Genomic DNA, 288,358 nt, shown 5'->3' with positions numbered 1-288,358 from the left:
GTAAAATCTAATTTCTTGTGCCAAATTTTCAGAGCAAAATTGTGGTGCTCTAATCACCCTTTTTGAGAACAATATTTGTTTGTTTGTTTGTTTGCTTTTTAGAGAAATTATAACTAAACAGCTGATTCTAGATTGATGTGTAAATGCTACTCCTTGATTTTCAGGAACAGAGCAAGTTAGAACGAAAATCTTGAATGATGACAGCATGTAAATGTTTCACAGAGACACAGAAGCACATTCCTTTTGGAAGGTAGATATTATAAGCCGGGTAATGTCAATGGGCAAAGAGAAATGCTAGAGCTTGTTCTAGAAGAAACAAGGGCTTTCGGTACAGGCTGCCCCATCCCTCAGGTGTTCTATAGACCTGCAGAAGCAGAAGTTGTCCCTTTTTACCCCTAATCTGGACCCTTACACCTTTCTTCTCCAATATAGTTTCAATGCCACCACTAAGGGCTGCCTTCCCCATTGTTTTTCAACTATCCATACTTTTCTGAGGACCCTACATTCATTTCACATTGCCCTGGGCACCAAGACTTAGTTTCTCCTTCAAGAAATTGGGCCCCGTCCGCCGGTGTGGCTCAGTGGTTGAGCGCTGACCCACGCACCAAGAGGTTGCTGATTTGATTCCCAGTCAGGGCACATGCCCAGGTTGTGGGCCCAATCCCCAGTGGGGTGCATGCAGGAGGTGGCCAATCGATGTTCTCTCTCATTGATGTTTCTATCTCTCTTTCCCTTTCACTTTCTCTCTCTAAAATCAACAAAAGGGGAAAAAATTTAAAAAAATTTGAGCCCTCACATTCTACAAAGATTCAGCAACAATACCCTGCACTTCAGAGCTCTCAGGCTCCCCCAGTGGGCTTCCTTCCCTCGGTTCTTCCCTTTCTTTGCTTGTTTTCTCTACCCCTCCCACCCACTGTCCCAAAAACAGGAGAAAAAGAAAGGTATGCAGCACTACACCAGTCCTGTTGAAGCCACACTAAACTCACGCCACTAACTTTTAGGCTAGCCTTGTCCTCTCCAGGTGAATAGATCTTGAATTCTTTCCAATCTCCTCGCCTCCTCCATCAACTCCATAAGAGCTTCTGCAGCCCTGCCCCAAACTTGCTTGTCCCCTGCTGTACTCCCACCTCAACTCACCCCCTGGGTCTCCCCGTTCACTGGCGTTTCAGTGGGTCTAACAGAGTGCCACGTGGTATACACATTCATAAGATAAACATGGCATATCTCCCAGGGCTGACCATTTTTCTCACATTGAGGACGGCTGGCATGAGTGAAGAGGGATTAAGTAATTTATCTAAATAATTTGAAATGTTAGTTTTGTTTGAATATGTTGAACCCATTAAAACATTGTTTCAATACAAACAAACATAAATGTGTTGAGGAGTAGAATGCAAAAGCCACATTTACTTTTTAAATGAAAGTGAGACTTCAAAGGAGTTTGGCCTCTGTGGAGGGTGGTTCTGATGGCACCATACCTCCCTCTACTTACACATTCCCACTTTCCTCTGCCTGAGTAGTGAGCAGAGACACCGGGAAACACCTGCTGAAACCCCAGGCTGCTCGTAACTTATTATCAATTTCTTCATTCACAGAATTGAGCACCTACTGCGTGCCAGGCCCTGTGAATATAAAGATGATTTTAACATAGTCCCCCACCTTCAAACAGCTCACAATTTGCAGAGACTAACATAAATAACTATCTATAATATAGTTTAATAACTTTTACCATAAAAATAAAGGTATGTACAAATGTTATGGTATCACATATAAAGAAAGCAACAACCATTTCAGACAGAACCAAAGAAGAGTACAAAATTTAAGAACCTGACTATGTTCCTTAAATTGTGTATACTTTTTGCCCTGGCCGGTTTGGCTCAGCGGTTAGAGCATTGGCCTGCGGTCCGGAGAGACCCGGGTTCAGTTCCCACTAAGGGCATGTACCTCGGTTGCAGTTTGTCCCCGGCCCTGGTTGGTCGTGCGGGTGGCAGCCACTCGATGTGTCCCTTCACATTGATGTTTCTCTCTCTCTCTCTTCCTCTCTCTCCCTCCCGCTCTATCTGAACAAAAAATGGAAAAATGTCCTCGGGTGAGGATAAAAAAAAAAAAAAAAAATTGTGTATACTTTTCTACCATACCGTCTACTATCAACAAAGTCTGCCTTCCGCACTATCATTTTGTGTCTAATTAATTTATTTTGCATAGTTCCAAATGCATATAGAATCAATATTCTTTTGATGTTGGGAAATGGTAACGGTTAGAGTCATTGTTATGGTTGAATTGTGTTCCGAAAAAAAGGTATGTTGAAGTCCTAACCCCAAAACTTCAGAATGTTACCTTATTTGGAAATAAGATCTTTTCAGAGGTAATAAAGTTAAAATGAAGCCAATAAAGTGGCCCAAACACAATATTACTGGTGTTCCTACAAGAAGGGGAAGTTTGAACAGAGACACACACTGAGAGAAGATGATGTGAAGAAATACAGGCAGCCCTGGCCGGTTTGGCTCAGCGGTTAGAGCGTCGGCCTGCGGTCCCGAGAGACCCGGGTTCGGTTCCCGCTAAGGGCACGTACCTCGGTTGCAGTTTGTCCCCGGCCCTGGTTGGTCGTGCGGGTGGCAGCCACTCGATGTGTCCCTTTCACATCGATGTTTCTCTCTCTCTTCCTCTCTCCCCCTCCCACTCTACCTGAACAAAAAATGGAAGAATGTCCTCAGGTGAGGATAAAAAAAAAAAAAAAAAGAAAAGAAATACAGGCAGAAAATGGTCATGTGACTAGAGTGATGTGTCTACAAGCCAAGGAATGTCAAGGATAGCTGGGAAACACCAGAAGCTGCAAGAGGCAGGGAGGGATTCTCCCCTACAGCTGTCAGAGAGCACGGCCCTGCTGACACCTTGATCTCAGACTTCCAGGCTCCAGAACTGTGAGACAATACATTTTTCTTGTTTTGCGCCACTCATTTTTTGGTACCTGTGACAGCAGCCCTAGGAAACCAATACATACATGTTCTCCATTTCCATGTAAGTTTAGAACCTTTTTTCTCAAAGTAACCCTCAGCTTAGTCTCCATCAGCAATATTCACTGCTTGAAGCTAACCTGCAGTGGTTCTCCAAGTGTGGTTGCTGGACCAGGAGCAGGAGCATCAGCAGGGAGCTGGATAGAAATGCGAATACTCTCGTCCCACCCCAGATCTAAAATCAGAAACTGTCTGAGCAAGTCTTCCCGGGGATTCCAGTTTGACAGCCACTGTTCTACTGCAAATGTCAGCCAAGCTCCCTTTGCCCCTGAATCCTATTCTATTCCAACTATTAAGAATCACAAGATATTAGTTCTCATCTCCTCAAATACCATAACAATAAAAGTAAGCTATCTTTTTTATATTGTTGTCTCCCAACTAGATCTTCAAAAATCCAAGAGAGTTTCTTGGATTAATTGTGCAATCGTCAAAATGGGAAAATAAAAGAAGTGTAGAGATTTTTTAAAATTTTCTCCTACACTTGGTACTGGCCTCCTGCCTCTCAAGTGTCCGGTGTCCAGCATCTTCATGGATAGCAGGTCTACCCAAATTCACCAGACCACCTCCTGGAGGCCTAATAGCTCTTCCCGTGACACTCCATAATCCAAAATCCCCTCCTTCTCTCCCAACAATAAAATATCCATTCACTCAGAAGATTGATCTCAACTAAGTAGTTGGAGGAAACTATTGATGAATTTATATTAAAATATTAATGACTAATAACCTTTCCTCTTTCATTAGTCCAGGTTATTTTTCACCCAAAAGTACTCTATTTGGGCAGGTTTCAAGAACAGTGTGGAAACAGAATAAAGATCTGTTTGTTTTTATATTTTGACGGTGGGTTTGAGGAATGGATGGCCAGTGCCCTTTAAATGACAAGTTCGCGGAACAAATACTCAGCTCACGAGGCCAGTTCTGTTTGGCAACTCCCTCCCATTCCTGGTCACCAGCCTGCCAGCTCATTGACCTTGAAGAAATGGCAGCAGGCCTATCCTTCTGCGTTTGCTGCATTCCATATTGGGTGGTTTGGGGGGTATTTCATTATCTTAACAGGAAATTTTAGCTGCTGGTTTGAATCTAATTGAAGTATTTTGTATGCACACCCTAAGACCCTCAGGCTAGGGTGTATTTTTAATAAATCAAACAAATAACCCCCAAGCTTTGTACTAACCAAAATGCCTTTAATGGTGGCCCTCTAAATGAATATACTAAAAAATGCAGAAATAAGGCCTCCTTAGTGGCCAACAAACCTAATGAAGGAGGGGCCAGGGAGCCCAAGTTTAAAAAGAGAATGAAATTCATGACATAAATTGTCTTGGAAATTGGTCCCCACTTCTCAACTTACAGAGATTACTCTGAACCTAAGGCTACGGATTGGGGGGAAAGGAAATTAATGTTTAATGAATATTGTGCCAGGTGTTTTATTTCTATTATGGAACAATTGGGTGAAGAGACTTCAACTAATCAGATATAACCCCGTGAAGAACAACCCCAGTTCTTGGTCAAGCTTTAGGACTGATTTACATTTGCCTATATAAGAGATTAGCCAAGGTTACATCATGATTAGATTCTTTCCTAAACTAACTCCTTACTCTCGGTCTGAAAGGAAACCAAACCAGCCATCAGAGAAATGAAATCTGAGTCATTCTATGAGCTAGGCTACTGTTTTATTTATTTATTTATTTATAAAATATTTCTATTAATTTATTTTTTGTTACAGATGTTTCTCCTTTCTCCCCCATTGACACCCTCCTCCTGACCCCACCCCAACCCCCACCCCCACCGCCCTGTCCCCAGCATTGTTGTCTATGTCCATGGTTATGCACACATGCATGTAAGTTCTGTGGTTTATTTCTTCCCTCCCCGCTGACCTGCTCTTCTGTTCCCTACTTCTATTTCTCTGGATCTATTTGTTCATCAGCTTGTTTTGTTCATTATACTCCACAAATACGTGAGATCATGTGATATTTGTCTTTCTCTAATTGGCTTATTTCACGTAGCATAATGCTCTCCAGATCCCTCCATGCCTTCTCAAAGGATAAGAGATCTTTCTTTCTTACAGCTGCATAGTATTCCATTGTGTACACGTACCACTACTCATCTATTGATGAACACTTGGGCTGTTTCCAGATCTTAGCAATTGTAAATAGTGCTGCTATGAACATAGGGGTACATATATTCTTTCTGATTGGTGTTTCAGGCTTCTTAGGGTATATTCCTAGAAATGGGATCACTGGGTCAAATGGCAATTCAATTGTTAATTTTTTGAGGGGACAATATATTGTTTTCCATAGTGGCTGCACCAGGTCTGCATTCCCACCAGCAGTGTACTAGAGTCCCCTTTCTCCACACCCTCACCAACACTGGTTGTTTGATGATTTGTTGATGGCAGCCATTCTAGGCTATTGTTTTAAACAATCAAGAATATTTGTTGGCTGTTATCATGGGAATGCCAGTGGAAACATAGGTTTTCAGGGTCTGTTTGACTGAGCAACTAAAACATGCCATTAAGCAAGAATTCAAGTTCTTTCCATCCCCCACACTGCCTTCTACATAACAGGAAACTTCAACCCACATCTTCTTCATGGTGGCAAAATGGCACCAGCCTTTCCAGGCTTCACACTGTCTTGCCACACTAGCCACAAAAAAAAAAACAAGGTCTTTTCTGATACCTCTCTCAGAGGAGTGAGAAGACTTTTTTACCCAAAATTCCCTAACAAAACTATTTTATTTCATTTATTCATTCATTTAATATTTATGGAGAACCTTGCATGTGGCAGGCAGCTGGGATTCATCAGGAAACAATACTTCTGCATCATGGAACTTAGGTCCTAGCAGAAACTTACTTTTTAGTGTCTCTTGGGTCTTTAACTGCCCTATGAGCTCTTAGGTCCTGGTAACCTCACTGCTTTCTCTTTGTCCTCCAGCCGTAGGCATGGTAGCTGCTTTCAGCAGCTCCTGATTTCTGGTTAGCTGAGTGTCCCTTTTTGGCTCTGTCAAGCTTTGAACATCTATGCAACCAATCTCCCAAAATACACTCCCCTCTCTTTGATATTCAGCATGTATCGCCTTTTTTGACAGGACCCCTAACTGATACAGGACAAAAACCTAAACAAAGATCCTGCTGCTATTAGGAAAAGTTGTGAAGGTGGGAGTGAATCCTACACAGGCACTCAAACATTGTCTATAATCACTGATTATTTTTCACCAACCGAGAAATTTCTGAGCAAAAACCATGAGTTAACAATACTAATAGGAATTTTTATTTCAGTAAGGAGGCACATGTCTGGACATAACTGGCGAATTGATCTCCACAGATCTATGTGCATAAATTGATTTCTGTTGAATGGAAGGAAAGCTTCTAGAAGATATTTTTTAAATAGGCATCTAGAAGTAGAAAAGGTACCAAAAGAGGGAAAAAAAGAAAGAAATTATAGGAAGATAGCATGGTCTAGTTTTGTGCTCCATGGAGAGACAGAGGACAAGCCACCACAGATGATACTCAGTGCTACTTAGAACCCTGTAACAACTGGCTGGAAAATTCTCTGACTCTGTATAGTACTCAGAAAGCTCTGGCTCATTCTTTTTTGGATCTTGCTTTAATTGGACTTGCATTCCATCATTCCACCAAAACTGCTCTTACAAAAGTCACAAATGACTTCTATGTTGCTAAATCTGTTGCTCAAATGTCAGTTCTCATCTTACGTCAATATCAACATTGCTAATCTTGTGTGCTCTTTTCCAAAAGCTTGTTTTAGAGACATTCAGCTGCTCTCTGAATGAATGCCAAATCGCTAAAGGAACACTAATTCATCTAATAATTTGACTGATAATAATAGTGACAACAATAATTACTAACATTGTTGAGCATTAACAATGTGCCAGACACTATTCTAAGCACCTTATGTGGATTTAATCCTCACTACAGTCCTATGAGATTAATACTATTATCTTTATTTCACAGATGAGGTCTCTCAGGTATAGAAGGGTTGAGGAATTTCTTGAGGTCACATTCCCAGTGTGCAGAGCCAGGCAGTCTCCATATTTCTATTATTTGACCTCAAGCACATCAAATTCCCAATCAGAATAATTAAATTATCATCCAGATATATTTCGGTAATATCTATATCAGAGGCTAGAGAACTGAGCTCAAGGAAGGCAGGTTTTGGAAAGATCTTCACACTGTTTATTCTTCTCCATATTACTGGCATAGCTCAGGCCATGACTGGCCATAATGTGGCTACCTGCAGCAGGGGTGATTACAGCACCAGTCACAGGAGCCAGAAAGGGCATGTGGTCCAGCAAGCAGGAAGTCTATGCATGTCCATCAATGTTCAAGATGCCCAGAGTTCCCAGAGCAGGACAGAGGGACACCTTAGGAGAAGATGATGCTCTGATCAGAGGCCAGTGGAGAAATCTTTGGAGGGTCCTAGAGACTCAAATACTTGTTGGAGTTTAGGGGTAGAACTCTTACACCTGAAAAAAAAACTGGGGGAACAAAGAAGACAGGGGCACTGAAGAAATAGATTTTTCAGTAGATTATAAATACTGAGAAACAGGAACAGTAGACAAAACACAAAACCATAGATTCCAGAAGGGCAGAAAACTATACTTTGTGCTGTGCCATCATATCCCTATACAACGTTGCACACAATCCAAACTGGTCAATGGGTTACAGTTATCCAACAAAATTTCACACATCATATGCAGCAGAATTTTCACTGATACATCACCTAAGGCAACAGAAACAAAGGAAAAAATGAACACATGGGACTACATCAAACTAAAAAGCTTCTGCATGGCAAAAGAAACAACCATCAAAATGATAAGGCAACCCACTCTATGGGAGAACATAATTGCCAGTGATACATCAGATAAGGGGTTAATTTCCAAAATATATAGAGTACTCATACAACTCAACAAAAAGAAGACAAAGAACCCAATTAAAAATGGGCAGAGCAGCTGAACAGAAATTTCTCCAAACAGGACATACAAATAGCCAAGAGACATATGAAGAAATACTCCACATCACTAATCATCAGGGAGATGCAAATTAAAACAACAATGAGGCATCACCTCACACCTGTCAGAATGGCCGCCATCAACAAATCATCAAACAACAAGTGTTGGTGAGGGTGTGGAGAAAAGGGGACTCTAGTACACTGCTGGTGGGAATGCAGACTGGTGCAGCCACTATGGAAAACAATATGTTATCTCAAAAAATTAAAAATTGAATTGTCATTTGACCCAGTGATCCCACTTCTAGGAATATACCCCAAGAAGCCTGAAACACCAATCAGAAAGAATATATGTACCCCCATGTTTATAGCAGCACTATTTACAATAGCTAAGATCTGGAAACAGCCCAAGTGTCCATCAGTAGATGAATGAATAAAAAGCGGTGGTATATATACACAATGGAGTACTATGCAGCTGTAGGAAAGAAAGATCTCTTATCCTTTGAGACAACATGGAGGGACCTGGAAAGTATTATCCTAAGTGAAACAAGCCAAGCAGAAAAAGACAAATACCACATGATCTCACTTATTTATGAAATATAATGAACATAACAGCCTAAGGAATAGGGTAGACCCAGAAACATGAAGTAAGATACAGACTGACAACCCTCAGAAGAGGGGGTGGTGGAGGGAGGGAAGAGATAAACCACAGAACTTATATGCGTGTATACATAACCGATGGACATGGACAACAAAGCCGAGGACGGGGCGGGGGCGATGGGGAGGAGGGTGTCAATGGGGTAAAAAATGAGAAACAAATGGATGGGCTCGGAGAGGCTAGCGGGAAGGGCGTCAGTGCTCTGGGCTGTTTGGGGCGGCTAGGCGGGATTGGCTGGAGCTGCAGCGCTCCGCTCGCCTCCCCGACCGCCACTTCCCGTTCCGCAGAGCAGGCGGGGCAGCTGCGGCTTTTCGCAAGGCACACATCCTACAACCTGAGCAAGCAAGGACTGAAAGAAGGAACTATGGATTGTCCTACCATTCCCCTTCCTTCTATGTCATCATTTTCAGTGTAAAAGATGGGAGAAAAAATGGCAGCAGAGTGAACGGAAGCTATACAGACCATCTCCCAGGATCAAACTGGAATTACAACAAAAATAAAGACAAATCGTCAGGAAGAGGCAACTGACAGGCAGCTTGGAGGGCCACATAACCCGGGACACTGACTCAATCCTGGTAGGCTTGCGAGGACGCGAGAGGGGGCTGGAAGCCCATGGTCCTCATCGGCCTGGGCTGAAACCAGCGGCCTCGGCTGGAAGCTGCGCCCTTGGCTGGGTCCTGTGACCCCCAGCTGGGACCAGCAGGTGCCTCAGCTGCGACTTGCGGCCGCCTCGGCTGGGTCCTGCGACCTCGGCTGGGTGCTACGCCCTCGGCTGGGAGCTGCCTCAGCCTCTGCTGTCCCTAGCTGGGAGCAGCGCCCTCGGGTTAAATTCCCAAGCGGCTCCACAGCCCAGAGCGTGGACAGAGGCTAAATTGGCAGCAGCCACTCACCTTGGGCTCTGGCAGAGGGAGGGCAGACTGGAACTGTGTGGGGACAGTTGGGATTTGGAGGGTGCTCAGAGCTTTTGCTGACTGCAGCCACTCAGGACTGTGGTCATCTTGCTCTTTCCCAGGGCCCTGGGGAGAGTCGGTGGCCCCTCCCTCCGAGATTCAACCCCACCCAGTGGTCATTGAAATGCTAATTGAGGCCCATTAACAACCAGCATCTACCCCACCCTCTGGAAATCCTCTTACACTGAGCACCTGAGGGAGTTTTTCTGTCAACTCAGAAAAAAAAGGTGCTTCAGGTGACCTCTACTAATAGCCTCCAGGCAAAAAAAGCTAGAGGATAACTACCATTCCCAGGGCTAGCAACACTAACCAGGAAAGTTAAGACTTGACAGTGGTGTTTAAAGGGGGTCCTCCCTGCCTCATCCAAACCCAGGAGAGGGAGCCACTGTGATAGTCAAAATGGTGAAACACAGAAACAAAACCCAAATGAAAGAACAAGAGACCTCTACTGAAGATGAGATAAATGAGGTGCAGTTAAGCAAGTTAACAGAACTAGAATTCAGAGCTATGATCTTGAGAAAGCTCAACAGCATGTGTAAGGACATGAGCACCATGAGTAAAGACATAGAAATGTTGAAAATCAACCAGTTGGAAATTAAAAACCACCAAGAAGAAATGAAGAATGACATATAAGAAATAAAAAACACACTGGAAAGTCTAAATAGCAGAACAGAGGAAGCTGAGGACCAGATCAGTGAATTAGGAGATAAGGTAGAAAAAATCAACCAATCAGAAAACCAAAAGGAAAAAATAATTAAAAAACAAGAAAACAGCTTAAGAGAACTATGGGACAACTGGAAACGTAATAACATTCGCATCATAGGAATCCCCGAAGAAGAACAAAATGAACAAGGGTTAGAGAATATATTTGAAGAAATCGTGACAGAAAACTTTCCTAATTTGGTGAAGGAAGAAGGTATTCAAGTTCAAGAAGCACAGAGAGCCCCAAATAAGAAGAACCCAAACAGGCCCACACCAAGACACATAGTAATCAAAGTGCCAAAAATTCAAGACAAAGAGAGAATCCTAAAAGCAGCAACAGAGAAGCAACATGTTACCTACAAAGGAAACCGCATAAGGCTCTCACCTGACTTCTCAACAGAAACACTACAAGCCAAAAGGGAATGACATGAGGTAATCAAGGTCATGAAAAACAAGAATCTGAATCCAAGACTCCTCTACCCAGCAAGGCTATCATTCAAAATAGAAAGTCAAATAAAGAGCTTCTCAGGAAAAAAAAAAAAAAAGGGTAAGGGAATACATTAGCACCAAACCAGCACTGCAAGAAATGTTAAAAGGACTGCTGTAATTGGCAAGAGAAATAGGACGAAAAATAGAACCACACTAAACAAAATGGGGAATAAATAAGTACATATCAATAATCACCTTAAATGTAAATGGATTGAATGCCCCCATAAAAAGACACAGAGTAGCTGTTTGGATAAGAAAGCATGGTTCATCTATATGTTGTTTACAAGAGACCCACCTCACAACAAAAGACTGGCATAGGTTGAAAGTCAAGGGATGGAAAAAAATCTCCAAGCAAACGAAAAGGAAAAATAAACTGGGGTAGCAATACTCATATCTGATAAAATAGATTTCAAAATGAAGGCCATAACTATAGACAAAGAAGGCCACTACATAATATTGAAAGGATCTATCCAACAGGAAGATATAACCTTGATAAACACATATGCACCCAATGTAGGAGCACCAAAATATATTAAAAATCTTCGGGAGGACTTCAAAGGAGAAATCGATAGCAATACAATCATAGCAGGGGACTTCAACACCCTGCTGACATCACTGGATAGATCCTCTAGACAAAAAATTAGCAAGGAAACAGAGACTCTAAATGAAGCACTAGACCAAATGGATTTAATGGATATCTACACCCCAAAACTACAGAATTCACATTCTTCTAAAGTGCACATGGGACATTCTCAAAGATAGACCACATGTAAGGGCACAAACTAAGTCTCTACAAGTTCAAGAAGACTGAAATCATATCAAGCATCTTCTCAGATCACAATGGCATGAAACTAGAAATCAATTGCAACCAGAACATACAAAGACATTTGAACACATGGAAGCTAAATAGCATGTTATTAAACAATGAATGGGTTACCAAGGAGATCAAGGAAGAAATTAAAAACTTCCTGGAAACCAATGAAAATGAACACACAGCAACACAAAATCTATGGGATGCAGCAAAAGCAGTTCGGAGAGGGAAGGTCATAGCACTACAGGCCTACCTCAAAAAAAAAAAAAAAGAAAAGAAAAATCTCTAATAGACTATCTAACCTCTCACCTTAAAGAACTAGAGACCAAACAAAAAGGAAACCCCAGAGCAAGTAGAAGGAAGGAAATAGTAAAAATCAGAGCAGAAATAAATGGCATAGAGTCCAAAAAAACAATTCAAAGGATCAATGACACAAAGAGCTGGTTTTTCGAAAAGATAAACAAGATTGATGGACCCTTAGCTAGACTCACCAAGAAACGGAGAGGGAACCCAAATACACAAAATCAGAAATGAAAGAGAAGAAGTAACAACTGACACCACAGAAATAAAAAAGATTGTTAACAACTACTATGAACAATTATATGGCAACAAATTTTACAATCTATGAGAAATGGACAAATTTCTAGCAACACATAGTCTCCCAAATCTGGACCAGGAAGACATAGAAAACTTGAACAGACCAATAACAACAGAAAAAATTGAAGATGTAATCAAGACTCTCCCAGCAAACAAAAGCCCAGGCCCAGATGGCTTCAGGGGGAGTTTTACCGAACATTCAAAGAAGAACTAACACCCATGCTCCTCAAACTATTTCAAAAAATTCAAGGAAGGAAGACATCCAAACTCATTTTATGAAGCCAGCATAATTCTAATTCCAAAACCAGAAAAAGACACTACAAAGAAAGAAAACTATAGGCCAATATCCCTGATGAACATAGACGCCAAAATCCTGAACAAAATACTAGCAAATCGGATCCAGAAATACACCAAAAAAATTATTCACCATGACCAAGTGGGGTTCATCCCAGGGATGCAGGGCTGGTACAATATTCGCAAATCAATAAACGTGATACACCGCATAAATAAAATGATGAATAAAAACCACATGATCATATCAATAGATGCCGAAAAAGCATTTGACAAAATGCAGCATACATTTCTGATAAAATGCTCAGCAATGTGAGAATAGAGGGATCATATCAAGACATAATAAAGGCCATATATGAAAGACCTACAGCCAACATCATACTCAATGGGCAAAAACTAAAAGCATTTTTCTTAAAAACAGAAACAAGGCAAGGATGCCCACTTTTGCCACTCTTATTTAACATAGTACTGGAAGTCTTAGCCACAGCAAACAGACAGGAAGAATAAATAAAAGGGATCCAAATTGGAAAGGAGGAAGTGAAACTGTCATTATTTGCAAATGACATGATACTATACGTAGAAAACCCCAAAGACTCCATCAAAAATTTACTAGACTTAATAAATGAATTTGGAAAAGTAGCAGGATACAAAATTAATGTCAAGAAATCGAAGGCATTTTTATACACCAATGATGAACTCACAGAAAGGGAAACTAAGAAAACAATCCCATTTACCATTGCGGCAAAAAAAAAATTAAATACCTAGGAATAAACGTAACCAACGAAATAAAAGACCTATTGAACCACAGAACTTATACGCATGTATGCATGAACAGTGGACATGGACAACAATCTGGGGAAGGGGCAGGAAGGGAGGGGAAGGGGGGATCAGTGGGGGAAAAAAGGAGAAACATCTGTAACAAAAATTAAACAATAAAAAAATAAAATAAAATAAAGAAATAAAGGACCTATTCACAGAAAACTACAGGTCATTGAAAAAAGAAATAGAGGAAGATATAAAAAAGTGGCAGCACATACCCTGTTCATGGATTGGAAGAATTCATATCATTGAAATGTCCATACTACCCAAAGCAATCTATAGATTCAATGCAATTCCCATCAAAATACCAACGGCATTCTTCACAGAATTAGAACAAGTACTTCAAAAGTTCTTATGGAACCAAAAAAGACCTCGAATAGCCACAGCAATCTTGAAAAAGAAGAACAAAGTTGAAGGGATCACATTATCAGATTTCAGGTTATACTACAAATCCACTGTAATCAAAACAGCCTGCTACTGGCACAAGAACAGGCATATAGACCAGTGGAACAGAACAGAGAACCCAGAAATGGACCCAAGACAATATGCTCAATTAATATTTGACAAAGGTGGCAAGAGCATACAGTGGAGTAAGGACAGCTTCTTTAATAAATGGTGTTGGGAAAATTGGACAGCTACATGCACAAAAATGAAACTAGACCATCAACTTACACATTACACAAGAATAAACTCAAAATGGATAAAAGACTTAAATGTGACTCATGAATCCATAAAAATCCTAGAAGAAACTGTAGGCAACAAAATTTCAGACATCATACGCAGCAGAATTTTCACTGGTACATCACCTAAGACAATAGAAACAAAGGAGAAAATGAACACATGGGACTACATCAAACTCAAAAGCTTCTGCACAGCGAAAGATACAATCATCAAAACGGAAAGGCTACCCACTGTATGGGAGAGCATAATTGCCAATGATGTATCAGATAAGGGGTTAATTTCCAAAATATATAGAGTGCTCATACAACTCAACAAAAAGAAGACAAAGAACCCAATTAGCCCTGGCCGGTTTGGCTCAGCGGTTAGAGCGTCGGCCTGCGGTCCAGAGAGACCTGGGTTCGGTTCCCGCTAAGGGCACGTACTTCAGTTACAGTTTGTCCCCGGCCCTGGTTGGTCGTGCGGGTGGCAGCCACTCGATGTGTCCCTTTCACGTCGATGTTTCTTCCTCTCTCTCCCTCCCTCTCTATCTGTACAAAAAATGGAAAAATATCCTCGGCTGAGGATAAAAAAATTAAATAAATAAAGAACCCAATTAAAAAAATGGGCAGAGGACCTAAATAGACACCTCTCCTAACAGGACATACAAATAGCCAAGAGACATATGAAGAAATGCTCCACATCACTAATCATCAGAGAGATGCAAATTAAAACAACAATGAGGTATCACCTCGCACCTGTCAGAATGGCCACCATCAACAAATCATCAAACAACAAGTGGTGGCGAGGGTGTGGAGAAAAGGGAACTCTAGTACACTGCTGGTGGGAATGCAGACTGGTGCAGCCACTATGGAAAACACTATGGTGTTACCTCAAAAAATTAAAAATTGGACTTCCATTTGACCCAGTGATCCCACTTCTAGGAATATACCCTAAGAAGCCTGAAACACCAATCAGAAAGAATATATGTACCCCCATGTTTGTAGCAGCACTATTTACAACAGCTAAGATCTGGAAACAGCCCAAGTGTCCATCAGTAGACAAATGGATAAAAATGCAATGGTACATATATACACAATGGAGTACTATGCAGCTGTAAGAAAGAAAGATCTCTTATCCTTTGAGACTACATTGAGGGACCTGGAAAGTATCTTCCTAAGTGAAACAAGCCAAACAGAGAAAGACAAGTATCACATGATCTCACTTATTTGTGGAATATAATGAACATAATAGTCTGAGGAATGGGGTAGTCCCAGAGACGTGGAAGTTGGGTACAGACTGACAATCCCCAGAAGAGGGGTGGCGTGGGGGAGAGATAAACCACAGAACTTATATGCATGTATGCATGAACAATGGACATGGACAACAAAGCTGGGGACAGGGCAGAGAGGGTGGAGGAGGGGGGAAACAGTGGAGGGAAAAGGAGAAACATCTGTAACAAAAATTAATTAATAAAAAAAAAGGAGAAACATCTGTAACAAAAATAAAATTAAAAAGAAAAAGAAAAGAAAGGAAGGGAGAGGGAAAGGGAGAGAGAGAAATATTGATGTGAGAGAGAAACATCAGTCAGCTGCCTCCTCTATGCCCCCTACTGGGGATAGAGCCTGCAACCTGGGCATGTGCCCTGACCAGGAATCAAACCCGTGACCTTTTGGTAAATGGGATGATGCTCAACCAACAGCCACACTGGCCAGGGCTGGGCTACAATTTCTTGACCTTCTCTAACCTAAACATATGAGTAATAATGAGTACTAACTCACAGAGTACTAATATGAGTACTAAAGACTAAGTTGAGTTTTGGTCTGCAGTTTGGGGTCTTAGTGGCCAAGAGTGAAGGAATATGAAGGATAGATACCAGATAGATTAAACAATTTTCTTTTATCTTTCTTACCATGAGTACTGCCAATTTTTCTAAATTTTTGTGTCATTGTTCATTCAAGTCATACCGCTATTAGAAGGCTAAATGTATCACCATGCACTCTTAAAGTCTGATAAACACTAATGGGATAGTCTGATATTTTTGGAATAACCTTAGTAATAGAATCAATTAAGATCAGAAGCAGATGATTTCCAAAATCCATTTTTGCCTTTGTAAGTATCTTTTATTTATTGATTTCAACCTGACTAAAATGTTACTTGGACATTTTTTTTACCCTTATTGGAATTCTTCATGAGAATTCCATGAATTCTTTTAGAAAACCATACAAAATATTTTCAAATAGAATAATATGATGTCTGAAATTTTCTTAAAAATACTGCACAAATAAAGGAAATGGTGGTTGAATTTAGGTGATGAGTATATAGGATGGGAATGGTACCAACTGGTCTAGCTTTGTATGTTTGAAGTAGTGCAGGATAAATTACTGGATAGTCATGGCCATCTTGCCTTGTAGCTTAACATTGTTTTTCTTAAGAAAACTCTCTTCCCTCTTCCCCTCTTGTTTTTTTGTTTTTTGGATTTTTTAATTCTCTTGCTTTTAAGTGAACTATCATAGGGTTTTCTTTCCACAGATTTATATCCTCCTATTCATGGGAAGAAGAATCAAACTGAATATTAATAAAGAAGGTCAAATTAGATATCAGTTCTAAAGGAAGTCACTTAAATATGTTATTTCAGGAGTGGAACTAGTAGTAAAACACTGGATTACTTTTTATTTTCTAAGAAACATACTTTTATTACTGGTCTTCAATACTGGATGAAGCCCTTGACAATCATATCACCTAAGACAGTCCTAAGTGTTCTGTGCCTTTGGGGAAATATTAGTTCTGCCATCTCTAGAAGGCAAAAGGCTGGAAACATCACTGTGTCTCTCAATACCCTTCCAGAACTACCCCCACCCCCCACCCCCAGTGCCTTCAAGGTACCAACCATTAGCATTCATTTAGAACCAACTAACATGCAAAACAAACACATAGATAGAGAACTGACAACTTTGGGTGGGGCAAGGAAGCTGGGGAGGGAAAGAGGTGGGGTGGAGGGATTGAGCAAAAAGGAAAAATAAGAGAAAGAACTCATGGACAAGGACAGCAGTGTGGTTATTGCAGAGGAGGGGGGATGTGGGTAGAATTGGAGAAGGGTATAGAGGGAATAAATGGTGATCAAAAAAATAAAATAATAAATCCTTGGACTATTTCTACTAATACATTTCTATCATTTTTTTTGAAAAATAAAATAAATATATATTAAAGTAAAAAAAAATGGAGTAAATATAAGAGTCAAGTTTCTGAGGACTAATTCTAGATGGAAATAATAGTAATCATTATTATTATTATTACTATTAATTTTCAGTTTATATATATATATAAGGAAAATAATGTCAAAAAGGTGAAGTAATTTTTTCCCCAAAATCCACTTGTGAGAAACAGAGTCAGAATTCAAACCCAGGTCTCACTCAGACTATTCCAGGCCTGCTTCCAACAGTTAGATTTCACCAGGAAGAACACACTTTCCTGTTTCCTCTTTAAATTCATGACCACAAATGCTCCGTGGGTACTCAACTCTTCTAGGAAACCCTGCTACACTCCATTATTTAGTTCACTTTCCAAAAAGACGATTTCACTGTTCTTTCAGCTCAGATGTACAGCAACTCCTTCCCATCTCCTCTCTCATAATTGTTGACTTTGTCTCATGCTTCTTTAAGAAAATAAAAGCCAGCAGAGAGGAATTCCATTGTTTTCCCTCAAACAATTCTGACAGCCTGCCCACATCTCTGTCCATGCTCCCTGCCTCTACCCTGTTACTGAAGGAGACTCCTATTACATGGTATATTGGTATATTGTGCACAAACTCTTCTTTGTCCTTCTCTCCTTCTGGAGGAGTTTGTGATAATAACCACTTCTCCCCTACATCTCAGAGGCCCTCCTCCAAAGCAGCCCACCACACAGAAATATGCTCCGTTAGCTACCTTCTATAATAAATAAAATAACAACACTGTCCCTTATCACGCATTCTCCTCCAGCTACTGCTTCATTTCTCTGCTCTCCTTCATAGCAAATCCTTCAGAGAGCTGACTCCAGTGACATCTTCCTCTTCTTCCCATGGCATCCTCCTGTTCCTCACCTCCTTTTTTCTCCTCCACCCACTACAATGAAGCTTCCACTCCCACCAGAGAAATGGCTATTGTCAGAGTCTCTACTGATCTCCATCTTCCCAAAGCTAGGGCATGATTCTCAACCAATGTATTCAAACTCTCAATAATTCTCAACACACTAGGCCATGCCCTCTCGAAACATGCTTCTCTTAACCTCCTTGATTCCCAACCCTCCTGTATCAAGGCAGGATGAGATGGGTGTATTCAAAGAACAGCGAGAAAAGCAATGGGGCTGGAGTGTCCTGGGTGACAGGAGAGTAAGATAACACAAGGTTGGACTGTGTTGGGGACTCAGTATCATGTAGGACCTTTAGATGAGACAAAGAAGTTTGGGGCATTTTTAGGGAATTTTAAGTAGGTGACCCACGTACTCTTCACTTACATTTTTACTGGTCACTCTGGTTGTTTGTGGAAAGTGAACTGCACAGGCATGAGAGTAGGATCATGGGCAACAATTAGGACCCTCTTAATAATTTCTAAATAAGTGTTTGTTGGTTTAAATTAAATTAGGAAGAAGAAAGAAAGGCGCCAGTAAGCAGAAATGTCTGGAGAACAGAAATAGAACCATGGAGTAAAACTCCAGGGGCCAGATAGAGAGCTTGTGGAATTAGTGAGAGGGCAATTTCACCCATGAGATTTGGCCCAGTTCCCAGAAACCCCAAGAAGTTGTCAGATACAGCCCCCTGTGCAGATGTGCCCATGGAGCACATTTGCTCTCACAAATGGTGAAGACACAGTCTTCTTCAGCACCTGCCCTTTCTATCCGGCAATTGGCAATGTTCGGCAGGAGGGAGAATCTGACTCATCTTCCACAGTGTCTGACCGGTCACGTTGCTCTTCAGGTCCTGACAGAACAACTCTGGAGACATTGTACTTGACACCAGGCACCCAGTGCTGTGCCTCATTAGAGGGAGCAGGACAGGCACAAGCGAGGGGTAACCCACTCTATACTATCCCAACCCTCTCTCGACGTCATCAGTCTCTTGATCCCTTTGTGGTTGTCATTAGGGGCTTGGATTTTATGTCCTGGTCAAGTTCCAAATGGCAGCTTTTAGTGTCAGAGTGATCAAAGAGAGCTGCTTTCCCCTCCCTGCAGTGACAGCAGCAGACAATCACAGGAAATTGATCATGTTGGATAAACTCACCTGATCCTAAAAATGATATTGCCTTCATGCTCCAGGGCAGGGAAAAAACAACTGAAAAATAATTGCCAGTACACCCCACAGGGAAATTCTTTCCCTTCCCCAAATTTGACAATCAATCTAACCCAGTGCACGTGACTAAAAAGCACTGCTGTAAAGAACTGTTAATTCCATTTACACACCAAAACACCATGGCAATTTGGTTTGAATTGGGGGTCATTCCATCTGGGTATTTATTTTTCCTTGTGAAAGATTATATTCACAAGAGCAGCAAGGACTTAACAATACAAGAACAATGACCACATCTAGAACATGTCCTGCTACCTGTTTTTTATCAATCCTGGTTAGATTAATCTTTAATCATGTTTTGATTATTCCTTCTCAAGTCCTAAACATTAAATATATATATAGATATATAGATATATCTATATATATCACATTGTAAGGTTCTTTTCCACTGTCTCAGAGCTCTGTGTGCTAGCTATCTTCAGAAAACATACCACACTTTGTATTTTGTAGTCTTTCACATATAGACAGTCTCTAGAAAGGGTTCATTCATCTCTCTAGATGTAAGGAGTCCAACCTGACCAGTACGATTCAGAGAGAGGCTTTCTGTAACCAGGAAAAAAAAGTTTGCATGTCTTTACATTTAATTTCTAAATGCAACCAGGGTTTCTAATCTTTACATCCTTTGAATTTTTAGGGAAGCCACTTTGGGTAAAGTTGCTCTCTGAATTAGTGAAACAGCCCCCAGGGTTAGGTTGTGGCTTTATAACGTGTGCTGTCCTTTGAAGATCCTGAACTAATTAGGGCATGTCTGCTCATCACTTACAGTACTGAACTTCCATAGCAAAACGACGTGGTGCTCATTTGTATGTTATATTGAATATGTCGATTTGCCGTTTTCTCTCTAAAGGCTCTGCTCTCTCCCCAAGCCCTTCGAAGACCAGAAGTCCTCAGTCACCATGCTTCCTCCTACAGAGCTACCTCCATGCCAGGCTGCCTTTACACATCCTACCTGGATCTTTCCAACCAGCAAAATGGCCCTGACTATGGTGCAAGTAACCAGGCCCTTTGGAAAAGAGAGTCAGATTCAGACTCCTAGCAAACGAACCAAAACTGTGTTTATGGTGTTTCAATAGTTGGAAGGAAATTCAGCAGCCAATAAACATACAAGAAACTCTTAAAGTATTCAATGAGAAGATTAATTGATAAAGGACAAGGGAGACATTGAAAGACAAATGACAAGCTTACCCAATGTCATCCAAGAACAGCATTCGACTGTAAGTAGCTGTGTCAACAGTATTTCTCACCCACAAAATATACTCTATTTATGTGTTATTTATATCTATCTGTCTATTATTTTAAAGGTGGGTATCTGCCCTGGCCAGTTTGGCTCAGCAGTAGAACACCAACCTGCAGACAAGAGAGTACTGGGTTTGGTTCCTGCTAAGAGCACGTACCTCAGTTGCAGTTTGTCCTTGGCCCCCGCTGGGGTTGTGTGAGTGGCGACTAGTTGATGTGTCTCTCTCACATTGATGTTTCTCTCTCTCTCTCTCTCTCTCTCTCTTCCTCCCTTTCTCCCTCCTGCTCTATCTTAAGATAAATGCATAAAAAGAAAAGAAAAGAAAAAAAAAAGTGGGTATCTGTTTTTCTTCACATCCTTTTCTCGATGTATAACAAGGGACATAAAACTTAGAAAATAAAAACTACAACTGGAAATTGTGTAGTGTGCATGGATTCTTGACCTGTATTAGAAACTTCATGGTCAAGTCTTTTTGACAAAACTAAGGTTAAATCTACTTGTGACAGGATGATCAAAGCTCTCGGGGTGAATGAAGCTGTGTCAATTAGTAAGACAAGGTGGGCTCAGGTAGAATCCCAGCTCAGCTATTGATTCATCACTGTATTTCTTTTGGCAGACTTCCTAATCCTCCAGTGTCTCCATTACACTAACTTTCAGTGGGCCAATAATAATACTCACAGGGTTATTGTGAGCATTTAATGAAATATATGGAAATCAACTAGCACAATTCCCAGTGCTACATTTTCAGTGACCAATGACACTAGTTCTTTTCCCTTTTACCTCCAGTTAGGTTTCTAGAGATACGCATCAATCCAGGTTTATCAAGTTCTTAGAAGTCCTATTTATATTTCAATATGATCTGTAATAAACTTGAACATAACTATGAAATTTGTTACCTTTATGACAAATCCCAGTTTGGATCATCCCCTTGCCTATTTGAGGACTAAGGTCAAAATCTCCATTCCCACCTGGACAGCAGCCGCATGTGCCTACTGAGTACTTGAAACGTGGCTGGCACGATTTGAGGTGTGCTGGAAGAGAAAACATATGCCAGGTGTCAGTCACTTGGTACTGTAAAAAAGGTAAAATATCCCGTGGATAATGTTTGTATTGATTACATTTTAAAGGATGTTTTTATATGTTGAGTTAAATAAAATTCATCATTAAAATTTACTTGACCTGTTTCTTTTTTCCTTTTTAACGTGGCCATAGGACCATTTTACATTATACCTGTGTTTCACATTATATTTCTATTGGACAGTGTTCATCTAGAGGGTAAAGGACCAGAGATAACCCAAAGTATCACAAAAGGTGAGGCGTTTGCCAAGTTCATCAACACCCTGAAGGCCAAACTCAAAGAACTCAGGGTCCATATACTTACTTAACTCAGTCCCCTGCTACAAAAAACACGTCGCAAAAAGTGCTCTGCGTCTGGTACAGCTGACCTCTCCCCTCCACTCCTGCTTTTTCTGAGGATGACAAGTAAATCACCACTAGAGAAAAGGATCTAAAGCAGTGTTGTGTTATAATCTGGACAAGCCACGTTGCAAGTACCAATAGCCACAGATGATTAATGACTATTGTATTTAGCTGCAAATATATAAATGCTCTGTATTTTCTTGAGTATAATAATTGGGGAGAATTGTCAAAATAACAGAAATATAGCCTCCAAGGGGGGGAAAAAACATCTCACACACTTCCCCTAATGCTAATCAAATTCTATATTTTTATCAGTTGCAATAATAACCTTTATTTAAATAATTGACCTCTATTTAAAAGTTTTGGATTGGCCTGGCAATCAGAAGTATTTGTCCTGCCCTGGGCCAGTTTGGATCAGCAGTTAGATCGTTGGCCCTTAGACAGAAGGGTCATGGGTTTGATTCTGGTCAAGGGCATGTACCTAGGTTGCAGGTTCGATCCCCCACCCTGGTCAGGGTGGTGCAGGAGGCAACCAATCGATGTGTCTTTCTCACATCAATGTTTCTCTCTCTCTCTCTCCCTCCCTCCCTTCCACTCTATCTTAAAAAATCAATGGAAAAATATCCTCCAATGAAGATTAACAAATAAAAAAGAAGTGTTTGTCCCACAGTAGGCTTACAAAATAGCAAAGATACACAGTCGAAGTAGAAGCAACCTAGTCTCCCATTTGTTACCGTACTATTGCCAGATATTGCATTTCAATCCTGAAAAATTCGGAAGCACACACCTTGACTAATTGCAAAGTGGGTATGGTACCTAGTAACATGGAAAAGATTACCCATGTACAGAGTTCTGAATCAAAGGGCCTTTTTTAGGATGTAGCTGCTATTCCTGCCTTTCACTAAATGACAAAAGATTTTTTAAAATCATAAAACACCGTGCAATGTGCTTCTCAGGTTTCTAAGGCTTCATTGGTGGAGTAGTTCTGTACAATCACAACAGTTTACTTTGCACTGAAGATTGTGTATGTAATTTTCAGTGACACCTTCAAAATGCTGGGGAAATAACAATTAACTCTTTCCATGCAGAATTCTGATAACAAATGCTTACAAAGGCATTAATTATTTATTACTCTTGGATTAATGTGCTTTGAGATTTTTTCCCAAAGAGAGAAAGTTCAAGTAGAAATGGTGACCACAAAGAACAAGAAAGCTTTTGTGAACTGATGTTGTGTTTTGAGGAATAACTTTATTGCTCCCCATTCTTTGATTTGACCAAATATCTTAAACTGATTTATCACTGCATGAAATGTATTCACTTTCGAAAGAAAAATACGTATTTTTTTTTAAGAGCAGATGTTACTTAGCTGAGCCGCTGGACCACACAGGATGCACAATGGTAAGAACAGTGGGATTAGAGGAACTGTCCTCCTCTCCTTGTCTCAACTCTGCTTCAATAAACATAAACTAATCACTTAACCCCTCTGGGTCTCTGTTTCCCATTAGCAAATTGAAAGCAATAATTCCAGCTCTTCTCTACCACACAGAGACATTTGGATGGCTAACAGAAGGAAGAGTTTGACTAATTCTTCTGTCTGAGCCACGCGGGGAACATAGACATTATTAACTACTCACCCCGTCTCCTCATCCCCCTCCTCCTCTTAGCACCCCATCCAAACCAAGGAAGGAAGCAGAGGTAGAAGAGAGATCTATACAGCAAGAAAGTAATGAACTGAAACCAATGAATACTTCATGGTTCCAGGAAATCTCAAAACTCCCAGCTAACTTGATCTAACTTCATAAGTCAGTAACTGCTCTGAGCTTTTTTTGTCTCCAGTACCACACCAGCCTCTGGAGACGATGCAAAGAACCCTCCAGATGTGATCTCCACACATTGTTTATTCTCTTACCATGGAGAAGATATTCATTCATGAAGCCAGCAGAGCAGGTATGGACAACTTCTGAAAAATGAGGTAACGCGTTGTCTGCTCCTATTCCTCTGTGATGCTAAGAATGGGCAGAGAAGGAGAAGAACAACTATGCCTGATCTCGCATGTGGCTAGCAGACTTGGAGAAAGGGTAGGGGGTTCTGCATTTCATGAAACCCATTGTGTGGCAGTAGACAAGCAGTATATTGAGTATATCCAGACACTGAATACAAAGAATATACTACTTTAAAATATGAAACATACACAATTAAATTTATGGATTTTTAATATAAATATCAGACTCGAACAAAATGTTGGTAGCTTGCTGCTTTAATTTATCCTGCTCAAGGGGCCATGTTCACTTCCTTTTGCCCTTAAGCGTTCTTTGCTATACATTTTTCAGAACTTAATTTCCTAAATTTTTCTAATACCACTGGTAGTACTTATCACTCCAGTGTTTCAATAGACAGATCTTCAGAGGATCCTCGTGGAGATACGGAGAAAACATGCTAACTTCATTCTTCTAAGAAACAAATGCAAACAAGTCAAACCAAAGAGCACGACCAACCTCTGGAGGGGCCTCAACAGCATCAGGCTGTGCTGTGGGATGTGTAAGCAGACAAATACACGTGTCCATGAAGAACTCAATGTGCAGTAAACATACCCAACCCATCGTTTATACTTTCAATCACTTGTCAATAGAACTGAAGCCCAAAAGTCCTGGAGTTCTGGCAGGCAAATGGGTTATACTGGAGATTCTTTTGGGAAGCAAAGAGATGAAAGGTAAAGGATTTGCCTTTAAGTTTCTTCTGAACTTGGTATTTTCCAACTTTAAAATGCCTTTGATAAGACGAAATAACACAGAAGACAGGACTTGGTGTGTAGATGGAATAATAGAAAGCAAATGTATGCTCCCGCTTTAAACAACAACAACAAAGGACTACCCCATGACTGGTTTTCAGACATTAAATGATAGGTAGTTCAGAAATGGGATCCCTGAGCGAATGGTGACTGTCGACAATTGATGAGGGAAATTTTCAGGCTGCAATGTGGAAATAAGAACCTGAACAGAGACCAGTAGGCCTCCTACGTTGAGGAAATGGAGATCAGAGTTCAGAGAAGCCAAGGCAGCTGAAACATGAGGGATAGAGAACCAGGGGTACGAGAACTGCACAGTGAGAGAGCTGCGGTTCCTGTAGAAGGGTCCCCTTCAGTCTCTGGCTGAGTACTGATCTTACATGAAAAAGAAAGAAAGAAAGAAAGAAAGAAAGAAAGAAAGAAAGAAAGAAAGAAAGAAAGAAAGGAAGGAAGGAAGGAAGGAAGGAAGGAAGGAAGGAAGGAAGGAAGGAAGGAAGGAAGGAAGGAAGGATCAGAGTTGAGAAAAAGAATACTGGAAATGAATACACAGAACCATTTTCAAACTTCACATAGGTCTGTACCCACCACCACAGACCAAGTAGAAATACATTTTAGTATGGGCATCAGGCAGAAGCCACAAAAGAGTACTAGCTTAGTAAGGGATTAAATTAGACATAATATCTGCTCTGGACCTGCCCAAACAAATCTTATAAACAAATCAAAAGGCAAATTGATTCTAAGTCACTGAACTGTGCACCAGAGGAAAAAATACAACAAAATTCAACAAGCAACAATGTAAAATTCACTATATATATAATATCTAATAAAAGATTACAATGCATGAAAAGAAGCAAGAAAAAATAATAAATAACAAGCCAAGAAATAACAGAGATTATAGAACTAGCAGATAAAGATATGTTTTAAAACCAATAAAAATAATAATAAAATGACAAAGTATATCTAATACATAAAAAGTAAAGATAAAATAGAAACGTATAAATTAATCTAAAAGTAGGCAGGGAGAGACAATAAAAGGAATAAAGAATCGAGACAAAGAGAAAAAAATAACAAGATAGAAGTTTTAAACTCAAACAAACAGATAATTATATTAAACCTATATGGTCCAAACGCTTAAACTAAAATATAGACATTCTTACCCTGACCGGTTTGGCTCAGTGGTTGGAGCATTGCCCATGGACCAATGAATCACAAGTTCAATTCCGGTTAAGGGCTCCTACCTCGGTTGCGGTTCATCCCTGGCCCTGATAGGGTCATGTGGAAGGCAACCAGTCTATGTGTTTCTCTCACATCGATGTTTCTCTCTCTCTCTCTCCCTTCCCCCCCCTCCAATTCTATCTAATGATAATTAGAAAAAATATCCTTGGGTGAGGATTAAAAAAATAAAATTAAAATATAAAGATTCTCAGATGGGATTAAAAAGAAAGCAACATTCAACTATATTCTGTCTACAAAAAGCCTATTTTAAACATATAATATGGATAAGTTAAAAATTAAAGGGTGAAGACACTGAGTAGCTGATTGGATAAGAAAGCATGACTCATCTATATGTTGTTTACAAGAGACCCACCTCACAACAAAAGACTCACATAGGTTGAAAGTGAAGGGATGGAAAAAAATTTTCCAAGCAAATGGAAAGCAAAAAAAAGCTGGGGTAGCAATTCTCATATCTGATAAAATAGATTTCAAAATGAAGACCATAACTAGAGACAAAGAAGGCCACTACATAATATTGAAAGGATCTATCCAACAGGAAGATATAACCTTGATAAACATATATGCACCCAATATAGGAGCACCAAAATATATTAAAAATCTTCTGGAGGACTTCCAAGGAGAAATCGGCAACAATATAATCATAGCAGGAGACTTCAACACCCCGTTGACAGCACTGGATAGATCCTCTAGACAAAAAATTAGCAAGGAAACAGAGACTCTAAATGAAACACTAAACCAAATGGATTTAATAGATATCTACAGAGAATTACACCCCAAAACTACAGAATACACATTCTTCTCAAGTGCCCATGGGACATTCTCAAAGACAGACCACATGATAGGACACAAACTAAATCTCTACAAGTTCCAGAAGATTGAAATCATATCAAGCATCTTCTCAGATCACAATGGCATGAAACTAGAAATCAATTGCAACAAGAACATGCAAAGACATTTCAACACTTGGAGGCTAAATAGCATGTTATTGAACAATGAATGGGTCACTGAGGAGATCAAGGAAGAAATTAAAAACTTCCTGGAAACCAATGAAAATGAACACACAACAACACAAAATCTATGGGATGCAGCGAAAGCAGTTCTGAGAGGGAAGTTCATAGCACTACAGGCCTATCTCAAAAAACAAGAAAAATTTCTAATTGACTGTCTAACCTCACAACTTAAAGAACTAGAAAGCAAACAAAAAGAAAACCCCAGAGCAAGTAGAAGGAAGGAAATAGTAAAGATCAGAGCAGAAATAAATGACATAGAGACCAAAAAAACAATTCAAAGGATCAATGAAACAAAGGGCTGGTTTTTCGAAAAGATAAACAAGATTGATGGACCCTTAGCTGGACTCACCAAGAAACAAAGAGAGAGAACCCAAATACACAAAATCAGAAATGAAAGAGGAGAAGCAACAACCAACACCACGGAAATACAAAAGATCGTTAACAACTACTATAAACAACTATATGGCAACAAATTCAACAATCTAAGCGAAATGGACAAATTTCTAGAAACACACAGTCTCCCAAAACTATTCCCAGAAGAGATAGAAAATTTGAACAGACCAATAACAACTAAGGAAATTGAAGAGGTAATCAAGACTCTCCCAGCAAACAAAAGCCCAGGCCCAGATGGCTTCATAGGGGAGTTTTGCCGAACATTCAAAAAAGAACTAACACCCATTCTCCTCAAACTATTTCAGAAAATTCAAGAAGAAGGAAGACTTCCAAACACGTTCTATGAGGCCAGCATAATTCTAATTCCAAAACCATAAAAAAACACTACGAAGAAAGAAAACTATAGGCCAATATCCCTGATAAACATAGATGCCAAAATCCTGAACAAAATATTAGCAAATCAGATCCAGAAATACATCAAAAAAATTATTCACCATGACCAAGTGGGATTCATTCCAGGGATGCAAGGCTGGTACAATATTCGCAAATCAATAAACGTGATACACCACATAAACAAAATGAAGAATAAAAACCACATGATGATATCAATAGATGCTGAAAAAGCATTCGACAAAATCCAGCATCCATTTCTGATAAAAACGCTCAGCAATGTAGGAATAGAGGGATCATATTTAGACATAATAAAGGCCATATATGAAAGGCCTACAGCCAACATAATACTCAATGGACAGAAACTAAAAACATTTCCATTAAGAACAGGAACAAGACAGGGATGTCCACTTTCACCACTCTTATTTAACATTGTACTGGAAGTCTTAGCAACAGCAATTAGACATGAAGAAAAAATAAAAGGGATCCAAATTGGAAAGGAGGAAGTGAAACTGTCATTATTTGCAGATGACATGATACTATACATAGAGAACCCTAAAGACTCCATCAAAAACCTACTAGACTTAATAAATGAATTTGGCAAAGTAGCAGGATACAAAATTAATGTCAAGAAATCGACGGCATTCTTGTATACCAATGATGAACTCACACAGAGAGAAACTGAAAAAACAATCCCATTTACCATTGCACCAAAAAAATTAAGATACCTAGGAATAAACTTAACCAAAGAAGTAAAGGACCTATTTGCAGAAAACTACAGAACATTGAAAAAAGAAATAGAGGAAGATATAAAAAAGTGGAAGCACATACCGTGTTCATGGATTGGAAGAATTAACATAATTAAAATGTCCATACTACCCAAAGCAATCTATAGATTCAATGCAATCCCCATCAAAATACCAATGACATATTTCATAGAACTAGAACAAATACTTCAAAAGTTCATATGGAACCAAAAAAGACCCCAAATAGCCACAGCAATCTTGAAAAAAAAGAACAAAGTAGGTGGGATCACAATACCAGATATCAGGTTATACTACAAAGCATCTGTAACCAAAACAGCCTGGTACTGGCACAAGAAGAGGCATATAGACCAGTGGAACAGAACTGAAAACCCAGAAATGGACCCAAGGCAATATGCTCAATTAATATTTGACAAAGGTGGCAAGAGCATACAGTGGAGTAAGGACAGCCTCTTTAATAAATGGTGTTGGGAAAATTGGACAGCTACATGCAAAAAAAATGAAACTAGACCATCAACTTACACCATACACAAAAATAAACTCAAAATGGATAAAAGACTTAAATGTGACCCGTGAATCCATAAAAATTCTAGAAGAAAATGTAAGCAACAAAATTTCGGACATCATACGCAGCAGAATTTTCACTGATACATCACCTAAGGCAACGGAAACAAAGGAAAAAATGAACACATGGGACTACATCAAACTAAAAAGCTTCTGCACAGCAAAAGAAACAATCATCAAAATGGAAAGGCAACCCACTGTATGGGAGAACGTCATTGCCAATGATGTATCAGATAAGGAGTTAATTTCCAATATATATAGAGTGCTCATACAACTCAACAAAAAGAAGACAAAGAACCCAATTAAAAAATGGGCAGAGGAGCTGAATAGACACCTCTCCAAACAGGACATACAAATGGCCAAAAGACATATGAAGAAATGCTCAACATCACTAATCATCAGAGAGATGCAAATTAAAACAACAATGAGGTATCACCTCACACCTGTCAGAATGGCCGCCATCAACAAATCATCAAACAACAAGTGTTGGCGAGGGTATGGAGAAAAGGGGACTCTAATACACTGCTGGTGGGAATGCAGACTGGTGCAGCCGCTGTGAAAAACAATATGGTGTTACCTCAAAAAATTAAAAACTGAACTTCCATTTGACCCAGTGATCCCACTTCTAGGAATATACCCTAAGAAGCCTGAAACACCAATCAGGAAGAATATATGTACCCCCATGTTCATAGCAGCACTATTTACAATAGCTAAGATCTGGAAACAGCCCAAGTGTCCATAAGTAGACGAATGGATAAAAAAGCAGTGGTACATATACACAATGGAGTACTATGCAGCGGTAAGAAAGAAAGATCTCTTATCCTTTGAGACGACATGGAGGGACCTGGAAAGTATTATCCTAAGTGAAAGAAGCCAAGCAAAAAAAGACAAATACCACATGATCTCACTTATATACGGAATATAATGAACATAACAGTCTGAGGAATACAGTAGACCCAGAAACATGGAAGTAGGGCACAGACTGACATCCCTCAGAAGAGGGGGTGGAGGGTTGGGGGGGTGGGAAGAGATAAACCACAGAACTTATATGCATGTATGCATGACCAATGGACATGGACAACCAAGCCGGGGACCGGGCGGGGGTGGGGTGGGGTGGGGGGTGCCAATGGGGTGAAAAAGGTAAAATATCTGTAACAAGAAGATAAATAAAAAATTTATTAAAAAAAAAAAATTAAAGGGTGAAAATTACATACATTATAAAATACTAATAAAAAAAATGTTGGAGTGGCTATATTAGATAAAGCAGATTTTAAAACACAGAATATTACCTGGAACAGAGAGAGAGAGAGAGAGAGAGAGAGAGAATGATTGATTTTACAATAAAGGGGTCAACTCATCAAGAAAGCCCTGGCCAGTTTGGCTCAGGGCCTGTGAACCAAAGGGTCTCTGGTTCGATTCCTGATCAAAGGCAGGTACCTGGGTTGCAAGTACGTTCCCTGGCCCCTGCCGGGGTCCTGTGGGAGGCACCAATTAATGTGTCTCTCTCACATCGATGTTTTTCTTTCTCTTTCTTCCTCCCATTCTATCTAAAAATCAATGGAAAAATAACCTCAGGTGAGGATTAACAAAAAAGAAAGAAAGCATAACAATCCTAAATATATGTACCTAATAACAGTTTCAAAATATATGAAGCGAAATTGATAAAATTCAAAAGAAAAATAGACAAATCCACAATTATAGTTGGAGAATTCAGAACTCTCTTCTCAGTGATTGATAGACTAAGTAGACAGAAAATCAGTTCACATACAGGAGACTGAAACAACTTTATCAATGAACTTGACCTAAATTTATAGAATACTCCACTCAACAGTGCCTAGCAGTCACCAAGATAGACTATTTTGTGGACTATAAAAATAGCCTGTAGATAGATAGATAGATAGATAGATAGATAGATAGATGATAGATATAGATATTGATAGATATATACACACACATACATATACATACACACACATATATAAAATATTTACATATATAAATCAATAAAATTAAAAACAAAAAAAAACTATTAAAACAAAAGTTGGTTTTTGAAAAGATAAACAAAACTGATCCTCTAGCCTGACATCGGAAGTGATCCAACATCAGAAATGAAAGACAGGATTTCATTACAGATCCTATAGCTGTTAGAAAAGATAATAAAGAAATGCTTTGAATTTGATGAGAATAAATTTGACAACTTGGATAATATGAAAAATTATTTGAAAGACAATCAAAACTTATTCAAGAAGAAATAGATAACCTAAATAACCTTAGTTACAAAAAAGATATTGAATCCATAGCTTTAAAACTTCACATAGAAGAAACAAAAAATGGAAATTCTATGTAAATTTTTTATAAAAATAAAAGAGTGAATAATTCCTTATTGTGTGAGCCTAATGGTATTATGATACCAAAGCCATACAAGATATTACAAAGAAAAATAATTACAGACCAATTTTCCTCATAAACATAAACATTAATATCTTTAACAAAGTTTTAGAAAACCAAATCCAGCCATATATAAAAAAATTCATTAAAATTTCACCTTATACAAGTAGAATTCATGCCAGGAAGGCAACATTGGTTTAATATTCAAGGCCAATCAATGTAATTCACCATCTTAACAAATTCAAAAGGAGAAACCACAAGCTCATCTTGATAGATTCAGTAAGAGCACATGATATAATTCAGCATCCATTCATGACCAAAGCTCTCAGCAAACTAGGAATAGACAGAAACTTCCTCTACCAGATAAAGAGAAGCTACAAAAACCCTAAAGCAAATATTACATTTAATGGCAAAAGACTAAATACTTGCACCCTAAAATCAGGAACAAAGTAGATTTCTTTCTCTCAGAGACTAGGAGAAAATATTTGCAAAATGTATACCAAATAAAGGACTTGGATCTTTACTCAAAGAAAAACAAACCAATTTAAAAACAGGACCAAATGAAAGTTCAATTTTTAACTTTTTGAGATAACACCATAGCATTTTCCACAGTGGCTGCACCAGTCTGCATTCCCACCAGCAGTGTACAGGAGTCCCCTTTTCTCTACTCCCTCATCAGCACTTGTTGTTTGATGATTTGTTGATGGCGGCCATTCTGACAGGTGTGAGGTGATAACTCATTGTTGTTTTAATTTGCATCTCTCTGATGACTAGTGATGTTGAGCATTTCTTCATATGCCTCTTGGCCATTTGTATGTCCTTTTTTGAAGAGGTGTCTATTTAGGTCCTCTGCCCATTTTTTAATTGGATTCTTTGTCTTCCTTTATTTTGGAAATTAACCCCTTATCTGATGCATCATTGGTGATTATGGTCTCCCATGCAGTGGGATCCCTTTCTGTTTTGATGGTTGTTTCCAGTGATCCCACTTCTAGGAATATACCCTAAGAAACCTGAAACACCAATCAGAAAGAATGTATGTATCCCTATGTTCATAGCAGCACTATTTACAATAGCTAAGATCTGGAAACAACCCACGTGTCCATCAGTAGACGAGTGGATTAAAAAGCTGTGGTACATGTACACAATGGAATACTATGCTGTTGTAAGAAAGAAAGATCTCTTATCCTTTGAGATAGCAAGGAAGGACCTGGAGAGTATTATGCTAAGCGAAATAAGCCAAGCAAAGAAAGACAAATATCACATGATCTCACTTATTTGTGGAATATAATGAACTAAACAAACTGCTGAACAATATTAACCCAGAGACATAGAGGTGGGGTACAGACTGACAAGCCTCAGAGGAGGGGGGGTGGTTGTGGGGGAAGACATAAACCACATAACTTACATGCATGTATGTATGACCAATGAACATAGACAACAAAGCTGGGGACAGGGTGGCGGGGGGAGGGGAGAAGGGTATCAGTGGGGGAAAAAGAGAAACATCTGTTACAAAAACAAATTAATAAATAAAAAATTAAAAATAAATAAATAAATAAAAATAATAAAAACAGGACCAAAAAAATTAGGTTAGAAACTTCACTGAAAGATTTACAAATGGTAAAAAAAAATTACAAAAAAAGATGCTTAGCACCATTGGTCTTAAAGGGAACGCACAGTAAAACCACAATGAGATACCATCACATGCCCATAGAATGGCTAAAATGTTTTAAACTATACTGACTAGGACGCTGACAAGGATGTGGAGGAACTAGAACCCTCATTCATTGCTGGTGGGAATGCAAAATGAAGAGAGACACTGGAAGACAGTTTAGCAGTTTTTTATAAAATTTAAAATACACATACCACATTGCCACATTGCCCTAGTGGCTCATGGACTGAGAGGTCCCTGTTCGATTCCCAGTCAAGGCACATGCCTGGGTTGTGGGCTCAATCCCCAGTACCGGGCATGCAGGAGGCAGCTGATCAATGTTTTTCTTTCACATAGATATTTATTTCTACCTCTCTCTCTAAAAAATAAATAAAAACAAATTTTAAAAAATAATAAAATAAAATATCACATGACTCACTAATCCCCCCCCCCAGGTATTTATTGAAGAGAAATAAAAGTATACATTTGCACAAAGTCTTGTATTCAAATGTTTATAGTAATTTTATTTATAATAACCATAAACTAGAAACAATACAAATGTCCAACTGTTGAATAGACAAAGAAATCAGTTTATTCATTTACTGAAATACTACTCAGCATAAATAGGAACTAATTAATGATACATGAGATAATGTGATGAAGCTCAAAATTTTATAATAAATAAGAGAAGTTGATCATAAAAGGCTGCATACTGTGTGATTTTGATTATATGAAACTCTAGAAAGAAAAAAACTGTAGCGACAAAAAGCAAATCAGTGATTGTCCTGTATAAGAGGTAAGAGAAGCTCCACAAAGAGACACAAAGGAACTTCTGGGGGTGATCAAATATGCTGCTATAGACATGTGCATCCGAGTTTTTTAGTACGTTTTTATTTCTCTTGGGTATGTGTGTAGGAATGGAATTTCTGGGTTGTATAATTCTATATTTAACTTTTTAAGGAACTACTTTATACCGTGATTTCATTGGTGGTTGGTTATACACTGTACACATTTGTCAGAACTTATTGACTTGTACATTTAAAATTAGTCCATTTTATTGCATGTAAATTATAATACAAAATAGTTAATTTTTAAAACAAAAAAAGAGATCAAACGGGAAAAATTATTAATTCTGAATTATACACTTTACTGATGCACAGTACTTTGATTAACAAGATGCTGATAAATCTCGACTCGCTTTGTGCTGTGTAGACCCAACCAAGCCCAAAGTCTCCTGTGCCTATTCAAGAAGCTGTGACAGGAACACAGGCATTAGAAAGAAAGGGTCTGGGTTTCACTCCTGAAGCTATCCCCTACCACCAGAAGGGTGAGTGGTCTGCTAGTTTAAGTGTCTTTGCCTCCCCTTGCTCGGAGTATTCCACCCCCACTTGTGATCTCTCCAACCCTGTGCAAAGCACCCTCTGTGAGCATTTCAGTCGGATTCCTTCTTTACTACAAATTTGTCTGCTTTTCATCTTTCCAGGACTCCTTGTAGTTTAGGGTCCACTGGAAAGACTCCTACGCTTTAAAAGAATTTTTTTTTCTTTATTGATTTGAGAGAGAGAGAAAAAGAGAGTGAGAAACATCAATGAGAGAGAACATTGATTGGCCACCTCCTGTATGTCTGCCACTGGGGATCAGGCCCACAACCTGGACATGTGCCCTGGCCAGGAATTGAACTAGCTGGGAATTAAACTGGCAACCCCTTGGTGCATGGGTCGATGCTCAACAACTGAGCCACATCGGCCAGGTCCTACTCTTGTCTTTGAGTGTGTGTGTGTGTGTGTGTGTGTGTGTGTGTTTTCTGTCATTTCTAAGGGCTTGGAACAGAACACCATGCGTGCTTAGTCAGACTGCTTCTTGTATCTCTCAGAGCTCAGTTTGCTGATCTAAAAATTGTAATAGTCTCCTAATAGAGTTTTTGGAAGAACCAAATAACATAATGATGTAAAAAAAAAAAAAAAAAAAAAACTGTTTAAATGGAAAGAAAATAAAATGCTTCTAATTAAAGCCAATGTTCTCTCTAGAGTGAGTTAAAAGCCAAAATGAGATTTCTCATTAAGAATTTGACTCTTTTCACTAATAAATTTTTTTTGTCACACATGTCCCACTGGAGGCCTCCCGCTGTTCCAGGAAAAATCCTAAAGTGTATTTATCCAGAAAGACAAATTAACTTAGTGCTGGATTTTTAGAATGAGATAGATGATAGATAGATGATAGATAGATAGATAGATAGATAGATAGATAGATAGATAATAAACAGAGAGAGAGAGAGATGGATAGATATAGATAGATAGGTATAGATGATGGATAGGTAGGTAAATAGATGCTGTTTTTTGTTTTCTAATGTTGTTAAAGGAATATTAAATAGACTTGCATATGTCTTTATTTAAAAGTGATAAAACTGAAGTCTAGTACATATAAAAAACCTTCCCCTCGAGTGACCTTCTAGGAGTCTGCCTTAAAACACAAAATAGAAATACATTTGTCATTTTTTCCTCCATCATATAACACATATTCAGAATTCTCAGAAGCTTTTGTAGCTTCCCCCAGAAAACAGGTGGGTTCTCTGCTCCTAGTTATACAGAATTGCACCACAGACGCTCATCTGACGGTGTCTGCTCAGTGGGGCCTGAAGGTGTCCGGCCAGGGGTTTTCTCAGGACGAGAGAAAGTGCTGGAGGAGAAGGAACTGGCAGGAAGTTGGTGTCAACACCTGAGACAAGAACAGGAGGTGTGGGCAGACCCAAGGTGCACTGCACCGTGCTAACGTGCGGGCTCCAAGGTGACGCCAACCGCTTACAACATCAAGTGAAACCTGTCATGCACAGAAGTGTACAAATAGCAGGGCTAAATGTCAGCTATATTTATTTAGTTAACAAAGGGAAGGTTGAACTTGACTAGAATGATCAAACACAAAATAGAAATAGACTCATAGATACAGAGAACAGACTGACAGAGGCACAGGGGAGGGGCTTGGGGGCTGGATGACAAAGATGAAGGGATTAAGTGAAAACAAACAAACTCATAGATACAGACCACAATGTGGGATTACCAGAGGGAAAAGGGGTGGGAGGAGGTAGAAGAGGGTAAAGGGGGAATAAATGGTGATGGACGGAGACTTGACTTGGGGTGGTGAATACATAATACAATATACAGATGATGTATTATAGAATTGCACACCTGAAACCTATATAATTTTATCATCCAATGTCACCCCAATAAATTCAATTATATATATCAATTATATATATATATATATATATATATATATATATATATATATATATATATCTTATCCTCACCCGAGGACATTTTTCCATTTTTTGTTCAGATAGAGTGGGAGGGAGAGAGAGAAAGAAACATCGACGTGAAAGGGACACATGGAGTGGCTGCCACCCGCACGACCAACCAGGGCCGGGGACAAACTGCAACCGAGGTACGTGCCCTTAACAGGAACCAAACCCAGGTCTCTCTGGACCGCAGGTCGAAGCTCTAATCGCTGAGCCAAACCAGCCAGGGCAATAAAAATATTTTTAATGAACTTAAAAGAAAAAAACAGTCCTCAATCATTTCAACATTTCGGTGGGTGATGGATAGCACCCACAACCAGGCGACACAACAGGGTCCCTAACTCCCACCGCTGTCCCAGTGCAGTGATTTCAGCCCATCAAGCCGAAGTGAGAGGGCCGTTGTGACCGAGATATTTGCTCCCAGGGCTTCCAGTGCGACAGAGATGCATGTGAAAATCGATTAATAGAGAGTGACATTCCTTATGTTGTGTCAGTTTTAAAATCCAGTGAGACAGAGATATAGATGTCAGCTCCTCGGACAGGCCGGCTTCATTGCCCATGGACATCGCATTGCAGCACCTGTCCGCTCAGCAGGTTGTGTGCCTTCAAGTGGAGGAACACGCCTGATTCCTCCCCAGCCTGTCCTCCCTGGGTTGCAGTGGCCTAAAGGGGGCGCCTCCCCTCAGTCTGTGCCAGCACATGGAGAGCAGTCAGGGGGGACCACTTATAATTATTTGATGCAGATGGCCACTCCATCAGCAGATACACCGAGCAGCCCGTTTCAGGGTGTGGAGTTTGCCTACCAACCCCTCCTGTGCAAGCCTTCCGACTGTCAGGCAATATAGTTTAAGCAAAGAAGAGCCTTTTCCCGCCACTCTGGAGGCCCATTTTGTGAGACAGGCAGGGGTGTTTTAGGAAACCTTAAAAGAATTACACCTTTCTGGGTTTCTGCCTCTTAAGTGCCAGATGCTGATGCAGAAGCTCATCTGTTTCTAAGTGAGGTCACCAGAGTGTGCAGAACCTGTCCTTAGACCTGGCAGGTTGCTCAGCCCTGTTTCATGGGTTTAAACCATGTGAGTCCGTGGCAGGCTCCGAATTGTAGGAATGGGCCCTCAACATAGCACTGAGCTAACATTCATCATGACAACTCACCTCTCCCAGCACAAAGAAAGGACACCAGCTGGCCAGGAACGGCTGGAGACTCAAGTCTCCAGATTTTAGAATGAGACTAGAACTAAAAGACATACAAGTCCAGTGGTTTTTTCAAACACATTTGAGAAGCAAATCTCATCTGCAAATAATATCTTTGAGTGAGTGCTAATGTATAGACCAACAAAAGTAAAATGGTTTTAAAGGAGGGTTTGGGCCCAGAGCCCCCTCCATGCCCCCTCCCCCACCACTTTGCTCAGAATGCCACAGGGATCTCTTAGAGGAAAGTACAGAAAACACTAATTAGAGATACTCCGATTGTGAAGAAGGAATAGGCCCCGGGGAGAAACCTCATGGCCTATAATCTAGTCTCCCTTTCCTCTAGCCAGGCAGGCTCCACACTGACCCCACGGACTCAGAAGTTCTGCTACCAAAAGTGCAGGGACCTTCTTGGACAAAGAATAATCCACATAGACAGTGGGATCCACTGAAGGATTCAACATGTAGACCATCCAGCACAGCCTGCAAAGCCCCCGAGAAAGATAATTTAACTTCACCATCTACCCTGCCTTCCAGACCAGGTCAGCACAATACATACACTCGGGCTATGTATTTTGTGGTGAACGTATACATAGGCTTCAGTGAGCACCAATGTATAGGATAGAACAAAGAAATGGGAAGGCAGGCATTTAAACCTGATTAATAAAAACAGACCATCTGTAAGAATTTACCACCCTCCACTCCTTCCCACCCTCCCTTCCACAGATTTTTGCTGTCTGGGTTATCTAAATAGTTGCATTTTGCCTGACCTTCGGTAGAAAAATTCTACAATAGAAAATTGTTCATGAACAGAAATTTCTTCGGCTTCTTCTCCATCTATCTTCTGTGCATTTTTAAGTTTAACAAAAACTTGCACCATTGCTAAAAAGTGCCAGCTCTCTGGAAAGAATATCTTAATCTCAGAGCACAGGGCTGATTTATACTCCTAGGCAATCATGACTAAGACACTGTAGCCACGTTTATTTTGTGGTTCACATAAGGCTCCTCACTCAGTGCAGGCTCCATGCATCTTCTCACTAGTCAAGTCAACATCAGTGTCTTTTTAAAAACACAGTAAATCTCTTTGATTGGGACTTGAGGCTGCAATCATTCAATTTGTGTTCAGCTAAATTGTCTTATCTCCTTGTGTGCCAGGCTGTCCCTGGCATGTCCAGGACCGCATCCCTGGATGCCAGCGCATGAAAACAACTAACAGGACCATTTGAGCTGGACAGACAGGCTCTCGCTGGCTCGCCCACTACTGGGATCCCAGTGATAACAGACAGGAGACTGTCACATGATCATTACTCAGAAAATAAGAAGGCTGTTTCTGTTTCTTCCATATAGAGACAGACAGTAGCCTGAGCACAGACCTATTAATTTCAAACGAGAAGAGACAGCTGCACATGTTGCTTGTGACTGATCTTAGGCAGAGTCTCCCAAATGTCAAGAAAAATATTTATCAGGAATGGTGTTGTTTATTTGTTTGTTTGTGGTGTTGTTGTTGTTGTTGTTAATCCTCACCTGAGGATATTTTTCTATTGATTTTTTTTTTTTTTTAGACAGTGGAAGGAAGGGAGAGAGAGAGAAAAAAAAACATCAATGTGAGAGAGACACATCAATTGTTTGCCTCCAGCACCACCCTGACCAGGGCCAGGGTTCAAACTTGCAACCTAGGCGTGTGCCCTTGACCAGAATCGAACACACAATCCTTTGGTCTGAGAGCTGACGCTCTAACTGCTGAGCCAAACCAGCCAGGACAAAAACCTTTGTTTGTTTTTGTCTTAATCCTCACCTGAGCATTTCTTTTTTCTCCCTATTTATGCTCAGACAGAGTGGGAGGGAGGAAGAGAGAGTGAGAGAGAGAGACACATCAACTGTTTGCCTCCCACACAACCCCAACCAGGGCCAAAGACAAACCAGAACCAAGGTACGTGCCCTTGACCAGAATCAAACCCACGACTCTTTGCCCCATGAGTCAACACTCCAACAGTTGAGCCAAATCAGCCAGGTCTAGGAACTTTTTTAAGAATAGTATTTCTCCTGCAGTTTTAATACTCTTTTTTTTTTAATTCATTCCATCATCTGACATTGATTGAACAATTACTACATGCAGGCATTATTCTGCACATGGATGTGTTCACTCGTGCCCTCATCATGTACTCATTCATTTAACAACTAAGCACTGAACAACCACTCAGCATCAGAAAACTTGCCAGGTGCTGGGCATACACAGCAAAGACACTATCCGTCTCTTGGAGAAGGTCAAGAAACATTAGTGCTGAGTCAATGGATGCTTAGTGCCAGACCCCTGCCAAGGACTCTATGGCCATGGTCTCATTCAAGACTCACAGCAATCCTTGACCCATTTTACAGATGAGAAAACTAAGGACCCCAAAAATTGAAAGCACTATCCCAGTCCTTTCTAATTCCAGGGTTGAAATTCATTCCAGCTTACTAATGGCTATAACATAGAAGAAAAAATAGAAGGTGAAATGAAAAGCTTCCCAGACCAAAAAAAAAAAAAAAGGCTAAGAGAATATATTAGCACCAAACCAGCCCTGCAAGAAATGTTAAAAGAACTGCTGTAATTAGTAGAAGAAATAGGAAGAAAAATATAACCATGCTAAACAAAAATGGTAATAAATAAGTACATATCAATAATAACCTTAAATGTAAACAGATTGAATTCTCCAATAAAAAGACACAGAGTAGCTGATTGGATAAGAAAGCATGACTCATATATATATTGTTTACAAGAGACCCACCTCACAACCAAAGACTCACATAGGTTAAAAGTGAAGGGATGGAAAAAATCTTCCAAGCAAACAGAAAGGAAAAAAAAGCTGGGATAGCAACACTCATATATGATAAAATAGATTTCAAAATAAAGGCCTTAACTATAGACAAAGAAGGCCACTACATAATATTGAAAGGATCTATCCAACAGGAAGATATAACCTTGGTAAACATATATGCACCCAATACAGGAGTACCAAAATATGTTTTAAAACCTCTGGAGGACTTCAAAGGAGAAATCATAGCAGGGGACTTCAACACCCCACTGACATCACTGGATAGATCCTCTAGACAAAAAATTAACAAGAAAACAGAGATTCTAAATGGATTTAATGGATATTCTCAGAAAATTACACCCCAAAAACACAGAATTCACATTCTTCTCAAGTACACAAAGGACATTCTCAAAGATAGACCACATGTTAGGACACAAACTAAGTCTCTACAAGTTCAAGAAGATTGAAATCATATCAAGCATCTTCTCAGATCACAATCGCATGAAACTAGAAATCAATTGCAACAAGAACATGCAAAGACATTTGAACACATGGAGGCTAAATAGCATGTTATTAAACAATGAATGGGTTAGCAAGGAGATCAAGGAAGAAATTAGAAACTTCCTGGAAACCAATGAAAATGAGCACACAACAAGACAAAATCTATGGGATGCAGTAAAAGCAGTTCTGAGAGGGAAGTTCATAGCACTACAGGCCTACCTCAAGAAACAAGAAAAAAATTTTTTGGGTGGGGGCGGTAAAAGTCTTCTCACTCCTCTGAGAGGGGTATCAGAAAAGACCTTGTTTTTTTTTGTTTTTGTTTTTTGTTTTTTGTGTGGCTACTGTGGTATAACAGTGTGAAGCCTGAAAAGGCTGGTGCCATTTTGCCACCATGAAGAAGATGTGGATTGAAGTTGCCTGTTATGTAGAAGGCAGTGTGGGGGATGGAAAGAACTTGAATTCTTGCTTAATGGCATGTTTTAGTTGCTCAGTCAAACAGACCCCGAAAACCTATATTTCCACTGGCATTCCCATGATAACAGCCAACAAATTTCCTTGATTATTTAAAACAATAGCCTAGAATGGCTGCCATCAACAAATCATCAAACAACAAGTGCTAGCAAGGGTGTGGAGAAAAGGGGATTGTAGTACACTGCTGGTGGGAATGCAGACTGGTGCAGCCACTATGAAAAACAATATGTTGTTTCCTCAAAAAATTAAGAATTGAACTGCCATTTGACCCAGTGATCCCACTTCTAGGAATATATCCTAAGAAGCCTGAAACACCAATCAGAAAGAATATATATACCCCTATGTTCATAGCAGCACTATTTACAATTGCTAAGATCTGGAAACAGCCCAAGTGTCTATCAATAGATGAGTGGATAAAAAAGCAGTGGTACATATACACAATGGAGTACTATGCAACTGTAAGAAAGAAAGATCTCTTATCCTTTGAGAAGGCATGGAGGGACCTGGAGAGCATTATGCTAAGTGAAATAAGCCAATTAGAGAAAGACAAATACCTCATAAGCTCACTTATTTGTGGAATATAAGGAACAAAATAGACCCAGAGACATAGAAAGGAGTACGGTTCAGAATGACAAACCTCAGAGGAGGTGGGTGGAGGGAAGGGATGAGATAAACCAAAGAACTTACATGCATGTATGGGTAGCCAGTGGACACAGACAATAAGGTTGGGGGTGGGTATGGGCAGAAGGGTGTCTAGGGGGAAAAAGGAGAAACATCTGTAACAAAAGTAAATTAATAAAAATTGAGAAAAAAATGAATAAATTTTTTAAAATTTTAAAAAAGAAAGATACATAAAGGATAACAGCACCATCCTTTCCATGCAAAGGTCACGGCAATTTCTATTTTTCTTTGTGTACCTGTGATTAAAAAGAGACATATGATGTGGGAAAGGGTTTGGCAGTTTCTCAAAAAGTTAAATGTAATTATCATATGACTCAGCATTTCCACTCCTAGGGATATACCCAGAGAACTGAAAACATTTCTTTGTATAAAACTGTGCACAAGCCCTGGCCGGTTTGGCTCAGCGGTTAGAGTGTCGGCCTGCGGTCTGGAGAGACCCGGGTTCGGTTCCCGCTAAGGGCACATACTTCGGTTGCAGTTTGTCCCCGGCCCTGGTTGGTCGTGCGGGTGGCAGCCACTCGATGTGTCCCTTCACGTCGATGTTTCTCACTCTCTCTCCCTTCCTCTCTCTCCCTCCCACTCTATATGTACAAAAAAATAAAAATAAAAAAAACTGTGCACAAGAATGTCCATAGCAGCATTATTCATAATAGTCCAAAAGTAGGAACAATCCAAATGCCCATCGATGAATGAATAAACAAAATGTGATCCATCCATTTTATTCATCTATAAAAAGAATGAAGTAGTGATGTATGGAGTACAAGGTGGATAAACCTTGAATATACTATGTTAAGTGAAGAAAGCCAGATACAAAAGGCCACATATTATATGATTCCATTTATATAAAATGGAAGAGGCGAGTCATCCACAGAGCCAGAAAACAGTTGAGTGGCTGACAGGGCTGGGAGAAGTGGAGTTACTGTGAATGAGTCCAGGGTTTGTTTTGGGGTGATGAAAATGTTCTCGAATTAGATAGTGGGGATGACTGCCCAACCTTATGAATATACTAAAAACCACAGAACTGCACACTTTAATATAGAGTCTTCTTTGGTATCTAAATAATAGCTTGATTTAAAGAGCGAGAAAGGGAGATGAGTGGGCTTCAACAAGTCAAGATGCTGGTGAGGATTTGGCTTCCTCCTCCCTCTAAATCACTGCCAGAGGAGCTTCACCAAAGGGCCTTTGCTGGCTCTTGCTGCTCACAGCAGGGAACAGAAGTCATCTGGGGGAACCCCCATCCTAGTGCAGAGATGCTAGGAGGGCAGCCTTCACAGTTTTCAAAGGCAGATGAAGTTGATCTCTCCAGCTCTCAGCTGTCCTTTCCCTGAGCCAACCCAAGGTCAAGTATCGGGAGACCTAGGCTCCAGGTTCAGCCCATCCACTGACTTGCTTTTTGACTTAGACAAGTTTTAGTGCTCTTTCAAAAAGACCAAATTCTTCAGATGTTTTTGCCATAAACAAATGAATGGGGAGAAGATGGATCACCTTTATTCATTTGCTTTTTCTCATAGACTGACATCTGCCTACTTAACCTCAGGTAATACTAAAAATCAAGCAAACAGCCGCTGGAGGGGAATGGACAGCCTGCCAGTTCTAAGGTGGATAGCTGCAGACCTGAAATCTTCTACAAGGGAGTGCCCCTCCACCAGGGCACTCAGGAAACTGAGCAACTCACTGTCTGGAAAGGCCTGCTAGGTGATCTTCTAGATCATTTTGTTTAGGCCCCTTGTCTTATAAATGAGAAAGCTGAGCCCTGGGCACTTAGATTCCTTGTAACCAAGTCACAAGCTAATGGAGACACAACCCCATTCTCTCCTACCTCCTGCCCAGAGCTCTTTTTAACCCAGCACACTGCTTCTCCAAAGTTTTTTCTTATTTGTAGAAATCCTATGCTTGAGATGGCCGAAATACATTTATCCTAACACCTGCGACCAGCCTGACCCTCTCTGAAGCCGCTGTAGCCCAAGCACGAAATTTCAGCTCTGTTTGCAGATTCAAACAGAGCTAGACCTTAATTATGTAAAAGTCAAGAAAAAGCTAGGAGTATCAAAAGCTAGGAGCACAACCCCATCATAGCATCTGTTTTGTGGGCTAAGGTGATGTTTTATTTTTTCTTAGTATTGTGACTATTAGAACTCTTGCTTAAAAGTGAGAGAAAACTCAACACAAACTAGCTTATAAAAAAAAAGGGAGATTTATTAGTGCACAGAAGTAGACTTTAGAGAAGGCTTGATCATGGCTTCAAAATGTCACCAAAGTTTTGGTATTGTTCTGCTTTTTGACTGTTCTCTCCTCCATGGAGGCTCCGTGCTCACGGAGAACTGCCCCATTCCAAAACTCACACAGTCTTAGCCTCCAGCTGGTGGAGAAGAGTAAGCATCTTCTTCCCTGAGAGATCCAACAAGAGTCTGAGGATTGAGCCTCACTGCCTCAGGTTGGCCTAACAGAGGTTTATTTTCTCCTTCCATAGAAATAGTGTTGTGTTTTCATTCTCTCTGTGACTGCAGACTAATTACCAAAGGGTCATTAAACATGGAAGAGAATTCGGCTACCATTTGGCTTATATTTATTAATAAAGATCACTCAACATCAGACTCCACCTTCTGAAGAGTGGCTGCCTCACTTATCTTGGACACCAAAACCCATTAAAGAAAGACAAAAGATTGCAAGAATCCTCTACCAGGTCCATTCAATATTTTCTTTAGACTAGGAGATTATTCTCTGGAGGTTTGCATTGCTAATTATAATACACAGTGTGAGACCTTGAAATTGATCTAGCATGAAAGCAGACTAAAGCCTCCTGCTATCTGGAATGATTCATCAAAGCCACAAAGTGTGGTTGGTCCTGCACTCCCACCCCACGCCCAGAAGAAGAAATTGCTGGAAACGTTCTTTTTTGCAGTCCATTGGCTGTGCCAATACATACGTGCTAGCCAGGGTCTGCCCCAGGCAAAATGTAAAATAGGAAATGTTGGGTCTTCACTATTAGCAACACTCACCACCCCAATTTCCTTTTTGAGCAAAACTTTTCTCACCTTTCAGTAGCCTTGACCATTCCCACAGCCTCACTAGTGTCCTCATGCTGCCCCCAGGATGCCTGGAATCCCCCTCTTTGGAGCCTGGGTCTCCCCTCTCCTGGAAACACTTCATCATCAAACAAACATTAGTAGAACAGCTGCAATGTGAAAGCATTTATGGGGTGAGTTGGACATCTGTTACTGTTTTTGGCTACCTTATATCACTTTGCTTGGGAACCTGCCTCTTCCATATTCTGTGCAATTCTTGTGGGACTGTCAATCAAGGGGAAACTCTTTCACACTGATTATGTGGCATCCCCCACCACTTGCCTGCTGCTCCATTAGCTTCACTCGTTGGTCTCCTCTAAAAACTTTGTCCCAGAACATCTTGAAATGTTCCTGGCTTTCCCCAGCAGACAGTAGATTTTCAGTTTTCACTCTTCCTCTTCTGGATATTAATACAGGCTTCCTCCAACCAGGTCCCTGATACCCTGAAACCCCAATCACTTTGAGATTATTACCCACTCTGCATCACCACCAACTCCATCCCCATCCTATTTATCTCCAAGGATCTCTGGTCCCAGCTTTTGCAACACAACTCCCTGAGGTATTTTTTTAAAAGCTCATGTATAAGACTTCTCTAAATAACCATTGTCATCAAAATCACCAATATCATCACACCTACCATTTATTCTTGAGCATTTATTATTTACCACTGTGCTAAACAATTCACATGTATTGTCCCAACTTGCTCCAAATAACATAGCTATAGTCTTTCCAACTAACTGAAAAGAATGCCAAGCTGAAGGCCCATATCTACTGATACAAAACTAATTCCTAAAGCTATGACCCAGCTGTATTCCTCACTCCCCAATCTCTGTCTGCCCTTATTCCATCCCTCTGTTGTATATTTCATTGACATTACAGGCTAAATTTCAAGGAACCAAGGAGAAGTTATCTAGACTTTTGGTCTGAATTCATTATATAGTCTCTCAACTATGGATTTTCCCACATATCTTACTGTTAATGAGAATAGGGTTAGTAGCACATTGGGCCAGTATAAAGACCTCAAGCATAAACTTAAACTGTGACAAAGGACCAACAAAGGAAAGTCAGACAAGAATTTCTGATAACCTTTTATAAATAACAATAGGTAATATTTACTGAATGCTTACTATGTACGGGCACTCACTCCTCCTTATTCTGTACATGTATTATGTCATTTAATCTTCACATTTCCAGTGAATTGGGTGTTATTAATTTTCCAACTTTTTACTGAGGAACCCAAGGCACAGAGAAGTTAGGTAAACTGCCCAAAGTCACATAGCTATTCTGCTTTCAGAGTATTTGTTATTAACAATGATGCAGTTCCACTCAATGGTGGAAACTTCTTAATGTGTTCAACCTCATAAATACCAGTGGAAGTTGGCCTAAAAGTGGAGCAACTGTCAGTAGTCTCCAATTGCATTATTTTTCTGTATAATACATTACAAAAAAAGATAGAGCTTAAAGCAGCAAACATTCATTATCTCAGTTTCCACAAGTAAGGAGTTTGGGCACATCATAGCTGGATCCTTTGCTGTAGTCAAGGTGTAGTCCAGGACTTAGGTCTCTTCGGACGTTCAAGGTCCTTTTCCAAGCTCAGGTAGTTGTTGAAAGAGTTCATTCCTTACATCTATAGCTTCATTATGGATTACTTCTCTTTCAAGACCAGTAGGAGAATCTCTTGGACCTCAGGGAGAGCTCCAGTCTTCTTTCTAAAGGGCTCACCAAGGTCAAGCTCACCCAAGATAATCTGCCTTTTGACTAACTCAAAGTCAACTAAGTAGGGACCTTCTCCTTTGCCATGTAGTGTAACATAATCACAGGAGTGATACCCCATCATCCTTGCCATTGTCTATTGATCAGAAATATGTTACAGGCCCTCCCTAACCCCTACTTAAGGGGAGGAAATTATACAAATGCACAGATCATTAAAGATCATCTTAGAATTCTGCTTAGCATACCATCCACACCAGTATTGTGTTGGTTGAGTAGCAAGATTTGTTGCCCACAAATTGGACTATTTTCCAATGACCTGATCCTGTCAAGGCCTCAATCTAGAGGCCAGAACCCGATACCTAGTGTTCTTCCAGAGAAAGGTATGTCTTTTTATGACCAAGGAACCAGAGCCACAGTGACTTCCAGAGTAGCCCTGATACCATTATCCATTGCTCCAGAAGAGAAGCGCAACTATTCTACCTACCAGAGTGGCCTGCAATGATTCAGTGCTCAATGAGTAGCACCTTGGGTGGCCTTTGGATCAAGAGATGAAAGATTATCTGGACAATAAAGCCAAAACCAAAGCCAGGAAGACATCAATTCGAAGGAAAGTGGCAGAGGTCATAATCCAGGTAAAAATGTCGTGATAAAACCCAGGACCCTGCAAGGACAGGCAATAGTCACTGCTTCTCACTTCCACCCAAGTTATCCTCTCTTCCTCACCAACCTAGTTCCTGAGCACCCCAGGGGCTGACACCAAAGTTGGCAAATACTATGTGTACTAATAAAAAGATAACTACAACAAAGACAACATTTGGTAAATGAATGATAGAAGTAATAAATGTTAAGAATTCAGATGTGGGGAGAGCTCGTGTCTTCCCAGATAGCTCAGAAAATACTACAGGGAAAAGACAAGAATGTGATGGACAGTTAAGATAGAGTTGAATAGCAATAGCAGCAAAGGTACTTTTAAAACATATAATGTACACTCACAAACGCACAACTCAAGACAGCAGAGGGCCTATTGAAAACATTTTCCCAGCCCCTTTTCCAATCAAACTAGACCTCATATCTCCCATTCCTTGGGGCTCTAATCCCTTTTCTCCTCCAATCTGATACACTAATCTTTGCTAAAGTGCAAATGAATTGATGAGTAGCATATTTGCATTTTAATAGGGACCTTCTGGCCATAGAGCCTTAAACCAAAGTCCTGGCTACAAATACTGGTCATTTCCGGTACTGTGATAAATTGGTAGGGGGGAAATTATAGGACAGGTAAGTTTTCATTTCCCATCAAGTTTCTTTTTTGTAGGTAGAGCTGCTGCACACAAATCAAGGCTTAGAGTTTAATACAACTCAGTTTGTCTGGTAAGACACATTTCTCATGGGGATACTAATATTCACGTACCATACACTCAGAGTATAACTAGGTAAGATAAGTTTACTCACAAACCTCTGGCATTTTTCTAAATTTTCCACAGGCTAAATGATAATTTTATACCAGCCAGCACTGTCCTCTGTGCCTTGACTTTGTCATCCTTGATGGACAGATTAGGAAAGTTGCTTAAATACTTTTAAAACAGTTGAATGTTAGCTTTTAAAAGTATTTAAAAATACTTTAAAACACTACAAATATAATATGTTGCTTTGAGATTTCTTGATTCTAAATGCTCTCAAGATTGGGAAATCCTATGGAGCAATGATTAGGTATTAAACATAAATCCACAAAGGAAATCTCAATTACAAAAAAAAAAAAATTATAAAGAGCAACAAGTGCGTTTACTTTATGGCTTTCTTTTTCTTTTCAAGTAGTAGTAGTAGCAGCATTGCTCTGGCAAAGGTGCTCTATCCAGAAGCATAAAATGGGGAGTAACTACGACTGTATCTACCACTATCTTACTCCACCACACATTCATTTCCTTTCAACGCAGGTGCTCGTCATCCCACTGGAGGTAAATATTGGGATGTCACTGACACTGAACGAAATACATCAACGATCTAAAAACACACAGGACTATCAGAGTCCATGGAAGAAGAATCCATGAATTAACTTTTGACACAAGAGGAAAAAGTTGATTTGGAGATGACCTCAACTTCTTCTATGACATAAATAAGTGATTTAACATTTATGGACTCAACTATTCCCCTTAGCAAATTGTAGGCGATGCTTGGTCAACCACAAAGGAGTGTCATAAGAGCTTGCCAAGTGGTCTTTTTTGAAGACCCAACTAAATACAAAGTTTAAAGTATTAATTATTCTGCATTATTTCACTCATTACAATTCAGCTTGAAAATATAAGGGAATATACACAAGGTTACTTTTGTAGGCATTCTATAAAGACTTCAAAATCAAAGGATATAATTAAGTATATAATTAACTTTTACCACATCCATATGATAGAAAAATTGGCCTCCTCCAGTTGCCTTTATTGGAACACTGATTAAAGGCAAGCCCAAAACGGCTGTCGTCGGCTACAGAGGAAGGAGTACCTGATGTTATATGAAGGGTCCCTGGTTCTCAGTGGAGCCATACCTTTAAAGAATTTTTGTTTTATTTCCCAGAAGAGCTGTCGTAGGCTTCTTACTTTCTCCAGAGTTTAACATATGTACAATTTCAGACCAAACACATTTCTTTTTAAAACTCACATATCAAAATTGTGCACTGCATCTTAATGCCGTCTGTGCCCCAGTATGTAATTTGTTTGGGGTTTTTCTGTTGCTTTTTTGTTGTTGTTGCCTTACTTTGAATAAGTAAATTAACCAATGAATGCCTGAGGACACGCAGCACATGTTCAGGGTTTGTGACACAGGAGGGCATAAAAGCAAGGATGGTAATATCTGCTAATAGAACTTCCCATCCCACGAGGGGGTTTTCATTTCTTTTGTTTGCACAATTTAAATAGGCAAAGCTACCCCTTTAAATGACACGAACCTTTTGTCCCTATGAGATTTCGGTTATCAGGCCACAGTCTGTCAGTTTGAAACCATTTCCTTCCCAATTAGCTTGCAGTTGGGTGGTGCGCCGTGCTGTTTTGCGGTTTCTCTACCTTCATTTGACCTTCAGCATCATCTGCAGTCTCTCTGTTTAGCACCAAAAATCACATTCAATGCAGAGAGGCACTTGGTGTGTTTGCTCAAGAATTTTGTGCTTGAAACCCTATAGCCTGAGAGAATTCGAGGACTGTGGTTTGTCTGTAGTTGCAGATTTCCTCTGTGACCAGGATACTTTCTCTTCCTGGGGCTGCAAGGAATAAAAACCTAGAAAAGGCTCCCATACTTTTAGGGCATTAGCAGCAGTGCAGAGGGAAACACCCTTATCAGCAGATTCCGTCTCTCCAACCCTTATCTGGTTTTAACTGAGTTTTGGGCTGTCTACTTCCCCTGAAGCCAATCCTCTCTAGTTATTCCTATCTCCCTTCCTTCCGGCTCCAAAATGATAGCCTGCAGACATTCCTTCTCACACTCTGCTCTCTCTTTACCACCACCTCCCAATTACAAACTACAACTGGACAGCACAGAATAACAATATAAATGGGGGGGGGGGGAACGAGTCCAGTACAGACACCCGGTCTGTCCGAAAAGACCCCAGAGCAAATGGAAAATAAATACCAGTTCACCCACCAGTTTGAGGTAGAATTCTTCCTGTGAGTGAACAGTAGCATCTGATAACAGTCAAGGGCATAATTAGGAAAACCTTTAAATTAAAATATAAAAGAGACACCTGTTCCCATGAATATATCAGAGTATCATTAAAATGCTGGAGGGGATGTGGGAAATATTATAGGATCACTTTTTAAAATCTTTTAAATTCGAATCTTTATCTTAAAGCTCTAAAATTCTTCTAAACAAAACAAAAATTTCTTTAGAAGAATTTTTTCTAGTTTAAAAAAAAAAACAGCATAATACCTTACACAGCATTTGATTCAGCCTTGTTCTACAAGTGAAGAAACCGAGGCCCCCAAAAGTCAAGGCACTCAGTCCAGATAAATTAAATGACTGGGCAGCATAGCCACACACTAAGGCGGAAGTCTAGCTCTCTTAACTCCCAGCTCATTTTTTTTTCCATACTGTTCTGTGGGAATCAGAAGAGGCTTGAGAAGTAACAATGTCAGAAAAGAAAGGTTAAGTCTTCGAACATTGTTTTTTCTGCATTTTATTTGGAGTCTGCTTCTTTTGACATTTAAATCATCAACCCTTTGCTGGGTGGAAACTCTGAAAAGGAAGAGAAATTGCAATCTGGACTAAGAAGTGTGTCTGACAAAGAAGTAAAGCCAAGAAGTGTCACAAGGGTTAAAGCTAAACATCCAGGCTACACAAAGGAACTCTAAGTGAGCTTATTGTACTGGGAGCATGAGCCTGAAAATCTGTACTGCCCAAGCACTTCCATCTGTCAATCAGAAAACATTAGGGCGGGTACTTAGGAAGCTCAAGTCATGAATCTCCATGGAAAATTTAAAGCATATCAGCTGTAATTTGTGCTAGAGGGATATTATTCACTTCATTATAACTATCATCATTGCTATCAAAATCAATTTTTTTACCTGGACACCCACCGGAATGGCTAAGTTTTAAAAGGCAGGCAATACCAAACACTAGCAAGGATTTGGAGCTACCAGAATGAGCATACATTATTGGTGAGACTATAAAATGGGGTGACCACTTTGAAAAGTGGTGTGAAAGTTTTTTTAAAACTAAAGATACATCTCCCCTAGGACCAAGCAACAAAAACATATACTGTACTCATAGAAAGCCTTGTACAAGAATAGTCATAACAGATTTATTCATGGAATCCAAAAATTGGGAAAAGTCCCTCAGTGGGAAAACAAATAAACAAGCCACGGCATATTTATACAAGGAAATACCACCCAGCAATGAAAAGGAACAAACTACTGATACACACAACATGGACTCTCAAAAATATTATACTGAGTAGAAGAAGCCTTGAATAAGATTACATTGGTGGAGAAATCGAACAATGGCCATCTCTGTCAGTGGGGGAGGGGAGGCAGGAATGACTAGGAAGAGGGAACTTTCTGAGGTGATGGTAATATTTTATATCTTGAGAGGTGTTTGGGTTACACAAATATATAATTTTTTACTGACTCAGCAGATGTACACTTAAACATCAAAAGATAAGGGGGCAGAGGACTGATATCTGTGATTTACTTTGAAATGCATCAGTAAAAGACAGACTCACAGAGGGACAGATAGAAAGATAGATGATAGATAGATAATAGATGATAAAATGATAAAATGTTAATGGAAGACTCTAGGTGGTACACAAATAAAATTATTTCAACTTTGCACTATGGATGAAAAGTTTTATAATAAAATGTAGGGGACATTCTTTGAGATTTAAGACTGTGTTCAATCTGTGTTAGCAAATCTTTCTCGGAGTCTCTCTCTCTCTCTCTCTCTCTTTCACACACACACACACACACACACACACACACGCACCCTGTTCTCTAGGAGTTTCCCATCTCAGATGTAAATCTCATGAGTTTGAATGTGAACATTATCAGTAAGAATTTTCTCGGAGGGTCCTTTCAGCATGCACAGGAAGATACAGGGTGGGCTCATGGCAAGTTGTTACAATCTGGCCAACTTGAACCCGTATCCTGGGTCTACTATTTAGAATAAATTGTGTACAGTCTCTGAGCCTTACTCTTCCCATCTGTCATATGGCTCATCATCATTTGCTTCTGTAAATTGGTATGCGGATTAGAGATGTCTGTGGTAACTTTAGTCACCAGCCAACCCCTGACCCCTACAAAGTTCTCATCAGGTTGGGCGTTCAGCAAGCAGTGTTCAGTGTAGTTGGATAACAGGTTAACTTCAACATGCTAGATAATTCATTTAGGGAAAACAATACATGAGAAATGCCTTATTTAGAAATATTGTTTACACATCCTAACTTCCTTCAGAGTTTTTCAATTATAACAATCTGGAGGCGGGACCCAATGAGAAGGAATGTCCATGTGCACTGTCAGTAGCACAACACCAGATAGATCAAAGCAGACAAAACATTGAGCTGGGGGAGGTCAGGGCACTAGACCTCCTTATTGGTTGTTGTCATTTTTCTTGTTGAATGCACATGCACACCATTGCCTGGGCACTAGTGGAAGGGTGTTCTTGAAGGGCATCCATCTGCTCTCATATTTTCTCATAATGACCTCCCACCCTTCACCCCTCCGCAGAGTGTAACTACTTCATCAGCATTTCCGTGGCCTGCTCAGGGCCTGACTTGCTAAACAATAAGCACTCTGTTTCTCACAACCATGCTCTTTGCCAAAAAAAAAAAAAAAGCTCTTTATGCCACACCAAGAGTAAAACCTTCCCCTTGTTTAATGCAAATGCTTATGTTTCAACATTATGAATTCTTAGAGGAAACAATAAACAAGATAGTCCCAAATTGTATATAGTCATCATATATATCATACTTTTGGGGAAAATATATTGGAAAAAATGTCCTTGGAGACTCTGCTCTATCTTCTTTCCTGCAAAGCCAGAACACTCCCAAACGAGAAGTCATGGGATACTGGCAATTGCGGATAAAGCCTCCCAGCATGCTCTGATTAACCTTCCTTGCCTGTTAAGAACATTCCCTTGGCAGCTTCATAAATAGTGCACACTTCTTTAGGACCCCTGCCTCAGATTGAGGGATTTTGATTATGGGTTCAAAGGACAGCCCATAATAAGGAAGCCTAAGAATTGAAAACCAAGGTAGCTTGGTGGTAGCTTGGTGGTAGGTCTCCAAGTAAGATAACTTGCAACCTGAATATTAAACTGCATGCTAGGTGTGGCCCTCTCTGCCAGAGACCTTATGCATTCTTTTTTCTCTACAAGGGTGGGCCTGATTGATCCACTCCACTGGGGATTGAACAATAAGCAGGCATCATGTCCACTCACTTTGACATCACTATACCCAGAACACTTCCAGACACATAGAAAGCACCCAATAAATGTGGGTTAGGACTAAACTTCCGAGCCCTGGTGTCTCCTAGGTTCAAATGCTGGCTCTGCTACTTACTAGTTATGCAAACTAGAACAATCTAATTAACCTCTGTGTTCCTGTTGTTGTTTCTTTGTTTCATTAGTAGGTGGGACTAAAAATAGAAGAGCAGTCTCAAGGGGATATGAAGATTGAGCAAGTTTGCATATGTAAAAACACATACAAGAGTACTTAACTTATGGTTAAGTACTATATAGATGTTGTCTACTATTTTCATTTTATCCGAACAAGTCAACAGGAGTGCAATTTGCATGAGAACTCCCTTCTTACATAAAATAAGGAGGAAACTGTCAGACTAATAGTTGGGTACCTGACCACTATCCCTAAAAAATCAGGCACCTTGGAGGATGGACCAGAAAGACAATACTTATATACCCTTATTGTTCTAGTATACTGAATTGTAGCAGGTCCATTTACTCTCAGAATTGTCTCAGTGTAGATCACAGAGTATGTAATCACCTTACACATGATTCGCCCTAGACCCTGGTCCAGAGTGAGTGAAGAATGAAGCTGATGTCACCATATGTGCCCTTTAAGGACCTGCCCACTCTGATTCAGCAGGACCCATTCCAAATGCTTCTGTGGAGGCCACAATAAAATGCAGAGAGCAAGATCCTTTGATCACCAAAGAGTTGCAATTAGTTGGGCTGAGGAGGAATACCCTCTAACACTGAAAACCCTGGAGCTAGGATAGTGGTGCTTAGAAGAGGACAAGCCAAGAGGAGGGGCAACCTCATGAGAAATGGAAATGCAGGGAGGCAGAGCCCAGCACTCACTCTGGCAGCCTCACTGGAGGAAACTTAGGGTGGGCCACAGCTGTGATGACAGACAATGGCAGTATCCAAGCTACCGTGGGTGTTGAGAAAGACTAAGTGCCCCAAAATCTATCCTCCAGAAAGGGAGAGGCCTTGGGAATTTGGAGACTTGGAGACATGAGAACCATACCCGGGACGAGTGCCTACATCTAGCATGTAGTAGGTAGGTGACAAATTCTTTCTGAAATCCAACCCTGATCACTCTATCCTTGGCCCTTTAATCAAAGCTTACTCATCTGCCAATAAAACACCTGCCAGTTCCTAGAAGTAAGCTGCAAGTTTGTAGCCCGGAGCAAGACAACTGTCCAAATCACTCCCCCTTGCTTGTTCCTCACATATTTGAGGTGCTGACCTATTGCCCCAGTTCTGAGCTATTGGATCTATAAGCTACACCTTGATGCCCATCTCTGACCCCTCCCAACTGGCGCTTATTATGTAATCCTAGATATCAAGCCTTGGATTTCTCTATACTACAAACAGGCTGGCCCTGTGCCTCCCAGCTCCTCGACAGCCCAGTACAGACTTCCTGCTCAAGGCTGGTTATCTGAGAAGCAGCAACTAGCACAGTGGCTGCCACAGAGCAAGCACTCAGTACCCCTTGAATGAACGAAGTAATGTGTCTGGGTTAATGTTTGTACCTATTCTCATGAAGAGGGAACTGCCCCAGCATTAACATACTTTGCCTCTCTGCATCCACGCCAGAAAAAAAAAAACTAAAACATCTCATTGGGAAATCATCTGGGGATGTTGACTCAACTCTTCACTCTTTGCCATCTGCTGAAAGGGTCTATCTGAGAGGAGAGGCCAGCTTTCTCCAGAGACACCTGTTTGGGGTGGGTAAATCCGCCAAAACCTGAGTTTCAGGATATCCAGCCCACTTTCCCACAGAATAAGGCCATGCACTCCAGAATCAGTAATATCTGTGTCACAATGCCTCTTCCTCAGCAGTCGAGCTGAAATCCTCCAGCTCCACTCTGAAAAGCACTGTGGTCAGGAATGTGTATAACTATAAATAGTTACTTTTGTTTATAATTTCATGTCAAAATCACCTACAATCATTCATTTTTAAGGTATGAAGTTCATCTATTTATTATGTTCATTCTATGCTCATCTGAAGCCAATAGGAAGACCAAGACCAAAACTTGAGTGTCTTCACCTTCATTTCTTGATTAAACCTCTGCACTAAGCACATGCCCTCCCTGTTTACACTGCACGAGCAGTACAGAGCACTTCGTGTGAACACCCACGTGAGGTAGGTGATGCCACCGTGTTCTAGTCAATGAGGAAGCAATCGTACAGTGATCAAACAGGGCTGCAAAATACGGAAACTAAACTACCTGGAACACATGCACCTCACCTGAGACACTTGGCTGGAGAGTAAAATCAAGCTATTGATTTCGAGAGGAAAGGCTGATCTTTGCAGAGTTAACATATCCCTGAAACTCACTTGCCTTCTCTAATAATCACTACTCCTGCAGTGGTTCTAGAACACAGAGCTCTTCCTGAAAGAAACAATTCTCAACTCTTTGGCCTTGAGACCCCTTTACGTTCTTAATAGTCATTGAGAAACCCAAAGATATTTTGTTCATGTGATTTACATCTACCTATATTGACCATATTAAAAATTAAAACAGAAAAAATTTAAATATTCATGTAGTTGGTTATTTTAAAAGAACAATAAAGCCATTCCATGTTAACATAAAGAACACTTAGATAACATAGATAGAATTTTTATTTGATAAAAAGCTGTATTTTCCAAAACAAAAAAAAATAGAACTCTTATGTTGTTATATATTTCTAAAATTGCTTTAATTTCTCTATTAGTAAAAGATACTAGTCTCCTATCTGCCTCTGCATTCCATTTTTTTTTTTTTTTTTGCAGTATGTTGTCTTAATTGATGCATTTTAAGAAACCTAGCTTCATACACATAGATAGTTGGAAAAGGGAGAGTCTCAGAGTCCTGAGAGGCTCTTGGGTACTTTCAAACTGTACTTGGGAACCACAATACTAGCAGACTTTTGTTTTATTTAATATTTCAATTACAGTTTACATTCAACATTATTTTGTATTCATCTCAGATGTACAGTATAGTGGTTAAACAATCAGATACTTAACAAAGTGTTCCCCCCAATATTTGCAGAACCCACCTGGCACCATACATAGTTATTACAATATTATTGACTACATTCCCCGGGCTGTATTTGACACTAGCAGGTTCATAAAGGAGAGTGACTGAGGCAGGGTTCTCTCTCTCACCTTCTCCCCTCTTTGCTGTACTCTTTTATTTCCATCAATTTCTTCTTTGTCCTCTTCCTTCTCAACTTGGTAATGAGGAAAACCACCTCTGAGAGTGCTTTCCCCTTGGGAGACCTCCCCCACTCACCCACTGCCAGACTGCCAAGCAGAGCTTTGGTTAAATCAAACTAGCAATTTGCCTGGAATGTCCCCTGCTGTGAACATCCCTGGGAACCCATGACAACAGCAGGCAGCTCAGTAGTCCAAACACTAGCTATGCCTTTTTCCATCAAACATGTCATTTCTCCTCTTCACCTGCTTTTCCTATATTTCTATCCTTTGTAGCTTCTCCACGTACACCTAGATATGGATGGTTTACTACATTTAGAACTCATGAGTGAGCGGCATCTGTAGAGATAAAGAAAATTCCCCAGAAAGAGATGCAGAAACTGCCCTGGCTGATTTGGCTCAGTGGTTGAAGTGAACAAACAGTCACGGGTTCGATTCCGGTCAAGGGCACATACCTCGGTTGCAATTCAGTCCCCAACCCTGATCCAGGTCATGTGGAAGGCAGCCATTCGATGTCTTTCTCACATCAATGTTTCTCTCTCTCTCCTTCCCTCTCCTTCCCATGCTATCTGAAGATCAATGGAAAAATATCCTCAGGTGAGGATTAAAAAAATAAATAAATAATAAAAGAGATACAGAAACCATCCTGAGATGTTCAGCAGAAGCAAAAGTTAAGGATTCAAGAGGAGAAATAAAGGGAAAAGGGCGTGTGTGTGTGTGTGTGTCCATTTCCCATGTACTCCATTATAATTTCAAAGGAATTGCTTTGGAAATAATAATTTTATAGAAGAAAATATTTTAAGCTCAGAGTGGGAATAAAAAATTCACTTAAGATTATCTATGTAAGGGACCATTCCACCTCATAAATAAACAATCTGTATTGACTTCCCAGGTCAAAAGTGAGCCAGCCAAGTCATGTGAATTTTCACCAGCATATCCTAATACTATGGTTGGTGTCGATGTCTGTTGGATGTCATCTCTGATTTTCATAGACCTAAAAATCCTTGGTTTTCCCTCCTTATTGAAAATGACTAAATGATAATTGCTCAAATATCTCAAACAAGACAAGTATCCCCTGCCTCAAATTCTCAAATTCTTTGGTGTGGCTGCATAGCTATCAGAAGTAGAGCAAGTCATAGCAGTAGTTTTAATGTTTGCATTCTCCTCAGCCACTCACCATTATCCAGCTTCAAGGTGTATGTGCTCCCATAGACCTCCATCCACAAGTCCTTCCTCTCTCCGGAGAAGAGGAAGAAGCAACTTTCCTCCTGCTGCACCCATTTATCTCAACCCTGCTAGTACACTTCTCATTTGTTTCCCTTGGTTTAGAGCCCTGAAGCTTGAATCTTGAGAAAGAACTGCGTAGGGACACCTCCTACTGTCTCCACTCTGGAAAGAAGCTGTTAAACCCTCAGTAAATTGTAAAAGGCTAAGCATAGGGAGTTGCACCTAATTCTCAGTCACCTGTCACCTTCCACCACGGCCAAACTCAGACAAGCACTTTTTATCAGCTCTCCCCACTCCAACTTAAGAAAACATTATCAACCCCAGAGAGAGACTTGGGTGCCAGCAGAGATGTACAAGCATTACAATTTCATTTGCTATTTACATCCTACTCACATGCTGGGTGCCCCAGTGTCCCTGTGCCCCTGGGAAGTCTTTGGTGGCCTGTCCAGGCCACCCTGGAGAGAAGAGCCACTCTGCGTCTGCATCACCCTCACAGGATAGCTCACTAAAAGGGCACTCAAAGAAGAACATTAGCTGACAGAGCTCTTTGAAGAATTTTTTCCATTCCGGTAAGAGTGTCTTCCCAAAGGGAGATCCAGATCACTGCCTTGGTTTGCTTAGTGCTTTAACTTTGGTTTGCAGCTACCCCTTTGCAGCAAATCAATCAACAAATATTTAATCAGCACCTACTCTGTATCTATCACTTGGAGAGGCTCAGAGTGAGAAACAAGAGAAACGAAAGCATAATCTTTGCCCTCAAGGAGAACATGACCTATTTAGGAAGAAAAAGCTAACACAAAACAATTAAATGCTACACTGTGTGGATCTAAATAAGGAAGAGAGTAGTAGGAAACTATATCCTAGAAGAGATAGAATTTGTCTTAGGACTGGAAAGATGTATAGGATTTAAACAAGGAGAGGGAGAGAGGTCACTAAAAGCAAGAAGAGGTTGTATAATTAGGGATACTAAGAAAACTGCACTAATTAGAAAGAAGATAACACCCCAGGGGGTCTTGGGAAATAGGGTGATTAGAGACCAGAGTGCAGAAAGTCAGAGACGTCAGTACTTTTGAACACAATCTTGATGTTTTCTGTACTTCATACTTTTCACATTTTCCCTTTGATTCTTTCTGTGAAAACCAGGGCATCTTATCACCAGGTCCTGGTCGCTGATATGTCTGGAATTATGTAATGTATACTTTGCCTGAAATTCAGTTTGTTAGCTATGAACATTGCCCTTTAAAAACAATTTTTAAGCATTATTGAAACAGTCAAACAGCACACAGTAAAGGCGTTCATCCTTATGATCTTTTAGGGCAATTGTTTTCACCCTGGCTCCTCTGAGCCCTAGAATTCCACAGGGAGGCCTTTGGGGCAACCTTAGGTGATGAGATAGAGATCAGCCAATGAGGGCCTGGATGCCTGAGAGAGACTGCTCTTATCTCTTACTGAGTTTCCATTTAGAATTTCCAAACACACACATAAATAAATCCCTGATGCAAATAAATCCTCAGTGACCAGTCATTAGTGTCATCAAAAGCACTTACCAACTTATGGGGGCTGAAGCCTTTCAGGGAGACACATAAACACACACCACCACGACCACTATAAGTGTAATATTACTGAAGGATTCATTCTCTTATTCCTCAAGAACTCATTGAGGGCCTACCGTGCACCTAGCACCTACTAGTCAACATCTTATAAGGGATGAAGCCAGACTGGTGGACCTTGGCCTTGGATGCCAGGAAAATGAAATGGATGTGAAGAGTCCAGTTAATGGCAATGACGAGGATGGTGGCACCAACACTGAACGCTCACGTGTGGCAAGTGCTGTGCACCAAATGCATGATCGAGTTTTATTTTTGCCATGAGCTTATGAGATATTATTAAGTTTGAGACTGACTGAGGTTTTAGGTACTCTGCCACAGTCGTGCAGCTAGAAAGAGGTAGAAACGAACTTCAAAGGTCATGCACTTAGCCGCCAGGATTAATTGACATGATTTCATAGCAAAGACACACTACCAGAAACATTCATTTGTTCTTTAAGTACTGGCTGACACATGTGGGCATTTTCTGAATATTTCCCCTACTAACTCTCAGACTTATAACGTTAAATAACCATTCTCTGGCCCCTAAGCAGGGAAGGACTCTCCTACGTACCCTCCTGCCTTGCCAACCAATCTCACCCTCCTATTCAGAGTCCATACACAGCCAAGCCAGAAACAACACATGGAAACAAAAAATGGAGACAACCTTGAAGACCACATGGAGAGAAAATAGGAACTGCCATGCCCCACTCGAATGCTGTGTTTGTTAAAACATGCCCTTATTAACTTCATCTCGTGGCTAGCAACAGTGACACACACCCTGTAACATTGTTAGTCCAGAACCCCAGCTTGGAAATCATATTATTTGCTAACAGGATTTGGGTCCTCGCTGTTGTTACACTGCAATAAAGAAGGGGAAGAAGTAGAGGAAGAAGAGGGGGAGGAATGTTGGAGAAGAAGCACTGCTCAGCTGCTCCTGGAAAAAAGGGGGTTTCTCACAAAAATTGCCTGGTTGCACCATAAGTAACCATTACTCTTACCATCACCAGGAACAAAAGCAGGCATACTTTGCAGAAGTCGGCCAAATAACCCAGGCCTAAGCAATTTGTATTTGCTGGAGGAGGAAAGTAAGACAATTAGGATGCCACAAAGATGTCCCCTTCCTGGAGTTATTTCAGCACACTATCAATTCCACCTGAGAGCTTTTAAAACATTTGCCTTTCCAGCGAGAACTAAATTGTATATCACGACATAATACACGCTTTCTATGTACATAAAAATATAATACATTTCATGAAACTAAAAAAATCAATTGAATTAAACATTCACCTTTCTCCTGTGGATCAGGTTGTATTGCATGGAAACAAAACAGAACGAAAGTACATTGTTAGCATAAAACAATAGTAGCATTAATAGAAAGGGAATGGAGATGTTTGGGGGAGGAGAGAGAAAATAGCTCACGTCAGTGGCCTCCTCATTTCAGTCGACTTCACTGTAGCTGATAAACTGTGAAATTTCCATAATAATATAGAATACAGAAAACAAACAGCAATTTTATTTGATAGGGAAATTGCATCCCGTTACTGGATCTAAAGCTCTACAGCATGTTCAATGGTATTTTCCAAGCACTGACTATGTAGACATATGTTTTCATTTTTAAATGCAGTTGTAATGTAAATAATAAATCCACCACAATTCGGCTGGTCCAGAGACTGCGGGCATTCACTCGGAAACCCAGAGATACTAATGCTCTCCTTATCTTGCTAGCCCTCAGCCAGAAGTCCCCTTTAACTCTGTGGATGTTAACACATGCCCTCCAAGTCATCTACCTTTCCATCTTGCTTAAGGGGCTTTGGGGGTCCCTATTGTTACTTGTACCACATTTTAACCACTCAGTGCTCTTTGATGCCCTTATTTCTCCCTTGACTGGATCCTTTTTTACTTCTTCCTACTTCTCACTCGTTCAATAACAATCAAGCCTACCTTTCCTCAGCTTCCCAATACTGTCTGTTCCATATCCACGCCCTTTGAAACGTGCCTCTGCAACCCCCCTCGCCAAGAGCATGGCTTGGACCAACAGCATGCAGTGAAAGGGACAGGAAACTGGACCATGACTAACCCTGAGGAGTCTTCATGGGTTTCCGCTTTCTCTTCAGACTCTGCGCTGCTCTGGAAATAAGCTCATGATAGCCTTCCAGAGGATGAGAGACAACCGACAGCAGCCAAAACCCAGAAGACCCAACCAGTCAACCCAGAGGCTGCAACAGACACGAGGAAGATCAGGCCAAGACAGAGCCCAGCCAGAATTGCCCACCCCTAGAATCACATGCTGAATAGATGGTTGTTTTAAGCCACTAAACTTCAAAGTGATTTGTTGCACAACAAAAATGTTGTCTTGCTTTTCTCTTATTTCTCTGCAATCTTCATGCTGAAGAGAACACTTCTTCCAGGAATTCCAGCACACCTTAGGAAATGACACTCACCAGCCAAACAAATCACATTTACGACTAACTCCCTTATAGGAATGTATGGGTAGATGGACATCTCTAACTTAAAGGGATATAATGCTAGTCCCAATTTCTACCACCACCAACTCCCATTGTCTTTCTTAGTTTTCCTTTTCTGCCGCAAAGTACTTAAACATGGGAATGAACATTTTATTCACCTACTATGGAGAAATTACTAAAAAAAAACAAATAGACAAATAAACTATTTTAAAAATCTTTATAGATTACATAATATTCATTAAGCTTCCCAATTTTAACACTGAAAAATTCTTGCTCTTTCAAATTCACCCAGCAACGCAGAGTACCTCTGTGAGGCAAATAAAATTGATTCCATTGATTCCCGTGTAATTTATTAATTTCAGCCCTGACAAATACCTGCAGAAGCTGAATGATGGCTATTGTGAGACAGGGTCTTTCAGGCAGTGTTCGTACCATTAAACAACATTCATCCAGACTGGAATGTACATAGCAACTTGCTTTTCCTCTCTCCCCTAAAATATCCAGAAATTTCATCTTCAAACATGATTTAATTGCTTTGTGACTCTAAATTAAATGTGTGTATTGCATTCACATCCTTATCATTGACAAAGCCCATTGACCCAGCCCAACACTGGCCATATAGAAAGAACTGAATCATTTTGTCTTGCATCAGCTTAACTTGAACGTTGCTATAATTATTTTTATAATATACACTAAAAGAATATATCAGAATTTTACTGCTTTGCATATATTATCTGTACCCATTTTAGTTTCGGGACTGTCAAAGAGAGACTGAGAAAATAATTTAACTTCTTGTAAAACATATTCTTAGAACTGCCTTTAGGAACAAATAATTAGGATTAGGCTTGATACTAACAACAACTCAAAAATAAGGATTTAACAACACAAAAATTTATTTCTTTTTCAAGGAAAAATTCAGGTATGGGCAAGCCAGGACTGTAACATGGCTTGCTCTCCAAAGTGCTTAGGGATCCAGGCTTCTCCCAGCTCACAGCTCTGCCATTTCTGAGAGAGTCCTGGTTATTGATGGTACACGAGGTGGTTAGATTTCCACCTATCACATCCACATTTCAGGTAGCAGGATGAGGGAAAGGATAAAGAAAAAAGGCAAGGAGTACATGCCAGAAAGTTACCTGGAAGAGCTGTTTAAATCCCACTGTTCAGAGTTTAGTCACATGACCACACTGAGTTCCAAAAGCATCTTTTTATTTATTTTCTTTTTTATAATTTTTTCCTTTATTAATTTTAGAGGGAGAGGGAGGGAGAGAGAGAGAGAGACATGGATTGGCTGCCTCCTGCACGCCCCCTACTGAGGATTTAGTCCACAACCTCGGCATGTGTCCTGACCAGGAATCCAACCGGTGACCTCTTGGTGCATGGGTTGACGCTCAAACACTGAGCCACACTGATCAGACTGACAAAGTCTTTTTAAAAAATTGGTCAAGGGCCCAATATAGCGAGGAGTTTGAGAGAGAAGAACAAATATCGGGGTAGGAAACTAGCAGCCTCTGTAGAACGCACTCTATGTTGGGGGCATTGTCTTTACATTTTCTCATAGTACAGAATTACCTGTTATTTGCCAGTTTTCTATTTTGTCCTTGTTTTGCATAATAGCTTCCTGATAGACCAGCTCCATCTCTAACACCCCATGGCATAGAACAGTAGCAAGAGATCCTTCTCCAAGTAGGACTCTCTTCTGTTGAAAATAAAAACACACTCCACCAAAATGGGCTTAAGCCATAAGGGAGTTTATGGGATTGCTTAAGTGAAAAGTCCAGCATGGGACTCTTCCGTAAGGGTTTGACTGGAGCTCCGTTGATGCCACCTCTCAACTGGGCTCTGCAGTCCTCCACTCATTGGCCTCTTTCTTGGTTTACATGTGGTAGCAAGGTAACAACAAGTTTCCAGGTTCAAGGCTCTGAGAAATAACAAGAGTCTCATGGTGCATGGCTTTGATTACGTCTCATGGCCAATGAGTGAACCATTTGCTGTAACCAAGGATAAAGTAGCATACTGATGAACTTCGGACCAATCAGCACTCACCCCTGGTAGGGATGGATTCAATGCCTTTTATATCATGTGACTCAAGAGTGGGTGGTTTCTCAAAGGGGATTTGGGATATCATTTTATCTCAAAACTATAGTAAATGGATACTGAGAAGACAACAAATGTTTGCTATAGAGACATATTTCACACACAATGTGGGATTCATTTGCTATTTTCCATGACTCAGGATATAACTACTTCCCAAGATATTCCCAGGACCCTGAGGTTAAGAATAAAACCAACATCACAGACTTGATATGGTAATTAAATGATACAACATACTTAAAAATATATAGTATGACAGGAATAAAACTTTTTTTTCGGTACCTAGCCCTAGCGGGAACCAAACCCAGGACTCTGGTTCACAGGCCGACGCTGCAACTGCTGAGCCAAGCTGGCCAGGGCAGGAATAAAACTTTTTAAGATACCATTCTGTGAGGGTTACTATGACCTGCTCTGCCAGATTAGACCTCTAGAAAATTGTTGCTGTCATCTTTACTGTTCCTGGCAGTCAGTGATGCCCCACAAGGGAACTGGCGAGACCCCAAGCCAGGTGTTCACACGGTTCCCTATATTCTGTTCTCATTTGGTCATCTGAAGTCTCTTTGACCTGACGAGCCTTTTCTGTATCCTACTCGATTACATCTCTTCCATGAAAACTTTTATACTAATTCTAGAAAGTTAGCTCCTCTGTCTTCGGTAGCCCAAAGTTCCCATGTCATGCACAAAGGTTTCATCTCATGAATCTTGAGGTGAATTTGCTATCTTCCAACTCAGAGTTTCTGCAAAAATACCAGCTGCAGCAGTTATCTGGAATGGTTTCCCTCTGTACTTCCTATGCATACTTTCTCTCTGTCTTCTCCTACAAGGAACTCTGGGAGAGGTTTTCAGGCCCCAAGGTTGGGCAGGAAGTAAGCAATTTTCAGGTTCCAGCCAACCTAACTGTTCCCACCAGGAACTTCCCACAATTTCCTTAGCAGCAGTAGCCTAGCGCTTTAAGGTTTAACCTTTTATATAATAATTGTGGATTCAAAAGCTATTTGTAAATAGTGAATAATAACTATTATCATCTATTAAGTATCTACCACAACCCAAACACTCCTTGCATATTATGTATCTTTCTCTCAAACCCACTTTGTTTACGACTGATTGTTCCGATATCACAGAAAAGGAAACAGGACTTTCAAGGGTTTGTCAATCATCTCATGAGGGTGAACAATAAAACTGATTCGAAACCAGTGCCATCTGATTTCAAAGTCTTTGCTTTTTCCACTGATATGTTTTGATTGAAAAGCTAGTCCTTAAAAATACCAACTGAGTAAAAAACAATTTACTTTTACACTTGATAAATTATTTCAGTTAGACTTGTTGGTACAGGTGACAGTGTTACAGCAGTGCGGTGGTGTCTCACTACAAATCAGGCTTCACCACGAAGTCACTGAAAATGCTCCAAAGATACTGACCTTTGGTCAAAAGGGGAAGGGGCTGGCGGCCTCTGTGGTGGGGAGTCGCTGGGCTCCAGGACACTGAATGGAAGATGATATTATGGAAGGAAAGAGAGTAGATAGAGCTATCTAGCTTGCTTCTATGTTAGACCCTGCAAAACTCCTTCTCTAGTATTAGTTCCTGTGCGTCCAGGCACGTGGACACTGGCTACAGTGCAGGTTCCCAGGCTCCACTCTTGTTGATTCTGTTAGTTTTGTATTAAATTGCCCCATTTGGTTGGCTGCCTTAATCAACTTAAAGGATTATTTACCAGCTCACCATTTCGCTTTGTGCAGATAGCATATATCAGCGCTCACGTGAACAATTTCTTGGGTCCTAGTTTCTTTCTTCTTTTACGACGCTAGGACTGACTCCAATCTCACCCTAGCAGTGCCCTGGCCCAACACCTCAGGTTCCTGATGCTTTGTGCCTTTGTTATTTGGTTTATCTAAAAAAAAAATCAGGAATTTCTGATTTTTATTGCTTATTTGGGGGAGAGATGATTTGGGGGAGAGTTGGTGAGGTGACCGAACAAAACCAGTTGAACAGTTAATGCTTTAACCTTGCGTATAATTTATACAATAAACAAAGTCACATGCTCCTCTAATAATTTAGATGTAAGCAAATGTTGATTTATTCAGGAAGGCTACCGCCAGAAGCACAGCCTGCAGCACTAAAATTTGAATTAAACTAGGACAGAAGCAAGCTAGTCTATAATAACATTTGTATAATTTTATTTTTGCCCTTGGCTCAGTTCATTTCCTCGTACAGTAGATGCATGAAATTGGCTCTTCAGCCACCTTTAGCTGATGTTCATTGATATCCGGGCAGGCAGGCAGGCAGGCACGAGAACGCACCTTTCTAAGCTTTGTGTTTTCAATCATAAGGCCTGGAATTCCTAGGTCATTTCTGACAACGATCATCTTTCTCCGAATAGTGTTTTTGACAAATATCTCAGAATGGCTTCATTTAACCTCGAGATCCGGTTTTCCCCTCTGACTGTGAGGGGCTCTTGGAACTGAGACTGCTAAATAGATGCAAATGTTGTGCTGTTTTTATTCCTCCATTCGAGCCCCGGGGCATGAAATTTGAGTTCTCTTACTCTGCTTTCAGCAGTGAAATAAGGGCCGGAGGAAATTCTTTAAATGATGGTGAAAATAAACATTAACTTGAAACAGTGAGGGACCAAATCCCCTTTTACTATTAACCTTTTACTTAAATAAAAAATTAGAAACTACATCTTACAACTGACCCCTTTGGTGAGGGACTGAGGCTCCTTTGGAGGGATCCGATTGAAGCCAGTAAATAATTTGCAAAAGCTTCTGAAAAGTCAGCGAAGTTTTCCATCCAAACAGAGCAAAATTTGGATTTTCACCGTATTTCCCTGCAATCCGACACCCACCAACATGCACAGTGCACAAAAAGAAAACGTTCTCAAAACCCACAATCACTTGAAATGTTGTAATTTTTATTCAATCTCCTTCATACTTTCATTTCAGGCAAAGTAACAGCTCTTAGGGGGTCAAGAGGTTTGAAATAAAGAATTTCTTGCCTTAGGTCAGGAAATCAAATATGCTAAAAATTCTCCCTCACCTTTTGTTTAGAGGGAATTAAGAAGAAGAAAGAAATCCTGAAAATAAGAAAGAATTGGTAGTTGCACTTTATGTGAAATATGCATTTATCACTCACTTCTTCCAGCTGAGAAGGTAGCTAGCAGCCCTTGTGTTTTGGAGGCAAATATTGTTGTCCTATTCTTGGTAACAAAATCTGCTCTCAGGCCTTCTCCATCCCTGTCTGATTGTGCCCTGGGGCTGTTGCAGGCAGCCAAAGGGAGCCTTTCAGAAAATCCAGGCCATGTTTTGACTTCATTACAAATTCCAAATAGAGCAAGTTTTCGCCTGGCTTAGGCTTGGTTATGAAAGTTTCCCACAGCTCTCGAAAATATACAGAATAATAAATGGCTGGGCAGAGAAATAGAAGGCAGTAGTAATTCCATCAAAGGTTTCTAGTCACATCAGAAACCACAACTGCAGAGCCTGAGGAGCTGATGTCACTAGGACCCAGAGATAAAATGGTTTGCCTTGGGCCCCGAGGTCACGCGCTGGGGCAGGAGCTTTGAGGTTCTGTCCTTTGTTCACAGGCTGGCAGGGAGAAGGGCACTTGATCCCGAAGAGGAGAGAAAGGATGCCTCTCTCCGCTACCCTGCGGCCCCCCTGGCCTTCCCTGGGGACACACCGCCCTGAGGCTCACTGGGCGTTGTGAAACCTTCTCACCCCAAGGGGTGGCTGTGAAGCTTCAAATGTTTGCGGGCATTTCCAGCATAAAAGCAAAAATTGATGAGTTTCAGTGGGATAAGCTATGAGGCGCAAAGGAAAAAACCCTAAGGCAGTGGGTGTGAGGAGGAAACTTTTTATTGTCTTGCTGTGGATTTCTTCTTTCATTTTTCTTTTCTTTTCCTTTTGCGAGTCTCTTTATTAAGTCAAGCTGTTGTATGAATGCACCAGTTAAACACTGCATGCCACTTCTTAAGGGAAACTTTCCTCTCCAGTTTATAGATGAAATTCCAGTTTGGCCATATTTCTGCTCCCCATCCTTCTTTTCTCTCTGGTCTCCCTCCTTCTGGGTTCTCCATTCATTCACCCTTTTGGGGGATAGGCGCATACTGCAAAGCTTTAATCACGTATTCTAGAAGGCCATATCTTATGAGAACTCTAGCTATTGATCCAACTAGCTTCCACAGTCTGCCCTTCTTTTCCCACACATTTTTACTTTAGAGAACTTGCATAAAATACTTGAAATATCTCTAACAATAGAGGATTTACATTAACTTTTCCCCCCTAAAAGTCTATTAAGATATATGTCTCTCCCCAGAGGCAGATTTCATTGACTTCTTATTTTTTAAAAGCCAATAACTTTTAGCTTGACAATTCCTAATCCATCACACTGACATCAGATTGGTGGTGGACCATGGCTTATGTTATCAAAGCCATTGATTATGGCTTTTTCATATGTGGTTTCCAAAAACAGCGGTTCCCATTATCCATACATTATACTCTAGCCTCTTAGAAGCACTGAAGTGATGAGAGAGACATGCAATGACTAGTGATTAAATACTGGAAAACAAACAAGCAAACAAACAATAAATAAAGGGACAGAAAAAGATAAAGCAAAATAAAGACTAGCCACAACATTCCAAAACCCAGTTCTGAAAATGTTTTGGATGTGACCAAAATTTTATTATGAGCTTTGTCCTGGAAGAACACCATTGTATCTCTATCTCTGTTTCCCACACTTAGTTTAACTCGTAAAACTCATCTTCTAGGTGGCTTCCATTGGTACCACCCATAGTACCACACCCACAGTCAACAGAAGCAATAGACAGAGTCTATAAGAAAGTGTTCATTTCTTTTCTATTTATACGCCACCTGGTAAAAAATATACCCCCTCAATGTAAATAAGGGTTAGCACGTATTTCTAATTTGACTCAATGGGAATATGAAGAGAAGCTGTTTTTCTGGACAATCTGTTTGCAGGGAGCCTGTGTGCCCCAGTGCACGAGTCTATATCAATGGAGGAGAAGCAGCCAGGAACGAGGTGAAAAGAAGCTGATTTACTGTTTCAAGGAAATAAAGACTTCAGTCTTTTAAAATAAAAATATACCATTGGCATCAGATACTAATCACAGGTAATTATTTTTAAAGAGTTTCCTGAGTGAGACACCCACTTCTGACACCCTGAGGCTAACATATGCACCTAGAGACTAATTTTTCCCTTGGCTGTACGTGAGTTACTTGTCCTTGGAGTGAATAAAAGCTGCTTTCCATGTTACTCTACTCTCCTGTTTAAAAAAAAAAAAAAAAATGCCACTTCAGAAGATATGGATAAAAATGCATCAGATTAAAAAACACGCCTCAAGGGCAATTTGAATGAAAACTTAAGCTGGGCAACATCAAACTAGGCCCTTTCCTGTAAAATACACCAAATTCAAAGAACTACTTTTTTTAAGTTTCTAATCTTTCTAATGAATCTCAGACTCCATCAGCCAAACTACTTTTTTGGCAAGAACAGATTTTATCGAGGTAAAGGACGACGAGGACTGGTTTAACAGAAAGCACCCAAAATATTAATCACGTGGTAAAATATTTTTCTATTCTTTGTCCAAAGAAAAAGTCTTTGTTCAAGGAATTTTGAGCTAATACAACTCCCACAATGGAGGGGACGGTCCCTGTCCACCCAGATAACTTGTTACTGTAGGTCTCACCCCTGGGAGGCCCAGGCAGTGGGCACTCTGAGAGGTCCTGCCCTCAGCACATTCCCTATATCTTCAATGGAATGAACTGCAATACCAGGTAGTCTCCCCAAGACCTCTTTGTGACTAAACCTTCAGCTGTGTAAAGTAGCAGATGTGGTGCCAGATGTCGTGGGGATTGTTTTCAAACATAAAGATAATTCCTGACCTCATTAGGCTACATTTTAGACTCCATATACATCCATATCTTATACCAAGCCTATGAGTTATGTTCTATAACTCTCTTTAGAGCTATAGTGTCATCAGCATTCTATGTTCATTCATTCACGCACTCATTCATGCAACCACTACTTACTGAAGACCTACAATGTGCCAGGCACTGGTTCTAGGAGCTGGGGAATCAGTGGTGAGAGAGACAGATAACATCTCGCTCTCAAAGAGTTTATTTTCAAATAAGCAAAAGCATCAACAAACAGCAAACTAATGAAGGCAATAGTTTCAGACAATGATCAGTGACATAGCAATAAAAAAAAAAAACGTGGTGATATTGTGTGAGCTAATGTGGATGGGAAGGCCCCATTAGGGAGGTCAAGGTGTTGAGCCGAAACCCAAATGCCAAGAATGAGCCCGTTGTTGAGAATCTAGGAAAATTCGGCCTGTTTTGTTGGTCATGACATTTACTCATATTAATGTATAGAGTGTATACCCTCATGACGGTGTCTCAGAAAACTCACGTGATTCCAAGCAGAAAGCTTAAATCTCAGGCACAGCAAGAACACTTACCTTTCACTTTTCAGCAGGACAACCCTGGGCATTATTTCTCAGCTGAGGTCATGTTTAATGACCAAATGTTCTGCAAATGCCTTCCAAATTGTATACGTAAAGCCATCTAAATCGATGACTTTCATGAGCATATTCTTCTTCCTTTATCACAGAAATGCCCATACTCCCTGATGAATGTGCATCTTCAATGTGTTGTCATTTCCCATTATTTTCTTCAGTTCTTCTAAGCAACCAGGTACCCACAAAGTAGGCTCGCTGCATGTCATCAGATAACTAACTTCATTGCTACATGAGCAATTTTATGCTTGAGCAAAAGCATGCAGCAGCACTGCCATTTCACAGGTCCGGCAGTGTCCTCGCCACACTGGCCAGACTGAGGAAGGATGACTTTAGCTTGTGGCTTACAAAGAAAGACTTCATATCACGTATTAATTTTTTAAATGTTTTCCTAAGCCCCGTTTAGCCTTTAAGGCTAATCCGAAAGCCGGGTCAAAATTAATTATGATAATATGGTTTTGTTTAAAGGCAGGAGAGTTGACCATTCCTTTTTCCCCATGTCACATCTGGACACCTCCATTATGGTTCCTTAGGTGTCTGATGGTTTGTCAGAAAGCTAGCCATAACTTAGACGAAAAACTGGACTCCATTAAAAAAACATTAAAAGCTGAGAGGGAGGCAAGTCGATGGGGCATGGCTCCCAGCAATAAGGAAGCAAGAGGGCATGCTGCAGCTTAGAAATAGAAAGTGATGTCCTCATAAAAACATGGCTCGAGGCTGGTGTGCCACTAGAAATTCTTCTGTCAGTTTAGAATATTTAGCTCTAAGGGATTTCGACTTTCAAATGTATCTTTGGATGCAAAATAGGCTGCACAGGAGGAGATAGCATTGAAGAAGGGAAAGAAGCATTTGCTCCCAATTATGATCGGTTTACATTAAACTGCAGAGTTTTGTTTTTTTTTCTCCCAGATAGAATATTTGATCAGAAAGTGTGCAGGTGGGTTCAATGAACTACCTCTCTGATATCAAGTGATCTACTGGCCTTTGGAACTGGAAAACGTTGCTGATAACCGATAGAGCTGAGCAATATTAAAAGCTTCAGCACTACTGGTTATCAAGGGAAACTTTCAGCCTAATTGGAAAGCTCAAAGCTTCGGGCATCTAAAATGTTTGGTTTGGGGCTCTTCTAGGGCATTCCAATGCAGTTTTCCCAATCAATACCATGATGCTATGCACAATACCATTGTGAGGCTTATTAGGTCCCCTGAGTTTTGTATTTGACTTGTTAAACTGTAAAAAGAGTTAGAGAAACAAACAGAAAAGAAATAGCTTGGTCCCTAGTTGCCAAAATATAAAACAATCAAATAAACAAACTCCAGTGCTCAAAGAAAACTGAAAAGGGGAAAATGGAAACTATGTACAGATGTATTTTCACATACAAAATATGAGCATTTTGGGGCGACTTTCCTTAGTAGGATCTGTCTTTCTGGGTCATCTTTCCAGGCAGATTGAATTATGTGTTAAGACTGAGTTATGACGATGTAGATTCCCCCTAAAACCTATAGACGTGAGGCTTTTTTCCACAACAGACTGTGGTGTTTTTCAGCCCAACCCGGCTACAAGTGGTGGGGTTCTGGGTGCCATAGTCACAGCGTCACGGGAGGTCAGCACAGTCCGTTCCTCAGAGCAACTATCCTGTGCACCTGGAATACTTCACAATTTTCTTCACCAATCGCCTTGCTCAAAATCAAACGGCGGGATCTTCCTATTCTGGCAATTCTGATATTTATGGAATTGTGTGTTCAGAGAACTTCCACTGAAACCATCGGGGACCGTTCACACCGAAACAAACCAGAACATGGCCTTCACCGGGTTGTACATTTTCCTTTCCCTGCAACGGTTCACCAAGCTGCCTTCATCAGAAGTTTGAAAAGGAACATAAGAGATGCTGGCAGTTGAGTGAGAAATAAGGAGCGGAAGAAGGCAAAGTACTGATCAAATCCAGCACCAGCTCGGCCCCTTGGTGAGAACATCGACTTCTGGAACCGGAGGACAGAAGCCTCTTCTGTAGACACTGAGGAGGTAGGAGAGGTAAGAGAGAGAGAGACCTCGATTTGAACCTAAAGACACATATCTACTCACATTTTAATATTTTTGAAATTAGAATAAATCTTATAACCGCTGTCGGCTAGCAATAGTTGGCCATAGTTGCCATTGCCCATACACAGCGTAGAACTTGTGGGATGGCTCAGAAGGGAGCCCTGAGGAGCATCTTTTAGCAAATGCTGGATCACCAATGCTCTTGCTGGCACAGAGGAGGGACCTTGGCAGCAAAACGTAAACTTCGTTGGCTCTGAGTTAAAAAGTAGGTCCTAAAAGTCACACGCTCTCAGAATGTTTAGTTCTATAGATACCTTTACCAATTTATTTCATTTATATTTTTCTTTTCCTTTTCATTTTTTTAAATCCTCACGCAAGGATATGGCGTTTTTTAAAATTGATTTTTAGAGAGAGAAAGAATTATCGATTGGTTGCCTCCTGTAGGCGCCTCGACCAGGGATCGAATCTGAAACCTAGGTATGCGCCCTGACCTGCAATCAAACCCACAACATTTTGGTGTACAGGGCGATGCTCCAACCAACTAAGCCACCCATCCAGGGATATATTTTTCTTTTTACATATGCACAGGAGACATATAAGAGAGAAATCCATGTCAAAATCAGTTCAAGAATTGTCTGGCTGGTGTGGCTGAGTTGTTGAGCATCGACCCATCTCCAAGAGATCGCCTGTCATTCCTGGTCAGGACACAGGCCCAGGTTGTGGGTCAGATCCCCAGTGGGGGCGTGCAGGAGGCAGCCAGTCGATGTTCTCTCTTATTGATCTCTCTCTCTCTCCCTCTTCCCCCCTCTCACTTCCTCTCACTCTAAAATGAATAAAGGAAAAAAAATTATTTTAAAAAAATCATTTCAAGTACCTAGAGTAATAAAAATTCTACGACATAAGAAATCACTATGTTACAGTTGTGGGAAACCCTCTTGCTTTCTTAGTGGCATGTAAAATAATAGTGGGTGTGACTATGAATGAATCTAAAATGTAATGAAATAAGAAATGTGTATGACCTAGCCCAGTCTGCTTCGTAGCTCTGAACTTCGAACTTGGCCTGTGAAAACGGAGCACCATACACTCACGTTCTAGAGAGACGGGACAGACAGAGCTACTTTATGTGGTTCGCTGTCTGTCCCAGGTCAGTGGCAATAAATATCACTCCCTAGTTATTTACCTGCTTCAACCAGGCCACAGCACAAATGCCACGAACAAACATTCACTCGTCCCGTGGGCTTTCCTTTTGTTCGTTTAACTTGCCAACTCCACACCAGTGGACTAAAAAACAAACAGTAACAAGGCCTTGATGACAAGTGTATTTTTTGGGTGATCTTTTGTGAAGCAGATGAAATGAAGTAATTATTTAGATCCAGTGTTATAATGATAGAATGATTTTGGCATCAAGTCAGATTTTTTAAAACGCCACTCTAGGGGAATAGAAAAGAATACATCAATCTCACAATGGATAGAGGGAATTGTGCTTTTATTTTATTTATTTATTTATTTTACTCTCACCCGAGGATATGTTTTTTTATTGATTAAGAGAGGAAGGGAGAGAGAGAGAGAAACATGGATGTGAGAGAGAAACATCAATCAGCTGCCTCCTGTACACGCCATGCACCAGGGATCAAACCTGCAACAAAGGTATGTGCCCTCACCAGGAACTGGTGTACAGGACGCTGCTCCAACTAGCTGAGCCACTCGGCAAGAGCTATCGTATTTATTTTTAATTAAATATATTGGTGTAACATTGGTTAAAACATTATATAAATTTTAGGTGTAAAACTTCAAAATATGACATCTGTGGACTCCATTGTGCACTCATCACCCGAAGTCTAGTTTCCTTCCATCCCTTTCCCTTGTGGCAACCACAATTCAGTTGTCTGTATCTATGAGTTTATCTGTTTGTTTGTTGACCATCAGAGAATGAGCCAACTAAAAAGCTGAAATGTTTTTAAGTTTAAAGACTGAGCCATAGCAATCTTCAACCTAAACTAAACATTTTAAACTTTTGTTTTCACTAGATTTTTTCTCTGTGAAAATCCATTTTTAAATGGCTGTTTCCTTGTCAGTGGATAAACAGAGAACCTATGAGTTTCTGGTGCTATTTTCCTTCTTTGCTTATTAGTATTTTCCTGCATGAATCCTTACCAAGATACTGTGGATATCTTATTTCTGCTTGGTGGAGGTCATCGTCTGGAGTCATAATACAGAAGAGAACAAGTTAGCCAATTTACACCTTAGCAAATGAGCAACACTACTCTTTTAAAGGGATAGGTTACTTTTCAAGGAGATAGAAAGAAACCAAAATTGAGAATATCTAAACAAGTCAGCAATAGTCAACGCATTCTTAGATCTATGGAATTCACTACCAAATTATAATCTCATAATTTTAGGTTAATGTACATCTCAAACAAAGAAAGCAATTTATTTCTAACACTCAGGGAGAAAAAATATAATGTAAAATGTAACACCAAGAGAAAATAATTACATGTGATAGAGACCCACCCACGGGAGAGTAAAGTGAATCAGAAAGAAGTTGGCCATCAGTATATTCAGCCTCAATTCATGATCTTTCCTTTTCCGAGGGTCCTGAGGCCCCTATTCTGAGAGTAAGATTTGGAACATGCAACATCCTAAGACTGTAATTTAGGTCTTATCTTATACACCTCACAGCCTCTCACAGTATTTCTCCAGGTATCTGTGGACTGACTGAGAATGAAACAGTGGAAGAATGAATGAATGAGATGCGATGGAAGCAACATTCTCAGAGCTCCAGAAGTCCAGAACAGGAGCTGGTTTAGAGAAGGCTGCTCGGGATCAGGTGTTCTGAGATCATTGCTGGTCCCTGGAGCCGGTACAGTTGGCTGACTTTAGGGTATAAGAGCAGGGTCATTTTCACAACAATAGATTACATACTGGACAGGCATGATTCAGATCTGCAGAATGTTCTCAGGCCCTAAGAACTGCAGGGAAGTCTTGAGTGTTTTTGTATATATTTGAAATAGACAAAAAGATAAGGAGAAAGAAATCCTAAGAGTGATTAAAACTCTTTCACTCCCAGTTGAAAGAAAATTAGGAGCAATTGTCATACTTCTAAGAAAAGAAATGAAAGGAGGGAGGGAGAGGGGGAAGGGAGATGGGAGGGAGAGTCTCCCAGAATGAAGCCTTTTCAAGGAGCAACATGATAACTTTTGTTACCCAAAAATCAGCACCTGAAGCCCCTTTACCCCCTCCACAAACCTCAAAAACCAAAGCTGTATATGTCTCATAGGAGGAAGTAACTTACAAAAAGAAAAAAAAAATTTTTAACCAAAATAATAGTTTTCAAAACACAATCATTCAAAAGACTTTTATTTTAAACCTTATGGAAATACACATATACCTAGTCACTGAGCAGTAACTGGAGCTGTTAAAACAACAATAGTAATTAGAACAACAGAGATTCTCTGGGGTTTTTCCTATGAAGCATTCTAGGTGTTATCAGGGGAGGCGATAAACCGATGCCTTATAAACGAGTCATTCTTAATCCGATTCATGTGGGTGTCAGCTTGTGCGGGAGCTGCATTTGGCAGCCAGATCACCAGAAGAACGAGGTTTGATATTTTAATTGAGGGTGACTCCCAAGAAAAAAAGTCTGTAACAGTAAACTTGAGGGAAAAGGGCAAAATCCAGGAATGAGAAGAAAATGGTTAATAGCAAGCTGAAGGGCAGAGAGAAGCTCAACCCTCCGAATCAGCTGCAGGCTAGTTAAGACACCACATAGAGGTGTTCAAGGTCTCCGTGCCTCTGAGCACAAAACTACAGTCTGAAAGAGGGAGGTAAATTGGAGACTGTTGAACAGAAAAGTGTGTAGATTTACGAAAGCAGCCTTTAAAAACTGCAGTTTATCAGAAACTAATGAAACAGAAGCATCCTCCCCCTCCTCCCCTCTGTTCCTTTACCAGCGCTAATCAAAAGAACTGACAAATAAAATAAAAGATCTTGAAAATTGGAAGGGGGAGAGAAAAAGACAGAGAGGGCTTGGGGTGGAGTAGAAGAGAATTCTGCATTTGAAGACGGAATCCTACAGGTGAGACTGGGGGCAAGAGTTTCCAATTACAGGGAAGGGTGAAAGTGGCAGAGAAGATATGAAATATCATATTTGTGTTTGTTCTGTACTGAAAATGAGGATCTTCCTACCTCAAGGACAATTTTCACAGAAAGCAAAATGAATTGTGATGGGGGATGGGAGCTGTCTACCGTTCGCCCAGCAGCCCAAACGGGGCCGTCCCGCCCACGGTCAGTGCTGCTCAGGTGTCCCACCCCCACGCTGCAGGCCTGAAGAGGCCCAGCCATGACCCTCTTGGGCTCTTCACTCCAGTCTAAGGCCTTCACCGCTGGGACGAAAGACCCAAAGCATGAACACAGACACCCACAAAGGTTCTCCTTTTTTGTCAGAAGCTACTACAATTCTCCTTCTGATTTTTCTTCCCTGCTCACTCCAGTCCATGACATTATAACAAATCTGAAAAAAATGGATCTCCTCTGCACTTCCTACCACCCAGGGAGGCCTCAAACTGCCTCTAAGGTGAACTCTGAACCACCACACTTGAGTTAAGTGACCCACCTTAGCGCTCCACCCCCTCCCACGGTTCTCCAGTGGAATATTCTCCCAAACACTTGTTCCCGTGCCTGGATCACATGGTCCATTTCTCACCTCCTCTGCCCTCCAGCTCCTCTGGACCAACTCAAATACCACATGTCTTTTAAAATTCACCTTTCTCTCTCTCTCTCTCTCTTTTTTTTATAGCTTAATTGAAATATATTTCACGTACTATATAGTTCACTCATTTAAAGTATATAGTTCAGTGGCAATTAGTACATTCACATTGCTGCGTAACCATCACCACCATTTAATTCCAGAATATTTTCATGACTCCTAGAAGAAATCTCAAATTCGCAAATCTCAAAATCTCAAATCCCCACCACCCATGCCCATCCTCCAACAACCATGAATCTACTCTCAGTCTCTATGGATGATTTGCCCATTCTAGACATTTCACATAAATAAATCATATAATACATGATCTTTTGTGACTGGCTTCTTTCACTTAGTTTTCAAGGTTCACCATGTGTTAGTACATGTCAGTACTTCCTTCTCTTCACTGCCATATAATATTCCACCATGCAATTACACCACTTTGTGTTTATCCGTACATCAGCTGATGGACATTTGAGTAATGCTGCTATAAATATCTGTGTACAAATTTTGTGTATATATTTTCATTTCTCTTGGAGTAGACTAACTGGGTTGTATGGTAACTCCATGTTTAATATTTACAGGAACCACCAAATTATTTTCCAAAGTGGCTGCACCATTTTACATGCCCACAAGCAATGTATGAGGCTCCCAATTTCTGCAACACTTGTTATTGTCTAAGAGACACTTTTTTTTTTTTTATCCTCACCCGAGGACATTTTTTTTCCGTTTTTTGCACAGATAGGGTGGGAGGGAGAGAGAGAGAGAGAGAAACATCGACGTGAAAGGGACACATCGAGTGGCTGCCACCCGCACGACCAACCAGGGCCGGGGACAAACTGCAACTGAGGTACATGCCCTTAGCGGGAACCAAACCCGGGTCTCTCCGGACCGCAGGCCGATGCTCTAACCGCTGAGCCAAACCGGCCAGGGCTAAGAGACACTTTTGATAAGAAACACACAGCCCAGTTGGTGTGGCTCAGTGGTTGAGCATTGACCCATGCACCAAGAGGTTGCCAGTTTGATTCCCAGTCAGGGCACATGCCCAGGTTGTGGGCCTGATTCCCAGCGGGGGACATGCAGGAGGTGGCCAATTGATGTTCTTGCTCATCGATGTTTCTGTCTCTCTCCTTCTCCCTTCCTCTCTCTCTAAAATCAATAAAGAAAAATTATTTTTAAAAAAACCCACATAACATATAGCCAATTTGTTGACCTCTTACTATATGCCAGCATCTGTGCTTAGTGCTCTGTATATGGTATCTTGTTTACTCTTTTTTTTTTTTTTTTTTTTGGTACATGCCCCTAGCGGTAACTGAACCTGGAACTCTCTGGTCCACAGGCCAACACTCCAACCTCTGAGCCAAACCAGCCAGGGCTTATCTTGTTTAATCTTTACAACACCCTAAGAAGTAAATGTCATTTTCTTCTCTTCACAAACAAAGTAATCAAAGATTAGAATTTAATGACTGAACAAAAATGCCAGTGGTAGAGTGGGGACACATCCCCATCTCTCTGCTTCCAAAACCCACTTTCAAATCCTACCCTGGGTAACCTCCTAAGATGCCTTTCCAGGCCAACCCCAATCCCTAGGGTCATTTCTTCTTCTGAAATGAGGATTAGTTGGTAATGGTTTGTGTACCACTTGGTATTGTTCTCTGTTTTTTTCCTGTATAAAATGTTATTTTCCCAACTAGACAGTGAACACTGTTGGCTGGAATTTCTCTTCCTCCATTTTGTAGGGAAGAAATAAAATGCTTAATGAACACTTAATGAGTTGACAACATTTTTTGTGACTTTGACATGTTTGTTTTCTTTTTTCTGGGATGTGAGGGGTAAGCTGAAGACATAATTTCCCTTTCAACTTGTTTCCATGATGCTTGAGTGAAGCAAGAAGGACTAGACCATGACAACACTTACACTCAAACTCACATAACCCCTACAAAACTCCAGAAATGTGTTTCAGAGAGTGTTACTTGGGATTTTTTTAAAAGCAAGACTTTATAATAGAAAGCCTTGGCTTTTCCTATGGAACCCTAGATACACACACACATATATATATATATGTGCATGGACGTGAGCATTTTTTACCTATGTACTATATAGCAGGCACTTTTTATGTTATTATTCACCTAACACAGCTACAAAGTAGGTATTAATTACCAGATTTTATACATCAACAAATTCATTGTGTTCACAAGTTCATTTGACCGAGATTACTCAGCTAGTAAATGACAACTAACATTGGCCCTTCAGCCAATGTTCTTTCCACTACACCACACAAGCTCTCTCAGATGTCCAAGAAGAAGCCATGTAGCTTGGCCATGGGGCTCCATCAGTTTGTCTTCTTATCCTCTTCCAGCACCTACCCTGTGGCCACCACAACCTGCCCCACACAGTGCAGCTCAATGTGATCTAGTGCCCCACTCCTATCACCACACACTCTATACCCCAAACATCCTAATCAAACCCTGAAAATTTACATCAGACAATTCTGGAAGAAGCAGCAGGTGCAGTTTGGATTCATGGGCTTGGGCCTTCAGGTTTTGAAGTGATGTGCTAGGATGGGATGGTTTTCAAATAAACTCTTAAAAACATGCTCGGCCTCAATGGATTCCAAAGTGTTACCCAATAAACCCTGCATGTAGGGAGTGGGGATGGGGAATAATAGGTTCCACAAGTTAAAATGAGGTCAGCTTGATCATGTTCTCATTAGTTACATCTCCTAGACAAATGTGAATGAGCATAATCAAAAGAACATTCTGTTAAATCCAGATAGCTTGGTTTTAATCCAGTGTGACATTAGTCACTTAATTTTTGGGGGCCTCTGTTTCTTCTACTATTTAAGAAAATAACTATTTGATCAAGTTACATAATCCCTAAATCTCCTTTAAATGTGAAATTATATGATTCCTTTAATGAGGAAGGGGCCTCTCTGGGAGGAAGGGGACTGAAAATAGGGTAATGTATCTGGACTCTACAGATGTGCTTCAAAGGGACAAGAACTTCCTGGGTGGGGCGCGTGGAAAATTTTGCAAGTTTATGTAGGAAGAGAGAGGATTCATGGTTACCTTGGATTCTCAATAAAGGAAATAACCTCTCAAATTTGCCAACTACTAGCTCTAGATTAGAACTGAAGAGTGGGTGTGAAGAATCGTTTCCCACAGAGGACTGACTGAATTCACATTGAGGGCAATCTCAAGGTCTTCTCCTTACCGCCTACAAATAGTACAATACAAAATACTTAGACAAACATTATGGACTTAGTTGAGTTCTCTAAAGGTTCCTCCTCTGAGGTAGTGAGTGGGGTGGGCCAGTGTTTTGCAATGTGTGATGAGGCTCACCCGCATCAAGAGGGCCGTAAGTGACAGGCGAAGATTTAGAGTTTCACTATCACATGCCAAACTTGCTGGGAGAGGTTTTCCAGGGTTGGGGTCCTGGAAACCTACTGGAATTTTTACCCACATTTGAGATGGTCATTCTTCATCGAAGAACCAATGTTAGAGATTCATATACCACCTTACTCTTTTGTGCATAATCCTAAAGAAAGTCTGGATTTTGCTTTAAATGCTATAATTGTCTCTTGGATTTGTTGATCTCTATAGATAAATGATAGGTTGAATCTAAATGCCAATTAAACAGGCAAATTCAGAGGATGTGTAAAAACAAGAGGATTGATTTCTCCTAGAGACACTTCTAATTTACAAACAGCTTAACTATGGAAGTTCAAATGGGATCAAACTTCAGGAATGATGTTTAGTTGCAGAGACACAATATTCTATATTTTATCTCATTATCATAGGAGAAGGTACCTCTGCATAGAAAGCCACTGATGCACACACTACATGTGTGCTGATCCTTACATGACCAGTCAACATGAGGCCAAAGAGGAAGAGCTGGATATTTTAAAAACAGAAAATGCAAAGAACAGGTAATAAACACATCTGCTTTAAACAGAATTATACAGTTACAAATAGGCTTTCATTTTAAGCAAACAAACTCTGAATTTTAGGGAATCTTATGTATGTGTGTGTGTTAAGCATCTCTTGTTTCTTGTTTTAATTGCAGTAAAATATACATACATACCACAAAATGTATTATTTTAATCATTTCTAAGTGTACAATTAATGGCATTAGGTACATTCATATCAATATGCAACCATCCCCATCATCCATCCATCTCTGAAACTTTTTCATCTTCCCAAACTGAAATTTCACGCCCTTTGAACACTAACTTCCCATTCCGTCGTCTTCTCAGGCCCCTATAACACCATGTGACTTTCTGTCTCTGTGAATTTGAGAACTCTAGGTACTTCATATAAGTGGAATCATACAATGTATATCCTCTTGTTTCTGGTCTTTCTCCCTTAGCATAATGTCTTCAAGATTCATCCATGTTTAGCATGTATCAGAATTTCATTCCTTTCTTAGGCTGAATAATATTCCACTGTATATATACACTACATTTTGTGTATCTGTTCATCTGTCAATGGACATCTGGGTGTTTCCAACTTTTGGCTGTTGTGAATACTGCTGCTATGAACTTTGGTATTCTGATTTCAGATTGAGTCTCTGTTCTCAGTTCTTCTGGGTAGGAATCTTAGATGTTAGGATAAGTTCTTCAAGACCTTGGAAACCCATGACAAGAAAACACTAGTGCCAAATTCATAAAAATCACCAAATCCCAAGGGCACTTATTCCGCTCCTTACCTACCTGTTAACAACCTCCATCTTTTTTTCTCTTTCAATTATTTTCCTAGTGTGTTCTTTCCCTTATATTCATTCACTCACATTCATTTTTCCTTTCATTAATGAATACTTATTGGTCAACAACTGTGTGCCAAGCATTATGATAGGCCCCAAAAAACACATGTAAGGGAAAGCAGATCTAGTTCCTACTTTATGGAAAAGATGGTAATCAAATAATAAACAAATGCATAATTGCAAACTGATAAGTACTCTAAAGGAAAAGTCCAGAGAACTATGAGTTCTTATAAACAGAGCACTGAGCTGGCTTATCTTGAGGGGAAGAAAAGCTTCCTCGAGGAAGTGATATTTGAACTGAAGGATGAGCAGGAGTTACCAGTGTAGAAGAGGGCAGGAGCACTCTATGTACAAAAGTTTCCTCCTGTGCAAAGGCCCTGGGGCAGTGAGCTGAGTGGGAGGAGCTAAAGGAGGTCCAGAGTATTAGAAACAACCCGGAGTGGGGAGAGAGAAGCCTCATGTGGGTGTAGAGGGAGATGGACCACAGAATTTTGGTCTTTACTTCACGAGCAGGGATAAAATATTGAAGAGATTTGTGTATTGATTGAGAGCCAGGCCCTTTCTAGCAACAAGAGAATACTATATCCTCAGAAAGGAGGGCCTCTGTCTCTCTGTACTGTGGCATGCATCTTTCCTGAGTGTGAAGAGGAGAATTGACCCCTCTACGTAATACCAACGCTGCAGGCGTAGTAGTTGACTGGCTTATTTTCAACATTAGGAGCTGGTGGCTTGGAGTCATACGCTTTTGAAACTACTCTTGTTATTGTCCAGACAACTAACTATTATAGCTGTGAACGTGGAGTTTAGAATTCCACATCAGCCAGACCTTTTGTTGACTACCAAGGACATGTGGAATTAAGCAAGCCAAGGGTAATCAATTCTGATGCTTTAGGCTATTAGACCACCCATGGGGTTTGGGAGAGATATTTCCTCTTTATATAAAATGGTACAACCGGCTTTGTGTGTGAGGCGCTCTCCTGTCCCTCACCCTGACGTATTTTATTACACTGTGGCCTCTGCCAGAGGCAAAGTACCTGACTACCCAGATCAGGGTCCAGTTCAGTTTGGGAAATCTTAGATTCATTAAAAAATAATGGAATTTGTTTTCATTTGCAGGAACCATTTCCTTTTCCTTCTTCAAAAGGAAAGGTGCATATCTTTACCTGTAATTTTTATGAACTTGCACATACAGACACAGTACAGGCAGAGAAAAGAAAATTGGGAGAGTCTGACAACTTTCAAGTTAAACTTACACCTCTGCAGGATTTTTCTGTGATTTGATGCATGATGTGTAACTGGGCAGAGGGTGCAAAGCTGTCTCTTGTAAAAAGTTCCATTTTCACTGACGCTGGCGTTGTGTATAGTAATTACAAAGAGAAAGAGCCATGGTTTCCTTTGGATGGTAGCTGTTCTGTGCATACAGCTTGCATTGGGAAGGCAGTGTCAGTGCTCACATTAGGTTTTCCTCCTCTAATTAGGAAACATACACAGTCAAGTTTCTCTGAAATGAAGGGCCAGCTAATTAGGCTGTGAGGATGTTCCTCTAGAATTCACTTTGGTTGGGAAAGACCTTTCTTTTTATTCGTCACGAGCAGAGGATGAGGGAGGCACTGAGAAGAAAGATGTGATGCAAGTTAAAAATAAATGGGATGGAGTATGAATGTGGTACCCAAAGAATGGAGACCTTGTGTTCTGCCTTCTCAAGTCCTATCTGTATCCACTCAGCCTCCGGGAATCCCCACACTGGACCCTGGGAGCTAAGCAAGGTGCAGGGATTATGCCCCAACACAGTGTTGCAGGGCTGTTTGTCAGCACAGCAACATGGGGAAGATATTTTCTGCTACTTGCCTACCTGCTTGTCTCCTTTATTGTTTAAAACAATGAGGGTGGACATGAGCTAAAGAAAGGCTCTACCACACCATTAATAGTGTCTCTTCCTTCAGAGCAAAGTCACCTCTTTTCTGTTCATCCACAGCATAGAAAGGTCTTACTGAGGATTCTAAAGACAGCTGTACCTTGTTTGATGGTCTGAGATGTGGGTTTGACTAACTCACCAACACATCAGAACACAGAAACTCCTCCCAGGAACCAGGGTAGAGAGATCATCATGGTATTTCTAGGAGACGACATCAGAAAAACTCCAAGAGTCAAAGTCTTCATAGAAAGAGAAAGAGTAATAAGGAGTCTAAGGAGGGAAAGGAGGAATAAGTTACTTTCCTGTTTCCTCATTCAAACTAAGAGCTTGATAACCTATGAATAAAGAAATGGGTTAACTTGATCCCTCTTGTTTGACTTACTGAATATGGTGGCATAGAATGAATTATTTGAAAAGTTCATTCACTATGTCGTTTTACATATGCTTCCTACAAGACTCTGTTTCTGTCCAAGAAGCCAAAGATGAGTCCAGAATAAACACAACTGAGAGCAAACGACTGATGATGACCAACATGAATGCAGCGGGAAGAGCAGTGGACAGAGCGCTCACTGTCTTGGAGTCAGAAGAAGGCTCGTCCTCTTGCTTCACCACTTTGGTGGATCACTCTCTCTCTTTCCTGGTCTTCAATTAGGATAACAATCCTGGTTTCGAAGTTCCAAATGAAATAATGCAGGTGACAGTGTTTGATAAACTGTACAAAAATAATTCTCATTGTTTCAGTCTGAATAAGAAAAGTTAGAAAAGAAGAAAATCATAAGAGGACTAGGTGGAGTTGTGGCAAGCTAGTTAAGGCTAAACTTACCATAGATAAAAATACAGACTCAAGTATGTGTTAAGATGCTTTGAAATGAAACATGTTGCCTAAAAATGGAGATTGGCATTATCATCTTAATTGACTCTTTCTAGTTCTTCAGGGAATGAAGAAGAAAAGGGAGAAGTAGGTTTATTTGTTCTCTACAATCCAACCCCAGTCCCACTCCCCATACACCTACAGAGAAGTGGGTGGCTTGAGCTGGGTCTGTCCCTTAATTTATTCATTATCCATTAAAAAATTTTTTCTTAAGTCTATCATAGGCTTAATTTTTCCAGATCAAACATAAGAAAGAACTTCATTCTGTTCCAGATTCTCCTTTTGCTTAGATGAGCTTCTAGGAGACCCAAGACACAACTCTGGGAGGACCACTGGAATAATAACCAATGTCTAGAAAAGGCACGTCTCTCCTGTGATCATGACAGGCTGCTCTGCCATCAGCAACGTTCCTTACAGAGAAACCTCAAGAAATGATAAAAGATAAACCATGGGTGAAGGCCAGTTTTCAGGTTAAGCAGATTCAAAAACCAAAGAGTGACAGTGCTATAAGAAATTAAGGAAAGGGGGGAGGGGTGTTCTTATTCTTTAAAATCCAAAGATTTTTCTTGCCATTGTTTCCAGAATTTAAAAAAAATATATCAATCTCTGGGAAATAAAAGGACACCAATAAATCTGTAACAAGTTAGTATGAGGCCAAAGGAAGGGGGTATTTAGGCTGAATGGACAGATCTAAAGCAGCTCTAGATGGCCATAAGAAGTTAAGCAAGAAAATTAAAGCTATGGTTATAGGTAGTTGATCCAATTCAACCCAAACTCCAGGAGAACTAAAAAGTAAAAACATAACCCTGGCTAGTGGTTAGAGTGTTGGCCTGCAGACCAAAGAGTTGTGGGTTCGATCCCTGGTCAAGGGCACATACCTCGGTTGCCAGTTCGAATCCTGGCCTACCAATTCATGTGTCTCTCTCACGCTGATGTTTCTCTCTCTCCCTCCCACCCTCCCTCCCACCTAGATGAAATTTTTAAAAAGTAAAAACATAGATTTCTAGTTTCATGAATTCTAAAAGGAAAACCAAACAAGGCATCCAGTTCTATAATTCCCTTCTTAATGAGGCAAATGATTCAGATTAGTCATTTATATTACTACTCTACAAGCTGTTTTAGATTTTGCATTTTTCAGGTACAAGTCCATGTCTACACAATGACAAACATATAGGGCACATCTAAAATACTGTGAAATGACCGGCTGTTTTGCCTACATAATTCCAAGTATTCAGGCACAGATGCTTTCTCTTTGCTTTACTACAGAAAAATTAGTTTTAAATTATGTATTTGTTGCAGACCAAATGTTTAGCCCTTTCTACACCACCCCTAAAATTTTCTTTTTTGTGGGCTTTACCATAGGAGGAAAAGCTAGAAAATTTCAACAATTTCCAGGGATTTGACCTGACTCAGAATATTCTAGTTTTTATAATACAATGAAGAAATGTTCAATGAATGGGGCATTTTAGTCTATCTGGATACAGAATGGTGAAATGGTCAGTCTGAGCTCACCTTCAAGTTGGGTCTTCAATGCAGGGCCGTGGCCAACACAGAGAGCTGGACTTTCTGCCCCACTTCTCGATAACTAGCTGCAATCCAGCGTAACTCACTTACTATGTGTTATGGATGTAACATTAGTTAAGAAAAAGATCAGAGAATCAAATGCCTTGTTTTGGTTTGGTTTTTACCATGTTGTACCTATTTACCATACTTTTTTAGAGATGTCTGTATAGTTCGTTTTTCCTTTTTGTTGCGGGGATGGCAGTAAAATATAGATAAGATAAAACCATTTTAATCATTTTTAAGTATACAGTTCAGTGGTATTAACTATATTCAGGTTGTTGTGTAACTACCACCACTATTTATCTTCAGATCATTTTCATCTTCCCAGATTAAGAGTCTGCACCCATTAAACAATAACCCCCTTTGCTTCCTCACGCCAGCCCCAGTAACGCCAGATCTACTTTCTATTTCTATAAATTTGATTACTCTAGGTACCTCATATAAGTGGCACCAGACAATTTTTGTCCTTTTGCCCCCACTATATTTTGACAAGGCCAGAGAATCTAAAAATTAGAAATAGCTAACTCCTGGGCATAATAAACTATTAATTTATTTTTGTTACAAATAAATTAATAATAAAACTAAAACAACATATCTACTAATACTGTCCATTTTCCAGGTTCTGAATGAGATGCTTTCTCTTTGATATTTGTCATAAAGGTAAGTTTTAAATCATATATTTGTTGCAGACCAAAGGTTTAGGCCCTCAACCCCCCTCTGCCCCCCCCCCCATTTCTTTCAGTAGGCTTTATTGTAAGGAGAAAATCTGGTGAAATTCTTGCCCCCACTTGGGTAAATGAGGAGTAATAGTATTATAATTATGTTTTACCTATCAAAAATCTTCAGAAGCAAAAAAATAAAAATAAAAGGCTGATGAGTTACTATCATTAACTTGTAAGCTCTTTCACAGAGCCGTTGTTTTATTTCAGGATGGCAACAATTAGGAAAGAATAGACACACAGGCTCTGTTTTCTCAGCAGGAGCTGCTGTACGTTTGGTACAATGGATATGGTTGTTGTTGTTGTTTTCTCTTTTTAAACATTAAGACATCCATTATCTACAAAGCAACCTTACAGGGACAGATTGAGGATTTAATTTTGGAATTTCATGTCTGACTCTCCAAGCCAGATGGTCTTTACACAGTGGAAGTTCCCTGCCATCATTCATAATTGATCCTTATCACTACTATCATTAATGCTATTATTAAGAGCAATGTGGAAATCATTTAAATGTCCATGTTTAATAGTCTTGACGATTTGCTCCCCTCCTTCCGTTTGAACTGATCGGGCTTATGCTCACTAAGACTCTAAAGACTGCTTTCTCTCTCGATAACTTTAAGGAAAGCACACAGATCCTTGCATCCTGTAGCAGTTTGTTTATAGTGGCTCTTAACATAGTTGGAAGAGTAATATGTTTGTTCCTTGTTTAATTATTCTTTTTTTGACCAGATATTTTTTTCCTTCTTGGGTTGGTTTCTTTTTAACTAGAGTGTGTTCATGATTCTTTTCCTGGAAAGAAACCTGATGTTTTTAACCCCAGGATGATTCCACTGGATAAGTTATATAGGGTTTTCTTCTGGGGTGGAGCAGGGAAAGGTTTTTAAAAAATTGAAATATGACATCCATATCATTAGAGTTTTAAAGTTAGTAATATGCTTAAGGCAGATATTTTATGGTTAGCAAAGCTGAGAGGTTCTGACACCCAAAGGATGCACGAAGAGATAACTACATAAATGTCTATGGTGCCCCTGAGGGGCCTCGATTGTATTACGGGGTTTCTCATGAACGGCCTTGGTGCAGACAGAACACTGGAGCACAGCGAAGTGGTTCTTTCCCGGATGGGCTGGGCCTGAGATGTGTTACGCTGCACACAGAAGCACCTTTCACCGCCGGCTGGTCACTGCGAAGCACTGAAATGTGAAATAGAACAAAATATTTAATGAAATGTTTATCTTATCACATGGTTTCCTTAAAGTAACCATTGCGTGGCTTTAAAATGGATAGCCTACCAGATGACAAGGAACGATCTGAAAATGATAAGGTCTAAAGCTTGGGAAAGAAGAAGTTACATAAAGGGCAGAAGGTAGAAAACTGCGTAGTACAATGATTGATTATTTGTTTGGGTTATTCCTTCGAGATTTGAATCGGCCATAAAGTTCATTTCTTCTGATTTTCAAAATTATATATATAAAATGATTATTTGTTTTTTAGAAGCACTTGCTTGTACTGATTCTGTAATTCCTGACAGGCAAAAAGCAAATAATTATGAAGAAAAAGGTTCATGGCAGAATTCTACTTGAGTCCCATTTCTTGTACAAGCAATTCATATAAAATGCTTACTTGATTATTTTATGTGTGAGGCAGTCTTGTCAAAATCAAAAATTCTCAAAGGAAAAAAAAGAGGGTCCCCTAGTATATAACATCATAGATATATGATTTGTCATAGCTATAATTTACCTTGGAGAAAATCTCATTTCCCCTCATTATTTTACAGGAAAAAAGTGAGATGCTCTTGTAATTTCTAGATAAAAGAATAAAATGAGATTTAGTTATTATCCTTAAAAATGACCAGCGACAAAAATTTCAATAAATTAGGTATCTCCCATTGCATAAATATCTTTCTTCTGTGCTATGAACCTAGACAGTAACACTTTGCTAGGGACATTGTTATTTATTCAACAACTATTATAAAACCATCATGATAATAATTGCTATCATTTATTGAGAACTCACTGTATGCTAGTCACAATTCTAAAGATTTCCTATATAGCCCAATTAACCTCAAAACAAGGCTTCATGGGAATTTCCATTCATATTTTATGCCTAAAGAAACCAAGGATCAGGTCACTCTGAAAGATGCAGAGTTACAACTGTAATTCAGAGTCATAATTCTACTTGCAATTACTTATTCTAAATATAGAATGTGAAGGTCGACCAAAAGTATTAAATGCCAGAAAGGAACATGGGTGCTTCACAACTCTTTTCTTCACACATTGACTTTCTTGCCCGTGAGTGTATTTCTTTGGCAAAGAGACCATCTAAAATGGGGGTCAGGCATCTGACCACACTTAAGTTTTATTTCTGGATTCACCTTCTATGTTGCTTTATAATGTGAGTGTGTAACCAGTATTCACATTGCACAGCTAGGGGAGAAACTTCAATAAAAGACCAAACTCATGTAAGGGCCTCCGTATAAGGACTTGGCGTCTGTTTTTATTCAGATTATGGGTAAACTAGAAGGGATCCCCATCAGCAGAACTGCCACTATTAGAAGATCTACCTTTTTCAGAAAGTGAGATATTACAGACTCAACATTGACAGTGATATAAAAAACTAATGTATTTTCCAGACGCTGATTATAAAAAGGTGGTGGTTGGGGCAACCTCCAGGAATCACAAACCATTCTGTTTGAGCTCGATGATGCTTCTATGCTCCAGAAAAAAAAAAAAGTGCATATTCCACGGTATTATAGCGAGTCTCAGGTTGGCTGATATAAAACAGGTGATTGCCCCCCAAAAACTAACTAAAAGATAAAATAAAACAACAGAATTTGCCTTCCTGTGTTGCAGGGCCTCTCACGGTAATTATAGGTGGATCCTACTGAGGCAATGATGGAAATACTGTCATTTAGTGATGTGCAGGGAGAAAAGTGTGGCAGCCTTGTGACATCCACATACATCCAGGAACACAAGCACTAAGGCTTCTTGCTTCTTCCTGATGGAAAATGTGGTAGAATTTTTAACTTTGATCTGGGTGTCTGGCTTCTTCAGTGAAGGGCTCCTCAATTTCACATTTCATCTCAGCAGCTAATGTCCACATCTTGTCAAATTGCCACGAAGAATGTACCACAGGGCTGCCCCTGAACAAAGCCGTGATGTTCCGTGAGAACTTGTGATTTGAGGATTCAGTGACTGTAATGCTACCAAATGAGCTGTCCCCACGTTAACATTAGAACAGGCTGCCGTTGCCCTTAAAGTGCATTCCATTTTCTCTTCTTGACCAGTCATAGTGCTAAACTTTTTTCCCACCAAGCTCCTGGTTTCCATTGAAAATGTCTTATCATTGTTTTCATGCCTTTAAAAACTGGTGGAACTCATTTTGTTAGTGGGACCCTGGAAGATGGCAACAGAGGTCTGTGTTTTCTTTCTGATTGTTTTCTTGCTGACAGTTTTATTGCCATTGTCTTCTGTGTTGCTGATGGTGTTTAGGCTGCTGATCTCACTTCAACTATTTAATGAAAAAGGGGGTCAGAAGGATTTTTAATATACTCTTTTCCCCAACTGCTTCATGATTGGCAAACACACACACACACAACTGTAGAAATCATAAAATGCAGAAGTTCACTTGCATAGGTATTAATTAGATAAGAAGTACTTTGGGGTAATTTATGATTGCAGGGGCTGACTGAAGTCAAGTTGATAAGTTTGTACCTTGTACTTGGCAAGATACAGATCCTGCTTTTCACATACATTTTATTAAAAACCTGTTTTAAATTTTCAATAGTTGTCATCATCCTTGATCTGAAGATCATGAAGTTTAGTCATCTCTTTGTATTGCACAGCCAAAATAAGTTTTCACTCCGAATCTCCATTGTCTCCACTTTGAGTCCCCTTCAAACTATAAGAAAATTAAGATCCTCACCACCATAAAATGAGACCTTACTGTGCAGTCTGTTTTCCAGTGGGACTACCACAGATTTACTGATCAACCAAATAGATTGGGTTGCTTTAGAATGTCAATGACCTAAAGCCTAAAGAGCATTATTTTGTAAGTGATGTCATTCTAAAGTATTAAAACATCTAAAAAATTGAACATTTCAGAACTTAATCTGTTCAAATGAATATTATTCCCTTCAGAGCAGTTATCTTCGAAAGCACAGTCCCAGTAATTCCAATACTTACAATAGTGAATTGTCTTTAGTCCATTTAGGAACTAATAGGAAAACTGGCCTTTTTTTTTCTTTTTAAACTCTAAATAGCATAATCCATGTATTCCCAGACCTGGTATTAATATGGGGGGAGGAGGTTCCAAAAGTTAAACATCAAAGGACAAAGATTTGTTGCCATCAGAGATATTTAAAAGAATGTCCTAATAGGTTTTTAGGACAATTCCAGAAAAGGATGCTAAAAGTATGGTTTTTAAGCCATGTCAGCACTAAACTGACCTGTGCACAGTTCCCCAAGGTCAGTGACTTCAGGGGGACACCTCTCACTTTTTTTCTAGTCCTGCCTCTTTGTGGCCTAGTCTTGGCTCTGTCAATGGCTGGCTTGTGACCTTGGGTAAGATGCTTTAGTTTCCTCATCTGAAAAATGATGGGAAGGACTAGATGTCCGCGAAGAATCACACCAGGACAACATTCCTTAAACTTTGATTAAAAGTCACTTTAGGTCACCATACCTTCTGTGTATCAAGTCATATCAATAACTGAGGATGTTTCTTCCACTGTCTCTTTTCTTCTCACACTAATATGTTAACATTTAGTGTCATTTGAGGGCAAGAACAAAGTTTTGTTCATTTGAATTTGGGGTATTGTGGACATTAAAAATTGTTTTATTGTAGATCTGAGGATGTATCTATTTTGTGTGGAGGTGAAAATGTGCAAAGAATAACATGATTTTGTTTTGTGTTGTTTTGTAAGCCATTCTTCTTCCTACAGAAGACTGATATTTTCAAACCAGATATTCTTGTCACATAAACTTATGTTTTTTAAAAAGTCTACAAACACACCTGATTCTTATTATGACATTAGTCGTTCATGTAATTTTAGAACTGATGTGATTGACTATATTTTTTAAAAGCTTGGCCCTTCCCTTTTCTGCTGGTATTGCAGAAGTTGCTTACCTTAAAGGTAAAATGATGGTTAAAATGCACTTCCTGTGAAATGCTGCCAATTGCAGGTATTCGCAGGACATGTCTGGTTCTATTTAGTGTTTTCTTTCTTTCTTTTTTTAGTATCTTGGCCTTACAGGCTGGTCTTTTTCATAAGAAATGTCAGCAAAGTCTTTGAATTAATGAACTGTGAAGTGCTCAAAAAACATACCATTTCAGAAAGTATCCTGCAAGGATATAACACTAATGGGAGGTGACCCTTGAGTTACAACCAAACATCCTACTCTAACTAAAAAGAATTAAGATAACAACTGGCTCAGGCACAATCTCTTTGAACAAAGACCTAGACAGAAAGCAGAAGTGATGAGGAGTGGGGGAGGTCAGAACTGGAGTAGCAATCTGGGGAAATGTGTTTATGTTAGAGTCTCTTTAGCTCTGTTGAGCACTTCCGTCAAATAATGGAATTATACAAACCCCCCCTATAAAAGATACCAGGTGGAGAGAAGCAAAGAGAATGGAGCAGGGGAGTTACGTTCAGAATGTTGATTAAATAAACCTAAATTGTAGGTCCTTGGTTACACCTAATGTAGGTGTTTTTTTTTAATTTAGCTATTAAAAAAAAAAAAGGCAGTGTAACTCCTTCAATCTTTTTGCAATTCTGCATGGTTGAACATTTGAAATGAGTTTGTGTATCACCCCCAGGCGCTGATTCAGACTTGATTGGGGCAAAGCAGATTGCATGTGCTTATTTTTATCCACGTCATTTGGGACGTTATGTCGCCAAAGGAACCAAAATTGTGCTGCTCTATTGCCAAATTATTGCCTATTCTTTGACCAGACAGGGCGGCGATGCTCCTCAACAAGTTGCGCGACCTTAGTGTAACAGCAATATCAGGTCAACTTGAGAAAGTGAAGAGAGAGCCCTAAACACAAATAAAAAGAAACAACCAACAATCCTTATAATTATCATCATCTGCTGCTTTTCCCTCTTTTGGCAAAGAAACACTCCATCCATTTGCAGAAATCGCCCGCGGAAACGTTACATCAAAACTAATCACAACGATTAAAATCAGCTTTCTGTGCTAGAGGAGGGTAAAACGCAAGTTGGAGGCTGGAATAAGACTGTTTTTCCACCAAAAAAAAATCTGGAAAAAAATTTTCTATATGTATATTTATCTATATGTATGTGTAGACCTTTATTTTTGAAGGAGATCAATTGTCTGCCCTGTGATCAGTTAATTTGATTTAAGTTTTATTTTGGAGATTGATTTAGACTGGAGGTAGAGGCATGAGCTAATTGTATCCTGATCCTTGCCTTGAGGGGTTTCAAAGCCCTGGAGCAACTCTTCTCTGTATTTTGTTCTGTCTACCTTAGCCAAGCTATTGCATTTCTCTCTGGTGTGGCGAGCCGAGCAGATCGCTGGGAGAGAAATCGGAAAGGGGGGGAGAGGAAAAGGAAAAGGGGACTTGGAGAGAGACTTTGTGCTTCAATGTTTCAGGTAAGATCTGACGGTTTGGGTTTGTTATTATTTGCTAAGGAGGGTATGGCTGGGACTTTGGGCGCAACTCGCTTTTACGCATGTGCCAGGCATGGGGTGAGAGCGCGGCACACTCGCACACACGCAGCCCGCCGCGGCGGCTGGGGATCCGCTCCGACCGGCGGCCGGTTCCTCCCGGGTTGCTCCTGCCGGTGCTCGGCTTTCTTCCTCGAGTGGGAGCGGGTGCGAGCGAGGCGCAGCGGGCAGAAGGAGCGGGCGCGGCCGGCGGGGACTGGAGCCGGGGACCCGGAGCCGGCGCGCCGGGGCCGGGCTTCCGGATCTCGGGGCCCGGTTCGGGAACTCGGAGCGGAGCAGTCGCGGCTTTCGGAGCCTGTGCCAGCGCCGCCCGCCCGCTGCTCGCGCGCCAGCCTCCCGGACCGCCGCTTTGCAGCGTCTCTCCCCCGCCCTCCTCTCCCCCCTCCCTTCTCGCCCGAACCGCGCGCGTCCCTTTCTTCCCCCGCGAGGAGCTGGGCGTCTGAAAACCAGCCCCGCCGGGAGCCTCCCAGCGCCGCGGTCCCGACCCTCCGCCGCCGCCGCCCCTGGCCGGAGCGCCCCCGGCCAAGCGCACCGCCCTGCGGCCCCCGGGGCTCCGCTCCCACCCGGGGAGGAGGGGACCGCCGCCCCCTCCTCGCAGGCAGCCTCGGCGGCGCCCCCGGACACCCCGTGAAAGACGCCATTGTTGCTGCCGAGCGGATTCGGCCCCGAGGCGGTTTTCTCTTCCCCTTTTGCTCGGGCCGGCCGGACCGCGCCGCTCCCCTTTGTGAGCGGCGGCGGGTGCCCAGCACTGTCCGCCGTCTGTCTCCGGCCGGGCTGATCCGGATTTACCGCCTCCGCCCACTGGGGCGCCTTTAAAGCCCCCACCCACCACCCCTCCTTTTTCCAGCCGCCCCCCCCTTCCCTTCGATGCAAACGTTCCATTTATTTTTAAAAAGCTCTCATTCCTTTTCCTCCCCACCTCCTTCCCATATAAAGGGCATGGCACATGCTCCGAATTAGAAGTCTCCTTGGGAGGCGGGGACGGGGGAGGGGGCCCTGGGGTGGGGGAATATGGGAGCGCTGCAGGTAATGGCTGTGGCTTTGCTGCGCTCGCCTCCACTCCGGGATGCCTGCAGCGCCGAGGCCAGAGCTCGCATCCTTCCCTCCCCTTCTAGCGGCCAAGGTTCCCTTAAAGGGACAGTTTCCTGGCCGCCACTTGTCTCCGCCGTCTGAACCAGCGCTTGGGGCACAGAGGTGGGCGGGAGGGATGCAGTTTGGCTTCCTTCTGACCTCTTTCCTACCCCACCTCCACCCCCGCCGCCCCTCTTTATTGAAATGTGAAGTGTGCTTCCTCTCCCGTCCCCAAGAGGGACCTGGCTGGAAAATAAAGAGTCCGCGCCTCCTGGAAACAGAATGAGGGCGGGGGTGGGGGGGTGAGGGGCGGGGGGGCATTTGGTAATTCGTCTTAAAAGTGCGGCAGATCCCTCAAAACATCCGGGAAGAGGAGACCAGACCAGTGGTGCAGGACTCCCTCACCTGGATCGGTGCTCCCCACAGCCGCCGGAGCACCTCAACTTCCTAGCTAGCGCGAGTCGACATTGTCTGCCTTTGTGCTTTCGAGCACTTGCACTGTCTTGGAAATGGTTTTCTGGTAGCACAACGTTTTCACCGTGACTGTGCTTCGGGGGCCGGCTGGGCGCGAGCCAACTAAGTTAGCGAAGTTGGAATGGGGCTGTCGGCTTTGTGCGTGGAGAGCAGCACGCAGGAACTGTCCAGTATGCCCCAGCCCTGGCTAAGAGGTGCACCGCAGTAGGCAGAAGTGATTTGGTACAAATGCTACATTATCTTTTAGATCAGAGAACTGACTGCTTCCAAGCAAATCTTTGACTCGTGAGTGTGCGTGCGTGTCTGTGTGTGTGTATCCTTGGTGGAACTGGGAGAGACATAACAGTTTAACATACTCATTCTTTAAGAAACGTTTGCCTTCTGTTTTCAATCAACTAAGCTGGCAGCTAGAGATACAAGTTTATTTGAGAATACCCTCTGGGTACCAAGCATGCTTGGATTGTTTTAGCAAATTAAAAATGAGCAAAATGCTTTTACCTTCTCAGCAGTAGACTCCTTAAGAGACCTCCTGTTTTGTGGGTATGTGTGTGTTTTTTAGAGAAACATTTTCTGTGTGTATCTCAAATGTGTTTTTAATGTGGAAAAAGAGAAAATAAAGGATTTTTAAAGGCTGAGGCTGATGCCATAGAATGATTCATTAAATCTGATTTTACATCAAGGAATTCACCTGCATATTTGGGAATCTGTGGAAACTAACAGCTAACCTACTTGATGAATTTGAAATAGTAGTGAATTTCTTTGTCTCTTGGATACTGGGCACTGTGCTGATTTATTCCTCGTGTTTATGTTTGTGTGGCATTTGGCTTACCATGAGGGGCTGGTGTTCAGGAGACTGCCTACCGACTGCACCAGTTTGGCTCAGGCATCCTGCTGCTGCTTGAATGGAAAGAAGTGTTAGCAGTTGTTACGATGACAGTAGGTTTAAGGTTTACCAATTAGGTTGCAAAGGTGACCACTGAATTGTAAAACTTTGCACCACAGAGAAAACTTCTTTGGTTTAGGCCATATGTTTATAAAAAGAAAGTAAATAATTAAGCAAAAATATTACACATTTACTGAGAAGAAATTTGAAGTGAATTGAGCATGAATGATAGTTGGCAAAAAATAAGTCTCTCATCACAGTATACAAAATGACTGCAGTGATTTTGCTGTATTAATTATGCCTGAAGCACAATATGAAGTTCCCTAACACACACTAGAGGTCTCTCTTCCAGCTCTAAGATTTTCGTGTTTGTAATTCTTTGCCAGGGCTTACATAGTAGGGTGCGCAATGATAACTTGGTTCATACTTATTGAAGTAATCATGACTAACTGACCATTCATATTACTCTGATGTGAGGTACTTTGGAGACTAGTCAATAATTACAGCACAAATTATACTAAGTACTAGTAAAGTAACTGCAATAAGACTAAATGATGATGGAAATATATTATTCATTTTGTTAAGTAGCATTATGGACCTTTTGGCATACAATTATTTATCCAAAGCAATCTGTTTTTAAATGTAAAAGTAATTAGTGAAGATGTATTGTCAGAGAACTTTCTGAAAATTAAACTTCTGTTTAGCTCTAGGTTTTGCAGTAAGTTGCTCGCACAAATACTTTCTTGTCTTGATGTTTCTAAAATCAAAATGATTGTTCTAGTTCTGGAATGTGATGTTTTCTGCTAAGATTTTTTTTTACTTTACATTGCCTTTGAGTCATTCAAAGAATGTTTGTGAGCCATCAGTTCAACAAAGCTTTTATTTAGTTGGATCTTAAACTGCATTTCTGAACCTTCTGGGGGACTCACATTTATAATTTCCCAAACAAATGGTGCTTTTATTTTTTCTATCTTTAGAATGAACCATCTTGGGGATAAAAATGAAATTTTCAGATGCAAGTATGTATGTTTATTTTAATAGCTTAATCATGCAAAAGTGAGAAACAATTCAGTTTTCCTAGGCAATGTAATAGTGCTCTGGCTTTTCATTCATAAAAACGTACTGGATGTAAATCACATGTTTGTTGATGAGTTTGGTTTGAGAAAATTGTGCAGGAAACAAAACAGAGAGATTATCCTCTAAGAGTAACAACCCAATATTCATTAAGTTCTATCATTCAGTCAGCAAACATTTATTTGTGCCTGCTGTATGCAAGACAGTGCCAGATGCCAGAAACACAGCGGCGAGAAAAAGGGTTCTGAGTCCCCATCTCTCGGAGTTTATGATTCAGGTAGGGAGACAGACATTAATAACACCAGTTGAACAATACACAAAAATTAGTACTTTGAAGGAAAAGGAATATGGGACTTTGTTAACAACCAAAAAGGGACACATGGCCAAGACTGAGGTCAGGGTTCCAGAGGAAGTGTTACAAAATGAGATTTAAGGTGATAGGCAGGAGAAGAAGAGAGAAGACAAGGAGTAAGTTCCAGGCAGAGGGAAGAGGAAACAGCATTTGCCAAGCTGGGAGAGGCACGGCCAAGGGAGAGGAAGTCAGCGATTATCTACCTGGGGTTGAGAGAAGGAGACAGGGATGAGTGAGCGGCCTTCAGGGACTGGCCCCTGGTCTTACCCCAAGAGCAGTGTGAAGAGGTGGGCAAGGAGGGTGCAGAGGGGACAACAGTGACATAATCAGATCTGTGTTATGAAAAGATCATTCTGCTGTCACTGTGGGCAATGAATGGAGGGACCAAGACTGAATGGAAGCCGGGCCCGGCCGTGTGGCTCAGTGGATTCAGCATGGTCCCATGGACTGAGAGGTCCTGGTTCCAGTCCGGGTCCAGGCACATGCCTGGGGTTTTGGGCTCGATCCCCAGTCTCATATCAATGTTTCTATCTCTTGCCCTTTCTCTTTCTCTCTAAAAGATCAATGAAAACATTTTTTTTTTTTTTAAATGAGCCCGGCCGGCGTGGTTCAGTGGTTGAGTATTGACCCATGCACCAAGAGGTTGCTGGTTTGATTCCCAGTCAGGGCACATGCCCAAGTTGTGGGTCAAACCCCCAGTGGGGGGCATGCAGGAGGCAGCCAATCGATGTTGTCTCTCATCGATGTTTCTCTCTCCTCCTTTCCTCTCTAAAATCAATAAAGAAGAAAAAAATTTTTTTAAAAAAGGAGTGAATGGAAGTAGAGCCCTTGGAAGGCTATTATGTTCTCCAGGCAAGAGAAGATACAGCTGGGGTTAGGATAGTGGAAGGGGAAACAATGGAAGAATTAGAGATCAATTTAGAACATAGTAAAGAATTGGTTATTATGGGCAAACAGGACAGAGAGATGTTAAATAGATGCCAACCTAGATTTCTGACACATTAGCCAAATGGACTCTAGGATTCTGAAGACTGGATCGAATATGTACCTTTCACTTCATTTCTAGTAGCCAGAGTGAGTACCATTGATGAGCCATATTCACATCCTGTGTAACTGAATTAACAAGGGAAACCATGCTTATTCTTCCATCCCCCTGGTGTCCCCCAGTTGTGGATGGAGCACCTGCAGTTCTCTATGAGCTGCACGTGATGTCTCACTTACCCAGCTCCAACTCAGCTGGAATTCATCATTGATAGGCCTGTGTTTAACCTCCTGAAACAAAATCAAGTCTGTGCCTTATAGTGCAAATTAATTGTGCTGAAAAATATTATCGATGTGTAGTCAATAATTATGAAAATTAACTGTTCAACCATGCTTTTAAAATGGCCATTTACATACAAATAACTGGCCCAATGATTGCAAATCACTCGTTGAAAACTTTTAAGGACCTGAACACTGGTCCGGTTGTTTGGTCTGATTTGAGTTGACTCAGCTCTGCCTCCCCCAGTCTGATTTTAATGCATGTGTCCCTCAAGTGTCTCTAACTTTTTGTACTGGTCCTTGCCTCGTGTTGTCGTAATGCAGCATTTTCATACTTCTCTTAAGTGGACATTGTGTTTGGTATTTCTAATATCTTGTCTATTCTTTCCATTTGCCGTTATTTCTCTAAAACCTCATATCTTGTTTCACAGACATGTGAAACTACCAGGAAATAGTGTTCTTCCCAATAAATGTGTTATTCATCAGCCAACAACATTGGCTGATGAACTGTTGATTGATTTTTTAAAATAACCTAAAATTAGGCATTCAGTTTTGCTCTCAACATCAAAACTTCTTGGGAAGAGCTGAGCTGGTGTGGCTCAGTAGTTAAGCAACGACCCATGGACCAAGAGGTTGCTGCTTTGATTCTTGGTCAGGGCACGTGCCCAGGTTTCAGGCTCAATCTCCAGTGGGGGGCATGCAGGGGGCAGCCAATCAATGTGTCTCTCTCATTAGTGTTTCTATCTCTCTCTCCCTTCTCTCCCTTCTTCTCTCTCTAAAAATCAATTAAAAAAAAAAAAGTTTTTTTAATTAAAAAAAACACAACTTCTTGTGAAGAGAATTTCAGTGAAAGAAATCTGCCACAAACGTTTTGTGATAGCTGTTCCCTTCTTAGGTTGCTCTCCTTTCAGGAAACTCCAGGTTGGCGCTCCTTCCAAGAAATTCGGTTTCAGTTATTTCTAGGAAACAATGACTATCACTCAGCGTAGGGTGATATATTCAGTTCTATGGGATAGTTTCCTTGGTGGTTCCTCACGTGGGTGGCCCTGAGTGCAGGCTCTGCTTGGAAAAACCAATTCATTTTAGCCAAGTCATCTGGGGATCCATTTCTCCTGTAAACATGGGAACGATGCTCTCTCTCCAACCTGCCTTATAAGGTTGTTGAGAGGAAAAACAAGTATATACTGCAAACTGGTGTGCAAATAAGAAGCATCAAACAAGCCTGAAGGGCATTTTTTCTGAAGGACTCATGTGAATTTCTGGCTTCGGCTGCAAGTAGCAGAGGCCAGTCTGGATTACCTCACCGAACCCCAAACAGCACTGTGGCAACCCCATTTTCTGGATGAAAGAACGAAGGATTGGGAAGGTTATGTGACTTGCCTGAAATCAAAGACTAGGCTAGTGGCAGAACAGAGGTCTAACAAGCAGACTGACTACCAGTCCCTACACACTCTACTGCCCGCTGCATGCCAAATCCCCAATGTCCAGTACATTCTATTTGAGCACTTTTCATAGGAACACAGTGCTTTTCTTCTCTGCCACCAGCTTCCATTCGTCCTCTCCTCTCTTCTTCTCCTTCCATTCACCCCTGGTACCTCCATCAGCACCAGCATCCCTCCCTTATATCAAGAGAGAAAGAAACAAATAAAAAGTGGTTTGAGATGGTTGCAATCAGACAGCTGAATTGTTCTCAAGCTCTTGTTGAGCACATCATTCACTCACACGTATTCTGTCATGCTGACTGAAATACGGGTTTGTTTCCCATCCAATGAGAACTGACAACAATTCAGGTCCTGCTGCCAACACTAAGGCTGCTGTTAAGAAGAGTTATGAACTGAAGAGAATGTTAACTAGATAGATTTCAAATGCTTGCTAGAGGAAGGGATATTCTTCCCGATAAATCTTTCCAAAGCATCTACTGCTATCATCCCTTACTGTATTGAAGCACTTTCTCTTTGCTGGAAACTTGTAGCTAATGTGTACATACAGATAATGCGTGTAAAACAGAAGACCAGACTCTATATGGGGGGAAATAAAGTACTTCGGCCTGTGCTGTCAACACCTCTCCTCCACCTACCCCACCCCACATACCTACCCCATATTCAGATCCCACTCCAGCCCTGGCCAGTTTGGCTCAGCGGTTGGAGCGTCAGCCTGCGGTACAGAGACAGATCCCACTCCAGCTCTTTCTAACTGGATTATTTTAGGTGAATTTTTCCATCTCTCTAAGCTTCAGCTTTCTGAACCGTAAATGAGATAGTCACCATAAATGAGGTGATATGAGATCATTATAAATGAGATAATAACAGGTCTGAGTGAGAGTTGTTCTGAGGATTCAATGAGGTATAATGGGATGTAGATGCCTGGCACATTGTAAGCACTCGGAAAATATTCATATAACATTATTAAGAGCAGGGACTATGTTTATTCATCTTTGCTTCCTCGGTTCCCAATGCAGTGCCTGGCTCATAGGATAAGTGCTCACTCAGCGAATAATTACTAGATTCATGAACAGAGAATATCAGAGAACACAAGAATAACGCCAGATGGTGATTCCACTTCACTGTAAGTACTTTGTGCCATTGACAGGAGGGTCCAGGTTCTTCCAGACGCCCTTGCCTGATGGTCATGGGCTTTTTCTAACCAATTAGATCAAACATTTGGGGACAGACCACATTTAATCTAGGGAACAACTATTGATGCTAAGTGGACGTTGCTTCAGAGAGGTCATCAGTTTACTCACATGAAGGTCCTCCTGTGCACAGTTGTCATGAGATTTTCAAAATATGCAGACATTTAGAACTGATGCTGTGGAATGATGAAACCCCTGGGTTCTGAACCCACAGTGGGGAATCGGTGAATTTGGTTATTACACAGCAAAGAAACGTTGGAACAGGACTGATACCCATTCCATCCAGCAGATGGCAGCGGTATACATTCACTTAACAATTCTTGCAATAGCCTCTGGTCTTTTTCTTGAGTTTCTCACCAATGTCCCACCCTCAGTGGAAACGGAAGTCTGATCCAACTTTAAACCCACCTCACCATCTCTGGCTGCTTTGCAGGAACAACGGAGGTTCAACAGTGGCAGCGGGAAGAATCCACACCTGGGAGTTACCCTTTTCCCCTGTGTTGTGGGGCAGGGCCGGAAGAGAAAGCTGTCACTATGGTCTGTTAGAATCCACTTCCTGTCAGTTTCCAGAGACACAAACAATAAGCGAGAGGTCTGTTTTCTTGTGTGCTTAAGCAGATCAACAGAAGAAAGCGCTGGCAACCTCCAGGATGCTACCCCATGCTCTGGGTTGAGAGAACTTGATGTCAAGTAGAAATCAGGAGTACTGATACAGATGATAACCAGGGGACGAGACAGTGCCATATGCAACTAAAGACCCATCTGTAGCCCTCTCAGATGGGGTAGTGAAATGAGCTTGGCCTTCCAGTTGCTTGGAACTGTGGACCCACTATTAGCTGTGTGACCCTAAACGTTGGCTTCATTGCTGTAGAGGTAATGACAACTGCCTTAGAGGGTTGTTGTGAGCATTGAAACTATAACACAGAACAATGCTTCAGTACAGTGCAAGGCTGTTTTTTAAAGAACTTTACAATATAGTATCTTGTTTTGGTATGCCCATTTTTGAGATGAAGAAATTGAGGCACAGAGAGATTAACTAACTTGCCCAGGGTCATATGTTGATGAGTGACAGAGCCAGGATTTGGACGATGTAGTTGTGCTTCAGAGTCTGTGCGCTTAACCCCCAGGCACTACCAGTAATTGTAAGGCACTTTCCTTGTGCTAGGAACTTCACCTGTGTTAACTCCTTTATACTCTCAGCCACACTATAAGGTGGGAGCTGTTACTTTCCCCATCTTATCAAACAAAGAAAAATTATTTACTCAAAGTGCTAAATGGTGAGTCTCTCTGTAACTGCCACAGTGATTTAGAGATAAATCACCAGTGAGAATACAGTATATGGGAATTATGTTCCAATTGTATAAGATAAGGTATGTGAAAAATGTTGAATGTCTTACCCTTTAAATTTTACATCAGGGCCCTTAGATACAGGGTGGGACAAGAATAGGTTTACAGTTGTGAGTACGCAAAACAGAGTTTATTCTTGTGTTATTACTTGTTATTGTATTATTTTCCATACAAACAACTGTAAACCTATTCTTGTCCCTCCTTGTATTTATAGCCTCAGAACTGTCTTTCGAAATGGTAAATGGCCCACAAAAATGGGGCTTGGTCCCACTCCTGTTTAACATTGCTTTCCTCCTCTGAGAGTCATCACTCATCATTTAATGAGGTAGGAAGACCCAGGTGCTTTGCTAACTGCCTTTCTCCTGTTCATTCGGGCCAGCTCTTAGCACAGCCAGGAACTTGAGATGGTGAGAGAAACTCACCTGCATTGTGAACCAATTCAGCCTCTCTCTGATCAAAACTGCCATTCCAAGTCTGGGATGGAAGGCAGATCCTAGAATCTGGCTGGACTCTAACAACTTTGGAGCCTACTTTCTACATTTTGTCCAAGTGAGGTTTGGGAGGACAGACAACTCTAAATGAGGGACAGATTTTCAGAATGAAGCCTTGTTCGGTGGCTGACAGTCATTGCAAAAAGATCCAGATTTCCAAGATCCAGAATCTCTGAGAAGTGGACCATTCTAAGTTTGCCCAAGTCAAACTAGCTGTATAAGAACTGCAGGTGGTTTTCTATAGCAAAAACAGATCCTAGTCTAAACCTACTTCCAGTGTTACTTGTCCCCATTTAGTAGACATAGTCACAGGAGTTCATGACCAGTGGAGTCACAGGGACTCTGCCAGTCATGTATGTTGCTGGGCAATGGACTGGGGCTAAGAATGGGAGTTCTGTAGACTTCCACCTTAAATCAGGGACATTGCTTTTTTCTTCCAGTTAAGCTTTTGTGCTCATGAAAACCTTGGCACAATATTATTCCTTTACTTCTGATACGTCTTTATGTCTAAATGCATGAAACACTAAGAATATTTCTAGCTAAAGCACTTTAAGAAGCCAATCAGTTAGCTATACATAATTGTTTAAAGGGTCTTCTTTATTTCTTTTTCTCTGTTAAAGAAAATCTGAGTCAAAATGCACTTTAAGATCTAGACTTACATTCAGATTTTACTTTTGAAAGTGTGCCCCCAGATTCCTTTTAGAGTCACACTATTTTTTTTATTGTACAGTTGAAGCATTTATAGATCTGATATCTTTTTGCAAACTGTGTATGATAAACACGTTCCCAAATTACTCTGCTGAGGAGTAGGACAGATACATTTTTTAGCACTTGAAAATTATGCCTTTTGATAAATGTGTGTTAATGCAATAACCATTTATTATGGAAGTGGGTAAATGCTTCTGAGCTGACCGATTTATAAAGTGCTTAGCAAATAACTGCTTTTAAAGTCAGTTTCTAAATATGAGTCTATATAGCTACACATACAATACAGATACTTCCCATCAGTTTTTGGTTATTTAACAGCCGATGATATAGTTTCCATATGATCTAGTGTCTCTTCTTTCCACTGCTACCTTTTGGTGTCATAGTTACTTTTTATGACTCTGCCAAAGGATGGAAAAGGAAAAAGAAAGGAAATAGATTTCAAATCTATTTCTCTCTCCCTCTCCCCCGCAGCAACTTGACAAAGTATGTTTGTTGGAAAAGCATCCGCTCTTGGTTCATGCTAACAGAGGGACCTAAGAGTATGAATAATCCAAAGGAATAGGCAATCCAAAGTCACTTTTATTAATATTTTTATGTGATTTATTAATTAAGCTAGTATTAAATTTTGCAGTCTTCATTTCCACATTACTATTGGACACGTTTTTCTTCTCCATTTCACCTCCTACAGCCATACTCTCTGACTTCAGCATTAACATGAATGACTTATCCCACTTCTTAACAAATTGTCTTTCCTAAATACGAACATGAATCAGTGTTCGCCAAAGTATTTTCTAGCTCAGTGGTTATGAACTTCAGTGTGTATGAGAATCGCCTGGAGGGCTCATTACAACAGAGTCCTGGCTCCACCCTGAGTTTCTGATTAGTCTGGTCTGGGATGGGGCCTGAGAATCTGCATGTCAGACAGGTTCCCAATGGCTGCTGATGCTGTTGGCCCAGGGACCCCATTTTGAGAACCTCTGCTCACAGGAACAGTAGAGCTTAGAGATGTTCCTGGAAGGAGCATAGGAAGAATTCATCAAATATTTGTTTCCGTCAAATAAACTTAGGAAACACTGTGCCCTCTTTTGAAGCCTTTTTAAGTATTTTAAAGATCTGTGGAAGCCTTATAATTAATGAATCAATGTCTAACTCGTGTTTTCTAAACATATTTGACCACAGAGCCCTTTATTCTGTTAGTACCAATCCACTCTCAGAACTACTATTCCTGGGACACGTTAGGAAAGGCTCCCCTACCTCCCAGTGCCTTGATGGGGCGAAACTTCAGTACCTCTCATCTTCCACCTCCTGTGGGCAACCACCTGTCAGGGATGCACTTGGACGTTTTCATCACGGAGTACCTCTCCAACTCAGCAGTCTCCCACTCCAGCACTCTCCTTTCGACCAGAGTATCTTATTCCCAAACTCATTCCCACTAAACCTGCCTTTTGACCTTTCCCTGCTTCCTCTTTCCCAGCTCTCTGGTCCTCCCTCCTTCCCTTCCTCTCTCCCTCCACCGTCATCATCTCTTCTTCCTCATTCAGCTGGGCTCAGTGGCCCGCCACGCCCACAGCGTGCTCACTGACACCTGTTCCTCCATCGTGTGGCCCTCTCTGTCATTCCCACCTTGCCAACGCTTAGTCCCGAAGAACCTCTTTTCTTTACTTTTGATCCTGGTAGCCTGAGTGATGCTAGTCGAATGTCACATAATTCTTCTCATTGGGCTCATTGCAGCCATTCATCCATTTACCCAGTGGAGACTTCTTTTGTTTTTACTGGGCCCTAGAAATACTGCAGCGAATAAGGCAAAAAGGGTCGCATGGAAGAATAAATTTAATCCAGACACGGTTAAGTGCTGTGCAGAAAGTTAAACGGGGAGCTCAGGTGAGACCTCCCTAAAAAGCTGACCTTAAAGCCAGTCTGGATGGCACTCGTGTTAGCTTTTCTTGGCCGGTCCCTTGATATCGCAGGGCAGTCCCCAGTTAATTTCTCATCTCATCCCCCATGGAGGCTGTTCTGGATTCTTCCACTCTTTATAATTGTCGAGCCCTTTCCCACTTGTCAGATAAACTGGCCTCATGATTTACTGAGAAGTTGTCCACTCCCTGACACCAAAATCTCACCCAGGGCTCCACTAGTCCTCCGGCTTTCCTGTCCCTCCTCAGTGTCTCTGCTTTCCTCCCTCCACGGGCCCCTTCCCTTTAGCCATTTGCAAAACAGCCCGTCTGTCTGTGTCCCCCCAGATGCATATGTTTAAGCCCTAATCCCCAGTGTGACTGTATTTGGAGATAGGGCCTTTGTGAATATGAGTAAGGGTACATGGGGTGATAAGGGTAGGGCCCTGATCCGATAAGATTACTTCCCTTATAAGAAAAGGCACCAGAGCCCTGGCCAGTTTGGCTCTGCGGTTAGAGCATCAGCCTGTGAACTGGAGAGTCCCAGGTTCGGTTCCGGCTAAGAGCATGTACCTCGGTTGCAGTTTGCCCCCGGCCCTGGTTGGAGTCATGTGGGAAGCAACCAGTCGATGTGTCCCTCCCACATCAATGTTTCTCTCTCTCTTTCTCCCTCTCTCCCTCCTGCTCTATCTGAAGATAAATTAAAAAATGTCCTCGGGTGAGGATCAAAAAAAGGAAAAGGCACCAGATACACAAGGATAAACTTAAAATGGATAAAAGACTTAAATGTAACTCATGAAACCATAAAATTTCTAGAAGAAAATGTAGGCAGCGAAATCTCAGACATCACGCATAGCAGAATTTTCACTGATGCATTGTCTAGCTCAAGAGAAACACAGGAAAAAAGTAATAAATGAGACTGCATCAAACTAAAAAGCTTCTGCACAACAAAAGAAACCAGAATCAAAATGAAAAGGGAACCCACTCTTTGGGAGAACATATTTGCCGATGATACAAATATATTTATAGACAAAATGCCACATCTACAAAGCACTTTGCATAGTGCCTGGTATTGGAACCTCTGCAGTTGGATAAGGGGTTAATTTAAAAATGACATAAAGTACTCATACAACTCAACAAAAAGAAGACAACCCAATTTAAAATGGGCAGAGGACGTGAATAGACACTTCTCCAAGGAGATCATACAAATGGCCAAGAGACATATGAAAAAATGCTCAACAGTCACTAACAATCAGAGATGCATGTTAAAACATCTGTGAGGTATCACCTCACACCTGCCAGAATGGCTGCCATCAACAAATCATCAAACAAGTGCTGGCAAGGGTGTGGAGAAAAGGGAGCTCTAGTACACTGCTGGTGGGAATGCAGACTGGTGCAGCCACTGTGGAAAACAATATGGTGTTTCCTCAAAAAATTAAAAATGGAACTGCCATTTGATCCAATGATCACACTTCTAGCAATATATCCTAAGAAGCCTGAAATACCAATCAGTAAGAATATATGCACCCCTATGTTCATAGCAGCACTATTTACAATGGCTAAGATCTAGAGACAGCCCAAGTGTCTGTCAGTAGATAAACGGATAAAAAAGCTGTAGTACATATACACAATGGGATACTATGCACCTGTAAGAAAAAAAGATCTCTTACTTTTTGAGATGTATTATGCTAAGCAAAACAAGCCAGTCAGAGAAAGACAAATACCATATTATCTCATTTATATGTGAAATCTAATGGACAAATTGAACTGATGAACAAAATAGATCCAGAGACATGGAAGTAGGGAACAGACGGACAAACCTCAGAGGGACAGGTGATAGGGATGGGAAGAGATGAACCAAAGAACTTATATGCATATATGCATAATCAATGGACACAGACAACAGTGCAGTGAAGGTAGGGAGGGGTGGGGTAGAGCAGGAGTGGAGAGGGGGGTGCCAATAAGGGGGGAAAGGAGGAGCATTTGTAATTCTTTCAACAATGAAGATAATTAAAAATATTTTTTTTCTATTGATGTTAGAGAGGAAGGGAGAGGGAGAGAGATAGAAACATCGATGAGAGAGAACATCAATTGGCTGCCTCCTGCAGACCCCCTATTGGGGATCAGGCCCACAATCTGGGCATGTGCCCTGACCAGGGAATCGAACTGGTGACCTCTTGGTGCATGGGTCAACACTCAACCATTGAGCCACACCACCTGGACTAAAGATAAATTTTTTAAAGTAAATAAAATAAATATAGTACATACAGTAAAAAAGAAAGAAAAGGCACCAGAGAGCTTGCTCTTTCCTCTTAAAAGAAGTGATGTGAGCCCACTGTTAGAAGGCAGCCATCTATAAGTAGGAAGAGAGCCCTCACCAGCAGTCAAATCACCAGCCAGGCGGGGGTGGCTCAGTGGTTGACTATTGACCCATGCACCAGGAGGTCACCAGTTCAATTCCTGGTCAGGGCACATGCCCAGGTTGTGGGCCAAATCTCCAGTGGGGGGCATGCAGGAGGTGGTCAGTCGATGTTCTCTCTCATCGATGTTTCTATCTCCCTCTCCCTCTCTCTTCCTCTTTATCTAAAATCAATAAGAGAAAAGAAAATCAAATCACTAAAACCTTGATCTTGGACTTCCCAGCCTCCAGAACAGTAAGAAATAAATTTCTGCTGTTAAAGTCACCCTGTCTATGGTATTTTGTTATGACAGCCTGAGCTGGCAAAGATGCTATCCTTCAACACAAAGCAGAAAACCTCTCTACCTCCTGCTTCTGCTTCCCTCGCCCCCTCACCGCCAGCACATTGCCAGTATCACATGCCTCCTGCCCACCACAATCTGGCTTCTCATACCCTGCTCTTTCCGCCCCTCCCTTGCAGGTTGTACTTTTCAGATCACCTTTTCCTTCAGTGTGTGTTCTTATGCCTTTTCAGAATGCACTAGCACTGCAAAACCTAGGGTGTTCTAAAAGGCTTTATTTTTAACTTCTCTTGGGATTGGAACCTCTGCAGTCTCCTAATGTTTCATGTCATTTAACTGACCTCAAACACCAAATTTAATGTGTACTTGTCCATGAATTCAATCATATGTCTCAGTGAAGTTTCCTTGTTTATTTCCTCACCCAAATGTTTTTCCAAACAATTTAGAATAATAGGAAGTAGTTATTACTCTGGGTTTTTTGTTTTTGTTTTTGTTGTGTTTTTTTTTTTGCTTCTACATCAACACTGTTGGTTTCCTACCACTTTGCACCTGAAGTGGTAATAGCCCTAAGCAGGAGTGGAATTGTAAAAATCAAGATTAGGAAGATGGTTTATTCCTTTTACGGCAACTTTTCCTCCTGAACTGTCTTCTCTTTTTAATCTAACTAGAGTGCCATGAAGCTCTGCTCATTATTCTCGATGCCGTTGTCATCATAATGATTCCTGTCACTATCACATACACATATACACAGGTATAGGAGTGAGGATATCTTTCTGGCTGTAAACTAAGGGTTGAAGGAACTCAGATGAAGCCAAGAAGCTCTAGGTGGAGATCTGCCATGTGCTGTTATAGTTGCGTCAGGGCTGGTAACACACTGCTGAGTTCTGTGCTGAAAGAAGGGTCCTGGCACAGACTGTACCCTTCTTGATCCCATCAGGTTAGCGAATCTCTACAAAGAGTTCAATGGATAGGCAATGTGGCACACGAGAAGGACTGCACGTGGGCTCTAGGACGAGGAGCTGGTCATCAATGGGAGTGAGAGAGACTGAGGGACAACCAATAGGACCGGTGGGGAGCGTGAAGCATTGAAGTACCAAATGCCAAGCCAACAGGAAAGACTATGCCATGGGAAGAAATCTCAAAGCTGAGACTGAGGAGCTTCTGGTATACAGCTAGTATATTTTTAAAAATCCAAACTAAGTAAAATAATACACTCTACGCTGAGAGTTTAAGCAACATATTAATCAGCACCTTGTTATCAGGCACTGTGGGGCTCCAGGGAAGCCAGTGCCCCTGCCCTGATGCTTGGAATGCTGGGAGTAAACCAGATGGATGCCAGTGAGCGGGTAAACGGAGAGCTGGAGCCCAGTGCCCAGCAGGCTGGGAAGGCTTGCTGGAGGAGGGGAGAGCAGCCAGGCTGGAGCGTTGAAGCAAACCAGAGGTGAACATGTGACGATGAGCCCAAAAACGGGGATCGGAAGGACAGCAGTGAATCCCACAGCCTCTTCTTGTTCCCATCTCATGCTCTCTGCATCCCTAAGCTTCCTCAGTAGATGTCTCCTCTTGTTCTTCTGTCTGTTCTTCCCAGGGAACCTCCAGTCCCTAGACTCTGGGGATGAATGAATGCTGCCAACCCCACTCTGTTTTTTCGCCTGTGTGTCTCTAATCGCCCAGGGATCCCGTCCACCTGCAGACAGCACCCTCTCAGGAGGTCTCAGGAGAACTCATCACCCTCTTGGTCCCCCAGACTCTTCTCTCCCCTCTGATGGCTTTAGCGTACAGCCAGGTGCTCAAGAAAGAATCCTCAGAAGTCTCTACCTCCTGATGGTCTCCGAATGTCTCATCTCTTCCCACCCTCGCTGTCATAGCTTCGCCCGCCTTCTCACGCACGGCTGTAGCAGCAACCATCTAGCTGGTCTCCCTCCCACCACACTTTCTCAGCTACTACCCACCTACACAGTGCCTTCATGAGTTCACCAAAATTCTTTTCAAAACCCCAATTTGGAAAATGAGGACGCCAACCTCTATTTCAAAGGAAATTTTACCTCTTTTCCTTTGTGTTGTGTTGATTGTGTAAGTGCCCAGCGGCAGCGTGGCCGGGGGCTCAGGACATGGGGGCTGGTTCCCAGTCATCTGTTTCGAAGTCCAGCTGTGCCCCTTACTGACCGTGCAAAGCTTCTTAACGCTTCCTCGGCTGTCAAAGCGCAGAATGATTTTGTCTACAGCAGAGTTGTGAGGAGGACATGAGAAGAGCTCTTGTGACCATGCCTGCGCATAGTAAACAGACATGGCACAGAGGTCACAGGGAGGACAGGGAGCAGGAACAAGAAGTAAACACATGAATGCCATCCATGTTTATCTCTGGGCCGTAGGATTTTTATTTTCTAATTTTTATTTCCTATCTTTTCCCAATTCTCTGTCCTTTTATGACCATTAAACTGATCTTTTCTTTGGAAGTTCCAAGATGTAGCATCCTTGCTTAAGGTGTCCAGTGACCTCCCACTGTCCCCGGGCTCGACGCAAGCGCTGGGCAGCACCACCCGCCGGGCTCCAGGTACTGTCACCTCTTGCTGCCCCGCCCGCACCCCTGGCTTCAGCCTCTCCAGACTTCTCTGCCCCCAGATGCTGTGTCCTGCCATCATCTTCTCTTTACTGTGTCCTTTCTACCCAGGGACTCTCACGTCCTCTCTATCTTGAACAGCCCGCAACTAGATCCTGTTCCCAGGGCAGATCTCAGCTTCCTGGGGGTGTTGTGTTTCCCCCTCTGGGTTCCCCTTGTCCTCTGGCTGTGGTCACATCTCCGGCCCACTGGACAGAGAGCTTCCCAAGCCTGCAGGCAGGGTCGCAGCCCTGTTGACATCTGCAGATACTCACAGGACCCGCTAATGTGTGAAGCAGGTGCAAGGGCGTGGAGATAAAGGAGGGTGGAAGAGGAAGGGAAGAAAGTGGGAAGCTATTCCCTGTCGGGCTCTAAAGGAAAGACAAATCAAGAAGGATTTTTGAAGACTTTTTTGCGTACAAAGACAACATGATAGCCACATTTTAGGAAAGGAAGTTGGCAACGGTATTCAAAATGGACGGTGTGAGGAGGCCAGAAAGTGAGTGAAGAGGCGGTTGGCAGGAGTTGAGGCCAGAGGAGATGAGGCTTTGCTTTAAGGTGGACTGGCCAGCAAGGCCCACTGCTTCCGGGCCTGGGCTCTGCCCTGTGCCCCTGCCCAGCACTTTTTCATGTGGCCCAGTGACCCCAACCAACCTAGTAGCGGGTACCAATGTCACACCCACCTTAAGCATAGAACTTAGTGACACAGCTGACTACGCAGTAGAGATATGATTCAAACCCAGATGCATGGAACCCCAACACGAGGGCCTCTAGCTAAGCCTCCCACATCCTAAACAGCCCACAAAACATCTTCAAAACAGAAATACTAAGGGTGAGAAAGAAAACAGGAGGGTGTGACCAGCCCTGGAATATTCTTGCAGGTGCACCTTTCAAATATCTTTGAGTTAACAGAAAACGTGTGATGAGAGATAAATAAAATATTAAAGAGGGAAAAGAAGATACTCAAGTGTCGAGGAAATTATGAAGGTTAGGAATAGCCAACTTGGAACCATTCACCATGGAACTGAGAGGGGGAGCTTTCGGGTAAGTAAAGGGCCTTTTATTCTACACAGCAGGCTGCAGAGCCTTTGAAGTGTATCATCTGCAGGGATGATACAGGCTGAACCTAGAAAATGGGTACAAAAGGCTTGGATATATTGATGGATTTGCAACTGGTTGTTTTAAAAACGAATTGCATATAGTCTAGCCAGTGTGGCTCAGTGGCTGAGCGGCTACCCATGCACCAAGAGGTCACCGGTTCAATTCCCGCTCAGGACACATGCCCAGGTTGTGGGTCCGATCCCCAGTGGGGGGCATATAGGAGGCGGCCAGTTGATGTTCTCTCTCATCAAAGTTTTTGTCTTTCTTTCTCTTCCTTCCTCTCTTTCTAAAATCAATAAAAAAGGGGGGGGGGAGGTTTTTAAATTAAAAATAAAAACAAACTGCATATATGTGGGAGAATTTTCCCTAACATTTTGTTTTGTTTGTTTTTGCATTTTAAAGATTTTTTTAAATTGACTTTTAGAGAGAGAGGAAGGGGGAGGGAAAAACATCGATGTGAGAGCAAAACATCAGTGGGCTGCCTGCTACTGGGGATTGAGCCCGCAATGGAGCCAGCAAGCTTTTGGTGCACAGGACTACACCCAGCCAACTGAGCCACACTGGCCAGGGCTTCCCTAACGTTTTAAAGTGACACCAGGGACAGCCAGCCCATGATCTCAGACTGTCCTCGATAAGACAATCTAAGATTAAAATCATGACGACTCTAGCTACAGTGTACCGTATACCAGGCACTGTACCATCATCATCTTATTCAACCCTCACAACGACCATCTGAGGAAGGAATGATCATCCCCACTCCTCAGAGGAGACAACTGAGGCTCAGAGTGCTTATGTAACTTTAACAGGGTTGCCCAGTTAGTATAATGCTGAGATTCCAGCCCAGGTCAGTAGACTCCAAAGTCAATGTTCTTTCCATTATAGACACTGCCTGCAAGGTGGATTGACCACTGAACTTACACAGAGGAGGCTTCCTAGCACTTGTGTGTTCTGGAATCTTCTCCAGTTGCAGAAAACAGATGCAACAAGGCTACCTCTCTCTGCTGAAAGGACACTGAGCCTCTTAGTCATGGTGCATCCTCCCTCTGTTCCTAGTTCCTGAATTCAGCAGCAGAGATGGTGACCACTCTGGGTGGGCTGCCCCCATTATAGATGACTTAACACATTCCGTTTTCCTGCCCACACAAAGGCACCTCCTCTTCACAGCTAACCTCCGTGCCGCCCCCAGCAATCTGGATAGGCCTGCGGCATTTGGGAGAACACTCTTAGTTGTTCACAGTCTCTCGTGTTCACTTAAAGCCAAAGTTAATGTTCCGGCACGTTGCTATCGCCCTGTGGCAAATCTGGACGGGGCATAAGTTTCCGTCCAAAGGACAGAAAGAGTCAGGAGGAGGAAGGAGGCAAAGAGCCTGTGGAAGGTGCATGGAGATTTTCAAGTACCATGCAGGGGAAAAAAATGCAGAAAAGACCATTTAGTTGGTTTGAAAAGCAGGGGCAGTGTTGGAAATGTCAGCAGTATATGGAGCACAGGCAATGGGGCTGGAGCCACCCAAGGGGCCCTTGGAGCTGGGGGCGCTAGAGCACCAGCCTCAGGGGCATGCTCACCGGAGTTGGGTCTCTGCTTCACCACCCACCAGCCCGGGAATCACACGGGGGTTGGGGCTGCTTAACTTCTGTGAACCTCATTTTCCCCTTACTTATAAGGGGTGGGTGACAATAATGGGAAAGTGAAAAATAGCCCTGGCAGTGGCCAACTAGGCTGTGATGGGTCCAGTTCTTGGACACTGGGGGTCCCAGGCAAGTATTTTTTATAGGGCTCCATCTATCTAAACAATGTGAGTGGAAACTTAAGTCAAACTCGTAGAAACAGAGAGTACAAAAGTGCTTGCCAGGAGCTGGGGGGTAAAGATGGTAAAAGATACAAACTTTCACCTGTAAGATGACTATGGTCTGAGGATCTAGTGTATAATATGGTGATCGCAGATGATAACACTGTATTGTATCATTGAAATTTGCTAGGAGAGAACTTAAATGTTCTCTACAAAAAAAAAGATAAATATGTGAGGTGATCTTAATTAACTAGATGGGAGGAATCTTTTCACGATGTACACGTATGTCAAATCAACACAGTGTACACTTTAAGTATCTTACAATGTTGTCAATTACACCTCAAAAGAGTTTTTAAATTTTTTTAATAAAAATTAAAATATGCATTAAAAATAAAGCACTAAATGTAAGAAATAAAATGGAAAAACAACAAAACAATTTGAGTCTCTTCAGATCAGCGTGTCGGTAGCATCTGGCGGCTCCGTTTCACACAGTTCTGCGAAAGAAACTCTGCAGCGTCCAGTGGGAGCAGCGTGCTTGCCAGGCTGCCGTCCTGGAGCAGATGTCCACACTCGAGGCCATGAGTGACCACGGGGGCATGAGCCCTCCGCCTCCTCGGGGTGACCCCATGCTCAGGGTAGAGATTCAAACAGTGCTCTGAAGGTGAGAAATGGAGCCCGAAACCCACATGAGCTCCAGTCCAGGCTCAGGGTGCCCTGGCGTGATAGCACTGCCCGCCTTAGCCAATCTTGCGTGGGCACTTGGGGGGGAGGACTTAGAAAATCCCAGGAAACTGGCTCCAACGTGAGGGGTCGTCTGAGGCACGGAGCCAGGTCTGGACAGCGCTGGCTGTGATGTTTGTAAACGAACATAAACATCCCTCACAGAATGAAAATAATAATCAGACAAGGTCATTCCATGACTGTGTTGGAACAAACCAGCCACAAGGCCACCCATGACTATGCACGACACAAAACAAACAGAAGGACGCTCTGCACCACCAACATAATTAATACCCCCCTCTTTAGACTAACCTGGGTGACTACTCCTCTATAATGGCGGTTCTGTCTGCCTTACTCCTCCGTCTTCCCAGACAAAAAAAAAAAAAAATTGCCAGGATACCCAATCAAATTGCTCCTGTGCCTGGATGGCACCTGGGCCAGCACTGCTGCCCCACCCCTAACTCTCCTGAGACTCCTCCAGCACAAGCCCACATTCTGTAATAAACCCCTCCAACTCCCTCATATGGCTCTTTGGCATGTGTTCTTGCAGCGAGCTGAATAATTCTCACTCTGTACTAGAGGTGTGTTCTTGGTGGTCTTTGGGCAGTGGGCAGCAACATAATCGAGCCTACCTTACAGGGCTATTGTAAGGACTCAAATGCTCACAGCAGTGCTGGTGTATAGTGCCCTGTTGTTATTTTGGTGCACGTTAGCCTTTCTGATCCATTCACCATATGTCCTGCCCAGCAGCACCTCACTGCTCAAAGTGAATGAGATCTGTAGGCCAGTCACATGGCATCACCTGGGAGCATGTCAGCAATACAGACCCCACCCCAAACCAATCAAGGTATGTGGTTTTGAACAAGATCGCCAGTGATCACAGTCAAGGTAAAGAAGCAGCACAGGGCAGCATGATGGATGAAGGCTACCGCACCTACCAAATAGCCATCCAAACAAAGGTTAGAATCCAGCAATGGGTGTGGGCAGGCCAAGTGCACAGGAGCATGTACAAGACTAGGGCATTCAACTTGCTTTTCCCTTCATGAGCAACTCTAACCACAAGATTTCTCAAGCTGTATCTTATTCATAGCTTCTTAGTTTCTTACCACAGCCCTGTGAAGTAGGCAGGGAAAGGATCATCCCCACTTTACAAGGGAGAAAACAGTCACATGGTTGAAACTCAGTAATCGAGGTAAATAATGTTTTAATGCAATTTTTTCTTTGAAATAAAAGTCAGTGTGAAAGCCCTGACCAGTTTGGCTCAGTGGTTAGAGTGTCGACTTGCGGTACAGAGAGACCCGGGTTCGGTTCCCGCTAAGGGCATGCACCTCGGTTGCAGTTTGTCCCCGGCCCTGGTTGGGTTGTGTGGGTGGCAACCACTCGATGTGTCCCTTTCACATTGATGTTTCTCTCTCTCTCTTCCTCCCACTCTATCTGAACAACAACAAAAAATCAATGTGAAAAATCTATGAGAGAAATATCAAATTTTCAATGAAGACAAGATCCGAGGGGGCTAAGGTTAGTGTGAGTCGGGTGTGGCTGAGCTATGGAGTGTGGGGTGAAATCCTGTCTTTACTGAGAATTTTTTTCTTTTTTAAACTTATCTTTATTGTTGAATGTATTACTGATGTCCTCCCCACCACTGTTTCCCCCATTGACCCCCTCCTTCCCAATCCTGCCTCACTCCTGCCTTCCCCACACGATTGTTTGAGTCCATTGATTATGCATATACGCATAAATTCTTTGGTTTATCTAATCCCACCCTCCCTCCCTCTTCCCTTTGAGGTTTATTCGTCTAACAACCAATTTGTACTTATTATTCCTTCATCTGTTTCACCCATCCCCCCAACGCCCTCTTATTTGGCAAGCAACAATTGGTTCTCTGTATCTACGAGTCTGTGTCTGTTCTGCTTGCTCATTTTGTTTGTAGATCCAATTGTTGATAGATATGTATTTATTGCCATTTTATTGTTCATATTTTTGTTCTCCTTCAAGAAGACCCTTCAACATTTTATGTAATACTGGTTTGGTGGTGATGAACTACTTTAGCTTTTTCTTGTCTGGGAAACTCTTTATATGGCCATCGATTCTAAATGATAGCTTTGCAGAATAGAGTAATCTTGGTTGTAGGTCGTTGCTTTTCATCTCTTTGCCACTCCTTTCTGGCCTGCAAAGTTTCTTTTGAGAAATCAAGCTCCTTTGTAGGTAACTAACTGCTTATGCCACCTGGCATAAGCTACAAAGTGATCTGCAGATGCTGCTTCTTGTGCTGGGCTTGGAGGTGCCCAGGCAAAGCCAGGTTGTGAACCTGGCTGCTTCTAGTGCCAGGCCTGGGGCCACATAACAAGAGGTATGGGGCTAGCTGAAATCAGGTGCTGCATGTTCGAGAGATTTTAGAAAAATCTGAAGTAGGATCCAAGACAGGCCAATCCTATGGTAAAGCCATTGGAAACAGCTTGGGTGGGCCCGAAGGTTGGATGGGGCAGGGCCTCAGGGAATCACCAGGGCAGGGCAAACAGTGTGAGCCAGGTTGCTGGAGTCTCAGATATGACTGCCATCTACCTGCCCCATGGGCAAAGGGTTCACCAAAGGAACAATGACCTCCCACAGCAAGTTTGTCCAGGAGACAGCTGCCCCTCCAGCTCTTGCGCCAAACAATTCAGTTCTTCCCCTTATGTCTCTGGTGCCTTTCAAGCTGCCTCCCCTTCACACTGGAGCCTAGAGGGTGCAAGTCTGCGTAAGTCCCATGTGTGAGCCCTTTAAGGGAACTACCTGGGACTCTAGAAACTTCAGTCAGCCTCAGTTCCTGTTGGTTTTATAGCCAGAAGTCATGGGGATTCTCTTCCTACCACTGGAACCCTGGGCTGGGGTGCTTGGTGTGGGATGGGGATCCCTCACTCCTCAGGGAGGGCCTTCCCAGCCGAGGTGTCCCTCCTGATTTTTATCTGCCACACATGGGTGTGGGAACAGCCTGTCTGCCTCCATCCCTCCTACTAGTCTCAATGTGGCTGTTTCTGCTTCTTTAATTCTGTAGTTGTAAGGACTTCCATTCAGCTCAATGTCAGGCAGTTCTGAATGATGGTTGTTCTGTAGTTTAGTTATAATTTTGATGTGGTTGTGGGAGGAGGCGAATATTGGAGTTACCTATGCCGCCATCTTGACCAGAAGTCCCTCTTTACTGAAAATGTTGATATTGTTGTTCAAATATGGGTTTTTTTGCATTAATTTTATTTTTTCAAATATTATTTATCTGGCTTCCTGGGTTTCTCAGTATTTCTTCACATATTTTGCACTCAAGTCTAGTGCCTCATCCATTTCTGCCAAACTCTCAGAAGATACCTAAATATCTTGTTGTGTATGGTATTAGCCTGCCTGGGTTCAAATCTATGGTCTGCCACTTCCTAACTGTGTTCATCTGAGCAAGTCAATTAAGCATCATAGCTTTCATTTCTTCTCTGTAAAATAGAGAAGGCTAAAGTTCAGTTCAGTAAAAACAAAGGACCAATAGGTTGTAGTCTGAATACAGAGTCCCGAAGGTCTACTTTAATCCAAGGATCAAATTCAAAGTATCTATAAGATGGACGGCATTTTCTTTCAGTAATCCTCTATAAATATAAAATTTAAATACACTAAAGAACAAATATAATCATATCACATATACTACATTTTCAGCTTAGTCTTTCTTCTTTGGGCTTGATGCTCCCTTTCCCCTCTTTACCTTCTTCCATTCCCCTCCCCTCATAATCCACATTAACATTTCTCATATTTATCTTCCATATTTTCCCCCAAATGCCTCTGAGATACAGACACAACATCCACATGTATATATGTAAATACACATGTACATATAGAGGTAGGTCATTGTTTCACAAACATGGGATTATGTTGTTATACTTTTCAGCACACTTTGTTTATAAACAATACCTTGTAGAAATTCCCTCCAAATCAACTGGTATACCTCTATCCCTTGCGTTTTCATTGGCAGTGCAGTAGTTCTTGATGTGGACTACAGTCACCCATTCTGTATTCAATTTGTTTCTATTTTTTGCCATTCTAAATAATACTCTAATTAAACATCCAGATACATATATTTTAATCCTGTAGATTAGTTTTCCCTGTTCTAAAAGTTGGCATAAATGGAATCATGCAGTCTGGGCCCTCTGTGTCTGTATTATTTTGTCAGCATGTTTTTGAACCATGTTATTGCATATAGTTCCTTCCTTTTTATTGCTTAATAGTGTTCCATTGTGTATATATACCACAATTTGTTGATCTAGTCTTACGAGTATGTATATTTTAAACCTTAATAGATAATGTTAGATTTATTTCCTCAAATGCTGTAAAATTTACATTTCCACTAAAAATACTGGGTGGAGCAAAAGTAGGTTTACAGTTTTTCATATGGAAAATAACACAAGAATTAATAAATAATAATACAAGTATGAATTCTGTGTTTCACATACTCCCAACTGTAAACCTACTTTTGCCCCACCCTGTATGTGTTATGGTTGTTTTTCATTTTGACTGCCGATCATAAAGTGATGTCTTATTACTCTAATTTTCACTTCCCTAACTTTGGCAAATTCAAACATCTTTTTGTACATGTGTTGGCTGTGTGGATTTGTGTTTCTGTAAATTGCCTTTTCATATTCTTTCATAATTTTTCTATTGAGTTGTCAATTTATAAAATCTTCTTCTATATTATATAATTAACTTCTATATTAATCCCTACATAATTTATTCCCATATAATTAATTTCTATATTATATAAATTAATACAAATATTATATAAATTAAATATTTGTCATTATAAGTATTTTTCCAAAAATCTATCATACGTGTTTTGAAATTTTTTATAATATCTTCTGCCATACATATTTGATCAGTCCAGCCAGTGTGGCTCAGTGGTTGAGCATTGACCCAAGGACTAAGAGGTCACCCGTTCGATTCCCGGTCAGAGCACATGCCACGGTTTCAGGCTTGATCCCCAGTAGAGGGCATGCAGGAGGAAGCCAATCAATGTTTCTCTCTCATCGATGTTTCTATCTCTTTCTCCCTCTCCCTTCCTCTCTCTCTCAAAATCAATTTAAAAAAAAAAGAAAAGAATAAACCTGATTTTTTAAAAAAATTATGTGGTCAGATATATCTTTTATAGTTTCTGTGGTTTTCACGCTTGTTAAAGTTTCCTTGTTCCTAGATTATACACAAAGTCTCCTAGATATTGCTGTAATATTTTATTGTTTACTGTTAAGATGTTAATCTCTGGGAAATATACTTTTGTATGTTGTAAAATAGAAATTTTATTTTATTTCAGATGGATAGCCAGTTGTACTGGTTTCATTTTTTAAATAATTTATTATTTTCCCACTAAATTGAACCTACCACATTTGATATATAATATATATTAAATTCTCATATACAAGACTGTTTCTGGATTCTCTTTTCTTTTGCTACTGACTTATTTCTCATTCTCATGCCAATACCATATTTGTTTCATTATGGCTTTATAGTATACTCTGATGTCTGGCAGACAATTCCCCTGTCACTGTTCTTTTTTTATTCATTTAATGGTTTGAGCATTTATTCTTCTATATGAAGTTCAAAGTCATTTTATCTAGTCTCTACCTGAACCCCCAAAAGAAAACAATGTGGTTGTAATTGTAATGGTATCATATTATATACTTCTTTTGGGAGCATTAATACTTTTGTGATATTTCACCTTCCCATCCAAGAATGTGATATATCTTTCCATTTGTTTAGACTTTGTTTTGTGACCCTTACTAAGATTCGTTTTCTTCATCTAGATGTACCTTTATTAATAACTGCATTTCTTGATATTATTGGTCATTATTTTATAAATAGAATATTTCCCCTTTTTAATTTCTGTATGTTAATTATTAGAATAAATAAAAAGTAGTAATTTATGTGCATTTATCTTATATTCTTAAATTCTCTTAGTAATTCTAGTGATTTAAAAAAAAACACAAAGGGTCTAGCTGGTGTGGCTCAGTGGTTGAGCACTGGTTGACCCATGACCAAGAGGTCACACTGATTTGATTCCTGTCAGGGCACATGCCCAGGTTATGGGCCCAATCCCTAGTGGGGGGCATGCAGGAGGTGGCTAATCAATGTTCTCTCTCACTGATGTTTCTATCTCTGTCTCCCTCTTCCTTCCTCTCTAAAAATCAATAAAGAAAAAAAAAAACACAAGGCAGTTTTGTATTTTCATATCAGCAAAAACACATAGTATTTATTTCTCTTTTCAAGTATTTATTCCAGTTATTCACTTCCATTTATTATTACATTCACTAGAGCTCCCATGACATAGTCGAATTGTAATGGTCCTTAGCAAGCTTTCCTGTGTAGAAGGTTTTCTCGATTTTAAATGAAATGGTTTTAGTTTTTCATTAAGACATTTGGTGGAGCTTTTTTGGAAATACTTTATTATATTTAAGTGGTTTCCTTATAGTCAAATGTTAACTAGAGTTTTATTAGTCTGCTATATTCAATCAAATGCCTTTTAAGGGGAGGGCGGGTGAAAGAAACAAGTGCCTTTTAAGTATCTATTGATAAAATTATATTTATTTTCTCCTTTAAATAATGGTATGTTTACCAGTTTCCTGATATTGAAATACTTTTGCATTTCTCAAATAAACCTTAAATGGTTTGTTGATATGCTATTTGGTTCTAGCCTAATTAGAATTTTTTGGTCTATATTTAGGAATAAAATACAGTTTTTCACAAAGGAGTTTTTCGATAACTTTCTATGTAGTAATTAGTGATTATATTGTCTGACATATACCTGGAATAGTATCACCATCAGTCTTATCAGAAACTATTTGTAAGTATTGGGAAGATATCAAGATCACCAGTAACAGATGCAAGTTTTCCATAATTCTAATTTTTAGCAACAGATACTATCAGTTGTTTTCCTTGAAGTGATAGGTGTCCTTTATTCATTTTCAAGAAAATGTGTGCCATGGCCCTGGGTGGTGGCTCAGTTGGTTGGAATATTGTCCCATACACCAAAAGGTTGCAGGTTCAATTCCCAGTCAGGGCACATACCTAGCTTGTGGGTACAATCCCCAGTTGGGACACATATAAGGGGCAACTGATCAATGTTTCTCTCTCACATAGATCTCTTTCTCCCTCTCCCTCCCCCCCTTCCTGTCTCTCTAAAATCAATAAACATATCCCCGAGTGAGGATAAAAAGCAAGTGTGCCAGTTATCCAAGTCTTAATAACAACACTGTCTGCCAGTTTTTCTTTCAAGTAAAAATAGCCTTCCATGAAAAGTGGTTAGCGCCTCTCACAAGTCATTCACACAATGATTTTCCTTGAGAAAACCTTCATACTTCAGTAGGCAGCAGACGTGCCTTGTACATCCTTTCCAGTTAGCAACACAGAATATTAAAATGGCACGTACTCAAGGGTTGGGATTGAGTAAAACTAATGATTCTACCATTTCATCAAGGACAGGTGTTAAGTGACAGGTGTTTTTTGACATAGAGTATGTGGTGGTGAAAAACAGTGACTTCCTGTTAGGAATGTTGGTGACATTGCCTTTGCTACCAGTAAGGCACCTGCAGTTTGACCCACTGTTCTTTTGCATTGTTTGTGTAAATGTCAACACAGTGAAAAAAGCAAATACTATCTCAGTGTTATTGTGAAGGCACTTTGACCTTGCTGACCTCCTAAGAAGGGGTTGACCCACTAATGTCTGCTGTCCCAAGAATGTAATCTTCTTGATCCTGTGCATCTTTTCTGCCTCAGTATCCCTTTCACCTCGCACATTGCACTCAACCAAGATTGTTGAATGAATAAGTGAATGATCTGTTTTGCCTATGACTGGTTAGCTCAGGACTTGGCTGAAGGGTCATGGGTTGAACCTACCTCGTCCTTTTCCTTTTACTACTTTGGTCATCAGCTTTTACTTACCAAGCCTACCTTGCAAATAAACTGGGATGAAGGGCACATGTGAATAGGGCAAATCCATCCACATTAGTAGGACAGGCATTCAGAACTTCTTCCCTGATCATTTCTTGTGGATTTGTCATCATCTGCAAAGCCAGAAAGACAACTGCAGCAATCCCTGGTCATCTGAGACCTACTTAAACTTCCTGAGATTGCGAAAACTTTCCTATTTATCCATTTATTGAAAGTCCCCTGGTCCCCCAGCAAATACACACGCCTTGCAGAACCTTGAAAAGGCATTGGAAACTCTGTAGCAGTTATGAGCCATAGTTTAAAACCTCTGAACTAACAAAATTATCATTCTGTCCCAGATTTAAACTGAATTGTGGTGATTACAGCGTATACTGTGCAGTTCTGGTTGAGAAGGCAATTTAATTAGAAGCCTCTATCTTGAGGCTCTTATAACTCCACCCCAGACCTCCCCCACCCCAATAATTTTTTAGGATGAAATTTCTAATGTAGTCTCTCAGCCTAAAGGTATATTTTCTTATAGAAAGTTGAGTAAGATTCCATTTAGGTTATTTTTAAAACTCAAGAAAAGGGGCAAAAAGGGGATTTCACCACTTAAGAAATCACTCAGATGCTTTTTTACTATTTTTTTTCCCCAAATGCAAGCTCCTTCCTTTAGAACTTCCAAGTTGTCCTTCTTATTGCCTTTGGCATGTTTTAAGAAATTTGGTCGAGCTATAATGAAGTTGTTCACAAAATGTGTATTACTCATATGAAGATTTATTTCCACTCTTTCAAAGAAACTTGCATGGAGATTGCACATGGGGAATTATAATCAAAAGCAGAGTTCTGAATAAAACTGTGTGTGTGTGTGTGTGTGTGTGTGTGTGTGTACATGTGTGTCTATAACAGGTGCATTAACACCTAACCAATGAAAAGTCACTGGTCAGCCATAGGGTGTTTGCTAAAAGAGACCTTAGAAATCGATTAGTCTGTGTTTTTGTTTTATAGGTGAGAAAACTGAGGTCCAAAGAGCTACCTAAGTGTTTTGGTCCAGATGAGAAATAAACGGTTAATTCTGAAAAGTGTGTCTTTACATAGAGAACCCAGACTCATAAAGCAAGAGTAAAATCTACAGCCAGCCACTTTACTATTCTGGAGGGCACGAGGGCCCCCAGCTTCTCACCACTCCTGGCGGAGTGAGTCGGGAGCCAATGGCATCGTCCTGGCAGCTAGATCGAGGTGGGGGAGTGCTATTTTGTCTTCTTTCAGTCAGGCACAGGAAGACAGTTCCACCAGTGAGCTCTGGGAACTGGAGCAATCGAGAATATCCAGGGTGCCTCCTTTATGGGTAAGTAGGTGCAGTCATGGCCTCTATCTACAGTGGCAGTACTTTCTGGCCTAGGTGACATATTCACTAGTAAGTCATCACTCTTCTCAAATCATTACCAAAAAAGCAGTCACATGAATAACATTTTAATGCAGCATCCAAACCTCAATTCAAACAAATACTAAACTACACAGTGGTTTTTCAAAAATAGTTTGCTGCCCACAACTAATTTAGGGGACATTCAATTTAGGGGATCAAAGGTCCATTTCATTACAAAGGAGAGTTTCCTTGAAGGGCTCAGGTTGCACAAGGGAACTTTTTTGTTTTAGAACCATGACCAACATATTTGAATATTAGTGGCAGAGTTGGATTATCATGTAGTTAAAAATGATGCTATAACATGGGATGAACCACATGAAATTGCTGATGTTTTATATTTTGACTCCCCTCCAAAAAATTACAGTTTCACATTTATGTTTCAAATATACCCTGACAGAGAGGCAGTGAATCTACAAGCCCAGTGTATTTTTACAGCATTTAAGCTTGCCAGGGTTCAGCTTTTGTGATGCGCATATCAAAAGCATAAGATGCTTTCAAAAACTGGAATTACATTGAGGAGAACCAATAAAATCACCAAGAAAAAAGGAGAGAGCCAGAGAAGACAGTACGACAGCTACTTCCCAAGTCCCAGTTTCCACATGCAAAGGATGTCATGGCCCAAGAACACAGTTGTCCAAAGGAGAAGGGATCCTTAGCTCAGCCAGGGCAAGTTCAAGAAGGAGGAGGAGCATACGATAGGCCTTGAAATCGTCCAAAGATTTTTAGAAAGAGGAGAAGGTAATCAAGGAGACAGAAACAAACATTGTCTTGTACCCTTCTCCCCCTTTGCTCAGCCACGCACTTCCTGTCTATTCCTGGAAACTACCTAGCTTTTTTGCTACAGAGCCTAGTGCTTGCTGTTCTCTTTGGAATGTTCTTCCCATCCACCCATGGTTAGCTCCTGTTTCTCATCAAATATAACCTTCTCACAGAAGCCTTCACTGACTACCCAATCTAAAATAGCCTTCTCACCCAGCCGGTGTAGCTCAGTAGCTGAGCCTGGACCCATGGACCAATAGGTTGCTGGTTTAATTCCTGGTCAGGGCACATGCCCAGATTGTGGGCTCTATCCCCAGTAGGGGGCGTGCAGGAGACAGCCAATTGATGTTGATGTTTCTTTATAATCAATGTTTCTAGCTCTCTGTCCCTCTCCCTTTCTCTTTCTCTAAAATCAATAAAAACATATTTTAAAAAATTAAAATAGCCTTCCCTCTGCCTAAACTCTATCATTTTGGGTGGTTTTTTTGTTTGTTTGTTTGTTTATTTTTGTTTTTTACATAGAATTTACCAATATATAAACCTATCTTTATTTATTTGTTTGTTTGTTTTTGTATGCCTCCTCCCAGCCCCACAGTAAGTTTCATGAGAGCAGAGGCTTTGCTGGAACTGTGCTTAGTATACAGTAGGCTTAGGCAGTTAGGATGCTCTCGATTGCAAGCAATAGAAAGCCCTAATCAAATTAGCTTAAGCAGTAAGGGACTTTTATTGGCTCATGTAAACTGTCAAGTCCTGTGTCCCCTGTCGCCAAGGAAGAACCTAGTCTCTTCTCTCCACTCTGCTTTCCCTCTTGTCAGCTAAAGCCTACACCTTCTGGTGGCAAAATGACCGAAACAGTTCTAGGCTTCACATTCATGCATACGTCATCCAGGAGAGAGAACATCTCTGTCCTAGTAGTTAAGAATCCAAGATGCACTCTGATTGGTTGGTTTGGGTCACTACACGTTCTCTCCCCAAAGCAATGGTGGTAACCAGAGAAAAGGGATGTGCCAAGGCAGGGTGGACTATGTGGAGAAGTGGAAACCAGAAGGAAATGCTGGATTCTGTCAGGAAGGGGGAATGGGAAGGTGAAAGGCACCCACTACATCTCCACGGAAGCTCCGATGCATGAAGATGCTTGGAACTGGGAGGAGACTTCTGATAGGGCACTAAGGCAGAATGGCTAAAACAGGGCCGTGATGTTGAAGATCTTAAAGAGAAACCTAATCATTATTTGATAGGCAATAGGAAGCCACTGAATATTTTGACTGGTGGCATAACAGAATGAAAGTAGGACTGATAAGATCAGTTGGCAGCAGTTTACAGAGTTAGTAAGAAAAACATGTGGGAAGTGGAGCCTAGGACTTGTGGTTAGTGAGGGGGAAGAGATCTGGGGCCAGAGGACCCAATTAGAAGATGGTCTAATCATGAGATTGTCTAATCTAATGACCCAGATTAGATATTAAAGATGAAAGGCTGTAGAAGATAGAAAAGACGCTCAAAACAAAAACTTAACCAGATTTGATGGCTGATTGAATATAGATAATGAATAAGGAGATTAAATGAAAGGTGACCCGCCATCTCGCGTTGAACAATATCGTCCCTGGTTGGCTGGGAGAACCCTGTGGGCCTCTTCCACCTGTAGCTTGCCCCTTTCTCACTCACTCACTAGCCCCACATCACATAGGTCTTCTTTCAACTTCAGCTGCTCCTCGGGCATGCCTTCTCCAGCCCAGGGTCTCTGCAAGCCTTCCCCCACCCCTCTCTGCAGCCCTGCCCTCCTGCTTCAGGTCTGATTGAACGGCACCTTCTCTGGCTAACCAAATTAGGTGCCCCTCTCGCTCACAGGCACATGCACACACCCACACCGTGTTTGATTTAAAATATATGGTGAGGGAAGGAGATTTGACTTTGGGTGGAATACGCACAATACAATATACAGATGATGCACTATAGAATAGTACACTTGAAAACTGTAATTATTTTATTTACCAATCTCACCCCAATACATTTAATTTAAAAAGAGTCCTCTTTTTTCTTTATAGAACTTATCACCATGTATAATGGCCTATGTATGTCTTAATCCCTTCATTGTCTTCCCTACCAGGTCTTAGCTCTAAGATCGGTGGCTGGCAAAGGCTCCTGGGTTTAGGTCTAGGTGAGTAGGATGGAATTTAATATGCTATCAGCAGGCAAGGATGCTGGGAAAGAGATGGTTTATGGAGAGAAGACAACAACTTTGTTGTGGGCAAGTTGAGTCTCTGGCAGACATCCAAGTGAAAATATAAAGTAGGAAGTCATAGAACCGCCAAATTCAGAGCTCGAAAAGATCTTAGTACAGAATTTTCCCCAGCCCTGGCTGGTTTGGATCACTGGTTAGAGCATCAACCTGCGAACTACAGAGTCCCGGGTTCAGTTCCCGCTAAGGGCATGTACCTCGGTTGCAGTTCATCCCCAGCCCCAGTTGGGGTCGTGTGGGTGGCAACCACTCGATGGGTCTCTCTCACATTGATGTTTCCCTCTCTCTCTCGCTTTCTCTCTCATTCCCATTCTATCTGAAGATAAATGCAATATATATATATATGTATATATCTCCTCAGGTGAGGATAAATGTAAATAAATAAATACATACATACATACATACATACATACAGAGTTTTCCCCAAATGAGGCACATCTTGCCCAGCCCAAGCCCTCTCGACTCCGCTTCTCCTCCTCCCCTTAGCTCATCATGACCTGCTTCCTTTTGGCCCTTCTCACCCTCTTTTTTCTCCTTCTGTGGTATTTAGTAGAGAATTTAGATAGCTTGCAATCCACAGTTTTATTGGATTGAGTAATGTGAGCCCTAATGAGTCCCTTTGTTTTGCAAATAAGAAAAATATGTCCCAGAGATGCAAAATCATTTGCTCAAAACCACACAGCTAGTTAAAGAGAAAACCTGGACTAGAATCCACGGTTTGTTGTTTTTGTTTTTTAATTCCAGTTCAGTGCCCTTTCATTAGCCTACGCTCAGAAGTGTAGGTCACGTCTTGGGAATGGGTTGCCTGAAATCTATGAAGTTCTTGGCTCCTTTCTGGAACCAATTTAATTCCCCTACAAAGAGGCCATAGAAAATACATGAAGACACTCAATGCATATTTTGTTACTATTTAATATGGGTTAAAAGGTGCTTTCTAACAACATAGGAAATATAGTCAGTAATATTGTAATAACTGCAATATTAGTGCCAGGTGGATACTGGAAATATCAAGGGGAATACTTCGTAAAGTATATGATTGTCTAACCACCATGCTGTACACCTGAAACTAATACAAAATAATATTGAATGTAAACTGTAAAAAACATTGTTTTAGCCCTGGCCAGTTTGGCTCAGTAGTTAGAATGCCAGCCTGTGGACCAAGGAGTCGCAGGTTTGATTCTGGTCAAGGGCGCATACCTGGGTTGTGGCTCGGTCCCTGGTCCTGCCCTGATCCAGTTGGTTGTGTGGGGGACAGTCTGTCAATGTGTCTCTCTCATGTCGATGTTAATCTCTCTCTCTCTCTCCCTCCCACTCTATCTGAAGATAAATGGAAAAATATCCTCTGGTGAGGATTAAAAAAAAAAAATTTTTTTTTTTAAAGAAAGTAAAAAATTTCATAAATACAGTATGCTTTCTAAAATGCATGATGACACTGTTAAAGAAAATTTAGGCTATTCTAGTGCCTTTTAATAAAAGAAAGTGTATTTATAAGCCAACTCTTTATTAACAGATATTATTAAAAAATAACTTTATCAAAGATCAAAATATTCGACAGGTTGGCATTCCGCGCAGCCCTGGTCTGCCGCACGCACATTGCACATTAGTGCGTTTGTCAGGGCGGCCAGAGCGGGGGAGGGGCGAGGCTGATTCTCCCCTTTTGTGTTCACTTCTCCTCGGCTCCCTCCACACCCCTCCTCTTTCCCTTTTTCCACTTACAAGTAGCAGAGACACAACTAAAAGTGACTTAAATAAGAAGGGCACTTGTTACCTCACATAGTAGGAAGCTCAGAGATGCCATCCATAATGGAGCCCTCGAATTCATCAAGAAGGGATGACCTCTTCCTTCTCCACTGCCATTCTCCGAGCTGGCAGTGTCCTCCCTGATGACCTGAAGATGCAGAGATGGCGAAGAAGGGGCACTTCCTCCTAAGATTCATTTTACAAGCCCTCCACCAACCCACCCGAAGACATCTTGTGTCCCATCGGCCAGGCCCTGAGGCCATCATGGACCCGGCAACATGAGGCCTGGAGAGCAGGCCAGCCTCCCTCCAGCAGGCGTTGAGAAGACTGAACACAACCAGGTTCAAAGAGCAATGAAAATGAAAACGTTCTTACACAACCCATAGTATTAACCACACTGCATCCGTATCACCCCCACAGACAGATGGCATGCACCAAAATATTAGTATTGCTGGGAAATAATATAGAAATTTTGTTTCTTCTCTTTTTACTTTTCTATTTTCCAATTTCCAAAAGTGAGCATAGAGTCTTTTTATAATCAAAAGAAAAGTCTATTTTTAAACTTTGTTTAAAAGAAAGAAAGAAGCACTACTTTGGGGCAGTTGTTAAGAAAATGGAGTAAGAACACAGGTAGCAACTGATATATTTCCTATCCAAAAGGAGTTTAGGACACACTAAATAGTTGGTAAATAACTGCAAATTTCTGCACCCAAGTCCAACGTGTATGGGGGTGGGGAGTCAGGGGTTTCCCAAACCAACAAGCTACCTTCAGACACCAGATGGGCACCCTACAATTTAACTCAATTTGGACACTCTCTACCCAAAGATAGCATCAGACCCTCCTGGTGAAGGGCTCAGTCCCACAAGACTGCCCCCTTCCCCTTTACATCCCTTCAGCATTAGAGGCCAGTCACAATGCTAGGCTGTCACCTGTGCTTCAGACCCCCTAGCTATAGATTGGAGGTCCTCATGACCTCCTCTTGGGCTCAATTAATTTACTAGAATAGCTGGTAGACTCAGAGAAACACTTTCCTTACTAGATTACCAGTTTATTATAAGATACAACTTGGAAACAGCCAGATGGAACAGATGCATAGGTCAAGGTGTGAGAAACGGCTCAGAGCTCCCATGCCCTCCCCAGGGGCTCCACTCTCCCCGCACCTCCACACCTTCAGCAAACTGACTGCTCAACCCTTTTGGGTTTTTATGGAGGTTTCACTACTTAGGCAAGGTTTATTAAATCACTAGCCATTGGCTACTGATTCAACCTTCAGCCCCACTCCCCTCCCTGGAGGTCAGGAGGATGGGCCTGAAAGTCCCAGCCCTCTAATCACGTGTTGGTTCTCCTGGCAACTAGCCCCCATCCTTAGGTAAAGTCCAAAGTCATTTCGTTAACATAACAAAAGGCATCTTTATTGTTCTCAACACTTCAGGAATTCCAGTGATTTTAGGATCTCTGTGCCAGAAATGGGGATGAAGATCAAATATTGTATCTGTTTCTTATAAATCACAATATCTTAACAACCAAGGCATATATTCACAACACATCTAGGCTAATTTTTTTTCTAGTACTAAAAATTAGAGACCAGGACAGTATCAATTACGCTAATTCTGTCAAATAGACAATACTTATGCAAGAATTCAAGGAGGACAGAGGATGTGTAGAACTTTCATCTGTGGCAAGAAGAAATCGGCTCTGGCTTTTTATGGAAGATTGTAAAATGCTGTTCTTCCTATTCTGAATGAAACACTGAAAAGGGCAGCATCCAAAAATGCACTTCTTCTATGTATAACTTCCCAAATGTCAATAGAAGCACAGCTACTTCAATTCTAAATAAAACAACCCTGACTCAGAAAACAGTTGGAACAGAACACTAAATGGATTTGCGGCCCATCAAGACATGTACAGGATGATAAATAAAATGGATCAACAGCGTCAGTCTTGCAACACTTTCTTTCTCCCTTCGGGTCCTTCCCCATGCACATGGATCTCTGTCCTGGCATTTGAGGGTCTGAGAAAGATGAAGATAGAGACATAGTTTATTCTGATCATGTGTTACCTTGAGTCCTTGACTCTTGGCACTCTAAAGATGGAGTTAGAGGTGGTAGGTGGATCACACCCAGTCCCTGGAGCATGAGCTCCAGTCCACTTGGTAGGGTTCTCTGAGACCATGCAGACACCATAATTTGTCATAAAGGAGCACTGAGAAAATGAACTATCCTGCTTCATCTCCCTAATCCATTCAGTTAACTTCCGTGAAGGTAGATCTTTTGAACCTGTGAGAAAACCTTAATTTGTATAACACTTGACAATTTCCAAGGGCATTGACCTAGTCTGTACAATCCCTTCTAAGAGTTGTCGTACATATTGGAAAAGGAAGAAAAAAAAAAGATTCAAAATGATAAAACAATTCGTCCCAGGTTTCATGGCCTTGAATGACAAAGACTATTTTTCTTAACTGAGGTCTTCATATTCATCCAAGTTCAGGGATTTTTCCTCAATAAAAGTCTTTTTCTTTTTTTTTTTAATCTTTATTGTTGAATGTATTACAGATGTTCCTCATTTTCCCCCCATTGACACCCTCCTCCCCACTCCCGCCCCCCTCCCGCCTTTTCCCACACTATTGTCTGTGTCCATTGGTTATGCATATAAGTTCTTTGGTTTATTTCTTCCAACCCCCCAACCCCTTTCCCTTTGAGGTTTGTTAGTCTAGCAATGAATTTGTACTTCTTAATTCCTTCACCTTTTTCACCCATTCCCTCAACCCCCCTCCCATCTGGCAACCAACAAAATGTTCTCTGTATCTATGAGAATGTTTCTGTTCTGCCTGTTCATTTTGTCTGTAGATTCCATTGTCATTAGATATGTATTCATTCCCATTTTGTTTGTTCATATATTTTATCTTTTTCTTCAAAAAGACCCTTCATCATTTCATATAATAATGGTTTGGTGGTGATGAACTCTAGCTTTTCCTTGTCTGGGAAACTCTTTATATGGCCATCGATTCTAAATGACAGCTTTGCAGGATAGAGTAATCTTGGTTGTAGGTTCTTGCTTTTCATCACTCTGAATATTTCTTGCCACTCCCTTCTGGCCTGCAAAGTTTCTTTTGAGAAATCAGCTGACAGCCTTATGGGAACTCCCTTGTAGGTAACTAGCTGCCTTTTTCTTGCTGCTTTTAAGATTCTCTCTTTGTCTTGAACCTTTTGCATTTTGATGATGATGTGTCTTGGTGTGGGCCTCTTGGGTTTCATCTTGTTTGCGACTTTCTGTGCTTCCTGGACTTGTATGTTTGTTTCCTTCACCAAGTTAGGAAAGTTTTCTGCCATTATTGTTTCAAACAGGTTTTCGATTTCTTGTTCTCGCTCTACTCCTTCTAGCACCCCAAGATGCGAATGTTGGCACGCTTGAAGTTGTCCCAGAGGCTCCTTACACTAACCTCATTTTTTTGGATTCTTTTTTCTTTTTGCTGTTCTGATTGGGCATTTTTTGCTTCCTTATATTCCAAATAGATGGTTTGCTTCTTGGATTTACGTACTCTACCATTGAATCTGTGTAAATTATTCTTTATTTCAGTTAATGCCTCCTTCATTTCTGACTGTGTATCCATCATTTCTGACTGGTCCTTTTTTATGCTCTTGAGGCCCTCACTAAGTTCATTGAGCATCCTTATAAGTAGTATTTTGAACTCAGCATCTGTTAGGTTGCTTATCTCCATTTCGCTTCATTCTTTTCTTGGGGTTTTGTGTTGTTCTTTCATTTGGGACCTGTTTCTTTGTGTCCTCATTTTGGCTGCCTCCCTGTGTTTGTTTCAGTGTATTACTTAACGAGAGGTATGGGGCTAGCTGAAACCAGATGCTGCATGTTTGAAAGAATTTAGGAAAACCTGAAGCAGGATCCAAGACAGGCCAATCCTATAGTTAAGCAACTGGCAACAGCTTGGGTGGGCCTGAAAGTTGAGTGGGGCGGGGCCTCAGGGAATCACCAGGGAGGGGCTACCTGTGTGAACCAGGTTGCTGGAGTCCCAGATATAGCGACTGTCTGCTGCCCCAGGGAAGGGTTCGCCAAAGGAACAAAGGCCTCTTACAGCACGTTTGTCCCCGAGGAAGCCCCCTCTCCAGCCCTCGCTCCAGTGCCAAACAGCTCAGTTCTTCCCTGTATGTCTCTGGTGCCCCTCGAGCTGCCTCTCCTCCAAGCTTAGAGGGAGTGAGTCCGATAAGTTCATGCGCGGGCCCTTTAAGGAGCTGCCTGGGGCTCCAGCTGCATCAGCTTCCCTGAGCCTCAGTTCCCGCTGGTTTTTCCAGCCAGAAGTTATGGGGATTCTCTTCCTGGCACTGGAACCCTGAGCAGGGCACCTGGTGTGGGATGGGGACCCCCTCAGTCCTCAGGAAGGACCTTCCCAGCTGAGGTGTCCTGATTTGTATCCACCACACGTGGGTGTGGAACCAGCTGGTCCGCCTCTGCCCCTCCCACAGGTCTTGATGCAGCTGCTGCTTTAATTCCGTAGTTGTAGGACTTCCATTCAGCTCAATTTCAGGCGGTTTTGAATGATGGTTGTTCTGTAGTTTAGTTGTAACTTTGATGTGGTTGTGGGAGGACGCAATACCGCATTTACCTACGCCGCCATCTTGACCGGAAGTCCAATAAAACAGTCCTGATACACAGACAAAGGATGGACCATTCAACAAAGAAGCACTACATATCTGGATTGTATTAAGAAAGGTTATTTTTCAAAAGTTCACATAGACTTTTCTGTCTTTCTTCCTTTCCTTTATTTTCTTCCTTACTTTTTTTCTCTCTCCCTTCCTTCCTTCCTCCCTCCTTGTCTGTCTTTCAGTGTTTAACACCAAGTGCTCAGCTGTTTAGGATAAAAACAACTACATAAAGCTAAGTTCTGTCTCCTGCCCATGCCCTCATTTTGCCTATACAACTGTTGGTTCTATTATAACAAACATAAGGGAGACTTGGACACCACATTCTAAATGCCAAAACCTTTCCCTACCACACCGGATAAATAAATGCATTAAAATTATATTGTTGACTGCTTAAACTACCTCTCATCATTGATAAAACATTATCCCCTTTGGTTTCTCATATTTTTAGCTCAATAAGTACCCAATGGGCCAAAAGACTCTTACTTATTTGTCTTGAATTTCCCATATAATATTTCAAAAGCTGAACGGTTAGTTACCATGACTATTGAGAGACCTTCCTCCCCAGACAAAGCACGGGAAGAAAGTCTGTTGAGCAGCTTCAGCTATGATACCCATCTTTGTACAGGCAATTGACAGAATGCATTCCTTGTGGCTGACATAACTAGCTCTGTGGATTATTGCAGTGTCTTTTCCTTGATCCTTAATGTAACAGTACTCAAGATGTAATCTAGTTTTTGAGCAGTGTTTTTAAATGCGCTAGCCTATGGAAATAACCTTGAAAGATTATCCTGGAATGGCCAATTTGCTTAAAATATGTGGGTCCACTACTCAAAGGTGTTAGGTTAGCAAAGAAAGACAAACTTGGCAATTCCCATCCTCTTTTCCTTCCTTACTCGATCAAATAAAGGCCAGGCAGAGTACACCTAACAGTCTAATAATAGGAACAAATTTTGCCCACATTGGTGAAATACAAAGAATTTAATTTATATAAAGAATCCTATGGGAGATTGAACATGCCATTTCCTGTGAAGTAGCCTCCCACTAGGCTATCTCTGTGTCATCACTGAGAGAATGGATAAGCAGAACATGGTGGAGTCCTAGGTTGCAGTAGAAGTAATGGACTAGATGTAAACCTAATATCATGGATAGGCCCTGAAGGAATAGCACCAAGTGAAAGAAGCAATAGGCATATAAAGCAACAATCCACATCTGGCGAGAACATGTACAACAAAGAAATTCACTTTGAAACTGAGGAGTGGGGTCTGTGCGGGAGGAAGGGCAGATGGGGATAAAAGATACTTGACCAATCAGTCAATCACTCAATCAACTGAGGGCCTGGCACAGACCCAGGATGAGGAGCCCCGAGTTGAGGAGTATGATTAACTCTAACTCAGCACCTGAGGTCCAAACAGGAAAAAAAAGGGAGGTAAAAGGGGGGAATCTTTTAAATAGAAAAAAAATCATCGTCTCCCATGACAACTACAAGCACTGATTATCTAAATTCCTACTTCTGTTGGCTAGTGCCAGAATGTTTTCCTAGTCCTGTTCCTATCCTTGGGATTTTCTTTTGTTTCCATCCAATAAAAACACTCCCATTTTAAGATAGATAAGTGTTCATGTTCTAATCAGAGGGGTAGGATACTGTAGTTCAGACTTTGTGAGCAGTCAGTACTTTATGGAGACAGGGTACAGAGACTGGAGGACTCACCCAAAGCAGACATTTCCTGTCCCAGCTTTAAAACCAAAGTAGACTTTTCACTCTGCTCATAATAGATCCTTATTTGAACATTAAAATGCTCGATACTCTTTATTTCTTAATTTATTTAACGCTTCTCTTTCTTCCACCACTAAAAGCCCCCTCCACCAAACTCAGAATAAAACAGACAGCCTAGCAAAGTGGCCACATGGATGCTGTGGTTTCCAGTAGCCCTGACATGACGTGTTTTTGTCCAGAGGTGAGAGGGGTAGAAAGAGCTCTGACCTGGCTCAGAGGTTTGCCTCAGCCCTGTGCAGCTGGTACCCACTGACCCGGTCATGCCCTCTGGCTAAGCCTCAGTTCCTCCTCTGTAAAGTGGTGGGATTGGTTTGGGCTGGATGGGGTGAGAAGGGATGGAATGGGATGGGAAGTTGTTTACAAAGATTTGATAGTCTACTAGGTTTCCACCAGTCCAGAATGTTTCCCTGCCCAGGACGGGGGGATCCGTCTCGCTTCATTGTTCTCTCCTTCTTTTTTTTTCTTTTTTTTTTATCCTTACCTGAGGACATTTTTCCAATTTTTTGTACAGATAGAGTGGGAGGGAGAGAGAGGAAGAGAGAGAGAGAGAGAAACATCGACGTGAAAGGGACACATCGAGTGGCTGCCACCCGCACGACCAACCAGGGCCGGGGACAAACTGCAACCAAAGTACGTGCCCTTAGCAGGAACCGAACCCGGGTCTCTCCGTACCGCAGGCTGATGCTCTAACCGCTGAGCCAAACCGGCCAGGGCTGCTCTCTCCTTCTTATATTGACTGCCTCAAATTCGATGGGCACATGTGACCAGATCCGGAGGCTTCCTAAAATAAAATTTAAAAAAGACTGTGTTCCCTTTCATACAGAAACATCAATGAAGATACCATGTAAGATGAGATTATTATTATTTTTAAAACTAAATCAATCAATGAGCACATTGTCAGTGAAAGCCCTTAATGACTCTTGCAGGTGGAACAGTACTTTCACGGCACATGGTTGCTAAGGGAGATGGCGTCAGTACACGTGTTTAGGGGAACAAAATAAGCATAGTCCCCACACGAATGAGTTCATGTTGATGTACTGGTATGCTGATAAACATCCAAGTTTCCTGGATAAGAGGTAGACTAGCCAAAGATGGTTTTAGAATGCTAACTTACTTAACTCCTTTAAGATAAATTCCAAAAGCCTTTGCTGGCTTTTCATGATCATCAAGCCTCAAACCTCCATTCTCACCCCATCTCCTTCTCCACCTTCACAAACCCAGCCACGCTGGTCTCCGCTCAAGTCCAAGACAGGCCTCCACTCCTACTACTCCAAGTGCCACTCAGTCTGTGCCTTCAGGCTGGACTCCCTCCTGTCCCCTCTCGGTGGTAAGGGTCATCTCAAAAGCCACTCTGCCTCTCTTCACCCCTCCTTCTTTTGTGCTTTCGAAATATATTATTTAATCCATTCTTCTGCTTTGTAGCATAGTCTTGGGTTTTTGTGCTTGTGTTCCTCCTAGAAGATAAATCCCTGGAAAGGATGGGGGTGATTCATATCAGAGTCCCTCCAGTGCCTTTGCACAGAGTAGGGAATCAGCAAATATTTGTTCATTCATTTAACTAACATTTATTGAATGCATACTGTGCACTGGGCACTTTTTACATGCTGAGAATATAAAAGGAAAAGTTTCTCTTCTCTTGGATTGTATACTGTAGTCAGGAAGGAGATAAACAATAAATAAATGCATATGTGTTAAATAAATATATATGTGTAATTTTACTCAACTGTCAGGTGGTGAGTGATACATGATAGGAAGAAAATACAGCAGGGTATGTGAAAAGAAAGTCACAGAGTAGGAGTGGGGAGCTGCAGTCTCTTGCAGATTGGGTCATCAGGGAAGGTCTTGTCAAGGTGACCTTTGAGCTTGAAGGAAGTGGAGGAATGGGCCTTGTAGATATCTGAGAGCAGAGCAATCCAGAAGGAATAGTACATGCAAAGGCCCTGAGGTAGGGACATGCTTGATGATTGTGAATAAATGTAGACAATTATATTATTAGCACATTCTGCCAGCCATCTGGTCCTATGAAAGTACCTCTTCTCTCTTTGTTCCAAGTGGGATAAAAATTCTGCCTGCCTTGTAAATAATATATTAACCTCATGAATCTACAGTTAATACAATTCAAACAGCTTATACTTGGAAAATCTTAGGCCAGAATTTCTTGTGTATCCTGTCTCTCAGCAGACACCTTCCTTTAGCAGTACAATAAAAAAAAGCAGTTAATTTGAGTCTCCAGAATGAAAACAAAAAGTGATTCTGTTTTTCCTTTTATGCTCCTGTCACAGAAAGCCTGAGTACCAAATAATGTTATATCCTCCTTTGAAAAGAACTGCGAGACCAACAAAAATCACAGGCAGGAAATCCAGATGAGCAGCGACAGGCTGTTCATTTTGCTTCCCAGTCTGGGTGGTTGGACCCAAGAATTTCCTGTGCAGTTCTGTGCTGTAATGTACATGAGAGTGTCACTTCTTCGCAAACAAGATAGGAACAAAAATATTTTGGTTTCAGGCTATCTGTCACTCACTAAAAATATCAAGTTGAATAAGGAATTTCACATCCATTGATTTCTATTATGAGTCAATTCTCAGTGTGCTGAGTCTGAGGAACCCAAAATATGCTGTTTCGCTCAGATATGTATTGCACTCCTATTGTGTGCAGGGCCCTAGCCTAAGCATTGTGGTTGGTACAAAGAAGTATTAGGCATGACTCTGGTCTCAAAGTTTATAATCTCATTGGCAAGCCAAGACCTGGTCACAAGAATATTAAATAGTGATAGTGGACACCACGCAATTAAGGATCAAATGAGTGAGGATTTCTGCTTCTAGCCAAGAAGGAGCGACAGGAACCAGACTTCCCTTTCCACCTGAAATAATAACAAATAGCAAAGACACTGGTTTATAAGACACCGGCTATCAAAAAACAAAGGACTGTGACCTCGGACGGGAAACACACTCAGCGAACCCTACGGTTGTTCCAGTTTACTGCCGTGAGGGTTCCCAGACCACAGTGCAAGGAGGTTGTGTTCGTTTCCTAGGGCTGCCACAACAGAGTGCCACACACTGGGGACTGAATCAACAGAAATGTGTTGGCCACAGTTTTAAAATCTAGAAGTCCAAAATCAAAGTGTTGGCGGGGTTGGTTCCTTCTGAGAGTGGTGAGGAAGGATGCGGCCCAGACCCCTCTGCTGGCTGTGGCAGCCTCAGGCATTCCTTGACTCGCACATGGCATTCTCCCTGTGTCCCCACACCGTTTTTCCTCTGTACGTGCCAGTATCCAAATACCCTCTTTTTTTTTTTTTTTTATCCTCACCCGAGGACATTTTTCCATTTTTTGTACAGATAGAGTGGGAGGGAGAGAGAGGAAGAGAGAGAGAGGGAAACATCGATGTGAAAGGGACACATTGAGTGGCTGCCACCCGCACGACCAACCAGGGCCGGGGACAAACTGCAACCGAAGTACGTGCCCTTAGCGGGAACCAAACCCGGGTCTAACCGAACCCGGGTCTCTCCGGACCGCAGGTGGACACTCCAACCGCTGAGCCAAACTGGCCAGGGCCCAAATCCCCTCTTCTTACAAGATTCCAGTTATATTGGATTAGGTCCCCTCTGAATAACCTCCTTTTAACTTGATTACCATATCAAGACCTTACTCTGAAATAAGGTCGCATACCAATGTACTGGCGATTAGGACTTGAACATCTTTTGGGGAGAACACAATTCAGCCCATAACAGAGAGGGACTCCAGAGAGAGCCTGGTGGATTTCCTGAGTTGGGGGGATGAACCAGGGTTCAGGAACACCAAGGCTGCTAGAGTTTGCAAGACAGAATAGCAGGGAGGAGAAAGCTACACCGAGAGCCTGGAGGTCTGCACATGTACCCTGCAGTATTCACAGAATAGGACCGGCATACACATGTGAGGAAACTACACAAGGCCCAGTGCTCACCCAGGGCCAGGAGTACTGCCTACAGTATCCCTACAGGCAGGTTGGAAAAACTCATAATTTGCAGGGCATTGGGTGGATTACTAAGGAAAGTCTTGCCTTACTGTGGTGAATAATTAGCCTGAGCACTGCTACAGACACACCTAACAAATCATAAAAGCGAGACCCAAGGGATCAGACTGTTTCCAGATAATTTAACTACATCCCAGAGCAAAGCTTAAAAATATTTATACAAATACAGAAGTATCCAGCACCCAACAAGGTAAAATTTACAATGTCTGGCATCCAATTAAAGATGCAGAGAAGCAGGAAAACATGACCTACAACAAGGGGAACAGTGAATCCATCAAAACCAATCCAGAGCCAATACAGACATTAAATGAGCAGATAAGGGCATTAATACAGTTATTATAACTGATTATCACATGTCCAAAAAGTTGAGGCATGGGAAATATAAAAAAAAGACCCATATTAAACTTCTAGAAATAAATTACAAGGTTTGAGATGAAAACCACACTGGATTAGATTAAATTACACATTGCAGAAGGAAAAATTACTGTTCTCAAAACAGAGCAATAGAAATATCCAAAATGCAACACAAATTTAATTTTTTAATTTAAAAAAATTCAAAAGTTAAAATTTTAAGAAATTTTAAAACAGACAAAAATTAATTTTTAAATTGAAAAAAAAAGCATCTATGGAATACTACTCAGAAAAAAAAAAATCAATGAAACATGGATACTACAAATGGATAAATTTCAAAATAATTAACCTGAGTGAAAGGAATGGAATCAGATTCTAAAAGATACATACCGTATGATTGTGTCAATCTCTAGAAATTGCAAATTAATTTATAGTGACAGAAAACAGGTCAGTGATTGCTGGAGTGGAGGTTAGAGGATGGGTGTGAAGGCGAGATTATGAAACTTTTGGAGGTGATGGGTATGTTCATTATCTTAATTGTGATCATGGTTTCATGAGCATAAACATATAGAAAAACATCAAATTGAACAGACTACATATGTATAGTTTATTGTATACCAATTATACCTCAATAAAGATGTTTTTTAAAAAAGAAATCAAATGAGTTGTCCAGAGAATGAACCTTGGCAGGGGTCAGAAAAAGAGAAAATGCTGAAGACTAAGGTGAATGGGGAAAGTCTCGGGGATAGAACCCGAAAGGGTAGGTAAGATTTGTATAGGTATAAAGGGTAGAGGTGGGGGGTTCCAGACAGGGAGCACATCACAAGCAATGATGGGAGAAGGGAATTAATATTTATTCATGTGTCTTCAGGGGACTCCAGTGAGGTTATAACATATGTGCCCACATAGACAATAAAGCCAGAATTGTATTTATGGTGATTTATAACCATTCTAAATATTGTTCATTCTCCTGTTTTGGTTATTTCTGTTGTGTAACAAACTTCCCCAAATGTAGTGCCTTAAAACATCCATTTGTTATTACTCATAATTCTATGGGTTGAGTGGGTGATTCTTCTGCTCTGTGTGTGTGGGCGGAGGTGTTGGGATGGCTGGGAGTTCACTGGGCTACACCTTCCAGGCTCCCCTCTACCACAGGAGCTCAGCGAGGGCTGGTGCCTGGAGTTGCCTGCGTGAGGGCTCTCTTGTGACTGGAGCTTCTCACAACATGGTAGCTGACTTCTGAAAGGGACCAGCCCAGGAACAAGACAGTCAAGAAACCCAGGTGGAGACAGTAAGGCTTATAATCTAGCTTCTGAGCAGACTACTTCTTCAGTTAAAGCAAGCCACAGGCCCAAGCCAGATTCTAGGGGAGGGAAAATAGACCCCACTGCTCAATGAAAGGAATACTAAAGAACTCCTAATCTTCTGTCCCTTCCCTGACACTCACCAATGTGAATTACATTTACTTATTCATAGGATCACATGGTAAATATGGACAGGCACCACACACATCTTATGTCATGCCTCAGGCTCTTGGCTTCTCAAAATCAACTTTTAAATAAAGCATTTTTAAATAAGTTGTTACATGTTCATTAGATAAAATCTCACCAGGTGGATATGGAGCAAATATCCCCATTTTGCAGATCACACACCCAAATCAAGTTGGCATACTTTATGTATTTTAGGGAGAAAATCTGGCTCACTTTTGACAATACTGTTTTAACAGTTTACCATTAGAGCCTTTGAATTTAAATGAATATCCCAAATGAAATACAGTTAATTTTATGCTTGTGGAAGTCACATTTTGAATGCCCTTTCTAGAATTTGAAGGCTGTCGTTTCAGCCAGTAAGGGAACAGAACATTTTGTTGATTAGACGAGCAAGCATGTTAACACTCTGAGCACTGGAGTTGCTCCAAACCACCCCACTTAGAGCTCAAAGGAAAGGTTTCCGTGCAATTCTGAGACATAATCTTAATGCGATAGAGGGAATCAGCCCATGATTTAAAAAACAAATTGTGTATGAATTCTAAAGAGCAAAGAATTTCACAGTGAGGCATCCCTGTCCCTTCAGCTCTTGGTGAGACAACTTTCACCTGGCAATATGTCCCCATTAACCTCCTGTGGGCTGACCTTGGTACTGAAGCAGGAAGCCTTTGCCTCAGTACAGTGGTTTAATTTGCCCATCATGGCAATGTACCATACCTGAGAGCTGGAGCTGAATTCATTTTAAAAATCAGAGCCCATTCTGGCCGGTGTGGCTCAGTGGTTGAGCGTCAACCCAAGCACCAAGAGGTCACTGGTTCGATTCCCAGTCAGGGCACATGCCCCAGTTGTGGGCCAAATCCCCAGTGGAGGGCATGCAGGAAGTGGCCAATTGATGTTCTCTCTCATTGATGTTTCTCTCTCTCTCTCTCTCTCTCTCTCTCTCTCTCTCTCTCTCTCCCTTCCTCTGTCTCTAAAACCAATAAAGGAAAAAATAAAAGAATCAGAGCCTGTTAGAGAGACTTGGGACAGGTACTTGAAATGTTAACTCTTTTCATTAAGGTTTTTTCTTCTTAAATAATTAATGCTCACAAATTTTTATTTAAATATATCACACAAAATGCAATGGCTGATGTGGCAGGACTTGTGCATTGCATTATGTAAGTTCTTGGTACTACTTTAAAAATGTATGCTATGAATCCAAAGGTCTGTCTAGTGGACAAGGCATCAGAGTTATAACCCCAATTTTGATATTGTCTTCTGCAGCCTTGGGCAAGCCACTCATCTCTTATCCCTGTTTCAACATTGTAAAACAAGCATCATAATTTACTGAGCTCCACCAGAATACAATGAAGTATAACTAATTAGTGTTTACAGTCTGGTTTGATGAAAGGCATTAAATGTTATTGTTGTTGTGTTATTATGTAAATGATTGTTGTTAACTTTGACATCAGAAACAATTGGCTTGTGACAGCAAAGCTTTCTGAGGAAAATCAGATCTTGCAAGAGGCACACAACATACTTCATGCCAGTAGATTTCCTTCTGCAAAATAATTCAAGTACACTGTATTCCATATAAGGTCAGGGAAGCATCCTTATGCACACTAAGATATGGGACATGATTAATTATACATTCAGATGTTAGAGGACTGACACATAAAATACAGTGAAGAGTAATGAGGGGGCAGTGGGCTGGGGGTGGCAGCATAGAGGTGAGGAACAGCCCAAGAAATCCTTTCCCAAGTGTTGTCTGCTGTCCTCCCAGGCTCTTTTCGTTAGTGCTACAGTAACCAGAAAAATCACCTTTGTGCCTTTCCTCGGGTCCTTTCCGTCACAACTTTACCATTTCGCACTAAGGACTGACAATTGAGCCATGTCCAACTGGCATATAACAAATAGATATCTGAGTGAATGGGTTGAAATTTAAAGAACTTGTCACCACAGGTCACCAAATCCTGCCTAGTTGCCAACAAGCCTGTGATTAGAACAATTTACTCAGCCATCTTTACTCTCTTAGAAACAGAAAATTAGTGAGGCAGATAAGATGAGATATCAGACAGGGTGACTTTTAATCATTTTTAAGAAAACTGATGGTAGGACATTAAAAACAAATGGGTAAATATTTAGTCCATTTTCAGGAGTAATAATGAATATGAAAATTACACTGAGTCTTGAGAAACTAGGAATTTGCAAGTATTCACAGTATTCACATCCATAGTATTTGCAAGTAACATGACTATCAATATAAGAAATTATCAATCAAGGAAAATGTGATATTGCATAGACTTAAAAGCCACATGTGAAAAGGAAAAAAAAGCATAAACACATTAGCCAATAGGTGATATGTGACTAAAATTTGGGGGGAGCGTCACATAAGGAAGGACATAGGCAAAAAAAGAAGTATATTTATAGTTTGGAAGAAAGAGAAAAGAGTAAGGATTATATATGCTTAACACCCAGAATTTATTCATTCATACAACAAGTGTTTTTGTGTACGTGATATAATATAGGTCATTCTGGCCCCCAACCAGCTCAGCCTACAGCAGAGATGGATGTGAGAACAAGTAACATGTTGCATGCTATGATTGAGGTGTGAAGCTCATCAGAGAAAGTGGCTAGATCTGCCCAGATAGGGACAGGAAGCTTTCCCAGTTAAGATTATTTTTTATCTGAGTCTTGGTAGGTGGATTAGGAAGATTACTAAACTGGGGGAAAAAGAAAGAGAGAGAGAGAGAGAGAGAGAGAGAGGGGCATTTCAAGCCAAAGGAATAGGACATACAAAAGTACTGTATCCTTGAGCTATTGCCCCAATGAACATTGCATACAAGCCTCCCCAAAACTTGGTGGCTTAAAACAGAACAATTTATTATGTCTCATGAGTATATGTGTCAGTGACGCCATTCTTCTGATCTGAGTGTGGCTCGGCTGATCTTAGCTGGGCTGGCTTACAGGTCTGAGGTCAGCTGGCAGGTCAGCTGACAGCTAGATGACTGAGTTAGGCTTGGCTGAGGCGACTCAACACCACTCCACTTGGTATCTCATTGTCCACTATGCTAACCCAGGCTTGTTCCAATGGCAGAGGCTGAGGTAGAAGAGACAGAAGTGCACACGGCAGTTCTGTAGGCTGGGGCTCAGACTGGCACAGTTATTTCAGACACATTCCACTGGCCAAAGCAAGTCACATGGCCAGCCCAAATTCAGAGCAGGAAAATAGACCCCATCTCTTGATGGGAATAACTGCAAAGTGACATTGTAAACAGAGAGGGGTAAAAAAATGATGAGTCAGTCAATTCTCAGCTACTAAGATATAAAAGAAGGTTGCATATGCAGGAAAAAAACAGGTTTTATGTATGGCTTGAGCATAAAGTTCAAGTAGAGGGAGAAATGAACAGAAATGAAGTTGTAAGGGTAGACTAGAGCTAGATCATGAAAGGATTTGTAAACCATATTTAGGAGTTTGGTATGTTTGTTTTTTAGGTAATTGAAACGTTATGTGATTGATGTAATAATATACATATAAGGGAAAAATTCTTAGAGAAAAGAGAGACTGGAGTTAGAAAGATCAGTTAAGAAGTACTATGATAATTTAGGTGAGACAAAGGAAGGAGAAATGGAGATGAAAAGGAGATGACAAATTTGGAAAAATGTTGGTAACAGAAGTAAAAGATTAAATGTGTAGTGGTAACTACTTGTATCGCTCCTCTTTTCTCATGATAATAAACCTCCTAATTTTTCATGAGTCATGTTGACTCAAAATAATGGCCACATTTACCAACTTCCCTTGCAGCTAAAGGAGATCATGTGAATACAGGATCCTGGTCACTGAGACTTAAACAGGTGTGTCATGAAGCAGTTTCCTGGAACCTTCATTAAAAGATAGCTGAGGCGTGTTCTTTGCCTACTGATTTTTCCTGCTCTATTCTGTTACCAGAAATGCAAATGTTCAGTTGAGGTCAGGAGGATAAGGGCTGTACCCTGGTGACAGAATGGTAAGCTGGAAGGAGCCTGGGTTTCTAGAGAGTTAATAGAATGAATCCACTGTATCATCCCTGAACTACATGCCTACTTCCTTACTTTTAAGTGAAAAAGAAATAAACCACTATCACATTTAGGTCTCTATTATACACAGATGGCCTAATCTGAACTGATACAGATAATTTAATATTTGTTTGGATAATGATTATTATTAGACTAGGAGGAGGAGTAAGTCTCCAAGGGAAGTCATGAGTTTTGTTATGTAGCTGCTAAGTATATAATGCCTGGAGAAGAAACAGATATAGATTTTTTACCTCTGGGCAGAGTGTAGGAGAGGCTATTGAAAAGACTTATACTGTCTGGCCCTGGCCGGTTTGGCTCAGTGGTTAGAGCGTCGGCCTGTGGTACAGAGAAAGACTTATACTGTCTGGCTGGTGTGGCTTAGTGGTTGAGCATCAACCTATGCACCAAGAGGTCACTGATTGGATTCCTGGTCAGCACACATGCCTAGGTTGTGGGACCCAATCCCCAGTGGGGTCATACAGGAGGCAGCCAATCACTGTTCTCTCTCATTGACGTTTCTATCTCTCTCTCCCTCTCACTTCCTCTCTAAAATCAATAAATAAAAATTTTTTAAAGACTTATACTAAAAACACTTGTATCTCTGATATATTTGCTGGTTTTACTTAAGCATAAATAAATACCAGTACTTAAAAAATATTTCCAGAAAATAAAAGAGGAGAAAACACTTCCCAGCTAATTCTATGAGGCCAGTATTAACTCTAATATCAAAACAAGACACAGACATTACATGAAAAGAAAACTACATCAATATTTCGAATACATATAAATGCAAAAATCCTCAACAAAATGGTAGCAAACAGAATCCAACAACACATAAAACTGGGATTTATCACAAGAATGCATATGGTTTAACATATGAAGATGTGTAATGTACCATACTAATAGATTAAGAGACATGATCATCTCACTGATCATCACAACATCATCTCAATCAACACAGAAAAATAATATGACAAACACCATTTCATAATAAAAATAAACAACTTCTTCAAGCTGATAAAAGGTAACTTTAGAAATACCCACAGTTAGTATCATACTTAATGGTGAAAAACTGAATGCTTTCTCCCTAACATCAGTAATAAAACAAGAATGTCTTTACTCACCACTTCGATTTAACATTATACTGAAGGTACTAGCAAAAGCAATTTGACAAGAAAATAAAATAAACGCAGCCAGACTGGAAAAGAAGAAGTTAAACTATCTCTATTTGCAGACGCCATGATTTTATATGTAGAAAATACTAAGGAACCCACCAATAACTATTAAAATTACTAAGTTCTGGATTCCAAAATGGCGTCAGAGTGAATGGAAACTACACAAACCACCTTCCAGAACCAAACTGGAAATACAACTAAAATAAAGACAAATCATCGGAAAAAAGCAACAGAAAAGCACCTTGCGAGGACCATATAACCAGGGACACTGAATTGATCCTGGTAGGATTGCAGAGGCACAAGATGGGGGCTGGGAGCCCACAGACAGCAGTGGTCTTAGTTGTGAGCAGCGCCCTCTGGGTTAAAGTCCCAAGCGGCTCCACAGCACAGAGGGCTGGGACAGAGTGCTAAAATAGCCACAGCCACTCACCTTGGGCCCCGGCACAGAGAGGGTGGACAGGACTGGAACTGTGTGGGGATACTTGGGATTTGGAGAGCACTCAGAGCTCTTGCTGAGTTGCAGCCATGCAGGACGGTGGCCATCTTACACCTTCCCAGGGCTCTGGGGAAAGGCTTTGGCCCCTCCCTTGGAGATTCAACCCCAGCCAGGTGGGCAACTGAAATACAAATTGAGGCTCATTAACAACCAACGTCTGCCCCACTCTCAGGAAATCCTCTTACGCTGAACACCTGAGGGAGTTTTTCATTCAACTGAGAACCCAAGGCTCTTCAAGTAACCGTGACTAATAGCCTCCAGGCAAAAAGCTAGAGATGAACTGAACCATTCTTGGGCTTCCAAATCTACCCAGGAAAGTAAGACTTGACAGTGGTGTTTAACGTGGGTCATCCCACGCTCATCCAAACCCAGTAAAGAGAGCCACAAACAGCAGAGCACCAACAACTACAGGGAAAATTTGACAGGCTCTAAAGCCCACTGAGATAGCCAAAATGGTGAAACAAAGAAACAAATTCCAAATGAAAAAACAAGAGACCTCTACTGAAGATGAGATAAATGAAATGCAATTAAGCAAATTATCCGAGGTAGAATTCAGAGCCATGATCTTGAGGAAGCTCAACAGCATGAGTAAGGATATCAACACCATGAGTAAAGACATACAATTGGTTGAAAATCAACCAATTGGAAATGAAAAACCACTAAGAAGAAATGAAGAATGACATAGCAGAAATAAAGAACACATTGGAAGGACTAAACAGTAGAATAGAGGAAGCTGAGGACCAGGTCAGTGAATTAAAAGACAAGGTAGAAAAAATCAACCAGTCAGAAAACCAAAAGGAAAAGGCAATTAAAAAACAGAAAGACAGCTTAAAAGAACTGTGGGACAACTGGAAACGTAATAATATTTGCATCATAGGAGTCCCTGAAGAAGAAGAAAATTGGCAAGGGTTAGAGAATATATTTGAAGAAATAGTGACAGAAAGCTTTCCTGATTTGGGGAAGGAAGAAGGCATTCAAGTTCAAGAAGCACAGAAAGCCCCAAGTAAGAAGAAACCAAACAGGCCCACACCAAGATACATAGTAATTAAAATGCCAAAAATTAAAGACAAAGAGAGAATCCTGAAGGCAGCAAGAAATAAGCAACAGGTGACCTACAAAGGAACCCCATAAGGCTATCAGCTGACTTCTCAACAGAAACACTACAGGCCAGAAAAGAATGGCATGAAATAATCAAGGTCACGAAAAACAAGAATCTGAATCCAAAACTACTCTATTCAGCAAGGCTATCATTCAAAATAGAAGGTGAGATAAAGAGCTTCCCAGGCCAAAAAAAAAAAAGGCTAAGGGAATACATTAGCACCAAACCAGCACTTCAAGAAATATTAAAAGGACTGCTGTAATTAGTAGAAGAAATAGGAATAAAAATATAATCAGATTAACAAAAATGGCAATAAATAAGTACATATCAATAATCACCTTAAATGTAAATGGATTGAATGCTCTGATAAAAAGACACAGAGTAGCTGATTGGATAAGAAAGCATGATTCATATATATGTTGTTTACAAGAGACCCACCTCACAACAAAAGATGCACATAGGTTGAAAGTGAAGGGATGGAAAAAAAAATCTTCCAAGCAAATAGAAAGGAAAAATAGCTGGGGTAGCAATACTCATACCTGATAAAATAGATTTCAAAATGAAGGCCATAACTAGAGACAAAGAAGGTCACTACATAATATTGAAAGAATCTATCCAATAGGAAGATAACCTTGGTAGACATATATGCACCCAATATAGGAGCACCAAAATATATTAAAAATCTGCTGGAGAACTTCAATGGAGAAATCGACAGCAATACAATCATAGCAGGGGACTTCAACACCCCACTGACATCACTGGATAGATCCTCTAGACAAAAAAAAATTAACAAAGAAACTGAGACTCTAAATGAAGCACTAGACCAAATGGATTTAATAGATTTCTACAGAGAATTACACCCCCAAACAACAGAATTTACATTCTCAAGTGCACATAGGATATTCTCAAAGATAGACCGCATGTTAGGACACAAACTAAGTCTCTACAAGTTCAAGAAGATTGAAATCATATCAAGCATCTTCTCAGATCACAATGGCATGAAACTAGAAATCAATTGCAACAAGAACATGCAAAGACATTTGAAAGCATGTTATTAAACAATAAATGGGTTACCAAGGAGATCAAGGAAGAAAAAAAACTTTCTGGAAACCAGTGAAAATGAAGACACAACAACACAAAATCTATGGGATGCAGCAAAAGCAGTTCTGAGAAGGAAGTTCATAGCATTACAGGCCTACCTCAAGAAACAAGAAAAATTTCTAATAGACTATCTAACCTCACAACTTAAAGATCTAGAAAGCAAGCAAAAAGAAAACCCCAGAGCAAGTTGAAGGAAGGAAATAGTAAAGATCAGAGCAGAAATAAATGACATAGAGACCAAAAAAACAATTCAAAGTATCAATGAAACTAAGAGCTGGTATTTTGAAAAGATAAACAAGATTGATGGACCCTTATCTAGACTCACCAAGAAACAAAGAGAGAGAGAACCCAAACACATAAAATCAGAAATGAAAGAGGAGAATTAACAATGCACAGCACAGAAATACAAAGGATTGATAACAAATACCATAAACAATTACATGGCAACAAATTCGACAGTCTAAGAAAAATGGACAAATTTCTAGAAACACATAGTTTCCCAAAACTGGACCCGGAAGAGGTAGAAAACTTGAATAGACCAATAACAACTAAGGAAATTGAAGATGTAATCAAGACTCTTCCAGCAAACAAAAGCCCAGGCCCAGATGGCTTCACGGTGGAGTTTTACTGAACATTCAAAAAAGAACTAACACCCATTCTCCTTAAATTGTTCTAAAAAATTCAAGAAGAAGGAAGACTTTCAAACTCATTTTATGAGGCCAGCATAATTCTAATTCCAAAACCAGAAAAAGACACTACAAAGAAAGAAAGCTACAGGCCAATATCCCTGATGAACATAGTTGCCAAAATCCTGAACAAAATACTAGCAAATCGGATCCATCAGTACATCAAAAAATTATTCACCACGACCAAGTGGGATTCATCCCAGGGATGCAAGGCTGGTACAAAATTTGCAAATCAATAAATGTGATACACCACATAAACAAAATGAAAGATAAAATCCATATATTCATATTAATAGATGCTGAAAAATATTTGACAAAATCCAGCACCCATTTCTGATAAAAATGCTCAGCAATGAGGGAATAGAGGGATCATATCTCGACATAATAAAGGCCATATATGAAAGACCTACAGCCAACATCATACTCAATGGGCAAAAACTAAAAGCCTTTCCCTTAAGAACACCAACAAGACATGGATGCCCACTTTTGCCACTGTTGTTTAACATAGTACTGGAAGTCTTAGCCACAGTAATCAGACATGAAGAAAAAATAAAAGGATCCAAATTGGAAAGGAGGAAGTGAAACTGTCATTATTCGCAGGTGACATATTATACATAGAAAACCCTAAAGACTCTATTAAAAATCTACTAGACTTAATAAATGAAATTGGCAAAGTAGAGGATATAATATTAACATCAAGAAATTGACAGCATTCTTTTACATTAATGATGAACTCACAGAAAGAGAAACTAAAAAAAAAATCCCATTTACCATCGCAGCAAAAAAATTAAGATACCTAGGAATAAACTTAACCAAAGAAGTAAAGGACCTATTTGCAGAAAACTACAGGACATTAAAAAAAGAAATAGAGGAAGATATAAAAAATTGGAAGCACGTACCTTGTTCATGAGTTGGAAGAATTAACATCATTAAAATGTTTATATTACCCCAAACAATCTATAGATTCAATGCAATCCCCATTCAAAATACCAATGACAGAACTAAAACGAATACTTCAAAAGTTTATATGGAACCCAAATAGCCACAGCAATCTTGAAAAAGAAGGACAAAGTAGGTGGGATCACAGTACCAGATATCAGGTTATACTACAAAGCTACTGTAATCAAAACAGCCTGGTACTGGCATAAGAACAGGCATATAGACCAGTGGAACAGAATAGAGAACCCAGAAATGGACCCAAGACAATATGCTCAATTAATATTTGACAAAGAGGGCAAGAGCATACAGTGGAGTAAAGACAGCCTGTTTAATAAATGGTGTTGGGAAAATTGGACAGCTACATGCAAAAAAATGAAACTAGACCATCAACTTACACCATACACAAAAATAAACTCAAAATGGATAAAAGACTTAAATGTGACCCATGAATTCATAAAAATCTTAGAAAAAATGTAGGTAACAAAATTTCGGACATCATACGCAGCAGAATTTTCACTGATACGTCACCTAAGGCCACAGAAACAAAGGAAAAAAATGAACACGTGGGACTACATCAAACTAAAAAGCGTCTGCCCAGCAAAAGAAACAACCATCAAAATGGAAAGGGAATCCACTGTATGGGAGAGCATAATTGCCAATGATACATCAGATAAGGGGTTAATTTCCAATATATATAGAGTGCTCATACAACTCAACAAAAAGAAGACAAAAAATCCAATTAAAAATTGGCAGAGAAACTAAATAGACACCTCTCAAAACAGGACATAGAAATGGCTAAGAGCTATATGAAGAAATGCTGAACATCACTAATCATCAGAGAGATGCAAATTAAAACAACAATGAGGTATCACCTCACACCTCTCAGAATGGCCACCATTGATAAATCATCAAACAAGTGTTAGCGAGGATGTGGAGAAGTGCTGTTCAGTGTTGCTGGTAGGAATGCAGACTGGTGCAGCCACTATGGAAAACACTATGGTTCTACCTCAAAAAATTTCAAATGGAACTGCCATTTGACCCAATAATCCCACTTTTAGGAATATACCCTGAGAAGCCTGAAACACCAATCAGAAAGAATATATGTACCCCCATGTTCATAGCAGCACTAGTTACAATAGCTAAGATCTGGAAACAGTCCAAGTGTCTCTTAGTAGAGTAATGGGTAAAAAGGCAGTGGTACATATACACAATGGAATACTATGCAACTGTAAGAAAGAAAGATCTCTTATCCTTTGAGACAACATGGAGGGACCTGGAGAGTATTATCCTAAGCGAAACAAGCCAAACAGAGAAAGACAAATATCACATGATCTCACTTACTTGTGGAATATAATGAACATAACAGTCTGAGGAACAGGGTAGACCCAGAGATATGGGAGTAGGGTACAGACTGACAACCCTCAGAAGAGAGGGTAGGGGAGAGGAAGGAGATAAACCACAGAGCCTATAGGAATGTATGCATAACTGCTGAACATGGACAACAAAGCTCAGGATGGGTGGGGGGGATGGGGAGGAGGGTGTCAATGGGGAAAAAAGGAGAAGCATATATTACATACATAAATAAAAAATATATTAAAAAATAAGTTCTGAAAGGTTGCAAGATATATGATCAATATACAAAAATCAGTTGCATACACTAGCAATGAACAATCTGCAAATGAAATTAAGAAAATAATTTATTTTACAATAGTATAAAAAATACCAAGGAATAAATTTAATAAAGAAAGTGTACTGAAAACTACAAAATATGAAGGAAATTAAAGAAAACAAATAAATGGAAAGACACCCCAGACTGAAAATTTTCCTCAGCTTATCTGTTGGTTCAGTGCAATCTCTATCAAAATCACAGCTGCTTATATTACAGAAATTGGCAAGCTCATCTTGAAATCATGTGAAAATTCAAAGAATTCGGAATAGCCAAAGCAATCTTGGTAAAAAGAAAAGAATAAATTTGGAAGACTCATTCTTCTCAATTTTAAAACTTAATACAAACCTTCAGTAATCCATACAGTGTGGTACTGGCATAAGGTTAAGACATAGATCAATTGAATAGAATTGAGAGTCCATAAAGAAGCCCTTACATTTATTTTTGGTCAACTAAATTTCAAAAATGGTGCCGAGATGATTTAATGGAGGAGAACTAGTGTTTTCAACAAATACTGCTGCAACAACTGGATATCCACATGCAAAAGAATGCAATAAGAAGATAAAATAAAAGATATCCAACCTCGCAACATATGCAAAACTATATATATATATATATATATATATATATATATATATATCTCAAAATTACCATATACAAAAGTTAACTCTTACACCTTGGTGTATAAACTAAAACAATAAGATTCTGAGAAGAAAACATAGAAGATCAGATTTGGCAATGGTTTCTTAGATACAAAGACACAAGCAACTAAAGAAAAAGTAGATAAATTGGACTTCATCTAAATTACAAGCTTTTTAAAAATAATTTTGCTTTAAAGAACATAATCAAGAAAGTGATAAGAACACATAAAATAGGAGAAAATATTTATAAATGAAAACCAGATAAGGGACTTGCATCCAAAATATATATATATAAAGAACTCTTACAACTCAACAAAATAAAAAGAGATATAAACCAATTTTTAATATGGGCAGCCCTGGACAGTTTGGCTCAGTGGTTTGAGCATCAGCCCACTTGGCCCACGGACTAATGGGTCGTAGGTTTGATTCCCAGTCAAGTGCATGTACCTGGGTTGCAGGTTCAATCACCCGCCCCAGTTGGGGTTGTGCAGGAGGCAACCAATTAATGTGTTTCTCTCACATCAGTGCTTCTCTCCGCCCCCCCTCCCTTCCACTCTATCTGAAAATCAATAGAAAAATATCCTTGGGTGAGGATTAACAACAACAACAAAAAATGGGCAAAGTATTTGAATAGATATTTCTTCAAAGAAGATATACAAATTGCCAGTAAGCATCTGAAAAGGTGTTCAATACCATTAGTCATTAGGGAAATGCAAATCAAAACTGCAAGATACCACTTCACGCCCACTGGGATGGCTATAATGAAAAACACAGACAATAACAAGTGTTGGTGAGGCTGTGGAGAAATTGGAAGTCTCCTCCCCTGCTGGTGGGAATGTAAAATGCAGCTACTTTGGAAATCAATTTGGTAGTTCCTCAAAGTAGGGTGGAACCCAAATGTTGATCTATTTAAATTCAAAGTGTGAGTTGTTTGATCAATAAACTCTCATGGTAGAAACCCTTTACTGGGTACAATAGTTAGGATTAGATTACTTTACATGTTTAATCTTTTTTTTTATCCTCACTCGAGGACATTTTTTCCATTTTTTGTTCAGATAGAGCGGGAGGGAGAGAGAGGAAGAGAGAGAGAGAAACATCGATGTGAAGGGACACATCGAGTGGCTGCCACCCGCACAACCAACCAGGGCCTGGGACAAACTGCAACCGAGGTACATGCCCTTAGTGGGAACCGAACCCGGGTCTCTCTGTACCGCAGGCCGACACTCCAACCGCTGAGCCAAACCGGCCAGGGCTACATGTTTAATCTTAAAGGCTTCTCTTATTATGGGAACCTTGGAACTCTAAGAGGGTCTAATTAAAAGTAGATGGAAGCCCAAGAAATGTAGTGGTGGTAACCTCAGGTAGGTGAGGACGCTAGAGCCTTCAGCACCCAGTCTTCTTTGTGATTGCTCCTCTGTGCATGGCTGCCCATCCCAAAGTCGCCTCATGGAGATCTAACCATCACATCTGCATTCTGCCTGCAAGGAGGAGGAACAGTACCTGAAAGTTGTACAGACCACTTCCTCCTACATCTCATTAGCAAGAATGTAATAACATGGCAACACATTCCTGCAAGGAAATGTAGTCTGTATTCCAGATGGCCAAGTGTCCACCTAAAAAGTGAGGATTCTATTTCTACCAAAGAATGGAGAAAGGTTCTTGGCACTACACTAGCAGGTTCTGCCACACCAGAGAAGAATGAAGGAATCCTAATGAAACTGAGGGCTGAACTGAAGATAAAAATAAGAAATGTATAGTGATGCTCAGGGCCTATCATGGGAATGGGGTGTGGGGAGAGTGGAAGACCCTTGTGCTAGGTTTGACATCATTCATGAAGCGCCTCAAATTTAGACTTTCAACTTTATGTCTAAATACAGCTATACATAGAGTCTGTATTAGTTAGGGTTCTCCAATGAAATAGAACGAATTCAATGGGGGAAGAGAGAGAGAAAGAGAGACTAAGGAAATGGCTCACATGATTGTGAGGGCTGGCATATTTGAAATCTACAGGGCAAGTGAGCAGGTGGAAAATTCCAACAGGAGTTGATGTTGCAGTCTTGAGTTCAAAGGAAGTCTGGACACAGAATTCCTTTTTCAAGTATTTTCTCTTAAGGCCGTCAACTAGTTGAGTAAGGCCTACCCACATTATGGGGATAATCTGCTTTATTCAGTGTCCACTGATTTAAATGTTAATCACATCCAAAAAATACCTTCACAACAACATCTAAACTGGTGTTTGACCAAATAGCTGGGCACCACAGCCTAGCCAAGACAACACAGGCAATTAATCATCCCAGGATCATTCGGACATGCTGACAGGATTGAAATACACCCATGCCATAGGGTTTGTGCTGCAGTCATCCAGGTCACACTACCTAGAGTACATTGTGATTTTTGTTTCAATTTCTCTATCATATAAATAGCACAAACTTTAAAAATCTAATTTGTTAAATATTAACTTTAGGATTTTTCTGTACCGCAGGTCGACGCTCTAACCGCTGAGCCAAACCGGCCAGGGCAACTTTAGGATTTTTAAATGAAACCCAATAGAAATTATTTCTCTCCACCTGACTCCTAAATATCATTTAAGAAATAAAAGTCAGCATATGGATGCTGATATTTAACCTTTACTAGTAAATAAGCTTCTATGGGAGAATACAGCAGACGGATGCAGGTAAATGGGCTTCCTAATACTACTGATTTAGGCAAACCTACCCACCTTGTCACTGGCTGAACTTGACCTAGGCCTTCCTCAGCTGGAAGAGGAAGAAGCAACCCTTTAAGACTATGGTGTGGAGGATCATAGGTAAATGCCTGGAAAATAAAAGAGGAGGAGCTAAGCTTGCCCATTCTCAATTTCCAGATTAACTGGGCTGATTAATGGCCACTTGTTATGCTAACGAATTTCAGAGCTGGAAGTGAAGTATTTCCCCCAAACAGAAACATATAAATAGCCCATAATTTTTTGACATTTCTTCTCCTTCTTCCTCTCCCCCTCCCTCTCCCCTCCCCCTGCGCCTCCTCCTTTTATTCCTCCCCAACCCGCTCTCCCTCTCTTTCAATAAATGAGAAGTTTCTTTTTTTTAAATATGTTTTTACTAATTTTTTTAGAGAGAGAGAGATGAAACATCAATATGAGAGAGAAACATTGGTTGGCTGCCTCCTGCACACCCCCTACTGTGGATGGAGCTCGAAACCCGGGTATGTGCCCTGACTGGAATTGAACCAGGACCTCTCAGTCCATGGGACGATGCTCAATCCACTGAGCCACACCAGCTGGGCTAAATGAGAAGTTTCAAAAGCAGGAATGCCCAGGGCCTCTTAGACTCTTGGATAACCAGAATGTCCCCAGCTGCCTGAGAGCCGCAGTGAGCCATGGAAGTGTCCCATTTTTCCAGTGTTGAGATCTAAGTCCCGGGATTGTAACCCACATCGTAATCCTGCAAAATAAGGATTCTTATCCCTCTCTCACAGATAAGGAGAATGAGGCTTAGAAATATAAAGTCATTTGCCACAGCTAGCAAGTGGCAGAGCCAATATTTAAACCCAAATTCTCTCTGTTTCCAAAACCTGTGTTTTATTTGCCCATTAAATCAGCTGCCCCCAGGGCCATGAGAAAACCAGAAAATAGAAAATAGCAGAGAAAAAAGATTATAATGTTTAAGCTTTCAGAGCTGGCAAAGTTTCAAGTGACGCTAAAGTCAAGGGTGTGGCCATGAGGGTGAGTGGCTGAAGTGGCGTGGAGATCAAGATCTTTGGAGCACAGAAAGTCAAGGGAATATGGGGCTCGTGCTGAATGGACCATCAGCATGGACAGTGAACTTGTCTCTGAGGCTTGTCTAAATACAGGTAGAGTAAGCATGTTAGATAGAAACCCCACTGGATTTTGGGGAGAGAACTAGAGATTGGTAGGCATGGAATTGTGGTAGGCAGTTAGATAGGCATGAGCGGAGCATGATGATGGTACAGAAGGTCACCAAGGGGGAAGACTCCAGGTACTTAGCAATAGGGAAAACAAGGACTTCATCCCCAGGGTAACCTATCCTCCCCTAGTATATCACTGGTCATGCGGTTTAGACCTTCCCCTAGCATGTTGCTAGTCATGCAGGTTAGACCCCCTTCGAGGGGGAACAAACAAGTGGTCCAGAGAATAGCTCTTAGGTGTTAAGCCTGCAGGAGAGTGAGGTTCCAACCTTCGTCAGCTACATCTAGGCCTCGATGTGCTTCAGCTCCAGGCTCAGAAAAGCAGCAAAACCAGACGAAGCTATGCCATGGCTGACCTCAGGACCCCAGTCATAGCAATGACTAATGAGCCCCTGCCCTGGCACCAACCAATCAATAGAGACCACAGCCCTGAAAGGACATACCTGGAAAGCTGATGAATATTCAATTGGGATCCTCCCCTGAGACCTCCAGATAAATATTCTGAAGACAGAGGACCCAGTGTAGCTCTCTCTCTAGCATAAGCAAAGCAGTTCCTTCCCCCAACCCCTTCCCACAGATGTGTTTTCCTTGACTCTCTCTTTCTCCTAAGCTCCAAGGGCCCTTCTTTGGCCTCTTACTTGTTTCCTGAGCCCACAAAGCTCAACTAGGTCATTTTCTTCCACGGCTCACTTCTCCTACCTCTGTAAGTTTCTAAGTAAACTTTTACTTGTATTTAAGTCTTGACACTGAATTCTTTCTTAGCCAGAACTCAAGTATCAAGGTTGCTAGACTGAGGTCCAATTGCTGCCAACATTCTGGTGCCATTTCACCACCTACAGAATGATAGGCACAAAACTATCTTGGTGACATGATCACTATGGAAATGTTGTAAATGAACAATTCTAAAGTGATTCTGAGTTTTTATCCTTTTCACGGTTTTCTCTGCCATTTTAACGGACTATAGTCAACTTCATATACTTCACTGTAGAAGAACTAAAAGTTTTGCAGGATTGTTTAAGTTATTTTTCCAGGAAAGGGAACAAAAAACCTGTTTCTCAGTTTTTGTAATAGAAGGGATTTTTTTTTTTTTTTTTAAAGGATGGGTTTTAAGAATGTAGACAAGCCCTGGCCGGTTTGACTCAGCAGTTAGTGTTGGCCCACAGACCAGAGAGTCCGCTGCCGCTAAGGGCACGTACCTCAGTTGCAGTTTGTCCCTGGCCCTGGTTGGGATCGTGTAGGTGGCAACTAGCTCATGTGTCTCTCTCACATCAATGTTTTTCTCTCTCTCTCTTCGCCCCTCTCCTTCCTGTTCTATCTGAAGATAAATGCAAAAATGTCCTCGGGTGAGGATAATAAATACATACATACATACATAAATGCATGTAGACAATTCTACTTCTATTAGAGAGAAACTGAGAGCTTAATCCTTTTGTTACTAGAGTAACAAAGTAATCAGTAGTTATGGTTATTGTGTAAGGATATGATTTGCGGAAAGTTAAAAATAATTCATTGTCCCAGGATATTTATTTAATTCTTTTTATAGGACTTAAGAGTAACTAGAGAATTTGTATAGCTCATTACTACACATGGAGATGGTAGAGGTCTTTTACTTCTACCCTTTCCCCTGCCCACCATTTGAGCAGTTTGATACTTATCACATTTTCTGCAGGCAGGTTACCATGGTGAAGTTAAGGCGGTAATTCTAGCAATTTGGAGTGAGTTTGGGGTGCATCTGGGCTCTGTCATCAGATGGACCTGCAGTTCAGTCTTCATCCAGGGCCTCTTTTACACCAGCTGGGAGACCTTGGGTTATTACTTTATTGGGTTATTATGTTATTGCTTTATATTTTACTTCAGTTACCTTTACTGCAAGAGGATAAATAGCCCTTAAAGGATGGCTAAAGGCCCTGGCTAGTGGCTTAGTTGGTTGGAGCATCATCCCATATACCAAAAGGATGTGGGTTTGATTCGTGGTCAGGGAACATACCTAGGTTTTGGGTTAAATCCTTGGTCAGGGTGGGTATGGGAGGCAACTGATCAATGTTTTTCTCTCACATCAGTGTTTCTCTCTCAAAAAAAAAAAAAAAATCAATAAAGTCATATTATCCTAGAGGTAGGATAAAAAAAAAAAATTTTTTTAAGATGGCTAAAGGGCCCAGCCAGTGTGGCTCAGTGGTTGAGTATCGACCCATGAACCAAGAGGTCGCCAGCTCGATTCCAGGTCAGGGCAAGTGCCCAGGTTGTAGGCCAGATCCCCTGTAGGGGGCATGCAGGAGGCTGCCAATCGATGTTCTCTCTCATCGATGTTTCTATCTCTCTCTCCCTCTCTATTCCTTTCTCAAGAAGTTGAAAATAATTTGGCTTTGCAAATTATTTCATATGCATTGTATAAGCAACACCATTGATCTTTATATTCCCCTTAGTGTGGATAATCAATAATTAGCTGTACTGGCCTACCAAATAAACCAACAATGAGTCTACCATCAGTAGTATGGGACATCAAAATCATTTTTTAAATCATTATTTCAATGGCTTTCTTTTTAAATTAGTCCCTGTAAGACAATTATGGGACCTAGTTAAAATCTATTGAACCCACCAGAAAATACTATATTTGATGTCTATAATAGATCCATATTTCTGGATTTAGAAATACCAAAAATGCATCTAGGCATTTTTGTAAAGAACATAAATAGTAACCTAAATAAGTGACTATTTGCAGCTGCATCATGTAACCTTTTGACATTGCTCCATCAAAAGCTCTTTATTTTTCAGCAGGTACAGTGGTGCCAGACAAGCAGAAAAGAAAGCCTGATTCAGTTGATATTTTCTAAGAGAAACATTGCTAAAACAAAACAATAGTACATTTTGAGATACTGCTCTATTAGCTACTTTTCTAAACAGATAGGGCAATATAAGTAACATGTCATTTAAGATGCTTTGGGCTGCAAATAATGAGGCTCAAAAATGATCTAATAAATTTTATACTAAATAAGTAAGAAGTACAGAGGTCAGGTTGTTTCAGGGTTTGCTGATTCAGCAGCTCAACAGCACAGGCTTTGCCTCCTTTCAGTTCTGCTTTCTTGGATGGGCTCCCTTTGTGGTCACAGGTTGCCTGCCACAGATCCAGGTGTCACATGTAGTAGGACTACATGAAGTGAGGAAGAGGGTTTTTCTTCTCATGCATCAGCAGGAGCACATAACATTACCCCTGTAAACTTCTCATCTCTCACAGGCCAGAATTGCCTTGTGTGCCCATTTCTGAACTGGCAGGGGGATCAAATCACGCTGCTGGGCTTAAACCAGTCAAGATTGACCCTCCAGGGCCAGGGAAGAGCCCAACTTCCCTTGATACACATGACCACCAGATACCTGGGATTTTAATAGCAAGCAAGAAAGGGAATGGCCAATTGGTAGGCTACTAATAATAACTATACCACAGTGACCAAGATATTTTGAAAGCATTATTGGCATGGTTTTGATGTTTATTTAAAGTCTGAAAGACTTTATGTGACTAGTTTTTCTTGAGAATTTTGGAAACTGGTGCTAATATTATCTGAATGTTGATATTTTTTAAAGTATATAATATCACATACTGTACCAGTACAATACTTAAATTACTTTCCTAAGGCTTTCTTTAATCATTCATTACTTCAGAATTTTAAAAAATCAAAATCTTTTTCTTTCAGCTTTATTGAGATATAATTGACAAATTAAAGTGTAAGACAAAGAGTACATCATGGTAGTTGGATATATATATATGTATATATATACACACACACATACATACACACACACACGCACATACGCACACTGTTAAAAAAATTCCTCCCATCTAGTTAATTAACACATCCATCACCTCACATGTTTATCATTTTTTTTTCTTTAACATTGAAGTTCTACTCTCTTAGCAAACTTCAATTATACAATACAGCGTTGTTATCAACTATGGTCAGCATGTTATACATTTGAACCTCAGACCTATTCTTCTGACAGCTGAAAGTTTATACTCTGACCAACCTCTTCCTATTTCTTCAGCCCACAGCTTCTGGGACCCACTTTTCTACTCCCTGTTTCTATGAGCTTGACTTTTTTTTTTTAATTCCACATATAAGTAATAGCATAGAGTATTTGTCTTAAAATCAACTACTGGTGTATTGCCTGTTGCCTACTTACATTTCCAAAGCTGTATCTCCAGCTCAGACTCTGCGGCCCTCCGGTCTTCCTCTCGACTCAGTACACCTCCAATGGGATGTTCTATAAACACGACAGATGAAATGATGAAAACAGAGCTCCTTGCCCGGCTGGTGCGGCTCAGTGGCTGAGCATCGACCCACGCACTAAGAGGTCACCGGTTTGATTCCTGGTCAGGGCACATGCCCAGGTTGTGGGCCCGATCCCCAGTGGGGGCATGCAGGAGGCGGCCAATTGATGTTACTCTCCCTCTCTCCCTCTCCCTTTCTCTCTCTCTAAAAGCAATAAAGAAAAGTGTGCTTCTTTCAATAGCTCAGTTGGTAGAGCAGAGGACTCTAAAAGCAATAAAGAGAAAAAAATTTTTTTTAAAGGAAAACAGCTCCTCTAGGGCAGGAACCATCTTCACTCTGAATCTCCTGTGAGGTAGTAGTGGGCGCTTCACACATCTTTGTTGAATAGATGGTTGGAGGAAACAGTGATATCATCACCTTCCTTTTTAAACCAGGACAGCTTAGTGCTTGAGAACAAGAACCCCAGGATCAGCTCACCTGGCTCCACACCTGTACATCTTTGCACCAGTTAATTTCCTCAATCCTCAGTTCTTGTAAAATGCGGAAGGTAATAATACCTCATAGAGGTTTTGTGAGGGTTAAACAAGATTATTTTTGGAAAATGCTTTTTCTTCTTTTTATCCTGGGTGATGACACCCCTGCATTTTTATCTTCAGATAGAGCAGGAGGGAGAGGTGGAGAGAGAAACATCCACGTGAGAGAGACACATCAACTGGTTGCCACCCACACAACCCAACTAGGGTGGGAACTAACCGCAACCCAGATATGTGCCCTTAGCAGGAACCGAACCCAGGACTCCCTGGTCCGCGGGCCCACGCTCTAACCGCTGAGCCAAACCGGCCAGGGTGGAAAATGCTTAACAAAATGCCTGCCCTATAGCAAGTGTTTAATATTAATTGGTTTTTGTTTGTTTTTTATAAAGCAGAAACCTTGTTCTAAACAGCCCTGCCTTTCAGCAGCCATTTAAGGGTTTGGTCAGAGGAGATGTTTGTTTTTTTAAAAATATTTTTTCATCGATTTTAGAGAGAAAGAAAGGGAAAGGGAAATAAACATCGATGAGAGAAACATGAGGGAGAAACATCAGTCTGCTGCCTCCTGCACGCCCCCTACTGGGGAACAAGCCTGCAACCCGGGCACGTGCCCTGACTGGGAATTGAACTGGCAACCTTTATTTTTTCTTTTCTTTTTTTTTAGAGAGGGAGGAAGGGAGAGGGAGAGAGAGCTAGAAAAAACGGCAACCTTTTTGGTGCGAGGTATGCTGCCCAACCAACTGAGCCACAACATCCAGGGCTAATATTGTTATTCATTCTTCACTCTTTACAATGTCCTCATGTGGCCAAGACCCCAAGTCTGAGCCCCACCTGCACATCGTGTCTCTGTGTTGCCATTCTATCCTCTCCCAGCTCTAATCCCACAGCCACAGGTCAAGTCGGAGCCTTTCATTATGACGAAGCCCCCTATAGATACCCCTCCCCCAAACCTTTGTGTTTAGTCTCCCCCACACAAGGCCCCAGGGAGGGAACCTGAGACCAGACACTCAGTATTTACCCAGCTCTGAGGATTGTTTGCAATTTGATCAGTGGTTTTCCTCCCACTTTTCCTGGAAGTCCAGGGATGGGAGGCCGTGTCTGAGGGTTAGCTGGGTGTGGGGTAGAGACAGGAGGAGGATTAAGGAGGCCAGGCCACACAAACGCCTTCCCTATTTCAACCAGAGTGTTCTATACTATATATGCATTGGGGCTGCGTGTTAGAGTCTTTTAAAAAGGGAGTTCTGCTCCTGTTCCAAAGTCTGAAAAGTCACGCCTGGGTGATCTCCCAGCGGGCTGCCAGAAACCTTTCAGAACCTCTCTGAGCTCTGTACCTTGTTTCCTATTTCGTGCAAACTCCCTGTAGCTCGGAGTCCCTCCCAGATGGTTCCTCTTTCTCTGTGCTGTGCTTCCTTCACCCTCCCCCCCCCCATCCTCTTCAGCCAAGAAAGTTGGTTGGACACACCTGCTACCTTGTTTCTACCTGCCACTCAGGCAGTCGTCACCTTCAGTGCTGCACCCGATCATCTGCTTCGTCCCCCAAGGCCCGTGTTTCAGCCACTGTCTATTATTTATCAGTAAGCTTCACTATGTTCAAGCTCTGTTTTCTGCAAAGGACAAATTCTTTTAAGCCAGTCTGTGCCAGGAATTCCCAAAGTGTGTTCCAGGGACCCCTGGGTTTCCTCAAAAAAACATCCAGGGAAGTCTGTGAGTTAAAGCTATTTTCACAATAATACTAGACATTGTGTGCCTCTTTTGCTCTCATCTCAGAGACAGTATGACGTGGGGATCACTACAGACTGAAGGCAGAAGCAGGTAGGAAAACCCAACTGTCTTCTCTTAAGCCAGGCATTTAAAAGATTTGCAAAAAATATATAAGGCCTCATTTCTCACTGAAGTTTTTGTTTTGAAAAATATAGCTATTTTCATTAACATATGTATGCTATCATAATGTGTATTATTATTATTTTAAAATACATTTTAAAATAAATATTAGAATGTCTTCTCAGTTTAGATTTCTTAGATGACCACTACTGAGAGATATACTCACATAAACAAAAGCTTTTGGGGGTTTTCAATAACATGTAAGAATGGAAAAGGAATCCTGGTACTAAAAAGTCTGAGGACTGCTACTCTGCACGCTGTTGTTTAGCATTACCCAGCGCAGGGCACTGTTTTCCACAGTGGAATCCAGAATGTTCCGCACAACAGGAACTCCGTGAGGGCTGCTGACCACTGAGTTTGGCAGGAAAAGCCTCCAAAGCTCCTAGAAACTCTATTGGGTCAAAACTGTGCTCGTTTTGTTTGCTTCTTTAATAATTTTATAATATACTTTTATTGAAATATAATACTTCTAAAGTGTTGGCCACAGTTCATCAAATTTGGTAGATTCAAACATTATCAGGAATAGTCTATCCAAGAGGTGCAGATTGCTCTCATTTTGCACATTTCCCTTAAAAAATAATAATAATAATCAGGTGCATCTCATGGCATACTTCAATAAAATATGACATTTTGAATAATAGTTGCAAAATATGTAATTAGTTCTCTGACTTGGACAGTTTAACTGAATGAAATCCTATTTTTTGCCTTCTTACCTGGATTTTTCCTAGTTAGATAATTCTTTTATTTTTATCTTGATTTGAGAGCGCGAGAGAGAAACATTGATTTGTTGTTCCACTTATTTATGCATTCTTTGGGTGAGTCTTGTATGTGCCCTGACCAGGAATCAAACTGGAAAACTTGGCATATCAGAATGACACTCTAACTTACTGAGCTACCCAGCCAGGGCTAGATACTCTTTATTAGTGTGATGCTAGTTACTGGACCCTGTGAAAACCACATATGCTGTTTTTAATTTTCTAGTGTAGCAACACATTCTGCTTAACCCAATATATCCAAAATATTACTTTTCAACCTGGATTTAAATAGAAAACATGATTAATGAGATATTTTATTTTATTTTTTTCAGTCTTCAAAATCCAGTATGCATTTTATAGTTTAACGTACATCTCTACATATGCTAGCCACGTTTCAAAACTAGCTTTGGTGCTGAACAATGAGGGTCCATTGACCCCAAGAAATGTCTGTCCAGGATATTACCAGGACATTCACGGCCGATCATAGCTCTTACTCCAATCACAATGTCGCTTCAGAATCTTGGTCTGAAAGACCAGGAATGACCTCAAGTTAGATGAAATCTTCCAGGCCAGCAGCAAACCTAAGTGGCATCTGGAAAATACAGAGAGGCCACTGTGAAAGACTTGTTCCTTGACCTTTGCATGATGTTAACTTGAGGATGTACAACAACAAACCAGACTCAAAAATGAGGTAAGGCTGGCATTCCTTTGGAGGGCAGCTGGGCAGCTGTCCTATGCAGTAAGAGAGTAGACACCACTACTGAGATGATCAGACACTTCCCCCGGGGTCCATAGGAGCTGACTTTGTATTTTTATAGACTTCTCAAACAACTTTTCTTAAACAGAAAGGACATTTTTAAAGTTCCTAAAACAACTGTTAAGAAAATGTCATGTAATCAAAGAGAAGTGACTTCATTGTGTCTTTGTTGTGCTAAAGATTTATAGGATAACAGGATCCGATGAAAGAACCTTTTATCCATTTTTACTTTATCTATGGCCAAGGGCTTTTGAATTCTGTAAGGTACAGTACGTCAGATAGTACCCATTTGCACAGAATAAAGTAGTAGGTGGAGGCAAGTTACAGATTTTAGATGATTGATGGTTTAGTACCTGTCATTGTTAAGTCTTATGCTCTGAATAAATAAGTAGAAGCACTGCTCACTTTTGTTGTCTTATTATCTTCACTGTGGTTTACTTTTCTATTACTATCTATGCCCTAGTAAACATAGAAATATATCACTTAAAAGTGAAAGTTCCCTCTAATGTTAATTGTGCATATTCTTTCAGATTTTACTATATATATTTGGCTTTTTTTAAATTTCAGTGTTAATGGTAATTATTAAATACAATAAGAGTTCCAAAAAGTATGAAGTAAAAGTGAAACTCCCTTCACTCTCGTTTCCCAACCAAATAGTTCCCCTTTTCAAAGGCAACCACTGTTACCACTTTCTTCTGTATTTTTCCAAAGATAGTTGATGCAAGGAACTCCACAAAATTCTTATTTGTTCTTCTTTTAACCAAATGTATCATTCCATGTACATGCTTTATATTTTTTTCACTTAATATAATTTAGAGATCCTTTCATAACTATATATGAAAAGCTGCCTCATTCTTTTCTAGGGTAGCGTGGTATTTTTCAGGCTGCACAATTTTTTCCCCCACCTGAGGGCATACTTGGAGAGCAGAAAGAGGAAGTGAGAGAGAAAGAGAGAAACATCGATGTGAGACAGAAACATTAGTCTGCTGCCCACTGTAAGGGCCCCAACCAGGTATTGAGCTCACAACCCAGGCATGTGCCCTGACTAGGAACAGTGCACAGGGCGATGCTCAACCAACTGAGCCACTCCAGCCGGGCAGGCTGCGCAATTTATTTCTCCTACTGATGGACATTTAGGTTATCGGGAATATTTTAGGAATGAAAACAATGCCACAATAAATAATTATGCAATTGTATCATTTCGAATGCAAATATTTCTAGAGGATGACTTTCTAGAATTACAATCACTAGGTCAAATGGTATATGCACTTTAAATTTTGGCTAGATGTTGTCAAATTGTACTCCCTAGAAAGTTTTTCCAGGGTACAAATTCCACTCATACAATGTGTCCTCATTGCCTGAGGGGTGGGAAAGATAGTCTCATTTAGTTTAATTTGTTTTTCTCGTACAAGTAGACTGATCATCTTTCCATAAGTTAAAGAGGCATTTGCAGTTCCTTCTCTGGGAATTGCCTGTGCTATTCCATGCCCACTTTTCTATTGGGTTGGTGTTGGTCATCTTATTGATTTGTAGGAGCTCACTGAGGAATAGACTCTTAATGCTTTTTTTGAGGTTTATGATTAGTCTGTTGATGGTCATGGTGGTCTTGCCATGCAAAAACAATGTATACCTTTTTTAGTTTTTATATAGCCAAACATGTCTTTTATTTTATAGCTCCCTAGATGTTATATTCATTCAACATATATTTATTTAGAGTATACCCTGGGTCCCATTGTCTAGGTACTGAGGACACAACAATGAACAAAACAGCACTCACAGAGCTTATATCACAGTGGGATATTTGGCAAAGCCAAATGTATTGCACTCAAATTGTTTTTGGTTGTTCTACTTAACATATCACAAACATCTTCCTGGCGATATATAGAGATTTATCTTTTTTTCCCCCCATGGCTATAGTATTCTTTTTTTTTTTAGCACATACCATAAATGTTATAGCCATTTCCTTGCTGAGCCTATAGTATTACCCAGAGGTCGGCTGACATTCTTATAGGACAAAATCATAAATATGTTAGGTCTCATGGGCCATGAGTCTTCTCACAACTATTTCACTGTATTTTTTTTTTTTTTTCAATTTTAAATTGATTTGAGCCCAGCTGGTGTGGCTTAGTTGTTGAGTGTCGACCCCTGCACCAAGAGGTCACCGGTTTGATTCCCAGTCAGGGCACATGCCCATGTTGTGGGTCCAATCCCCAGTGAGGGGCATGCAGGAGGCAGCCAATCGATATTCTCTCTCATCAATGTTTCTCTCTCTCTCTCCCTCTCCCTTTCCCTCTCTCTAAAAAATCAGTAAAGAAAAAAATTTTTAATAAATTGATTTGAGAGAGGAACATTTCTTTGTTTTTACACTTATTTATGCATTTCTTGGTTGCTTCTTGTATGTGACCTGACTAGGGATGGAACCTGCAACCTTGGCGTATCAGGATCATACTGGTTGCTAACTGAGCTACTCCACCAGGGCTCAACTCTATTGTTGTAGCACAAAAGCAGCCATAGACAATACCTAATAAATGAGAGTGGCTGTGTTCCAATAAAAGAGCATGGCTATGTTCCAATAAAACTTTATTTATAAACACTGAAATTTGAATTTCACATACTTTGCACATGTCACAAAATATTATATGGATTTTTTCCCCCAGTCATTTAAAAATATACAAAAATGTTCTAGCCCACGACCATATAAAACAGGCTTTAATAAAAACAGACAGCAGGCTGGATTTGGCAAGTGGGCTATAGTTCACTGACTTCTGCTCTCAACCATTCTGCCGCATTGCCTTCCAAATGTTCTCTGAGCTATGAGTTTCAGTGGCCTCTTTTATTTTTTTATTTTTATTTTTTTGGTTTTTTTTATCCTCACCCGAGGATATTTTTCCATTTTTTGTTCAGGTAGAGTGGGAGGGAGAGAGAGGAACAGAGAGAGAGAGAGAAACATCGATGTGAAGGGACACATCGAGTGGCTGCCACCCGCACGACCAACCAGGGCCGGGGACAAACTGCAACCGAAGTATGTGCCCTTAGCGGGAACCGAACCCGGGTCTCTCGGGACCGCAGGCCGACGCTCTAACCGCTGAGCCAAACTGGCCAGGGCTCAGTGGCCTCTTTTAGAATCGGATCAACTTCATTGCCGTGGCCAACAGTGGTAATAATTGTTATAGGAATAGCAGTACGAACAAATCACATCCTCAGCTGCAGAAACCGAAGGCCTGTTTTCAGCCACTGTTTGTCCTGCAGTGTTGATTATCACAGTGTGTCCTGTCTTTACCAAAATATACTGAAGTGACTTCAGTGCCAGGTTCACTCCAGAATCAGGGCTCACTGAACCTTTCAGACTCAGGGCTCGCAGGCCCCGCCCTTACCAGCAACAAGCCCCACCCACCCCCAAGCTCACCCACTCTGACTGCCAACCCTGCTTTGTTTTCCCTCTTATACTCAGAATACCTGAAGTTACATTATATGTTTACGCGTTTCTTGTGTATCTCCCCCACCAGAACGAGAGCAGAAACTGCCTGCGCTGCTCACTGTTTATTCCCAGAGCCTAGATCCAGGCTTGGCATATGGTGGGTGCTCAACAGATATTTGTTGAGTGAATGAATCTCCTCTCTTGAAAATTCATCCACTTGTCTTTGAGCAGGTGGAGCCTGAACTCTCATATATGGAAACTCTTACTATATACAGAACGTATCTACTCAGTGAGGACCAGGTTACTGTTGGCCACTGTCTTCATACAACTGGATGGGTAGAGGAAAGGGAAATATGAGGCAGCTCACATTTTCTTCCTCCTCCTGCATTTCCTCTATGACCCAAAGGATAAACAAGGCTCCTTCCCACCTCTGGAGAATTAAGCATCAATGATGAAATAGTCCTGAAATGGTCGAACCAGAGCCTGAGAGCAATAGACAGGCACCTCTGTGCTTTGTTTTTTACTTTGACGCTGAGAAATTGTTTTGATTTTCTCCTTCCAGCTTAAGAGTCAAAAAGAAATACTTAGGCTCTGGTTTGGCCATTTCTGAACTAGTTCATCTTTGCTGAATGTTTCTGCATGCTAATAAGGAATGGAAATGTGAAAATTAAAAAAAAAAATTCTTTATTGATTTGTAGAGAGAGAAGAAAGGAGAGGGAGAGATAGAAACATCAATGAGAAAGAACATGGATTGGCCACCTCCTGTATACCACCCCCCGGGGATCGGGCCCACAACTTGGGCATGTGCCCTGACCGGAAATTAAATCAGAAACCTCTTGGTGTATGGATCAGTGTTCAGCCACTGAGCCACACTGGCCAGGCAGAAATATGAAAATTTAATGGTGGGAAATAACTTCTGGGTTTTGCATGTAATATATTTTGTAAAACATTTCTATATAATATTTGTATTTTAAGTCGAACACAACTAAATTTTTAGAAGAACATTAAGCTTCCTAGAGCAAGCAGCACAGAAAACCTTAAGTAAACTTTATCTAAATCAAGTACACTCTAGATGACAGTTATTGAAATATGTACAGTTTTCTATTCTGTACAGTTATCTGAAAAATAGTTGTCTAATTTAATCAGTTCCTAAGGTCACGCGCAAAATAAAACAATTAGCAATTACCCAATATGCTGAGATTGCCAAGTGTGTAAGACTGCAGTAAATATGGGTGAGGCTCGAGCAGACACAAGAGGTCTTTGCATGCAGGGCCGTTACAATCCAGTGGAGACTGCAGGGCATAAGCCAAGGAAAGAGGCTTTTGGTCTTGTAGTCACACTGCCACATTGAACCTGATTTGTACCTATTGTGAAATTGGGGGTAGGGTGGGGTAGACTGTTAATCACTAAAATAATTTCTAGTTCTAAAACTTTTTATAGGCCAGCTGGCGTGGCTCAGTGGGTAAGCTTCGACCCATGCACTAAGAGGTTGCCAGTTCGATTCCCAGTCAGGGCACATGCCTAGTGGTGCGCCTGTTCCCCAGTAGGGGGCATGCAGGAGGCGGCCAATCGATGTTCTTTCTCATCAATGTTTCTATCTCTCTCTCTCTCTCTCTCTCCCCCCCTTCCTCTCTCTCCCTAATATCAATAAAGAAAAAAATTGTTTTTTAACTTTTTATAAATTTAAATTCCCTAGCATATTCAGGCCTTTGGAAGCTTTCCTTTCTTTCTTTCTTCTTCTTTTTTGTTACTAGCAACAAAGAGCCCTCATTGTAAAAAATTTAACTATATCTTTCTACTATAGTTTAAAAAGATCCAATAAGTATGTTTAGAGTACCTACGAAGTGCACAGCTATGTCCTGGAGACACAATGGAGTAAGACAAATGAGGAGTTTGCAGTCTAATGTTTCCTACTTCTTTTATTTATTTATTTATTTTATCCTCACCTGAGGACATTTTTCCATTTTTTGTTCAGATAGAGTGGGAGGGAGGGAGAGGAAGAGAGAGAGAGAGAAACATCAATGTGAAAGGGACACATCGAGTGGCTGCCACCCACATGCCCAACCAGAGCTGGGGACAAACTGCAACCGAGGTACGTGCCCTTAGCGGGAACCGAACCTGGATCTCTCTGAACCGAAGGCCGACGCTCTAACCGCTGAGCCAAACCGGCCAGGGCTGTTTCCTACTTCTTAAGTCTTTGTCTTCCATACGTATTCAATAGTAGGTAGAGTAAAAACAAACAAATAATCAACAAAAAAACAGGTAAGAACAGATCCTGTGGGTGCTGTATGGAACATATAAAATAAACCTGGCTTATTTCCTATACAATTGGCATGTGGTAATTATATTTGCTTTCTAATTCCTAATAAGCACTTGCTAAGTAATTGGCACCCTGCTCATGCTTCCCAGTACTGAGAATTACACCGGATCACCTCCACAGAAGTGGTGTGTGTATAATTTGATGAACTGGACGGGGAAGGCATCCACTGTAATTGAAATCAGTTTCCCTGTGGCATTTCATATGGGCATACCAAGAAGGGGCAGAGGAGTCATGTATGATTATGACTAAAGGAGAGTTTGCCAGGCCTTTCAAGGGCTCCTTCATACAGTGACCTAGGTAGGACATGGGTAAAGTCATGCTATTCCCGTGGCACATAGCCCAGCAGTCTGCAGTGACAGATCAACTGAAGTCGGTTCTGTTAAGTTCAGTGAACCTCATCAAATGCCAGCTATGTGGCCTGCACATTGCTGGTACAAATTATTTTATTTTTCAAAAAAAAATATGGAACACTTCATGAATTTGTGTGTCATCCTGCTGATCTTCTCTGTATCATTCCAAGTTTAGTATATGTGCTGCCAAAGCGAGCACACTGGGTACAAATTAAAAGAAAAAAAAAGAATAAGATGCAACCTCAAAAGCTTTTGGTAACCATTCGAAGAGTTGTTGACTATGTGGGTAAATAGGACAGAAGAACAAACAGCAACCGTAGTTTGTGATACAAGCAATTTCAGTTCCTTGGTAGAGTTTTAATTTTAGGATAAATGTGTTTTCATTGAAGCCAGTTTATAAATTATATGACACTACCAAAGTTTGTAAAAGTGATTTATTTATTTTACATCATTATTTATAAAAGAACGTTGCTATTATTGCTTATTAGGAAGCAACATAGAAATGAGTCCCTAGGAAAGACTGAAGGACAGTGATGCCAGCATGGAAACAATAAGCATGAGGGACATTTTCCAAATCTTTATGTTCTTTCCAACAATCCAAATCACAGACACAGTTGTACTGAAGAGCAATTAGAATTAGGAAATGCTAATAAATCTATCGGAAAGAAATACCCACATTCCAAAGAAGCAGGAGAGCCGAGTTCAAGATTGCGGGCTAAGTCTTTATCTCCTCCCTAACCCCACGGAGAGAATGAAAAAGAAATCTTGAAAAAGAATTGATTTATAACAACTCTCACAAGAAGATAGGTGTTATCAACAGACAGGACATCTCAGCTAATTTCTGGAGGCCGAAAGCAGACGCGTTGCACAGAAAAATGGAAACTGCTAAAGCCCGGATACAAATATCGCAGACCTTGGCAGTGGCCAAGAGAAGTGGAGGGAGAGGGAGCTGCAGATGCTGTAACATCCAAACAGCACACAGCATGTGTCAGTGGCTGTTGGTGGCAGGTCATCAGGCAAATAGAATTTTTTTTTTTATCTCTCACCTGGGGACATTTTTTGATATTTTGTTCAGATAGAGTGGGAGGGAGAGAGAGAGAGAGAAACATCGACATGAAAGGGACACATCGAGTGGTTACCACCCACACGACCCAACCAGGGCTGGGGACAAACTGTAACCAAGGTACGCGCCCTTAGCGGGAACCGAACCCGGGTCTCTCCAGACCGCAGGCCAACGCTCTAACCGCTGAGCCAAACTGGCCAGAGTGGGGAAATATAAGGACTTTATATAAGGTCAACAGGGTAACCACTAAACTAACTAAATGTAAGGACAGAAAGAGAACTAGGATGTGGAAGGGGGAGAGAGCTGGAGTAAAAGCACTAAATTCTTCAACTTTCTTATCAAGGACTTGATAGATACCATCTAGTGTTGAGAAATCAAGAAGTAATTTGGAGTTGTTGAGATAACAACCAAAAGTAGTAAAACTAGACACAATGACAAGTGTTTACTCTGAGGTATGGAGTAGCCAAGAGGAACATTATATACTTTCTGCACTGTTTGGATTTTTACACGAGTGTATCAAACATTTTCATAATGAACAAAAAAGATGATTAATACCTGAAAAAAGAATGAGGTAATTTACATATTCAGAAAGGGGGTGGGAAGGCAAGACACAGGAAAATATCTGAAATATCAATGTGTTCTATCTTTTCAATATTTTTGATGTATTAAATATATGTCCATAAATGCAAAGAAAAGGCATTAACAGAGGCTTCCTTGGGGGAAAGGAGTAGGGTGGATGAAGAGGAAAAAAAAGACTCAGTTTTTTCCTCTTTGTGTACTTCTGAATTATTTGAAATGGTTACCAGCAGCCTCTGTAACTCTTGAAAGCTTAAAATCAATGCATAAAAATGAGTACATTAAAGAAATTAAGAGAATGGCAAAAACACATTAAAATCATAATTTAGGTCTACGCACTTATGTATCCATCCAACCACTTAGCAAACACTCTGAATTCCTATGGGGAGGGAGGGCTGTGCTCTGTACTAATCACAGGTGAAAGGGCGATAAACAACACAATCTCTGCCTTCAGGGAATGTGTAGTCAAATGGCTCAAAAGGCAATAAACACACCATTGCAATACAAGGTGATAACTGCTCTGATAGACTTAGGCCCAGAAGGATATTAAAGGGGCACCCACTCCTACTGAGGTGGGTGGGCCGGTGTTAGTGAGTTTCCCAGGAAGCCATGATGCCCAAATGGGTGACAGATATAGGAGTGTCAAGGCACATATGGGGTGTATATTTCTGTGGATATTTTAAGTGTAAGTATTTGTATGAATTAAGGCGAGAAAGTACCCAGGCTAGTTTGGCTCAGCAGTTAGAGCGTCGGCCCGAAGAACAAAGAGTCGTAGGTTTGATTCCAATCAAGGGCATGTACCTCGGTTGCAGTTTGTTCCTGGCCCTGGTCAGGATCATGGGGGCGGCAACTAGTCGATGTGTCCCTCTCACATCCATGTTTCTCTCTCTTCCTCCCTCCCACTCTATCTGACGATGAATGGAAAAATGTCCTCAGGGGAGGATTTAAAAAAAAAAAAAAGAGCAAGAAAGTCATGCCCCGCTGGTGCGGCTCAGTGAATTGAGTATCCTCCCATGGACTGAGAGGTATGGATTGGATTCCCAGTCAGGCCACATGCCCGGGATGTGGGCTTAATCCCCAGTAGGGGGCATACAGGAGGCAGCTGATTGATGCTTCTCTCTCACATCCATGTTTCTCTCTCTCTCTCCCCTCCTCTTTCTCTAAAAACAAAAACAATAAAAAGTATATTTAACATCAACAAAAAAGAGCCAGCAAGTCTTGTTAAGGACAAAGTGATATTGCTGTGGTTGACACTAGAACCTCCTCTCACGAGTTCCAACAATCAAAAGATAGGCGCTTTCCATGGGGCTCTGGGGAGGAGAAAGGGAAGACACTGTTCTCAAGTTTTGGAGTGATCCAAACTCCCTGAGAAAATGGGATTGACCAGCAGCCCAGAAGATGTACACATATTTGAATAATGGTTGAGAGTCATCCCTTTGAAGATTTAAAGCTCTCTGGCACATGCTCTCCTCTTCCACATGGCGAGCCTGGGGCTAAGAAAGCCACTTTGCCACGCTGCACGGATAGGGACTTGCAGAGACAACATCGACCTCACTCTTGCTGCCTTGTCTTTTTGTTCTGGTGAGATCAGGCCCCTCCCTTCACCATGGAGAAGATCCAGAGGAAAGTCACAGACGGTTCTGGGGGTCGCAGAGTTTGGTGTCAACAAGCCCTGTTTCCCGAGCCGTGTTCACACGCACACCATGTTCACAAGAGGCTGCCTGTGGTTTCCCAGGAAGGCGGGCTTTGGCACAGCTCTCAGCGTTTCAAGTCTGCACGAGTATCCGAGTTGCTACAACTCGGCGATGCTTCTCTGCCGGGTTAGTTTTGCCCTCCAGGACTTTCGGTTGGTTTTTATGGTCCTTACAGCCAGCATGAAGGTCAATAGGCCTGGAATTCTAACTTCTGAAATATTCTACTCTGTTGCCGAGATTTTGGTGTTCAAACCTGTTTCTTTTTGCAATAGGAGTCTCAGCATTGAAGACAAGGTAAGCGTGATAAGACAATGGCAGAGGAAATTGCGGGTTTATGTCTCCAGGTGGGCTAATTTCCAAATTACACTAGAGAAAATTGCTCAGGATAATTTCACAGGTTTCCTCCATGGTTCGTGGTAGCAGGATTATTGCACCTGCAAAACTTAATTATACGTTTATTTTTTCTTCCCCAGCAAAGATATCACTATAATTGGGGGTTGCTTGCCTTACCCAAACTTGTTTCTTCTAGGGCCCAGGAGAAACAGTTTTATCCTGGGAGTGAATAAATGATGACGTGGGGCTCTCTGACATAATTACTCTGTAGATTTCAGATGACTTCACTTTATCTGCAATGAAATCACTGGAAGAATAACCTGTGTAAAGAGTTTTGATCTTCATGACAACTGACTCATGTTTGTCTTCATTGATTGTGAGATGGTGACGTACTTGAAACTGAAATAGAGTCCACTAAAATTCCATCTATCTGGAGGGATTGAAGCGAGGGTATTTGATTAATTCGATCTTGGTAGTATAAATATTTCACATGGACAAGTTCAATCCATTTCAACAGATATTTATTGAGTGCCTTCTGTGCTCAAGGCTGCAGGGGAGGCGCTGAGAAAGGTGGACATAAAGGCATGCCCTGGAAGTACTTGCATTCTTGAGAACTATGAACTTTTTTAGTGAGAAGACCATGGTAAAAATATGTGTTAACTTGGACTCACTTTGACTGGTGGCATTTCAGGGCATAGCACTTGCCTGAAAGGCATTGGTGAGAAATCCCATGGCAACTCGCACCAAGGATTAATCTTTAGAACCAATATCTGATGTCAGCTCATTTATTTGTCAGCTTTTATAAAAGCAGAGAGACAAGGGAATGTTTATTTAAGATTCTCTGTTATTTGCTTTTCAGCTAACTGGGCGACACAGTTAAAAGTCACTTACTTATTTATTAATTCTGACTGATAAAAGACACGCACACTGTGAGTTCCAAGAATGAGGAAATCATAGTGGAATGAGAAATCTGAGACAGTATTAAGATGGTGACTGGAGCTGGGGCACAAAGTATGGTCAGCACTTGTCAGTGGCTCTCAAGAAGGGGTATGATGAAATTTGGGGGCGACTTTTGGTTGTCACCGTGACAGGGATAGGAGACGCCTGCAATGCTGGGAATAGTCTCAAACCACAAACACTTGTCCTGTGTCCTTCAAAACCCAATATGTACATGAAAAAACTGCTTATGATCATCTAAGAATCCAACCCTGTTTTACATATAAACACAATTTATCTTACACATAATTCTAAATATGCTGGATTTCCCAAAAATGCAACGACCATATACATCTAGAGAAAACCGTGCTCTGTTTCGGCAGAACTACCTGGGTCATTCACCACCTGCTAAACCCACTGTGAACATCACTGCTGCGGAAGCACACACGTCAGACTGCGTGTGTAGCACTCATATTCATGATGACTCCACAGGCAGCCAGCACCTAACCAACTCCTTATGTCTTCTAGCACAATCCTGCCCTGGCATGAACAAGTTGTTGTTCATATTATTAGGAAACAATTACTTTCCCTTGATTTCTCATTTACATTATAAGTAAGTCAATATAATAATTTTCTTTAATTGTGGTAAAATACATGTAACAGAATATTTAGCATCTTAACCATGTTAACTATATAGTCCAGTGGTATTGAGTACACTCACATTGTTGTGCAACCCTCACCACCATCCATAGAACTCTTTCTTTTGCACAATTGAAACTATTCCCATTAAACAGTCCCCAATCCCTCCTCTCCCCCACCTCCTGCCTGGAGCAAACATTATTCTACTTTGTTTCCATGAATTTGACTATTTTAGTGCTCACAATATAATGACTTTTTTTTTTCCCCCAATATTTTGTTCAGATAGAGTGGGAGGGAGAGAGAGAGAGAGAGAAACATCGACGTGAAACACATCGAGTGGTTGCCACCCACATGACCCAACCAGGGCCGGGGACAAACTGCAACCGAGGTACGTGCCCTTAGCAGGAACCGAACCTGGGTCTCTCCGGACCGCAGGCCGACGCTCTAACCGCTGAGTCAAACCGGCCAGGGCAATATAATGACTTTTGAGAGTCTGTTTGTATTTGTAGATAGATTACATTATCTTTGAATTTCATTATAGGACAGTAAGGAGGAATTACAAGATACTCGTTATGAAAAGGAGACACTGGGTCTGATAGGGTTAGAACCAGGGGTATCTATGAATCAGCCGACTACATTTGCATGGTCTCTATCTTAGAAAATCAACCTTTAACTTAGTAATATATTTAAGATAAAATAATTTCCTCCAAACCCCAGCTGTTTGAGGATGGCCTTTATTTTCTTAGCTTTTCCATTATTGTTTTACTACACATTTTCTGCATTTCCTCATTTCAGTCAATTAAAGCACCATTTTCCATATCCCCAAGGTATCAATCACTGGAATCACAGAATTCTTTCATGTCAGAGAAAGAAGGCAACTTAGTTATTTTTCCAGTAAAGGAACTTAAGTCCAGAAAGACATGATGATTTTCCAGAAGTCTCATAATAAATTCAGGAGAAGCACTCAAGTGAGCTCCTGGTTCTCCTGGTGAGGATGTCCTATTGGATTCCTTCTAATGAGCTGTCCATTCTAGAAGCTGCTCCTTCCAGTCTTCCGCAGATTTTGTCCTTCCTCATCTCTGGTTCTCCTAATCATATTTATCCTCCAAAGTTCTCTGCACATTCCCAGAATACAGTTGTCACTCCTCACTATGAGATAGATCACAAGCTAAGCAAACACTTCCTAAAGGTAACACAAAGGTCCTCTGCCTCCATGAAGCCTTCCTGGATTGCTCCAAAGTGTATTTAGCGCTCCCTGTTTGGAACTTAGTTGCTTTACTACCTCACATGTACAGGCTGATTTGTGTTATTGGGCAATAAATTATTTTGCTAATATGTCTTTCCACAATATTGTAGTCAAGGATCTTTTGGATGCAGAGGAGATAAGTTCTGGCTGCAAACCAACTGTCTGTTCTTATTCATGGGCCCTTAACTTCCCTTATAACTTTGGCTTGCACGTGACTTTGGTTGGACTCGGTGCCAAATCTACGTAATATTTTCGTTAATTGACTGCCATCTAATTAATTCAATTTCTCAGACAATATATTACTCTTAATTACCTGGGTGTGAATAACTTTATAAGCTATATGTGTCTTTCTGTCTAAAACTAAATTCCAATCTGTGATTTCAGGTCTGAGCCAGGAGAGGGTTCCGATCAAGTTAGAGGAGATATTTCATAACCAGAGGTGAACTGGGAATTATCTGTTCTTTGTGAATAATCTGTGTCCCTACTTCCCCCTCAACAATTAATGTAACAGTTTAGTTGTCATTGCCACGAGAATCAAGGCAAAGCGCCCCTCCCTCCTTGATTTGAGTCCCAAAGGTTTTGCAAGAAGAATCTGACAGCCTGAATAGAAGAGCTGTCGCGGGCGGGAGAAAGGCGGGAGAGGTAGGAAGTGTTTCTTTTCCATGACATTTGAGCTGTGAGTTGTCAGGAAGGGAGAGATTTGAGTGGGTTTTTATCAGTTACCAAGTGAAGCTCTGCTCAAAGCTCTAAGCTTACTGCTCAGAGCCCTCAGGGTGCTACGTTGTTTTTTTTTTAAGGTGGTAGCTGTAGTGTAGTGAAGGGGTACAGGATTTGGGATGGAAGTCCTGGGTTCAGTTCTGGACCCTGCATCTTACTACCTGGGTTCAGTAATTCGGGGGTGAGTTGTTGGAATGTTCTCTGCGAGGGAGATGGGATCAACAGGCTGATTTCCTCTTTTAAATGTTAAACAGTAATCCTCTCCCTTATCCCGCTCCCCAAACCAAATTTTCTTATAAAAAGAAAAGAAAGGCCCTGGCCAGTTTTGCTCAGCGGTTAGAGCATTGGCCCACGGACTGGGGAGTCCCGGGTTTGGTTCCCACTAAGGGCACGTACCTTGGTTGCAGTTTGTCCCCGGCCCCGGTTGGGGTCATGTGGGTGGCATCCACTCCATGTGTTTCTCTCAGGTCCATGTTTCTCTCTCTCTCCCTCCCTCTCTCTCTCCCACTCTATCTGAAGATAAATGCAAAAATGTCCTTGAGTGAGAGGTAAAAAAAAAAAAAGGAAAAATAACAGTTTTATTTTTACCCAGAAAATACATTTTGAATGCAACCTTAAAGTTTTCAACATACCAACAAAGGTCAGTCTAGCACAAGAAGCTACGAGGGCTATCTGTCAGGGTTCTGCTTTCATTTTATCGAGTTCAGTCTCAAAAATGTATTAGTAGCAGCAAATTACTTACAATTAACAGGGGGCAAAGTGTTGGCCTTGATTAAGCTCTCAATGGATCACATTAATTACTCCATTTTCTACCTGTATTATTTTACAGCATAATAGGTTTCTTTAAATGTTTTTATTGATTTTTTTAGAGAGAGAGAAAGGGAGAGCGAGAGAGAGACCACCAGGGATCGAGCCGGTAATCGGGGCATGTGCCCTGACTAGGATTGGAACTGGGACCTCTCAGTCCATTGGAGGATGCTCAGTCCACTGAGCCACACTGGCTGGGCTACAATGTAATGGTTTTAAATGCAATGATTATATAAATGACGGCCTTTACACCCTACCTACCTCATTTTTCTGTGTGTGTGTGTGTGTGTGTGTCTGTGTGTTTAATGTTGAAGGAAAAATTATTTAAAAATTCATGAGCTGCCCAGCCAGTGTGGCTCAATGGTTGAGTGTCGACCCCTTCACCAAGAGGTCACCAGTTTGATTCCCAGTCAGGGCACATGCCCAGGTTGTGGGCCCGATCCCCAGTGGGGGTCATGTAGGAGGCAGCCAATCGATGTTCTCTCTCATGATGTTTCTATCTCTCTCTCTCTCTCCCTTCCCCTCTCTAAGAATCAATAAAGAAAAAAAAATTAATAATAATAAAAAAAATAAAAATTCATGAGCTGTCTGTTTATATTTGTTAACTCCTCCATTCTATCCCCCTTGATAATTCACTTATGTTACTTTTGCTGTGTTTGGGGTTTCATTTACCATCACTTTATGGAATCTGTTCATCACGCCTTATTAAGTAGAGAGGAAACAGGTAGGGAATGAATTTTCAAGTGGCCGGATAAGAATATAATCTAAAATGTCCTCAATTAAAATCCTATAAATGTTTAAGAAAGTAAGGTCTTGACTATCTTGATTTTGGTTGCATACACAATATGTTTTTCTGAAAATTGTTGGTTATCTTCTAATGGGCTGAGAGAGAGAACTGTATTCAAGTTCTGTCTGCTGTGGTGGCTTGTGTCTCTGGAACAGCAGCAGCTCCTTCTCATGCCCACATCACCCCTAGGGTGGGGCTTCCTCTGGGGCCGGAAAGACTCCTCTACCGCCTACTCTCAAGAAAGCATGTTGGAATTGCAAGTCGATTCCAAGGTGTGTGTAAGTAGTTTTCCAATTTCATTCTAATTTTAGAATTAGTAACACATTTCTGGAGACAGTGAAGCAATGCCTGGAGATTTCTTATCCTAACATAGAGATCAGCAGAAACCATCCAATTCTTGTCCTGCAGGATGTACTAACAGAGAGAGACATGGTGGTGTTTGGGTATATCTCTTTAAAGAGTAATTTGTGGAATACTGGGTAACTAGTATCAAGGGAAGACTATGGCATTTGGACTCCACTGGGAGAGAGGGGTTGCAGGAGACCCTCACTCAGAGTCATTTCCTTCTCCCCTTGCTCCCACAGAGCCTCCCACAGGGAAGAAGCCTTTCCCTTGTCCTTTTATCTCTCTGGCAAAGCAGTTGTCAAACCACCCTCAGGACGTAGGGGCCCAGGTTCCTGGGTGGAAAGGAATAGATGGCTTCCTCACAACCCTTCCTTCTTCCCTTCAAGATCTTGCCTCCAACACAGAGCTTGGGGATTACTGTCGAAGGTTCTCCAAGCCACCAATGGGGAAGTGCCAGTTGTGTGGGCCGTGACTTCGGGATGAGACCACAGAGCCTGCAGAGTCAGGTCGAATTTCCGAATGCCAGCCTCATGCATTTTGCACACAGGGTGCTCCAGCAGAATGTACATGCAGACGTTCCACGAACCAGCTCCCTCCCCAAACTGCAGATTCAAACTTCCCAAACAGATTCGTCAAGCTAGAAATGTCTATATATACCCAACCCTCACCCTCCGTAGGCAGCAGCAATTTGAGAGCTGTTTTCTCAGTGAATTGTTAACCAACTCAGAGCCTGGCAGGGCACCCGGAGCGGCAAGCTTTTGTTGGTTTGTTTCAGGACAGCCAGAAGGAGCTCGGTGGAACTGGTCTGGTGCCTCTGCGGTGCAGGTGTGGGCCTGGTGGGGTGGGAAATGCAGCCAGGGAAAACACAGGCAGGAGCCTGGGCGGACGGAGCTGTCCTTATGGAATCCGGCCTCCTGCTTCCCTCCTCAGGCCACAGATACAGCACTGGATCCTTGGACAGACCATGAAACCGGGAAGGAAATGGTGAAAAGTGTCAAAATCTTCCGTTGACTTCATTGAAGAGGAGACAATATTTACAGCTATTTGATCAGACCTCAAAGCCATTAGATTCCACTCTGTCCAACCAAGGATTGCTGTTCCCTACTCTGTGCCCTGGGTAGAGCCTGAAGAAACAGACTAATCCACAGGGTTCAGACTCCACTAAGATAAAAAACTATCTTGGGTAAGAAATGTAAAGACTACTTGTGAAAGAAACATATTTTCCCTAAATAAAACTTAACATGCCATAAATCCAGAGAGGAAATTACTCAGTAATAAAATACTCTCTGAATGGCAAATTCCCACAATAATAACAAAACTGCAATGATAGGTATACTTAGGACAGAGCTAATTTTTTTTTGCCTTGCATCTAATGATTTCAAAGAGTTTAGCAGCCACTGCTGAGTGAATCCTTAGTACTAAAGCTGACTCTAACATACCTTTTTTTTTTTTTTTTGGAGGAAAAAAAAAATGGCACTAACACTTCAGCAGCCCACATGAAAGAGGTTCTGGAAACAAAGCATGCTCACCCCCTCATAAGCATCAAGCAGCAAATTAAAGACAATCTAATTTATTCAAAAAGTAAGTGGGGACCCAGAAGAATCAAAGCAATGCCCACAAAATGAAAGTCACTAAAGAAAGAAGTGCGTGTTTATTTCTTGCAGGTGGGCGGGACAACCCTTTAATGCACCTTCAGGCCTTTTCCTTGGGTTTTCTCTGCCTCTGGAAGGTCTGGAGCACATTCTGGGAAGACTTGCTTCAATTTTAAAGAGAGAATCACTTCCTCCCTTTTTAAAAACAGAAAGGAAGATAAAGATTTCATTTCCATAACATAATATCTAAAGGCCAACTGACTTGGCTGATGACCTCCAAGTCCTTTGATGGTTCCCCTCAGAATCACATTCATATGAAGGGAAAGGTTACGAATGAAAGAATCTGATTGTTTGCAGAAATAAAGTGACACTCTGCCAGAGATGGAGATGATCTGGAATAGACCTGATCCCTAATTACACAGTAATCTGACCCTTAGCACTTGCTTCACCTGGCAGTCTTCATCTTCAAAGGACCTTACCAGTGGTAATGAATTCTTCACCTCCTTTCCTCTCATCTACTCCCAGAATAGCACCTCTTTAAAGAAAAGTTGTTCTAACTCTAGAGAAGACTTGACTCACATTTATTATATTATTCCAGGATACAATCATAAGTATCTCTTTCCTTTTGATGTTTTGGGGAATTTCCTTTTGTCGAGATTTGAACAGATATTGTATATTCTAGGAACCTGTAAAACTGTTCAAAAAAAAACCAGACACACTGGAACCTCTCTGTGGAGATATTATAATAAAATAATATAGAAGTAATAGCATAGGGCAAAGAGCAGGGATGCTTCATGAAAGCCTCTAAGACATGTGAGCTGGGGCCTAACAGATAAGTAGGACTGTGTCAAGTGTGTAAGAAGGAAAGGCATCCGAGGCAGAGGAAGCTATATGGACAAAGGCCCAGGACATGAATGGGCATTGGTGGTGCAGCCATAAGGCACTGTGCAGCGAGCTAGAGCCCGGGCTGGAGGTGTGGGTCAAGGAATGAGACTAGAGGTGTGACTTGCTTAAGGTGACACAGCTAGGAAGTGACCCAGCCATTATTTAGACCAGGCAGTCTGGCTCTGAGTCCATGCTCAGTCTAAATGATCACCTCACTACCCCCTCCCCTCTATACAAAGAACAAGATAGAGACAAGAAACTCACAGCCCAGTGGATGATATAGGCAAGTAAATTCACAATTACAATACATGCAACAGACATCTATGGAATATCTTCTATGTGCCAGTAACTAGGCTAGGCAACATGAGTTCAAAAAAAAAAAAAAGAAGAAGAAGAAGAAGAAGAAGAAGAAAAGTTTCTCTTTTTTAATGAAGACCAAGGAATCTGGCTAAGGAGAGAAGAGCAATTATAATACATGCAACAGCTAAAACATGGGTCTGTCCAAATGCCAGGAAGCATAGGGGAGAGTGGCCATAGGCAGTCAAAAGACTTGAGTGGACACTGGAAGGCTCACAATTCAGTGGGTGGTGCCATGGGCACTGCACAGGATCATAGTCATTGCTAACATTTATTAAGCACTTACAGTGTACCGGGCACTGTCCTAAGCACTTTTTCTCATATTAATTTATTTTATTGTCTCAATAATGCCCCATGCCACAAGCAAAGACAGTTGAAAAATTTTGCCCAAGATCACACAACACGTAATCAGTTGAGCCAAATGTATATCCAAGTTGTTTGGTACAGAGACCAGGCACTTAACCACTACACTGTACTCTCTTACTGTAGAGCGAGGGAACCCCAAGCCTGCTGAAGTCAGGAAAGGCTTCCAAGGGGAGGTCATATGAGCAATTGTGCCAAAAAGATCTCTGAGAGTTCAGCCACCGAGCGAGGGGAGTAAGAGGTTTTCAGGCCAAAGGCGTATGAGGCAATGTGTACAGGATGAAGGGTGACTGGTTTCAAAGAAAAGCAACTACTCTGGCAGCTGGAGGGCGGGGTGGGAGTTGGGGGATGATGAGTGCCACTAAAGGACTAGGCAGGGAGCCCATGTCACTTTGGGCTTGTTGGTTTTCAAGGAATAGACACTTACACAAGTTCAAGGATACAAAGGCATCTGTGGACATCCAAGAATAAGAAACTGAGCACAGCCTGGTCACACATGTGGAGCTGCTCCCTCTTCTGTGGGTGTTTCTGCCTCGGTCTCAGCTTCCACTGTGTTCCCTGAGTCACAGGACAGGGGAGGTGGCCTGAATTAGGGCAATGCCATTGGAGCTGCTGAGCAGGAGCCAAATGGGACAGATGCAACTTAAACACGAGGAGCCTGAGAAGGTGGCTACTGGGATCCTAACTTGGGTGCACTCAGAGGCAGGAATAAGGCAGGAGGAGCAGGTGTGGAGGGTTTTATGAACTGAATTGTGCCCCCCCCCCATTCAAATGTTGAAGCCCCAATTTTTTGTGTGGCTGTATTTGGAGAGAAGGTCTTTAAGGAGGTAATTAGGTTAAATGGGGTCATAAGGGTGGGGCCCTAATCCAATAGGACTGGTACCCTTATAAAGAGAGAGAGAGAGAGGGACATCAGAGATCTCTCTCTCTCTCTTTCTCTCCACACATGCACAGAGAAGAAGCCATGTGAGAACACAGAGAGAAGGCAGCCGTCTACAAGTGGGGAAGAGAGTTCTCACCAGAAACCAACCCTGATGGCACCTTGATCTTGGACCGCTAGCTCCCAAAACTGTGAGAAAATAAATTTCTGTTATTTAATATACCCAGTCTATAGTATTTTATTATGGCAGCCCAAGCTACTTCAGAGGGGAGGACAATTTACACTTGGATGAAGACACCGTAGATGGATTTAAAGCAGGTCATGAGTTAGAATTGGTGGGGCTTGGTGCTTCAGTGGAAGTAGAAGGTAAGAAAGAGTGTGGAGGAGGAGATGAGGAGGAGGAAGGGAGGTTGTCCAGGTTTCATTCGTGCATTGAGGGTGAATTGTGGTGACTCTCACTGAGCCTGAGATTTGGGAGTTGGACCTGGGCAGACGGTGAAGATGTAGTTAGGATTTTTTGGTTGTTAGCAAGAGAAATGTATCTGTAAGGGTATAGGGGGACCATAATGGAAGCAGAATCTCATTGAAAACCAAGGTCAGGATTTTTTCAACAAATGAACTCATACTTTACATTCAAATTCCTTACTCATTTAATACAATACCTAGAGATCATTCCACTCAGCATGCACAAACCTGCATTATTCTTTGTATCTACAGTTACAGTTCTGTTGAATAGATGAGACATAATTTATTTATTCATCATCCACCTGTAGAGTTAGATTGTTTCCAATAATGCTTTATTACAAACAATGCCTCAAGATTTTCCTTGTACATTTTCTTTGTGTACAGCCTAGATTCCTAGAAATAAATTGCTGGGTTGAAAGGGATGTACATTTTGCGTGCTGACAGCTACTGCCAAATTGTCCTCTAAAAAGACTGTACCAATTTAAACTTCTAGCAACAGAGGATGCATGTGCTCATTTCTTCATATCCATATGTAGTTTCTTCAACTATTTTGAGTCACAGACCCCTTTAGATTCTGCTGAAAGCTATAAATCCTTGTTGTAGGAAAATACACAGATGTACGTATACAGAACATTTTGCCTACAATTTCTGCAGGTTTACAGACCACCTGGAGACCAACCAGGAATTCCAAGGCTTTATATTAAGGACCCCTGAATAGAGGTGTTTGAATGGGTCTCCCGGTCTAGACCAGTGGGTCTTTATCTTAGCTGCACATTCACATCACCCGGAGAGCTTTGGAAAACCCCCGTGCCCAGGCCATTTCCCAGACCAATTTGAGCAGATTCTCTAGAAAAAGGATCTAGGTGTCAGTATTTTTTGCAAGTTTTCCAGGTGATTCTAACATGTAGTCAATAGCAAGAACCATTGCCATCTAGGAGAGGCCTGTAGAAGGATTGAAGAAGGAAAAAGAAAAAGAGCCCTGGCCGATTTTGCTCAACCCAGGAACGAAGAGTCTTGGGTTCAGTTGTGGTCAAGGGCACATACCTCGGTCGCAGTTCAGTCCCCCGCTCTGGTCGGGGTTGTGCAAGAGGCAGCCAGTCACTGTGTCTGTCTCACATCTCTCTCTCTCTCTCTCTCTCTCTCTCTCTCTCTCTCTCTCTCTCTCCCCCTCTCTCTCTCTCCCTCACTCTCTGTCTGAAAATAAATGGAAAAAAATGTCCTCAGGTGAGGATTTTAAAAAAAAGAGTAATTTGAAGGTAGACAACCAGAGAGTGTACAAATGGCCCTCAGGGGGCCTCAGACCTGGCTGCAGAAGTTTTTATTTTAATGAATGGGTGGAGGGGGTGGGGATGGGGATCTGGCATTGATCTCTATGTTTTCATTAGGAAAATGGCCCTAGTGACTCTAAGGCATGGCCAACTGTGCCTGCCAAAGAGAAGGAACCCTGAGGGGTGAAAGTAGAAGGAATAAAGTCAAATGCAACCCAAGAACTCGCAACATACAAGCAAAGGGCAGAGGGCAGTACCAAGTCCCGTGGATGGCTCTGACAAAAAGGGCCTGGTCATGAGAGCAGACAGCAGTGACAGTTGGCTTCAAGCTGCAATGGTGGGAGGAGGCCTCATGGAGTAGGACCTGGAGTTGGATCTTAAAGAATCTAGACAACTTTGATCAGCAGAGGGGAGGAAAGGAGGAGTTTCCCAGTCATAAAGGAAGCTTGTAGGTAGGGCTGGTTCAAGCCTCCTCACAGCTCTTCCATCACAGGTTCAGCCATGCAATCCTATGAGAGATCCCTTCCCCTGGTCCTGCTGGATTGACTCAGCCAGGTTCACTGGGCTCCGTGCCCTCAACCCCTAGCCCTACCTTTCCTCCTTTCCTATGCTGATTCTCCCCTTTAGCTATGTTTCTCTTTCTCCTAGGCCAGTGGTTCTCAAAGTTTGGGTCCGGGTTCCCGCAGCATCTGCATCACCTGAGAGTTTGCATTTTCTAGGGCCCACCTGAGCCTGCTGCACCAGCCATGCGGGGGTGAGCCCAGCACTCTGTTTTCACAGGCCCTCAGGGAATTCATATGCACACTCAAGTTTCAGGGTCAGCGTCCTGGGGACTCCTGGCCATGTTTTCCTCCCTTTCCTGCACTGTTCTCTCTGGAGTCCTCTCCCACAGAGGGCTGAACTCACGTTAGGGAGACGAAGAACGTTAGGAAATTAAACTCTTGCCAAGATTGTAGGGAGTTTGGACTTAAAACTAAAGAAAGGACTTTTTGACCAGGGGAGGAAAAGTATGAAAATAGTGTTAGAGACTGGGTCACAGCATTTAAGAATGTAAGTTGATCCTAATCCCCCTGACATTATAGGCAAAATTATGCACAGGCATCTTCTGAGGAAGAGGTTTCATCCTTTCATTCGATTTTCAAATGAAGTCAAAATGATTTAGTAATCATTGCTAAAGAGGAAATGATTTTATTGCTTGCTAAATTATATTAGCTTTTGAGGTAGTGTTTCTCAAAGTGCAGTTAGATTAGTATTCAATTGTCTGAGCTGTATGTTAAAAATGTACAGTCTTGGACTGTACCCTGGACCTACTATATCAGAATCTGTGGCGCTGACACCCAAGAATCTGCATTTTAAAAGAAATTCCCTGGGCAATTCTAGTTGATTCTGATGCACTCCAAGGTTCATGGACTGCCTCAGGCTTTAAGTCTCAAAAGTCAGTAGTTCCAGGAAAGCTAAATTAATAGAGAATTTGGAAAGCATGTGAACCACTAAGGCATGGTGCCGAGGCACAAAAAAGCCTTTCAATGACCAAAATGCCACAGTGCTGGGAACATTATCCCGAGCAAACCCTTTCCTGCCATTTCAGGGGCCATCCATTTAAAGCTCTATTCCATGTGCCTTACCACAGGGACAGGGAAAAGACCTGCGAGGTCTTTTCGTTCTCAAACTTCGACAGTTCAGCTCATCTGCCCAGAGCTGGATGAAGAATAGGTTAATGTGTTTTTCTGGGGCAGTTGGAAATAAGATAACCATGAGAAAGGCAGAAGGAAAACTCTTGACCACGTGAACCTGGAGGCAGGCCAGGCGTGTTCCTGGAGAGATTCTTCTGCCCTTCCTGCCTCTTCGCATATGCTTGGCAGAGTTTGCCCCCACACCCACTGATTACATAGCTTGAATTATGAATTTTGTAATATCTAGTACTTAAATAGTAAACCATTGGGAATGAATTCATGGAAATACACTAGAATGTAAAGAGCTTTCTTCTGGGCAGTGGAAATCGAACTGAAGGACCTCGCCTGGTGAATTGTTAAGAAAATGTGTGTTGCTCCAGAGTCCGGCCCTCAGTAGCTGTATGATGTTGGGCAAGTCCTTTAAGCTCTCGGAGTCTCTACTGATCTGGAAAATAGGAACAATCCTCATATATACTGATGAGAACAACTTGAGAGTGTTCATGTAAAACACTAGTCCCACAGCAAACACTCACTAAATGTTAACAAGAAAGACATATGGGGCATATCTATTTTCCCAGATTTCTCTAGTGTCCGAAACTTCTCCAGTGAAGGCTGACTGCTTGAATAAACAGGAAAGACTGAAAAAAAAAATCACGGTTTTTCTTTTTATATTTAAGAGAATAAGCCAGGAAGAGAGAAAAGATACGAAGACAAACAGATGCACTTATTGTCAGGGGACTCTGTTTTTATTTGGAATGATGACAACATGTGACCTCTGGGGTATCCTAATCAAAGCACAGACTGTAGGAAGAGTAAATATGAAGAATTATGAGTACTATACTAGTCTATCGTGCCCTGGCTCTGCACACTTCGGTCCCAGAATAGAGGGGTTAGGTCAGTGTGTCTTGTTCCCCAACCCGCCGTCCTCTTCCATCAGGTACAAAGCCTGAATCTCCAGCATCAAATTAAAGAAATAGAACAAACCCATCCCAGGGCTTCTTTAAATATTCAGATAAACCCATGTGCCCCCTAACAGTTAAATTAAGCTTTCCTAAGAAAAAGTAAGTCAATTAGTTCAAAATGTGGGTTAGTGCTTCTGGGTATTTAAAAGAGATTTTTTTTTTTTCTTTTTTAGTTCATTTAGAAACATAGCCACAGGGCAGGTATATACCCACTCCTCAGCACTTCCTGTGAATTGCCATGATATACCTAGATACTAAATTCTGATATCTGGAGCTTCAAAATCTGGTCCTTAAACTTTCTCAAAGTCATGAAGACATTGAAATAGGAGCTTTCAAATTCATCTGGCTTTGCTCTTTTAGTTTACATCCTATCTTCACCATCATTATTGATTATCATCAAAGGGTACCTGACGTTGCTATAGAACATGATTCTCCCTAACTGAATTCCTTTCTTCCTTCATTCAACAAATACTTACTCTCTAAACTTCTGTAAACAAAGGTAGGTCTCCAAGATATTGTGAAATGTAGTTCTAGACTACATTTTGTGACATGTACTGCAAAACTCATTTGTCCACGTTATTTAGATGCAGGAAACCAAATGTTACCAAAATACAAATAAAATATCAATATTCTTAAGAAGATGAATTTCCAGAAGCAGTTCCTGGGTCATAAAATAAGAACATTTTCATGGCTTTTTAAAAGGCTATCTTAATTCATATTCACCAAAAAAATATATGAGAATAACATTTTCATACCAATATTAGGGTATAAAGTGTTTTTTTACATTTTTGTTGTTTGTTTTATTTTGCTTTTACTAAATTAATAGGTTATTTTTATTTTTTTAATTAATTAATTTTTGTTACAGATGTTTCTCCTTTTTCCCCCATTGACAACCTCCTCCCTCTCCCTCCCCACCCTATCCCCAGCTTTGTTGTCCATGTCCATTGGTCATGCATACATGCATATAAGTTCTGGGGATTGTCACTCTGTACCCCACTTTCACGTCTCTGGGACTACCCCGTTCCTCAGACTGTTATGTTCATTATATTTCACAAATAAGTGAGATCATGTGATATTTGTCTTTCTCTGCTTGGCTTGTTTCACTGAGGATAATACTCTCTAGGTCCCTCCATGTTGTCTCAAAGGATAAGAGATCTTTCTTTCTTACAGCTGCATAGTACTTCATTGTGTATATGTACCACAGCTTTTTTTTATCTATTTGTCTACTGATGGACATTTGGGCTGTTTCCAGATCTTAGCTATTGTAAATAGTGCTGCTATGAACATGGGGGTACATATATTCTTAATAGGCTATTTTTAAAATATAGTAGATAGTTTCAGGAACATTATATGTTCTGAGACAAATGTAAATAGTTCCTCCATTATTTAAAATATATGTATTTGTTACATGACATTTACACATATCTTTATCTCCATTTCCACTTTCATTAGTATTGCAGTGACATTGAAATAAACACTATTTAATAAAAGGACTAAAATCCACTTTAATCCCACATACCCTTTATAGATATATGATTAGAAGATAAAGAAACTACTGTCATTATTTATTTTATATTTGATTTAGCTTTGACAGCCCTCACATTTGAATTCTTTATGAACCAAGTGAAGTTTCAGTATCACAGTATTATAACAGATAGCACAGTTTTAGGCTCCACAAAAACACAATTGACTTATGGAAAACTATATTCCCTTTCGATGGTACTTGCTTTAAAAACATCTAGGAGACCAGTAAGTGAAAAGATCAAGAATTATAGTTACCAGGTACCAATTAGAAACTAAAAATTCCACTTCTGTCAGTCCTTGTGTTACATTCAAGCTGACCTGTTTTTTTAACAAAGCATCAAAGATAAAAATAGGTAATATCCTCCTTGCTCCCAGGAGATTTAGGCAGAACAGCCCAGGATTTCAGTAGAAAACACCTCATTCTAGTCTGGTTGGATTTGTAGACATTCCTTTGCCTCTAAACTCTTTACTGTGATTCTTCTAAGACACAAATGGGTCTCCACTTCCAACACTCTAAGCAAACAGTACCAGTGTTTTAGGTGCCAAGTGACAAAGGGGGCACTGTTTCTTAGGCCGTTTCCATTGTATTCACAGTCCAAGGCCTTGGCTTAGGCCTATTCTGGCTTTCAAAGATTCCCAAATCAAATGACACACAGATGTATCTTAAGGAAGTTGTTCCCTTGAAGATTTTTTCCCCCATTCTTTGGTTCCTAGAAGCTCAATGTGATCAAGTGGCTGAAGCATGGGCTATGGAGCCATACTTATCTGCCCTAGATGGTCTGGGAGACCTGGGCAAGTGGCTTATCCTTTGTGAAGTGCCTAGACTTGGTTTTCTTGCTTCTAATCCAGCCATAATCAGCAAGAGTTAACAGTTGAATGTTTACTAATGCTACAGACACTGTATTATGGTCCCTTCCTAATAGTAACCCATGTAATTCTCAAACAATCCTATGATGTAGGGGCTATTATTATTATCATTCAGATAATAAAATGAGAGAACTGAGACATAAAAGAGGGCCTCTGGTAAAGCCAAACTAGGAGCTGAACCCAGGCAGTCTGGTTTCAAATGAAGCTTTTAGCCACTTTGCTATATAGCCTTCCGCAGAGTTAGCTCTCTCTCCACACATAAATCTGTGTGTTTACTGAGTGTCTACTATGTACCAGCCACCCTGCTGAAATATGCTAAGGAACTATACTGGAAATGAATCAGAACTGCAGTAATAAATAAGATAGTTTTTGCTCTTCTGTAGTATTCTTCCACATTGTAGAGTTAGGTTGCATGGGTTCTATTTTCATCTGAGTCCAAAAAAACATTACTCAAGATGATCTTCAATTGAATTCAACAGAATTTAGTAGTGGAACTCTGAAACAAAGATATGTCAGAATAGCTTCAATCTGAATGCATAGTTAACCTCCAAAATACTTTATGAATCTTTTAGTAATCAAATTTAAAAAGCCTGACCTAACAGTGATTAACTAAAAACAAGTGATGAGCTAAAAAGTGACTTAAAGTGATGAACTAAAGTTTTACTGGCCTCTGTCCACAGGAGCCCATACAATTCCTTGAATCTATGAGTTTAAATTCTCCCTAATCCAACTCTCTTAATACATATTTCTATTCCCTGACCCCCTCACTCACTTCTGCAATAACTTTCTACAGTGTGTTCTACTAGAGAGGGAATTCATGGCAAGGAAATATTAAACCAAAATAGTCATTACATTCTTTTTAATTTGCAAACAATAATGTTGCCTTGTAGTTACTTTTTGTACTGATTTTTAATATAGTTTAATTGAAGATCATCTTGAGTAATGCTTTTCTGAAATTCAGATCCATAATAAAACATTTCTTGCTAAACATAGGATTTCCCTAAACATAGAGCCTGTTCATTCATTCCTTCAAGGTAAATGACTGGAGTGCTCACCAGGTCCCAAGCACCAGCCTAAACCACAAAAATATATTGGATTAGTAGAGGAACCAAGCAGATAAAAAGCAATTACTTCAATTATGCACAGAAGACTGGAAACCAAGAGGAGGAAGAGCTGAATATGTTTCTGGATAACTATAACCTTTCATAAAGTGTGACCTGGAAATGGGAGTAGGTGGTTATAAAATAAGGGGGAAACATTTGGAGTTTTTCCTTCCAAAATGGTCATGTCACTACCTTCAAGTAATCTAAGAAATGGAGAAACACACATATAGATGATACTTTATAATGATGATGATAGTTATAGAAATATGGCACATCTTGTTGAAGTTGTAAGTTAGTGTAGCTTATAGTCAAGAGTTCTGACAATTAAATAATTGCAACAAATGTTCCATACAGCACTGGAATTGTTTTTATATAAACAAGATACTCATTCTGCACAAGAAATAAAGAAAGCTTCCCGACAAAGGAGTGAGGGCAGCTGTCAGTTGTAAGAGATGGCTGAATGGACTTCATGATAGGGCAATATCAAAGTGGAGGGCTGGGCTTGATAGGCAGAAGTCAACCAATATTGCCTCTCTACCAAAATAATGAGGAGAAAGCTCTTCATATTCTCTCAGTTTGCAGTTGCGTGCATCGACACACAGGGCATTATTAAGAGATCATTTATTAAACCTCCTTTATGAATTCAACAGTAATTTTGTATTGTTGGAGTTTAAAAATTAAGCAACTTTTTTTTTTTTTGGTCGGGAGAGGGGTAGGTTTATAACTTCTTGGTTTTTCTGTTTGTTCTACCTGGTAAATACTAACCTAAAGAGGTGTTTTCCAATATTTGATGACGTATCATTATGGGCAAAGAATTTTGGTAGCGTTTCAAGAGCTGGTGCCACGAAGCAGATTCACAGTCTCCCTGTGATCAGGGCAAGGCATATTTTTCAAGGTGCGTTTTTCGTACCTAGTGTAAGTGGGAGTCCTGCCCGTGGTTTGCAAACTGTCCAGGCAGCATCTGAAACTGTTGTTTTTCCAAGTCCGTTAAAAAGTTATTTGCGCTTGGATTTTTTTGGTTCTGCTATTCCCCACCCCCGCCCCCTGGCTTTTTCCAGTGGAGACCTGCCCTGGGGGGTATTTTGTCCTGGGAGCACAAAACTATTTTCTTTTCTGAAAATAAGTTGACGTCAACTGGGAGCTGTTTTTGGTTGCTTTGTTTCCCGGAGCGTCCAACCCAGTACATCGCCTCCGGTGAACTGCGAGCAATTCAAAGCAGCATGCCTGGCACAGAAGAGAGCTAGCTGGGGGGCGGAGGGACCCCCGTCGCCCGCAGAAGTGGGGAGAGCCGAGGAGCGCCTTCGCTCCTGGGCAGGAGCGTGGGCCTGAGTCTCCGGCAGCGGAGCCGGGAGCACAGCCCCTCGGTTCACTGCTCTCGCAGTGAGGGTCGCCTGGGAGCAGCTCCTGATAGGTAACTTGCCAGGCTCCCACCTGAGTTCTCAGCACCGCTGAAATTTCCCGCCGGAGCATACTGGTGGCCAGAAAACCTGGAAGCATCCCGGGACAAAGGGCCAGCCTTCCAGAAGTAGTCGTATGCAACGGGTGTGTGCCAGCTCGTGTGCGCGGGGTCCGCGCGTGCCATGGGCTCTAGGAAACAAACACGCCTTTCCACATATGGGGGTGGGGGGTGCCAATGAATGCAGTTTGAACAAAGCCTGCAGCTCATCAGGGACGATTCCCTAGGAGTGTAACCTACGAATTCCTGGCCTCCCTTGTTGGTTCTCTGTAGAGAGCAGGGTGGATGAGTGAGTGAGGTGTGAGTGTGAGTGTGTGTGTGTGTGTGTGTGTGTGTGTGTTTGTTTGCCCGAGGACAGGGAGGTGGCCCGCGAGGCAGGGACTTGCTCTAACTTGTTCACACCTGGCGTTGTTTCCCCAACGCTCCTCGGCGTCCAAGGCCGAGAAGGCATGTGGAGGACAAGGACTGATCCGTGAAGACATCATCGGCTCTCACTTAGACCCTCACGCGGCACAGAGACCTAATTCTTCCTTATTTCATTTTCCTTTTTTAAAAATTACGGATGCGTTTCTATTGATGCGTAAAGTTATAAACTGCCCAGGAAGGGGGAATGGGCAATCGACAAGACTCTCATAGTCGAACTGCATAAAATGCGGACTAGGAGGCAAATTCGAGGAAGCATTCTAAGAGCTGGAGAGGCAGCCTCACAGGAGGGCGGGCCTGGGCCGGAGTCATGCTACTGGGACCTCATTCCGTCGGTTTCTCTCGCTCCCAGGGCTCGGAGCTGGCCTGCGCGCCAGGGGACACTCGGGCTGCCCTAGGAGAAGAAAGTTATGATGCAGTACGAGCTACGGAGGTGGCCTGACTGTGTCGCCAAAGTAAACAGCCGACATCTCTGGCTGCTCTGGGGGCGCTGCCCCTGGGCCGGGACAGCGGGAGGCAGCGATGCAAGGGCGCGCAGAGTCTGAGCGCGCCCGGGGCGGGCACTTGGCTGGAAATGGGGCAGTGTCTCCTATGGGAAAGCGGGACCCGGCCAGCTCTTTGGCCGCCTTTCCAGTTTCGCAGGTGCCCGCCCCCGTGCGCCGGAGGCAGCGCAGCCCTGAGGGGGAAACGAGTGGCGGTTGGCAAACTTGGAAGGAGAGCGCGCTCTGGATCCCAATTGCCGGAATTGTGAAGGCAGCGGGGGCGGCCAAGACCCAAGTTCACTTTTTCCGCCCGCCCGCCTGACGGGCCTTAGGGACCGACAGTGCTCTAGCTCCAACCAGGTGGAGCACCTCGCCAGAGGGAGTTGTGTCAGTTTGCTCTGAAACAGAGAGGGCGGTGGCCTGGGCGAGTGGGGAGGAGTACCCTGGGGTCCCGAGCGCCTCTCTCCGCGTCTCCCCTCCCAACCGCCCCTCCCAGTCTTTCTTTCTCGCTCCCTCCCCGGGCCGGCTGGACCCGCGCGGACTTGCCCCAGACCTACGGGGAGCGCCCCAGGTCTTTAATGACAGCTTAAAAGTGGCTGTTGGAAAAGTCGAAAGGGATGAGGCTGACGTGGGGCGTGTTTCACTCCTTTGCAAGAGTCGAAAAGGGAGCTGGGAGCTGTGCGGCTGGCCCCAGGCCCCCGCGCCTCGCCGCCAGCAAGTAGGTGGGGGAGCCGCCGACAGCCCCATCCCGCTCCCAAGCCTCGCCCGCTGCGCCCTGGCCGCGGGCGCAGAGAGGGTGCGGGGCCTCGCTGTGCCTTCTCCACCCTGCTCATTAACCTGCCTGCTCCACTCCGCTCCGGGCGTCCCCAGACACGGGCTTCTCGAAGCAGCACCCGCGGCCCGCCCGGCACAGCCACCTCCCCGAACCCCCGGCTCCGGGGGGCAATGAGGGGGCGGTGGAAGGGGCATTGCTCCTCGGGCATTACTTAAAGAAGCGAGACCGCCCCGCCCTCCCGCCGGCCCTCCCTCTCTCCCGCCCGGGCCCGCGCGCCACTCTGCCAGAGGGTAAGTTGGGAGTGTTTCACCCCCACCGACAGCTCTCCCTCCCCTTTCATTTTTTCCCCCTTAAAAGTTTTCTTAGGAGTGGGGAGATGGGTGGGGGAGGAAGAGGGTCCAGCCAGCCTCGGTCCTTACCCTCTCCCTGTCTAACTTTGCACACCTCCCCTCCATCCCCTGAGCGCCGCTGCCCCTGCGGAGCAGCGCTCCGAATTGACAATTGGAGCGCGGCTCCTTTAAGAGCCCGGCTTTGCCTCCCGGTAGCTGAAGGTCATTAAACACAAAAGCTCTCAGCGCTGCGGTCCAATATAGCGCATGCGCCCTGCCCGAGGACTGGCAAAGAGACGGCAATATGGCGAGAATGCCTGGCAGCGGGGACTGTAACACCAGCGCGGGCGGCAGCGCCAGCGCCGCCGCCGCCGCCGCCGAGAACAATGGGGAGCGGGGCGAGGGCGAGCGCGGTGCTGGGGGCCGAGGCCGCCGCCACGGCCGCCCGCACTACTGCAGCGCTGGAGAGGAAGAGGAGGAAGAAGAGGAGGAAGACGAGATCCAGGAGGTGCAGATAACGGGGGACGAAGAGGAGGAGGACGGAGGTGGGGGGCTGGAGGAGGACGAGGAGGAGGAAGAGGAGGAGGAAGAGATGGGGCTGGACTGGGACGAGCCCCTGGAGCCCGAGGACTCGGCCGGGGAGGAACTGGAGCCGGAGCCGGTCCATATGATCAATATGGACCAGAGCGCCGCGCTGGAGCCGGAGGCGCCGCCACGACTGCTGACGCCCCGGGCCCGCGGCGCGCCTCCCGGGGACGGCGCCGAGCTGGACCCCGACGTGCTGCAGCGCCCCGAGCGGGCCCGGCTGAGCGAGAACACCCGACTGGCCACCCGCTACGCCGTGCGCATCTTCCGGGAGTACCTGAGCGAGAAGGCGCAGAGCCCGGACTTCGAGACCATGGACAAGGGGGCGCTGTGCCGCGTGCTGCGCTCCTTCTACGCGGAGGCCCGCTCCAAGAGCGGCCAGCTCTACAGCAAGTCGTCGCTCATCAGCATTCGTAGTTCCCTCAACCGCTACCTCAACGAGCCCCCGTACTGTCGCACGCTCGACCTCACCAAGGACCCCGAGCTGCGCAGCGCCAACCTGACGCTGGCCGCGGTCATCCGCAAGCTCGAGGAGCAGGGTGCCGGCCCCGTGGTGCAGAAGCAAGCCATCACGCGCGCTGACCTACGAAAGCTCTACACCTCCAGCGTCTTCAGCACCAACACGCCCTTCGGGCTGCTCAACAAGGTCTGGTTTGAGACGTGCATGTACTTCTGCACGCGCGGCCGCGAGAACCAGCGAGAGCTGGAGGAGGACTCTTTTGGGCTGGCCATGGATGAGGACGGCCGCAAGTTCGTCTACTTTAAGTCCCTCGGGCCCTACCACAAGTCGCGCTCGTCGTCGTGGAGCAAGAAACGCGCGGAGAGTAGCGACGAGGAGAACTTGCCCCGCATGTATGAGACGGGCACCGAGTTCTGCCCCTATGCCAGCTTCGTCAAGTACCTGTCTAAGCGCAACCCCCTCTGCAAGGCGTTCTTCCAGCGGCCCCGGGACCACTGCAGCGAGGGCGATGTGACCTGGTACGAGAACAAAGCCATCGGCAAGAACTTGCTGGGCACCAGGATGCAGATGCTCTCCAAGGCGGCCAAGCTCTCCAAGACCTACACCAACCATTGCATCGGCGCCGTCTCCATCGCCACGCTCAACAGCATCGCGGGCATCGGTACCAAACTGGGCTCGCCCGCCCTGCAGGGCTGCTACTCCGAGGCTCTGAACGGGGCGGCTCGCCACCACTCCCACCACCCCCCTACACACCCCTCCCACCACCACCGCCCCCAGCCGCCCTCGCTGGGGAACACCTATATCCTCCCCAAAGACAGCCTAATCGGACCCGACGTGAAATCCGAGGCTGCGCCTAAGCGCGCCCTGTACGAGTCCGTGTTCGGGTCGGGGGAAATCTGCGGCCCCTCTTCCCCAAAAAGACTTTGTATCCGTCCCTCGGATCCTGTGGACGCGGTGGTGGTGGTTTCCGTGAAACACGACCCCGTGCCTCTTCTTCCAGAAGCCAATGGGCACAGAAGCACCAATTCTCCCACCATAGTTTCACCTGCTATTGTTTCCCCCACCCAGGTAACCAAACTAAACTCTATGCATGAAATGTTTCTTTGGTACCACTTGGAGACTAACTTGTGTTAATGCAGGTCTTGGTTCAGGGAAGTTTGAAAAAGTAGCAAATATACTGAACCAGATTTGATTTCACCCTTTAGAAGCTTAACTCTTGGTGCTTTTCAGGAAAGTTTACACCTCGCCTTGAAAGATGTGAGGCCAATCGCTCTAACAATCACCGCTGCGCGGTAACGCTAAAATCTTCAAAGTTAATAGAACAAAAGGGTTAGCTCAGCCCTGGCAGCCTCTCTCCATTGAATGCATGAGTTTTATAAGGCAAAGAGTGATGGAATACTGTACATATAAAGGAAGCAGTTACTTAAAATATATTTGAATAAAATAACCATTAAAATACTCTAGTACATATTCACTATAACTTATGAAGTTAGAAAAACAGTTGTAAGTTATTACAAAGAAAACATGCCAATCCCACTTCCTGTAAGAGGGTGGGGAGTGGAGAGACTGGCAGTCGAGTGCCAATAACATGTAGTTGAATGTAAAGTGACATTTGGGGTGTAGTTTCAATAAACTAAAGTCAGTTGTTAAAATTATTATTAGATGAAAAGAATATCTGCCCTACCAGCCAGGCTCAGACTTGGGACATATACCCTGTGGTGCCCAGCACTGTGGGCACTAAAACATCTCTGCCTTTCCCTAGCCCCATGGAGCTCTTGACCTAGGGGGCAGATAAAGACTTATGAATATAGATAATTAAGACAAACAGCACAGGAGTGTAGCAAGAACACCAAAGTAGAAGTCCAAGCCCAGAAGCTGAGCCAGCTTGGACAAATCAGTTCACCTCTCTGGGCTTCAGTGTCATCAAAGATAAGGAAACTGTTTTAACATAAAATGATTAATTCTAAACACTAGCAAATTCTTGACTGAGACTGGGGACTTAAGTGGATGCTTCTTGTCTTGTGATTTTTCCTGGAGGAATGTATGTGTATTATTAAAAAGATATTCATCTTTTGGATACTCTCTTCTGTAGGAACCAGAAATCAGAGGTCTTTGGGGACTATGTTTTATTCTGCAGGCAGAAGTAGCCACTGGAGGTTTTACAACTGTGACCTCCCAGCCGTCAAGCAGAAATAGAAATTTCAACTGTAAGTCTGAAAGTGTAGTGCAGGCCTTTCAAGGAACAGATGTCAGGTACCTCTGTGCTTTTTCCAAAGTGGAAATTCCAGTTCTGGACAAACTGACCCTTTCAAACATTTACCAACTAATCAGCAAGCCTCAAGGCCAACTGAGAGGCTGTGAACAGTAATATAAACACCAAAGTTCTCTAAAATACATGAGACCTGTAGGCTATGTTTCTTTCTGTATTTCTAGTGTGTGGAGTACATTTCTGACAGACCAGGAGGTTGTTTGGGGGAGTTTTAAGGATGGAGAGGAGAATTATTTTCTCTTTGGAGAATTTGGGTTTGCTTTTTCTTTGAAAGCAAAAATAAATGTTCTGCTAAGGTAAAGACCCTTAAAATGTCCTGGTTCAGAATAGCATTTGATTAAGGGAATTTATTAAAGTATATATCTGCTTGGAATAATAATGAAACAGTTTGTCTACTGGCATCTGTCTTCTGGTTTCTTGACACCAGTGTCATTATAGACTCGACTTAATTTCCACAAAAGATCTGGGGTTTGTTTTGTTGGCTTTCTTTTGTTTTAAGGAATGCAATTGCTTTGTCACAGTCTTATTTTAACCTAGTGAGATAAATTAGTTCTATAAAGCTGAATACTGATTCTTTTATTTTTCTTGAGTTGTCAGTTAAAATACTACAAAAAGTTGTTCTCTTTGCACATGTGTAATAATTTGCTTTTCCCTTATTTTAGAGTAAATTTTTAAAAATCAGCAGTAAGAAATTTACAGAAACTTTTTAGTAACCACTGTAGAACTCACTTTATGAAATCTGATTATTATAAGTATAAAACAATGTTTACTTGAAGTAAAAGCTGACATTAAACTTTTCTTCCTCTATTTATGAAAATCACTGTAACAGTTGAGGTCCAGGGCATTTCCTGGGGATTAATGACTGGCCCAAGGCATTGCTCTAGGTTGTCAACTCCTCTAGCTGGCCATTAATCCCCAGGAAATGCCATGGGTACTTCAAGTTTCAGTCATTATTACTTAATTATAAACATAGGCTGTCTAACCTTAATACTGAAGGGACCTCATCAACTGGTGTGTCACTGAATTCCACTGGTGACTGTGTTATTCTAGACTTCTTGGTGATACTATCGCATCCTGATGCTTTAATTCCCTTGTGACATTGCAAGTTTCTCAAAAAATGAAGAGCCTGTTACTTTAAATGCACTGACTCTTTTCACTTCTTGAGGACATTAATACGTGTGTCATTTATGGGACTGGTTGAAAAACGAATGCGCTTAAGGATTAACAAAGATTATGGAATTTGCGATTTTTTTACTCATGTTAAGTGCCTGGGTTTTGTTTTTTATTGGGGGGAGGTGATGGTTGCTTTAACTGATTCACTCTAATTCTCTTGAATGGCTATGTTTAGAGAAAAGGGTAGCTTTAGTTCCCTCTTCCCATGAGTTATTGTAATCTAAGATGATCCAGTTATTGGTGCAACTTTCTAGTTCCCAGGTGAAAATCACGTGGTACATTTCAAAAGGTACATTTTGAAAGGTTTATCAGGCCTATTCTGCATCTTCATAGCTGTTCTCTTCCCATCTTCGCAGCATTTTTCCTGCCTCAGAGAACAGTACTTCATCTTAGATAACAGATTTCTAATGTTAGTCTTTATAAGTTACACAAATATAGAATACTACTAGGAGCTTAGATTTTAAATATCATAGTTTTGTTGCTTAAATTTTAATAGATTGTACCTCCCTCCAGTACCAAATAAAAATGTGAACATTAGCATCCTAAAATACACTTAGAAACATTCATAAACTTGTGACAAAACTTAAGTAAGTTGCAATTACTTGACCCTAACCCAGATTATTTCCAGAAATACTTTTAAGGAATTCTGAAAGTAGAAAGTCTATTTGTGGAAAGGTTCTGGAGTCAGTGGTGCATGACCTCTGTTTCATTGTCTTCACTGGGGGCCAGAGTTGGTCCTTATAGTTTCCAACTGAAAATTGGAACAGCCTCCCTGTGGGGCGCATGCAGTCATTCATGACCTTGCCTTTGAGAAGCCAGATGCTGATAGCACTTCAGAATCAGGTGTTGCAGTGTGGGGAGGGAACAGGGATATTCGAAATATTTACTTAATAGGTTTATTTTGCATTTGGAGACTAGGCAGAAGGAATACCCTTTTCTACTTAAAGATGGATACAGACTTCTGTAAATGTGAAAGGAGTAGTGTGTTTAACAGCTGTAGCAATTGTAAGAACTTTTTTGCAGTGATCCTCTGGAACTATTAGGATTAACTGCTCTGCTTAAAACAGATATTTTCCTGATTTTTAATGTCAGTGTGTGGCTACATTTCTTTTTCTGCTGCAGGAATGTTTGCCCTGCTTTATGGAAAGTTCACATTGGTGGAGAAACTAAATGTCATTAACATCAAGTATGTAACTTTTTTCATTCATTCAGGAAACAATTACTGAGCACCTAGTAACCTGGCTCTCTAGGACTCTATAAATTAATCTATTTTTCACTTGGCAAGTAGTCTCATTGACAAGATTTTGGCCTCATTAAATATTAAAACTAGATCAAAATAAAGAAAGTTAAAAGGTAATGCACTCAGTGTTTTGCAACAGTCTTTGGGGAAAAAAAATCTAAACTTTAATTCTTACACATTATAAGCAGTACTGAGGTGTATTATTTTAAACTGATATAAACCCATATATATATCAGCTCACTGTCTATTAAATCTGATGCAAGAAAGAGAAAAAGAAGTATTTGCTGCCAAAGGAGAAAGTGAATCCCATTTATGTAAAATTTACATTCTTGTGTCATCCTGATTTAAAATCTGGCTCCCCTAACAAATGATACGCAGAAGATCATTCATTCTCTTGTCATTGCAAATGGGTATGAAGCAAGAAGAGCCCCCTCTTCTAACAGGACTGCTAGTTGTATGTGAGATCACTTAGGCAGGCTCTCACTTTGGCTTAGGCCAGGCCACTCATTTAATAAAAAGTCCAGTTCCAGGTGATCTTTTGTATCTTAACTGCTATTATAAAAGCAAAGCGTATATAGGAGTTATTGGGTGGTTACCTATGTTGACCAAACATACTAATAATCTGTGGGTCTGTCGAATCCTCAAACTCTTATTTCCAGGACCTAATTCACTTCTCTTGATTGACCATTCACTGCATTATACCAGTTAGTCGGGATGCCTTTTAAAAACTTCATTGGAGTATTTAGGTAGGGTATAGGGGAGTGGGAATTAACTAGTCTAAGAAAAGTTATTGATTGACCTTGATAAACTAAAATGAAAGAAAACATAACTTCAGGATTTGAAACATTGTGCTATCCAGCTTCTTTATTTAACACTAGTGGTGTTCTGAGGATGCTGAATTCAACTCAGCCGCTGACGTGAGCCTCTTTCCACCAGCCGAGTGCTGCCAGAGGAGCAGGATTCAGTAGTCCTCGCCCTTCTTGGGGTTTGCAGAGGACAGGCAAGTTTGTGGCTTCAAGCTGAAGTGCTTCTCTGCTTGCTCCATGAACATCTCAGTGGAAACAGATGAACTTTTAAAACTTTAAGCTCTATAAAGTTTTAGACTCTGTGGTTTTTCAGATTGATGGGAGTTTCCCTTGGCCTGCTATTCTCCTTTGAGAGAGGAAGGGCTCTGAATGGTGTCGAGTTTTTATGTATGATCTGAAAATAAATGAGTGTTTAAGCCCTGTGAGATAGGGCACTGGGCTGAGATTAAACCTGGGTATGAGGTTGTATCACCTCACATCCATGGCTGTAAACTAAACAGCAGACCACAGTGTATCCCCTAGTGCTGCAGGAGGCCCGAACTGAATTGATGTGTTTTAGATTTGCAGTAACTCTCCAGGTCCTTCTGTTCAGTACTTCCTCTACAGTCAGACTTCCTTTCAGCTTATACTTCTGCAGCCTGACAGAGACTCTTCTTTCTCCCTGAAAAAAGATGCAAACTCTCATTAGTGACTGGTATTTTTTTATTCATATCATATCTGAACCTTTGTCCAAGTCTTGGGTAACAGGATTTTCAAACACAAGGGAAAGAGGAGTATCTTACAGTATTGCTAGCAGAGCGTCTCAGCTTCGGCTGGAGTTTCCATCACAGCCGTTTGTTCTTGGGCTGCTTTGGGAACTCCAGTGGGAACTTCCTTTTGCTGGTAACCCTCTGCATTCTGAGATTTATGACTCTCCACATTCTGATGCTCCAGGCAGTGAGTTGGGTTGTTTTTAATATGTGGGGGACAGGGAGGTCCCAAAGTGCGCCCCTCACACTGAAGGAGCAGTGTGGGGATGGTAAAGGTCTTCCATGTTGAGTCCATTTCTGTAACCCTGGAAAACTGGGGACGTGGGGGGATCCTGAAGGGGACGTACTAGAGCAGCTCAGTTATTCTCACATCACCAGCCAATAGTTTGCTTCTCACCCCCTCAGCCCCTCCTCCACCCAAATATAGACATTTGAAAATCATCTTTATAATGCAAACCTTTCCTGGGGGCATCTAGTCCTTCATGCCTTGAATTACTGCTTCCCTGATCATCTGGCAGTGAATACTGGAAGATGGGCATTTTGATCCGATCTGTGAGGAAGGAGGTAAAAATGTGCTACCTGCAGAGGCTGACAGATTTAAGAGAGTAGGCTTCTGGGGAAAAAGGAAAGGAATTTGGAAAGGAATGCTAAAGAATGACAGAGATAAATGTCACTTCCTTTGTGAGTGATTCAGTTACCAAATTAGAATGTCAAGACTAGTTGGGCAGATAGTAATCATCCATTTCTAGTTTTGCTCCATGTCTCCTGTCCAGGTTAACCCAGTTTAGTCACATGTCCCACCATTTGATCCCCATCCTTCCTCTTTTAATACAAGACAAAGGGAACTATTATTTATGGCACCAGTTGCCATTTGGGTACTTTCTACCACCTGCCAGAGACCTAACTAGTAAGTGCACCATATATATTCTAATTTAATAATTGTAGATTTTTGTACTTCCTCCTCCATTTAGACAAAGTGTTCATGGATAATATATTCAGATAGATTTAGATAGACACTGAAAAATTTCATCCATGGGAAAGTCCTCCATTTTTTTAATGATAGTCTGAGAAATAAGTATTTAGGGTGAGTTTCTTGAGCCTGTAGACTAGTTCTGATACCTAACTTTGCTATGGTTTTTGCCATGTAGTTTTTAAGGAACATAACTTAGAAATGTGGATGATTTCACCGTCCCTAGCTTTCTAGCTATTCTGAGTCAGTGAGAGGACAGATGGACCAGACCCAGGCAGGAGTGTTCAAAGGGAGTGTTGGGTCCATGAGGCTGTCATTTCAGTGAGCTGCAGTCTCCGGAGAGAAATGTGACTTCCTTCTTGCAGAGTTTTAATGTCAACTGTCCATCCTCTCATGGATTCTACAGTTACGAAATAGAGTATAATCATTGATAATAACCAAGATGTACTGCGGGCTTTCAAGTGGTCCATCTACTGGCAGCTTCTGCATCATTTAGGAGCTTATCGATAATGTAGAATCTCGCCAATCTGTTTCCCTGAGTCAACACTTGCATTTTAACAAGATTCCCAAAGCAACTTGTGTGCACAGAATATCTTTATGAGCAGTGGTATATGGTTTTTCATTTAACCCTCACACAGCCCTTCAAGGAGTTAGGTAATTATTTCCATTTTACAAGGGAGGACACTAAGGTGAACAGATGTTGACTGACTTGCTTAAGGTCTAGGAACTGGTAAGTAACTATGTTGGGATCTGAATCCAGGTCTGTCTGATCCCCGAGTCTCTGCTTTTGAATCCATGGTTTGCTGATTCCAAAATTCTTGTCACCTGTTCAAATAAAAGAATCCAATAAGGAGAAGACGATATAACATTAGATTTATATCACTACCTTACATGGTTTTCTAGAACAATGAAAGGAGAGAACTTGTTAAAACACGGAAAAATTAAAAAGCAGAAAACAAAATAAAACATAATTGACCCTTGAACAGTATGGGGGTTAGAGTCATCGTTCTCCTCTCTCTGCACAAACACATACCCGAAAATCCACAAATAACTTTTGACTCCCCAAAAACTTAACTGCTAATGACCTACTGTTGGCCGGAAACCTTACTAATGACACAAATAGTCAATCGACACATATTTTGTATGTTATATGTATTATGTACAATAAAGTAAGCTACAGAAAAGAAAACGTTAAGAACATCATAAGAGAAAATATATTTACAGTATTTATTGAAAAAAAATCCTCATGTAAATGGACCCCCTGCAGTTCAAACCAGAGTTGTTCAAGGGTCAGCTGTGTTTCCAGTGTGTTACATGTTTCTGTGTTGCCGTGTGTGGCCCCCAGCTGTTGCTGGGACTGGGGACAATAACAGCCTCTTTTGAGAAGCCTATCTTAGTGGTTAAGAGTAGGCCAGATACCCTGGGCCAAATCTCAGTCAGCCCAGAACTTCCCTGTGCTCCAGTGTCCCTAAGTCAGATGGGGACGGTGGTGGTGGTGATGCTTAGGGTTTGTGGTCCTCAGTGCTTAATGAGTTATGTTTTGAAAAGTGCTTAAAATGTTTTCTATCATTTCATTCTATCAAAACATTCTTAGTACAGAATGTTTTACGTTTGAAAAACAGCTGAGCTGTTAATAAGGTCCCAGTCTCAGTCTTCAGTTCTTCTTTTGTAAATGCCTTGTCCAGGTGCTGTGCAGGGCCTCTTGGCTGGTCCTTCTTCTGGGTCGTCCATGGACTCAGCTGTCGCCCTTTCTTTGTTCTCCTGATACATGGGCACTCTCAGGACCCTCTGGCACCCTGGCTCACCTAGGCCCTTGCCCTCTCTCTGTTACCTCAGCAAGCTCACCCCTGTGGAAGCTTTAACCTAGACCTGCTTCTGGGTTTGCCTGCAGACCTTTCCCATTCCTCTTTGCAGAGCCTGGGCACATTTCAAGTGCTCAGGGGGTGGAGGAGCTCTGGTGGGCATAACTGCTGTTCAGACTCCAGCAGATTCACAAAAGTTAGATTAGCATGAAATCAACGGCTTTTCACAAAAGATTACATTTTATCTGGAATGGTTTGGGATTAAGGGAGCAGTTATAACACTGGGCTTCTTAAAACATGATGACAGTTGTTATAGCAGTAACTTTGGTAAATTCTAATTTCCGTATTCTAGGAGTGGGGCCTGTGTTTGGCTAGATCCCATGTTATGTGTGGTATTTGTAGTTCCCTAATGCATACTTGGGCTATCGTTTTCTAATACCTGGCGTTTATCTTGGAGACTGTGTAAATCAACAGAAGTTCCACTTAAAGTTGATGTGTACTAATATATGTTTTAAATAGACTGCAGAATCATGGTAATTGGTTGGTGTTTTGATGCAACACTGCTGACCAATTAACTCTTTTGTGACTTGACAAGGTGCTCTGATAAAATAAGAAATGATTGCTGTGATGGGACAGGATTTATTACCTCTAATTTAGTTTGCCCTTCAAATAGTCACAGTATTCAGCTGCCACAGTCCTAATAGGATAACTTCATGGGCTTTTAGAATTTTAATTTTATTAATTAATAAGTAATACCTTTAATTAATTACTTTATTAAGGCAGCTTATCTGGAATGTCATTTTCTACTTGGTGGCATTCACTCTGACAAAAACTGCATGTGAATAGATTTTCCATATTCGATCTTGAGCAAATATCTCATTGTTTTTTACTTCAGAATAAAAGAGACTTACAGCATATTTTTCAGTAGATTAAGGTGGCAGTTTAAAAATATGGTGCTACAGAAATGCAGGCATAAAAGTATAACAAGATTATTAGAAGACTGATTGTACTAGCTTTACTTTCTTTTTCTCTCAACTTGGTGTCAAAATGTTAATTTTTTATAATTAACGGTAGGATATTCATAGTGCTGGTGATTTCACTGTTTTCGGGATTATTTTATAAAGGGACGGGGGAGTGGTATAGTTCCAGGTATGTTTCTCAAGTTTCTTTTTTAACTTATGGAGAGGATCATGGAATCATAGATTCTATTCCTAGCATTTAACCACTATTTCTTTAAAAAAAATTTTTTTTTTCCTTTATTGATTTTAGAGGGAGGAAGGGAGAGAGAAAGAAACATCGATGAGAGAGAACATCAATTGGCCGCCTCCTGCATGCTCCCACTGGGGATTTGGCCCACAACCTGGGCATGTGCCCTGACTGGGAATTGAACCAGTGACCTCTTAGTGCGTGGGTTGATGCTCAACCACTGAGCCACACCGGCCAGGCTAACCACTATTTCAAGTGATGTATTTCAGAACTACCTCTTGGAATGTGAGTGGTGATCTAAGAAGAGAAAAGTCAAGGGGAAGGAGACTGCTATGCAGAAAATCTCTGAACATAGGGTTCATTTATAAAAGCTTTTACTGAGCATTTACTGTGAACCAGGGTGTGAATTTGGAGGCCAAGAATAAGTTAGAAATAGTTCAGAGACGACACTGGAGAATACTTAGAAATTGCTTGGAATACTTAGGGCAAGTCAGAAGGACTGTTGGAGAGGAAGAAGAGGGTCTTGTCTCGTTTAAACACTGCTCACAAGTAAACCCTCGAGAGTAAATGGCGTGTATTACTATCTAAGAAATGGGACCGAAGTGGGCCTAACCAAAACTAAACATTGAAACCTAAAAGCATGCAAGGAGAATGTGAAAATTTGGAAAAAAATAAATCTTGCCTTGTCAGAAATGTAAGCCTTTTCTTTGCTGTCACACTGAGACGGCTCGGGCAAAAAACCTCAGTACTCGGTTGGAGGTGTCCCAGCACTGGGTAGGTGCCTCAGCTCACCACTTATCAATGTTCATTGTGTTGTTATCCACAACATTTCCAGATTGAGTGTTGTGCAGTAATCCAGAGAAATTCAGAACTGGTACTGTGCCACAGTTTGCATTTTAATTACAGGTCTTGCCGATCACTGAAAGCCAGGCTCCTGTGGTACCTCACAATGTCTCTTCCCTGTCCCGGCCCTGTGGGATCCTACTCTGAATAATCGATTACTAAGGCACTTGTGAGTAGTGCTTTACAGTTTGCAAAAGGGCTTTCATGCATGTGACTTCATGCCCAGGAAGCTTTGTGGGGCACTGCCTCGTGTCAGGTACTGGGGGAGATAGATAGTGTGGACACATGCAGTCTTCATCCTCAGAGACTCACTCACAGTCTTCTGGGGGAGACAGACACACAACCTGAGGAATAAACCTGATGGGGCGGCGGGGTAAGTCCTGTGATACTTTCTACACACACAGTATGAGCAAAGTGAAGGCGGAGGATAGGAACTGAGATACCCATTCTACAGATGAGAAAAACCGACCCTCAGAGAGGTTAAGCAATTTCTCAAGTTCACCTTACTACCAAGGAGCAAAGTTAAAGTTCCAACTCCAGGTCCAGGCCTCTTATGCAGTGGTACCTTTTTAGCTGTAATGTGTGGCCAAAGTTTAAAAGCTCTTTTGGGCCCTGGCCGGTTTGGCTCAGCGGTTAGAGCGTTGGCCTACGGTCCTGAGAGACCCAGGTTCGGTTCCTGCTAGGGGCATGTACCTCGGTTGCAGTTTGTCCCCGGCCCTGGTTGGGTCGTGTGGGTGGCAGCCACTTGATGTGTCCCTTTCACGTCGATGTTTCTCTCTCTCTCTCTCTTCCTCTCTCCCCCTCCCACTCTATCTAAACAAAAAAAAAAGGAAAAAAATGTCCTCGGGTGAGGATAAAAAAATAAATAATAAATAAAAATAAAAGCTCTTTTGGGCATTAAAGAACAAGGGGGTGGGGGAGGGATGCTGGGGTTTGTGTTTCAGGAAATAAAAGGGAGCGTTTTAGATTAGGGTGGCATAGAATGGCCCAGTCTTCCAGATGTCAGCACATGCTCAGTGTGGAAGTGGCTGAAAGCCATGGTGATTTGGGAATCTTTTCCTAATATAAAGTCGAGTTCCCTGAAAAGCCCTTCCTGCGGTGGGTAAGCGCGGACCGGCTTCTGGCCTGACACTCGATGGGAGCAGGTGTGGGCTCTGCGGTTCGGTCTGCTCCCTGACTGCTGGGGACTGAAGAGTTGCTCCCCAGGGCCTTCGGTCTTTTCCACTTGACTCAGAGCACTTAATTAAAAGAGAAGTGAATACAGTACTGATGCAGAGTTATGACTAGTAAAAAACACCAATAAAAACGACTATAAAGTGCCTGACAAATAGAAAATGCTTAATAATACTAAGGTGCCTTATGGGGTGAGGGCTCACCCCTTGGCACAGGATGACAGACCTTCCTGTGGAGGCTCTTCTGGGGGTTGCTCTTGGCAGGCCGTGCTGCGCAGCCAGGACAGGTGAGCAAAACGGATTCTGTCCTCCTGGGGTCACCTGAGTTCTCGCTTCACGTTGGGAAGTGACAATGACAGACATGTAGATAACACCAAGGATAAAGGTGACCCTTTGGTGACATAGGGGCCAAAAGGGAAGAAAACGAAAGGGGAGGTGAGTAGCTGAGGCACCTCCAGTCTTATGGGAAGTTTGGAGCAAAACCAGTGTTCTTTCTCAGTTCTAACCTGAATGGCCTTAGGCAAGTGAGTTCCTCATCTGTTAAATGGGGATAATGGGAATACTGCTGCTGAGATGGGTAGAAGCCCTTAGTAAATGCGCAGTAACTGGTAACTTAAAACACAATTCCATTGGTTAGAGATTATGACAGGCTAGTGGAAAAGGAGAGGGATCATATACAATTTACAATGGATTCTCAATTTTCTCTTTTAACCCTAAGCCAGAGGATCCCTAAAATTCACAACATACATATAAACACAGGTGAAAGTATGGAAATATGCCAAGAAACCAGTAAGAAAACCCACATCTATGGTAAGAATAAAATAATGATGATCAAAATGCAAATAATAAAAACAGAAGTTTAGAGAAAATGCATATTAAATTCTAGGTATCCCTATTTCAGCCAGTGTGTAACTCACTAAAATATAAAAATTAAATCCTCAAGCTTTTACTCTCTCCTCAGTTATATCACAAAGAGGATTATTTAAATATATTTTATATAAATGTTGAAAGGATTAATTTTGGACTAACTTTAAAGTTGATTTTAAACAAAAAAAGCTGAAATGACTTGCAAGTATTAATGTCTTCATTGTACAATAAAATCATCCATGTCATTAAAAATATACAACTTGATGTTTCTGATGATCAGCAATGAATTTATAGAAATTGATCTCTTTATTAATAATTTTCATTAGAATGTTGTGATACTAGTAAATCATATTCTAAATTTGTTTGAATAAACAAATATCTTAATCATATAGAATTCAGAACTAGGATCTTTTAAACATCTGTCATTAAAAGCAGTACGTATGACCAGATGGTAAATTACGGGGTTTTGTTTTTTTAATGACAGTTTTAAAAACATTCTCATGGCCACTTTACAACCAGAAAAGATCTCATCCAGATACAATAAAGAATATGAAACTTTCCGGCAGTGTATTGCATCAAACAGTGGCACTCTGTTAAAGGGCCAATTTGAGAGAGATTATGTAATTCTCTTAACTCTCTTTTCTTACTTGACAAATAAAATGTTGTTTTGCTGACAGAAATCATCAAATAAGTCACATTTTAGTCTTAGATTACACCAACTTGTTTAGAAATGAGGTCAGTAAATATTATCTGCATTATGAAGTGTGAATTGTAATTCGATTATTAGCCTTCAGTGCATTGCTTGGTATCATTCCTGAAGAATTCCTCCCCCTGTTCATTCCAATAGCTAACAAATATTGTTGTGGAGGGAGAGAATCCCCTCTCTTGCCTTTCTTTGGTTCTTACAGTTGGACTAGTAATAAAATTAACACAAGCCTGGATTAACAGAAGAAAAACCAATTTAATAATGTGCACATGGGAGAATAACAATATATGATGCTCAGATCATAAAATAAGGCCAACAAAATGACAGAACTAGGCACCTTTTAAAATGTTTGAGACAAGTAAACAATAAATTTGTGAGAAATTGACAGGACAGAGAAAGATAGTGCTCATTAGAAAGGAATCTAAGCCAGGTTAATGGGTGTCCTTTAGTGAGGAATTTAGACAAAGCAGTAAATTAAAAAAGAGGCTGTAAGATCTGATTACACAGACTTTGGATTCTGAGTTGTTTAACAATACTGTCTTCCAGGTGCAGGGAGGACATCTTTCACATGGGAGATATATTTCCCGTGTTCAGGAGGGCAAGGGGGGGTCAAGGTGCCTTTCTGGCACAGGCTGGTCAAGTAACTTGAATTCAAAGTAATCAACATGCCATTGTGGGACATTTTGTGGTGGCCTGTCATAGGCCCCAACAATATGTAACATGTTACTGTAAATCCTCAATATATATAACTCTGTCTAGTCCTCATAACAGTCTTGCAGGCTAGAGTAGTCTGCCCCAGGAAGTACAGTTAGGAAATGGCAAATCCAAGACCATATCCCGTCTCTCACCTGTCCACTTATTCAACCCATATTTATTGAGCACCTACTATGATCTAGTCACTGATGACCCAGCGTAGAACAAAACAGAAGGTCTCATTTGTCATGGGCTTGGCATTCAAGTGGGAGTGACAGACACTAAAACCAACAAAACTGTCATTAAAATAGACAGACTGGGTGGCCGCTCCCTCCTGACCTGCAGTTTCCTCTTCCCTCAGTTGGGTCCCATCCATATAGAAGCAGGCCACACACATTGGTGCTACATGATCACAGGTGAGGCTCTGAGTGGACCCAGAGCAGACGGAGCTGCGACTGACCTCCACTCTTCTGGGTCAAGTGGTCACTTTTGGATGAGCCCACCAGACAGCGTTTCCATGAATGAAGTATTAGGGGAAGGATGCGTAAACTGTACAGAACGGTGTTTGCCTAGTTCCTTTCTTAAGAACTCAGAGTGGATGACACGCCTGACCACCTCACCTTGGTAGGTGGAGTGAGGTAATGGAGGCCCAGAGAGACCGAGGAGCAGAACCTGGTCCAGAGTCGGACCTGACCTTCATTCATTGGCTCAGCATGTCTTTCCTGGTCAACAAAGCCCTGTCTCCTCGCTTGCTTAGGTTTTGTGTCACCATTATGATGAGATTGCTAGTCTTTATTCAGATGAGTCTCAGCCTGGACTAGGCTCTCCTGTGCCAACAAATGCTGCCTGAAGGACTGAGGGACTGAGGTCTTTGTTTTTCTCAGGTATACACTTCCCCAAACTGCCTCCCCAAAGAGGAGTGTCAGGAAATCTGCTTTTCTCCCCAACCCCTCTTGTAAAAGAACCTAGGTAAGGTATTGATGGATTCAAAAGAATATAGTAACCTAGGGAGGCACTTGTTTGTGAAACGCTTAGTCCTTATTTGTGAAACGCTTAGTCCTTATTTGTGATGCTAAAGAATCAAGATTAGCATTTGAGAAGGTGGGATCAGTCTGAGACCCTCCTCCTGGCTCAATAGGGCTAAACTGTATCCTAACCTCACTGGGGTTAGTTAATCAGGAGAACTCACCTAAACCAATTTACAAGAGGCCCCTCTCAGTAAGATAGCTATCGTAGGCATGCCCAACGAGGTGACGGTTAGAATCCCTTCTGCCCCCAAAACCTATGATGCTGTCCTGGCAAAAAATGTCTGCCTATCAGTTTGTGACTAATCAAATATTTGTAAGTTAGATCGCAGTATTTATACTGAGGGAAATTCTGTTTTTAGACCTCTTGTTTGTCCTTGATATGATATCAGGTCTAGCTGTTTAAAGTTAAACATACCTTGGTATACTTAAAATGTTTGTTGCCATTTCTAGTTGGAGTTTGTATGTTATCAGAGTGTGTGTGTGTGTGTGTATGAATATATGTACATATGTAGGTGTATGTATGTATGTGTGTATACATATATACACACACTATAGCTTTTTTACTTTACTTAATGTGATTAATCTGACTCAATGTATTTCAACCTGTGAAATTTTCTAATTGATTTAGGGTTATTTTGTCTTTTTTAAATAATTTTTTAATTTTTTAATTACAGTTGACATACACATATTAGTTTCAGGTGTGTGACATAGTGATTAGACATTTATATCACTTAAGAGTGGTCATTTCTTAATCTTTTATTTGCCTTATGCAGAGTAGCCCTTTAAAAAGTAATGGTTGAATGTTTTTAAGAGTGAGGCTGTTTTCATGATTTTTATTCATTCTCTTCTTTACAAAAGTCCATTCTTGGGATGTTGCCTCTTTTGCTCACTGCTCTGTTGCCAATGCCTGGCACATTTTAGGTGCTCAGAGGTATTTGTAGAAGTGAATACAAGTATTTTATAATAACATTTTAAGGTCCATTTATAATCTTTGCCCTCGTAGCCCTGAGCAGAAAGGTTCTGGTATTTTACCGTCATTTGAAAAAAATGATGTCAAGGTTAGAAATAAAATCTTCTCCAATAGCACATACGGGGGGGGGGGGGGGACCACCTTTCCTTGAACATGTTGTTGCACACCTACTGTGTGCCTGGCACTGTGCTATGCTCTGAGGGGTTGGATGATTAAGACAGTGCCCCTGAAGATTGTCATGTTCTCTATTGTGTATATTACAAATTTAATGTGTTCTCTTCTGTTGATTCCTTAGTACGCAGTGGGAATCACATACACTCCAAAACATCACCAGCCACATTACATGTGGTGATGGTAGCCGAGAGGTCCTAGTCCCGGCAGGGGTGTGGTTGGCAGGTTGTGCCCTCAGGGGTGGGGGAGGGCCAGGTCTAAGACGGACTTGCCTGAGATCATCAAACCTGGACTTCAGCCTCTTCTGTGCTTTAGGTCTGGACCAGTAGTCTTCACCTGTCTACTTCCAGCCTACTCAGATGTTCTTTCCTGTCTCCTTTCCCCATAACCCTCATTTCTCCTCCCTCTTTCCCTGGCTCGACCTCCAACCCTGTAACGACTAAGAGAACCCTTTTACGAAGGTACACATTTGATTTCACAGAAGCACCCAGTATTTACTATTTGTCGAACTAAAGAACTAACTGCACAACGGAGAATGTCTTAGGGAGGGAACTCTAATTTTAGGGGGTCAGTGTTCTGGTTTGGATTTAAGGAAAAGAGTTCCTTGGACTTGTCTGTCTGAGTCTGCCTGTCTAGCTGTCCACCTTGGGGTTTTATGGTTGTTAGTTGGCTTTGTCTCATTCTCCTATGTTCATTTTACTAACACGAGGACACAACATATACTGCATTAAGAAATATCAATGCCTGTTGTCACTAATCCCATTTTACTTTTGCAAGCTTTGATTGTTCACAGCTATGGAAGATAAAGTCAGCACTCTCGCTGTTATTTAATACTGTGTGGGAACTTATGTCCGTTCGGTTTAAGCACAACCTCCTTGGGTTCATTTTCTTTTAAACTTAAAAAAAATATGCTCGGAGAGGACAACGTGTAGTTAAAGAAAGGATAGAAACCTACCTGTCTGTTTTTCCTTCTAGATAATTCTTTTCAACTGGCCTGTGTCTCTTGGTTCTCACTTTCCTTGGGGCGCTCCTCTTTGTTTTCACTTCCAGGGGTGCGAGAGAACAGAGAGGGGCAGAAGGATTTTGATCTGAGAAACAGGTAGACAGAGGGCGGTACGTGAGCGAAAGCCCAGCGACAGAGAAGAGCATGGCTGCTCCGGAATATTCCACAACAGAAGGGAGGCTGGAGGCTCTGTGCACAGGGAGGGATAGGGAATGGTGAGAGAGAAAGCTGAAGGGTGAGGGTAGGGCCACGGGAACGGTTTCAAACCTCATCTCGTGGTGTGGGCAGTTAGGGAAGACTTCGCAGAGGAGGATGGGATGCAGCTTGCTGCGGTTTTTGTCTTTTTAACAAGTTTTCTTCAGTTATGATGTGGACCATGTTGCGGAGGAACTGGAGCGAGGTGGAGATTACGGTGTCTGAGGACCAAGATGGTGGTAGTGGGGGTGGGAGGGAGTAGAACCCACAGGGCATGGATGCTGGGGGCCGGAAGGTGACCTGGCAGTGGACCAGGCGAAGGGAGGTGCTGCTTATTGAAATGGGCCACTGTGGGGGCAGGGCACAGGGCGGACACGGAGAGTTCTGCTTTGGAGATGTTGAACTTGGAAGTAAGTTCACCAGTATATAAATGATAATTGACGCCACCTGGGGTCGATTATTTCGCTTAGAAAGAAGTCATAGCAGGAGAATAGAAGCGGACCCCCAAGAAATGTGACTGTTCAGAGTCAGGGCAGAGGAGGAGTTGCTGGCATGGAGCAGGGGCCAAAGGGGAAAGGGGCCCTGTGGGGTACAGTGTGCCGGGCGCCAGGGGAGTGGTGGCTTTTGTTAATGCAGCTGACACTTCGGGTGAGGTGAGGCCTGAGAGCATGTCTGGCTTCTCCACGGGAAGCCTTTGGTCATCTTGGCAGGGCAGTTTGGGGTGGTGATGGGCAGGGGGCAGAGCCATCCAGGAGTGAGCTGAGGGAGCAGGGGGGCGAGGAAGGATAACAGCCAGCGGAAAGGGAGGGGGCTTCTTTCAGGCTTGACAGCCTGGTGGGGGGCTGGAGATGAGTTTGGGGGAAATTTTGTGTATTTTTGAAATGGGAGAGACCTGGATATGTTTGCTTGCTGATGGGATGAAGTCAGTAGAAAACAAGAACAGGTGGTGGCAGGATTCACAGGACAGGTAGAGTGACTGCCTTTGGTCGTTTCATTAATATTTTATTTACTTTTCTAAAACCACGGAAGGGAAAGACTGACCCAGGTCAGACTCAGACAGCACTGCAGCCTCAGCTCCCTCGGGGTCCTCACTGCGCCTCCTCACATCCACCCACGGGGCTCCCTGGGGAGTCCAGCTTCCAGCATAAGGGATCTCGCCTCCCATCTTTCAACCGGGGTCCTCCCCATTTAGGAGGAGAACCTGAACATTCTTTGTATTTGAATGGAGTCAGGGACAAAGCTGAAGATCAAATTCAAAGTCGGGGTCATTTTACTGAAAGGAAAGGTAGATAAACGGCAGCACTGTCTGAAAATGTTTCTCAGTCCAGGGGAAGAACGATGAGTTGCATTCTGTGGAACGTGCTGGGTCTTGAATTTCTTGGAATTCCGAGAGGCCCTTGTCAGTATCACTTTAACTGATTTTGTGTCGTGCCTGGACGCAGAGAGGATTTCTAGACTTCGTTCTGAGTTGGGCTTGAGTAAAGTAGATGTTCACAAAGAGGAAAAGACAGGCTTCTATTTACTGGCTTTTTCTGGAAAAGAAATTACTGTGATTTGCAACATGTAATTTTTTAAATGTATTTTTCTTAATTAATAAACTTTGCCCTGCTTGGTTTGGCTCAGTGGTTGGAGTATCAGCCTGTGGACCAGAAAGTACCGGGTTTGGTTCCCACTGGGGGCATGTACCAAAAAATAATAATAATAATAAGCTTTATTTTTTTGAGCAGTTTTAAGTTCACAGCAAATCTGAGCAGAAAACTCAGAGAATGCCCATATGTACCCTGTTCCCAAAACGTATACCTTCCCCTGCTGTCAGCATCCCCTCAACAGAAGGGTGGTGCATCGTTTCAAGGAATGAGTTTAGCACCCCAACGACATAGTTTACATTAGGGTTCATTCTTGGTGTTGTACATGCGATGTTTTTTTTAAAAAATATGTTTTTATTGATTTTTTTTTTAGAGAGAGGAAGGAAGAGAGAGATAGAAACATTGATGAGAGAGAGAAACATTGACGGGCTGCCTCCTGCACGCCCCCCACTAGGGATTGAGCCTGCAACCCGGGCATGTGCCCTGACCAGGAATCCAAATGGGACCTCTCAGTCCATGGGACAACGCTCAGCCACTGAGCCACTGCAGCCAGGCGTTGGCTGGGTTTTGACAAATGGACAGTAACATGTGTCCACCACTGTAGTATGGAACAGAGCAGTACTCTCACCGTTTATCTCTTCCTTCCCTCTCTTCATCGGTTTGCAGTGATCCTCTTCCATGTAAACGTAAATGAAGATCTTGATAGAACCTTAATGGTGGCTTTGTTTTGGTTTGAGTACCTTTGTACACAAAGGAAAATGCAGCCACAGGCCTGGAGTTAGGACTTCACAACGGCGATTTTCAACCTTTTCCATCTCATGGCACGTAAACTGATTACTAAAATTCTGTGGCACACCAAAAAAAAATATTTTTGGCCAATCTGATAAAAAAAATATGTATAATGTTTATTCACACTGGATGGCTATTGTTATGTTGGCTATTGTCATTTTTAACTTTGATAATCTAAGGGGAAAAGGTCAGTGCTCCCGACTAAATAGTCAGGTGTTGTATGATTTAAAACTTCTTGTGTCCTGGCAGGTGGGGCTCAGTGGTGAGTGTTGGCCTTTGCACCGAAGGGTCAAAGATTCGATTCCCGGTCAAGGGCACATACTTGGGTTGTAGGTTAGATTCCTGGCCTGTCAGGGCACGTGTGGGAGGCAACCAATCAGTGTGTCTCTCTCACACTGATGTTTCTCTCTCTCCCTTTCTCCCCCTCCCTCCCTTCCACTCTTTCCAAAAAAATCTATGGAAAAAATCTTTCAGTGAGGATTAACAAAAATAAATAAATAAAAATTAAAATTCTTATGGCACACCAGTTGAAACAGATGCTTTAAACTTGCAGGGGTGTGGGATGTCAGGCCCTCGGGCCATATAAGGCCTCACCAAATTAGCCTGATCAAATATAGCAGGCTAATTTTTAAGTTGATAATTTTGTATGGCCCGCGGATGTTATACATATATCCAAAGGGCCCTTGGCAGAAAAAGGGTTCCCTGCCCCTGCTCTAAAGCGATGGCATCTAATGCGAGCTTTACTCTTCTCTTTGTAAGTACTCCCTGCCCGCCTTTTGCAGCTCTATGTAGTGAACATTTCACCAGAAGTACCCCTACCTCTTTGGGGGACGGAGGAGAGGGCAGAGAGACGCCCGTGGCCTCCAGCCGAGGATGGTTCTGGGCCTCTCCTGTCGGTGCCGGATACTTCTGTTCCTAGAGGGCGAGGAGGGGAAGCTGTGGCTTCTCGTACCACTGACAACAGCGTTCATGGCAGGGACCTTAAGAAAGAAAGACACAGGAAGGTAGTTTGGCTGTTAAGGGGTTTAAAGCACTAGGGTTCAGGGCTCTGCTATTTACTCATTCCTACTCCGTACAGAACAGACGTTGCTTTAAAGCTTACAGACACCGGTGAACTGTCAGTTCTGAGATTCGAAAGTTGTTGGGAAATGTGCAGGGTGAACTGGACTGAAATACCAGTTCTTCAGGGAAGGGCCCCTTCCTCCACATCAAGCTGCTTATCTGTCGGCGTGGTGTTCTGGTTACCCCGTCTTCACAGCCCTCCTGGGTTTCCACATCCCCTGGAGGCCCTGCAGGAGACACAGGGAAGCGGAGTCTCCCAGGTCACTGCCGCGCTGCCGGGACGCTTGCCGGTCTCCTTTACCAGTCTTCATATTTACCCAGCACTTTTCTGTTACTGTTTTAGATTCGTCCCCAGAGATAGCAGCTAGAGAAACAGAGATTTGACGTGCTGGTTATGTTTTCTAATACTTACTGAAACACACTTATAACTATTTAGAAACAAGGAAATAGTCGTCCGCGTACATCCTAAAATAACCCTGCATCCCTGCGGTTTGGGAATGCCCATCCAGACCACTGCCTCGTAGGAACTGAAGGGCTGGGTCAAGGCCCAGGACATTCACTGTGCATGCAGGAGGTGATGTCCCTCCTCCAGGTGCTGAGAATGTTAAAGAAGGGCTGCTTCCTTGCCTGGTCTCTTCTCTCATTCAACTGACACAGTTTTGTGCATCCTTGGATTTTTCTTTTCCATCCAGAGGAAAATGCTGTTAATGACCAGCCTCCTGCCTCCAGGACTGTAAACTGAGGGCCCCTGCCCTGGGGGGTGGGGATTTAGGGATAGTTAAATATCTGTCAACTCCTCTTCAATAAACACCTACCACAGGCACTGTGTAGGCTCTGGAAATGGCAGTGATTCACCAGACTTACATCTAGGGGGTGTGAGACAGACAAAGAGGGGAAATAAGCAACAGCAAGAGAATGTGATATAGTCGTCACTACAGAAAACGGAAGCAAAGGGACATGAGAGATGGCTGGGGGCGAGCGGGCTGCTTAGATGGAGCCTTCAGGGAAGAAATCTCAGAGGCACAAGGAACATTCCAGGCAGGGGGAATAGCTTGTGCAGAAGTTTTGAGAAATACCAAGGGAGTTCCATCTAGCTCCGGGATGCAAAGAAGGGAACACGGCAGGGCAGTCGGCTGGACCTCACTGGCCGTCATGGGAGTTATGAACACTGGCTTACACAGGGCAGTCAGATCCCAGAATTCAGCCCCAGAAACAAAGCAGATTGCAAAGCGGACCGGAGCCTGTGCACCCTTGCAGTTTGTCGTGAGGCCTCAAGCAGGTTCTGAATCTCTTAACTGTGTTTGCCCTGTGAGGTATTAGCAGCCCTGCCTCCTGAGGGGGTGTCTGTAGGCTAGCAGCATCTTCCTCTTAACCCCTCAGGCCTTCTGCAAAGTCCTTACAGGTAGGCAGAAAACTGTCCGTGAGGAATAAGGCGAGATTTTAACAGTTGGTGTTTGGGTAATTCTGTTGTTTTGCCAGACTCCTCAAAGGAAGGCTCTGGAGAGGGGTGGCTGGGATTGGCTGGGTTTTCTAAGAGAGATTTTTTAGAGAAACGGACTCTTGCTATTCAGCATTCTTTCCAGAGGACCTATCGGGTGGAGTTCATCCAGGCAGTACTTCTAAACAGTGAGATCAAGGCGTTCTGTGGGAAGAGAAGTCAAAGTTGTGGCACTAACAGATAAGTCTGGAAGGGCATATGTAGTTTTGTGCCTTTAGATATATTTAAATTTAAAAGATGGTTTCTGATTTAGCAAGGTACATGTTCAGTTTAAAACTGTACCGTGAAAAATACCCTTGCCTCCTACTTCTGACTCTCAGTTCCTCATTGTCCTCCCTAGAGACAACTGTTACATTTTCTTACGAATTCTTATAAATGCAGGCATTTACTATGCATCTTCAAACATATTGCACCCATCCTACATGATTTTTGAAAGGTAGAGTTTTCTTAAATGTTTGGGTATGTGGCCATAGATCTGAAAAGAATAAGATAGAAAGAAGATGGAATCGTGTCATGGGGATATTGATTCCTGACCATGACTGAATTTGGAGTCTGTTAAATCATGGCCAAGGGAAAAATAAAAATCATATATATAGTTAAATGGAGCTAATCCTGTCTGCAGAGACAGAACGTTTTGGAAATACAGCGGGACCTAGAATATTCTTGGTATGTGTACTCTAGGGGACTCTTCCGTTCTCTTTTTCACTCTCTCACCAAAGCCTGAAAGTGTTGAGGGAAGCCTGTGACACCTTCACGTTGGCACCCTCGGCAGGCGAATGTGTTCCACGAGTCAGGGTGGACATGCTGTCCCTGGTGACAAGCAGGCCCCCCTGCTGGAACATGGGCAGTTTACACAGGTGAGGTTCAGCATCTTTATCCGGTCGTCGGGGTGAGCACCTCACCTGCAGGCAGGGGACAGGGGTCATGCACGGCATTGGCATTTGCACTAGAAGCCCCTCTGGTAACAGGTGAGATGCTCCTGGGTTAACACCTCCCTACCCCACCCTCGGGCCCAGTGCCACTTCCGAAGCCCTCAAACCCTGCCCTGGACTCTAAATAAAGCCCATGTCTCTCAGCTGCTCTTCAACACACACCTACCACAGCGCGTGGCTGCAGATTTGTCTGTTCTCTGCTTGGAGCCATGCTGGTGTTAGCTGGGCTTTCTCGTGAGAGAGCTCAGACCTCGGAGCCCAGGAGTGGTTCTGAAGGGTGGCAGCCAGAGTTCCAGCACCGAAACCTTAATCCTGCCTCCACATCTGCTAAAAGCTTTTCTTTCTTTCTTTACTTTTCTTTTTATGTCGTTAATTCTCACCTGAGGATATTTTCCCCATTGTTTTATAAATAGAGTGGAAGGGAGGGAGGGAGGAAGAAAGAGAGAGAAACATCAATGTGAGACAGACACATCTATTGGTTGTCTCTTTCATGACCCTAACCAGGGCTGGGGATCGAACTTGCAACCCAGGTACATGCCCTTGATCAGAATTGAACCCAAGGCCCTTCAATCTGCAGGCAGACATTCTAACCACTGAGCCAAACCAACCAGAACTAGAAGTTTTTTGTTTTTTTTTTAATTAGATTTATTTATTTATTTTTTCTTTATTGATTTTTAGAGGGAGAGAAAGATAGAAACATTGATGAGAGAGAACATTGATTGACCACCTCCTGCATGCCCCCCATCGGGGATGGGGCCCACAACCTGGGCATGTGCCCTGACTGGGAATCGAACCAATGACCTCTTGGTGCATGGGTTAACGCTCAACCACTGAGCCACACCTGCTGGGCATTTTTACTTTATTTTTTTAATTTTTATCCTCACTCGAGGACATTTTTTGATATTTTGTTCAGATAGAGTGGAAGGGGGAGAGAGAGAGAGAAACATCGACGTGAAAGGGACACATCAAGTGGTTGCCACCCACACGACCCAACCAGGGCCAGGGACAAACTGCAACCGAGGTACGTGCCCTGAGCGGGAACCCAACCCGCATCTCTCCAGACCACAGGCCAAGGCTCTAACCGCTGAGCCAAACCGGCCAGGGCCTGCTGGGCATTTTTAAAAACTTATCTTTATTGTTGAATGTATTACAGGTGTCCCCCTTTTTTCCCCGTTGACCCCTTCCTCCCCGCTCTCACTTCCCTCCTGCCTTCCCCACACTGTTGTCTGTGTTCATTGGTTATGCATATATGCATATAAGTTCTTTGGTTTGTCTCTTCCCGCCCTTCCTCCCCCCTTCCCTTTGAGGTTCCTCAGTCTAACAACCAATTTGTACTTCTTAATTCCTAGAAGCTTTTCTTAAATGAGCAAAGAGGAGTCAGCAGTAGACTAAGGGAGGTCCCTATCGCTGTTTTCCCAAATTTAATAACTACTAAATAGTAAGATTTTCACAAAGCCACACAAGGTTTGCCTTAGATTTACAGTTTTTCAGATATTAATATTCTTTTGTATATATTACCTAATTTTCCTTACCATAGCCCTTGGAGATACTAAACCATTGATTATTATCCACATATTATAGATGCAGAAATTGAGTCTTATAATAACCAAATCCCTTGGCAAGTTCAAATAAAAAGTAAGTCATTGTGCAGTTAACGTTCCTCAAAGTAAGTGAGGGAACGCCGGTCCTGCAATAGTAGGTATCTCTCTATAAACATAGGGTTCCTGGGTCTGGAAAGTTTGAGAAACAATGCCCTCAGTTTGGAAACCCTATAGAAGAAACCTGTTTAACTGTTTCTTTCAAATTCATTTGATCATTAGCTCCCCACCTTCCCCACCTGATAATATCTGACAGTTCTGTTTCTCATAACATTTTGGGAAACAGAAGTCTACAGCATCACCAGGGAAAAAATGTAATTTTTTAGTAACTTCAAAAATATATCTCTGTAAAAATGTGTGTGTACTGTTTAAAATAATTGAGCTCTAGTAATTTTTACCTATATTAATTTAGAAACTGCAGAAGGAAGGTACTCGTGGGGCTGTCGGCCACCAAGACTATTCAGATTCGTGGAGCAGTGTGCAGGCGCCGTGGGAAGTGCTTGTGATCTGCTGTAGGTCAGCCACCCACTGGCCTTGTGACGTGGCCGAATTACTTGGCCTCTGTAAACCTCAGTTTCTCTATCTGAAAATGATGCTATGTTATTACTTTATGGTCTTTGCAAAAATTAAACAAGTTGCCCTGGCCAGTGTGGTGCAGCGGTTAAAGCACTGGCCTGTGGACCTAAGAGTCGTGGGTTGGATTCTGGTCAAGGGCATGTCCTTCAGTTGCAGTTTGTCCCCGGCCTGGTTGGGCTCATGCAGGAGGCAACCAATCCATGTGTCTCTCTCATATCAATGTTTCTCTCTCTCTCTCTCCCTCCCTCCCATTCTATCTGAAGATCAATGAAAAAATATCCTCAGGTGAGGATTAAAAAAAAAAATTAAATGAGTCGATTCACATAAAATACTTGGCACTGTGCCTGGCACATAGTAAATGGTCAGAAAATACTAACCTTTCATGAGATTTGCTGTTCGCACAGTCTGACAGATGTATTCTTGTCTCGGGGTAGATGCCATCAAGATTTGATCACACTTGAGGACATTACAGTTGGCTAAAGTGTCCGATCTGAATGTAACTGGAGAAAAAAAAATGTTCCCAATTATATTAGTTTCCTCGGGTTGCCATAACAACGTACCACAGACTAAGGGGTTTAAACAGCTTAAACAACAGAAATGTGTTGTCTCACCATTCCAAAGGCCAGCAGTCAGACTGTTTGCAGGGCTGGTGCCCTTCGAGGGCAGCCCTCTCTTCTAGTGTCTGGTGGCTTTCTGGTCATCTTCGGCGTCCTTGGCTGGGTAGTCCCATCACCCTGACCTCTGCCTCACGTTCACATGGCACTCCCCGTGTGCGCGGCTGTGGCCAAGTTCCCCCTTTTTATAAGGACACCAGTCATATTGGAGTAGGGCCCACCCTACTCCAGTATGACCTCATCTTAATTAATCACATCTGCAAGGACCCTGTTTCCAAATAAGGTCACATTCTGAGGCGCTGGGGATTAGGACTTCAACATGAATATTTGGGGGACATAACCCACAACTGCAGTCCCAATAAGGTCAATCCCAATAGGAACATGAAAGAGAAAATATCTGGTTAAACTTACAGTTGTGAAATTTCGTGCTTGCTGTTTTTTTTTTCCTTAGAACTACTCTTTTTTCAATCATCTTTGTGCAACAAAATGCATCCATTTTAAGTATAGAGTTCAGTGAGTTTTGACAAATGTACATATCTCTGTAACCATCACCCCAATCAAGATAGAGATCACTTCCATCATTCTCAATTTTCTCCTGTCCCTCCCCGACCCCTGCTCCCCAGCCCGAGGCAATCACTGGTCTGCTTCCTGCCACTGTGGATGAGTTGTAGTTGTATTTTTTCCAATATTTCATGGACAAGAAATTACACAGTATATATATATTCTGTTTCTGTGCTGGCTTTTTTGCTTTTGTCTCCTTTTATTTTCTCTCTTTATTGATTTTTAGAGAGAAAGGGAGAAGGAGAGTGAGAGAGAAACATCGATGAGAGAGAACATCGACTGGCCGCCTCCTGCATGCCCCGCACTGGGGATTGGGCTCACAACCTGGGCTCCTGCCCTGACTGGGAATCGAACAGGTGACCTCTTGGTCCATGGGTCGACCCTCAACCACTGAGCCACACTGGCAGGGAAACTTGTGTTTGTTTTTAAAGCAAGCAAGTAATCTACAGGAATCTAGTATAGAAATTTTTAGTAACTATAAACTCATTCCTTAGAATTCTATAGTTAAATGGAACATAATATTGCTAGGTCTTTTAAAAATAATTTATTTCCTTTCTGTGCCCATGGTTCTATGTTAGACACCTCATACCCTCATTTAATACTCAGATCAGCCTTGTGAAGTATTCTTTCCCCCATTTATAAAAGAGGCATTTTGCCCTGGCCAGAGCGATTCAGTAGTTAGAGCATCTGCCTGAGCCACCAGAGGGTCGCAGGTTTGATCCCTGGCCCCACATCGATATTTCTTTCTCTCTATCTCTCTCCCTCTCCCGCTTCCCCCTCCTCTGCCACTCTCTCTAAAAACATCAATGGAAAAAATATCCTTGGGTGAGGATTAATAATAACAACAACAACAAATAATAATAATAAATAAAAGGCCATTTCTTTGATTACTGATATGTGGAAAGTGGGTCTAATTGAGGAAAGTTGAACGTTTAGCTGTGGCTCAGTGGATTGAGCATCGTCCCATGGACTGGAAGGTCCTGGTTCGATTCCCCGTCAGGGCACATGCCCGGGTTGCAAGTTCAATCCCCAGCAGGGGGTGTGCAGGAGGCAGCTGATCAATGTTTCTCACATTGCTATTTCTGTCTCTCTCTAAAAAATCAATAAAATAACATATTTTTAAAAACAAAAGATTAGAGCTTCCTAATATTGGAATATGCCTGTAATGGTATTTTTAGTGACGTGTCACAGGTCACTGTAAAGATTAAATGAGACTGTGCATATCAGGTGTTGAGTAAGGGCCCCCACAATACCGCTTGTCACTACTGTGGTCATTGGGCTCGGAGGCTGTCACAGCTGCGGCCCCTGTTAGAATCCAGGCCCAAGCTCCCCACCTTCAGAGCCCTGGACAGACCACCCTCCTCCAGAGGGTGGGCCTCCCCCAGCAGCGCTTCCTTTTTATGCTTTTCACCTAAACTGTAAGCTAAACTGTAAGCTTTCCCTGAAAAGAAAAGACTCCAGATGAACAAATGTGGGCACTGCCCTGGAGGAGTTCTGCCCCCTCAGTTTCTGCCGGGAGGAAGTTCAGGGGCCTGTGCAGGAGCGCGTGAACCGAGGTCTCCACGTGTACAGGCTTCAGGGAATCAGGACGGAGGTGCCAGCCCAACCTGGAGCTGTTGTAACAGCATTCCAGTTCAAAGTGGGGACTGTTCTTACTGCTCTCGGTATTTCCAGGCTGGAGGAAGCGTTTATAGGTATAAATGAAAGTTAATCATTTTACAGTTTCTTGTTTGGGACATATAAGACATTTTAGAGCTAACATGTGGAATTAGCTAGTTCCAATTTGTCCGATTTTCCTCATTCCTTATCCTTCATATCACTTTTGGTATGTGTATGATGAAGGTCGGTTAGCCTGTGTATTGACATCCACCTCAAACTAAATCTTCAAATCCTCTTCATATAAATCTTGACGAGGTAGTAATTTCAGCATAAGTGGCGATTATAAAGCAAGACTTATACTTAATAACCCCTACCGGGTACCTGAGGTCCTCTGTTGTGGAGTCTTAACAAATACTATTCGTCATCAATAATTTAGGTGGGCTATCATCTGACTTCCATTTAGTTTTACAAGGTTACACAGGACTTCGGTTCTCTCTGGGGAGATGGCAGAAAGAAATCGCTGGGCACATGTGTGCCTTGAGGCAGAGACTACCTGGCCATTCTCAGCTACGGGCTCTGGGCAGGCCTCAGAGCCTCCCTTTTGGGAAACATCAAGAGTCAGCTCTTTTCCAGCCCCGAGTGCATTTGCTATTCATTATCAAAATATTAATATGCAGATTCTGTTATAGAGTTGCTAACTGAAATATGATCCTGTGTTACAGGATTAACATTAATTTAGTTAAGGGTATTGTCAGGCTTGACATTGAGGACATATTCATGCTAATTAGGATAGGTACAGTGAATAGGCTCCTGCTATAACTGTCTCATTAAGACTGAATTGAATTGATTTTGATGCTTTCCTACAAATTTTTAAATTAAGGGTAACATGGTAATTGGTTCCCAGTACATAGACTTCTACCTTGAACAGCCTCCGTTCCTCTCCACAATCGTTATTTTTTACATCTAAAGTCTGCTAATTTCGTACCTCATCCTATCACCTTGTCACCATCCAACCAAATTATATTAGTGCAAGCAAAGATAACTTTAGAGAGAGCAGTGGTAATTACTGCTTAATTTGTTTAACATTTTAATTTCCATATACCAATGACATGAAACAGGATATCAGGTACATTATTAGCAGGTCAAATAATTCCAGGGATGGAATTTATTTTGAGTCCTAGTTCATATAAATGGTTGAGTAAATATTAATGTTCAGATCATCTTCTCCAAATGGTGATAACAGGCCAGAAAGTTAAGTTTGATTATTCCGAACTTCACTTAATTATTTTTTAGGTTAGGGTTTTTGTCAGAAGGCCAGTGCATTTTCAGATGTAAAGATTTAGAATGTTTTTGTGTTCCAACAAAATGCTTGTCCATGAAATACTGGACTGACTTAGAAACAAGGTGTTAATATTTTAGCATCACTCTCATTCCAGAGTCTCATCTTTGCACACTTGTCATACGTAAGCACTGCAGGAAGGAGGGGTGTCCTGTATTTCCGATGGCACTTCCGTTCACAGGGGAGTTCTTTAAGCAGTGACTAAGGCCATCATTAGAGCAAGGAGTTTCTGAAGCTCTGTTAAAAACACTACTCGTGGGATTTAACATAATTGTGAAAGTTTGGCAAATTATTCACTGTCTTCATTAGGATAGAAGTTGTACTTAAACAGATTTGAGAATAAAGTAAAAGCAGGAAAATGTATTTATTGCTTATTATTTTTGGTAGTTAATAAGATCAAAAGTTTATTGATACACATGTATATCAGATAATGTGTGTTATCTTTTCTCAGCAGAAAAGGTAATACTTGCAAAGTTTAAGTTGTTTAGGTATAGTCATCCCTCAGTATCCATGGGGGATTGTTTCTGGGATACCCCCCCCCATGCGTACCAAAATCTGTGGGTGCTCAGTGTATACAGTCAGCCCTCCACATCTGTGGATTCCCAACCACGGATTGAAGATAATGTTTTCAGTCCACAGTTGGTTGGAGAGGAGGGCCAACTGTATTTGTATAGCGTTGCATACTATGCAGTATAAGGTAAGCTGGATCTCACAGCAAGTTCAAAACCCTGCAAAACAGAGGGAATACAAAAATAAGAGTGGTCGCCCAGCCCGTGTGGCTCGGTGGTTGGGTGGGGGGGTCGCCATTTCGATTCCTGGTCAGGGCACGTGCCCAGGTTGTGGGCCTGATCCCCAGTGGGGGGCATGCAGGCGGCAGCCATCTGATGTTCTCTCTCATCAATGTTTTTGTCTCTCTATCCCTCTCACTTCCTCTCTCTCTAAAATCAATAAAGAAAAAAAAAAGGGTGAAGCCTCTCTTTAAAAAAATAAAATAAGAATGGTTATGTAAGCAACATACGTATAAACTGGTATGTTGTAACTATCCCTTAGAAATAACCATTAAATTATCTCAAAATAACAATTATCATATGTAAAATCTTTAAAACCATCATTTAAAAAATCATTAAAAATAATAGCTTACCTTTTTTTAGTTTTGTTTCAGGCTCTAGGTAAATACTTTTCATAACTTTCTACTTTTTTACATGAGTTACTGATTTTTCACAATAATCACAAAAGCTATTATTATTATCATCCTAAAGAAGGGGAAACTGAGGCACAGAGCAGTTATGTCACACAGCAGGCATGTGGCGGCTCTCGGGCCCTAGAGCTCACGGTTTCATTCTGCCTCCGAAAACCATTGCTGATGTGTTAGTAATATTTTTCCAAATAGAATTTATAAAGAGTAGCTGTCAATTCATAAGATTATACCATAAAATGTTTTACTTCATTTAAAAATGTTACTTTTATTACAGAATAAACGTCCACCCAAGTTATCCATAACATTTCTCATAGCCTCTGTGTTTAAATAATGTGCAGCTATATTGCTCAATTATGTTACATGAAGCATTCTGCCTGTTTGAGCCTCAGGTCAGTTTTTTTCCCCTTCTGCTTCTATTCCCTACACCAAAGTGGATCTAATACCTTATATGGTTACTAGAGAGAAGGGAAGAAGTCTGTGTGAAGGAGGGTGAAAAACGGAGCTGCGGAGCACCCATCTTTTCTATTCTCTTCTGGAATTTAATATAAAGTTATTCAGCAAATGTTTATTAGTGTCTACTGAATGCCAGGCTCTGTGCTGGAGACTGGGATACAGTGAACAAAATACAGTTCCCATCCCCACGGAGCCTGCAGTCTGGTTGATTTCCAGGGGTGATTCTGAGTACATTTCATTTGTGACAACTCTCCGTTCTGGATTGGGACTTGGAGGGGTGTGACTCTGGTGCTGACCAGCCCCTTCCTACCCTCCCAGGTCTGGCCCTCGGAGCTGCAGGGATCCAGAGTCAGCCCCACAGGACTAGCTGGCCTCAGCCTTGTCATTTTTTAAAACCTCAGCAATACCAATGCTCCTAAAACCTGCCTCCCAGTGTGGAGGGCTAACCCCGGAGGCTCCTCACAGCACGATGTGTTTACTATGCAGTGTGACAGCATCAGGCTTCTTCTTTTGGGAAGTATTCAGTGTTTATTTCCACAAAATCCCTTTCACTTGTACTAGAGTTTAATTTTTTCTTAGTTGACATTTGTGCTTAAGCATTAACATCCTGAGACTGTGGTTTTGTTTTTCTTTTTATTTGACGGGCGGGATGGGTAGGTAACAAATCAAATGGCAGTTGAGGACCATTGCCCTGGGGGAAAAATCACTGAGATCACTTACTGGAAAGAGATCAGAGCACTCAATTATAGAGCCTTATAGACTTGCTTTGTCATCATCAGTACTGTTTATTCATTTTCTACTGGGTGCAAAAATAAAAAACTATTTCATTAAGTGCTGTGGGGGGTTGATAGGAAAAATAACCAAGCGGCGCTTACCCACTGATTTCATTCTGATTGTATTTGTAGGCTTCCAGTTGGTGCCCATAATCCTCCATTCAACAGGCTGGAACCATTTGTCTTTGAGCTCATTTGTCAGTGAACTTTCCATCTGGGTCAAGGATCTACATAGTTCTCTAAAAATGAGGCTTCAGCTCCATGATCTTCAGAAGAAAGCAGTACATAGATCGTTCAGATTTGTTATCAAGAAGATCATAGCAAACTGCAAGACTTGGAGAACCTTTTAAACCCTCCTCCTAAACTCTCTTGGGCTACCCACTTAGAGGGATCAAGTAAGATCCTACTGTGGAATAAACAAAGGGAACTATGGGCAAGCCCGCAGGCATTAGAAACTGACCTCCTGAATACATACGTAGACAGGTGCTTGGAAAATGAAGAGATAAAACTAGTCCAGTGCAGCCCAGTCCCTGCAACACACACACTCTTCTTGACTCTCCTGTATTTTTCCTTTCCATCAATGTCTCTTCTCATCTCCCTCCATCCATCAGTGTCTCTTCTCATCTCCCTCCATATCGCTGCCCTTTTTTTCCTCACTTCCTCCCCCTCTTCCATTTCTTTTCGCCTTCCCTTTTCTTCATAGCCTCTGTTGTGGGGCTATTTTCTGTCCCTTTCCTGCTTCTCTGACATTCACTGCTTTTCTCCTTACACAGAATTTCATTACCCACCTCAGCCCGCCACCCCCACCGTGGCATTATATACCGTGTCTTGTGGTTAAATAACCATCTAATAAAATTAAGCTGAGGCTTTAAAGAATACCCAAACCATTCTGCCGCACGTTTCACTTCCTGGAGCGGAAGGGCTCCAGTGCAATGCCGGCCGCTGCCACGGGCAAATGAAAGGCCTGTTTCAGAGTGATCCAAGTCCTGGTGGCCAGACACTGCCGGATGGCCACAGACCGACACAGCACATTTGAGATGGGAGAAGGCAGGCTTAGGTCCCAGATGTTTTTCTTCTCTAAATCAACTAACTTTTTTGACCTTGGGCAACTAATGTACATATTCCTGCCTCAATTTTCCTTCTTTGCAAAAGAGAGTTATTGACCTTGCCCTCCTCCCTCTCTGGGCCTTTTAGAAAGTTTACGGGTTATGATTGTTTGTAAGGTCTTTGGCATTCTGAGATCTCACAGGTTACTACTTCGTATGCATAGGGCGCTCTGTAAATCCCAGGTATGATTTTTTTCTAATGTATTTCTATTTGTGTACTATTCTTGCCACGCGGGTTAATCTTTAAAAAGCTGATTTGTTTGTGTTTTTAACCCTTGTGGGTATTTATTTTAAGATATTTCTCCAAGAATACAGATGTCTCTTTTATAATGTGAATATACTAAAGAATAGCTCAATGCAACAAAATACCTAGGAGGAGGATTACCTCTCCGCTGTCTTTTGCATTCTCCCTAATGTGTGCTTTCAGTGCCATCTCCTCTCCCATCTGGTCCTAAGCAGGACGTTTCATCAATCAATGTCCCCTCTAAAACATCACGAGAAACGAGTGCTCATACCAGGGCTAGCAGTTCAGCTGGAGGCACTGTTGGGCCTCCCAGGGTCACTGGCCACCGTTGGCTGCTGGCAGACCCGGCTTTGGCTGTGTCATGAGGAACAGAGCCAAAGTAGCCTATTGATTCATCTCCACTATTATTACATACCAGTTCAAGCGGGAATAATGTAATTCAGACGGGAACAATATAACTAAGAACTAGAATGACCCAAACAGTCAGAAGATAATCAGCTATGAGGATAAAGATGCCCAATACCAGGTGTCACCTAGGGGAAGCCTTGTTGGCAAAGCACTAGCCCTATGCTATGCTTCTCGACACAACACCACACGCCTGGCTCTGCTGTGTAAACATTGCGACCACTTCCGTCAATCGCCCTAGTGTTTTATTACTCAGTATGTCTTTTTGAAAAGATGACACTGATTCTGCATATAAGAGATTCCTACTTCACTAAAAAGCATCCGTTTTTATCACCAAAACAGTTTTTTTTTTTTTCTATTTTGTAGGGGAATCTGAAATGAGATGCTTTCAGACCACACTCATATTTTAGAATAATGCAAGATATAAATAAATAAACAGTACTCCAATAAAATGATACTAAGTAAAGAATCTCTCTGAAGTAGGCATTCTACTCATTACGCATCGTATTTTATTGGCCACTTCCTCCTTTCAGTGAAGGCAACAATAAAGATAAATTGTTTTTCATCTTCACCCAAGGATATTTTTTTCCTTTTGTCTTCAGATAGAGTGGGAGTGAGGGAGGGATAGAGAAAGAGAGAGAAATAATCGATGTGAGATAGACATCGATCGACTGCCTCCTGCACAACCCAACCAGGGCTGGGGACCGAACCACAACCGAGGTATGTGCCCTTGACCAGAATCGAACCTGTGACTCTTTGGTCCACGGGCCAGTGCTCTAACTGCTGAGCCAAACCAGCCAGGGCAAGATAAATTTTAAAAAAATAAAAGCAGTAGTGATTATAATTTAATCTTCCTAATCAGCCAAAAAAAAAAAAATGCTGTGATTGTTAAGAAAACTCTGTGTTGGCTCTTTTGGTTTTTGTTGGTTTTTTCCCCACTCAAACTTTTGGAATGCCTTTCATTTCATGACCACTTCTCCCTTCTGTCAAAGGAGTTTTCAATTTCAGTTCTGACCTCCAAAATGCTAACTGTCTTAAGACATTTGAATCTCTATGGTTTACACTTTTTAAAATCATAAAATTGTAAAACATCAGGACCGATAAAAATATTATAGACCAACTGATTCGACTGCATGTCTTATGAATGGGAGAACTTGAAGTGAGGGACAAAATAATTTTCCAAGGCCACATAACTCATCAGTGACATGGCTGAGCCTGAAACTTGGGTCTCTGTTTTCTCAAATCCTTGGGAAACCGTTTCTGAATTTAGAAACCTCATTGATGTCAACACCATGAGAAGCACTGCAACTACTTTCCTCTTTAAAAGGTAATTGGGTCAGAGTTAGGAGTATGATCCTTGTAATGTGGAATTACCAAATATAGGTATGTCTTATTTAAAAATAACATGCCCTGGATTTATAAAACCAAGAATGGTGTGTTCCTTGCTATACCAAACCATTGTTTGCCCCCAAAATGATTCCCTTAGGAATGTCAGTAAATAATTCTCTGAGCATTTGAAGCATAATTTGATTTTTTTTTTTAAATACTTTATTGATTTTAGAGAGAAGAAAGGAGAGGGAGAGAGAGATAGAAGCATCGATGAGAGAGAACACTGGCCACCTCCTGTATGCCTCCCACTGGGGATTGGGCCCACAACCTGGGCATGTGCCCTGACTGGGAATCGAACCGTGGACCTCTTGGTGCATGGGTCAGTGCTCAACCACTGAGCCACACCGGCTGGGCGAAGCACAATTTGATTTTAAAATATTTTATTTGCATGGGGATCTCATCATCAAGAAATTGCTGTGCAATTCCCACATTAGACTCTCAACTCCCTCAGTAGTTTATTTCCTCCATGCCCAGCCTAGCAGCAAACATTTTCTAAATGAATGAATAAGAGAACAAATAAACTTTTTATTTATTTATTTATTTATTTTTATCCTCACCTGAGGACATTTTTCCATTTTTTGTTCAGGTAGAGTGGGGGGAAAGAGAGGAACAGAGAGAGAGAGAGAGAGAGAGAGAGAGAGAGAAACATCGATGTGAAAGGGACACATCGAGTGGCTGCCACCCGCACAACCGACCAGGGCCGGGGACAAACTGCAACCGAGGTATGCGCCCCTAGTAGGGGCCAAACCTGGGTCTCTCAGGACCACAGGCCGACGCTCTAACCGCTGAGCCAAACCAGCCAGGGCACAAATAAACTTTTTAAAAACACCTACTATATAAGTAAGAGTGAGCCAGTATAGCCCTGGCCAGTTTGGCTCAGCGGTTAGAGCATTGGCCTGCAGACCGCGGGGTCGAGGGTTGAGGGTCCCAGTCAAGGGCACATACCTGGGTTGCAGTTTGATCCCTGACCCTGGTTGGAGTCATGCAGGAGGCAACTAATCGATGTGTCTCTCTCACTGATGTCTCTCTCTCTCCCTCCCTCCCTCCCTCCCTTCCACTCTAAAAATCAATGGAAAAATATCCTCGGGTGAGGATTTAATAATAAAAAGAGCCAGTATATTTACAAACCTGTGTATCTAAATTGCTTATTTATTTATTTATTTTTTAATGCAAAACTGTCAAGCCAATAGGCATCCCAGAATCTTAGAGGATGTTCCCAGCGACTCAAGATTAGAAGGAATTTAGCTGTTGACACTGCTGGACAAGGAATTTTTATGACCACATTCAGAAAGTCAATAAGTCAAGTTTATTGTCTATTTAGAGGCAGATGTGTCCTGTAGTTAACATCTATGACTAGCAGAGGAGTAAATAAAACGCCAGGTCTCCGAGGTGGGGGGAAGAGTTCACTCACTTCCTGTGCCGGCTGGCTCCTGCCTTCTGCCTGACCACTGACCGTCCTTCTATCCCTCCAGCCAGTTTTGTTCATCCTGGAACAGACCAAGTGGCAGATGTGGACGGATCAAGGCAAATCTGTCCCTTCCCTCGTGACAGCCAGAGCACGGATAGCCTGGTAATGAAGAGTGGTAACCTTATCCTGGCACACAATGGCCAGTGTGTAACTCTCATCGTAATTCATTACTAGATCATTACAGGCCGAGCCACTTCACCTCAGAGTCAACTTCCGTCTCTGTGAAGTGGTGATAATGCTTCACAGTGTGCAGAGGTTTCTGGTTGCAGACAAGAAGGCCCTCTGTGAGCTCCCCGTACTGCAGCATTGCCAGCCTCTCAGTCCCGAGCGCGCAGGGCCCGGCCTCCCCAGCGTGCGGTGCGCGTAGCTTTTCTCATCTGGCTCCTGCTGTTTCCGCCCTGGAAATGCAGGAGACGGGGGAGGGACAGGTGACCCGCTAGTTCTCCAGAAGGTGGAAATCAGACTCCAGCCCCTTTCTTTCAGTATCGAACTAAATAGACTTCGGTGTCGGCTAAATATGAGCTTACCATGACCTGAGGCCCATTTAATTTTCTGTTCCGCGCGTTTCCTCTCTGGCGAGAAAACAAAGGGGAAAGGGAGCATTATCCCTAAGTTCAGTGTTATTTCTGTATTTCTTTATTCAGTCCTTCGATTAAAAAATGCCCAAAACATCCCGATTCCAAAGGTAAAATAGAGCAGTGTGCCAAATATGTATTAATTGATTTAATTGGGCAGTAGCTTATTTTCCTTTTAAAACAACAGCACTTTATAGATTTTCAAATGTAACAAATGTTCAACACCGTAAAACACAAAAGAATAAAAACAAAAACAGAATTTGCTTGTAACATCATCACCTGATCCTAACTCCCTACTAATATTTAGTATGTTTGATTCCAGAATATGTATTTTAATCCTCACCTGAAGATATTTTTGCCTTTGGTTTTAAGAGAAAGTAGAAGGGAGGGAAGGAGAGAGAGAGAGAAACATCAGTGTGAGAAAGACACATCAATTGGTTGCCTCCCACACATGCCCCAACCTGGGATAGGGATTGAACCCACAACCCAGGTACATGCCTTTGACTGAGAATCGAACCACGGCCTTTAATGCAAGGGCTTATGCTCTAACCACTGAGCAACACTGGCCAGGGCTGATTCCAGAATTTTTTATTGTTGCATATTCATACTTTTGCAAAAATGGCCTTTCCCTTTATAACTATTAACAGAGACTGCTTTTACTTTAATGCTGTGTTTTAATTTTTTTTTTTTAATTCTCACCCGAGGATATGTTTTTATTGATTTTTAGAGAGAGAAGAAGGGGGCCTTGGCAGGGTGGCTCTGTTGGTTGGAGCATCTTCCCATATACCAAAAGGCTGTGGGTACGATATCTGGTCGGAGCGCATACAGGAGGCATCGCTTTCTCTCCGTCTCTCTCCCTCTCTCACATAAATAAATAAACAAACAGACATCTTCTCGTGAGCATTGGGGGGGGGGGGGGGGCTTCCTAAAAAAAAAAGTAAAAATACTCTCTCTGTGATGTTTTTAAGTACATTTAAAAATATCCAAGAATCAACCATGAAAAACACAGCAAAATTCTATCAAAATGTTCTCTTTTTTTCAAGTTCACTTTCCTTTTTGGAAAAAATAAAAACCAGTGACGTTTTGGCAAATAGTCGTTCTTTTCATAGTCCCAGCTTGATAATCTAATAAGGGAGCTTTTCAGATACATATTTCATTATGGAAAAGAAAAGAACAAAAAGGCATGTTGAGGGCACTCAGTCCCTGTCTGCAGAGGTTGAGCATTGAAATAGATAAACAGCAGTAAGTAACATTTTGCTATTTCAGATTAGGAAGTAATTGCAGATTAATTTAACACAGTTGCAGTCATTCTGAAACAACTTTGAAGCCTCCTATTTTTGATTTCTGTTTTTTTAAGCTGTGAAATTAAGATTTTGATCTGAAAACTCAATATAGTTTAAGTGCCATTTCATTTTATGAACTTAATATGATGGTTTCATTCTCTACTTCTTCATACACTTTTTCCAAAGCACATAATTAGCATCTCATTATTATCTGTTCTACTTTTTAAAATATATTTTTATTGATTTTAGAGAGAGAGGGAAAGAGAGAGACACCAATGAGAGAGAACCATTGATCGGCTGCCTCCTGCCCACCTCCTATGGGGGATCAAGCCCATAACCTGAGCATGTACCCTGACTGGGAATCGAACCAGCAACCTCTTGGTGCATGGGACGACACTCAACCAACTGAGCCACACCGGCCAGGGCTATAGTATTTTTTAAATGTATCTGTACCCCACAATGTAATATTTTATCATTGTAAAACACTCTTTCTCACGCATGGATCTTACCTCCTCAACTTCTTTAAAAGTTCTCTGAACGTCTCACTAGATCCATAGACATCTCCTCTGTACACATGGTTTACTGGTTTGTCAAATTTCATTTTTATGTGCAGAAGGAAAGAATCTCCCTTTGTCCTCCTCTGTGCGCACTGTATTGTTCGCCTCACAGACGTGTATCTTTCGCTGCCGGCTTCACCTCTGTGTAGGGCAGGAGGATTTGTCTCTGTCTTAGAGATGAGGAAACTGGAGTCTGATAGGTTCGGTAAATTCCTCAAGATGACACAAGCTAAGCCTGAGCTGAAACCAGGTCTTCAGATTCCAAAAACCAGGGTGCTTTCTCCTGTACCCTGCAGGTGTTCTGTCTAGGTGACTTTTCCAGCAATATAATGTTTTGAAAGCTGGTTTTTCTTTTTAAGATTTCTTTTTCTTTTCCTTTCTTTCTTATTTTTACTCCATTTAGGCAGAAATCTTTCTTCAATAGTAGGTTATATACTTTCTAATCTAAGTTAGTTTGGGGTTTGGTTTTGGGATGACTTAGTTTGGATGATTTCTGGAGGGGCTGAGAAACCACTGACCACACTTGCCATGAATGTCTGAATTAAGAGTCAGTAGGCTTGTGAGTCTGAAGGGGGCTCCTGTGAATAAAGTGAATGGAAGATTTGGTATCAAATGTGGATGCTGAGAAGACTTCATTCTAATTCTTTGCTGACTTCAGAGATCATATACATATATACATTACTCATCAATTTTGAAGCTGGTGCTTTTTTCTTTTAATTCATGTGAAATTATAAGGAAAGATCCCCCCCCCCCGCCCTCGGGTCATTCTGCTATTTAGTTAAAGTCATTAGAGACCAAGAGCTTGACATCTGGTTGGAGCTCAGTAAATAATACTTGAGTGAATTAAGAAACAAATGAGGCCTCTTACAAAATACATTGACATTATGGTTGAGAGTCTTGTTATATGATTAAGTAACTATGGTCAGTAAAGTGATGTTTTTCTCCAAAACCATTATGATGAGTCCAATATGATTGTGTCAGTCCTGAAATAACACTCCCAAGGCAACCACAAATTACCATCCTAGGAAGCAGGATCCTTGACTAAGATACTTTGTACAGTTTGCGTGCCCTGAATGGTTGGCCAACTGTCAGAAAATAGAATTAATCAAAACACTCTATGCCTCAGACATTCCATATAATATAGATGATACTTGAGTGTATGAATGTTGAAATTTGTGGAAAAGTTAGGATTTGTGTTAAATTCATTTGCTGATCTATCGAATGATATGGATTACAACATCAAATAATACAGGTAAGTATTTTACTATTGACATGCTTTTGTGGAAATAGCCCTAAGAAACCTGTTTCTTTTCCCAGTGAAAGAGGTAATATAGTCCAACTTGATAGTGAAACCTGACATAAGACAGGGGCATACATTCTTAACAAATAAAGTCATTAAAACTTTCAGTTTAAACTTCAGCTCATTTGTTCAAGGCAGCGCCCCTGGGGCCCCTGTTTGAACAGCACACAGCTAGGTTAGATTTAGGAGGCAGATTTTTCATTAGCTTCTTTTGAAAGATGCCTGGAGTCAAATCCCTTGAAGAATTCTCCTACCTACCAAAAAATCGTTGCTGCTCTGTTGGGTGGGTGAGAGGGATGATTAAGCTACAAGGAAGCGGCGGCTGGAGGCAGCTGGGAAATGGGGGTGGTAAAGATAAACCAGTCAATGTGACTGGAAACCCACCCAGGATGGAAATGGGGGAAAGAAGGATTAAAAGTGAAATCTCAGACGGCTGTCTCACATCAGAGTATTTTAGTCAAATTTTGTGACTCCTATGAGAGGAAATAATAAACATCTTTTCGGCTTAAAAAAGGGGGGGGCACTATTTCATGCAAATGTAAATGAGTATCTGAGCAATAAAGTGTTTTGATTGGAGGTGTTTTTTTCTCAGATTATCTTTGGTTTATTTTCTTCTTAAGTAGACTTTAGGGAGGAAAGTGAGTAAATCTCAGGTATCCATGTAGATAGAACAGTGTAACCACCCAGATTAAGATTTAGAACTGCTCTGGCTCTCCAGATGGCTCCTTCCTCGGTCCCCGTCAGTACCCCCCACAGGTGCCAGTGTTCTGAGCTTTGGCATCGCAGATGCGCTTTACTGTCGGTAACTTCGTGGGAATCACACAGAATGTGCTTTGTGTCTGGCACCTTTCCCCAGCACTTTCTCTGAGACACACAGATGTGTGTGCACCATCATTCTTTTTCATCACCGTATGGCTATTCATTTATTTTATCTTCATAAAATCAATAAAGAAGAGAGAAATCGTGTTGGAAGGGGAGAGGAAAATGCGGGGTCATAAACCATTTGTATTCAGTTCTAGAATACCACTGTCTCTCCATTTTCACATGAGTTATGAATTCCTGTTCGTCATGATTTGGGCTTCATCTGTTAACAAAGATTCAAGCAGAATTTACCACGCTGTCCAGTGTGATAGCCGCTAGCTACATGTGGCTACCTAAGTTAAAGTTTAAATTAATTAAATTAAAATAATAATTCAGTTCCTTGGTTGCACTCGCCACATTTCAGATGCTCAAGTAGCCACCTGTGGCTGGTAGTTACCACACTGCATGGTGCAGAAGTGGAAGGTTTTTTTCCATTATTGCAGAAAGTTCCTTTGGACAGTGCTGTTTAGAAAGCTGGCGGTTAGCTCCCTTCCTTATCATCTGACTCTTTTCCAGACAGAAGGATGTTAGGGTGAGTTTTATTTATTTATTTTTCATAGTAAATAATCATTTACAGCTGAACCTTGAACGGAGTGGAGGTTAGGAGCACTGACCCCCATGCAGTAAAAAATTCTCTTGTAACTTTTGACTTCCCTAGAACTTAAGTTTTCCAGGACCCCCCACAGATACCAAAATCCGAGGATGCTCAAATCCCCTATATAAACTGGTACAGATGTGCATACAGTCGGCCTGCACATCTGTGGACTCCCAATCGCAGGTCAAAACCAGTACAGATATTTATTGGGGGAAAAATCTGCATATAAGTTGAACTGCATACTTCAAATCCCTGTTCAAAGGTCAACTGCAGTTCTGCGGTTCTCAGACCACGATGTTACAAGCTTCTGTTCCCTGCATTATCCTGCCACTTTAGGGGAAAAAAATGCTCTCCCACTTTGGGGCCTCGGCAGTACTGGTTGGAGCCCTCCCTCCTGCATGCCACTATGTGTGGACTTGTCATCTCTCAGGTCTCAGCTCAGACTGCCTCCAGTGAACCGTCCCCACCCTCCTCCCTGCCCTCAAGCCTGGGGTACTGTCTCCTTGATTAAGCGACCATAGTACCCTGGCCTTCCCCTGCCTGGTAGTAGGTGCGTGTTCTCTGGCTTCTCCTCCCACTGAACAGCAAGCCTAGTAAGGCCAAGGACCAGTCTGTCACGTTCACTGTTCCATATCCATCTTTGGTACAGTGCCTGGCACATAGGAGCTGTTCATAAATGAGGAAGGAAGGCACAGTGATCTGCACGAGGAAGGGGCAATAACCGAGCAGCTGAGTGTCAGGGCGGGCTCGTCTCCCCAGGGTGAGGAGTGTGTTCCAGAAGGGGTTTCATCAGGGACAGCCTGCTGTCTGGCCACCTTTCAGAACCCACACGAGTGTCCAGCCGTTTCTTCAGTAGTTGATGCAATCTAAGCCATTTGCACCCCCTCTGGTTAAAGTTGATGGTTTGCATTTGATCAGGAGTAATAGAAAAAGGCATGCCAATTGACCTCATGATGGGTGAGTGAGTCAAGGGAAGGACGGACAGGAAAGTAGAGTTGAAGAATGATGACAAAACTGATAGAAAATTCTGCTTCATCTGTCAGCCAGCAGCTGTCTTTGGCATCATGGGCCACGTGTCACCAAGCCAAATGACCTCATGGGGAGGCAGTCGGGGAAAGCAAGGGGTGGGGTATTCTATCAAGACAGAAATCCCAACTCAAGCTCATTTTTAAAATAAACTTATTTTCCCAAGTAACAGGGAATCGAGCGATAGGAGGCTCAGCCGGTTGATTTGGTGTCCCAACAATGTCAGTGGGGAGCCGGGCTCCCTCCGGCTCTCAGTTGGCCATTCTGAGCACTGGCCTCCTCCTCAGGCTGCTAGGGAAATGGCTGCTGCAGGCCAGACATCCATCTGGGACCTTAGTGTCTAGATGAAGAAGAGCAGGCGTCAGTCCCGGCCACAGGTGAGGAAGGGGGTTTCCAGAGCTGTGAGATACAGCTTCTGGAGTAGACGCAGGAGCTACCGAGGGCCCCGCCAGCGCCAAGGCCCCCAGCCCCAATGATCCTCCCCCAGCCCCAGCCTGTGGCTTTTCAAAGAACTTTCAGCCTGCACCAACACAGAAAATACTGAATGAAAACTCTTGACTCCTGTAGCTAATACCAGCTAATGCCTTCGAAGTGACCCTAACTAAGGGGACATACAGAACAGGAAAAGCTCCCAGGAGGAGCTGGGAGGGCTCCCAAGAGACGAGGCAGCCTGAGCCCAGCCATCAGGAAACTCCCCCCTTGCCCTTCGGGGTTAATCCCCTCCCCAACCACAGCTGAAGAAACACGGTTTTAATTTTAAAGTTAGCAATATCCATACATTTATGATTTACAATGTAAATGGTATATATTCCGAGAAATCTGGAATCCTTCAACCGATCAGTTATGCTTTTTTTTTTCTCCTTCTAGATAGACCTCGCAGTGTTAGAGCTGTGCTGAATGAGGTCACAGTCTAACTACAGTATTAACCCTGCAAATCTGTTCATTTTCGCCTGAGCACCCTCAGGCAGAATATAGAATGTGTCCAATTGAAAAACTATTACAGACACTGCAGTGTGCTCTGATGGGCTGTTATAACAGGGAGGGGGTGGAGGGGGATATCTGTAGTCAGGAAATCATTTTCTAAAAGGAAGCCAGGTAGTGTGTATCTCTTAAAAGCAGGGGTCATATGATAGCATTTTCAAAGGAAAAATGTGTTTTCCGCCCTCCACATTTTAAAATGCGACTCTTAATATTTCTGAACCTAAACTGTTTTCTATTTCCTACCAACCATGTTTTTGTTTTTTGGTTTTCTCCCCCTACCCAACACCTCTTTAACTACTAACTTACTTTCTCTGTGTTATAAATATCCTTTGGGGTTTTTCAATGCCTACTGTGCATTATTGAAAATATCCAGGAACATATAAAGAATAATTAGTGAACATCCATGAACCCATCACTCAACCCAAAAAACAAAACATTCACTCTTTTTCTGTGACTGCTGGGTTCCGTTTAATTCAGCATGGAGACAAACACGGCACAGGTGGTCAGCATTTTGTGCAAAGGCACAGTCACCACCCCGCTCACAGTACACGCCTGGTTTCAGAAAGCAGGGGCATCCGCTGTCTTGCCTGGACATGTAAGTAGTCTAACAGTTATGCCCCCAGGTAACTCCTAAAGCTATTTCAGATCATAAAATCTATGGCTCTGTGTGTGTGTGTGTGTTATTTATTGTTGACAGTATTACAGATGTCCCCCATTTTCCTCCCCTTTTCCCCCTCTCCACCCAGCCCCTGCCCAACCCCAAACCTTCCCTGTGCTGTTGTCTGTGTCCATGAGTTATGATCATTTATGCATATATGTTCTTTGATTAATCTCCAAATCTATGATATTTTGCAAATTTATATTTTATCATGCTGGGTTTTAAGGTACAAAAATTAGATGACTTCCCCTTTGTAATCTCCATCAAAGGCATTTTTCAGAACCCCTTTATTAGGCCTCATCCCTGACTTTGGCCCACATTGTCTGCATGTTTGAAAACAATCTCTGGCTATGTTATATATCTGAGACTATACTTGTGGTGTTCAGAATTCAGACATAAATGCTCTTTTAGCTTATTCCTCAATTATAGACTTCAAATATCTGACGCCTTCATTGAGGGCCCGAGACCTGACTTGCCTGTGGTTTGGGCTCTAGAAGCAATCAGCCATGTTTGGAGAGTGTTTGAAATATTTGTAATGTCTCCATGGAAAGGATGCAATACTTCATTTTCTCAAAGAGCACAGTTTCTTGTACATGGTTCTGCTGCCACTGTGTGATCTCCTCCTGCTCTGTGTGCTCATGTCGCACCTCTGCCTGTGGGATTAAACATTGCACATGGACATCTGTCCCTGTTCCACCCCGGGGACCTGGTCTCTTCAAGAGTCCATACAGAAGAGCAACTTGCTTGCAGCTCTGAAGCACAGGCTTCTCACTGGAGGGTACAGTCGTCCTCCCTCAACTGCAGGGGATGCCTGGCGCTACAGATAATACCAAACCCTATACACACTGTGCCTTTCCTTATACGCATGTACGTATGATAAAGTTGGGGCCATTAAGTAAAATAGGGTTACCTGAACACAAGCACTGCCGTACTGTGACAGCCAGCCCGATAGGAGGTCACCTGATGGGTGGGCAGTGTCTACAGCGTGTGCATCCTGTGACCACGGAGTGGGATGGAGAGAGACTTCTTCATGATGCTCAGGATGACACACAACTTAAAACCTATGAACTGTTTATTTCTAGGATTTTCCATTTCATATTTTCAGACTGTGGTTGGCTGTGGGTTTTGAAACCGTGGAAAATGAGACCATAAATAGGAGGGACTCTTGTACGCTTTTTTCAAAGCATCCCAAGACCCAGTCTTACAGGGAGAGACACAGGAAACAAAGGGTGGAGTGTGGATAGATTTTTTTTTTTCACCAGTTGACAGATAAACTGAAGGCACCTGTTTACATGGTTGCTGTATGTGAGCTGATGGCTAGACCAGTCATGCCCCTTTTCCTAATTTGAAAAATAGAAATTGAAGAAAACATTTTGTAGAACACAGGGCCAAAAGAGTCTGTATTTACTTCAATTGCATCGCAGTAAGGAAGTTTTTCAAGAGAAGGATGAAGCATACATATTTCATTTAGATGTGTACTGTTTTAAGTGCTGAGTGTCTTTTCATTGGGAATGAATAGTATTTCTCCACATGCGTTTCCCAGTTGTTAAATGCGAGAATTCATGAGTAGAACTTGTCATCGTGCTCAGAATGATTTGAAACGAACATTAGTTCAGCTCCTTGGTTCTGAGCACGGGAAGTTTCCCTTTGTTACAGAATTTGTTTTTCTAACATTCATTATAACAAAAGTGAGAGCTTGCTGATTTTATTGCCCAGCGAGTATCATGAGCTCTAGTCACTGGCTTATTCCTTATGATGTATGTTTCCTGTCTTTCTCTCCACTGAAAAAGAAGACATGTCTAACTTGCTTATCTCTCTGTAGGACAGTCGGCCCAATATGTCAAGACCTCTGATCACTAGATCTCCTGCATCTCCACTGAACAACCAAGGCATTCCTACTCCAGCACAGCTCACAAAATCCAATGCACCCGTCCACATCGACGTGGGCGGCCACATGTACACCAGCAGCCTGGCCACCCTCACCAAATACCCCGAATCGAGGTAATTAAAACAAAACGGAAAGATCACACTCAAGTGCATGTATTTGATGACCTAACTGTTTTTCCTTTGACCAGCATAGCAGCGTGGCCTCACCGGGGTCAGGGGTAGGACATGAAAGCGCCATACGGGCCACGCTGCTCCCAAGGCCGCTCTTGGACGTGCTGTAAATTGTCTGCAAGTCAGGGCTTGACCCGCCACTCAGCCAAGGGCATGTGAGAAGGGAGCTCTGTGCTATTTCTCTCCGCGAAGAACTTCATCGTTTTTTAGTACGAAAAGGACAATGATTTCTACCCCAGATCTTTCTTTTGTCCTTTCCTAAAACATACTTGCTTACCCGTTCTTAGAGTTTTATAGGTGATCACTTGTTCTACCAACCTGTGAACGAGGGGAAAAAATAAGACTGTTGTCAGTGAGGCGGTATATTTAGAACAGTATGCAAAAGTCTAGGAAGCCAAGATAGTCACGTAAAAAAAAAAGAAAAGAGAGCCCTGGCTGGTTTGGCTCAGCAGTTAGAGCTTTGGCCCACGGTCCAGAGAGACCCGGGTTCAGTTCCCAATAGGGGCATGTATCTCAGTTGCAGGTTGGGGTCCTGTGGGTGGCAACCACTCGATGTGTCTCTCTCACATCAATGTTTCTCTCTTCCTCCCTTTCTCCCTCCCACTTTATCTGAAGATAAATGCAAAAATGTCCTTGGGTGAGGATAAAAAAAAAGAAGAGAAATGGAACTTATGAGAGCTCAAGGCAGATAAGTGAATTTGGGGAGTGTATGAGGGGGAGTGGTTTACACCAGGCAGTGTACGCTGTGCTTGCGCCCTGCCCCCCATGCCCCACACACCCACTGTAAAGGAGTCAATCCCAAGGGAACGATCGACTGTACCCTCCTGGGACAGCCCTCCTGGCTCTGCCTAGATTTGGGGGCTATACCCAAATCCCACAAGGGAATGTATCTTCACCAGCTCTGCTGCTGGATAGGGAAGGAGAGATGAGTCATGTGGGCTTATGTCAGGATAAAGGGAGTTTCTGTTTCAGGAGGACACCGGTTGTATTTTCAAGACTCTCTTACAAAGTGACAGCTTATAGCTTCAGTAGACTGCACTGACTTAAAAATCTCTGTCACCTTGGTAACTGCATAAAGACTGGTTTTTATTTTTCTTTAGTGACTCTCACTCCACTACCTGGTATTTTATGAAATAATGTGAAGGTTGAGAAGAAAGATGAAATATTTTCCCACTTGATTTCCAGATTTAATGTCTACAATGAAAATGATATGATTTTTAAAAAGGTAGATAGATGTCTATTAATTCAGTTATCCAAAATAACTATATTTCTAAATGAAATTATCATATCAATCACTTAGTATTATTGAGTCTGCCCCCCGCCCAGTGCATTGTTACTTGATAGCTATATCTCTCAAGAATACCATTGTATAAGTAGTGATCTCTTTAAAAAATATCTGTTTTCATTTCTTCTAACCTTCTGCTAATACCAGCATCAACAATAGAAAATCAGTGTGTCTTCAGATACACACTTAATTCTAAGGGACAAATCACAAAACGTACATAAGAGTCAAAAAGCAAATCCTCATCTGTAGAAGAATTCGCTGGTCTGGTCTGATGGCCTTTTGCTTCAGTCCGATTTTTCTCTTCTGATCCAGGAGGGAAGTTAATAATGACCCCATTTGCCTGGGATGGTAGCAGTCGGTTTTCTTCTGGTGCTCCTTGCGGCCGAGGGGGTGAGGGTGGGGTGTCTTCCCACCAAGGCCCTGCAGGGGGCTAGGCCTCGGGACGCTCCCTGGTATCACTTGCCCATTGGCAGTGGTTAGAGGCTCTGTTTATTCATTTCCTCTCTCTGAAATAATTTGCCATGTTAATCGTTTTGGTGCTTCACATCGTTAAAGACCTCAAATAGTGTTTCACTGGGAGAGGCTTCTTCTGGCAACGTCCCCACAGGTACTACTTTTTCATAGATATTTCTAAGACACGACTTTTTGTCCCTCATCAGCCGAACCCCGAGGTCTCGTGCATCTCGGCACTTGGTGTCTGTGCTGTCTCCAGGGGCAGCCTCTGCCAGGTGCAGCGGGTGGGCATGTGGAATGTGGCCGGCCCAAAACGCAGTGTCCTCGAATATAAAGCGTTCACGGACTTTTAAAGAGTACAGAACAGTGTAAAAGATCTCAATAATTTTTATATTGTTTTTCTGTTGGAATAATAATATATTGAGTTAAATAGAATGTCATTAAAATTAATTTCACCTGTTTCTTTTTAAATTTTTTTTTTTTTTTTTTTAATTTTCACCTGAGGATATTTTTCCACTGATTTTCAGATAGGGTAGGAGGGATGGGAGGGAGAGAGAGAGAGGAAGAGAGAGATGGAGGGAGAAAGGAACATCGATCTGAGAGAGACACATTGATTGGTTGCCTCCCCCACGACCCCGACAGGGCCTGGGATCGAACCACAACTGAGGTACGTGCCCTTGGTCGGAATCAAACCTACGACTCTTGGTCCATGGGCGGTCGCACTAACCGTTGAGCCAAACAGACCAGGGCTCTTTTTAATTTTTTAATGTGACTACTGGAAAACACAAAATTATCTATGTGTCTTGCTTTTATTTCTGTTGGACAGTGCTGAAATATATACAGATTTTTTTAAATGTATCAAATCAAGCCTACCCTTCCCCCAGCCTGATAGTTGTGCATCATATATCGTATTTCTCTTTCACCAACTTAATAAGAAAAGATAAAGTTGTTCATCTTCCTTTCCTAACCTTTCCCTGTGCTTCCTTGTCAGCAGCGTGTAACCATCTCATGGGAGCTACATCAACACTAATTTGTGGCTCTTTAGTCCCAGGTTTGAATGTGGATGCTACCATTGGCCTCATAGTCGTTTGGCCATGGATAGGTCCAATTTCTGAGCACCTGTCTTCTGTCTTGTGAAGTCGACACAAGTATGTTATCTTGCAAGGTTATTGGGGGAAGTAAATATGATTACAAAAAGCATACCATGGCCCTGGCTGGTGTGCTAAGTGGTTAGAGCGTCGGCCTGCACACCGAAGGTTTGGGGGTTCAATTCTCAGTCAAGAGCAGCTACCTGGGTTGCAGGTTCAATTCCTGGCCTGGCCAGGGTGCTTTGGGTAGGCAACCAATCAATGTGTCTCTCTCACATCACTGTTTCTCTCCCCGCCCCACCACTCCCTTCCACTCTCTCTAAAAATATCAATGAAAAAAGAAAATATCCTTGGGTGAAGATAAAAAATAAATAAAATAAAGTTTTTAAAAGGCACCCCATGGCCCTGTACCAAACACATAGTATTGCCTCTATACTTAATCTTGTGCCAAAGCCAGCAATTGTTTCTTTTCAAACTGCCTTCCAAACTCCAAATATATTTTATTCCTTCGTTTCCTAGACCATGGAAACGTCTTACTTCTGGAGTCTTGCCTGAACTACTGCCCAAGGGACTCCTCACCTGCACCTCTGGCCCCTTATCTTGAATGCCCCTATCTGTCGCAGAGCTGCTGAGCCGTTCCAAGGTCATCTGTATCTTCAGGAAATATTTTAAAGCATATGTCAAGACTCTTTGAACAAGACTTACAAAGTAATTCTGTGTCTGTTGCTTACACTCAAAGCAGATGACACTGGTTTAGATGATGTATTGACCACTACGTGTCGCTTTGCTTCCTCTTGGTTTTTGTTTTGTTTTGTTTTTGGTAAGTAATTAAATATTCATTTCAAAGCAACAATCAGTTTAAAAAGACCCACACACAAATTTTAGTAGTCAAAGATACAGGGGAAAAACAGATCTTCATGCTTTTCCCATAGATATCAGGTGTTTCTTCCAACTTCTGGGAAAATCTCTTGCATATCATCAATCCTTTTGGGATCAATCCTAGGGCATTAGAATGCTTTGGACCCTTCTCACCCTCTGGGACCATTCCCTGCCCCAATCCCAGCCCCTTTACAGCACCCTGGTTCCTCTCTCACCACCCTTTCCTTGGTGTAGCCCAGAGGAGAGGAGGGCTTTTTCTTGGTTTTGTTTTCTAGGATTTCAAGGGCAGAGTTGTAGTGTAAAAATACTAATTTGTTTGTAACAAGTGATCTTAAAAGATGTAATGTCTTTCTACAGTTTCAAAGGTCCTGTAAAGAACTTTTACTCCATTTTTAAATACTGTAAGTGATTTTTAAAATTCAGTCTCTATTTACTGCTGCCTTGGCTAAAGACCACCTTTACAACAGTGTCACCAGAAAGTGCTATGATGGACCCCCTGGCTAAACTTCAAAAGCATTAAAAGGCCTTATGAAGCCTTTCCCAAGCACATAAAACAGGAATCTCTGCTATTTTCTTAAGAGATTCTGATTTTCACCATGTGGCTTTGAACACTAAAGTGTATGGTTCCTCCAAGCAAATATAGGCCTCTTCCTCAGTGAATGTTCCATCTCTATCATAATGGCCATTCCACCAAAAGAAAATACCTTTGATCTTCATTTCTTTAGTTACCAAGGTCAACTAGTTCTCCTGTGTGTGCATCCATGTGCTTTTTTGTTTGTTTTTTGGTGGTGGTTGTTTTTTTGTTTTTGGCTTGTAAGCCCTGGCTGAGTAGGGATTCAATAAGCAAGTTGATTTACACCTCACAACAAGGTTAATCACTCACATTGTTATTCATTTCCATCATCAGGTGTTTTTTAGCTAAAGGGACTGAAAATTTGAAATTAACTTAGGTTTCGCATGCATTAGTAATATGCTCTATTTTTACCAGTCTTCTGTGTAAAATGCAAAACAGCTCTTTGGAGACATTTCTGAGACGGAAGCTGATCCGCACCCCCTCCATGACGGGCGCTGACTGCTCCTTCCCTTCCAGAGGAGCCTCCGAGTCTCCCATTCTGATTGCTGTCTTAAATTACAGTCACCAGGAAAAATACCCAGTTCAGATCTGTAGTAATATTACATCAAATAAGTGAAACAAAAAAGTCAAGAAAAATGTATCACCATCATGAAAAGATTGTTATCAGATGTGCAAAGAAGTCAGAGTGTAGTTTATTTAACAGGTTGATGTACACGTTGTAACTATGGGAGGTGGGCCTCACTTGTACTCTCTGGACCTGGGCCTTGCAAATTTTAAGGACAGAGCTGATTATATTTGATTCAGAAATCCAAGGCATGCATCTGTTGTTAACATCATCAATAACAAAAAATCTAAGTATCTAAATAATGTGTCATAAGTAATTAAGATTGGTACCAAAGTGCATGGCCTTCCTCAAATCTACTGTCGACACTCTGAAAGAGCTTTTGAGCCAAATGTGTATGTGATACTGAAAAAACATTCTGTGACTGCTTTAAAGGAAGACTCAAGTTTAAGTTCAAAGTTAGGTCTGTTTCATCCTCTGCTATCACCTCTGACAGAAACAATATTAATAGCACCTGTACGGATGGTTGTTCGGATGTGGACTTTTTAAAACCAGAGAGTGGGCTGCTGCTACTAATGAACTCAACCTGTGGGGTGGCAATGAGACAGGGGTCTTAGGTAAAACAGCTGACTGCCAGCCAGTGCCTAGCTGTGAGAGACAAACTCTCATGTTACAATCCCAAGCCATTTGAGCTGACTGTTGGACAGAGCTTTCGTATACTCTAAACCCAGTGCATGAGTTTACTCCCACATAAGTGGATTATGCCAAATTGGTCTCTCCTGAATAGCAGCAGAGTTACTAAGCACACTGTCACATGTAGGTGATTGCAAAACGCAGGAGACTCCGTCTTGCAGTCGACACCCATGGCCACCCAAGGGGCGTATGTATTTGGAGCCTGAGGATGGAGATGCTGTCCCGGCAGAGACCTGGCTTCTGCTGCACTCTGATGTGTCAGCCGTCCTGCCCTGAGATGAGAGTCAGATGCGGGCGATAGGAAGGGATTGGCGCACACGCTGTCAAGATGACCGAATTCCAACGTTTGGATTTCCATGTGACTGTCGCATGCCAGCCTAGGGTGTTTTCTGGAATCCTGGGTCAGGGCTGGGGATGCGGTGCTGTGACTTTATGACTTCACAGTTCCGAGTTCACACTGCCGCCCCTGGACTTGGGTCCGGCAGCATCAGGCCCACGTTTCAGACTCCAACAAAAATGCCAAAAAAGAAATACATCCTATTTACCAAACAGTTCCCCAAGCTTCCTTTGAGAATGATTGCGTGGCACTGCTTAGAAAGCTTTTACTGTAACCTGTTCTTAGATCATCCTGACTTATAATTCAATGTGTATATCAGGTTAAAAAGTCACAGGGCCGGGTATGGGGGTTTTTAGATGAATGGAAGTCAGCCTGAGATCTATGGTCTCAACACGAATGGATAGAGAAAGCATATCCTTGCTGCTGTGAAAACAGCCATGGAAATGCATCAAGTAAGGGCCGTCTGACTAATGTGAACAGTTTTGATTGGTGAGATTGGTTGGTCTTTAAAAGGAGAAAATTGGTTTACGGAGGGATTTAAAAGGAGGAAAAGCATGTAGCAAATAAAAAAATGGAAAGTTTCTCCAGGGTAAGAGGGAAAGTTTTCCTCTTCTCTGTCTCTTCTTTTCATCTTGCAATATTGCTTTTCTAAAATTGCTCCTCAGTTATATAGGCAAAGAGCAAATGAAACCAGCTTCAAAAGACTTTTTTTTTCAACGATGAAACAGAATTTTCTGTTTAGTGCTGAAAAGCCAGCCCTTCAGTAAACTCACTGTGAGCTGCTGGTGGATTCAGTAGACTTCCTTTGCCACTTGGAACAAAACAGGCCTTTAAAGGAATGTAACTCATGAAGTCTTGTCTTAGAGCATAATTCAAGGGAAAATGAAGCCATACTCCAGTGCCTAGAGTTTTTCCATCATGTTCTTTCATTCATTCAACAGACTGTTTCTGTGCTTCCCATTGGCCAGGGCATGTACTGGCCAAAACGAGTCTTTGCTCTCTTGTTATTTGGGGGAGGGGGCAGACATTCAACAAGTAAACAATCAATAAACAATGTCTGAATTAAGACTGAGTAAAGTAGGAAGAAAAATAACAGAACAAATAGGCTCACTTTGTAGTTCGCCCCTTATTGTAAGCCTAAAGATAATTTCATTCCTTTGTTTTGTATTGTGGTTCAAGAAACATATTTATTTGTTCATCTATATTTTCAAGACAAAAATCTGGTTTACATTTTAGTTTAAATTCAGAAGCAGATTTTTGTCACTCAGTATCACAAGTCATTCCTGATTTATGATCCATGGCCTATCCTGAATCCTTGCATTCCCCTCCTGTTAGCCGATGTGCAGCAAATCTAGATGCGTCTATTTGTATATATTCACCCCGCATTCCCGTGGGAGGGACTGCATAGTGAACTTGACTCTCTAGGCCACAGGTATGGGACAACTCCAGGCCAGATCATCTTCAGGTCACCTCGATAGTATATTAACCATAATACTATTTCTGATCAATTTTCTTTAATTTCGCATTTGTTGGTCACTGGCGTTATATTTGGTTTTGACTCAAGTAAAACGAACAGATATTGAAATCAACGTGGACAGAAGTTCCTGGGCGGCCCGTCACCGTCAGGCGGGGAGCTCCCTTCCCAGTCCCAGGTTGGAGCAGGAGGAAGGCACCGAGTGCACACACTGCCCTGGGCCTGCGCCTGTGGGGCAGAGCGGGGACACCCTGGGGATCCAGCAGGAAACAGACTCGGGGCCACGTCTTGATTTTTATTAACTTCTCACTTGTCCAGGACTCAGCCTCACTTACAAAGAAAGGAAACCCTCTCCCTGGACAGCTCGTTCTCATTGAGCTTCACCCCCATATTCTTTTTTTTATCCTCACCCGAGGATATTTTTCCATTTCTTGTACAGATAGAGTGGGAGGGCGAGAGAGAGAGAAACATCGATGTGAAGGGACACATCGAGTGGCTGCCACCCACACGACCAACCAGGGCCGGGGACAAACTGCAACCGAAGTACGTGCCCCTAGCGGGAACCGAACCCGGGTCTCTCCGGACCGCAGGCCGACGCTCTAACCGCTGAGCCAAACCGGCCAGGGCTTCACCCCCGTATTCTTGCTACCTAGCATGGCGCCTGCACAGTGGTCATCCGGAAGTTTGTTTAACATATGAATTAATTAGTGGGTAAGATATTGCAGACAGAGGCTAGATCCTCAGAACACTGAAGGGCGAATAACTGCGTAAAAGCTATTCAAAATAGAAAGTTGAGTTTTAAGGCGGGGCCTGGTTCGTTACCTGTGTTACCTCATTGAATGTGTCACAACAACCGTGTAGGTAGGGGCTGGTGTTTACCTCTGCTTGCAGGTGAGAACACTGAAACTCAGGGCGATTAAGCAATGTGTTTAGTCTTATTCAGCAAACAGAGGACAGCTCGGATTCCAACTCCCACTCTGACTCCAGGCCTCGTGTTTTTCCCTGTTTTATAGTCATGCTTCTCAACCCCAGGGGCACGTTAGAATCAACTGGGACTCCTTATTTAAAAAAACCTGGCCCTGCCCGCAGAGGTTCCCATTTTACTGGTATGGGGAGCACCGGCCATGGGGTTTTTAATGCTTCCTGTGTTCAGCCTCATAGTCCGTCTTACCACTTTCTGGAACTACATTTCAAAGGTGGTCTTTAGCCAAGAGTCAGGTCACCTACAATACTTTAAGCCACTTGATTCTTATGGTGGCCTTTACATAATCCCCCTTCGGCCCCAAGGCAGCAGGTGCTCTCAGTGGGGCACCCCCAGCCATGAGCAGCCTTCTCTTGTCTACGAGTGTCATGGCTAAAAAGTCTGCAAAGCACCGCCTTAGGCTGGGCAGTAGGATAAATGGGTCATGTTCTTATTTGCCTGTGGATTTCAGGAAGTTCTACTTTTTGGGTCCCAACGTCCAGTGTATAAAGTCTGCCCACAGCAAGGGGCAAAGTTGGCCTTGGACCAATGACCTTGTCACTTGCTGATGGATGCTTGGTTGTACCTGTCAAGAGAAAATTGTGAGCAAAACATTCAGGGAACAGCTCTGGCCCTAGCGGGCTGTGCTCATCGGGAGGAACAGTACACCGGGAAGCACCAGGATGTAGAGGGCTACTTCCCACGTTGGAGGTGTGCGGGCCCATTGAGGTGTTAGTCATCCCCTTCCTGCTTGGCGCCTCCCTTCCTGTTGCTAATAGCACAGTAGGCCCACGGGAGCCCACCAGTGCTGCAAACTATCCCAGGGTTCACACCTGTGCACAAAACGCACATGCATGCACCAATCAGAAAATAATTATAAAGATTTTAAAAATTCATTTCTAGAACATACCCTCTAAATCCTTAGTTTTAAAAACAATTTAGATCCACCCATAGTCTTCAGTGCCTTGCACACGGTGCCTGGCACACAGCAAATGCATGAGAAGGGTTTGTTGAATGTTGACTGAGTTTTGCTTGGTTTGGTTGAATGAGTTTTGCTGTGACCTGGAGCAGCTCAGCCACCACAGGGCTGCTGTAGCGTGAAAGTCAAACTTTTTGAATCATCAGGTACTAGAGTGATGTTAGGACTTGATGGCAGGTCTCAGCCATTCTGGGCAGCAAAGATTTACATCCTTTTTTCTTCAAGGCAGAGCCCAGAAAGGGATTTTCTAGTTACCCTGAAGAGAAAAAATCAGAAGGAAATAAATCAACCCAGTTACAAACCAGATGAACAGAATAGTGTCACCCGCCTTCAGAATGTTTCCTCCAACCAACATGACCTCCTTTTTTTTTCTTCATTGATTTTAGAGAGAGAGGAATGGAGAGGGAGAGAGAGATAGAAACATCGATGACAAAAAACATTGATTGGCTGCCTCCTACACGCCCCCCCCCCCCCCCCCCCCCGGATTGGGCCCACAACCTGGGCATGTGTCCTGACTGGGAATCGAACTGGCAACCTCTTGGTACATGGGTCGACACTCAACCACTGAGCCACACTGCCTGGGCCAACATGGCCCCCTTAATCCCCTAGCCCATATCAGGATCATCTGGAGAAGCTTAGAACAATGCAGATTCCTGGGCTCTTTCCACCATTTACATAATTCGTATCTCAGATGTGGGGAAATCCTGCCCTTTTCATCAACCCAGGGGATCCACCCGCATCCCAGGGCTTGGGCACAGATCTGCAGAGAAAGGTGGTGAAACTGTCAGCAGCATGGTGGAGACCGCAGCGGGGTGGCGGGGGACAGGTGTTAAAGCAAGGCTTTTCTTATTGATTCTGACTTGGCTCTTATCACTTGGGACAATAATACTGCTGTACTCATTTTGATCTGTCATAATGAATGAGTGTCATTAAGCAATGCCAAGGTCATTTTGCTCTGTTTGTGTTTTTTAATCATATTTTCATGCTTCCCCTCATCATACAAGAAAGAACTTTTATAATAATAAACTGTTCTAGTTACTGTTTGAAAAGTTAATTAATAAGGTATTTCAGAGAAGATTCCAGTAATTCCTTACAAGGTTAATGTGTGAAAAATATATTCTACTGTGTTCTTGAGAACAATTTCATCAAAAGGGCTTAAAATTGACATTGTTATTTCCTACAGCCCAGCTCACAAATCTCATGCCTTTGGCCCTTGATCCCTTTAGTTTCTGTCAGTCCTATGTTGTGATTCAGGGTTAGCACTTCATTTGAGAATTTCTTTGTGGCTAATGAGGACCAACAGTAAATCACCCCAGATGAACTTCCAAAAGACAAACTGCATTTTGGCCATGTACAGAGCTTTTTTTTTTTTTTTTTAATATGTTTTAATCGATTTTTTTAGAGAAAGAGGAAGGGAGAGAGAAAATCATCTATGTGAAAAAAACAGCGATTGGCTGCCTCCTGCATGTCCCCTACTGGGGATCGAGCCCACAACCTGGGCATGTGCCCTGACCAGGAATCAAACTGGGACCTCTCAGTCCATGGGGCGACATTCAGTCCACTGAGCCACACCAGCCGGGCCCATGTACAGAGCTTTGAGGACCAACAGTTAATATTAACTTCTCAGAGCATTATTCTTTGTTTGCTGAGTGGTTCTGATATCATCTTCCCAGACCACCACAATCTTCATAGAGATATGAAATCTTATATTAGAAAGGACGCACCCCATGTCAGGACACAGTGAGGTGTCTGTGTGTGTATTCTCACTGGAATAAAACTGTGTGCAGCTTATTCTCAAGTTGGGGGAATCTCTTTTTATTAAGCCAATGTAAAAAATAAACTTTTCCCCTCTTAACTTCTGAACAGAAGCATTTATTCACAACCAAAACGCATGATATTATAATTTGCATTTAAACTTTGAGAACTTTAAAAAACAACAACCTCTAGCAAGTCACACTGAGGGATGCCTTGTGGGTCCACTGAGCACACGAATGCCCTCTGCTGAGACCATCGGAAAGTCGAGCTCACTCGTCTGCCAGACAGCGCAGTCTGTTATTATATAAATAATCCATTACACTGTCATTTGTTTTTCATTAGAAATGCAAGAGTTATAGCCTCAAAGAGATGAGTTATCAATATTCTGCTTCTGAAAGATTCATCTCAAGATGCCTGGAGATAGAAAGTAGCAATAATTTGTCCCCAAAGCCGCACACTGACGTGGGTACATGGTGCTCTGCATGGTGCTTCTGCCTGTGGCCAGGGGTCCTGGTGGGGGAATGAGGGAGCATGACCAGTGGTGGAGGGTGAGAAGTCTGTGTCCTCTTATAGCAATGGTTCTCAACCTCCCTAATACCACGACCCTTTAATACAGTTCCTCATGTTGCATGTGGGCATATCTGCATGTGGGCAGACCCGCCTGGAGACGGGTAGAGGAGCCGTGTCTCGGTTCCTAAGACCACTGGAAATATATGTTTTCTGATGGTCCTAGGAGACCCCTGTGAAAGGGTTGTTCGACCCCCAAAGGGGTCGCCACCCACAGGTTGAGAACCGCTGTCTTACAGGGTGTGTTCGTTTCATGAGTTCATATTCCAAAGGCGGATACCCAGCAGCTCCAGTCTAGTGGCCGTCCCATGTGCAAAAGAAAATATTTTTTAAAAATCCATGTTTCAGACCCACAGTTATATTGGCTCTTTACTGGACCATCTGAATCTAATCGAGACACAGTGTCCGTGGAAATGACACTGTCACTGGATAATGGCTTCCCATTGCGACACGTGTCCATGTTCTTGGTAATGACATTGTTTGCTATTTGTCTTTTTGGTTGGTAATTATTACTTTTACTCTTGTGCAACTGTTCTTACTATGTTCCCCATATTCAGATGATAAATTACACAGTGCAGAACAGCCAGCCACCGCTTTCAGACAGTGGCAAGCCCTGCCAGGCTGAGAGAGCTCCGTCATTGAAAGGTGAACTTGAGCTCGTCCAGACTTGTTTCGTGATCTGAGCTGAATGTGCTCCAGAACTCCCACCCAGACTCATTAGGCTTGGCTAGGCCCCTGCCACCCCTCCAAGAATTGATTTTTTAAAGCAACAGCTTAGAAGGCCCTGAGGGCTTGAGAGCTTACCTAAAAAATGAAAACTCTTGTAGTCTCAAAGCAGTGTGAACAGTCAATACCGAAGGAAAAAAGGAGCATCTTTTAAGTGTATCCCACTGATCCATAATCTTCGGGGCCCTAAGGAAGGCACTCCATCAAAACATCACCATGTTGATGATACATCGCAGGAGGAACAGGATGGCATGAAGGGTGGGATTCAGGGAAAATTGTTGGACACATTAAAATGCACTGGAGTAAGGTTGTAACAACCAAGCAAACGGTGGAACCCTGTTAAATATGAATAAAACTCTGTTCTTCACTGTGGCAAAATGTCTGTGACCATTAGAAAACCAAACAGTGACGATAGGGCTTGATTTTCCAAGTACGAGTCCTGTGAGGCTCTTGAAGAAGCCTTTGTAATCTTTTATGTTGATTTTTAAATCTTAGCAGAAGCATTTATTTGAAAACAGATTTGGCTTTAGCTCACTTCTCACACAGGATTTCCAAATGAAGGTATAGGAACAAGAATGGGAAATAATGGTATCAAATGACTGCTAAAACCTGTCCACTTCTCTATATATGATCATCTGAAAAGGAAGAGAAAAATATAAGGAATTCTTGCTATTAGCTGGGAAACTTTTTTTTTTTAGCTTTTACAGGTCAGGGCTTGGTTCTGTGTTTTGTTGAAAGGGATAGGGAGAAATATCAATAGATACACCTACCGCCCAACGTGTCTAGGGACCGGCTTGGTGCCTCTGGGTAAATTCTTGAACTATGATAAACCAAGCCTGAGCCCCAGAAAGGCGGAGAAAGGCGGAGACGGTTACACAAGACACACACCTACGACAGCGCATTGTTGGCCATGGTGCAGCCAAAGGCAAAATGCTGTCAGCAGCCTCTTTCGTTATTTCCCAGCCACACACCCCCGAGAATGTTGCCTTTGAATCATGAGCTGATACATACTTAATATTTTGCACATGTCATTTTGATTTGGTGACTGTTTAAATAATCTTTCGAAATAAATTTGAAATCTTAATTAAGCTTCTCAGAGTATAAAGCCAACCAGGCCCATCATCCATTCTGATTTGAAGAAGCAATTAGAGTTTTTTTTTTTAAGCAAATGGATGGTATGGACAGTTTATATATTCTTTAAAATGTTTAGATACTTCTGAAGCTGTATACATATGACTCTTCTCCAATTGTCAGCTTTCTTCCCTTCTTCTAAGGAGCTATAACTCACAGTCCTCGGGCGAAATCTCCTCCCTTCGGCTTTGTCATCGTGAAGGCTGGTTTCTGACAGTGTTCTTAAGCTTCCTAGTCACTCTGAAGTCAGGCAGTGAGAGGATCACTCATTCATTTTCATTCCTTCAACCACCTCTGATACTCCTGAGGAAGCGTGAGAAAGGGGTACAGAGGGTCAGGGCAGATTCACATACTTTCTTCCTCACAGCTTCTATTAAGTTGTCGAAAAGCATTTACCTAGACTCTAGGTAAATTATATTTGTCTTGTTCTTTTTTTTTTTTCTTTTTAATCCTCACCCAAGGATATGTTTTTATTGATTTTAGAGAGATAGAGATAGAGAAAGGTGAGAAACATCGGTTGTCTCCCATGTTCTTCCCGACTGGAAATCGAACCTGCAGCCTTTTGGTGTATAGAACGAAGCTCCAACCAACTGAGCCACCCAGCCAGGGCCGTTCTTTGTTTTTTATTAAGCACTTGTTAAGCTTCTGGTTTTTCACTTATAGGTACTAAGCAAAAACTGTGAATACTTCATTGTAGGCTGCTGTTTTGCTGGCCCCATTTCAAGGAGGAAAAGAACACTGATAAGTTGAAAATAGAGATAGCTGGCTTTGCCATAGTCCTTTCCTAGTCACGTGTAATTAATATGCTTTTATTGGAAGTGACTACTATGATATTCTATGCAAATCCCAACAGTCTGAAATAGTAAACTCCAGAGACAATGGGAACAGGTTTCATTCCGCGTCCTGTCGTCATGGATGATCTCAAAGTGCAGCAGAGTGGAGCCCTGGGAGAGCAGCGGCCAGGGGAGGAGCCGAGGGTCCACTCCATTTGTTAGAGACGGATGGCACAGATGGAAGAATCAGGAACATTTCATCAGATAGGAAGGCACGGGTGCACTCAATAAGGCGGCTAATACTTAAAAGCCAAGGAGTAGGAGTTGTTACTCAGAAACACATTAAATTCAATGGGAACACAAGCAAGAGTATGTGTAACAAGAAAGTCGGAGCAAAAAAACCGGGATGCAGCTGCAAGGTGAAGGAAGGCTGGCAGGAGGCGGTAGAGCAGGAGGGGAGCTGGAGGTCTGGGACAGAGGACGCTGAGGAGGGGACAGCGTGGAGGCCGGGCTGCCTTCAGTCTTGCGGGAAGAGAGACTGCCTAGCTTGGCACCCCGTGGCAAGTTATCTGACTGTTCTGTGCGTTGTTTTCTCCATCAGTAAAATCAAAATGTTACATGTAAATACTTCATAGAGTTGTAGGATTAAACTAGATCATCTGTAATTTTATCAGAATGCCTAACACAAACTCAAAAATATATATATTAGTTTTTATAATATTTTTTTTCTCTGAAGAGTAATTATTAATGGAAAACATATTCCAGAGCTTTAAATCAAGGGCAAAATAGAGTGTGTCAGAAATTCCTCCAAATATAGACAGACTACTGGAGGGGTGGGCGGGCGTGGGGCAGGCCCCAGCACACATGCGCTTGCTCGCCTGCCCAATAGAAAGCAAGAGGAAACCTAAACAGAACCCGCTGGAGCTGGAAGTGCTATGGGGGGCTCCCAGCAGAGAGTATGTTCTCTCTTGGACTGATCTTAGAAAAGTTGCTATTTCCCCTAGAATCATTTTAAAGCAGGCACTTGCTCCAACCAAAGGGGAGGACTATGTTATCTTAAAAGCTTTCTTTCAATGTCAGATGCACAACAGGATTTTATACAGTCAGTACTCTGTTTAGGCATAGCACACTCTCTGAAGGGTGAGATCTGTCAGCGTTCACTGAGCCCATGCCAGGCGGGCACAGTGCTCACCTGGGAGCAGGAAGGGAGCTGCTGGGCAGTAAGGATGGGGCTCGGAGCTGGGCTCAGCAGTCCCACCACCTGATGGTGAATTCTGGCCTCAGCATTGGTTAGCTGGCTGCAGTGTCGTCGTCTGTGCAATGGGGATCATAGTACTTACCTAGTAGAGTTGTTGTAAAGTCTCAGTACCCTGTCCTGCACCTACTGAACGCTCAGTAGATGTAGCTTTTATTGGACAGTCATTTGTTCCTCATAAGAATTATCCCATTTCTCAGATGAAGAAATCAAAACTCAAACTGAATTAGTCTTAAAGACAGTAGAGCCAGGATTCAAAGCCAGGTCTATGAGTTTTAGATCTGATTGTGCCAGGATCTCCTAAGCCATTACTGAAAACACCATCGCCAAGCTCTTGTGAATAATGGTGCCAATATATAGGGTCTGCTTAGGTCTGCTTTGAGAAAGATGCTTTTCACTTGCTGTCCCCACCTCACCTATTATGTTCTTTCTTGCCTGAAATCCCTTCTCCAAGCCCCTATGCCCTTCTCCATATACCTAATGATTATTGAAGCTCTGCAAAGGCATCACCTCCTACAGGAAGCCTTCCTGCCTGGCCCAGGCTGGCTATGTCCTTCTCCTCTGTCCTGCCATGGCTCCCAGTGGGACTGTATCATGCTCATTTTAAGAGGCCTGGCAGAGCACCAGGAACATGGTAGACATTCAAGAAATACAAAAGTTAAAAGCCCACTTATGTAAATTCTGGTGGGTTTTTGTTTTTAAATCAGGTTCATTCTAATAATACATTGTTCATAGTAAACAGTGTAACTCTACTCATTTAAAAAATGTTGCTAGTGAGAGTCATGGGGAGGACGCATGGAATTCCTGGAGGATTAGCAGCCACCCAAGTGACCTTGAGCTCCCCCTGAGCCATCGGTATCACCATCAGCAATCGGTTCTCCAAAATGCTGAGTTCTGGCATTGTTGCTCTCAGACTTTTTTCCTTATTTTAAACTTGCCTTTCCTTTCTCCCCTGCTTTCTTCAGTTCTATGTATCATTTAAGAAAATGATGCTGCCCCAGGGAACAAGTACTGGAAACATTACTTCCACAATAAGTAGATATAATTTGTTTTGTTTGTTTTCACTAAGAAGGTATTTTCTCCCTTCTCTTAAATTACTTCTATCCATTTCTGTAACAAGCTCTGAATTAATTTTTATCTGTGTTCATAAAATATAGATGAAATTTCCCAAGTGTGGAAACTATAAAGAATTATTTCTATACTTTTTTAAAACAGTTATAATACTTGAAGCAAATTAAATGCTGTTTATGATCTTTCAGACTTTTAAAACAGTGAGTTGACTGGTGATTTATTTTTATTTTTATTTTTTTTTACATTAAAATAATGTCTAACCCTGGCCAGGTGACTCAGTTGGTTGGAGCATCACCCCATACAGCAAAACGTTTCAGGTTCGATTCCCAGTTAGGGCACGTACCTAGGTGGCAGGTTCAATCCCTGGTCAGGGCTCACACGGGAGGCAACCAATTGATGTTTCTCTCTCACGTTGATGTCTCCCTCTCTCCCTTCCTCTTTCTCTCTTCCTTTCTCTCTCTCTCTTTCCCTTCCCCTCTCTTTGAAATCAATAAAAACATCCTCAGGTAAGGATTAAAAAAAAAATATATATATATATACACACATACATACATATATATCTCTAGCATGGCATTCCCTTTTTCAATAAGAAAAACTTTTTACTATGAGCATTTAAAAATATATGCAAATATAGAAAGAATACAGTATTGAACCCCCATATTTTAAAAATTTCAGATAGGAACTTAGTATTTTTCTTTCTACCCGCCCACTTGGTTTCCTTCCTCTCCCATCTCAGCAGGAAGAAGGAAAGGCCCCCATTGGTTGTGGTGCTGTCATCTCTGTCCACATCTCCTTCCCTCCCTGCTCTCCTGAGCCCAGGTCCTACCTCCAGTGACAGCTCTCCTCACACCTCTCGCTCCTGCACAAACACACACCCTCACCCATTCCTATACCCCACTCGCCATCTTTCTTAGGTTTCAAATATTAGAACAGAGACTTGACTGGGAATCTACTAACTGGGATTAGTTAGACAGAAAAAAAAAAATGCGAAGCTACAACTGCTTCTGAAAACAAAATTATTCAACAGAAAAATACTCTTTAAATTGGATTTTGTTTTTAAGTAACGCCCTACAGATCGGTGGCAGATTGCTTTTCTGTTTTGCTGTCCCTTTGTCCTCTACACCTTCCCAGTTTTCAACAATGAGTAGATGTCACTTTTATAACTTAACAGTATCCCTGAAAAGTAATGCTAAAGAAATCATTTGGAAGTTGCCTCTGGATTGCTTAGCAAAATACATCTGGCCCTGAAACTAAATTAAATCTTTTTCTCAAGTTTAAACAATATTTTCCATGGCTTGAAAACCCAGAGATAGAGAAAAAAGTCATTTGTTGGCCAAAGAGAGCCAGTGGGTGAAAAGAACCAACAACCTGTGTCTTGCCCTGTTCTCACCATCTTTATCCCTTAGTCTGTCTTTGGCACTTCATTCCCAACCCCACCCCTGGGCAGAGTCTTCTCCACCCTCCCTAGGGCACTGTAGATGAGCCCTTCTCTTAATGCCTCCCTCCCTGTGTAATTACCATGTGTGCACCAGCTCTGGAGAGTTGAAAGGATTAACCCTTGCCTCTGGTAATTTAGGGCCTGGTGTCATGTTACATACCAGGGTGCTGGAGGGACATTGTGTTCAGGCAGCTTAGCCTCAGAAGGGTTGGAAGCCTCTTTCTAAGTTAAATTTCCTTAGCTGTAAAGTGACAAATCCCACAGGGGTTTGTCAGGATTAAGTGTAGGGACATAGCACATAATGAAATACAAGAGCTTCAAGGTAAATGGGGTTGGAACCTCATGTGTATTCCTCTCCCCAGAGGAAGTTTTCATTGTCCTAAGAATCCTCACTTTCCCATCCCTATTACATGCCTTCACGGTTATACCAACAGTTTGAAAGTAACCTCTAAAGTCTTGGGGTGTTTTGGTTTGGTTCAGTTTAAAGTATCTTCTCAGCAAACCCAAACCTCAACTACACCAAGCCCCTGAGTCTCAACTTTTTGCATCCCAGCTATTAGGTAAATTAGTTTCCCTATAAAGCTGATAATAACCCAACTTGCTTGAGATAGCATGCAACATTAGCAAACTCTATTGAACTAGAAAACTTGACACTTCCGAAAGGAGGTTGTTCACTTGTTGTCGTGTGTGTGCGCGTGCGTCTGTGTAATTATAAATGACAATAGTATATTTAGTGGTCAGGAGCACAGGCTTTAGTATCAGACCTAGGTTGAAACCTAAGCCAAGTGATAACTGTTCTGGGCTTCATTTTCCTCATCTGTGAAATGGGAATAACATAGCTACCTCACGGGATCATTATAAGAATAAAATGAGATAAAGCCCATAAAAGAACCAGCTCACTCTTTGGCACATACCATTTAACAAATAGTAACTAGCATTAGAGCAGTTGTCCTCCTTGGGCTTGAATGAGACCGTCCTCTGTCCAGGGGCAGCATGGTGGCTTTAGATCCAGCTCTGTGTCTAGCTAGCTGTGCATGCTTGATTGTTGCATATTTGGAACTCTTTCTCCATTTGTAAAACGGGAGGCTGAACTAGGTCATCCTGGAAATTCTTCACTTCTAAAAGTGTGGTTGGCTATTTAAGAAGTGCTGTGACATTTCCAAGTGACAGGATGGCTAACTGAAAGCATCTCAAGTGGATGGCATTGACTTGCTCCTCTTTATTCTCTGTTCACCCTCATCAGCACTGGTTCTCAACTCAGCTGTTCATTAGACTTCCTTGGGGAGTTTTTTAAGAAATGCAGACAGATGCCTGGGCCCCAATCCTGACCTCAGAATATCTGGCTGCAGGCATCAGTATTTTTTAAAAGTTCCCCAGGTGACTCCACTGGGTAGCCAGGGTTAAGCACCACTGCTCTATGCAAATGACACAGTCCAAAAAGCAAGGCAAAGGAGATAGTACTTGTATAAGCCACAAGCTGTCACTACCTGTGTGATGTGATTTCAGGTATGGTATTTCAGTTCTGTCTCACTTCTAAATTTCGTCTTTTCCTTGACATTGCTGAGGGCATAGCCTAACATCAGTCCCCATCACCCTCGAAACCAAATCCTTGACCTGGCTTATCCAGCTCTTCGTGATCTGGCTTCTGCTGCACCAGCCTCAGTTTTCAATTGACCTGATTCTACACCCCAGTGGAGAGTAAGCACATGCCAGGCTTTTTCCACCTGCAGGCCTTTGTAACTTCCTCACTCCTTTCTTACCTAACCTTACCTCCCATCTCTGTATTTGACCAACTTCTGCTTGTCCTTCAGGTTTCCAATGAACTTTCTTTTTTCTTCCCTGCCTCCCCCAAATTGAGCTGGATGCACTTCCTGTGTACTCCCACAGCTGTCTCTACCCACCCAGTGACACATTCCATCACACTACACTTGATCTGTACTCCCACCCCAAAGACTGATAAATTCCACGAAAGCAAGGACGGTGGCTTATTCACCACCACATCGCCTATATTTCACATGGTTGGGCTCAGTGAATGAATTAATAACCGAATGACTGCACAGTAAACAAGGAAAGAGAAATTCTTAAGGAACTGAGTCACAGTAAATTAGAGAAACCAGGTCCTATAAATGAATGAATACACAAGAAAAAAAGAAATTCTTAGTGACTGATTCACATTGAGCCAGATAAATCAGGACCTATCCCTATACTTTCTTTCATTTCATTTAATTAAAGACCATTTTTTTTAATACCAGAGTGCAGGGAGCCATTGTGATGAACCAGACTTAATTTCCACCAATAGGAGCTTAATTTCCTCGAGACCTGTTTCTGCATTCTTTGCTCCATCAACAAGAGTAATCAATAGTGTGTTAATCTTAGAAAGCAAGAAAGAGGAATATATTTCATTATCTGTTTATATATATATATATTTATATATATATATATAGTTATCTGTTAATATATATATTTTAGCGAACTTTTGTAATCCTATTAGTCAATGGAATATTTACAAATAAAATGACAGATGTTTGGAATGTACTTCATAAATCCCAATGAGGATGGTGAGGCATTGATGTATAGGTGAAGCAAGATTGGCCAAAAATTGATAGCTTTTGAAACTGGATGGACACATGAGGCTTCCTCATCTTATTTTCTCTGCTTTGGCATAAGTTTGAAAATGTCCAAAATAAATGTAAAAAAAATAAAATAATAATTGTGGAAGGAAGTTTTTCTCGACATTTCCACTTAGTTCAATGGGTGTTTTTTAAAAAAGGCAGTGATACATCATCCAGAGCCAGCTTGGTCTTGGTCAGTTGAAAAACAGGAATGTTCCCCATGGTTAGTAAAGTGTAATCAGTTCCACATAGTTTTCAGGCACCAGAGTTTACAAATCACTGCAATTTTGATTTGCAACTCCATTCATATGTCCACAAGAAATACAGCCTGTGTTGATTTCCCCCTTTATTTGCTTAGCCAAACAATGCTTTTCCCCAGCATGTTCAGCCCAGTCTCAGAACCGACCAGGGAGCCATTTTACGATCATTGGCACAGCCCTGTCCCTCCACATTGTTTTCAAGGCTCCAAACATTTAAAGTTAGCAAAAATCCGCAGCCTGTGTTTTCTTGTACTATTCCTAAAACTTGCCACCAATGTGGGGAGATTTTTTTCCTTCTCCAGGAGGCCTTTCCCTTGAGTCAGGAATGTGCATCAGGCGCGGCCCCTGGTCTCCTCCTTTCCGAGCCTTTCCCTCTTCTCTTCACAGCCGGCCCGCTCTCAGCCCCCGTGTCACCCCCACAGGTCGCTGTGCCCTGCGCAAGAGGCCAGGAGGGTTTTCCCGCCATCTCCGGGCCTGGGCCTCCTGGCGCTTCTTCCCCGCTGGCCGTGGGCTCCCCGCGAAGGTTCCGGGCCTCTGCATGTTCCGGGCTCTGGTCCGCCACACGCGTCTTCCCCGCCGCGAAGGGTCCGGGCCAGCAGCCCACACGGGGAACCGCTGCCCGGCCGGGGGTTCTGCCTGATGGAGGCCAGGCTTTCCTCCTCCGCTTCTTGCTCCCTTTTGTCTTGAATGCTTAGGCCTGGAGGCGCCTCTGCCTCGCCCAGAGGCCGCAGCCACCTCCCGGTGCCCCAGCCCTTTCCTTCCCCCTCTTGCTTCCGCATCTTCCCGGGGAGCCCACGCGTGCGGTGGCCCCCAGACAGCGTCCACGGGGCACGTCTCCGTCTTAGAAAGTGTGACAGTACACCTCCACCACGGTGGTTCAGACTGTTCTTTTATTCCGGAAATCGCGTTTCTTTTCGTGTCAGTATCCTAAAAACTGCTCATCACAGACATTTTTCTTTGCTGTGCTCTTTCTCATGGCCCTGTCTGATATCTTCGTCAGCTCCAAAAACAAGTTCGTGCAAAATCCATGAGTTTGCCCATTCTTATCGCAGAAAGGGAGACACAGGTGGTTTTTTCACCCTGGTTACCTCCTTCCACTCCCTCAGCCCCTCCTTGGCTCGGTCCATTCAGTCATGCTCGTCGTGTGCAGTGTACGCCCAAGTCTAGACTTTGAGAATGAGCACGTGAATGTAAAAAGCATAAGGTTTATTTAAGAATAAAATATTTACTTTTTATCTCTTTATGAAAGTGATTTGCAGTCATTGATACCAGTTTTTTTAGGCCACAAAAATAATCATCACACATGCTTAGGTTTCACTGTAAATACCTTGCTGAACAAATACAAGATCAAAATAAAAACTCTAGACCAAAAGCTTTCATTAGGTAGTGGTAATTCTTCTCATTCCAATCGTTGTTGGGAGGCCCCTTTAAGATCAATCAGACCAGGCACAAATCCCCCTATGCTACTTAACTAGTTGGGCAAGTTACTCGTCATTTTGAGCCTATTTCTTCATCTTTAAAAGGAGGATAATTGTTTTGTTACACATATAAAGTGCTTAGGACAGTGCAAGGTATCTGGAAAGCACTTAATAAATATAAGCTTTCTTTTCTTCCCCTGTCAACTGTAAATTTATGTTATTCACAGTGAAGAGTAAAATGTTTTAATAATAGGCAAACCAGTCTCATTCTTTCCCATCCTGCAACACACTATCCTGGAAACGCTATAAAAAAAGTGACTAAGTGTATTTTAGTTTCACTGCCTCTTTTTCATGTAGCCTACTGTTTGATTGATGTGTTAATGAGAAATGAATGACAAGGTAGAATGCATTGCAGCAATCCTAGGATGGTTGTAATCCACACCCTGGTTAATCATCCTCAATTCATGGAAAGTTGGACGAAATACATTAGCTGAGAAAAAATATATTAAGTTTTAGAAATGTAACCTGGCCATAATTAGTTGCTTTCTTCTTTGCATTTACTACTTTCAAGTAGGACCTGCGTTTTCTAATTATCTTAAAAGATTTTTATTGAAACAGAAATTCACACGCCTTTCTTTCTTGGGAGGGAGGGGAACAGCTTTCCTATTTGTTTGTTGTATTTTAAGAGGGGTGGCACTATTGATTTACCATTACATCTGTCCCATTTCAACATAAGATGAGAAATTGTATGATCTCAAGTCATCTTCAAAGCAATAAAATATTCCAAGTCAAAGATATTAGTTCCATAGAAGCTTTTCATTAAAAAGTGGAGCCATTCGCCTGCCTACACTGTTAATGAAAAGCCAAAAAAAGCACCTTTTGGTAAAAGTGTTTTCTAGTGTGTAAATCTATATTTTGATATAGGACATTTGTTTGTCATTAGCCAGTCCTTCACTTCCTCATATATAGATGTGACCACTTTCTGTTATCTAAATATATGCTAAAGTATCTAGTTTCTGCTTTCCTTAAAGAGTTAAATGATAATGAACACAAAACACTTTAACTGTAGCACACTGTTCAAATGTTTACTGTGTAAATGGGAAAATTATATTATGGATTCCTGTTTTTAATAGTTACCCATAGCCACTTATGTTCCAGAACTCAGTCACAGTTTTTGAGTGGTTTAATATATTTATTTGGTCATATTTTTTGGGTGGTCAAATATGTATCTTTTGTAATGATGCCTGGCTGTTACAAATTATTTTTGCTGAGACCTAAAAAATTAAACTGTGTGTTGCTAATGGAAAACATATTCTCCTAGATGACTGATATTTTCAGTTATTCTTTTAAATAATTAAATGGAGATGTTAGCATATATATAGGAATTGCTTTATTTTTGGAAAGTTTGAGGTTCATAGGTGGGGAAAGCTCAGGAAGCAGATTTCTTGAAAACAAAATTAATTTTTTCAGAGAGTTCATTTATAGGACAGTTTGGAAACTAACATTTTGAAGTAGGAGAAAAGGTTGTTTTAAGTAACACAGGAGGAAAGACTTGATCTTCCATTACAGTGACAGCACTTAGCCATAATCACCGTGTCAGGAACATTTTCTTTACAGGTAAAAGACAGTGAATAAAAGACTTTACTCGAGAAAGCCTGAGACTATTTTGAATTGCCTGGTCCTGAGATATTTATCAAGCAGAGACCAGTACTTCTCAAAGAACCATAGCTACTTACGGTGTGATTTTTCTTGCCTGCCATCTTCAAAACTGCTACCTTTGACAGTGACACCCAATGGTAGCTCTTAGTTCTAGTGGCCGAAGAATTGATTCTAATTGTCTTCACTGTTCCCTCTTTTCTATCACAGAATCGGAAGACTTTTTGACGGCACAGAGCCCATTGTTTTGGACAGTCTCAAACAGCACTATTTCATTGACAGAGATGGACAGATGTTCAGATATATCTTGAATTTTCTACGAACATCAAAACTCCTCATTCCCGATGATTTCAAGGTGAGGGATTCATGTTAAATTACCAATAGCATAAATACATGATTTGTTTTGATATACTCCCCCCCCCAATATTTCTAATTCTACATTTTTAACATATAGCAACCGGAATGGCATCACAGGTCTCTGACTTCATTATACTTTATTCATAAAATAGAGTACATGGTCATTACACTTTTACTTGACCAAAAGAGGACCACTTTTTATTTAAAGAACTTAATTAAAATTCATTTTAACTCATTGAAAATAAGTTGGTTAAATTCATAGCTTACTTCTGATAAGTCTTAATGAAGTAGAGAATAAAAGGAAAACTCCTTAGCTTAATAAAGACTTTTTCTCCCAGAAATTTAAAGGAAACATTATACTTAGCAGTAAAACTTTAGAATTTCTTCTTTTAAAGTTAGTCCCTAGTGTTAAAGTTAGTCTCACATTATGCTGGCAACCATACGCAATGGAATTAAATAAGAAGAACAAATAGGAAGTGTTAATTAGAAGGGAATATATTAAAATGTAATCAAATGCAGCTGTTAATACTTCTCTAAATAGAAGATTCTAAAGAAGCAAGTAGCCCGGCCGTTGTGGCTCAGTGGATTGAACATCTTCCCATAGACTGAAAGGTCACAGTTCAATTTCAGGTCAGGGCACATGCCCGGGTTGCAGTCTCGATCCCCAGTAGGGGGCATGCAGGAGACAGTCCATCCATGTTTCTCTCTCATATTGATGTTTTTATCTCTCTCTCTAAACAAATCAATAAAATTATTTTTTTAAAAAAATCAACTAAATACTAATATAACAAACAAAGAACTCATTAAAGCATCTAAATTCAGGTTCAATGTGTTGCAACCAATAGCTTTCCTATAGAATGCCAAGAGCCAATCATAAGATATAATGGAAAAATATACCACTCACAGTAACAACAAAAACTATAACACCTAGGAATAAACCTAACAAGAAAAATACAAAGCCTGATTAAGAAAACTGCAAATCTCTACCTATAAGTATAAAAGAAGAGCTGAGTACATGAAGGGACATCCTGTATTCCTGGATAGGAAGTCTCAATATTGTTGAGATGTCAGCTCTCCTCAAATTACTCTGCATATTCAATGCAAGCCCATTTTAGTCGCATATATTTTTTTAATGAAATTTGATCTATGTATAAAGTTTATGTAAAAGAAAAAGTGCTTAAGAATAGCTAAATAGTCCAGCCGGTAAGGACTGATCCATGCACCAAGAGGTCACTGGTTCAATTCCCAGTCAGGACATATGCCCAGGTTGTGGGCCCGATCCCCAAAGGGGAACATGCAGGAGGCGGCTGATCAATGTTCTCTCTCATTGATGTTTCTATCTATCTCTCCTTCTCACTTCTTCTCTCTCTAAAAATCAATAAAGGGAAAGAAAAAAAAGAATAGCTAAATATTTTTGGCAGGGTGGCTCAGTTGGTTGGATCATCGTTCCATACACCAAAAAGTTGTAGGTTGAATCCCCAGTTGGGGTATGTTTGGGAGGCAACTGATCCATGTTTTTCTCTCACATTGATGTTTCTCTCTCTCTCTCCCCCTTCCTCTCTCTAAAAATCAATAAAAATATATCCTCAGGTGAGAACTAAAATAAAAGATAAGTTTAATAAATTATTGTGAGTGGTAATAGTGGTGGTAGTCATGGGCAACAGTGGATATGTTCTACCAGACCTCAAAACATACATACATAGTCATTAAAAAGTGTGATCCTGCAAGGGCTAAAATTTACAAATACATCAATGGAGAAGAACAGGGACCAGAGACAGGCATATAGGAGTTTGATATATTCTAAAGGTGGGAAAAGAAAGTAATAATCAGTTGTTGGCACTCAGACAACTGGCATCAAGACATTTGGAAAAAATGTACAGTCAGAGTCCTATATCATATCATAAGTTCACAAATATTCTAGAAATAGGCATAAACATTAAAGTTATAAAATTCTTAGAAAAAATATAAAGGATTTTCTAAAACTATAATTTTGAGATAGAGAGGGCCTACCTAAGCAAGACTTAATACCCAGAAGGTGTCCTTAAAATTTTTTTTGAATTAAAGATACTGTATATTAATAAAAGATATGTCAGACTAGAAGAAATATTTGCAACAGAAGATCAATAACTATCATAAGAGTTCCTAAACATCTACAAGAAACATACCAACAACCTTATGAAACACTTTTAAATATAGCAAATATTTCCTAAAGAAAAAAAAATAGAAATTGCTAATAAATATCTGAAAAGATATTCAATCTTTTAGTACCAAAGAAACAAAACTTAAATGAGATACCTCTTGTTATCCGTCAGATTGGGGGGAAATTTTTTAAGTTGATAATAGTCTTGGGGGATTTATAATGTGGGTGAGAGTGAAAATTAAATATTTTGAAGGGTGATTCAGCAGTAATTTTTGAATTTTAAAACATACATAATCTTTGACCTAGCAATTTCATATCTACTAGCTTCTAGAAATGTTCACATAAATGTGCAGAGATTATATATACATATATATATATATATATATCTTTAAAAAAAGGTTCTACCATGGCAGATGTTACAAATATTATAGGATATCCATACTATGGGATAGTTTGAAAGAATGTGGTAGCTCTATATCTGTTGATGTGTGGGGGCAAAAAAATCACCAACATTTTATTGTTCAGTGAAAATATTAAGTTCAGAATATGTATAGTTTATTCCTATTTATGTAAAAAAAATTGTGTGTATGTATGTAAAAATATATAAAAAAAGATCTAGAAGAATAGATCCCAAACAAGAGGTTCCAGAGACCTCTTATCCATCCTTTCCTTCAGGATTTTGAGTAATAGGGCACATGCCAAGGATGATTAGCCAAATGGCAAAGAGGCAAAGAGTGTAGAAGAGTTGTGCCCTGGCCGGGTTGGCTCAGCGGTTAGAGCGTTGGCCTGCAGTCCAGAGAGAATCGAGTTCGGTTCCCACTAAGGACACTTGCCTCGGTTGTGGTTTGTCCCCGGCCCTGGTTGGGTAGTATGGGTGGCAGCCACTTGATGTGTCCCTTTCACGTCAATGTTTCTCTTTCTCTTCCTCTCTCCCTCCCGCTCTGTCTGAACAGTGGAAAAATGTCCTCGGGTGAGGATTAAAAAAAAAACAGTTGTATCATGTACACATTTATCTTACCTAAAAACAGCTGTCTACATTGGGCAAGAAAATCAGAGAGAGAGTAATAGCTGCAACCCCTGTGATGAGCCTGAGGAGGACCGGAGACCCTGCTGCTCCCCTGTTAATGGCAGGTCCCAGAGCCTCTCAAAGAGGGTGCATCTCACGCACTGAGCCTGATTCCAGGATTTAAAGACATAGGAAGTTTGTTTATGCAACATGGCTCCTAAGTTCAAGTCGGCTACTTCACCACTGATGACACCTCTTCCAATTCAGGAAGGAAAATGTACTGAGAACCTTTTTCTAACCTGCGCTTTCCGTGGTTTTCGAGGATCATCTTCAATATACTGTGTACACGTTTTCTTTCCATGCCAGCACTCAGACCTCTTTTCTGTTTTCCCCTCATGCCACTTCATCCAACTGGCAAGCATCTTATGCGAAGGCCGAAGTGAAGTCTTCCAGTCCAGCCCCCAGTCTAAAACCCGGGGACACACCTGCCCAGACAGCGCCGCAGAGAGCGAGCTGGCTGCGCGTCGCCCAGCGGGGGGCTGAGGACAGCAGGCCGCTCGCACCTGCGGGTGGAACAGAGGGCCAGGCAGAAAGCCAGGGCAGAGTCTAGGGAGCAGGCACTGGCCCACGTGGAGACCAGCGGAGCTGAGCCCTGCCCGGCACGGCGTCCGGAGAGGGGACTTCAGCCCCAGCAGTCGGCCCCGGCGGCGCCCGTGTCCCGCGCTCACCAGTCAGCCCCGCACTTGTCCCGCGTGGGAGAGCAATCAGTGAGGGGAGAGGGGAGGGTTGACGGTGTGAGGCGGTGGCAAGGGGGCGGCTAATGTGTTTTCCTAGGTCACAGAGTTGGGAAAGGGGCTGAGGGAGGGACATTTCACTTTTAGTTGTTTTAAGATGATTGCATTTCCAATCGCCCATTCAGAATCTCCACCCCGATAGTTCATTGGTCCTTAAACTTCAGCTGCCCACACATGAGCTGGCCTCCCCGTCCACCCTGCACCGCCGCCGCCGCCGCCGCCGCCGCCGCCGCCATGAGACCTGCTCCTCTTCACCTCTCTCGGGAAGGGATTGCTGAGTACACCTGCCTGCCGCAGGTGGAGCCTGGGGTCATTCTGCACTTTTTCTGCTTCTTCACCTCCCACATCAGACCCATCCGCGCCCTGGCCGGTGGTTCAGTGGTTAGAGCATCGGCCTGTGTACCAATGAGTGGAGGGTTCACATCTGGCCAAGGGCAGGTACCTCGGTTGCAGTTCCAGTCGATGTGTCTCTCTCACATGGATGTTTCTCTCTCTTTCTCTCTCCCTCCCTCTTTCCCTCTCCTTGCCTCCCACTCTGTCCGAAGATAAATGGGAAAACAAATACCCTGGGATGAGGATAAAAGATAAAAAGATCCATCCATGAGTTTGCCCAAAGCACCTTCCAGACTCCCCTCTTCCACCTCCCTAGACCAAGGCCCAGCAGCTCTCTGGAGCCGCTTCATAATCCAGTTCCCCTCTCGCACCCCTAAGCCCTCTCATACACTCTCCATGGTGAGACCAGGAGACACAGAGACACTTCTTTAAATTAAACTTTTATTTTGAGATCATTGTAGATTCTCCTGCAGTCGTAAGAAATAATAGAGAGATCCTGTGGTACCCAGTTCCCCCAAATAGTAACATCCTCCAAAATTATAGTGCAGCATCACAGCTGGGATATAGATATTGATACAGTCAAGGTACATTTCCATCATGGCCAGGATCCTTCCTGTTGCCCTTTTATAGCCACATCCTCCTCCCTGACACTCCATCTCCCACTTTATTCCTCCCCAAAGAACACCTTTTTTAAAAGATAGTGTATCATAACTTGTTCTGCTTAAAACTCTGTGGGGGCTTCCCATTATTTGTAGAGCAAAGCTGCACACCCTTGTCAGAGCCCAGGAGACCCAGAAGGCCCCAGCCCCTGCCCACCTCACCTGACTCTTACCCTACAAATATGCCCTACAGGACTTCCCTTGGTTCCTCAGATGCACCATTGTTTTGCCCCCTTCAGAACAGACCGTTCTGTTTGCTTGATGATCTTTCCTAAACCACAGAGATTAATAATTACAAGTACACTATGAGTGACCACAGAGAATCAGGGGGGTCCTAGCAAACCTAAGCTAGACTAGGTACAAGGCTTAGTGATGAGCTCTGAGTGACAAATAGAGGTTAAGGAAAGAGCATCAGGCAGACAGAAGGTAAAAAGCATGTCAAATGAAACTCACGTATCCCAGGGCCCTGAAATGTTTCCCACGGAACCTCTGAGTGACAGGCTGTAAATTACTGGGCTTTCTGGAACCTGGCGAGCAGTAAGCTGAGGCGGCCGCTCAGCCCTTGTGGCTGATGATGGAATTGCGCCCACAGCACCAGTCTGTTTGTAGGAATCACAAATACCGGCTCAGGGATGAGCTCTCCAGTCTGCCTGTCCCTGAGCCGTATTAATAGGTTCTTTCTTCCTCATCGGATTTCCTGACCTTGGAAAAGGGACATAGTTAGCATGTGGCATGTGGAGAGAATCTCTCTGACTGGGTTTGCTACAGAGAGCATTCCTTGATTACCCGCTTCCCTCTCCAGCTATTGAATGCTGGGTTGAGCAAATGCATGACATCTCAAAATCCCAGCATCCTGTGCCCCTCAGAATCTCATTCTGCAAATGTGCTGACTGAGCTAGATACCCATTTAACAATTTAGATAATTTCATATCTCAGAACACCATTTAAGTGGCAGCTGCTTGTGCCCTGCGCCCACTGAAAGCCATTGGAAACTGTTCTCTAGATAAGCTATTGTAGAACTTCTCTGCAGTGTTTTATTATGGATATGACTGTGTATCCCACTTCCCTTAATTTCCCCTCCTCCTAATTATACTGATTAGTTCATTGTTGCTTTATTTTCTGCTTACGCACATGCACAGACATGCACACGCACTGTTATAATTCCCAGTACACGAAGAGTCCAGGGCTCTGGTTCCCTTTTTGATAGAGGAACACAAAATTCTCTCTATAGCCTTTCATTCTGAACATCTTTAGGAATAGTCCCTCCACGCTGCCAGCATCTTTTGTGGTCTCTGGATGGATGCCCACCCTTCCTAGATATAGAAAAATCTGCTGGCAGGCAGCCCCCAACTTGTCCTTTTCACCACTCGAGACTGACAGTGTTAAACCTTCATGCTTAGCCTTCTGAATGTTCTATGCTTATTTCAGACAATCTCTACCTTTTCATTTTAATAAAATTTTGTTTCCTCTAATACTATAATCATATTAGAATTTCCCTTGTTCGCCCTAAAATGCCCTTTACAGGTAGGTGGTTCTTCCTAACTGGAATCTGATCCAAGACCACATTTGAATCCAGTGATGTTCTTTCCTTTTATTATCTGCCATAGTTTCTTTTCATATGATGCTGACTCGCTGAGGAGACCGTGCCAATTGCCCTACAGAATGTCCCACCATCTGGATTTGTCTGATTGCCTTGTCATATGTAGTTTATCACATTACTCTGTCCTCTGGTTTCCTATAAACTGTAAGTTGTATCTAAGGACTTGATGGGGTTAAGTTAAACATTTTGGGAGGAATACATCTCTAGTAATATTGTGTACTTTATATTACATCACATTAGCAAGTCATGTGGTTGAACCACCATTAATGATGCAAGGGTCGACCATTCGATCAGGGGTAACTTATGTGTTTCTTAGGTTACAACAAAAATGATCTCTGCCAAGCTCAATTTCTCACCTTGCACTAGTAACGTTTTGAGCCAAATAATTCTTTGTGGCAGAATCTAAATTATCTGTGGCTGTGCAGTGCATTTTGGGCTGTCCAGCAGCATCCCTGGCCTCTACCCACCAGATGCTGTTAGCACTTCCCTTCCCAGTTATGACAACCAAGAGTGTCTCCAGACACTGCTACAGTGTCCTCTAGGGGCAAAATTACTTCCAGCTAAAGACCAGTAGAGTAGCTTATGGAAAAGACGAAGGTGGTGTTTATGGGAAGGACACTAGTTTATCTTACAGAACTAGTGGAGGCATTCTCTGGAGTGGAGTCACCAGGGAAGCTCTGTGGACCTTGGTCATGAGAGTGTTGGGGCTTCCAGAGTACATGACTCTGCACCAGCAACGCCCAGGGTCTCTCTCTCCTTCCTTCGTTCTACAGAGACCATATGACTGGCTCAAGTTGGCTCTGATGCTTACACTTTAGCCAATCAGCGGTGGCCCGGCTTCTAGGTTCCAGCTCCTGAGGGTGGAACCTTCTCAGAGAAGGCAGAGTAGTAAGCTGGGTAGACCCCCCAAGAAATTTCTTCTTCTCCAATACCTGAGAATATGCCCACTTAGAACATCTGCTGCAGTCATGGTCTCAACTGTTGCTACCTAGAGTTTGTGTCCCTGGTGCACAGACTATACTCCTAGGACTCCTGCCCAGGTCACTTCTCTCCCTTAGAGGCAAGATTAGCTGCGGCAGCCAGCCCCATCCATCCCCCCGTCCCCATCCATCTCCAGCCCCCGTAATCATCCAGGTAGCATCTCTAGCCCCTGCCCTCACCACGCCCTACACACCAGGTCCAAGTCCTGCAGCAGAGTGTCCGGGAGACTTGCCAAGCCAGAGCGTGGCTTCAAAACACAGATAGATCTGCCCTCAGCTCTGCCCTCAGCACCCCGTTGTTACCTGTAGCCTTTCTCTATGAGATACGGAGGGTGGTGGCCAGATAGAGAAAGAACACTTTGCTACTGCTTCCGTTTCCTTTGATAGCCATCAGGATATATCTTAGTCTGGGTGTCCTTGCTGCAGAAAAATGACAGTAGTTGGGAGAAGCTGGACGTGGGTGCCACTGGACAGGTGAACACTGAAAAAAACTCTGGCAGCTCACCTCCCCCTCAAAAAGAAAAAAATTAAAGGAAAGGAAGTCCTACAGAGGTATTTTGTTTTTTTAGATGACTACTACTTGGGTGCTATTTTTGGAGTGTAAACTATAAAATCTTTTCTTTTTCCCTCATTTTCTGGGTGCCTCTACATTGCAGGTGCCCTGATACATACCCTGCTTCTGGGAATGAAGCACTGCCCAAGGGGCCACGGAGCAGGGGCCACTGTCCCCACGGGTAGGAGAAGAGTTGCTAGAGCTCCTGGGAGGAGCAGGTTACATTCAACCCTCTTTGTACCCACAGTGACCAGCATGGCATCTGGCACAGAAACAGGTCTTAAAATGATTGAGTGGTTGAGTTGCCTTTTAAATGTAAGAACCCATCAACTACTATGTAAACCTTCAAGTACATCAGGAGTTAAATAAGCCTTTGAACTATTTTGTGGAACTAGAAACTCTGTGTGGTGAGTTGAATTATGGCCCCCAAATGTGTCCATGTCCTAATCCCCAGAACCTATGAATGTGTTACCTTGCATGGCGAACGGGAGGGACTTGCTGATGTGAGTAAGTTAAGGTATCGAGATAGGAGGTTATCCTGGACTGCTCAGGGGGGCCCATGGGATTACAGGGGTCCTGACAAGTGGAAGAGGGAGCAGGAGGGTCAGAGTCAGGCCAGGAGACGTAATAAAGGAAGTGACGTGGTTCCTGGCCACGAACCAAAATGTGGGCAAACTCTGGAAGCTGGAAAAGGTAAGGAGACAGGTCCTCCCCTGGAGCCTCCAGAAGGAAGAGACATGGCCAACGCCTTGACTGTAGCTCCGAGACCTGTTCCTGATTTCTGACCCTCAGAACTATAAGAGAAGAAAAGCGTGTTGTTTTAAGTTTCCAAATTTGTGGTAATTTCTTATAGCAATAATAGGAAAATAATTGTGTGTGTGTGTGTGTGTGTGTGTACATATACATATACATACAGATCACTTCTCTTTCTAGGAAAAATGTTTTCTGTATTTTAAATATTTAATCAAGAAATAAGCTTTTGAAACATTTGTATTTTGGAGTCCACCCATATTTATCTTCCTATTCCAGGTACCTATCTCCAGGGTCTTAGGGAAGCTCAATTTATTCATCTATAGATGAGATCTTGATCTTTCTGTCTCAGTAAACCTTTGTAAATCTCTAAAAATAATTATTTTTAAAATATGTTTTCTAGGATTTTAAAATTATTTAAACATGATAATAGGTGTATGAATAAACTATTTCCCTTTATCTGGACATGAGGCTAAGCAAGAAATATGGGTGATGCTTTCTTAATCAGAGAAAACTAAATTGGCATGGGAGCAGAGAAGAGTGATGGCCTCTAGAACATTCTGGAGTCAGGTTCATTTCCTTCACAAGAACTGGAGCCGAACCTGCTGCTGCCCGTGAACTCCCGCTCGGTCCCACCTGTACCTTGAGCCTAAGAGACCGAGTTGGCTGGAATCTGTAAAAGCCAAAGAAAGGACGAGTGGGCATTGTCAGATAGGAACTGAGGCTTAAGGAGAGATTTCATAAGATTCAGAGACCAGAAGGAGATGAGCATAAGGCCAGAAAATCTGAAAGGAAACCTGATAAATTTTAAAATACGGGATGTAGACAATAAAGCGAAATGATCCTGATTGAGGAAGGGAAGGAGGACGAGGTTTCTGAAGAGAGCAGTCTTGGGGACTGGGTCTGTCCTGCAGGGAGCTGGGGAGCCCAGGCTGGGAGCGGGCATTAGAAGGAAAGACAAGTACAAAGGAGCCTGCCAAGAAAATGAATGGCCAGCGCGCGCCTAACGGTGCGGAAAATGGTAACAACAACAACAACAGGGACCTTTGCTAGTCCTCGCTGGCCGGCGCTGGGAGGCAAGTCCGCAGGAGGCTGATGGCCGAGCGGAGCCGGTGCGTGCAGCTGTCCTCTGGGGTCTGCTCTCCCAGCACAGAGCTGATAGAACAGGTGGTCAGGGAAGACGTGGAGCCCAGAGCCACGAGAGTGAAAGAAGGCACACCTGGCGGCTTGAGGGCGGTCCAGGCTAGGCCCATGAGATTATGTCCAAGTGCAGGATGACCTTGGGGAAGCCCTTTTAAACCTTCACTTTAATGGCCACTAGCAGGGTCCCTGGCCAGTTTGGCTCAATGGTTAGAGTGTTGGCCCGAGGACCAGAGAGTCCCCGGTTTGGTTCCCGCTAGGGGCACATACCTCCCTTGCAGTTTGTCCTCGACCTCACCCCGGTTGGGGTCTTGTGGGTGGCAACCACTTGGTGTGTCTCTCTCACATCGATTTTTCTCTCTCTCTCTTCCTTTCTCTCCCTCCTACTCTATCTGAAGATAAATGCAAAAAAATTAAAATTAAAAATAGTAACCAGCAGCAGGTTCCTTGAGAAATCTGTGAACTCCAAGGGAAAAGAAGGTGGAGAAGAGACACAGAAATCCAAGGGAGACCTAGAACATTGTGGGAAAGAATCTACATTTTCTCAATACTTTGGAACAAATTCAGAACCTACAGTATGCAATTTAAAGGCAGATAATATTGTATGTCAACTGTAATTGAGAATTTTTAAAAATAAAGGGATAAATAATGATATTTTACAGATGCTGAGTGAGGAAGACTTAGCTCAATACCAGCTCTCATGGAAAAGGTGTAGGGATTTCACTGTAAGCAAAACGTGAAGAGTAATCAGTCTGCCAAGAGAGCTCGCGCAGCCTTACGCTGTGTGGTAGGCAGAATAATGGCCTCCAAAGATGTCCATGTCCTGACTCTAGGAAGCTATGACCATGTCACCTTACATGGCAAAGGGATTTTGCAGATATGATCAAATTAAGGATGTTGAGATAGGGAGATTCTAGGGGGACCAATGTCCTCACAGGGTTCTGACGAGTGAAAGGAGGAGGCAGGAGGGTCAGAGAGGAGAAGTGACAACAGCAGAGGGAAGAGGGGTGCAGGGCCACAGGCCACGGAACGCAGGCAGCCTCTGGACGCTGGAAAAGGCAAGGGAATGCATTCTTCCCTAGAGCTTCCAGAAGAAACGCAGCCTTAATGACCCGTGTTAGACTTCTGGCTTCTAGAACTGTAAGGTAAGACATCTGTGGTCATTGTTGCAGCGACCACAGAGAACTAATACAGGCTGCATTAAGTGCTTCGAGTGTCCAGCCAAGCAAGGCTGAACAGTGCCCTCATTAGATCACATCTAAATGTGACCGCACCAGTTCTGGTTTGGATTTTAGGAAGCATGCTGATAATGTCAAGTACATGCCAGATGTTGAAGAACTTCAGTCATAACAAATGAAAAGGAGCTGAAAAGATTGGGTGTTTTCACCCTGAATACTATTAAGATGTAACAGTGGTCTTTAAACGTTTCAAGGGTTAATATGTCAAAGAAAGGTTAAGATCACTGAAACCACAGAGGGAAGAATTAGAACAAATAATTTGGAGTTACAGGGAAATTCAGGTATTTTAATGAAAACACTTACAACAATCAGATCTGCAGAGTAAATGCTATGCCTGGTTAGGTAGTAAGCTTCCCATCACTGGAAGTATTCAATCAGAGGCTGAATGGTCACTCCTCAAGAGATGTTGAAAAGAATTTCTCCATAGGGTCAAGATTGGTCAAGAAAACTGACTTAAGCACCTTTAAGATTTGAGGACTTGGTGACTCTAGAAAGATAAGGTATATTTTCACTGGAGTCCAAGTCTTTCTTATGCTAAAATTTATAATTACATCTCATGGGAAAATAAAAGGCCTAGTAGCAGGGGTTCTCACTTTTGTTGCTTTTGTAATTTTCAATGTTGATTATCAGTAAGTAAATAAAGTCTTGAGGTCAACATCTCGCAGTTGGTGTACTTCAAAGACAGCATGGGGGTGGGGGGCGGGAGGCACGTTGACCTAGAGGAACCTGCGGTCTCCACATTCCTACCCGCAGGCTGCACTAGGGGGCCTCAGTTCTGCCCTATCTTAGAGTGGCCACACCTCAGCTTTGTTCTCAAGTCCCCAAGCCAAACAGTGTCCTATCTCCCGAGGGCGGGGAGGCTCAGCAGGGAGCAATATGTGAAATGAAGATGATCAGAGCAATGGGCTGCTCTCCAGTAGGGAACCAAGACTCCGGTCCAGTGGAGTTGCTAGGAGAAGACTGCATAAAGCAGCAGCCCGTTCTGCCGATGAGTATCGACGAGAGATAGCATCTTCCACCTGGCCCCAGTTTCTCAATATAGAAAGTGGATGATCCAGCTAGAGGCCCATTGGTACTTCCTCGTCTTTCCACCTCGGTTTCTCTAGACACTGTCATAATGCTGCTGCTTGATTTGCAAGAGAAAGAGCAAAGTGCCTGATAAAAGCTGTGCTCCTGTGTTCTCCTCTCCCCGTGCTCCATCCCGTGCAGAGGACAGAGGCCTCTGACAGCACTCAGGCCCAGGCTTACAGCATTGGCCCTCCTGCCTGGGAACGAAGGCAGAAATGCCTGTGTCAGTTGATTACAATGTTCTCAGTCGACGTGTCTGGACAAGTAGTCACTGACTTCACACCCAGAGAGGATTGTGGCTATAGCTACGTTTAGACATAATATTGACCTGCTTGATAGCATTGTTCCTGAGTGGCTGCTTCCCGTCCTCCTGCTTTGTTCTCCCGTCCAGTGGCTTGTGTGTGTTTTACTACCTGTTTGCTAGATTTCTGTTCTAATTCCATCGATTTTTTTAAGACAAGAGAAAAAGAAGTCAAGCCTAACGATGGGGTGATGGTGCTTCCAGAAATGGACTTGTTTCCTTTCCCACACCTCCGTCCCGAGGGGTCAAGGCCTAATTTGTTGGCCTCTCTCCCTTTGTGGTGGCAGCACCGATCGGTGGCCGCGGGCAGTGTCAGCCTCCATGTCTCCATCAGCCTCCCCGCACCATCACAGGTCAGCACCCAGGTTTAGGTGAAGCAGCGCGCCCTCCAGGCGCCCACCCGCCTCTTCTCCAGCCCCACTTCCCGTCAGCGAACGGAGCACAGCTGTGTCTCCGTCACCTGTCAGTGGTGTTTTATCTGAGAAGATATAAAGTAGATTCCCACCAACACAGAATTTAAACTCTCAAAGGCGTTTCTCTACAAAAAGAAAAATCTTGAGTGAATCTTTTCACATCCCAGTTTTCGCATCTGCAAAAGGGGAATACTGATGAGTCCCAAGCCAGTGAGTGGATTTGGGGATTATAGGACTGAATCCATATGAAGAGGGCCCACCTGGTCCTTAACACTCTTAGCTCGTTTTCTAATCACTGAATGAATGAACTGAATGAGTGAGTGCAAATTGAGTCTGTGTAAATGTGCTATAAGTGAAAAAGCTATACCCAGATGTAATTATTGAAATCTCAACAAAGGTGAAAAATTCACCTCTTACATGTGGATGTGTTCAGTCCTTTGTGTTTGTATTTCGTCCTGTGAAATACATTTGTTTTGGTTGTTGTTTTCAGGACTACACTTTGTTATATGAAGAGGCAAAATATTTTCAGCTTCAGCCCATGTTGTTGGAGATGGAAAGATGGAAGCAGGACAGAGAAACTGGTCGCTTTTCAAGGCCCTGTGAGTGCCTAGTGGTGCGTGTCGCCCCAGACCTCGGAGAGAGGATCACGCTCAGCGGTGACAAATCCTTGATAGAAGAAGTGTTTCCAGAGATCGGCGACGTGATGTGCAACTCTGTCAACGCAGGCTGGAATCACGACTCAACACACGTCATCAGGTTTCCATTGAATGGCTACTGTCACCTCAACTCAGTCCAGGTATAGCGCTGTCATACCCTGTGTGGCACTGAACGTCACTCTTAATGCTGTCACTTAACCTTGCCTTCACTGGTGCCTTTCCTCCAGGGAGCTGGGCAACCCTCGGGCAGCACTTCTGTTGGGTTGGTAAACCTGTTCACCCCTCTACAGCATTCACTCAGTCATGCCACAGATTTTATTGAACAGCTACTATGTGCCAGGTGCTGATGTGAGCACTGGAGATAGAGAAGAGAAAAACAGATTTGAGGCAACAGCTCCTTTTTTACGGAACTTACACTATGAATGGGGGGGTGGGGGTGCAAACAGCAACCAACACGAATGTCGGTCAGATAGTGAGAAGAGGATACCTGGGATTGAGTGTTCTCGCAGGTTCCCGCGAGTTCTGAAGACCCTGAGGGAGGAGTGTGTTTGGGATACTGAGGGATATCAGGGAAGCCAGTGTGGCTTGAGGAGAGTGAGGCCGGGACAGGGAGATAAGAGGCCAGCAGGTGGCCAGGGCAGGTCGTGGATTGGCTCATGGGGGTAAGCACTCTGGATTTCTGGGTTTGGTTTCTTTTGGTTTGCGTTCCTTTGCTGGCGTGAGGAATGGAAAGCCGTTTGAGAATTTTGAGCACAGGAGTGTCATGATGCAACTGGTCTTTGGAAATGAGGACTCCAGCAGCAGGCGGGCGACAGTGGGCGCGAGTGGGCCATTCGAAAGCTGTGGACCAAGCGGGAGCTGAGAAGTGTCCGGTTCTGAATGCCTCAGTGCAGAGCTCATAAGGTTTCCCGATGGCTGCGGGTTGTAAGGCGGAAGCCAAGGATGACTAACATTTTTGACGGAGGAACTAGATAAATGAAATTGCCATTTTCTGAGATGAAGAAGTCTGTGGGAGAAGGGTGGAATTCAGAATTTTGGGTCACACCGTGTGAGGTGCCGTGTGCCTCAGCCGCTGGTGGGTGTGGTCCTTGGAACGAACATGTGCCAGCCCTGGGCCAAGGGTTGTACCCTGCATTGTCTTCGTACAACAACCCTAACAGGTGAGCACCATTAATCCCCCTATTCTGCTGATGAGAAAACCGGCACACCTGGACCTTGACTCCAGGTCTGTGTCACTCAGAAAGATTTGAAGTCAATGGTGTGAGGATTTGGGTTGTTAATCCTCACACCATTGACCCTTTTTAATTGGAATGGGCCCATGACTTTGTTCAGTATGGACCCAACAAAACCTTTCCAGAACCTCAGAGACTAGAAGCACCCACTCTACCACTCTGCCTCTTGACAAGTGTTCCACAACGATTTTTAATTTTTTTAATTGATGAGCAGACGTTTGAGAGCAGAACAGCAGCAACTATTGGCAGAAACTGGGCCCTGGGCATTCTCCAGATGCCACACACTCTCAGGCCGCCGGCCTGTCTAGGTCCAGAGGTGCACTCCATACCACCTGTGCAGTGTTCCTGGGCAGGGCCTTCCTGACAGCCCTGCTCCCACACACCCTCCCCCACTCTCCCTCCCCTCCCCGCCCCTCTCCCAGCCCTCCCCCTCTCCCTCTCCCTCTCCACAGAGGGAGGGGCGGAGCCAACTGGGCAGAGCCAGGACTGCATTGCATCCTTCGCTAGGGCTCCATCTCACAGGTGGGCCACTGAATAAAATCACCTGCCTGACGAGCTTCCGGTCATTGGAGTCTGATCAGAAGTGGAGATTTTCACCTGGATTAATGTCATGGTATGCCTGGACCGTGACCCACTCTAGCTTCCTGCTTCACTGCCCAAGAAATAGGCACCATCCTTTGGCCTTCAGAGGCTCTGAGATGAGGCACCTGAAACCTGAGACCTCCATGGAGTGATTTTAATATTCCCAAATAAGAAACTTTTAAGTTGATGCTTAGAAAGTAATGGCCAGGAAGCATAAACTATTTGCATCTGTTGGAAAAGCTTTGACTGCATCCAAGGTAACATTGGATCAATTTGAATAATTATCATAGTATGCATATTGAACCCCCTGGGAGGAAGCTTTGGGCTTTCCTTTTATTAGCAATTTAGCAACTGTAACAGTGGTTCAAGACAAAAGATATCAGAGTTCAGTTCTTCATACATAGTTCAAAGCTTCCTCCACCTTTGGAATTCTTGTCCTTATCATGGCAAAGACTCCTTTCCAATGAGGTGATTTGGCCCAGCGAACTGGGGGTTTTCTTGCTGACAGGCTACATTCCTGCCTCTGCTGGGGAAATCTCCTTCCAGTGAGCTGTTCTTCGCCTTTTTATTCACCTGCCATCAAAGCACATCTTAATTTTGAACTTCAGGAGTGTCTTCTTTATCCGGTCATTTTGTCGACTGCATTGTGACTGTATCTCCAGAAATGGAGCAAGGCAGGGTAGAAGGTTCCTTTTTTTTTCCTCATGAGGACTTTTCAAAAAATATGCCAGCATTTCAAGTTTTCATTTTCAGAAAACACACTTTTGCTTTCTACTTTTATCTAGTTAGCTGTTTTGCAAGATAGCAGATTATAGTCTATATAAAAGTAGGGGACCAAATAAAAAGTAATAATCTTGAAAAACAGTAAGGATTCACTTTACATTGACCACATTTTGAAAGTTGTTTAATAGCATTTCACTTCATTCCAAAAAAAAAATTGAGCCGGACATTTTTTTTTAAGTTATGATGCAGTCATCTTGCCTTTAAAGTGGCATAGAAGGAATTTAATTATATGCTGGCAGGGAACATTTGCAAGTCTAATATTTGTTGGATTCCTAAAGAAACAGAATGTGCTAGTTCATTTCCTGTGTCTTTGCCTATCTAAGGATTGTAGGAACCGTTGCCAGCATTTAAGAGTGTCAGACATGCAGTGACAAACCCAGGGGTTTTTCTGGCATTAGGTATTTGATTCATTAAAGAATAGATTAGGTGGCCTGTGTTTATATGAAACATTTAGAATTTCTTTATTTTGGATGTGTGTTCTAATATATCACCAATACATTTATTCTTGCTTTCCTGAATGCACACAAGGCAATAAATCTATTTCAGATCCCACAAACTTGAAAACCCGTCGGTAAATCTCAATTGTCTTCAGTTTGTTCTGCTTTTGAAATGACATCAATCTTCTTAGCTGAAATAGATTAACTCAGTATTGGGAAACGTGAACAGTGGTGGAATTAAGAGTGAATGAATCGAGACTGAATCACTGGCTGAGTAAATTTAGATAATATCCCTGATTTCTCATATCCTTCATCTCATAGAATATATTTCAGTGGCAAATGAACTTTAAAATGTGAGCTTTTTCTCCCAGAGAACATAGTGTCCCACATTGCAAAATACCCATGGGATTTGAGGCCAACAGACCCGACTTGGAAACCCAATTCCATCACTTAACTAACTGTGAGCCTCAGTTTTCTCATCTATAAAATGGGCTAACACCACCCATTGTGGTTGTATGCCAGGTGGTTGTAGTGATTAAATGAACTTGGCATGTGGAAGCTAGTATGTAAAGGCATATTTCAGGTGTTAGAAAAGATTGCTCCACCCCGCCCTGCCCTTAATTCAAAGTCTTCCTTTGAAAGCAGAAACGTAAAGATCTTAGGAGTTGGATAAGCTTTACCAGAGCTGCACATGATCTCAAACTCTGGGACAGTTCACTCCTAACCCGATGCTTGTCTTGGCCCCTCACAGGTCCTGGAGAGGTTGCAGCAAAGAGGATTTGAAATCGTGGGCTCCTGTGGGGGTGGAGTGGACTCGTCTCAGTTCAGCGAATACGTCCTGCGGCGGGAACTGAGGCGGACGCCCCGCGGACCCTCCGTCATCCGGATAAAGCAAGAGCCTCTGGACTAAACGGACATATTTCTTATGCAAAAAGGAGAAAAACACACACACAACAAATAACGCAAACAAGAAAGGGACATTTATGTGCAGTTGGGACAGCAAACCAAGTCCTGGACCTAAAATTGAATAAAAGACACATTTATATCCAATAGAGACCACACCTGTATTCATATGGGAACAATTGGAATAGTGATATCCTCAAGGTGTAAAAAATATATAAATATATATATATATGTCAAAAGGTAGGAAATGCAAAAAAAAAAAAAAAAAAAATGTGGTAGCTACAGTTGGTGCTGTGATGGCCGTGAAGTGTCCTGGGCCTCCCACGGCCTCTGACTAATAAACAAGCCATGAGCAGTGAGGACGCATCTCCTTACAGTTTCCATTGCCAACAGCCATCCATTGTTTCTTTTTCCTTTGTCTTTCTTTTTCCTTGTTTGTCTTTTTTCTTTTTTAAAAACACACCTTGAATCAGTTACTTTGCATATGGCGGTTTCATGTCTCTCTTTGGGCGGGGACCAGGCAGGACTTCAGAAAAACTCTGACGAGCACATTGATTCGAAAGATGTCAAACATGACATTTGAAACGTAGTTTGTACAGAAGTCACACTTTTTTGTCCGCCTCACGGATGTGAACGTTACTTTGTTTTTAAACTGATCAGTTTTGCAAAGGGGCCAGAATTATTACTTGTTAGAGTTGCACCAGTTTGAGTCTGCTGCTTTCCTACAATTTTTCAAATTTTATAATGTATTAAATACAATAAACTCTGTTTAAAAAATAAGGTCTGTGTGAAACACACATGTTGGGGTGAAGCTATATTAAAATGAAATTTTCCTTTTTTAAATTTTCTGTGTTGAGCATCAAAAAGAGGCCTAGCCCTGGCCCATGTGGCTCAGTGGTTGAACGTTGTCCTGCACCAAGAGGCCGCCGGTTCTGTCCGGGTCAGGCACATGCTGGGGCTGCGGGCTTGACCCCCTGTAGGAGGCATGCAGGAGGTGGCCGATTAATGTTTTTCTCTCATCAATGTTTCTCGCTCATCAATGTTTCTCTCCTTCTCCCTCCCTCTCTCTCTCTAAAATCAATTTTAAAAACCATATTTAAAAAAAAAAAAAAAGAGGCCTAAAAACAGGCCAGAGGTTAAAACCTACTGAAGGATAAGGATGTTGTCACTGGTCTAAACAGTCCTGTTCCCATTCAACCAGTGTTACATCCTGTGCTTTGTTATTCTACATTGGTTAGTAAGATAAATCTTTCTTTTGAACGCCTTGTTTTCAAATATCAGTTGCCTACTGCTGCAGGCAAACCACACCAATTTAGCAGCTTAAAACAACATTCTACTCTCTTGTGACTCTGTGGTTCTCCTGTGTGGACTGGCCTTCCTGGGCTGCTTCTGCCACACCTGATGTCATCCAGGGTGTGACTGGGCTGGGACGTCCAAGATGGCTCCCCACGGCTGCCCATTGATACTGGCTGTGGGCCTCTCCTCCGGCTGGGGCCCCTCCCAGCATGGGAACTGGGTTCCGAGAGGGAGTGTCCTAGGCAGGGTGTTCCGGGAGGAAGGAAGCAGGAGCACGGTCTTCTCAAGGGCAGGCCTGGAACTGTTCCGTGCACTTCACAGCGATCTGCTGGTCCACAGACAGCCAGCCCAGATTCCAGGGCAGGGAACAGTATCCACCTGCTGGGCCAGTGACAAAGAATGCATAGCCAACTTCATCCTACTGCGACACCTGTCCAAAGAGCCAAAACGTAGGCGTTGTGGCTTTGGGAGAAGTAGGGAAAGTCTCAGGGCCAGAATGATCACTTACTTATTAGCCAGAGAGGTAAGAAACCTGAGATTTCAATACCACTTTGGAACTAAGCCCTCAGCTTTTCCAAGGCATTAGTTAGTGATTCCGGAGGCACCTCCGCAGCCCCACCATCACCTCTCTTCCCTACCTCCTCTTCCTCGTTCCAGACACTCCAACTTGGCACATGATAAGATTGACAGGTAAACTCTAATATGTTTCTGCTACAGAGATGTTCCTGTGGTGATGGGCTATTTCCATCCTGAACTTTCTTTCTTTTTTTAAATTAAAAAGTCTGTGCCTGAGGACACTAGTAATGAAAATATCTCTAGCTTCTGAAACTAAAAGTAAGCTGTTAATGGCTCCTATCACCCCCTGAAACACAGAGATGGCCCAAACACTCAATTTCTCTAATGACTGCCAGCCAAGCTTCTACGTAGTTGTTTAATTTTACTAAAACAGCACTGTCTCAGATGGAGACAGCCAGGGCTGCTCCCCCTGGCTGCCTGGTCATCCACGTCCTACTGAAAGGAGAATGA

At 42.1% G+C, this 288,358-nt stretch overlaps 1 protein-coding gene and 1 pseudogene across 3 annotated transcripts; one reads left to right on the top strand and one right to left on the bottom strand.

Moving 5' to 3' along the window:
* Window positions 1-93,952: 93,952 nt before the first annotated feature.
* On the top strand, window positions 93,953-286,876 carry KCTD1 (potassium channel tetramerization domain containing 1). 3 transcript variants are annotated; one of them, XM_036245904.1, is made up of 5 exons: window positions 93,953-94,060; window positions 243,929-244,107; window positions 268,322-268,466; window positions 281,934-282,239; window positions 285,885-286,876. In XM_036245904.1, the coding sequence occupies exons 1-5, from the start codon at window positions 94,052-94,054 to the stop codon at window positions 286,041-286,043; spliced, it is 798 nt and encodes a 265-aa protein (XP_036101797.1). In that variant the 5' UTR covers window positions 93,953-94,051; the 3' UTR covers window positions 286,044-286,876. The 3 variants fall into 3 exon arrangements, with proteins under 3 accessions (XP_036101797.1, XP_036101798.1, XP_036101796.1); XM_036245905.1 differs by lacking the exon at window positions 93,953-94,060 and adding an exon at window positions 195,595-196,133; XM_036245903.1 differs by lacking the exon at window positions 93,953-94,060 and adding an exon at window positions 196,466-198,285.
* Window positions 171,732-171,824, bottom strand: LOC118619418 (annotated as a pseudogene).
* Window positions 286,877-288,358: the final 1,482 nt, after the last annotated feature.

This window comes from Molossus molossus, unplaced genomic scaffold (assembly GCF_014108415.1).
Source record: "Molossus molossus isolate mMolMol1 unplaced genomic scaffold, mMolMol1.p scaffold_m16_p_6, whole genome shotgun sequence".
NCBI lineage: Eukaryota > Metazoa > Chordata > Mammalia > Chiroptera > Molossidae > Molossus > Molossus molossus.
This window is presented reverse-complemented; position numbering and strand designations above follow the sequence as displayed.

Excerpts from the sequence above, each read along its gene's own strand:
- KCTD1 (XM_036245903.1), top strand. The coding sequence starts at position 196,477 with ATGGCGAGAATGCCTGGCAGCGGGGACTGTAACACCAGCGCGGGCGGC. Across the intron at positions 244,108-268,321 it reads ACCAAATACCCCGAATCGAG|AATCGGAAGACTTTTTGACG; the intron begins GTAATTAAAACA and ends TTTCTATCACAG. Across the intron at positions 268,467-281,933 it reads TCATTCCCGATGATTTCAAG|GACTACACTTTGTTATATGA; the intron begins GTGAGGGATTCA and ends TGTTGTTTTCAG.